Source organism: Macrotis lagotis, chromosome X (genome assembly GCF_037893015.1).
Source record: "Macrotis lagotis isolate mMagLag1 chromosome X, bilby.v1.9.chrom.fasta, whole genome shotgun sequence".
NCBI classification, from domain to species: domain Eukaryota; kingdom Metazoa; phylum Chordata; class Mammalia; order Peramelemorphia; family Peramelidae; genus Macrotis; species Macrotis lagotis.
This window is the reverse complement of record NC_133666.1, coordinates 25,331,173-25,618,100: the sequence shown is the minus strand read 5'-3', so window position 1 is coordinate 25,618,100 and position 286,928 is coordinate 25,331,173. Positions and strand designations below refer to the sequence as shown.

The 286,928-nt window shown below is 46.7% G+C and overlaps 4 protein-coding genes and 1 pseudogene across 8 annotated transcripts in view; 3 read left to right on the top strand and 2 right to left on the bottom strand.

Annotated features, from left to right (window-relative positions):
- RAB33A (RAB33A, member RAS oncogene family) overlaps window positions 1–2,194 on the bottom strand; it is a 12,429-nt gene extending 10,235 nt beyond the window's left edge. The window contains exon 1 of the mRNA XM_074204307.1: window positions 1,910–2,194. Coding sequence (XP_074060408.1) covers window positions 1,910–2,194 — 285 coding nt within the window. The remainder of the gene's footprint in view (window positions 1–1,909) is intronic.
- A 29,111-nt stretch (window positions 2,195–31,305) lies between these two features.
- Window positions 31,306–58,842, top strand: AIFM1 (apoptosis inducing factor mitochondria associated 1). The gene is made up of 16 exons (XM_074208452.1): window positions 31,306–31,512; window positions 41,103–41,245; window positions 45,414–45,513; window positions 46,194–46,318; window positions 46,415–46,545; window positions 47,356–47,446; window positions 48,715–48,799; window positions 49,446–49,522; window positions 50,143–50,251; window positions 51,272–51,379; window positions 52,295–52,383; window positions 53,096–53,236; window positions 53,823–53,965; window positions 55,961–56,085; window positions 57,355–57,551; window positions 58,234–58,842. Exons 1-16 carry the CDS (start codon window positions 31,407–31,409, stop codon window positions 58,303–58,305), a joined length of 1,842 nt encoding a protein of 613 aa, XP_074064553.1. The 5' UTR covers window positions 31,306–31,406; the 3' UTR covers window positions 58,306–58,842.
- Window positions 38,608–41,095, top strand: LOC141503252 (putative acidic leucine-rich nuclear phosphoprotein 32 family member C; annotated as a pseudogene).
- Window positions 58,843–94,448: 35,606 nt separating the features above from the next.
- ELF4 (E74 like ETS transcription factor 4) lies at window positions 94,449–163,897 on the top strand. Of its 2 annotated transcripts, none has more exons than XM_074200219.1 (9): window positions 94,449–94,490; window positions 146,313–146,519; window positions 147,117–147,288; window positions 148,775–148,858; window positions 150,823–150,999; window positions 156,188–156,271; window positions 156,471–156,663; window positions 157,949–158,314; window positions 159,624–163,897. In XM_074200219.1, exons 2-9 carry the CDS (start codon window positions 146,448–146,450, stop codon window positions 160,303–160,305), a joined length of 1,830 nt encoding a protein of 609 aa, XP_074056320.1. In that variant the 5' UTR covers window positions 94,449–94,490; window positions 146,313–146,447; the 3' UTR covers window positions 160,306–163,897. The 2 variants fall into 2 exon arrangements, with proteins under 2 accessions (XP_074056320.1, XP_074056319.1); XM_074200218.1 differs by lacking the exon at window positions 94,449–94,490 and adding an exon at window positions 137,792–138,062.
- Window positions 163,898–171,694: 7,797 nt separating this feature from the next.
- BCORL1 (BCL6 corepressor like 1) lies at window positions 171,695–255,835 on the bottom strand. Of its 4 annotated transcripts, none has more exons than XM_074208749.1 (16): window positions 255,671–255,835; window positions 237,574–237,655; window positions 236,334–236,493; window positions 216,416–216,547; window positions 211,679–211,766; window positions 207,874–210,852; window positions 203,141–203,300; window positions 202,668–202,748; window positions 200,166–200,594; window positions 192,728–192,948; window positions 189,885–190,103; window positions 186,746–186,912; window positions 185,435–185,580; window positions 178,708–178,785; window positions 176,515–176,665; window positions 171,695–173,843 (listed from the first exon to the last, which is right to left on the bottom strand). In XM_074208749.1, the coding sequence occupies exons 4-16, from the start codon at window positions 216,499–216,501 to the stop codon at window positions 173,564–173,566; spliced, it is 5,085 nt and encodes a 1,694-aa protein (XP_074064850.1). In that variant the 5' UTR covers window positions 216,502–216,547; window positions 236,334–236,493; window positions 237,574–237,655; window positions 255,671–255,835; the 3' UTR covers window positions 171,695–173,563. The 4 variants fall into 4 exon arrangements, with proteins under 4 accessions (XP_074064850.1, XP_074064849.1, XP_074064851.1 ...); XM_074208748.1 differs by lacking the exon at window positions 255,671–255,835 and adding an exon at window positions 238,200–238,435; XM_074208750.1 differs by lacking the exons at window positions 237,574–237,655; window positions 255,671–255,835 and having other exon boundaries at window positions 236,334–236,604.
- Window positions 255,836–286,928: the final 31,093 nt, after the last annotated feature.

The window sequence follows — 286,928 nt, the reverse complement described above, 5'->3', positions numbered from 1 at the left end:
GGAAGGAAAATAGGTGGCCATTAGTTAGGGATTGGTGTGACGAAAAGGAATGTAATTGCTGTATGGAAAAATAATGAATATGAGGAATGAGAGTGATATGAACTGGTGCAGGTTAACATACTCAGAAGTAGGAGGACAATAAGCACAAGGAACAACAAATGTAACAAAAGTCCCTGCTAAAATAAAAGCTTTGTCATTAGAATGATCTGAGAAGTGGGGGCCTACAGGAGCTGAATGTTATATCTGTTTCAGATGTGGTGTGTCAAAGATTTGTACTTAACTGTTTTTCTTTGTTATGAGTGAAGCCTCAGCTGGGTAGTGGGTGGGGTGGTATGGCCAGAAATGACTATAATGTCAAAATGTAAGTCATCAATAAAACATTGATTTTTTAAAAGGGAGAAATGGTTGCCTTGAGAGGATGAGCCCCCCATTAGTGAAGATTTTCAAAAAAGGGTAATTAAAAAAAACAGAAGAAATGTTGTAGAGATCCCTGGTTCGTGGATAGAATGAGGTGAATTCTGTGGATTCTTTGAACTGTTTGATTTTCATTTCATTATTCTGGGTTTGCTCTGATTTTCTCCTGACCCTATTCTCGTCTTGTTTTCACTTCACTCACAAGCAGACACAGTCAGGGCTCCCTAATGCCCCCAAAACATGCCCACTCAGTGCTCAATCTCTACCAAGCCAGAAAACCTGGAATATCCCTAACCTGGATCTGAGCTCAGGGTGTAAGGTATCAGGTAGCTACTGAAAATTCTTTTGAGGGCTTTCCTTCTGCTTCCAGATATTTCAGTGGAGTCTATGTAATACTGTAATCCAAAGGAATGACTAATAATGCAACACTAAGAAGCAAGTTACATGTTAGAAAAAGTTTAGGGCCCTCAGGGTTGAGGAACGTCTCCAATGCCAGCACATAAGGATGCCTATCTGCTTTGTCTAAGCACAGTTCAATAGTGGCCAAGAGTCCTTGTGGCTCTTTCAGAATCTCTCAGCCTAGTTAACTTTAATTCAATTACAGCCTAAGATCAACCAGCCTCTTTTGCTGCTGTCTCCCATCCTTTCCCACCTGCCCCCCACTCTGAGCACTGCTTAGCCAAATTTGCTTGTGGCTTCATGGCAGCCAAGAAAAGCTGCTCATTTACAAGGCGCTTTAGGATCCATTCCCCAGACTGCAAAATACCCTGCCGTAGATATGGGTACAGATTTGTACCTTGAAAGGGCCGTGCTGTCTGGATTTGTGACCCTCCTCTCTCCCTCTCAAGAACAATGTATTTTACACCGTTCTCTCTCTCATAATGGGGTCTCCTTTGGAGGAAAGGTCAGAGAATCAGCTGTCTATATTGTTAGGGACCCTGGTTCTGGAGGGGGGGGACCGGCCTCCTTCTCTACAGGGACAGCAGGACCTCTTTTTTGCTGGGCTGGAGACTCTTGGGAGTCCAGAGGCATTGGGGGAGTACAAAGAGTTTTTCTCCTCGGGAAACACCCTTCGCTGGTGCTGGACAGCGACTGCACTGGAAGACCAGGAAGTGGAGCCGCTGCCAGTGGGAGCAAGGGGAGGACTTGGCTGGCCATCCGGCCTGGGACACCTAGGCTTGTGTCATGTGGGGCCGAGTCCTTCCCCTCGCAGGGCCTCAGTTTCCCCCCCCCCCCCCGTGGCGGACGGACTACGCTGGTCTCTAAGGCGTGGGCAATGGTGGATCTTAGGCAGGGGCAGCAGCCGGCCCTCGGCCAGCCCCCCCCCCCTCATCTCCACGACCCCACGGCCCCCGGCCCCGGGGCCGGTGCCATCCGCTTGCGGTCGGGGCTCAGGGGTGGAGTCAAGCATTCCCAGCAAGCCTGGGACCCCGGGCCGGGGTGGGGGTGGGGGGTCCCGCAGCGCCGGGCCCCGGGCCCTCCCCGCCCCCATCACCTTGATCCTCTCGCCTTCGATGTCCACCGTCTTCTCCTTGAAGTCCACGCCGATGGTGGCCTCCGTCTTGTCGGGGAAGGTGCCGCCGCAGAAGCGGAAGGTCAGGCACGTCTTGCCCACGTTCGAGTCGCCGATCACGATGATCTTAAAGATGCGGACCTGCACGTAGTGCTCCATGGCCGCCGCCTCGAGCTCCAGGGAGGCCAGGCTGGCGCCGGCCGCGGCGGCCGGGGAGGTGGCGGCGGGGGCGGGGGCGGGGGCGGGGGCGGCGGCGCGATGCGGCATGGCCCCGCGCGCCGGGCCCGGGGGCCGCCGCCACACAAAGGAGAGGGCGCCCGAGGCTGCGGGAGTCGGCCCGGGCGGGGGCGGGGCGGGGCGAGCGGGCCGGGCGCGCGCCGCTGGGGGGGAGCGCGCGCGCCGCACAAAAGGCGGCCGGCGGGAGGGAGGCGAGGGGGAGGGGGAGGCACCGCTCGGCGCCTCCCCAGCTGTCAGCTTGCTCGTGCCAGGCTCCGGCCTGCCCTCCTCCCGCTCCCCGCCCCGGTCCGGAGAGAGCGCCCCTCGGCCCGGGGTCCCCGGGAAAAGGCTTCCCATTGGATGTTGCGGTCGGTGGCCGCGCGAGATGGAGCGGGGGCGGGGCGTAAGGGAAGGCGCCCCGGACCTGCCCGCCCCAAGCCGGCTCCGAGGCTAGGGTGCCGGAAAGACCGAGACTAACTTACTTCCCCTGGCCTCAGTTTCCTCCACGACGAGGACCCAGATGCCAGATGATTCGATTTCATCCGCTCTAAGTCGCATCCCACAGAAGCCTGAGGCTCGGTGACTTGGCCAAGGTCTCCCATGGAGGCTTAGAGCAGGGCTTTGCAAGGCGGGTGAGCTCACTCCAAAGGCAGCAGTCTTTCCACTGCCGGTGATCGCCACGGGAGGGTGAGCTCATCCGGCTGCCCACCGGCATGGGAGAGCAAGACGACATATAGAGTGGGTGAAAACCCTGCCCGGGCACCTCCCTGAGGGCATCGGAGATCGCCACTCTCTCGCCCCCACCGTACCAAGCTCCTCTCCTTTCTTGCACATATTTAACCACTCAGACCTTAAGCGGTACTTAGGGGAAGACCACGAGGACATCCATAGCCTTCAGAAGCTCCTTCAGTAAAGCTCCCGACAACAGGGCAATGTCCTTCCCTTCAGCACCCTTAAGACTTCAGCACGTGCCGGAACCCCAATCCCTCTCCCTTTCTCATCCTTCCTCTTCCCTCCTTCTTCAGCCACCCAGTCGCTACTCCGGGTTCAGACCCTCGTCAACTGGCACCTGCCTTCCCACAATTAAGGCTCAGCGTGGCAGACATGTGCAAACGGGATTAGAGCCATGCTTTTTGGCCCAAAGAGCTGCAGAGAGGATGTTAGGCTACAGAAACTTCAATGCAAAAGCCACCTTAGCAAATCACACAAGCAAAAAAGCTACTCAAACACCCCAAATCGAATTCTACAATGGGTTAGCCTGGAAAGTGGCAAACTCCCTACCACCACACAAGGAAAGGCTCAAGAATGGGAACGTTGTCAAATGAACACCTGTTCAAGTCTGTTTTTGATTTGAAAACCTTCCGTCCCTTCATAATTCTGAAATTCCATGAGAAGAGAATTTGGAAAAGCCCTGCCAGCTTGAAGACTGCATGGGAATCTCTTCAAGAAGGAAGCTATCATTTGCTGTTCCATCAAAGGAAGACTGTTGTGCAGGCATCATCCCAAGGACTCTACTGTATATTCCAACCAGGGACCCTGTATTATTACCATAGCAAATCCTCTAAAGACAGTAGGAAGCAATTTTGAGGAGGCACGGAGACAACGGGACAGAGAGGGTGCCTCATCAGGCTTGATCCATTGAAACCAAAAATTGAATTAAGAAATGAATTTTTTGAATTTCAAAATGTTTTCCACCATTACTACTACTTTTGAGGATATTTGAATAGTACAATGCAATTATTTACCAACTATTCCCCATACATCCTTGACAAATTTCTTGTTATAATACTTGGGATACATGCTCCCCAGTTTGGCTACCTGCCCTAAAGAAAGACAAGGAGGGGGCAGCTAGGTGGCACAGTAGATAGAGCACTGGCCTTGAAGTCAAGAGTACCTGAGTTCAAGTCCAGCCTCAGACACTTAATTACCTAGCTGTGTGGCCTTGGGCAAGCCACTTAACCCCATTGCCTTGCAAAAAAAGAAAGAAAGAAAGAAAGAAAGAAAGAAAGAAAGAAAGAAAGAAAGAAAGAAAGAAAGAAAGAAAAGAAAGACAAGCAGAGCATGTTGTTTTCTTCATCACCTTACTTCAATATATAGCCAAAATTCAATCTCTTCAATCAAACACATAAAACTAAATTTTAAGCCTATCTCTTGTAAATTGATTACTGGGGGAAAGAGTGAAGAAGAAAGAAGAGTGAGAAAGAAAGACAAATTTGCTATCCTCTATTTTTGGTTCAGATAAAGGAAAATCTTTTGGTTAGAATGGTCCAAAACCTTAACAGACTGCCTCAGTGGCATTATACATATCTCTCCCCATTCCCTGTTTATTTATTTAAAAAAAAACAAAACCTCTCTCTGCTACCAATTCAATGTATGACTTTAGTCAAATCATTTCCCCCTGGGTTAAATGATTTAGACAAAAAAAGAATACTATAAGCAAATTAGAAGACCAAGAACTAGTTTACCTGTCAGATCTATGGAAAGGGAAGCACTTTATGACTAAGGAAGAGATGGGGAATATCACCAAAAACCAACTAGATGATTTTGATTACATTAAATTAAAAGGCTTTTGCACAGATAAAACCACTGTAACCAAGATCAAAAGAAATGTAGTAAACTGGGAAACAATCTTTACAACTAATGATTCTGACAAAGGACTCATTTCTAAAATATCCAGAAAACTGAGTCACATTTTTAAAACGAAAAGCCATTCCCCAATTGACAAATGGTCAAAGGATATGCAAAGGCAATTTACAGATGAGGAGATCAAAGCAATCCATAGCCATATGAAAAATTGCTCTAAATCACTAATTATTACAGAAAAGCAAATCAAAGCTTCTCTGAGGTACCACCTCACACCTCTCAGATTGGCCAAAATGACCAGAAAGGATAATGGTCATTGTTGGAAGGGTTGTGGGAAATCTGGGACACTATTACACTGTTAGCGGAGCTGTGAACTCATCCAACCTTTCTGGAGACAAACTTGGAACTATGCCCAAAGGGCAACAAAAATGGCATACCCTTTGACCCAGCAATACTGAGTCTATACCCTGAAGAGATGATAGAAAAAGGGTAGAAACATCACTTGTACAAAAATATTCATAGCAGCCCTGTTTGTGGTGGCAAAGAATTGGAAATCAAGTAAATGTCCTTCCATTGGGAAATGGCTTAGTAAACTGTGGTATATGTATGTCATGGAACACTATTGTTCTATTAGAAACCAGGAGGGATGGGAATTCAGGGAAGCCTAGAGGGATATGCATGAACTGATGCTGAATGAGATAAACAGAACCAGAAAAACACTGTACACCCTAACAGCAACATGGGGGTGATGATCAACCTTGATGGACTTGCTCATTCCATCAGGGCAACAACCAGGAACAATTTGGGGCTGTCTGCAATGGAGAATACCATCTGTGTCCAGAAAAAGAGCCATGGAGTTTGAACAAATTTCAAGGACTATTCCCTTTAATTTAGGGAAAAAAACTAGATTTCTTATTGTCTGATCTTGTTATCTCTTACACTTTTTATTTCTTCCTTAAGGATGTGATTTCTCTCTCATCACACTCAATTTGAATCAATGTACAACATGGAAACGAAACAAAGACTGACAGATTGCTTTCCGGGTGGGGGGGGGGGGAGGCGGGGAGGGAAGTAAGATTGGAAAAAAAATTGCAAAACTCAAAACTCAAATAAAATCTTTAAAAAAAAATCATTTCCCCCTTGCCCCAACTGCAAAATTAAGATAACTGGCTGATCTTTCAGATACCTTCCAACCATAGACCTCACACCCTTAGTGTCAGAGCCTCAATTTCCAGAAACATATTCTCTTTGGAAGACAGTGAATGGAAGCAGCTTTTATTAGGGCAAGAGGCCAAAGCTTCTGGCTGCACCCTGGCTTCTGACCAAGTGCAGGTGCCTTCCCAGTTGTAGCCCTGGTCCAGCTGCAGCCACTGTTTGTTTGACAGTTTTCTCAAGGTCCATCACCTGCCCACACATCCTTTATGTAAACATTCTTACATCAAGACACAAGGTTGTGGATTCAATCTCCCTATATACCACCTAAGTTTACTCTATTCCCAGGTCCCAGTGAGATAGGATGAAAGCCATGTCTACAGAGCAGTGCAAACCACCCATAGAACCAACAGCAGATTGCACACAATGCTCCCAGTTCATCTTTCTAGAGAAAGAACTCTATTATTGTAAACACGAAAAAGTCCCATTTGAGCAAAACAGCTGGAGGATGAGATGCCCTGGTTAATGTTATTTAACTGAGAGTTATCCTATTTAGAAATTGTTGAAGAGTTACCACAGATACAGATGGGGCAGCTAGGTGGCACAGTGGATAGAGCACTGTCCTTGAAGTCAGGAGGATGGGAGTTTGAATCCAGTCTCAGACACTTGACTCTTACTAGCTGTGTGACCTTGGATAAGTCACTTCACCCTGATTGCCTCACATCCAGGACCATCTCCAGTCATCCTGATTCATAGCTGGGCACTGGACCCAGATGACTCTGCAGGATAAAGTGAGGCTGGGGACTTAACACTCCCCCAACCTCAAATCCAATTCATGCGCTTGTCATGGCATCACTTCCCTTGATGCTTTGATATTCTAGAATGAAAGACAAACACCAACATCATCTCAGACATCAAAAACAGAACATTCAATGACCAGAGAATTAGAACAATAAAATCTACAATAAAATGATATCAAAGAGAAGTCTATCTTTGCTTTGAACAAAATTACCTCAATTCAGAATAGAGAGTTTGCTCTCTTTGAAGACAATGTTTCTGACTGTGATCAAGCTATGAAAGCACAAATGTGGCTGCAGAAATTAGGCCACAGTCTCACTTGGAAATTTCAAAGGCAAACCTTAGAACTATAACAATCAAGGGTACATTCCACCTACTCTCTGTGAGTGACCCTAACATGGGCCTCTATTCACCTGATCTCAAAAAAGGCTTCTCTCCTCTGTCTCTGATAGAGACATAACTCTCTCTCTCTCTCTCTCTCTCTCTCTCTCTCTCTCTCTCTCTCTCTCTCTCTCCTCTCTCTTGCTCTTCCTCTCTTCCTCTCTCCCTCTCTCCCCCCCCCATCCTTCCCTATGCCACCAGGCCTGTCAGAATGGCAAATGAATGGGCAGGGTACACTCTCTATAGTGGTAAGATGTTCAAACAAGGAAAGGCAAGGCTGCCAAGCTGGGGAGTGGCAGCTGGCTGGCTGATATGACTTGAAACAAGTTCCTGACTATCAGGGCTCAGGAGTCCTCTATTCCAAGGTCAAACCTTGGGTAATTCAAACCCTTTGAATACAGCAGAGTGAAACAGAAAGAATAATGAACCAGAAAACAAGACCCAGCTTAATAGCCCAGCTGGGATAATCACAACTTTTCTGCATCTCAGTTTCACTCACTATAAAAAGATGGGCTTGGACTAGACCAGGGCTTCTTAACCTTTTTGTGTTCTGGACCCCTTTAGCAGTCTAGTGAAGCTCATGGACCCTCAGAATAATATTTTAAATGCATAAAATGAAATATGTAGGATTACAAGAGCAATCAGATATATTGAAATATCAAAAAATTTTTACAAATAAGTTCATGAACTTCAGATTAGGAACCCTAGGTTAAGAATGATCTATAGGTGCAGCTAGGTGCTGCAGTGGGTAGAACACAGGCCCTGGAGTCCAGAGGACCTGAGTTCAAATTCGGCCTTGGACACTTAATAATTACCTAGCTGTGTGACTTTGGGCAAGTCACTTAACCCCACTGCCTCACAAAAAAAAAAGAAAGAATGATCTATAGCTTAGCTTCTACTTCTAAATCTTAAGAAAGGTCATCTGAAAAAATATCTATCTGGGACTTATTTTCTGTACACCATATTTGTCCAGAAGCGATGGGAAAAAAGTCCTAACAGATGCTTTCTTTCCTCCACCTTCCACTTACTAAAACTGGAGCTGTCAGAAGGGGGCAGCAGTTAATGGTCACACAGAGCCCAAAGATGCTGGGACAAACCCACTTTCTCAAGGATTTGGCTTCCTCCCCACCCCAGGGATACAATTTAGAAGCTGTAAACTGTGTAAGTTTTCAGAACATACTTGTTAACTGAGATTTTACTGAGTCAACTCTAACCTGACCAGAGACAGAGTGCCAGTAAATTAGACAGCTGTTTATTAATTACTTTCTTTGGAAGGATCTGATTTATAAAGCAGGATTACTTCATTCCTTGGAGCTCCACCTTGCTATTGTGGAGCCAGATATTTTATCCAGCTCATAAGTGGGAAGGTAGATCATAGAACAGTCAGATTTGGGGTTTGAGTGATCTCCCCAGGTCAAGCCTACCATTAAGGACAATGCAAATGATATATCCCTTGTGATCATTCAAGGAGGACAAGGCAGGTATTCTCCAGTCCAATGGGAATGGCTAAATGCCTCATTATTCTACTTAATACAGGACAGGGCTTGGTATGGTACAGTTTATACTGATTCACTTCACTTAACACAGGCAAGCCCAGTTCAGTCAGGATCTGTCATGATGGCTGGAGGACTTCTGCTATTTTATTTTCACTGTTTACCCAGGCCCAGACCCTGCCTGTGAGAAGGGTGCTCTGAAAAATCCAAATGCTTACTGCATTTATTTCATATATCATATCAATAAACGTGAAAATCATAATCCTCTTAATGAACTGAAAACCAAGGCAGACACAAATGGATCTGCATTATTGGCAGTTTAAAACCACATGAATGAGATCACTGGTCAATTGCAATATACAATAAAGAACCAGACGGAAGCATGTTTGTCTAGGCCTCACCACAGATCATCTCATAGGGGATAATACCTTGGCCTTTTTGCCCAACCATGCTCTGAAATTGTTTAGGCTTAGACAAATGAACCTGGCATCAGGTCAAACTGGCATGGTTGACCAAAGGAGCAACACAGGAAATAAATCCCTCAAAGCACTCTCACTGGGAAATACTTAAATTATAAAGTAGATCTTGTTTATCCTTCATTCTTTGTTGGGTTTTTTAGGTTTTTTTGCAAGGCAAATGGGGTTAAGTGGCTTGCCCAAGGCCACACAGCTAGGTCATTATTAAGTGTCTGAGACCAGATTTGAACCCAGGGACTCCTGACTCCAAGGCCGGTGGTCTATCCACTGCACCACCTAGCCGCCTCATCATTCTTTGTTTTTGACTTTTGCAAGGCATGGGGGTTTAGTGACTTACCCAAGGTCACACAGCTAAGCAATTAAGTGTCTGAGACCAAATTTGAGCTCAGGTACTCCTAACTCCAGAGTCAGTGGTCTATCCATTGCACCACCTTGATACCCCAGAAAGTAGATACCAGTTGGATGACTAGTTGGAGTTGTGACTCAAAGCCTGCAGACATTCTCAGACCACATGGAATTCTGTGGCAAATTGACATGGTTCTCCCAGTTTGGCTTCCAGGGAATGTTTCTTTGAACAAAATGATTGATGGTCTATCAGACAATTTGGACCTTGTATACTTAGAAACTCTTGTAATAAATAGGCTTAGAAATGCAAGGATATGAAGAGATTATGAAAAAGGGTAAAACTATCATTTGTACAAAAATATTCATAGCAGCCCTCTTTGTGGTGGCAAAGAATTGGAAATCAAGTAAATGACCTGCAATTGGGGAATGGCTTAGCAAACTGTGGTATATGTATGTCATGGAACACTATTGTTCTATTAGAAACCAGGAGGGATGGGAATTCAGGGAAGCCTGGAGGGATTTTCATGGACTGATGCTGAGTGAGATGAGCAGAACCAGAAAAACACTGTATACCCTAACAGCAACATGGGTGATGATCAACCTTAATGGACTTGCTCGTTCCATCAGTGCAACAATCAGTGTCAATTTGGGGCTGTCTGCGATGGAGAATACCATCTGTATCCAGAGAAAGAACTGTGGAGTTTGAACAAAGACCAAGGACTATTCCTTTTAACTTAGAAAAAAACTTTTATTTTTCTTCCTTAAGAATATTATTTTTCTCTCATCACATTCAACTTAGATCAATACCATGGAAACAATGTAAAGACTGACTGACTGCCTTCTATGGGAGTCGGGGAGGGAAGCAAGATTAGGGGGAAAATTGTAAAACTCAAAATAAATAAAATCTTTCTTGAATGACAAAAAATTGCATGGATAATCTATTACTGCCCCCATCAAGGTATAATCCATTGGTTGGACCTGAAGGGGGCTCACCACTACCTTTTTCCCTTCTAAGGAAATAGACTAGAAAAAGGGTTGGGGCCCAACTGGACTTGCCATTTCATTGATATACAGAACTCCTGGGCAATGCAAGTCAAAACATTCTCTGCAACTTCTAGTCTTACAAAGTTGTCCGAGGCACAGAGAGGTATAGTGACTTGCTTAGGGTCACAGTCAGTATCACATTTGAATTCAGGTTTTTGTGAACTCTGAGCTCTCTACTAACTAAGACACTACCTCTAATAGCTCTAAGGAGATAGAGAATACCAAAAAATAGGAAAATCCCAGGGGGTTTCAGGCTAGTTAAGGAAACATCTGTCAATTTTGCACTGGACTACCTTCATGCCACAGTGTTCCAATTGAGATCTCCCAGCAAAAGGTGGATGTTGTGGAAGTCATCTGTATTAAGGCTCAACCAAGGAGGCTCTAAGGGCTGAATGGGAGAATGAAAAATTGAACAAATTAATGAATGAAAGAAAAGATATGTGTATAGATATAGATGTCGATGTCGATGTCGATATAGATATAGATATAGATATAGATATAGATATAGATATAGATATAGATATAGACATAGGGACAGGGACAGGGGCATGGATATGGATATGGATATGGATATGGATATGGATATGGATATAGATATAGAAATAGATATTAATATTGATATAGGTATAGAGATAGAGATAGAGATAGAGATAGAGATAGAGATGATGTAGATATAGATGTAGATGTAGATAGAGATGTAGATAGAGATGTAGATGTAGATGTAGGTGTAGATGTAGGTGTAGATATATATATATAAAGAACTTTCTGTATGTAAAGTTCTATACTCAACTCTTAGAATTCCAATAGAAAGTGAAAATAGTCCCTGTTCTCAAGGAACTTGGTAATCAGGATGGCCTATCTCTGTGAAGGACCAACCAGGACATCCAGCAGTACAGCCATCATCTGTACTGGACCCCAGAGGACAAAGATGCTCCAAGTTACTCAACAAAGGGCTAGTTGGTTTTCCCAGACCCTGGGCAGCAGGATGTTGGAGAAGCATGGGGGTCAAGACTCAGGGCACTCTCAAACCAGTGGTCAGGATCATAATCTTCTACTTGTGTCCAACAGGACTATAAGAAAAATTAAAATGGGGGTGGCTAGGTGGTACAGTGGATAGAGCACAGGCCCTGGAGTCAGGAGTACCTGAGTTCAAATCTGGCCTCAGACACTTAATAATTAACTAGCTGTGTGGCCTTGGGCAAGCCACTTAACCCCATTTGCTTTGCAAACAAAAAATAAAAAACAAAAGCAAAGAAAGATGAAAATGAAACACTACTGAGACCCATTAAAGATGGTTTAGACTCCAGGAGCAGATAAAGATAGACATTTTTAGACATGACCACTGTGTGAATTTGTTTTTCTCAACTACGCACATTTCTGACCTGGGAGAATTTTTTTAATTGGGAAAGAGGTTTAGAAGGAAGAGGGGAACCAGAATTAGGGATGCCCCTCAAAAAGACAGCCATTGTAGCTTTTTTGATGCAATAATTAGAATGTTCAGGAGACAAAGACAAACAGGATAACTGAAATTAATATGTTGAGTTATATCCCTTTTAAAAATGTAAAGTGTATATAATACTCATGGTTTAATGTACAATCTTTTTTATTGCTCTGTGTAAATATGGAAATATTCATGTTTGAAGATACACAATAAACAAAAAAAATGAAGTTATAAAAAGAATTTGACAATATTCAGATCTTGTTTCTTCCTCAGTCAAATGAGAGGGATCGACCCAATAGGCTCTGAGGACCCTTTCAGCTCAAGATCTTAGAACCTCAGATCTCTTGGGTCCAATGCAAGTTCCATGAACAATTGCACAGTAATTATTTATAATGGCACAGAAATAAATCACTTCATTCCAGAGTGCTTGTGTGTGTGTATTTCAAACGAAATCAATTTAACACTTGACTACAATATTTATTTTAGTCATTTGAAAATGTTGTATTGGAGCCTTTGGGGTGTTTTTACACCACAAATATTTCTTCTTCTACCCTCCTTCCTCCCCCACTCCTCAGTTCTCTCTAGAAACAAAGAGAAATAGGTCTATCCTGATAGCAATGGCTGACAAAATGTCCATGTCTGACAATGACATTCTACTTCTGTAGCACCCCCTGTCCCAACTTTCTCTTGAGAAGAGGGAAATGTATTTCCTCAGCTGTCCTTCAGGACCAAGATTGCATTTTAACCATTTGTAATAGAATGTTTATCTAGCATAGAAAACACACATCCACACTTTTTTAGAGTGTTCTGAAAAGAATTCAGTGTTTTGCAGCCCTTCCTAGCTGGGTAAACATGGCCAATTCAACTTGCTTTCTCTGCATCTCTTTGTTCATTTGCAAAATGGGGATAAACAACACTTGCCCTACTTAATTCACAGGCCCTTTGCCCTCCTGGAGAGCTTTACTTCTCCAGGGGAGGAGAAAGTAGGTCCATAGTTAAGTCAATACAAAATATTATGAAGTAAATAGAAAGTAATTTTAGAGGGAAGGGGAAGAGTGCTGATTGGGGGAATTGGGAAAAGCTTTATTTAGGATGTAGGTCCTGAAGTGAGCTTTGAAGGTAGTTAGAGCTGAAAAGGACAAATTCTAGGCATGGGGGAACAGCCTATGCAAGAGATGAAATGTCATAGATGGGGAATAAATAGAATATAGTTAGAATATAAAATGTATTGACTATACTTTTATAACTATATTAAATTTCTTGCTTTCTCAATGGGGGAGTAAGGGAGAGAATTTGGACCTCAAGTTTTAAAAATGAATGTTGCGGGGGAGCGGAGCCAAGACCACGACAAGAGCGGATCGTGTCTTAGGTGCGCTTTCATAAATCTTCGAAACTAAGGACTCTAACTAAATTTTCAAGAGACAGAACCCACAGAGGGACCCGGGGAGGCAGTTCTCCTACTCAAGGTAACCTGGAAAAGAGCAGAAAGGCTCTGCTCCCTGGGGTTGGAGGGGTGGCCTGCCAGAGGGGTGGCCTGCCAGAGCAAAAGAACTTCAGCCTCCTGGAGGCAGCTCCAGGGCACTGGGAGCCTCAGCTCACAGCAGCAGGAGAGTTTCCTGACCTATAGTTTCCTGACCCACGCCCGGGGAGTACCAGGCACAAATTGGGGGAATGGGGGGGGAACCTCTGCCAGAGTGAGCACATGAAGCCCAGCCCTCAGGGCACACAACAAGCAGCATGGCCACCACAGTCCAGATCCAGGAAACAGAAGCAGGCAGAGCTGGTAAGTAGGAGCCCCCAGGGAATGAGCCAATTGAATCTAGGGAGTGGAGTGAAGAGAGACTTCCCAGATCTGTCTTCTGTCCCTGGAACAGGACTCTGGGGCTCTGACCACATTCAGATCCTGATTGTAGTCTAGGCCCCCCCCATAGAACAGCAGGGCCCCCTCACCTCGGCTCCGTGGCAGAGGTGGGGCACATATGGTCATTCACAGACCAGGAGGGAGGACAGAGCCTCACACACTGAGACCCTTGTGGGAGTGTCCCAAAAGCTCAGGAAGCACCCCAAAAAACACGCTTAGGCTGGGAAAATGAGCAAGCAGAAAAAAAAAAAGAGGAACACCATTGAGAAATATTTTGCATATGAGCCCAAGAAGGATCAAAACACTCATTCTGAAGATGAGGAAGCACAAGCTCCTACATCTAAAGACTCCAAGAAAAACAGAAATTGGGCTCAGGCTATGACAGAGCTCAAAAAAGACTTTGAAAATCAAATGAGGGAGTTAGAAGAAAAACTGGGAAAAGAAATGAGAGATATGCAGGAAAAACATGAAAATGAAGTCAGCAGCTTAGTCAAGGAAATCCAAAAAAATGCTGAAGAAAATAGCATGCTACAAACCAGCTTAGGTCAAATGGATAAAACAGTTCAAAAAGTTATTGAGGAGAAGAATGCTTTAAAAAGCAAAATTGGCCAGATGGAAAAAGAGATAAGAAAACTGTGAGGAAAACAAATCCTTTCAGACAGAGAATAGAACTCAGGGAGACTGATGACTTTACAAGAAATTAGGACTCAATACTTCAAAACCAAAAAAGTGAAAAATTAGAAGAAAATGTGAAAGATCACACTGAAAAAACAACTGATATGGAAAACAGATTTAGGAAAGATGATTTAAAAATTATTGGAATACCTGAAATTCATGATCAGGAAAAGAGCCTTGACATCATTTTCAAAGAATTATTACAGGAAAATTGCCCTGATATCCTAGAAGCAGAGGGCAAAATAAAAATGGAGAGAATCCACCAATCCCCCTGAGAAAGAGATCCCAAAAAACCAACCCCTAGGAATATTATAGCCAAGTTCCAGAACTCCCGAGTTAAAGAGAAAAGATTGCAAGCAGCCAGAAGGACACAATTCAAATATTGTGGAGCTGCAGTCAGGATCACACAGGACTTAGCAGAAACTACATTAAAAGCTCATCAGGCTTGGAATATAATATACCAGAAGGCAAAAAAGCTAAGAATGCAACCGAGAATCAATTACTCAGCAAAACTGAATGTACTCTTCCAGGGAAAAAGGTAGACTTTCAATGAACCAGGGGAATTTCAAATGTTCCTGTTGGAATGGCCAGAGCTGAACAGAAGGTTTGATCTTCAAATACAGGACTCGGATGAAGCATAGAGATTGGAGGAGAAGGGAAAAATATGAGGGACTTAATGATGATGAACTGCATGTATTCCTGCATAGATAAATGAGACTGATAATACTCATATGAACCTTCTCAGTTAATAGAGCAGGTAGAAGGAGCTTTTATAGTGAAGCACAGGAGAAAGCTGAATTTGAAGATAAAATATGGTGTAAAAATGGAGTCAATAGAAAAAAGGGAAATGTGATGGGAGAAAGAAAAAGGAGAGGGGGGAATAGGCCAAGATATTTCATATAATAAGATTTTTCTTTATTACAATGAGCTATTGCAATGATATGGAAGGGGGGGGAAGACAAGGGGGGAATGAGGGAATCTTTCCTCTAATCAGATGTGACTAGGAGAGGAAACAGCATATATACTCAATGGGGTATGGGCATCTGGAGTAAGAAGGAGAGAAGGGGGACCGGGGAAGGGGTGAGGATGTGAGTGATGGAGGAGAGGATGGACCATGGGGAGAGAGTGGTCAGATATAACACATTTTCTTTTTTACTTCTTGCAAGGGGCTGGGATTGGATGGCCTGTCCAGGACCATAGGGCCAGGTGGATGCTGGGCCTAAGGGGTGGTATGGGGGCTCAGGGCCTCTTGGCCCCAGAGCCAGGGATCTGTCTGCTGCGCCACTCAGCTACCCTACAGCAGAGTCAGAGTGAAAGGAGAGAGAAAATAGAGTACATGGTAGTGGAAAAATATGAAAGGAGGGAGTTGCGATCAGCAATGGCAACGGTGGAAAAATACGGAAGTAACTTTTGCCATGGACTTATCATAAAGAATATGATCCACCCGTGACAGAGTTGTTGGTGTTGGAACAAAGACTGAAGCACTGAAGCACATTTATTATTATTATTATTATTATTATTATTATTATTATTATTATTATTATTATTATTATTTGGGGGGGTGCAGGGCAAATGGGGCTGGGTGGCCTGCCTGGGGCCGCATAGCAGGGTGATTTTTGGGTGTCTGAGGCCAGATTTGGACCCGGGTGCTCCTGGTTCAAGGGCCAATGCTCTGTCCGCCACCCAGCCTCCCCTACTATTATTACTATTTTATTTTATTTTGTGTCTTTTTTTTCTTTTTTTGGTTTTTGCAGGGCAGTGGGGTTGGGGTGGCTTGCATGTCACACATCTGGGTGATTGTTGGGTGTAGGGGCCTGATATGGGCTCAGGTGCTCCTGGCTCCAGGGCTGGTGTTCCGTCTGTTGCGCCACCTGGCCATACCTACAATTATTACTATTATTTTTTTTAATTTTAATTTTTTTCTCTCCCCTTTACTTTATCGCTCAAGCGAGTCTATATTTTTTGGGGAGAGGGGGTATTTTGTTTACTCTTAAACAAGAATATTTTATTAATGTATAAAAACATTATTTGTGCAAAATGAGAATAAATAAATATTAAATATAAAAAATGAATTTAACAATTGTTTTTACATATAACAAGGGAAAAATAAAATGCTAAATAAATGAATTTTTTTGAAAAAAGAATATAGAATGCCTAAAGAAGAATGATATACAATCAGTCTGGAAAGACAGACTGGAGCCAGACTGGAAAGACTTTAAATGTCAAATGAATTTGTATTTTCTTCTTGAGTAGGAGAGCAAAATAATCAGACATGGGCTTTAGGGATACCATATTTGGCAGCTGTGTAGATGATGGACTGAAAAAGGATGAAAATGGAAGCAGGGAGACCAATTAGAAAGCAGTTACTGCAATAGTCTAAGTGAGAGACCATAAAGGCCTGAACTGTGAGTGGAGAGCAGGGAACACATTTAATAGACATTGAGATGGAATCAACAACACTGGACAATTGATTGGATATGGGAGAAGAGGGAGAATGAAAAGTCAAGGATCACATTGTACATGAACATTTTTTACTGGATTGTTTGCCACCATGGCAAGTGGGGAGAGAAAGGAAGATGGTAGAAATATGTGGAGCTCATAAACTTGCAAATGGATGAATATTGAAAACTACCTTTGCATGTAATTGGAAAAATAATAATGAGTCAAGGATTACACGCCCAGCAGATTGGCAAAGATGACAAAAATATTAGAAAAGCTGTGGGAAGACAGGAAGCCTGGTGTACTGTTGGCAGAACTATAAATTGGTTCTACCCCACTGGAAAATAAATTTGGGATAATGCCAGAAAGTTACTAAACTCCACATATCCGCATGGTCTAGGCAGCTGGTGATATAAACCTGGAACTCAGGAGATGAGGGTGTGAAGGAGATACATATGTATACCTGGGTGTCATCCATAAAGAGATAATGATCTCTAGAAGCTAATGAGATCACCAATGTATATGGACTGCAAATCATGGAGGAGTATAAAAGCTGGGTAGAAGGAAAAACTTTCTAACAATTTAAGCTGTCAGGAGCAGCTAAGTGGTGCAGTGGATGGAGCACCCACCCTGGAGTCAGGAGGACCTCAATCACTTCATAATTCCCTAGTTGTATGACCTTGGGCAAGTCACTGAACCCCATTGCCTTGCCAAACAACAATATTGACAACAATTTAAACTGTCCAAAAGTAGAAGAGAGGAATTAGTGAGTGAACTTGTCATGATGATCCTCAGACAAAGGCTAGCTGATTACTACTTAGGTTTGTATATGCTAAAGGCCATTCTTTTTCAGGTTGGACTTGATAGCTTCTGAGGTCTCTTCAAATTTAAATTCTGTGATTCTGTAAAGTTAGCTATAAGTTTTACCCACCCACTTTACAGAAGAGAAAAGGAAGGTCCTAGAAAGCGAAGTGACTTCTCTAGGCCACACAAGAGAGTGGGGTTGTATGAACACTGATCTCAGCACTAACCCTGGAACCCAATTTCTTTTGTCTCTTATGTTCAGTTTCAAAACAAAAGATTCCAATTATACATGAAAAGAAAACAAAGTCTCTGTCACCTTGCTTTTTATTATTTGATACTTCGGGAAAAAGAAAGTTGGAACATGGACAGTGAATGGTGTCTTGGACAGGGTGACAAGGCTGTAGTCCTAGCATCTATAGGCACAATGCTTGCATATATTAAGCATTTAGGCAATACAACAAATATTTATTTCCTGCAAAATTAATAAAAAGTGTTTTAATATTCCTTTTATAAAAATTCTGAATTCTTTCTCTTCCCTCCCCTGCCCCTTGAGAAGGGAAAGCAATATACTGACTATATGTGTGTAGTCTTACAAAACATTTTTCCACACTAGTAATGTTGCAAAGAAAAGACACCAAAAAAACAAGAAAAACAAAGTTTTAAAAAGTCTGCTTCTTAAAGACTGACAAATTGCTTTCTTTGGGGGGGGGGAGTGAGATTGGGGGAAAATCGTAAAACTCAAAATGAATAAAATCTTTAATTAAACATTTTTAAAAAATAAAAAAAAAGTCTGCTTCATGGATCTAATAGCCACAGATAGGTTAGGTGTCTGACTCTGACACCTGCCATCAGCTACATGTTAAATTGGGAAGTAAGTTTCTTTAGTTTTTTGTTAGAGGGGAGGTAAGAAGAATGGGAAACTCTTAGGATAATTAGTTTCAAGTTCTAGTTTAAGGAAAGGAGTGTGAGTTAGATAAGTATGCCAGGAAAAGGAAAATATGGGAATATTTGGGAAAAACTTCATTTTGGTTAAGGATGCTTGAGTCATTATTGTAATGAGAACAAAGGTTAAAATTGTTTTATTTTATGGGGTTTTTTAGGTTTTTTGCAGGGCAAATGAGGTTAAGTGGCTTGCCCAAGGCCACACAGCTAGGTAATTATTAAGTGTCTGGGGCTGGATTTGAATGCAGGTACTCCTAACTCCAGGGCTGGTGCTCTATCCACTGTGCCACCTAGCCACCCAAAAATTGTTTTATTTTAAACTAGATGCTGGGTACTCTTAGAACAAAGATGTGTTCAATGTATGTGTTACAAGCTTGAGTCAATGTGATCATTCTCATTGGGAGTTTGCTCATATAGTAAAATACTAATGGAAGTTTATGTTAAAAGTGAGCTATGTGTGTCAATATGGCAATGATGCAAAATGTAATTTCTAATTAGCTTCAGAATCTCATTGTTTTCTGATGGAAACATGTGTTTTGATCTGAATAAGATATCAAGCAGTTTCTCTACCAGAAAAAAAGGTCTCAACTAGTCCCCTGAGCTGGAGAGGACTTTTTGTAACAGATTCAGAAGATGCTGAAGGACATTGGATGCCTTCAAGGGAGAAGAGAAGAGAAGAAGAGAGGACAGACACCGGACCAGTTCATCTCCATTATCTTTCACCTATGTGTATATTGTTTATCTGTAACTTTCCCTTGACTCTGTAAGTGTGACACCCCTACTTATGCCCTTCTCCTTATGGAAAGGAGGAGGAGAGACAGGGTGAAAATGTTCTCCATTGAGAGAGAAAGAGGGAGATTATTGTGTGGCATTATTATATCTATATGAGTCTGTATATCCTATCTAGGGAATGAGTCCTATCTCTGATTTAGACAATGGGGTATTAGTAAAGGTGGGAGGAGAATCTAGCTGACAGAAGTCAATGCCCAGTCATTTAGTGTGGCTAACTGTTGGATTTTCCATAGTTTACAGCAGTCTGAGAATTGGCCTTGGGTGATGGTACCCCTGGGTCTGGCCTGGATTCTCAGTCCCTGGTTAGAGGTGCACTGTGGCATAGGATTCTGATCCAGAGGAGAGAGAGACACTGGTACATATGACTGAGTCAGTACAGGGTGACTATTATTTATAAGTGACTGGCCAGGATATTTGCCTGGGGAGTAGCAAATGTCTGTACATGTCCAGAAGCAAGGTATATATATATATATATATATATATATATATATATATATATATATATATATATACATATATATATATATATATTCAGGATTGTACAACTTAAGAGATAATTGGCCTCAGACTCATGTGAGATTAATGATGGTACCTGGATCCCTTGTAAAGATGGGCAAACTGGGGCATTTGTTAAGGGAAACTGATTATAAGTTAGTATGAACTTGCAAGGAAAGTGCTGAAATGGGCATTTGCAAGAAAAATAATTTAAGGAACATTCAATGGCACAAAATCAGGAAGTTAGTTTGATCAATTTTGGAGCCAGGAAGATGTTTCTAAAGATAGTGGTATAAAAACCTGCCAGTGGAAGGAGGTACAGCAACTTTGGAAATGTACCTATTATCATGATGATTATATGGCTTATTTAAGAGAGCCCCTTGGAAGTAAAGAGGAGGAACAGTATTATCCATTTGTTGGAAACTATATTCCTGGAAGACCAACTAGCACTAGAGGGACATTATTGGCTTTGTAGGACTACTGCTTACACCCAATTGTCCAAAGAGTTGGTCAGGGAGTTGTTATCTAGACTTAAGGGCCTACTACCTGGGCACGGGATGGGAGTTGGGGCTATGGAACCCCAGTTTATGTCCTGAATAGACTAATGAGACTCCAAGCTGTAGTGGAAAAATTACCAATCAATTGTACAGCTAAGGCCTTGGACTTACTGACTGATCAAGCCTTGCTAACAAAAGAGGTGATTATTCAACATAGATTCGTATTAGACTACCTTTTGGCTGAAGGAGGAGTCTGTGGTAAACTGAACTTATCAAATTGTTGTCTAAAGATAGATGACAATGGGAAGGTGGTAGAGGAGATAACCAGGGATATCAGAAAGTTGGCACATGTGCCAGTCCAAACCTGGACAAGCCCCTTTAGTACCTCTTTGGATGAATGGGTTTACTGCTTTATAGTGGAAACAGTCACTGGGTATCTTACTATTGGCCCTAAGTGGGATAATCCTATCAGTCATGTGTGTCTCCCATGTATGATACAGTTAATAACTCAAATAGTACAAAATTCTATCAGCAAATTAGGACTGGAATACAGCTCTAATAATGAAGAGGTAAAAATATTGATAGAAAAAGTCAGTAGTGTTATCAAAGATGAAGATTATGAATTAATTTGAGGAAGATATTGCTGGTGAAATGTGAAGACCAAGTAATTATTTAGAAGAAAAGGGGGGGTGGCTAGGTTGCATAGTGGATAGAACACCAGCCCTGGAGTCAGGAGTACCTGAGTTCAAATCCAGCCTCAGACACTTAATAATTACCTAGCTGTGTGGCCACTTAACCCCATTTGCTGTGCAAAAACCTAAAAGGGGGGGGTTGTGAGGAATGAAGGTCATTGTTGGTCTTCATAGGATGTGGAGGGGGGACCCCTTTGAAATCCATTACAAAGGGGGAATGGCCCCAGTCAATCACAAAACTGGGAGAGTTCTCCTACTCCCATTCCAAAGATGACAAACTAGATTAGAAGAAACTAGTCTTTAACTGGTCAAGATTAACCTAGGGTCTTGACCTTCTCCTTTGCACATGTTCAAGGAGATCTATCTGTTCTTGCTCATTAGTATAATGAGCAGAGTGGGGAAATGTATAGGAGCCATTGTATCATTTAGATTTGTGAGCCCAGCCTATAGTTGGCATGAAGGGGCAGGAACAAAGTCTTTCAAAGTGCATAAAAGAGCTTGTATGTTGGGATTTCCCCACCCCTCTCTCCCACCATGAGAGAGGTGTGCCATTTTGTTAAGATATCTTAATTAAACAAAACCATTTTAATCACTTTGGGAAAAAAGTCTGCTTCAGTCTGCACTCATGGTTCATCAGTTCTCTCTCTGGAGGTAGGTAGCATTTTTCATTATGGGCCCTTTGGAACTGTCTTGGATCATTGTCTTGATCAGAGAAGCTAAATATTTTTCAGTTGATCATTATGTGATGTTGCTTTTACTGATTCTACTCACTTCACTTTTCATCAGTTTATATAAATCTTTCCAGATTTTTCTGAAACCATGCTACTTGCTATTTGTAATAGCACAATAATGTTCTATCACAATCATATGCCTCAATTTGTTCATCCATTCCCCAATTGATAAACATCTCTTCGATTTCCAAATCTTTGCCACTACAAAAAGAACTACCATAAATATTTTTCTACAAATTGTTCCTTTTCCATTTTCTTTGATTTCTTTGAAATACAAACCTAGTAGTGGCATTGCTGGATCAAAGAGTAGGTTCAGTCTGATAGACCTTTGAGCACATGCTTACTTCTAAGTTCTGCTTAGGAGTAAAACAGCTTTGCTATTTACATGAAGTCCTTAACTCTAAAATGATCTTTCATTAAAAGTACAAATAGGCTTTTTCTGGCTGCAGCGCTTCCAGTGGCAGTAAGGCCTTGCCGGACTAGGCGTCCTGCACCTGCTGCGGGCTCCCGGAAAGCCTCAGCCCAGAGCCGGCTGCCGCCCTTCAGGAGCGCCTGAGTGCCTAAGAAATGAAAAGATAGATGAGGATTTGATCCAAGAATGCTGAATGCTACTAAACATGTTGAGGAAATAAAGAGATCTTGCCCAGGATGTGAATTAAAAATATTGAATGCTATTAAACCACTCAAGGAAATGAAAAGAAAAATGAGGATCTGAACCAAGAATGCTAAATGCTATTAAGCATGTTGAGCTCGTGAGCACCAGTGATGAGTGGGAAGTAGAAGACTAATAAACTTATTACCAGTATGATGTAGATTTGCCACCATTTGTCTTCTGTCAATTATGCTGTTGATCTTCAGTCATGTCCAAATTTCCATGGCTCCCATGGGCCACAATATCACTAGAACTTTTAAATCCATTATCTTCCAAAGTCTGACCATACATGTTTGTTGTCATTAAATGACCTCCTAATTCTTCACTTTTCTGCTACCATAATGTTATTTTTTGCATGTTTGCAATAGTTTTGGATTTTGATTTGTTTAGTCTAGCAATTTCTATGATGTACTTTGCATATAAGTTAAATAAAGAGACTATAAATCTTTAAAAAAGAAAGAAAGAAAGTACAAAAAGATGGCAGGCTCCAGTGGATAGAGAATTGGTTCTGGAATCATGAAGACTCCTCTTCATGGATTGAAATCTAGTCTCAAACACTGACTAATTGTGTGAACCTGGATAAGTTACTTAAGCCTGTTTACCTCAGTTTCCAAAAAGCAAAAAAAAAAAAAATAGAGAAGTAAATGGCAAACTATTCCAGTAGCTTTGCCAAGAAAGCTCCAAATGGGGTCATGAAGACTGAAATGATCAAACAACATATTGTCACATAGTGTTGCATCTTGACGAGTTTGATGAAAATTAAAGGTCCCAGTCATCAGATGTCTTATTTCATGATATTCTATACTATCAGCACATGAAGGGACAATCAAATTGTTGTTCCACTTAGGACCAAGGTCAAAAGGACCATATCCCTTATCATTGAGTACAGATGCTGCCAAACATGACCAAAATCAACTAGTTTTATTTGTACTGAAAACTCTGTTCCAGGTATAACCTGTGCTCATTTCGGAACTCATTTATCTTTGGAAAACCCAAAATGTTCATAGTTTACTTCTAACTTTCTAATGGGTGGCATTGATGCTTTAAAATGAGATAGGCTAAATATAACCAACTGCAGCTGCATTTGTTGATTAAATGGAACCAAAAATGTTTTGCTTTTTTAATTAGCACTGGGCCAAAAATGGTGGCAACCCCTGCCATTTTCCCTGAAACATTCCTACAAAACTGTCCAAATGCCTTCATTTAGTAGGGTGCATTGTACAGTAGTGCTCAACAGTTTTCCTCAACTTAATGAATAAAACCCTTTTGACCTAATATATTTTCTTTTTTTAATTTAAGTTTATTTTTTATATTCTAAGTTCTAAATTGTCTCTCTCTCCACCCCATACTAGAAATGGTAGATACAGATATAGATAGATACTGTGTATGTAAAATCATACTGTGCATACTTCTGTTTATCAGTTTTTCCTCTGGAGGCAAAGAGTTTCTTCTTTCATAGCTCCTTGTTGTTGATTTGAGCATAATACTCAGAACAATTTAGTCATTCACTATTATTCTTTAAACAATGCTGTTGTTACCATATGTAATGTTCCCTTGGTTCTGCTCATTTCACCCTTCGTCATTTCATGCAAGTCTTTCCATCTCTTTTTCTTTTTTATAGTATTTCATTTTTCCAATTACATGTAAAGATAGTTTGAAACATCCATTTTTGTAAGATTCTGAGTTCCAAATTTTTCCTTCTCCCTTCCCTTTTCCAAGATAGCAAACAATGTGATAGAGGTTATGTTAAACATATTTCCATATTAGTCATATTATGAGAGAAGAATCAGAATAAAAGGGAAAAAATGAGAAAAAAAAACAAATTTTAAAAAGTGAAAATAACATGCTTCAAACTCCATAATTCTTTCTCTGGATGTGGATGGCATTTTCCATCATGAGTCTTTTTTAATTGTCTTAGATCATCATATTGCTTAGAAGAGAGATACCACTATATTGTTATCATAATTCATCATCACACAATGTTACTGTTAGAGTTCAATGTTCTCCTGGTTCTGCATACTTCACTCAGCATCAATTCATGTAAGTCTTTCCAGGTTTTTCTGAAATCTGCCTGCTCATCATTTCTTATAGAACAATAGTATTCCATTACATTCATATACCACAATCTTATTCATCATGAGCTGAAAATGTTGTATTTAATATTTCTTCCTTTTTCTGAATTTGATTGTAAGGTAAAAACCTTACAATGCTCTAAGAGACATTCAATTTTGTGTAGGTGTCATTTATCTCCATCATTTTTCTTCAGAGGTCTATCATATCTGACTTTTCTTTAGTTTCTTTTTTATTTATTTATTTTGAATTTTGCAATTTTTCCCCTAATCTCACTTCCCTCCCCGCACTGCCCACAAAAGGCAAGCTGTTAGTCTTTACATTGTTTCCATGGTATACATTGCTCTAAACTGAATGTGATGAGAAAGAACGCATATCCTTAAGGGAAAAAATAAAGTATGAGATAGCAAAATTCCATAATAAGTTTTTTTTTTTTAATTAAAGATAACAGTCTTTGGTCTTTGTTGAAACTCCACAATTCTTTCACTGGATACAGATGGTATTCTCCATCACAGATATCCCAAAATTGGGCCTGATTGTTGTACTGATGGAATGAGCAAGTCCATCAAGGTTGATCATCGCCCCCATGTTGCTGTTGGGGTGTACAATGTTCTTCTGGTTCTGTTAATCTCACTCAGCATCAGTTAACACAAATCCTTCCAGGCTTCCCTGAATTCCCATCCCTCTTGGTTTATAATAGAATTATACTGTTCCATCACATACATATACCAGTTTATTATTCCTCAATTGATGGACATTCACTCAATTTTCAATACTTTACCACCACAAAGAGGGCTGCTATGAATATTTTTGTACAAGTGATGTTTTTACCCTTTTTCATCATCTCTTCAGGGTATACACTCAGTAGTGGTATTGCCACTTTGGTTGTAATTCCAAATTGCTCTCCAGAAAGATTAGATGAGTTAACAGCTCCACCAACAATGTATTAGTGTCCCAGATTTCCCACATCCCTTCCAACATTGATCATTTCATATCTGACTTTTCTAAAGTTCTACTCATCTTCTTAATTTCTTTCTTATGTTGTGATTAGGTTTATCTAGGTCTTTTGTGGTTAGATTTATCTAATTCAGAGAGAGGGAGGTTGAGGTCTCTTATTAGTATAGTTTTGTTCTCTATTTTAAGTTATGTGGTGATCACCAAAGTAATGGCAATATTGTAAAATAATCAACTGTGAATGCCTTAGCTATACTCAGCAAAACAATGATCTAAGACAACTCTGAAGGATTTATGATAAAAAATTCTATCCAGCCCCAGAGAAAGAAGTAATGGTGTCTGGATACAGATTGTGGCATATTTTTTTACTTTATTTTTAAATTTTCTTGAGATTTTTTTGGGGGGGAGTCTATGTTTTTGTCTTGCCCCCAATCCCCCCCACAGTGGGATATTCAGGGCTCCCCCAAACAAGGGATCCAGTCCAATTCTGAAGAAAGAGGTCAGGGAGTTTCAGATTGATTATATAAGTAGTTTAATAATCAAAGTGACTCATTGGAATTCTTGCAAAGAACCCACAAAACCCCTGTGGTAATTATAGAAATCAAAGGGAGGAGGAGTTATAGAGTATGTTAGTGTATCTTGGCTAATATTTTTGGTTTTCTCTACTCAACACCAGGCTTGGGTGCTATAATATTTTGCCTAGAATCCTGGACATACAAGACCTTGTACTGTTGTTATGCCCCAATCAATGTGATTTATTTTGACTTACATTAATCTTAATTTATATTATTCACAGCTTTCATTGATAGGGACTCTATACTATTATGATGAGGATGATTACCATGACTTTCACTGATAAAAACTTTTGCTAGGAAACCCACATTATTCTTCTTTCACTGCTTAAGGAATCCACATCATGGATAGCGACAGCTAAAATAGGGACAGCTAGGGGCAGTGAAATCTACATCATGACTTCCACTGTTTAAGATGTTCACATTTTTATGACATTTATCAATAGGGACCTCACAGTTTTCTTTTACATGACAATTGTAGAAATGTTTTGCATGACAACACATGTATTATATTGAACTGCTTGCCTTCTTAATGGGGGTGGGGCAGTTGGGGAGGGAAGAAGGGAAAGAATTTGGAACTCAAAGTTTTCTTTTGCCTTTTTTAATTGATATTTTATTTTTTACGATATATGTTATGAAAGTTTTTCCACATTCATCCACATGTATATGCATATTTTTAATTTACATAATTTCCTTCCACCCTCCCTTCCCACCCCCCTCCCCTCAGCGTTGAACAGTCAGGAGAATATTATACATACACATTTGTGTTAAACATGTTTACAGATTAGTTATTTTCAATTTGAGGAATTAGGATTAAGGGAAAAGAGAGAAAATCATGGAACTCAGTTTTGAAAACAAATGTTAATTGTTTTTACATCTAACTGGGATACATAAAAAAATAAAAACAAATGGATTTTTTTTTAAAAAAAGAAAGAAAACAACCAGAAAAAATATAAAGTCAGTGCCACACCTGTCTAGGCAATTAAATCTCAGGAATATTAGAACTATCCTGTCATTGGTAGCTAAGCGCCCTGGGGGGACTCAAAGATAAAAGAAAAGTTTAAGCTTATCTTTTTTTTGGGGGGGGGTGGATTAGCAGGGCACTGTGGTTAAGTGATTTGTCCAAGGTCAAATATCAAGTGTCTGAAGCTGAATTTGAACTCAGGTCCTCCTGACTCCAGGGCCGGTGCTCCATCCACTCTTCCACTTAGCTGCCCCAAGCCCTATCTTTTAACGCTGACAAATAATAATCCCGTACATTTACAGAGTACTTGCTTTTCAATCCATTTCAGATTCCTCAAAACAACTGCATGAAAAAATGGTCCAGTTTAGGATACATCCCTTCTCATCTATAAAATTCTGGGAAGGGGAAAGGAGTTAAAAACTTCTGCAAGGTTCTTCTGAACTTTTAAAGAGTCTATGGATCTGGGGCAGCTAGGTGGCGTAGTGAATAAAGCACCGGCCCTGGAGTCAGGAGTACCTGGGTTCAAATCCGGTCTCAGACACTTAATAATTACCTAGCTGTGTGGCCTTGGTCAGACACTTAATAATTACCTAGCTGTGTGGCCTTGGTCAGACACTTAATAATTACCTAGCTGTGTGGCCTTGGGCAAGCCACTTAACCCCGTTTGCCCTGCAAAAAAACAAAAACAAAAAACTAAAGCAAACAAAAAAAAAGTCTATGGATCTTCATTCCCCAATTGACTATGAACAGGGAGTTTTCAAATAATAAAATCCAAACTATCAATAGTCAAATGAAAAAAAGATTCCAAATAACCAGAAATTAAAGATATGTAAATCAATTTTGGGGATCCATCCCACACCTATTAGACTGGCAAAGATGACGAGACAGAAAAACTTTCTCTTGACTTCATTTTTTCACAATTTTGAGTTCCAAATTCCCTCACATCCTACCTCTCCCTACATTGAAAAAGTAATTTGATAAATTATATGTGCAACCATGCAAAACATTTCCATATTAGTTATCTTGTGAAAGAAAACACGCAAAAAAGAAAAAAAATAAATAAAATAAAAACTAGTGTGCTTCTGTTTGCATTCAGATTCCATCAGTTCTTTCTTTAGAGGTGAATGGTATTTTTCATTACAGGTACTTCCGAATTGTCTTGGATCTTCGTATTGTTGGGAATAGTTAGGTCATTAACAGCTGATCATTGTATAATATTGCTGTTACTGTGCACAATGGTCTTCTCATTCTGCTCATTTTAGGTTACATCAGTTCATATAAGTCTTTCCAGAATCTAATAGAACAGTATCTACAGAGTGTACTCAAAGGATATCCTTCTTTCCCATTCAAGATGAGTTTTTTGGTCCTTCATCTCATCTATAATGATTTTCTGTACATCTTTCTTGATGATTTTCCAACTTTTTTGTCTCAGGACCCTTTATACTCTTTTTTTTCTTTTTTTTTTTTTGACCCTTTATACTCTTAAAAGTTATTGAAGTCCTCAAAGAACTTTTGTTTACTACTACTTGTTCTTTAGTATGAAAGAGGACTACACCAACCAAACAAATGATTGGAAGTGAGTTGCACAATTATGTTTATTATAGTGAGGGGTGTGTTGTATCTATCAATATTTATTAAAAACAAAAACTGATATATTTTAATTATTTATTCATTTAAAAATAACAATAAACCCATGATATAACATATTTTCATGAAAAATGCTTTTCCCAAAACTGAGTGGCTTCACTTTACATATTTTTGCAAGTTTTTTTTAACGTCTGGTCTGACAGATTGTAGCCAATGGCTACTTGAGTTCGGTTCTACCAATGAGGAATCATTATTCAGATTTGGGAAAGCAGGGATGGAAATGAAACAAAAATTTATTTAAAAGGTGACAAGACATAGGAAGGGCTAGGGGGGGAGAGAGAGAGAGAGAGAGAGAGAGAGATAAAAGAACAGTCAAGCAGCCTTGGCTGGGCCATGGTTAGAGAAGACTACAGCTGGAACTGGACTCAAGCTCAGGTTTTTAATGTCTTGTGTCTTATCCAGAGGGCAAAAGGTGAATTCCATTCCCCTATACTGGACCCAGAATTAAGTAGAGGGTAAGGCCTAAGGAGATCAGGCTACAAATTTTACATTAAACAATAAACCAATGGTACTTTAAGAATGGGGAGAGTCTCCACCCAGGCAGCTTTTTTTTTTAGGTTTTTGCAAGGCAAATGGGTTAAGTGGCTTGCCCAAGGCCACAGAGCTAGATAATTATTAAGTGCCTGAGGTGGGATTTGAACTCGGGTACTCCTGACTCCAGTGCTCTATCCACTGCGCCACCTAGCCATGTCCAGGCAGATTTTAAGATTACTATTATTTCTGCTACACTCATAAATCTCTACTTTTGGGTCGGCTAGGTGGTGCAGTGGATAGAGCACCGGCCCTGGAGTCAGGAGTACCCGAGTTCAAATCCCACCTCAGACACTTAATAATTACCTAGTTGTGTGGCCTTGGGCAAGCCACTTAACTGCATTTGTCTTGCAAAAACCTACAAAAAAAAAATAATAATAATTCTCTAGTTCTAGTCAATGTACATCTCAAGAGTAAGGTCTTAGTCAATTTACTTCACAGATCTTTCCCCTGCATCATTCCCCTTCAAATTATTCAGGACCAGATTCTTCTGGGGCTTTCAGAGTCCATTTGGAGATGAATGTAGTACAGCAAAGGCTTCATTGAGGCAGGGTCCAGGAAATGATTGGCTGGCACAGCTGGTTGGCATCAGCAGAGGCTGGTCTTGGAGCTATATAGCTAAGAGAAACAAAACTCAAGGGGAAAAAATTGAGCAAGCAAAAACCAGAGATATTTTAACAGAGAAGCCTATTTAAACAGAGGTTCAATAATTAGGAAAAAACTAGAAGGTCTATAAGGGGCAAGAATTTTAACTTATAATCCTAAACCAATATCAAAATATATTTTATAAGAACATCAGTTCCAATACAACACAGAACTGCATGTGGGGGTGGCTAGGTGGCTCAGTGGATAGAGCACTGGAGTCAGGAGTACCCGAGTTCAAATCCGGCCTCAGACACTTAATAATGACCTAGCTGTGTGGCCATGGGCAAAGCCACTTAATCCCATTTGCCTTGCAAAAAGCTAAAAAAAACTGCATATGTGTCTAAAAAAGTAATCTGCAACAAAAGTTTTTTAGTTTTGGCCATGTTTAGAATGAACAAAAAATCTAGTTGAAGAATGGATTTCTGCTTTAAAGCTGTTAAATATGCCAATAGCCATTATCCTGATCCAGTGGCTCACTCTCATACTTAATTATGGTGCACCTGTTATGATCATAGCAATTTGCTATTATAGAGCAGAGAGGGACATGAGGACATTATGAAAATTATTTTGACGTCAAGAACCCTGAGAGGGTTTTAGGGAACGAGCAGGGTTGGTGGACCACAGACTTGAGACCACTGATCTAATTAATTTGTAAATGTAGAAAAAAGAAATGCCACATTTTTCAAATCTTTATCATGGGAAAAAAGCAGTCTCCTCTCCAAGAAACTGAAGTTCATGCTTTGGGTCTCCGGGTGTCGAGATGATCATGCTCAGTAAAAAGGGACATGTCACAAGTATATGAGGAGTCAGCGCAGAATACTTTGTGCAGCACTCCCTAGGGTACTGCTTGGGCACATTTCCTGTGAACGCAGCCCAAACATAGCACGTGGCTGCTAAGCCAAGGGATTTGCACCAGGAAATACAGTTAGGTGGAGGGGGCCGGCAGAAAAGAAAATGCTAAACTCCGGCGGAGGCAAAAGGCCGGGGGTTGCAAAGGGAGCGAGCCGGAAGTCCAAGGTGCCAAGGTCACGGAGAGGGCCGGCTCTGCCCAGTGGAGAAGCGGCTCGGTTTGTTGCTACGGAACCTGGGCGTCCGCCGGCAGAACCAGACGGGCCCCCGGACCTCGGCACTGCACCTGCCGCCGCCGCCACTAAACCAGAGCGGACAGCCGCATGACCCCGGGGACACGGGCAGACCGAAAGCAAAGAGAAAAGTAACGACCTATGCCCCCGGAAAGCCAATCTGGAACGTTACCGGCCCGGGCCAGAGTCCTGAAAGGTACGCATGCGCGAGACGGCTCCCCCGTAGCCTCTTCAGCCAATGGCTGCGCTACCTCGAAGCAAAGCAGGCCTCCTTCCCTTCCACTATCCGGTGTCCAATTGGAGGACAGTGTCTGCGCAGGCGGTTCCAGCGGCCCAATGAGAGTGTGCCTCTAGGGATGCCCCGCCCACGAGGCGGGCTGCGTGGTTAGAGTGACAGTTGGAGGCGGACTGTGGGTAACGGGTTAGAAGCTGTGTGAAAGAGAAGCGAAGCGGGAGCCGGTGGGCTGCTGCGGCCGTAGTCAGTCCGGGACTCCGCGTTGTCGTCATGTTCCGATGTGGAAGCGCCGCCGTGGCCGGCTTGGGGCAAAAGCTGGCGCCTTTGGTGCAGACGCTGCGCGCCCCGGGCCCGAAACAGAAGAGCCGGCTGCCAGGTAAGTTAGTTGCCTGAGGCTCGCCTTGCTGCGCCCGCCCCCGAGAACCTTGGCCAGGCCCTCCTCGTGCCCCCGCCAGCAGCCAGGCTCCTTCCGAATGCTCCTTCCCGCCTTCCTCTGGGAGCGCTCCAAACTCTACAGGCAGGACTGGCCGGCCTGACCTTCACCGGCATCAGCTCCCACCCCCACCCCCTAGCGCACGGGCTAGGGAATAGGGTGCCCCGCTGGCCTTGCCCCCTCCCCCGCCCACCTTCCTCCCCCTGCCTTAAAGCGCGCTGCGGGATACCCACGTGTGGGGGCAGGAGCTAGGCCCCGGGGGGGGACTGGCCACTGAATCCGAAAGAAGCCCCGCCTCTAACCGGTGGGCAGCCCGGCCAGTAGTGGCGAGCTGTGCGGCTCGGCCTCCGAGTGTGGGGAAACAGAAAGCCAGAAGCCCTGGGGAGGAGAGGACAGGGCAGGGCAGGGTGGCACAGAGAACGTACCGGGAGTCGAGAGGGCAGAGTTGTGTTCTGATCGAGTGGCAGCTGGGAAGTACTTCGGGGGAGGAGGTGGCATTGTACCTGAGTCCTGAAGAGAACGTGTAAGATTTCAACTAGGCAAGAGGAAAGGAATTGCAGAAACAGTGGACTGAAAGCTGCGAAGTCTAATGGAAAAAGCCCTGGATCTCGGCCATCTGTGCCAGCTGCGACTTAACTAAATCACTTAACTTAGTCTTTTCCCTCGTTTCTTCATCTGTTAACACAGATATCATCTACTTTAATCTAGCTTGAAGTTTCGGACGTCGATGTGAAAGATGTGAAAATTCCCAACTCTTTTCTATGTCAAATATCATTGAAACAACCTAAATAGGAGAGACATGAAGTAAATAGCAAAGAACTGGAATAAGCAGGCCAAAGATGAATTGAAAAATATGGTCCGTGTGACCTTTTGGTTGACTTCCATGTCAGCTTTTAGAGTTGTTTGTTAACCAGTGCAGAAGGTGTCTTCTGAGTCTGAGAAAGTAAATAATGCCGTTTGGGTTGTTTATCTAACCTAACATTCTGTTCTAATTACTAGCACCTGGGGAAGTAGCATATTTACCCTTGATGAGGTTGACCTCAAATAGTGAATGTTCAAAAAAAAAGTTAATGGTGTTGTATCAAAAAGCAGAATTCAAAGACTCACGTTCTAGTCTTGGTTCTGTTTCTGATACCAGCTGTGTAAACTTAGGTAAATCGTTTCACCCCTGGGCCTCAGTTTCATCTTCTGGCAAATAAGTGATTTGTATTAAATCTATTAAAAATCCTTTCCAACTCAGAATACTACAATCAGACACTCCAAAATTTCTTCCTTATTAGTCCATTTTTGAAAATGCCATCCATGAGTTTATCAGAACTTTTCATGAACTTCCCCCACACACACACCTCTTGTGGTAATTACCAACTTTTGAGATGCTTTATGAATTAATCTTTCTTTCACAGTTCATTGTAAATTCTCAATAATGCCAAAAGCAATATGAAAATGTTTCCCAATGTTTTTGCACCATTTTCTTGCAGTGCTTCCTAAATGAAGCTTTAATGTTTAAATGTTTTAAGTAATCTTACATTTAATCTGAAGGCTTCTGTTGTCAGCAACTTTAACAACATTGGTATTTAACAAATACCTTGATCTCCAGATGTCACCTTTGCTGTCTGTATACCAAAATGATGTAGACAAGTTACTTAATCTCTCAGATTTCACACATTTCTGAAAATGTAAACTTTTCCCCCTTTTGTAAATTTGACCTCCAACTTAACATCATTCTATCTATGGATTGTAAACTTTTTGATAAAATGTATTTTTCACACATACTTGTTGCTTAGGCTTTTATGCTTGATTTATGTAGTCTTGAAAGAATTTACTGATGTTAGTGCTAAAAAGAATTAGCAACTTTTGTTTACCCTCAGTAACTTGTTCAGAGATGACCTGCTATATTACTGCTTCTGGGTTTTTTCACTATTTTCTCCTTCATATAGATAGATAGATAGATAGATAGATAGATAGATAGATAGATAGATAGAAAGCCTTCCTTTACATCAGGGCTGTCCAAAATGCACCTGCAGTAAAATTTTATGCACCCCCTGTGGGTTTACCAAAATACTTTAGTAAATGAAGCCAAACTAAAATGACAAATCAAAATATATTTTCTATTGTTTCAAGAAAAACTTTTATAAGCAAAGATGGACAGGCCTGCTTTACATCAGAAAGAAATCTACCTCTTTATGACTTCCTAAGTAAAAAAAATGACCCTTTCACACTTCAGCCTTTCAAATAAATACTTGAAAACAGCTTCTATCCCCCTACTCCCAGTCATCTTTTCTCCAAGCTAAATGGCTCCTTCAACTGATCTTTACTTAATAGCATAATCCTCAAATGGCACATCCTTTCTTAGTAATCTTCTCTCTGAGTTTCTGTATGACCTTTCTGAAATGTGGGACTCCAAAATTAACATAATATCCTAATCTCCTCCCTTCTCTGGACACTCTTCTCTGCCTGCCACCCTAAGAACAGCCCATTCACTTTGGAACTACCATTTTTATACTGTGGACTCACATTTATTGACCTTGCTGGTGTACTAATAACTTTTTTCTAACCAGACCTCTCTTATATTTTGCAATTGCTTTTTAAAAACAAATATGGCACTAATTTGTCCCTAATTATTAGTTTTGACTCATCCTTACAACCTGTTAAAATCTTTTTGAATCCTGACTTTTTCATACTTTTAAAAACTATTTCTCCCAGTTTTTTAAATCCCCTGCACGTTTGATGATCCTACTATCTTTCTTTGTCTTTATCCAAGTCACTAACAGTGTTTAATACAACCTACCTCTCCCCTCCCTCCCTGAGCTTGTTTCAAAGATCCGTAAGACAGACCACTAATGTAAAAGTTCTTTTGCGCCCCAGAACATACTTTAGTGGACCATTATTACTAACATTCTTGCCCCTGGGTAAGCACTTTCCTTGTAATATTTTTATTAATATCTATTATTACCAATAATTCACATTTCTGTGCTGCTTTAATGTTTACAAAGAACTTTTCTCAGAACAACCCTGTGAAGCTCATATAAATGTTATTCTCATTTTAGGTAAGAAGAAATTAAACTTTTTTTTACTAATAAGACACTAGACTATTTAACATTTGAATCTCTTTGTTACGAAGGACCTTAAGAAATAATATCTCCCAATTTTACATAGTAACTTCCCAAGGCAACCCATTCCACTTTGGGACAGTTTGAAATGTTGGAAAATTTTTCCTTACATCAAGATTTGCATTAATTATTAGAGAAATGCAAATTAAAGCTTCTCTGAGGTACCACCTCACACCTCTCAGATTGGCCAATATGACCAGAAAGGATAATGATCATTGTTGGAAGGGATATGGGAAATCTGGGCCACTAATACATTGTTGATGGAGCTGTGAACTCATCCAACCTTTCTGGAGAGCAGTCTGGAACTATACCCAAAGGGCAACAAAAATGTGCATACCCTTTGATCCAGCAATACCACTACTGGGTCTATACCCTGAAGAGAGGATGAAAAATGGTAAGAACATCACTTGTATGCAAATATTCATAGCAGCCCTGTTTGTGGTGGCAAAGAATTGGAAATTGAGGGGATGTCCTTCAGTTAGGGAATGGCTTAGCAAACTGTGGTATATGTATGTCATGGAACACTATTGTTCTTTTAGAAACCAGGAGGGATGGGAATTCAGGGAAGCCTGGAGGGATTTGCATGAACTGATGCTGAGTGAAATGAGCAGAACCAGAAAAACAATGTACACCCTAACAGCAACACAGGGGTGATGATGAACCTTGATGGACTCGCTCATTCCATCAGTGCAACAATCAGGGACAATTTTGGGCTGTCTGCAATGGATAATACCATCTGTATTCAGATAAAGAACTGTGGAGTGTGAACAAAGTTCAAGGACTATTCCCTGTAATTTAGGGAAAAAACCTGATATCTTATTGTCTGATCTTGCTATCTCTTATACATTTTGTTTCTTCTTTAAGGATATTGATTTCCTCTCTCATCACCCCCAATTTGGATCAAGGTACAACATGGAAACAAAGTAAAGACTGACATAATGCTTTCTGTAGGGGGTAGGTGGAAGGAAGGAAGATTGAGGAAAAAATTGTAAAACTCAAAATAAATAAAATCTTTAATAAGATTTGCCCCTCCAACATTACTCCTAATTTTTCCCTCTAAGGTCAAGCAGGGAAAAAAAGTCTTAACCTTCATTCAAATGAATACCCTTCAAAAATACTTGAAATCAAGGGGAGGCTAGGTGGTGCAGTGGATAGAGCACTGGCCCTGGAGTCAGGAGGACCTGAGTTCAAATCCAGCCTCAGACACTTAATGACCTAGCTGTGTGGCCTTGGGCAAGCCACTTAACCCCATTTGCCTTGCAAAAAAATCTAAAAAAAATTACTTGAAATCAGTTGTCCTATTCCCTATCTTTCTCAGCTTTTACTGCATAAGTTTGGTGAGAGGCTTGCTTTTTCTTTTTTGTTTGTTTGGTTTTGGGGTTTTTTTTTTTTTTGCAAGGCAATGGGTTTAAGTGACTTGCCCATGGTTACATAGCTAGGTAATTATTAAGTGTCTGAGGCTGCATTTGAACTCAGATCCATGGGACTCCAAGGCCAGTGCTCTATCCACTGCACCACCTAGCTGCCCCTAGAGACTTGCTTTTTCTATAGGATATTCTTTTCCTTGTTCAACATTGGGCAAAGGATCAAAATGTAGACTTTCCCTTCTCCTTGCTATGTGTAAAAGACATTGGGTATACCTGATCCCTATTGTTACTATAAATAATGTGATCATAATTGGCATTTTAATAGTGCTCTGCACCCGTTACCACATTAGATTAATTTAAAATATATTAAGTCTTATGCTGAAAATCAGTATTTAATACTTACAAAGGTTGTGAGGCTCAGATGTGCAGAGCATCCTTTTCTTGCTAGACAAGTGTCAGCATGTGAGTGCTAAAGAACTAATGGGGGGGGCTAGGTGGTGCAGTGGATAAAGCACTGGCTCTGGAGTCAGGAGTACCTGGGTTCAAATCTGGTCTCAGACACTTAATAATTACCTAGCTGTATGGTCTTGGGCAAGCCATTTTAACCCTATTTGCCTTGCAAAAAAATCTAAAAAAAAAAGAACTAATGGGGAACTAATGGACATGATAGAGTTTGGTTTCTGTTCAGAGATGTTTTGTTTCATTGCCAAATACGTTACCCATGTGATTCAAATGATCAGTGGCCCCTGACCTGAGGTCCAAAAGTTAAATGGGTTTTTTTTGTATTATTCATGTAAAAGTCCTTGTAATCATCCTTACTTAAAAAGAGATACCCACTAGATACCTTGTGATAAGGATTCATACTGTCTTGTTGCTTCTGTCTAATATCTTTTTAGATAATGAGTTTGCCCCAGATTTTCTTTGTTTCATTTTTTTTTAAGTAAGGCAGTGGGGTTAAGTGACTTGCCTAAGATCACACAGCTAGGTAATTATTAAGTGTCTGAGGTTAGATTTGAACTCAGGTCCTCCTGACTCCAGGGCCCGTGTTTTCTATCTACTGTGCCACCTAGCTGCCTCTCTCCAGATTTTCTAAGTGGAAAACTTTCAGACTGAAAACAGAAGACAACTTCTTTGTACTTACTTCTCCTGGGATGTTGAATTTTCTAGAAATATTCCAAGAGTTCATTTAGTGCTTTGGCTATTCATCTATTTCCTACCCATGTTAGCTTTCTTCTGGATGCACAATGTCATCATCCTTGTCTAAATATTAAAAACCCAAACTCCAGAGAGGGAATGATATAGTCAGTGTTGTCTGAGGTTTAGAAAGACCTTGGGCAAGTCACTTAACTTTCTAATGCCCCCAGAAAATTCTTCTTTTTTCCTTTTGGTTTTTGCAAGGCAATGAGGTTAAGTGACTTGTTCAAGGTCTCACAGATAAGTATTAATGTCTGAGGTCCGATTTGAATTCAGGTCCTTCTGAATTCAGGGCCGGTGCTCTATCCACGGCACCACCTAGCTGCCCCTGCAAGTTATATTCCAACCTCAGACACTTCATAGATGTCTGTGTAACTTGGACAAGTCACTTAAGCCATTGCCTTAAATTTTTAAAAAGACTTTTAACTTGTAGTGTTTGATCTACCAATAAAATTATAGATCCAAACCAAAACAAAATAAAATAGAAAAATCCAAACCTAGTAACCATTGATTACTGTTTTTATTTCTTTTTCTCATCTTTCAACTGCTCATAGCTATTCTCTGTTACACCTAATTAATTGCTAGTTTTTGTAGAACATGATCAATTGGTAATTCTTTTCCCTGAACATATTCTGATTATTTAATGATGCTTTCATCTGTCTGAGACAACACTATCCATTTTCTGTCAAATTCTTATGCAATTCTAGTGAAATTTAAAAAGAATTATGGTCAACTTCCTAGTGGAAACTCCATTGGTTTAAATACTTTGTTTACTTAAATGACTTTTCTTCATGGCATGCAGATAGAGTAACCCCAAATTTACTTGAGCATGCCTGTACCCAAATTTTTGCTAAATATTGATCATAGACAAATAAGAAAAATGTAAAAGATCATAAACTATCCAACTCCAAATGTGTCACAGCTTTTGATGACCTTAATTGGTATAAATGCTCACAAATAACACCTTATGCTTTAAAAAAACAAAACAAGGGGCAGCTAGGTGGCGCGCAGTGGATAGAGCACCGGCCCTGGAGTCAGGAGGACCTGAGTTCAAATGCGGCCTCAGACACTTAAGAATTGCCTAGCTGTGTGGCCTTGGGCAAGCCACTTAACCCCATTGCCTTGCAAAAACCTAAAAAAAACTGTTGTTGGATGAATTGGTGTTCACATTTCTTAGAGGAGGCTTGTGGTATCGTGGACTCCCTTAAGAGTTATTTTCTTGGGGGGCGGGACCGCTCATGGGAGGGTGTGTGCGCCGGCAGGGGGCGCGATCTCCTCCCCCCACCCCTTTGTGTGCCTTTGGCGCCTTCCTGGCGGTCTCCCCAGCAGCTCTTGGGGCTCCCCGGCTGGGCTCGGGCTTCGCAGCCATGGACATCCAGAGACGGGTGACGCTGGAGCTGCGGAAGAGGAAGCCGGGGGAGGTGAAGGATCTCGTCCTGAATAACTGCTTGTTAGATTGGGGGCCTGACTTCAGAATTGGAAAACCTTGAGTATCTCAGCATGTTCAGCATCAACCTGGTCTCCTTGGCCAATCTACCCAAGCTTCCCCGACTTCAAAAGTTGGAGCTCAGTGATAACCACCTCTCTGGAGGCCTGGAGGTCTTGGCAGAACAAACACCCAGTCTGACCCAGTGAAACCTCAGTGGGAACAAGATCAAGGACATCAATACACTGGAGCCCCTGAAGAAGCTACCCAACCTCAAGAGCCTTCACCTTTTCAAATGCGATGTGACCATGCTGATGAGCTACCGGGAAAGTCTATTTGCCCTCTTGCTGCAGCTCACCTACCTCGATGGCTACAGGAAGCTCCAGACCCTGACCCCGAGGCCAATAGGGAGGGTCTGGACAGTGTTTGGGGGGAAAACGGGGAAGTGATAGGCGATGAAGAGGAAGAGGAGGAGCTTGATGAGGATGTAATTGATAATGATGAAGATGAGGATGAGGAAGAGGAGGAAGAGGATGATGAAGAAGATGGGGTAGAGGATGAGGAAGATGAAGATGATGATGGAGAGGAGGAGGAAGAGGAAACGAGCTGCAGACAATGAGGGGGAGGACAGTGAGGAAGATGAGGAGGACTGAGCCAGCTGCCCCACCCTGCAGTCAGTGAATGAGCAGCAAGTTGAGGATGGACTCTGCCAGCTTGCCCTTGTCCTTTGCTCCCTCAGCCCTGGGCACTGCTGGCTCTGGGGTCTGTTCTTTTCCAGAAGGGGCTTCACAGGCATTGTTTGACCAGGGGATTTGGTGACCAAAGGGTTCTCTCTGTCTTCAGGGGTGTTTTGTGCAACAATTTGTTGGAATTCTTTCTAAATCTTTGTTTCCAAGAAAAATATGTCCCATACTCTGCCTGAGCCCCGAAGGGGCAGGGGCTCTGGCACTTTCTCAGGATAAACCTTGCAGCCCCCTCCCTCTTCCCTCTTATTGGTCTTTTTAAATAAATAAAAACTGGAATTTAAAAAAAAAGTTATTTTCTTCATGCCCAAATAGGGTTTTGTCCATTTCACACTTAGTCATCCCTTCTAATACTAACGAGCTTCAAATTCAATTCATTCATTCAAAATTCATTTCCTTTATCCTGGGTGCCTCCTATCATTTCACACAAGCTCTGAAAGGAATGACCCTCCCAAGAATTAGCAAAAGACTTAGTGAATAGCTTGAGCTTGCAAGCTTCTGTATTATCTTAGTACTAGTATATGATAGTGTAAAAAGTATTAACCAGGGGTAGCTAGGTGGCATAGTGGATAAAGCACCAGCCTTGGAGTCAGGAGTACCTGGGTTCAAATCTGGTCTCAGACAATAATTACCTAGCTGTGTGGCCTTGGGCAAGCCACTTAACCCCGTTTGCCTTGCAAAAAAAACCTAAAAAAAGCATTAAGCAAGGCAACTGGAATGAAATTCTCTTTAGGCAGTTGATTGGAAAATGAATTTGGCATAAGAATTTTACTTCACTCTGTAAACTGGATCCTCGTTATGAGCTGTAAAAAAAATAGTATCTCAGCAAATAGTATCTGCCTTCAATGAGACTATTTAATTATGGCACCAAGCTTTGATTTTCTAAGTTAATAATTGGTTTTCCAAAGAAGTCTGCTCTAATATAAATATAAATTTAAAGCCACAAGGTTAGAAGTTGAATGGTTTTACCCAGGGCCAAAAAACAAAAGAAAGAAGAAATCTTAAAACATATCCAATTCTCAAAAAGTAGAAATCATAAATGTTGAGATATAATTTTTTCTGGTATTAGTTGAAAATATATTCCTTTGAATTGCTGGTATTTATATAGTGTTTTATGTATATTATCTCATTTTATTCTCATAATAACCCTGTGAGATAGGTGCTATTAATTATCTTACAGATGAGGAAACTGAGGCCAGTGGGGTTAATTAACTGAGGATTCTTAGATTTCTAGATTAATGTAGTGTTGTCTAGGCAAAGTGTGTGTGTGTGTGTGTGTGACACATACACACTAGTGAGCATAATGAATTGTGTCAGTAATCCATATATACTCAATTTTACTTGCAGAAGTTGTGAAGGAATATGGGTGAAGTGTCAAAATATCTATTATCTTTTCTAACCCATTTCAGATTTATTTAGAAAGCTAATATAATAAGCAACATTCAGAGCATACTTTAAAGTATTGGATCATCTCACAGTACTAACATTAAGTGGTACTGGAAGTGCAGATGTGTAAAGTCAAATGTTGTTCTTTTAAGATTTCACTCTTATTTTGAAAGTTGGTTAGGCAGCAGTGCAAACTGTTCAGCTCATTAACAAGCAACTTAATCAATATGTTTCATTGACTTATAGCTATTAATATATTCACGATTTTATATATTGTTTTGTCCAAGATCTATAATGTGTCTCTTAGGCAATCTGTTACAGCGATGGCATGTTCCTGTAGAACATCAAATAACAAGACAGATGACCAATTCTGGTGCTTCACAGAAGAAAATGGAGAGATCAATGTTACCTCTTATTGTGGGCTTAACAACCATGGGAGCTGGTGCATATGTAAGTAGAAAAACAGCTTATAAAAAGATGTTGCCAACTTCCATTAATAGCTGTTCTCTTAGTTTTATTTTGCTTCACATCTTATACAATTCCCTTTCTCCTTTTGGAGAGGCTTTCCAAAAATCTCCTTTAAAATACTATCTACAGGCAACTAGGTGGTGCAGTGGACAAAGCACCAGCCCTGGAGTCAGGAGTACCTGGGTTCAAATCCAGTCTCAGACACTTAATAATTACCTAGCTGTGTGGCCTTGGGCAAGCCACTTAACCCCATTTGCCTTGCCTTGTGTAAAAAAAAAATACTGTCTAATATCCCATGAGGACCAATTTGAGATTTACAGAAATTTTAACCTCATGTTGTCAGACTTTTCTCTCCTCACTTTAGTTAGCTTTTTCTCATAAATATAATTTGCCATAGCATTGTTGTCTATAGATTTGAGAAATTGGTTAAGATCAGGAATTGTGGCAGTTTCTTAGCCTAATCTGTAATTTAAAGTCTCCTTTGCCAAATCTCTCCATGTTACTGCTTGACAAGCACAGATATTAAAAAAACCACAGTATTTTATGCAAAGCATTTACCTTTTTTTCTTCAGTAAGGGGGAGACAGGGAAGGGGAAAATTCCCACTGCCTTACAGGAAATTTCAAAAGCAGTCTCATATGTGCCCAATTTTTTTTAGGTTAAAAGTGTTTTTGAGGCATTTAATTGTAAAAGTAGAATTGGAGAATTGTTATAATAAAACTGCTTAATTGAACTCTCATCAGGCCTAGCTGGTCACAAAAGGGTATATGAATGTTTGTCTAGGTGTGAATTTGGCAGTGATTATACTGACTCAGCAAATCAATTTCTGGTCTCATTCCACTATAAGGGCACTACCTGACCTAGTACCTAGTTGTGCCCGTGCTTGAAGGAAGCCTTTTGTTTTCTTCACTAAGAAGTCATTAAATTTCTGTACTTTTCATTGCTAGTTAAGTGGATGAAGAATTATTCTTCTGCCCAGATCATTAGGGAAAATTTGAGCTACTAATGAAAGTTATTTGGAATTGCCCACACCTTCATACCCTAACCTTAAAATGCATGAGGATGTCAGATAACTATTTGTGAGTAAAATAAAACATAAATCATCATAAAACATCTTCCTCCTCTTTTTTTAAATGCACAATTTCCCTTTGACAGCACTGATCAGAACTTGTGGTTAAAGTGGTCCTCACTGTCAGAAGAAGCCCTAGGGCTGCTTATTGGCTTAAAAAACTACACATGGTCATTATTTCAGTTCTATTGTATTTTATGTACTTTTAGATATTCTCCAATTGTATTTTATTCTAGTTTCTGCACTGGAATTTGACACCTGATCTAAACTAAATCAAATGCAAACTAACAGAGTAAAATATTTTCCTAAATGACTCCCTCCATTTTTCAGAGCAGATCTTTGTATCTGCAAATTTTGCATTTTCACATTTCTCATTTACTTTTTTGTTTCTATTTTATCTCATTCTTTCAAAAAAATAGCAAGAGGCATTTGTAGGGTTTGGATTTCATATATGTCTCTTTGTAAATGCTTCCATTTACTTTTAGATCCTAAATCACCTTTGCTGCTCTAAAGGTCTTACCCTAAACAGGGGTGCCAGACAGGCAGATTCTTTCTTGGACTGCCAGGTCATTAAATGTTGTATCCAGGGACATCAAGCCCCAGTTTTACCCTACCCCTTCCTGAAAAAGCCCAGCCATGTAGAAATTTTTGTAGACTTCTGAGGCTCTTGGATAAATGCCTACCTGTTCCCTGAGGTGGCTGATGACAAATCAGATATGACCTTGGGTCAAATTATGAGCTTTTGTGTTTTCCAGAGTACTTCCAGCTTTCACCTGAAGGTACTTTTGTGTTTTCATATATAAGTTTTAAAAGTAACTTTTAACATTTAATTTGACTTGGAGGGGCAGTTAGGTGGCACAGTGGATAGAGCACTGGCCCTGGAGTCAGGAGGACCTGAGTTCAAATCCAGCCTCAGTCACTTAATAATTACCTAGCTGTGTGGCCTTGGGCAAGCCACTTAACCCCATTGCCTTGAAAAAAAAGCTAAGAAAAAAAGAAGAAACTGTTATGAGGACTAGAAGGGACTTTTCTGAAATTTCTGTTGGAATTCTGTGGTTTAAACCTAATGCTTCCTAGACTGGAGATTTGAAGCCATGATTGACAGAGATGTGAGTTATCATCACTATTTTGGCAGTGACTATCTGTGGAGCTGTAGGCAAAGCTCTTAGCCTCAGTCTTTAGCTTCCCCCAGCCCATAGCTAGTGTGATAGACAGAGCCAAGATTTACAGTGCAATTGATATTTAAGCTTTGGGCCCTGAGTTATGAATTGGGTCCATTTGTCATTGTTGAGCTGTTGACAGTAATTGTTCACATTGTCTTATACTGAAAATAATACATTTCTTCTCAAAGATCTTCCTCAAGTTAAATAAACACTAAGGTATGCCTCTAATCCTTTTTCTATAAATGCTATTTTCCCAACCTGGTTTGTTTGTGTCCTTGATTTGGAATGCACAGATTAGAAAAGTATTTTGTATATTTTATATAATTAGATTTATTATTAAGACTTTTTTTAAACTCTTGGGAAAAGTCACTTGGTAATTAAACCTCATTTACAGCTTCTACATCAAAAGAAAAGCAATCTCATTCCTAGTTTTTTTCCACTAAATTTCAAGATTTTTCTCAAGCTGATACATAAATTTTCCACTGATTCACAAATCTGAAAGAAAGTTTCAGCTAGATTGGAGCTCTGTTCTGTGCATAGTTCAAGCTTCTGTGTTGGGGTTTTGTTTGATCTGACCTTGTGTCTGGATTAGGGTTTGTTGGGTAAAATCAAAAATACGTTTTAACTGTTAAAAAATAGCTCATTTTATGATTTCTCTCTCATCACATTCCATCTAGATCAATGCATACCATGGAAACAGTGTAAAGGCTAACAGACTGCCTTCTGTGAGGGTGGGGAGAGGGAAGTGAGATTAGGGAGAAAATTGTAAAATTCAAAATAAATAAATAATTTTTTGAAAAAATAGCTCATTTGATTTTTTTTCTTTTGCAATTTATCATATACAGAGGTAAATCTAAGCATCACAAAACAAGCATTCATTGAGTGCTTATTGTGAAGGCACCATGCTGGTCTTTTTCCAGAATTATTTATGAGGAAAGAGAAATTAACTTATTGGAGCTAATTGTTGATGTTTACTTGGAATCAGATTTATGATAATTTCTTAGATGTGGTGATCTTAATAATTTTCTGGAATCTATTGACATTTATAAATAATTCTAAGTAATATGAATTGTTGACTGGGAGGTAGAGAAGAGCAGAAGGATTGCAGCCACAGCTGATGGCAAGAGCATTGGCCCATTTTTTAACCAGAAGGCCATTGTACCAATGTAGTAGAGAGCTTAAAATAGATATATGTTTTTCTATCATTTTATAAATTTCTATGCATGGAATCCCTTTCCTGGAAAAAATAGCCCATTTAGGGGAAAAGTGAGTTATTCTTTATATAAGAAGGGTGATATGCAGTCAGTTAATACTTCAAGACATTTGTTTTCTGTCTAATTGCCCTGAGAGCTGGGAACTCTGCCAGAAAAAGATATGACCCAGGTCCTGAACCATTCCATCCTCCGATGTGATTTTTCAAGCTAGTATTTAGCTTATTATAAAACCACTTTATATCACATTTACCTATTCTGAGAGTTCATTTCTTCATTCTGTAAAATAAAGATCATGGTATTTGTACTATCCAGGGTTGTTAATGAAGAAAAAGCACTTTGGAAATGTTAGATTGCTGTAAATATGTAAGGTCTTTCTAGTGTACCTCCCAGTATAGATGATACCTTCACTTTACTTGGGCACTACCTGAAGAACCAAATACCAAATTTATTTGTGGCTTTAAGAGCCTAGGATATCCTAAAACTAGAAGGGTTTTCATTTATTTATAAATCTTCTCTTAACATCTAAAATAGACCCAGTGTTCTATTTCTCTTTGTTTATGAGAAAATACATTTTCCCTCAGTGTTTTCAACAAAAAGGAACTGACTTGATGTGAACAAAAGCTTATCATTTAGTTGAAATGTAACCGTATTGTTGTGTGAATAGTGCATAGAAGAATAGTGTTCTCACTCTGCTTGGGTCTGCAGGCCTATGTGACAGTGAAAGAGGACCAAAGGAGATACAGTGAAAGAATTTCAGGATTAGGATTGAGTGCAGAAGAAAAAGAGAGGCGGGATACCTTACCTGGTGAGTACTCTGTTCTTTGAACTGAAAACATGACTGGAAGCACAAACAATTGAAATTAAATATCTAAGTCGTTTGGTTGTCATAAGGACATATGGTGGCATCTGTGAGATTATCAACCTCTAGAAATAATGGTGCATTTCAGAACTAAAAGAGAAATGCAGTTATGGAGCTTAGAGAAAGTTTAGGTTCAAACATAAAACTAGTGAAACTTGTGGCTGAATCTAAAGAAATTTGGACCTTTCTGCTCCCCTTTTTGGCCTTTAGGTGAGTGGTCTCTATTGCTTTCCTCAACTCTCTCATCCTGGTCCTTGCCACATTGCCAGATTGGAAACCTAGTTTTATTTTCTCTATTCACCAGATGATTTAGGATTGAACTATGAATCTCTTATCTACCCTTGCTCACTAGGGAGGATAAAACTGTATATACATGTTTTTAAGTATATTTCTGAATTTCCAAGCTAAGGTTTAAGTGCAAGACAGATTCACCTTCAGAGAATCATTTACCTTTTTGTCATTTCCTACAGAGAAAAATAAAGGTAAAGCCTTCTTTCCTTTTCCATCATTATATTATGAGGTTTAGTAAGATCAGTGTGTGTTCATTGAGTCAAAGGGTGTAAAATAATTGCAAGGTGATTCTGAGCCTCTTAGAAGATTCTCCATGTCTGGTCTATCACTTTCAGTTCCAGAGAGAGAGCTAAGTGCCCAAATCAAGATACCAGCTCATGCTCCTTTCCTGCTGATTGGTGGAGGCACAGCAGCATTCGCTGCCGCCAGATCCATCCGAGCTCGTGACCCCGGTGCCAGGGTAAGGTGCATCTTCTCCTGCTTGGCAAGAGAATGCATTACAGCATTTACACACGAAATGACTTGGCACTGATAAAACTTTTTTGCATTTCTACAGGTCTTAATTATCTCAGAAGATCCTGAACTGCCATACATGCGCCCCCCTCTTTCAAAAGAGCTGTGGTTTTCAGATGATCCACATGTCACAGACACACTTCGCTTCAAACAGTGGAATGGAAAAGAAAGGAGGTACATACATTTGAGTGTCTAAAATGATTCTGACTGGAAGGGGCCTGGAAACCCCTAAAGGCTAGGAGAGCAGGAATTGACCCTGTGTAAATGGAAGATGGGATGACTTGGTAATACATTGAGAGCCATGGTCTTGCTTACAGTGCAGTGTGTATCAGTGAGTGGAACATTAACTAAACAATTCAGAGATTTAGATTTCTTTAGATTCAATTGACTGCCTGATATCTTGGCTTCCATCTTTGACCTTAAATCCTAGTTCTTTTGTGAAGAATCATGTGTCTGAGGTCTTTCGCTCATCCAGTTTAACTAGGCACACATTAAATCCCCTGTAAAAACAGTAGGAGAGGAACCTAAAAGGACTTGTTTCCTCGAAACCCTAGCAAAGTCCCTAGAATTGTGAGGGCAGTGGACTTACTCCTTGATCAGACTCTGGGGACTTCTTGCTTTGTCCTCTGTACCAAGAATTCCAAAACTTTTTTTTTTGTCATCAGTGATTTCTTTGATGTATATGCTTAAATGCTCCCCTTTACTATTTTTAAGCTGACCACACAAATGATCATTTCTCTCACAACTAATGCTTGGAAACTGAAGCAAAATCATCTCCTGGATCGGTCTCTTCTTCCATTGGGGGATGGGGTTATTGCTCTGGTTCAGAATGATTCTGGATCTGGGGTAACTGCCACTTTGTACGCTGTTCTGGAAGCTTTCTCATGACCTAATGAGCAACTGCCAGAGGCCATTTTAACTGCAGAAGTATGACATCGGGAAGGCTGATAGCAAGTATTTTTTAACTCTTTGTTCCCTCTCTAGCATATATTTCCAGCCACCTTCTTTCTATGTGTCTGCTCAGGACCTGCCTTACATTGAGAACGGTGGCGTAGCTGTTCTCACTGGCAAGAAGGTAGGTTTTAATGCTGCCTTTAACATTTGTCCTGCCAGTATGATCATGTCAACTAAAATGTCTTTGTATTGTCAGGGTCCACTGCTTAGTCTATACAGGCTTCTGGGAGTAAGCTAGTGTCTAACCTGAAAACAAAAATCCTCCAGGCCATCCTAAAAGTTTTCTTTCTCCCAGCTCTTCAGCCTTTTCCTCACCCCAGCAGATCTTGGGGGTGGTTGAGGAGGAGGGGTTGTCAACATACAAATTGCCCAGGACCAAAGAATGCCTTAGGCATAGACCTGTGTAAGAAACTCATCTTCTGACTTCAAAAAGAGATAATCTGTGAGAAAACAGCTTCGGGATCTTTCTATGTGCATATCTGACGACTCCAATGACATGAGGGTGTGTGGTCAATTACACTGGAAGGGAAACAGTAGTCCATTAAAACTCGGGCAACTTCAGGAATCAGAGGAGTTTTGCCCCAACCCTTATGACATAGAGAGTAGGCAAAGAAGGTGGGGAAGAAGCTGGAGATATGCCTGTACAGCTTATTATCTGAGAGGGTTTGAAGCAAGGGACAAGGTCTAAGGATGCGCTTCCCTCTAAGGAATGCCAAACATCATCGAATTATGATCAGTAAACCTTTACTCTCTATCTCTAAACAATTCCATTTCTATGCTTTTGTATCTGCTTTTGTTTTGTGTTTATAGTTCCTTTTGAAACACTCCCACCATGGTTTCAGCTGAATTCCAGCAAACATTTGTTAGTGCTTCCTGTGTACAGATTGCTGTACTAGGGAAGGTATAAAATTTGATAAGATGCAGCTTGCCCTAGTAAAAGGAAAAACCATTTTTTCCCCTCAGTCAGAGTAGATGGAGTACAGACTCCTAGAAATTGGAGCAGGGGAGAAAGGAAGACTGGAACATGAGGAAAAAGCTGACCAGATACTGGAAAACTCCAGGGGAGTTGAGACAGAGTGAGTGGGAACCCAGGCATGATAGCATTGGTGCCATCTAGACTCTCTCCTTTCCTCACCTGCTCATTCTTGGAGAATATCGCAGTTTGTTTTATGGAGGAGTGAGGCATCTTGAGCCTGACTCCTCAGTGCCTTAGTTTTTCCATACCTGATTCCACACCTCAAAGGTATTTCATGAAGGCCTCTATTAACTTGAACAGTTCTTTGCTGTAATTCCTCAAGGAGTTGTGATCAGTTAGGAGGTTATCAATGACAATTCTGAGGTGGAAGGCACATTCACCTATATTTCTTTCTCTGTATTTGTGTATGCCAGGTGGTACAACTGGACGTGAGGGACAATATGGTGAGACTTAATGATGGCTCTCAGATAACTTTTGAAAAATGCTTGATTGCAACAGGTTAGTGTTCTCTGATGTAACTTCCTTTTTTGGCATAGCTCATCCACATTGCAGTGACAGGTCTTCTCTTTAGAAGGCATCATTTAATTGGCTGGTCATATTCAGGAAAAATGAAATCCAGATCCTCTCCCTTGAGCAAACCTTCCTTAACCTACCCAGAGACTAAAGATGTCCCAGCATATCCAAATTCCCCTTGCTGATCTCCATAAGAACATGTATATTGCTTAAGGAAGTTACCTTCCTTCTCTCTTAGCCTAGGGGCATGTGACTTCATTCTAGATCCAAATCAGAGTATGATAGGGGAGACCAAGTCATTGCTTAAACTAATATTACTTTAGAATCTAGCAAACCCTTAGGGAATACTGGAAGGGAGCCTGGAAACAAAAAGCTTCTTTTTTTTAATTTGGGGGATAAATTGGGCCCTGTGAAGAGGAACTCTGCATTCTGTAGGTCAAGGGAAAGAAAGGGATGAGTCTGCTAAATGATCAGCTGGTACAGGACTCTTGTGTCCTGTTGATGTACCTGTGCTGCCAGCAGAGGGCGTGCACACCTCAGTTCTGAAAAAACCTTTGTGGGCTGGATGGTTGGTTGGGCCTAACTCATTTTATTCAATTCTTTAAAAGGAATTTTTCTCCCATTTTTCCAGGAGGGACTCCAAGAAATCTGTCTGCTATTGATAGGGCTGGGGTAGAGGTAAAGAGTAGAACAACACTCTTCAGAAAGGTAACCATCTGCTTTTATATTTTCTAGCTCTTGCTTATTTTGGAAGAAACAAGATAATCTTGTGGTCTCTTTATGATCTAGGAAAGGGGAGATCCACTTTTTTTTTAATTTCTGGTTCTTCTGCATCCTTGCTATCCATCCTTGGGCATGCCACTGCTCTTCTGCACCTAAGTGACTTCAGCTCCTCAGAAAAAAGTGTCCGTAGTGATTTCTTTTGTTCACCATTGTTCCTGCCCATTTCCCTTCCAGACTTGCCTTTTCCTGATGGCTTAAGTCATCAAAACTGTTCCTAGCCTCTTTATATTTCTCCTTGCAAGCGTTAAGGAAACTTTGTGTCCAGACATAGGGCCAGAAGGCTGTGCAGTTCTCCTAGCATGCTTTGCCACAGTAGGTGACTATTCAATATTTGTAAGATCTGTAGGGTTCTTGGTAGAAGGATGCTCTAGGTGGGGGAAGAAAGAAATTGATATTTGGGAAATTAGTATAACTTAGTTTTTTATACAGGAACATATTTGTAATTATAAATGGTTTCTATAACAGTTTGGGAGGAAAATTGTTTCCTGATAACTCCATTTGTTCCCTTTGGAAAACTATCAGACTAAACCAATGTAATTTTACAGATTGGAGATTTTAGAGCCTTGGAGAAGATTTCAAGGGAGGTTCAATCAATTACAATTATTGGTGGGGGCTTCTTAGGTAGTGAACTGGCCTGTGCCCTTGCCAGAAAAGGTGAGTACCTTACATTTTCATTTCTTTTTATTAGCTAGAAGGCACATGTTTCTTTTACAAAAGCCTCTTCCATCTTCACCCTTCCCTCCTTCTGGCGAAAATCACAGAGATAACTTTGCTGGTACCCCGGGGGAAAAAAGACTTCTGTTTGGCTTGGGAATTTACCTAGTGACGCTGAGCTTGAGACTAATTCCTGTCTGTGATCTCTAGCTGACTGGCAAAACTCAACAAGAATACTCTCTTTCTCTTTGGATGGCAGGCAGTATGGAATCTCCAACTTTGGCATATGGAATATTAATCATCTTTTTTTTCCATACCACCAGTCCTTGGACCAAGTCTCTTTAGAAGTAAATTATTGAGGAAAGTTGGTTGTTAAAAAGGGTTGGAAGGGAAACATAGAAGACAGAAAAATATCTTAGACCTCTTGCAAGAGCTTATGTGTGCAAAACATACCACACTGCTTCTGATGGATGAATAGGTTTGCAGATTTTCGAGTCTCTGAGCTCAAATCTGTGTGATTTTTTTTTGTCAATTCATTCAATATTTATCAAGCCCCTACTATGTATACCACGTTACTAATGATAGAAAAATAAGATGTGGCCCTTCTCTTTTTTTCTCTAAACATGGAAGCTCAATGAAATCAGAATGTTGGCCCAGAAATGGCACCATTCAGAAACACCAAAGCATTTGTGTTGGGAACTTCTGCCCAAGTTCTCAAAGGCAGTCTTAACTTATGCATTCAAGTGTGTTGTCTGAGTTTGGATACAGTGTTGGAACTAATGACAGCTCCATCCTGGCAGCCCCAATGTTTGACTTGTGAATGAGCTCTGATACCTGGCATGCTCTGACTCTATAAATTATGATTATCAAGTAGATATTAGAAAGGAGAGTAGTAGGCATGCTCACAGTCATTTAAATCAACATAGGGAGATGCTTCAGTCTACTCCACACACACATATAAGATTGGCTGCGCTCTCCTAATCAATTCATTCTTGGCTTTATTTTGGTTTTGTTTTTCAGCTCGAACGTTGGGCACGGAGGTGATTCAGCTCTTCCCTGAGAAAGGAAATATGGGGAAGATCCTCCCAGAGTACCTCAGCAATTGGACCACAGAAAAAGTCAGGCAAGGTAATGAAGGGCTTTCCAGAGAGTTAACTAACCAGTTTTTTTTTTTTTCCCTGAAAGGGAGGGTTCCCTGAAGCATTGGGTTGGAGGGAGATGGAAGGTGAGGGACACGTGTTGGGAAGTGACTGCAATGTTAACTCCCAATTTGTCAATAAAGCATTCTTTTTTTAAACAACTTTTTTAAAACAACTTCAAAGTCATTTCCCCTTTTGTCTCAAGAGAAAATTGTAGCTGGTAGTCTATTATAATGGGGAAAATCCTGGATTTAAAATAGAGGACCTCAGATCACGTCTGTACTGACTCTGCCACCTGCTACCAGTGTTACCTTGGGCAAGTCACTTCCCTTCTCTGTGTACTTCCCTTGTTTGGCTTATTTGGATAGCCAGTATGCTACTATAGAAAGAGCACTGGCTTCAAATTCTAGCTATGTCACTTTTCCTTGGGATCTTCTGGGCTTTCATGTCACTGCCTATCTTGTGTGAGGGGCTTGGACTAAAGGACCTTTTGGGTCCCTTCTAGCTTAAGATCTCTGATCCTCTAATTCTTTGTAAAATGTTGAGTTAGACTAGACCATCTCTCAGATCCCTTGTAGCTCTCAGTCGTACGATTGTATGTGATACACCTTTCACTTATTACCAGGGTACCCTTTGGGTTGGGCCTGAGGCCTTCTTCACTTCTTTAGATGTTGTTTCCATGTGTGTCAGTTATGCTTGCCTAGTGTTCTAGACACTCATATGTGACCTGAAGGGTGAATGCCACATTCTCACAAGTGCTAAGAATAAGCCAAAGGTTTGAGCTTCTTACTAATGACTCACATTATTAATTATTATTAATTTTCCTCAGAGTGAGGTCTCATCTCACCTGCCTTTTATATTCCCTTGGTCACTGTCACTTCAAGGCTGTTTCTTTCCTTTCCAGAGGGAGTTAAAGTAATACCTAGTGCGGTTGTGCAGTCAGTTGGTGTCAAAAGTGGCAAGTTGCTCATCAAACTGAAAGATGGAAGGAAGGTAAGAGAGATGTCATCAGGGCTGCAAAAAAAAACAGGACTTTTGCTCACATACTTCCAAAATTTCATGTGGAATAATCCACAAGCTTTGCAAGTACAAATCACAGCCTTCACCACACCTTACTCTTAGGCTAGCCAAAGAATGTGTTCTCATGTAGGCAGCCGTCTTTGAGATGAGCCTCTTGATACTTTAGTTGCCTCTCAGAGTAGCCTTATTTATGAAGCTTGCCCTCTCTAACAGAGCCTTTGAGAAACCATGGTCACCTCTGGAGAGGGAGGATTTAATGTAGTTTCCACCTCACATACAGGGGAGAGGGAGTGGAACACGGAGGAGAGAGTTGTGCTCTTGTCCTTGCTTTTTCTTTCCCCTTCATTTAACACTAGTGGAATGGTTTCTTGGCAGCCATGATTAACCTTCCATAGTTTTCTCTGGAAGTGTGCCTTCCCAGTTAAAAAAAAAAAAGACTCACCAAGCGAGTTAGAGCAAACAACTAGGAGCCACTTTTCCCTTAACTCCACTCTGCCTATATCCCAGCTTGCTGGGTCCATGTTGGGTAATAGAATTCTCTTGCTGGGTCTTCTTATTAATTCAAATACATTTATAAGTGAGGAATTGGTTAGTGATTTTTTAAAAAGTCGTATTAGCTTTAAAAGATATGTATCAGCCACATATAAAAATACATGAGGTCGATCAACTGTCTTTTCCTCTTTAGGTAGAAACTGATCACATTGTTGCAGCTGTTGGCTTGGAGCCCAATGTTGAGTTGGCCAAGACTGGTGGCCTGGAAGTAGATTCTGATTTTGGGGGCTTCCGAGTAAATGCAGAGCTCCAGGCACGCTCTAACATATGGGTGGTAAGTATGTCACACCAAACCAGCCAGTGTTCAGTGACAACAGCCTGTGAACAAGTTACCCAGTTATTATTTGGTTCTAAGCAGTAACTTTAAGGAAATGAGGTAAAAAAAAGTATTTGAGGCCTGAATGTAGAAATAAATGTTTAAGTGAGTTTAATATAAATACTTAAAATAGTTCAGTCCCATCTCTCTTGGAGGTCGTTCGCTGTAATAAAAAAGCTACCAGATTTCGGATCCAGAAGACCTAGGTTCAAATCTTGGCTCTACTGTTTAACTCCCTAGATAACTGTCCCTCTCTGAAACTTCAGTTTATCTACAAAATGAGGGGACTTCCAGCCAAGATGGTGGAGAGAAGACAGACACTGTGCTAAAGTCTCCTGATCTTCCTTCATACATAATATCGACAAAATGAAAGTGTGGGACGACTTGATCTCATCCAGCTCTTAATTCTATGATCCTGAGAATAATTCTTTCTGCAGGGGAGAGAGACAAATGAGATAGATGACTTTTCAAGGGGACTTCGGACCCTCCTAGGTGTTACTATACTTGTTCTGCTCCCAGTGCTCACACTGTTTCTGTTTCTAAGGCAGGAGATGCTGCATGTTTCTATGACATCAAGTTGGGGCGGCGACGGGTAGAGCATCATGATCATGCTGTTGTGAGTGGAAGATTAGCTGGAGAAAATATGACCGGGGCTGCCAAACCATACTGGCATCAGTCTATGTTCTGGTAATGTTATTTGTTTGGGAAATTGTTTGGGTCAGTTAGATCAGTTGATCAGAAAGTGGGGCCAAGCACAAGGCTATAGATTTGATCCTGGTGTGAACCAGTTAGCAGTATACTAAGTAACAGTTCAGTCCCTGTGCCAGTTGTGGTAAGATAAGTCAAGGAGGAGAGTATGAATGGTATTACTGTGCTATACATAACAGTGCAAAATGCAATCATTCAATAAAGTCCATCTTTATGAGTACTTTACTAGTCCAAAATTTCTAAAAGCAGCAATAAGAATTAATAAAACCAGCTTGTTCTTATTATAACTTTTAAAGCAATCAAATCAAGTGGAGCACAATCAGACACATTGAATTGGGTAGAGCTAGGATGATAATTGTGGGTCCTCAGCAGTGTGGAAATTATAAAGAAGATAACATTTTCTTAAATAATGTGAACAGTGAGGGGCAGCTACCAGCCTTGGAGTCAGGAGTACCCGGGTTCAAATCTGACCTCAGACACTTAATAATGACCTAGCCGTGTGGCCTTGGGCAAGCCACTTCACCCCATTGCCTTGAAAAAGCTAAAACAGAAAAATAATAATAATAATGTGAACAATGGAAAGTCCCACTAAAACCCCCAGGGTACAGGTGACACTGGACTGATCCAAATAGCCAAACACCCACCAGTAATCTAAGTAGACAAGAAAAAAGTGTGGGAAAGTAGGCATATAAGCATGAGACCTTGGACAAATCACTTTCCTTCTCTAGGCCTCGGTTTTCCCTATAAAATCTGGGAGTATGACTAGATCTCTAATTGTCCTTCTTAGCGCTAACGTTTTTGAAATTTCTATGAAATTTCAGGGGGAAATTCAAAAATATACTTAAAGGGTCTCATTAACATAAGTTCAGTTTGAGTTGGGATTGTTTCATTCATTATATTTGTATCTAGCACAGTGCCCTGCACATGGGAGAAAATAAATCTTGGTTGATCAATTAACTGTTGTGACCTACAAAATGAATCTGAGTCACTCTAGACGTCTCCCTGAAGGTCGCCAATGTGCTACGGGGACTTTAAAATATAGGGTGTTATTTTGGCCCATCCTCTCTCTCTTGGAATGCTGAATGGAGGTCTAGTCCCTCACCCTATCAGAAAGACTCGGCAGAGAGGGGAAAACTTGGAGGGAAGGCTGATTGAAATGGGCAAGAAAATGGAGATTCTTTTGAACAAAGATAGAATTCTTTAAGGACAGTTTCTTTTGCATAAGAAATAGTTGTCTTTTAAAGGAATTTTCCTACTTGGAAAGGACAAAGTCAAGAGGGTATAGAATCAACCACTCATTCATTTAGTGCCCACTTAAGTGCTGGTAGGCAAAGAAACCGTGAAATGTTTCTTGCTCTCATGGAGCTTACCTTCTGTTGATAAATTCGTGATTAAGTGTGAACCTAGCTATAAATGCCTAACTTGGGGGTTCCCTCTTGATACGTGAAGAGTAGTTGTAGGACAGTAAATGGAAGTAGTTTACAAAGTGTGTGATAAGCTTCTGGGGCTCATTACCCCCAAGAGGTGGGTGCTATAGGCTAAAACATAAGATTCAAGAAAAATTAAGGTAAATACATGGATTAATAACTTTTGATTAGTTAAGGGAAATAAACCCTTAAAGTTGAAGTCTCAGGGGCGGCTAGGTGGCGCAGTGGATAAAGCACCGGCCTTGGAGTCAGGAGTACCTGGGTTCAAATCCGGTCTCAGACACTTAATAATTACCTAGTGTGTGGTCTTGGGCAAGCCACTTAACCCCATTTGCCTTGCAAAAAAAAAACAAAATAAAGTTGATGTCTCATACAGTATAGCTAGACTTGTCCACAAACTAACATGGATGTACTCTGCCACTAGTCTGACCTGGAATGACATTTTATAAAGCCATTCGGCCTGTGTACAAAACCAGTACCCCAGAGCACCTGTACTACCTTGTTTTCTTAATATCTTAGCCGGATACCTCCTTTCCTTTTTCTGCAGGAGTGATCTGGGCCCCGATGTGGGTTATGAAGCTATTGGTCTTGTGGATGGTAGTTTGCCCACAGTTGGGGTTTTTGCCAAGGCTACTGCAAAAGACACCCCCAAATCAGCAACCGAACAATCAGGTAAGGAGGTATCAACCATTTATTTGCCCTGGAACAGTGTCAGGAGGCAGTGTGGCATGGTCTGTACAATCCTGGATTTCTTTCTACACACCAGATTTTCTAGGTTTTCTCTGAAAAGGGTTTACATATTTCAAGTGAGACAACTATCAAGGAACTGTCTCTTTGTTTAAAGCTAAGCTTCAAAGCAGATCAAGGGCACAGATCTCTTGACAGGTTAGTAGCTAGGGGCCTAGAATCATTGGTTCTCTAACCTGAGCCACCTAGGCTTTTGCCACTTCATCTCCTCTTTTCTGGGTAAAAGGAAAGACCTGAGTAGTGATGAAAACCAGGCCTTTTTAGGTTGTGTAGTTCCACGGCTGGATTCGGTACCCAGCAACCAGACGGGAAACCTTGACTTGATGTCTGTTGGCCACCAGGGGGCTCTGGGCTCAGGAAAAAAAAAAAGTCTGGTTACTTCCTGAATGGCCTCTTATAATCCCTCCCATTTGTCAGCCCCTGATGTCAGTTTTTCTTTCTATGGGAGATTTGCCTCTTGCATGGAGGTCTCTCCCCAGGGTAGCACTCATTGGCTCCTATGTCTTTGTCCCTGCTCCCTGCTCTAGAGTCAGGACTGGCTGGAGTTGCACAGCCATCGCGACTATCCATTACAAAAGCATTGCTTTCTGTGTTCTAAGAATGGCAGATTTTTTTTTTCTCAAGAGAATAAGACCATTTACTTGGTTCTTTTCCTAAGGAACTTGAAGTACATTTATATCCATGATCCTTGATTCTGACCTCTCCTCTCCCATGAGGCAGAGAGACAAATATTTTATATTGGCAGTGCTAGAAAAGGGGGCTGGGATTATTGAATCCCAGTTCATTTTTCTGCCCACTGGGAAGGAGCCTAGGAACTCCCAAGGGATGGAAGCCATCTGCCCCGCCCCCATTCTGCCTATATTCCCCTTCCCTGGTCCAAGCATTCCCAGAATGCTTTTTAGGCTGCAGTCTCCTCTACAGTTCCCACCTAGCATAGTGCCTTTACACAGAGCATGTGTAGATACTTAATAAATATTTGTTTAATTTAAAAGAAAACAGGAGCTGTCCCCAGCAAAACTGTAAAATGAAATAGCAAGTGAAAGAGCTCTTGAAGCATACCAGAGCAAGCAGGACTGAGCTTTCTCTGGCTTTAGTGACAAGTGTCACCCATCTGTGAAGCTCACTGGGACAAGTCTGTAAGAATACTGTGCTTCTAAAGTGTTCCCAGATCATCTTTGTATGCTTTTGTCACAGGTACTGGTATTCGTTCAGAAAGTGAGACAGAGTCAGAGGCTTCTGACATTGAGATTCCTACCAGTGATGCCCAGACTCCACAGAAACCTATAAATGGGGAAGACTTCGGCAAAGGTGTTGTCTTCTATCTCAGGGATAAAGTTGTGGTGGGCATCTTGTTGTGGAACATTTTTAACCGGATGCCAATAGCAAGGAAGGTAGGTGTCTGTTTAACTTTTATAGGGGAAGGGAAGGGATGAAGAATGAAAGTATATAAGTTAGGAAATGTTCTCATAACCTCATCAGGCTTCCTGAAAATTTACAGATTCCTCACATTTCCCAAAGCTCTGGGATTTCACTGATAATGGGCACTTACTCTGCTGATGTAGGTTCAGACCCCCTTGACAGACCTTAGTAAATAATTTCATGGATTTGTCCAGCCTGTGAAATTCATCCTCCAGCAGCCACCCTTCTAGAGATGAACCTTTTCATTTAGCTAGCTAGTCCAGTCTTCAGATAATGGTCTCCACAACTTTCCAGCTTTCTCTAAGTGTGTGCTTGGATAGTATAGCATTCAGGAACTCAGGTTTGCCTTCTGGCCATCCTGAGGCATTAGGAGGGTACTTGGATTGAGGCAGAGCCAACCCAACATGGTCTGTACATATAAGCAAGACAAAGGCTTGGTCCTGACTTAGGGACATTTCCTCTTTTCCCACCTGATTTGATGGGATAGGAGATGACAGACAGACAACCCTGGGTTAATGTAAATCTGTTTTCACTAGTTCAGCACCATGTGTTATTTGAGAGGAGTTTCAAGATAGCTGGGTTCTCATGGGCCTGGAGTGAACTCACATGGCGCTGGTTAGTGACTCAGTGTTCCTTTTTCCCTTTCTCCCTCAGATCATTAAAGACGGAGAGGAGCATGAAGATCTTAATGAAGTAGCCAAGCTTTTCAATATCCATGAAGATTGAAGTCCCTGCAGTAAATGAAGGAAGCGAAACATGGGACTAAAAAGCAATGGGAAAGTAAATAAATCAATAAATAAAAGCAATGGATACCAACCAGGGGTGAGAGGAGCACTTTACAGTTTCCTATGTCATCTTTGTCCATATGTACCCCAAGGCCACTGGTGAATGGTTTGTTATCCCCAAAAACTCTGAAGTATCTGCACCTTGAAATAAAATGTGTCTCTTCTCAATTCGTTATTATTCTATTTTAAAGAAAAAAGAGAGGGTAAAGGAAGGGGATATAGATTATTTGGGTGGATATACAGATGAAAGCTTCCAGAGCAGAAGCTGATCCTGGAAGATTGTTGAGACTGACTTGCGTTATGGGCTTGCTCTTACTTTATTAGGCGGTTTATTTTTGTAAATTTGTTTTAATCATTCAATTTGCCTTCTCACCTTCCTTTCCCCCACCCCATCCCAGTAGAGAACACAAGAAAAACAAAACCCACTATAAATATATAGAGTCAAAATAAATTTCTGTGTTGACCATACTACAAAAAAAATGCTTTTCATTCTGTCCTCTGAGTCATTTACTTATCTTTTAGGAGATAGGTGGCATCATTAGTCCTAGGGAGTCTAGCTTGATCATTTCGCTGATAGAAGTTCAGAGCATTAGTGTTCTATCACATTTATATGCCCTAACTTTTCCATTCCCCATTTTATGAATACTTTCTCAGATTTACATTCTTGCCACCATAAAAAGAACTATAAATATTTTTGTATATCCTTAGTTTGCTTTGCTTAGTACTAAATCCTCCCTTAATTTACCCTTCCTCCTTTCCCCCTTTCTCTTCTTTTCCTGTTTTTCTGTACCCAACTCTGGGTATTCTAACTCCTTTTTTTATTTTTTGCAAAGCAGTGGAGTTAAGTGCCTTGCCCAAGGCCACACAACTAGGTAATTATTAAGTGTCTGAGGCCGGATTTGAACTCAGGTACTCCTGACTCCAGGGCCGGTGCTCTATCCACTGCGCCACCTACCCGCCCCTATTCTAACTCCTTTTAACCAGTTCAGATGAGAGTGAGGTTCAAGGCTCAGCCACTCCCTCCATCCCTTCCTCCTGTTTGTATAGTCTGCTTGTGTACCTTGATTATGTGTGATAATTTCCCCTTTCCTTCCTTTCCCTTTCCTCCCAGTTTATTCCTCTCTTTCCATTCTAAAGGTCATCAAAAGATAACAGAACTACTTCCAGACCTTCTTTCTAATAGAATATGACCCTATGATTATAGGGTTCAGAGGGGACATCTATCACATATCCTCTGTATTTGAATTTAAGCACTTAACATTTGTTTAGTCCTTTATCGTCATTCATGTTTACCTTTTTATGTTTCTCTTAACACCTGTATTTGAACTTCAAAATATTGCCACACCTCTGGTCTTTTAATCAGGAATACTTGAAAGTCCTCTATTTAATTTTTCCTTGATACTCATTGTTACTGGTTAAATCATTCTTGACTATAAGTCCATGTATTTTGCCTTCTAGAATGTCATATTCCAAGTCCTCTGTTCCTTTTGAGTGGTAGCTACTAAATTGTGTGTGATCCTGACTGTGTCTCCTTGTTTTTGAAATCTTTCTGGCTGCTTGCAGTATTTTTTCTTTGACCTGGAACCTGGATTTTGGCTATGATGTCCATGGAAGTTTTTGTTGAACTCAGGTACTCCTGACTCCAGGACCAGTGCTCTATCCACTGTGCCACCTAGCTGCCCCTAGTCCATTGATTCTTAATGTTTGCTCCTTGATCTATTTTCTAAGTTGTCTATTTTTGCTATGAGATATCTTACGTTTTCTTCTATCTTTTCATATTTGACTTCGTTTTAATATTTCTTGTTCCCTGGTGAAGTCCTTGGCTTCTGCTTGGTACATTCTAATTTTCAGGGAGTTTGCTTGGGCCATGTTTTCCACCTCTTGTACCAAGTTGTTAATTCCCTTTCTGATTCTTCCATAAGGGCATCTAGGTGGCACAGCAGATACAGTGCTGGGACTGAAGACAGGAGAACTTCTCTTCCTGAGTTCAAATCTGGCTTCAGATACTAATTAGTTTTGTGATCCTGGGCAAGTCACTTAACTCTGCCTCAATTGCTCATCTGTAAAATGCGCTGGAGAAGGAAATGAGAAAACACTCCAGTATCTTTAAGAAAACTCCAAATGGGGTCACAAGAGTTGGACGTGAATGAAACAACTGAACAACAAGAACAACAGTTCTTCTAAAACTCATTTTCCAATTTTTTTTTCTCAAACACTCTCACTTATTTAAAAAAAAATTTTCAGCTATTGCTTCAGCTCTTCTAGGACTTAGAATTTGTGTTCAAGCTGTTTTCCTTTGAGGCTGTGCTTGTTGATGTTTTGGAGTCACCTTCTGGGTCTGTGTTCTGAGCTTCCCTGCCACCATAATAGTTCTTTATAGCTTTTTTTGTTTGTTCATTTTTCCAGTTTCGTGACTTTGAACACTTTTAAAGGGAAGGTCTGGACTGGTCCTGTTGTATTGTATTATTCCAGGATCTCAGGGACAGCTGGGGACTTGTAGGATTTGGGGATCTAAGCAAGAATAGACTGCTACTGAACTCAACTAATGTTGGTTCAAAGTAGCAGAATTCTAGCTCCCATTACTGCCCCTTGCAGGCTGGAATAGATGTTAAAAGTGAGAGATCCTCTTCTGTGTTGGGGAGGGGGGGTGGCACTAAGCCACACTGCTAACTTTTGGCTTCAGAACTTGCTCCAGTCTCATAGCGCCCAGAACTTGCTTACCCAGGATACCAATCCCTTACACATAATCCCAGTGCTGTCTGCCCTGTATCTGTGACTCAGGCTACAGTTGACAAAGCTGCTAATTCACACTTGTCCTTGTGGAAAGGCAGACCCCAGTATAGGTCTGATGGTATCCTAGAGATAAGAGCTACTTTTGTGCTGGGGTGAAGCCTCTCCCTGGGTCAAAGTATCCCCTATACTGCATCTTCCTAGCCTGACCCAATCCCTGTTATTCAAAGACCTCCCTGCCTAACTCCCTAGGCTGAGCTGAGCTATAACAAATGACTTTTTCCAAATTTCCCATCAGAATTTGACCTGGTGAATTTCCTAGGTGTGTTTGGAAGAGTTTTGTAGATCAAGCTCACTGCCTTGCTTCCTACCATGCTACCGTTTTGGTTCCACCTTCCCTACTTTTCCAACTTAGCTATTGGTTTGCTTGGGTACAAAGTGAGGCATTTCCGAGCACCAGAGTCTTCATGGTTTGTTCTCTTCCCAGCTTTGGTCAGAGTAGCCTTAAGATAAGCATAATGAGGGGTGGCTAGTTGGTGCAGTGGATAAAGCACGGGCCCTGGAGTCAGGAGGACCTGGGTTCAAATCCGGCCTCAGACACTTAATAATTCAGCTAGATAATTACTAAGTGTCTGAGGTCGGATTTGAACCCAGGTCCTCCTGACTCCAGGGCCGGTGCTTTATCCACTGCGCCACCTAGCTGCCCCCTTAACCCCGTTGCCTTGCAAAAAAAAACCTAAAAAAAAAAAGATAAGCATAGTGAGAATCAACAAATGTTTCCTAAATGCTTTTGCTGTCTACAAAGCATTGTGGGGAAATAAATTTCAGTAAGACATGGTCCCTGCTATTAAGGAACTTAGACTTTTGTAGGGGGATGAGGCATCAACAGAGATAATTATAATGCGTAATATTATATTGGGATATGTGCATTAAAGAGGGCCAAAGTTCTGTGTGTGGAGAAGGAAATGGCAAACCACTCTGGCATCCTTGCCAAGAAAACTCCAAATGGGGTCATGAAAAGTCAGACAAAACTGAAAAAGAAAACAGAGCTCTGTGTGAGCTCTGAGGAAGATTACCGATGTGGGGAAACCAAGGAAGGTTTCTCAGAAGAGATTAGTGTTTGAATCAGTCTTTAAAAAGATGAATAGAAGTAGTTCAGCTGGCAGAAATGAAGAGATGTGGAATATTCTAAGCACAAAGTTCAGAGGTCTATGAGCTTCCCTTCTTGAATCTCCATATCTAGCGGTTCATTATCCAGCCAGGTGCCTACAAACAAGTGCCCACCTGACATCAGGGAGGTGATATCATGACAAGCACATGAATGGGATTTGAGTGAGGAGAGGCTGTGCCAAGTCACCAGCCTCACTTTTTTCTCCAGGATGACAGGAGATGGCCCTGGATGTGAGGCATCTAGTGCATGTTGCATACAATGACTTGTGACTTGCCCAAGGTCACACAGCTAATAAGTGTCAAGTATCTGTGGCACAGATTGAACTCAGATCCTCCTGACTCCAGGACTGGTGCTCTCCGTTTCACCGCCTAGCTGCTTCATTGTTCAGGTCTCTCTTACCTCATTTTTAACCTTCACCTAATCATCACCCTTGCAACACCATGCTTTTCCACCCCTTTCACCACTGAAGTCCCAGCAAAGGACTCTGTCTCCACTTAACCACAGGCTCACTTCTCAGCTCTCTGTGATCTAGATTCTGACCCCACCACTGCATAGAAACCACTGCCTCCAAGGCTACCTGTAGTCTCAGTTGTGAAATATAATACCCTTTTCTTCAGTCCTCTGACCTCTGAAGCTTGGGATTCTACAGCTGGCTCCCTCCTTGAGGACACTCTCCTTGGTTTCCATGGAACTACTGTCTCTTGGTTTTTCCACTTAATTTATTTTTCCTTCTCAGTCTCTCTTGCTGGATCATCATCCTCCTGCATGCCTGTTCTCCAAAGCTCTGTCCTTTCTACTCTTGACTCGAGGATCTCATTAGTTTCTATGAAGTTCAAGTATCATTTCTATGGAGGTAATTGCTTTGTAAATAGTATTTTATTTTTTTCCAATCGTATGTGAAGATAGTTTGCAACATTTATTTTTATAAAATTCTGAGTTCCAAATTCCCTTCCCTCTCCCTTCCCTGAGACAGCAAGCAATCTGATATTCATTATACATGTGCGTTCATGGAAACATATTTCCATGTTGTAGGTGATTTCTAAATCTATATCCAGCCCTAACTTCAATTCCAGTCACTTGTTGTCAACTGCCTGCTAGAGATCTCCTTTCAAATTTCATCCTTTCCCTAAACATCCCCCTCCTCCTAACTCCCCTGTTTCAATCAAGGGCACCACCATCCTCCCCCCTTGAATTCTCTCTCCATACCCATCTCTGTCACTTGGTTGCCAAGTCATATATTGTCTACCTCCCCACAATATTTCATTCATTTCATTTCTACCTACATGGCTAACACCTTCTTTAGCAGACTATTCGTGTTAGCCTCCTTCTTGAAGGTGCATGGTCTCTGCACCAAGACTTTTCCTTATGTCATTCCATACCCCTTCCCAACAGGGTTCTCAACTTCTTTTGGAAGTCGTTTTAGAAGTATAAAATAAAATAGGATGACAAATGAAAACAATTATGGTAAAATCACAATTTATGATTCCATAATTCAGTTATCAAACTATTTTTTAAAAAACAAGCTAACAGACCCTCAGCTAAGAAGCCTTTCTGTATGAGGAAAAAGGATAAAAACATCACTTGTACACAAATATTCATAGCAGCCCTGTGGTGGCAAAGAATTGGAAATCAAGTAAATGGCCTTCAATTGGGGAACGGCTTAGCAAACTGTGGTATATGTATGTCATGGAACACTATTGTTCTACTAGAAACCAGGAGGGATGGGAATTCAGGGAAGCCTGGAGGGATTCGCATGAGCTGATGCTGAGTGAGATGAGCAGAACCAGAAAAACACTGTACACCCTAACAGCAACATGGGGGCGATGATCAACCTTGATGGACTCTCTCATTCTATTAGTGCAACAATCAGGGACAATTTGGGGCTGTCTGCAATGGAGAATGCCATCTGTATCCAGAGAAAGAACTGTGGAGTTTGAACAAAGACCAAGGACTATTACCTTTAATTTAGGAAAAAAAACTGATATGGTATTGTCTGATCTTGGTATCTTTTATATTTTGTGTTTCTTCCGTAAGGATATGATTTCTCTCTCAACACACTCAATTTGGATCAATGTATACCATGGAAACAATGTAAAGACTGGCAAATTGCCTTCTGTGGAGGGTGGGGGGAGGGAAGTAAAGATCAGGGGAAAAATTGTAAAACTCGAAATAAATAAAATCTTAAAAAATAAAATCTTAAAAAAAAAAAAACCTTTCTCTAGTATCATCCTGGTCATTGATAACAAGCATTAGGTATTTTGCCAAACACTGTTTAAGCTCTGGGGATATGAAGATAAGAGTGATGCTATCCATGCCCTCAAAAAGCGGACATTCTAATACGGGAGACAACATATATGTCTTAGCATATGTATGATGTATATAAAATGAATACGAGGTTGTTTGGGGAAGGGATGCACTAGCCCTTGGGAGGAGGGGTTGAAAAAGGCTCCACATAGGAAGTAATTCTTGATGAAAAGTGATTCTAAGATAACACTCCCTCACTCAAAAACCTTCCATGGCTTTCTATTGCATATAGATTAAAATTGAAGCTCCTCAGTCTGACATGGAAGACCCTCCACCTTCATTACCCTTTCCAGACTGCTTTCATGTCATTTTTACAAATGATATTTCAAGGAGACTGGTCTGCAAACCATTCTCCAAATTAAAATTCAGTGGGATGGGTATCTTGGGTACTTTCATAATCCATCTCCCTCCATACCCAAAATTCGCTCAGACTCTGTCTGCTTGCACGGTGTAGCTCCAACCACTCTCCCTTCAGTGAAGTCTTCACTAATAGCCCTAGGTGGTCAAGAACACTCTCCTCCCTTTTCCATATACTTGATTTTGTGTACATGCCATGCTCTATCCCCTTAGTAAAATGAAGGTACCTTGCAGACTGGACAGGACTGTTTCATTTTGGCCTCTACACTTCCAGCATCTAGTATAAGAGGCATTTCATGAATGTCTATTAAGAAAATAGTGTATTCTTGGAGAGAAAAGAGTTGGCATCTTGTCAATAGTTTCATCTAGCAAAATGATCCATGTTTGCTCCAATGAAACAGTCTTTCTAATCAAAGGCTGCTTCTCCCATCAATGACACCCTCTTTTAAAAAGCAAATTCAGAGCCAGTCGGGGGTGGGGGGTTGTGGGTTTGGGTGGGCAAGTTTCAGAAACAGACAATGCTCTTCCTGAGCAATCTGGACCTCCTTAGAGCACAGAATGCCTAGAGAGAAGTATTACGTGGCAAAGTTGAGAAGGCAGGCTAGCGTTCCAATCTGGAGGATTCTACAAGTGTTGTCAGAGCCTTACTGGTGGCAGCCCATTCCCATCACACTCCATTAGGTGACTTAACCTACCCATAGCACAGGAGATGATCTATAGTAGTTTATGAGTGCATTGGGAGCCTGATACCATCTCCTCCTTCTGCTAATTCTGGATGGAATACTATCTGTCTCTAAGGTCTGGCTATTCAGCCAGATGTGATAAATTCAGATAAATGTGATGTGATAAATTCAGATAAAAAGGAGGGATTGGAGAGAGAATGGGAAAGTGAGTGAAGAAGGAAACAGCTGTTCAGGGTTTACAAAGTACTTCCTCACTTTTGAGTGCAATGTTATAGGAAAGAAGGGAAAATGACTTGTCAGAGGTCATGCAACTAGCAAGTGTTGGCTTCTCCTGTTGTCTTAGAATGATAGTGGTTCATGTTCTTATCACCTCTCCCCTAGATTATTGAAATAACTTCCTAGCTGGTCTCCTAGCCTCATTTTCTTCCCCACAGCCATCCTGCCCATGCTGCCTAACCTTTCCCAAATCATTTTGCCCATTACTCCTCTATTCAGAAACTTCAATGTCTCCCTCTTATCTCTCAGGTGAAGTCAAAACTCCTCTGTTCAGTTTGTAAGGTGCTCTGTGTAAAGCTCTCCTTAACTAGGCTTATAGCTTGCTCCTTCCCATTATGTCCGCCCTGCTACAATTAGTATAAACTTATCATGGATACCCACAAAATTTCCAACTCTCAGTCCCTTGATTTCATGATACCTCCTGTCTGGAATATAGTACCATAATCTCCCATAATCTTAACTAGATAATATAAGAGTTCAGATTTACAAAGCACATGTACACCTGTTCTCTCATGTAGCCTCACAACAGTCCTGTTTGGTTGGTTCTCGGCTTTTGTTATTGAAAAAGACTAAAATGACATCGCTATGTTAGAGATGAGTTACCCTGTGTCCAATTGTGGTTGATCAGACCAATACGAGCTCAGAATGTTCTGCCACAGGTTGGGCACAAAGAGTCCATGTGGGGGCGGCTAGGTGGCACAGTGGATAGAGCACCGGCCCTGGAGTCAGGCGTACCTGGGTTCAAATCCGATCTCAGACACTCAATAATGACCTAGCTGTGTGGCCTTGGGCAAGCCACTTTAACCCCATTTGCCTTGCAAAAACCTAAAAAAAAAAATCATGTCTCTTTGCCTTTTTCATGTCCCATGTCTCTTTTTTTTGTTTGTTTGTTTTTTTAGGTTTTTGCAAGGCAATGAGGTAAGTGGCTTGCCCAAGGCCACACAGCTAGGTCATTATTGAGTGTCTGAGACCGGATTTGAACCCAGGTCCTCCTGACTCCAGGGCCGGTGCTCTATCCGCTGCGCCACCTAGCGGCCCCCTGTCCCATGTCTCTTTATGTGTACAGGTATTATTATTATTCCCTTTTATAGAAAGTGAGAAGCAAGAAGTCTACATGATTTGTCCAGCGCTCCAAAGCTAGGGCGTGAGTTGAGGGTCAAGCTTTCATTTCTTTTAGGATTAGGATTAGGATTATTTTTAAAGATTTTATTTGAGTTTTGAGTTTTACAATTTTCCCCCCAATCTCACTTCCCTCCCCCCGCCCCACCCCCACGGAAAGCACTCTGCCAGTCTTTACTTTGTTTCCATGGTGTACCTTGATCCAGATTGCGTTTGATGAGACAGAAATCACATCCTTAAGGAAGAAACAAAAAGTATAAAAAATAACAAGATCAGACAAGAAGATATCTGGGGTTTTTTTTCTAAATTAAAGGGAATAGTCCTTGAAATTTGTTTAAACTCCACGGCTCTTTCTCTGGACACAGATGGGATTCTCCATTGCAGACAGCCCAAAACTGTCCCTGATTGTTGCCCTGATGGGATGAGCGAGTCCATCAAGGTTGATCCTCACCCCCATGTTGCTGTTAGGGTGTACAGTGTTCTTCTGGTTCTGCTCATTTCATTCAGCATCAGTTCATGCAAATCCCTCCAGGCTTCCCTGAATTCCCATCCCTCCTGGTTTCTAATAGAACAATAGTGTTCCATGACATACATATACCACAGTTTGCTAAGCCATTCCCCAATTGAAGGACATTTACTTGTTTTCCAATTCTTTGCCACCACAAACAGGACTGCTATGAATATTTTTGTGATATTTTTACCCTTTCTCACCATCTCTTCAGGGTATAGACCCAGTAGTGGTATTGCTGGATCAAAGGGCATGCACATTTTTGTTGCCCTTTGGGCATAGTTCCAAATAGCTCTCCAGAAAGGATGGATGAGTTCACAGCTCCACGGACAATGTAATAGTGTCCCAGATGTCCCACAACCCTTCCAACAATGATCATTATCCTTTCTGGTTATATTGGCCAGTCCAAACCTTCATTTCTTTAAAACCAATAAGTACCCCCTAGATCTCGATTTGGGGGGAATACTAATTGCACAGGAAATTCTTTCAGGTGTCAGATTGCCCCAGCCAGATTGCTTAGTTAGTTAAGAACAATATGTTTCTATCAGTCCCTAGGCTAGGACATGGCAAGGACTTACCAAAGGCTAAAGCACAAAGTATCTAAATTGAAGAGAATTCATAGAAAAATACAACTAAGGTGATTAGACTCGAAGGGGGCTGATGAGATCCTGGGCCCCAAGAAAGGAAACGGAAGGGACTTTAGAAATCAACCTTTTCTAAGCAGTGGTGAAGTGGCAAGACAGCTCCATCAAGGGGGATCCTGGACAAGTCACTTTATATTTCTCACTCTCAGTGATTTCATCTGTAGAGATAATAATGGACCTATTTCACAAAACTGTTTGCTGTAAGGACTAACATGTAAAACACTTTGTAAGCCTTATCTGGCTATAAAAAGATTAGTGGTAGTTGTAGTAGTAGTAGGAGTACTAGTCCAATTATAATTTTACAGGTGAAGAAACTGGGGCCCGAAGAAGACAAGTGACTTGCTCAAGGTTACACAGTTAGCAAGTTAGCAAGCAGCAGAATTTGAACCCAGGGCTTCTGGGTCCAAGCCCAGTACTATTTAAACTGTGCCTTGGGAAGAATGGTTCTCTTGTTGCTCTGCTGTATATGCTAGCAAGGTGTGGCCAAGGAAGAAGGGCATGAGGAAGGCAGGTAAAAGTTTCAGCTATGGGGGTGGCTAGGTGGTGCAGTAGATAAAGCACCAGCCCTGGAGTCAGAAGTACCTGGGTTCAAATCTAGCCTCAGACACTTAATAATGACCTAGCTGTGTGGCCTTGGGCAAACCACTTAACCCCATTTACCTTGCAAAAATAAACTAAAAAAAAAAAACTAAAAATAAATGTTTAGGCTACTCTTTGTCCAGTCACAGGAACAATAGGGATGTCCTGGCACCTAATAACAGTCAGTTTTTTCTATTACAAAATGGAAATAAAGCCATACCCAAATTTGAGGACTCTAGCTCCCTGGGAAATAGCAGTGAGAATTGGGATTGAGTCCATCATCTGGGATCACTTTACCATTGCCTGGGTTTGAATGGGCTAAAGGTGTCAAACACGCTGCCCACATGAACCTAACGTAATTGAGCAATATTTACCAAGATCAATAAAAATAGAACCTAGATAATGTTAATACGAGTTTTTCCGAAGTCAGGGATCCTTCCATTTCTATTCGAGTCTGAGCCACATTACAGTATGAAGGTAGGGCAAGGATCAAGGGTCATATCCAAATGTTCCTAGTTAAGGACCACTGGAGTCCAACCTTGCTTCTCTCTGGTCTCTGTGAGCACCTTGGTACAGTTCAATTGTCCTCGATGACTTTCTATGGCCAGTAAGGAGATGCCTTCTCTGTCTCCCTTATTGTTTTTACTGCCACAGAGATGGGGGAGGAGGGAGGCAGAAGGGAGGCAGGAGAAAGTTTGTTTGCTAGGGAAAGGTCATTGGGGAGAGCATGTGCTAATTCCTGTTACCCACAAGGTAGGAACCAGAATGAGATCATGCTAATCACCTCAGTTTCCTCATCTCTAAAATGAAGAAACCGACCCAGAAGATGGTCCTTAAACAGCTCTAAGCCTATTGTTCTCTGATCCTGGGGATAGAAAGGGCTCTGAGGGTAAGAGTGCATTCAAATGAGTAATAATAATAAGCACTAGGTATATAGTGACCTAAGGTGGGCAAACGATTTATACGTGTTTCAGGGCACAGTCTTCACAACAACCCTGTGAGATAGTCGCTATGATTATTCCCATTTTAGAGATGAGGAAGCTAAGGCCCAAGGAGGTTATGTGATCAATCACATATTACTTGAATAAAGGTCATCTTCACCTCTCTGGGCCTCACACTGCTAGGAGCACACAATCTGTAAATGTCCCAAGCAAAATTCGAACTCAAGTCTTCCTAACTCCAGGTCCAACAATCTGTGCACTGCCCCACCTAGTTACCTCTGTGCTTTATTGTTTACTAATTCCTTGTTAGGTAATTGCTTTTCAAGATCCCTTGAAGGGTTAGGTTTCTTGGAGTTGAAAGAGCACTGGATTTGAGCCTGATGATCTGGGTCCCGATTCAAACTCAGCTACTTTACTTTGTGACTTTGGGCAAATTTCTTCCTGTGTAAGCTGAGAGGATTCAACTCCATGGTCTCCAAGGCCTTTGGCAGCTCAGAATCCTATGATGCTTCCCTTCCATGGCGACTTCCATTCTTCCCTCAGGTTTTGTATCCTGTAGCATCTCTCTTCCAAATCTCCTCCCAGGCTTGGCATCTTGCTGCCCCGAGGGATGCTAGGCACTCGGGCCCAGGGCCATGTTGCCTGCAGGGGCGTTGGACATGGAGGTGAACAAGAACTACCTCTGGCCTCCTTCTTTTCTATCTTATTTGGGAATTTCTTGAATGCACAGACATACAAATATACATTCACGGAGTCATGGCCTGAGCTGGTGCTAGCCAATGACGTTGCCCAGCCTAGCTGCTTTCACTTTTGGGTGTGACTAGGTCAGAGTACAGGGAGGGTCTAAATATTGAGATTCTGTGCTGCCAACTACCAGCTGGAGAAGAGGGATCATCTCAAAATGTCCATCTGGAAACAGAAATGACCAGAGCGCACTCAAAGAATGGCTGCCAGGAAGGGGCCCTGGTCCATTTTGATTTGCTCCACCCCCAAAGCTTTGGCCAGGTGCCAGTGGAACCTCCAAGGTAGGGGGTCTAGCCTGAGCTTGGCAAGAATCGAGTCCCAGTGGGAGGGGCTCCAGCCTAGCTCCCTGGGCCAGCTGCCCAACTAGTGTGTGCACACTAGCCTGCTTTCATTTGTGGGTAAAGATTGCCTCAGTGGGTAGCTGCTGCCTGAGTTTCCTCCATCTTCTTTGCCCATCTGGGACTGGAATGGAGGTGGTGAATAAGATGGACAGAGGAAGACTCAGAGGATCATTGACTAGACCCGAAAATGACCTTAAAGGTCACTGGGTCTTTTACTGAGGTCCAGGGAGATACAATGACTTTCCCAAAGTCATACATAGGAGCATTGATCTCAAACTGAAAGGCCATCTTAGTCCAACTCCCTTAATTTACAGAGGAGGAAACTGAGCCCAAGGAAGTATAGGGACTTTCCTAGTGTCAAACAGGCAGTATCTGAGGGAAGTCCAACCCAGGTCTTTTTTACCATAAGTCCTAGTAATACTCTCTGAAGTGCCACAGTCTTCATGGGAAATGGTATAGAGGGGTATGGAAAGAATATTAGATTGAGAGTCAAGAAATAAGGGTTGGAATTCCCACTGTGATACTTCCAGGCAGTATAATGCTGGGCAAGTTACCGCCTTTCTCTCAGCCTTATTAAATTCCAAGAAAGAACATTTGCACTCCCTACTTCACAAAGTTGTTGTGAGGAAAGAGCTAAGCTTTAGAGTTCTGAATAAATGGGAGTTATTATTATTAATAATAATAATTATTATTACTAATTCTATAATTAAGCAATTATTATTACTACTAATAATTAGTAAAGATGTTGCCCCTAGCTAGCCCCTTGGATTCAGGTGGGACATTGGCCAATTTGGACAAGAAAACTAAAGTAGGCAAGAATCGGTCAAGGAACAAGAACCCTACTTATGACGTCTTTCAACAGAGGCTAGATGACCCCTTGAGGTTGGAAATGTTGATAGAATGGCTTCTCACTTAGACCTGGATTGGACTGAGGTTCTGACTCTATGATCCTCTAATATTTGCCCAGGCCTCTATGAGTCACTTGAGGAAGAAACAGAAGAAGGTAGTATCCGGGTCCTCTCCTCAGGAAGCTCACAGTCTAGTTGGGTCGACAAGGTCCGTGCAGAGGATAGAGCAGGCAAACAAGCTGTAAGCTGAAGGCCCTGTTCTAAGAGCTCATTGTTTCAGGGAGGTGACTGTGTTTTTCAACTTTGTGCAAGTGGAAAGCACACTCTGGGATAGTTTGGTCTGGTAGAAAGACTTTGAGTAGGGTCCTGGCCACAGATGATGTCGACTAGGTGACAGACTAATGGGTTCTAAAGAACAGCCCAGATAAGTGTAGAGAAGTTCATTAGCATTGGAGGTTGGCTATTTGGTGATGAATTCTTTGACCATGGCAACCCATAAAACAAAGAAGAATGCCGAATGGCCCCAAGTCTTAAGTGGCCTTTTTTGTAACCTCTTTAACAGTGGTGGCAACATCAGAAAGGGGGTCAGAGGGTGCTAAAAATAAATTAACTGTTGCTTCTCTAACTGGGAGCTCCTTGACCACTGACTGAACAGATATACTAATGGATCCCATTGCTACATATGTAAATTATACTTGCATAGATGAGAAAGGAGGTCTGTAGGCTGTAACTATCACGATACCCTCCATCCCCTTTTTTGGTAGTAATGACTTGGGTGGGTTTTTTTCTCTCCCATTCTTTGGCATGTTTCCCTATTTCAGAAATCTTGAGACAAAATACCTCAAAACTCTCCAATTGTGTCACCTCTACCACAGATCTGTGTGTGTTTGCCCTGGTCCAAGGGCCCTTCCTCAAGCAATACCTTAAGGGACTGCTGTTAGGATTCAAATCTGGTGACCCCCCCCCCCCCACACACACACCTCTGTCATTTGATGAAGAAAAGATTTGCCTAAATCTTCCCAGATATTTTCCACTGTTCATCTCTTTGTTGTCCTTCTTCCAGTTTCATACTTAAATGGTTTGAGGATAATCTGGCTAAATTGGGTCTCTTGCCAAACTTCCAATAAATGTGAATTTCCATCCACCGTTTTTTGCTGTTTTGAGAAAATACTGCTCACAATCCTTCTCTATAAGATTTTACAAACACTTATATTCTAAACCGATGTTTCCCTTGGCTGCCATAGCTCTCTGCTTGGCAGGGAAATCAAGTGTGTGATGGCTGAGACTGTTTCTAGGTTCTTTTGGTCTCCTAGTTGAGGCAATTGATTTACTTTGGTTAATCTTCCTTTTAAAATAATGACAATCCATATCAGTCTTTCTTCCTTTGTCCACATCCTATTTTCAGTATTGATGATCTATTTTAATAGGTTGGATATGTTTTTCTTGCACTCCATTTTTAGTCTTTCTTATAATTTGGCGCTGATTGTGATCTTTGCTCTGACAAGCCTAGGGTCTGACTGTACACAGACAGCTGATTCAGAAATGACTCCAACATTGGTAACCAGTTGTTTCCTGTCTGTTAAGATAAAATCAATTTCATTTTGTGTGATGTTAGTGAGCATCCCCCTCACTCTCTTCTTATACAAAGTACGCTTGAAGTATACGTTCTCCAACCTGAACCACATTTTTCCCACACATCTTCCCCCATCTTCCCCTCTGCCCACTTTTGCATTAAAATCATGGTGGATTAAAACGGATACTAATTTAAATCAGAGGGTCCTGTCTAGTTCTTTGTGAGCTTTCTCTGCCTCCTCATCCTCGTTAACACATGTCAAGGAAGCAACAATTATCTTCATGTTAGTATTTTCAGCAAATGCTCATGACCACTACAGTATGAGATAACCAAAGTTGAACATAAAAGTGATGTTTCTCCGGCTGTTGGACACACAATCAAACCAACTTTACCAGCTTCTTTATTTGTCTCTCCAAGGAGAATTTATGAGTCAGCCTTCCACTTAGCTGCAATATCCTTGTCTCATGGTTTCACTTCTAGCAAGAAAGGCCAACTCATTGATCACTGGACAGAGAGCTTGATTTAACGTACTAACAGTTCCTTTAATGTCTATAGATGTTCTAAAAACTGGACCACAATGAGGCATTGAAGAAAGTTGAGGGGAGATGTGTATGTTTATACATATAGATATTCAGAAACACACACACACACACACACACACACACACACACACACACACATATATATATATATATGTATATATACACCTGTGCATACACACATATACATATGTAGGGATATAGGATAAGCAACAACCAAAATGCCTTGCCCAGCTTTTCATCAAGATATATATGTAAATTACTGAAATGTAGCTGGGCAGGCAGGCACTCTCATCAGGTGGGCAGAACAGCACTAATTAAAGGTGCTATATCTAGACTCAGGTTCTCCCTTCTGGCCTCAGCACATTCAAGAGCCTCAGATAGATTTTTTTTTAAGAATGAGACTAGGTTGGTATGGATTCTTCCCTCTCTTCCCTTTAAATCAAGGATTCTTAACGGTCTATGAACTTTTTTGAAAAAAAAATCTCAATTACTGTTTTAATATAATTGGTTTTCTTTGTAATCCTACATAATTATTTTTTTGTATTTAAGACCATGATTTTGAGAATAGGGTCCACAGGTTTTACCAGACTGCCGATGGGGTCCAGGACACAAACAACGTTAAGAACACCTCCTTCAACTCTTTCGACATCCACACTGGGTCTTCTTGAATATTCCTCAGGAAAGGGTTTCAAGTCTATCCTTTCTTTCTGATTTGATCTATCTGTTCTTTAGATTAAACCAACACACACACACACACACACACACACACACACACACACACACACACACAAAGACAGAGCTGTAATTCCTGCCCACCTTATAAAAACTTTTCTCTTTTTTATCCATTTTTAATTTTTTGATAAATTTTGTTTCTATGTCACTTTCATTTCCATATCCCTTCACTCCACCAAGAAGTCAATAATAAAGAATTCAAAGGAAGAGAAAAAACACAACAGTCAGGTTTGGACTGGTTGACCTCTTAGGTTCCTTCCAGATCCAGATCTAGGATCCTATGTTCTTCTGTAGCCTTAGGCAAATCAGTTCACCTTTCTGGACCTCGGTTTCCTCTTCTGTAAAATGAAAGGATTGAACTAGCTGGCCTCTGAGGTTTCTTCCAGCCTTTGGAGCTTGGGCAAATTGCTTGTATCCCCTTTTCACTCTCCTCCCTTCCCTATCTTGACTCCTTGATGAACCAATTACAATCCTCAACCAATGTACTATCCTCAATGATGAGCCAGTGTATTATCCTCAACATACAAATCCCTTGTTCCTTTGTCCTATCACCAATCAAACCTCAACCCTAGATGATTCCCACATCCACCTCCTTTGTGACTCTTCATGTGCTAAAGAACAGAGCTGGAGAAAAAATCAAAAAACCAAACCAATTTGGATCTACTCTAAATTTCTGTTACCTGAGCTCAGTTGGGCTCTCACTACGGCAAGGAATCCTTTTACAACTCCCTAATCTGTTTTCTGTCTCGTTTTTTGCAGCAGTAGCTATTTTAAACCTTTTTACTCTTCCTCAAGCTTCCCATGACACCCCCTCCTATGATACTCTCCGCTGAATCTTAGAATCTAGACTTCACAGAAAAAAACTGAGACATTTCACCAAGAGCTTCCTCTTGAACCCTCCTCCTCATCTTACATTTCTCAAATATCTCCCCCCCACAATTTCCTTCATTTTGGACTCTGAAGAAGCACAGACCCCTCTACATGCATTCTTGATCCCATATCCCCAAGTCTTTTCCAGATTGTCCCCACTATCATCTTCTCTCCTTCCCCTCTCCAACTACCTTTCATCTACTCCATATATATTTTATATATTCCTAGTTATCTACATGTCTTCTCTGCTATTAAAATGTATACTCCTGAAAAAAAATCAAAGCTATCTATAGTGAAATGGAAAAAAAAAATTCTCTAAATCACTATTGATTAGAGAAAATGCAAATTAAAACAACTCTGAGGTGTGACCTTGCATCTATCAAACCGGCTAAAATAATAGAAAGGAAAATGACAAATATTGGAGAGGATGTAGAAAAATAGGTACACTAATGCATTGGGTTTGTGTTTTTTTTTTTTTTAGGTTTTTTTGCAAGACAAAAGTGGCTTGCCTAAGGCCACACAGATAGGTAATTATTAAGTGTCTGAGGCCAGATTTGAACTCGGGTAGTCCTGAGTCCAGGGCCAGTGCTCTCTTCACTGCGCCACCTAGCCACCCCACTAATGCATTGTTGATGGAGTTGTGAACTGGTCCAACCATTCTGTAAAACAATTGGAACTGTGCCCAAAGAGCTATCAAAGTCTACAGATGCAAAAATATTCATAGCAGCCCTGTTTGTGGTAGCAAAGAATTGGAAATTGAGTGAATGTCCATCAATTAGGGAATGGCTGAACAAATTGTGGTATATGTATGTTATGGAACACTATTGTTCTATCAGAAACCAGGAGGGATGGATTTCAGAGAAGCCTGGAGGGATTTGCATGAACTGATGTTGAGCAAGATGAGCAGAAGCAAAACATTGTACATCCTTACCAGCAACGTGGGGGTGATAATCAACCTTAATGGACCTGCTCATTTCCATCAGTGCAACAATCAAACACAAATTTAGAGCACCTGCAATGGAGAATATACTTGTATTCAGAGAAAGAACTGTGGAGTTTAAACAAAGACCAAAGTCTATTACCTTCAATTTAAAAAAAATATCTTATATACAACATAATTTTGTTATCTCTAATGTTTCATCGTCTCCTCAGGATGGAGGATTATTATTAATTATTATTATTATTAAAGGCTGTAATTTCTTTCTCAACACATTCAATTTTGATCAATGCATAGATGGAAACAATGTAAAGATAATCAGACTGCCTTCTGTGGGAGGATGGGGGTAGGAACAGCAGATGGGGGAAAAAATTGTAAAATTCAAAACCTTACAAAAAATAATAGGTAGAAACTACTATTATATATAATTGGAAAGCCAATAAAATATTTAGAAAACAAAGAATACATATACAGCAATACCGCTACTAAATCGATATCCCAAAGAGATGAAAGAAAAAGCAACAGGACCTACATGTACAAAAATATTTATAGCAACTCTTTTTGTGGTGGCAAAGAATTGAAAACTGAAGCATCAACCCATCAACTGGGGAATGGCTGAACAAGTTGTAGCAAATGATTGTGTTGGAATATTATTGTGTTATGAGAAATGACAAGCAGGATGGTTTCAGAAAAACCTGGAAAGACTTAAATGAACTGATGCAAAGGGAAGTGAACAGAATCAGGAGAACATTGTATATAGTAACAGCAATGTTCTGTGATGATCAACTGTGAACCATTTAGCTATTTTCAGTAATACAACAATCCAAGAAAATTTCAAAAATATTATGACAAAAATGCTAATCACCTTCAGAGAAAGAACTGATGGAGTCTGAAAGCAGATCAAGGCCAACTACTCTTCTACTTTTTAAATTTTTGTTTCTTTTTTTTGATCTATGTTTTCTTTTACAATATGACTAATATGGGAATATTGTTTGACAAGCCTGCATCTGTATAATCTAATCAAATTGTGTGCCTTCTTAATGAAGGTGAGAAAGAGGGAGAGAACAATAGAATCTGAAACTCAACATCTTAAAAATAAATGTTAAAAATTGTTTTTACATGTAATTTGGGAAAAAATTAAATAAAATAAAAATCTGTGTTTAAAAAATTAGAATATATGCTCCATGAGGGCAGGAACCATTTTTTGCCTTCTTTCATTTCTCTAGTGCCTTGTACTACCTAAGACATAGAGTCCACTTAATAAATTATTGTTGACTGGCTAATGGACTTTCCTCTTCTCCATGTACCCTATTAGGGCAGCTGGGTGGCACAGTGAATAGAGTACTGGCCTTGGAATCAGGAGGATGAAGAGTTCGAATCTAGCCTCAGACACTTGATACTTCCTATCTGTGTGACCCTGGGAAAGTCACTTAACTCTGATTGCCTCCCATCCAGGACTATCTCCAGTCATTCTAATTCCTATCTGGCCACTGGACCCAGATGACTCTGGAGGAGAAAGTGAAGCTGGTGACTTAGTACAGCCTCCCCCCTTTACTCAAATCCAGTTCATGTGTTTGTCATAGCATCACCTCCCTGATGTCATGGTCTTCTTCAAAAACAAAGGACAGGGGCAGCTAGGTGGTGTAGTGAATAAAGCACTGGCCCTGGAGTCAGGAGTACCTGGGTTCAAATCCGGTCTCAGACACTTCATAATTACCTAGCTGTGTGGCCTTGGGCAAGCCACTTAACCCCGTTTGCCTTGCAAAAACCTAAAAAAAAGGACAAACATCAGAGGTACCTTATTGTACTATATTGGTTTACTTTGCTGTCCCCACACACCCACCCATCTCCCATCTCCATGCCTTTGTATCGACCATCTCCTAGGAATGCTCTCATTCCTTCCTCACTTCCAGCTCCTGGCTTCCTTCAAGGCAAGTCTTCTATGGTATTTTTTTTTTTTTTGCAATTAGTGCTTTCTCTTTGAGATTACTTTCCATAGACACAGTAAACATCTTGTATATATCTAATTATTTTCATAGGGCAGCTAGGTGGCACAGTAGTTAGAGCACTCATCTGAGATTCAGGAGGACAGGAGTTTCAATCTGCCCTCAAACACTTGCCACATATTAGCTGTGAGACCTTGGGCAAGTCACTTAACCCTGCTTGCCCTGCATCCAGGGCCATCTCCAGTTATCCTGATTCCTATCTGGACACTGAACCCAGATGACTCTGAAGGAGAAAGTGAGACTGCTGGCTTAACAAAGCACCCCCTAGCTCAAATCCAATTCATGCGCTTATCGTGACATCACTTCCCTGATGTTCTGGTCTTCTTCAGAAATGGGAAATGAAGGACAAACATTATTATTATTAGTTATTTGCATTTGGTATCACTAGTTAGAATAGGGACGCCTTGAGGGCAGGAGCCATATTGTTTGCCTTTCTTTGTATCCCCAGTGACTTTTAGATAAGTCCCTTCCCCTCCCTGGGCCTCAGTTTCCTCATCTGTAAAATGAGGGGGTTGGATAGCTGGCCCCTGAAGTCTTCCCTGTAGCTCTGGCCCTAGCAGCATCCTCCATCAGAGGCAAAGCTCCCTCCCATGAAGCCAACAAGATGAAAGAAAGCACTAAATTAAACCTAGAGCTCCCAGCTGAGGTCACTAGGCAGGAGAGAGGCTGATTATCCTGAAAAAGAGGAAGAGATGGGAAGTCCCCGGGAAGCTGGGACACAGCCAGGAGGGTGGGATCCTTCTTTCCCTTTAAATAGGAAAGAGGGAAGAGAGGCAGGGAGTATAATAAAACAAGCCAATAACTTGGGTCATAGAATCATAGATGATGGGATCATAGATTTAAAGGTGGAAAGGACCCCTTCATTTTACAGATGAGGAAACTGAGGCCCAGCCAGGTGAAATGATTTGCTAGGGTCACAAAGCTAGTGTCTGAGGCAAGATTCAAATCCATATCTTCCTGACTCCAAGTCTAGGATTCTAGCTGTAAACCCTGGTTTTCTGCCCCCAAAGCCCAGTCTGGTCATCTGAACCCTCACTCCTTAGCATCTGAGCATACAGGTGCTACTTTGATTTCAGAAGAACACAGATTTAGAGCTGGGGGGGGGGGGGGCTCAGAGGTCAGCTAATATAACTCCACAAGAGGAGACTGAGGTTGAGGGCGTGGAAGGTACTTGCCCAAGGTCACACAGCTAGTAATGTCTAAACCGGTTTCAAACCCAAGTTCTCTGCCTCCAGAGCCATTCACTGTCCAGTCCTCCTTCTGTTCAACTGAAGATGCACCTCTCTTACATTTTTTCTGGTCTTCTAGATGTACTGCCCTGGGACAAATAGCTAATTATGCAGAAAAAGTCCTTCTCCCTCCATCTTTCCTTTCTCTGAATTTCTCCAACTTGTTCCCAGATGTTCCCTCTTTCCCTTTTTCCTGCCTGGAAATCTAATGCTTGCCGGGTTTGTTCCCCACCCCCCCAGTTGTCTCTAACTTCCATTGTCAAGCCCCCACCCCTTGGGCCTAGCCCCCCCCCTTCTCCTGGGCCACCCAGGCCCTCCTCCTGCATTTATTGTCCCAAGGGAGAAGAGAGAAAGGCTGCATAATCCTCCGCCTACCTAGGCAGGTGGGAACGGGTGCTGGGACTGGTGAGAGCTAAAGGGGTCTGGAGAACTCAGTTACCGTCCTCCCAGGGTGGCCGTGCGGGGCATACTTTGGAAATCCCACCCAGTTTGAGAAATGGGGGCTTCAGCATTCTCACGACCACCATTTGTATTGTTGCTATTAATGATTGTCAGGAGTTAGGAGCCATCACTGAGCCCAGCCCTCTCCTTTTACAGAGGAGGAAACTGAGGTCCAGAGATGAATGGCAATGGTAACAGGATGAGGCTTTTTTTTCACAAACCACTGCTATCTCTCCTTTCCCTAAATGAGGACCAAGCATTTGGGTCGAGGCCAAAGGGTAGGAACGCCCTATGGTGTGGTAGCCAGAGTAGGGAGAGAGCAAGGATGAATAGTGGAAGAGACCACTGCCCTGCCCTGCCTCGCCCTTCACATCCCAGTTGCTCGCCTCAGGTTTCAATGAACTGCCTCATTTGAACCTCTTTGGTTCTTGGTTTGTCTCACCATAAAATCACAGCAGCCAGTATTGGAGGAGACCTCCAAGGTCATCTTTCTCTTCCGAGTGGCGGGTATACAGCAGACACTTCCTAAGTGCTTGGTGACTGATCTATCCAAGTTACACCGAAACAGGATTCTCCTGTCTCCAACAGGCAGGAAAAGCAGTCACCCTGCCTTTGTTAGTCGTCCCCGATTGGCTGCAGCCTGTCTTTCACTATACGAATAGCCATTCCTACGCAAGGGTTTGTCGCTTTTCTGCTTCCAAGATACCACTGGCTCCCAATGAGTAAAGTTTAAACTCTGGGCCAATCGCCAGTCATCCTGACCTATATTTTGTCACTGGACCCAGATGTCTGTGGAGGAGAATGAGGCTGGTGGCTGTGAGCAGCCCAGCCCCACGGAAAGCCAATTCACTTGCAAGTCAAAACCTCACCCTGCTGGTGTCTCTGACCCTCTTCGAGAAGGGAGGAAGGACAAATAACGAAATCCGAACTCGGCTTCTTGGCGTTCAAGGCTCTCGGCAATCTAACGCCACCGTCCATGCGCTCAGTCCCAGGCAAATTCAATTCCTCTCTGCCCCCAAATACACTCTCTTGTACACTCGTGGTTTTGTTCAGGCTACACCTGGTCTGCCCGCCTCCTCTTCCCCTGGGAATTGCTACTCCATCCTTCAAGCCCAATGCAAATGTTGCTTCCTCCACGAAGCTTTCCCTGATCCCCCGGCCACTAGTAACCTTTCCCTTGATCCCTCACTTCCTTCTGGCTTCCTATTGAAGCATTTTGGATATTCTAGTTACGTTCCGATGTTTAAATATTCTGAGGTATGTTCTAACTGCGTTCTGGTGTATATTCTACCTATTTTCCGGTGTGTGTGTGTGTGTGTGTGTGTGTGTGTGTGTGTGTGGTCTGAAGTATGTTCTAATCATTTCCCAGTGTATATTCTTCTAGTTATGTTGTGATGTACATCCTTAGTGATGACATTCGGAGCTATATTCTAGTTTTGATGTTCCTGTGTATAGTTATATACTGATGTATATTCTAATTGTGTTCCAATATATATTCTGCTAGTTCTGTTCTGATGCATGTTCTACTTCCCATGGTCCAACGTATATTCTAGTGATGGGGTTCCAATGTATATTTTAGTTATGATGCTCCAAAGTATGTTCTAATTATGATGTTTCAATGTATAGTCATATTCTGTTGTATATTCCAATTATGTTCTGATGTATGGTCTAGTCATGTTCCAATGTATAGTCTAATTATGTTCTGATGTGTGTTCTAGTTATGATGTTCCAATGTATATTCTAATTATGTTCTGATGTATGTTCTAGTCATGTTCCAATGTATATTCTAATTATGTTCTGGTGTGTGTTCTAGTTATGATGTTCCAATGTATATTCTAATTATGTTCTGATGTATGTTCTAGTTATGATGTTCCAGTGTTTAGTCTAATTACGTTCTTTTTTTTTTAGTTTTTAGTTTTTTTCAAGGCAGTGGGGTTAAGTGGCTTGCCTAAAGCAACACAGCTAGATAATTAGTAAGTGTCTGAGGCAGGATTTAAACTCAGGTCCTCCTGGCTCCAGGGCGGGTGCTCTTATCCACTGTGCCACCTAGCCGCCCCCTAATTATGTTCTGATGCGTGTTCTAGTTATGATGTTCCAATGTATAGTCTAATTATGTTCTGATGTATGTTCTAGTTATGATGTTCCAATGTGTAGTCTAATTATGCCCTGATGTATGTTCTAGTTATGATGTTCCAGTGTTTAGTCTAATTATGTTCTTTTTTAATTTTTTAATTTCTAGGGGGGTTTTTTTTAGATTTCTTTTCAAGGCAATGGGGTTAAGTGGCTTGCCCAAGGCCACACAGCTAGGTAATTATTAAGTGTCTGAGGTCAGATTTGAACTCAGTTCCTCCTGGCTTCAGGGCTGGTGCTCTTATCCACTGTGCCACCTAGCCACCCCCTAATTATGTTCTGATGCATGTTCCAGTTATGATGTTCCAATGCATATTCTAATTATGTTCTGATGTATGTTCTAGTTATGATGTTCCAATGTGTAGTCTAATTGTGTTCTGATGTATGTTCTAGTCATGTTCCAATGTATAGTCTAATTATGTTCTGATTTATGTTTTAGTTATGTTCCAATGTATATTCTAATTATATTCTGATGTATGTTCTAGTTATGATGTTCCAGTGTATATTCTAATTATGCTCTGATGTGTGTTCTAGTTATGATGTTCCAATGTATATTCTAATTATGTTTTGATGCATGTTCTAGTTATGATGTTCCAGTGTTTAGTCTAATTATGTTCTTTTTTTAGTTTTTAGTTTTTTCAACACAATGGGGTTAAGTGGCTTACCTAAGGCCACACACAGCTAGGTAATTAGTAAGTGTCTGAGGTAGGATTTAAACTCAGGTCCTCCTGGCTCCAGGGCGGGTGCTCTTATCCACTGTGCCACCTAGCCACCCCCTAATTATATTCTGATGTGTGTTCTAGTTATGATGTTCCAATGTATATTCTAATTATGTTCTGATGCATGTTCTAGTCATGTTCCAATGTATATTCTAATTATGTTCTGATGTATGTTCTAGTCATGTTCCAATGTATATTCTAATTATGTTCTGATGTGTGTTCTAGTTATGATGTTCCAGTGTATATTCTAATTATGTTTTGATGTATGTTCTAGTTATGATGTTCCAGTGTTTAGTCTAATTATGTTCTTTTTTTATTTTTTATTTTTTTCAATGCAGTGGGGTTAAGTGGCTTGCCTAAGGCCACACACAGCTAGGTAATTAGTAAGTGTCTGAGGTAGGATTTAAACTCAGGTCCTCCTGGCTCCAGGGCGGGTGCTCTTATCCACTGTGCCACCTAGCCACCCCCTAATTATATTCTGATGTAGGTTCTAGTTATGATGTTCCAATGTATATTCTAATTATGTTCTGATGTATGTTCTAGTCATGTTCCAATGTATAGTCTAATTATGTTCTGATTTATGTTTTAGTTATGTTCCAATGTATAGTCTAATTATATTCTGATGTATGTTCTAGTTATGTTCCAATGTATATTCTAATTATGTTCTGATGTATGTTCTAATGCAAATTAAAGCTTCTCTGAGGTACCACCTCACAGCTCTCAGATTGGCCAATATGACCAGGAGGGATAATGATCATTGTTGGAAGGGTTGTGGGAAATCTGGGACACTATTACACTGTTGGTGGAGCTGTGAACTCACCCAACCCTTCTGGAGAGCTATTTGGAACAACCACAACAATGTGCATACCCTTTCACCCAGCAATACCTCTACTGGGTCTATACCCTGAGGAGATGATGAAAAAGGGTAAAAACATCACTTGGACAAAAATAGTTATAGCATCCCTGTTTGTGGTGGCGAAGAATTGGAAATCAAGTAAATGTCCTTCAATTGGGGAATGGCTTAGCAAACTGTGATATATGTATGTCATGGAACACTATTGCTCTATTAGAAACCAGGAGGGACTGATGTATGTTCTAGTTATGTTCCAATGTGTAGTCTAATTATGTTCTGATGTATGTTCTAGTTATGATGTTCCAATGTTTAATCTAATTATGTTCTTTTTTTATTTTTTAGGTTTTTTAGTTTTTGCAAGGCAATGGGGTTAAGTGGCTTGCCCAAGGCCACACAGCTAGGTAGTTATTAAGTGTCTGGAGCAGGATTTGAACTCAGGTACTCCTGGCTCCAGGGCCAGTGCTGTTATCCCCTGCACCACCTAGCCACCCCCAATTAGGTTCTGATGTGTGTTCTAGTCATGTTCCAATGTATATTCGAATTATGTTCTGATGTGTGTTCTAGTTATGATGTTCCAATGTATATTCTAATTATAGTCTGATGTATGTTCTAGTTATGATGTTCCAATGTATATTCTAATTATAGTCTGATGTATGTTCTAGTTATGATGTTCCAATGTATATTCTAATTATGTTCTGATGTATGTTCTAGCTATGATGTTCCAATGTATATTCTAATTATGTTTTGATGTATGTTCTAGTTATGTTCCAATGTATAGTCCAATTGTGATGCTCCAATGTACGGCATAGTTATACTGTTCCAATGTGTATTCTCATTATGGTCATGTTCTGATGTATATTCTAATTATGATTCGATATATGTTGTAGTTATGCTCCGACGTATATTCTAGTTATGCGGTTCCAACACATCTTCTAGTTGTAGTGTTCTAGTGTATCTTCTCAATATGATGTTTCGTTGTATAGTTAGGTTCTGATGTATGGCCTAATTATGTTCTCACGTATATTCTAGTTATGATGGTGCACTGGATATTCTAGTTATGCTCTCACGGATATTCTAGCTCCAATGTTCTGATGTCTTATCTGTTTAGTTCTCTGAGCTCTAAGAGCCCAGGAAACAAACCTCCCAAAGTGTTACTATCTCGCCAGTGCCTAGCATGGGGATTGGTGGTTGTATGGTGTCCTGTATGAGAATCCTAAAATGACAAGATGTCGTTCGAATGTTTCTCGGTTCCACCCACATACCGAAAATGAAAAGGAAGCAAGCTTTTTCGACCCTTTTTAGGTCTGATATCTGGTTCTATGTGAATCTGGGTAAGTCACTTCACCTCTCTAGGCTTGGGTTTCTCTGTCTGGAAAAAGGCAAGAGAGGGGTCGGACTGGATGAGTTCCTCACTCCCTTCTGGCTCTGACATCCCAGGATGACTTGGTCCCCTACTCACTCCCATGTAAGCAGCTCTTTAAAGTTTGCACACTTTGCACAACCGCACATGGTTTCGTGTGTCTTGGTGAAGGGGGTGCTCTAGGCATCATTATGAATGACCGTTTTACAGAGGAAGAAACTGAGTCTCAGGGCGCAGAAGGGAGCTGCCCCAGGGGTTGGCATTTGAAGGGAGATATTTCTTCTTCTCCTCCAGTGCAGCCACCTGCCTCCCGCTTAGACTGGCCAAACTGGGAAGGATTCGGGAGACCAAGCAGCCCAAGCAGCTCTTGCCATTTTAAAGAAGGAGAAACTGAAGGCCATGGTGAGAAGGGGACTTGCCAAGGCCCCACAGTGACTTAAATGCCAGAGCTGGGCCTAAAGCCCAGGCTTTGGGATTTTGAGGGCTAGCTGTGTGGCCTAGGGAATGTCCCGCCCCCCTCCCCTGGGGCCCTCTTCGTGCCTCAGTTTCCCCCGCGGTGGCCGCGCGGCCCCCGAAGGCTTGGAGCTTTGCTCCTGCGATCGGAGCCAGTCCCGGGGCTTCCCGGAGTAGGGGGGAGTGGGGGCTGGAAAGCTGAGCCAAAGGGGAAGTTTCCAGGGCTGGGCCGGCCTGAGGGGGATCCTGATGACTCAGCGGTTCCTGGCCCTGCTTGCGGGTGCCTTCGTGGCTGCCTGGGGGGGACGGGGAGCCCCTGCCCTGGGCGGCGGGAAGGGGGGGGCGGGGAAGGGAGAGGGCCCGGGGCGGGGCTCTGCAGCCTGCCTTCCCACGGGCCGGGCCCCGCCCTGGCCCGCGCAGTTCCTCCAGCCGGCCGGAGAGCCCTGAACGCCACCGCCAGGGCTGCCAAGGGGCCGGGGCGAACAGCCTCCGCCCCGGGAGCTGCTTTGCCCGAGCCCTTCCGTAGGTGGCGGCTCTCAGGAGATGCCGGGGACTGGCTGGGGAGGGGGGGGGCAACGGGGCAGACCCTTGGGCCTTGGTCCATCTGGCGGCCCCCACGCCCCACCAAGGTCCTGGCGGTGGGCTTGTCGTGCTGGCTGGGCCCTTTGATGGCTGTGTGACCCTAGCTCGGTCCCTTTCCCTCTCTGCGCCTCGCCACCTCAATGAAATGAAAGGGTTGGATTTAGCGGCTCTTTAAGGTCCTCCCAGCTCAGACTCCCAATGTCTGTGCTACTTCTGATGTTCCGATGTCCGTTCCACCTATATTGTTCCAATGCAGGTCCTAGGTAGGACGTTGCCACCCATACCCAGATTCATCCTTACTCCCACCTCCAGCTGCCCGCAATCTGATGCTGAACCTGGGCCCAATCCCACCCTCTGCTCCCCAGGCTCCATTCTCTGCTCCCCAAGCCAAAGGGGCAGGTAGATGTGCCTCCAGGATGGAAAGTGGCCCCCAAACCAGATTCTCAAGAACCCCTGAGAATCCTCAACCTTGTGAATCCCCTCCCGTCAGTGTGACCACCCTGCCCTGTGCACCTCCTCAGATGCACTGCGGGGGTGCTAAAAGGGAAGTCTATCAGGGAACCCGCCCAGCTGGCCTTCCTGCAGTCAGATGTGCGAGGCCCAGTTCAGAACAGTCGCGTTAGGGAGGCTGGGGTTCAGTCTGTGGGTAAGATCAGAAGCCAAGACGTAATCCTAAGAGATCGATGGATCCAGTCCCCTGCCTTCGAGAAGCCGTTCTCCTCATTCCGGGCCAGCCGTTACCAGGAAGGACGACTTGTGGGTTTGGGTTGGACTGAACAGAAAGAGCCTGAACATAGGTCTTCTGGGATTCTGAGTCCACATGCCAAACGTCCTCTTAATGTCAAGAGAAATGTTATTGCCATGTTCAATACTGACGGGGATGCCAGGACAGGGAACACAGAGAGCAAACTCTTTAGACCTAAGGCTGCCCGTAAACCTCTCAAGTGCATCCCCACACACATGAAAATGGAATTGGGAAGGGGAGCTAAGTGGCACACTTGATAGAGCACTGGCCCTGGAGTCCGGAAGAAGGGAGTTCAAATCCAGCCTCAGCTCCTTACTACTTAATACTAACTTCCTAACTGTGTGACCTTGGGCAAATCACTTAACCCCATTGCCTTGTAAAAATCAAAAAAAGAGAAAATAAGGTCATTGGGAAACATTTAATGGAATAAATGAAAATGACAATAAAATACGACTTAATGTTAATGCGTGGTTAAATCAACAGCCTGCAAGGATCTGTTTCTATTTAAGTTTGATACCAGTACTGTGATGGGAAAGACCGGGGTTCATGTTCCACCCTGGTCAATCAATACGCATTTATTAATCACCTACTATTAGCCAGGTGCTGCTCTAATCTGGGGATAAAAAAAAAAAAGAGGCAAAAGGAAGCCAGGGAGATCAGTGGTCAGAGCAGAGGAGGGAGAGTAGGCCAGGCATAGGGGGATAGCTAGAGAGAGATTAGAGTGGCTTGTTGGAAGAGCAGGAGGTTTTTGGTGCCTGCATTGAAGAGTACTTGGTGGGAAATAAAGTGTAAGAAGACTGGAAAGGTAGGAGGGAGGGAGTTTGTGAAGGACTTTGAACGACAAACAGAGCATTTTGTATTTGCTTCAGGAGATGATAGGGAGCCATTGGTATTTATTGAATAGGGAGGTGACATGATTGGACCTGTACTTCAGGAAAATCACTTTGGAGGCTGAATGGAGGATGGATTGGAGTGAGAAGGGACTTGAGGCAAGTAGCCTTACTGTAGGCTACTGCCAAAATCCAGGTATGAGGTGATGGGGGCCTGCCCTGGGGTGAGGGCAGTATCGGAGGAGGGAAGGAGGCAGTTGGAAAAGATGCTGTCAAGGTGAAATTGAGAGGCCTTGGTATCAGATTGGATTGGGGGGGGGGGTGAGACAGGGAGAAATCTAAGCTGACTCCCAAGGTTCTGTGCCAGAGGGACTGGGAAATTGGTGTTACCGTCTACAATAATAGGGAAATTGAGGGAGGGACTCAAGAGAAAAGATAATGAGCTCAGTTTGGAACATAATGAGTTGAAGCTGTCTACTGGACATCCAGTTTAAGATGTCTGAAAGGCAGTTGTGGATGTGAGATTAGAGGTCAGCAGAGAGGTTGAAGCAGAAAAGAGAAATTTGAGAATAATCAGCAGAGATAGTAATTAAATCCATGGAAGCTGAAGAGATCACCAAGTGAAGGACTATAAGGGAGGAAAAGAAGAGGCCCCAGGATGAAACCATAAAGGGCACACACGGTAACAGGGGAGGATCTAGCAAAGGCAGAGGAGAGAGGAGGGAGGAGGAGAGAGGAGGAGGAGAAAAGGAGGGGAAAGGGGGAAGAGGAAAGGGGAGGAAGTGAGAGAAGAGGAGGAGAAAGAAGAAGAGGGGGAGAGGAGGAGAAAAGGGAGGAGAGGGGAGGAAAGGGGAGAATAGGGGAAGAGGAGAGGGAGGAAGGAAAAGAAGAGGAAAAAGAAGAAAAAGAAGAGAAGGAGGAGGAAGGGAAGGAGGGGAAGAAGACCTAGAGAAAAGAGAGAATCAAGGAGAAGAGAGTGCTCAACAGTCAAAGGCTCTGAGAACTTTTCTCAGAGAGAGATCAAGACTGGGAAAAGACCACTTGGATTTAACAACTAAGAGAACACCAGTTACTTTGGAGGGAACAATTTTGGAATGATAAGGTCACAAACCAGATCATAAGGGGCTAAAAAGAGAGTGAGAGGAGAGACAGGGGAGGTATTGATTATAGATGATCTTCAGCTCAAAGGGCTGAAGAGATAAAGACTGTGGTTATCATGGATGTAAGGAGCAAGTGAGGGGTTTTTCAGACTTGAGTATGTTCGTACCCTAGGGGTTCTTATCCTTTTTTTAGGTTTGTTTTTTTTTTTTTTTTTGCAAGGCAAATGGGGTTCAGTGGCTTGCCCAAAGGCCACACAGCTAGGTCATTATTAAGTGTCTGAGATGGGATTTGAACTCAGGTACTCCTGACTCCAAGGTTGGTGCTTTATCTACTACACCACCTAGCTACCCCGACCCTTTTTTATGTTATGAATTCTTTTAGGGGTTTTTTGAAGATTGTAGACCCCTTTTCAAAATAATCCTTTTAAATGCCTAAAATAAAATACATAGAATCACAAAGAGAACAAATTATAGCGAAACGATCTTCACCACTAAGGGAAATAAGGATTACTGTCCCCATTTTACAGATGAGGGAGCTGAACATAAAGGAGGTATTTAATCTCCCTTACTTACCCAGAGTTACATCTTGTGTCTGGGGTAGAATTGGAACTCAGGTCTTCTGGGCTCTAGGTCCAACACATGTCTACTATCTGCTAGCAAAGTTTCAAAAGGAGAGCAGGTTAAGAAATTGAGTCCACATCCCTGAAAATGTGAGGATGATAGCAATGGTTGAATCAACAGACTCCACCAATTGCAGCTGTTCTATTATTTACAGCTTCGCAAGGTCACTTTTGACGGCCACTCATAATATGCTTTACTTGAACTTCATCTACATTGACCATCTTAATCTAAAGTACCTTGCAAATTTCAGATTCTATCATTTTGCCAGTGTAGTGATTGGCTCCACCAATAACAGATCAATGGCCAAAATAGGCAGCATCATTTTTAAGAGTTGTGGTGCTAATTGTGTGACTTAACTCTGTTTACCTCAGTTTCCTCATCTGGAAAATGAGTTGAGGAAGGAAATGGCAAGCCACCCCAGTATCTTTATAAACGCCACAGGGGTTTGAATCAACCTCAACTAGCTTGAACTGGTTCAGACTCATTTCAACTGGTGTTGAACTCATCTGTGCTGGTTTAAACATATTTGAGTTGATTTTATCCTGTTTTAACTGGTTTGAACTGATCTTTAATTATTTGGACTGATCTGTTAGCCTAAGAACAACAGATTTGGGAACTGATGGATAATAGCAATTGCTGCTCCCATTTCTGTAGAGCTCATGAAGAGTTGGCCACACTGAACAGCAACAGCAGCAAACCATTTGATGTAAGGCATTCAGATTTACAAAGCACAACATATATTTGCTCTTTAGATCTGATTCAAACTAGTTAGGATCGCTGATCTTAAGCCAGTTTGAGCCTATGTAAACTGGTCTGAACTAGTTTAAACTATAATTTTCATAGTATCCAGGTAAAGAGCCCTTGCTCTAAGCCTTTAAGGTTATTGAGATATTGCCTTACATTAGTAGAAGGAGTTTCTGCACAGGGAGGGGATTCTTTTTAAATTGTCATTTTTTTTTTCAGTCTGTGACCCCATTGGGGTTTTTCCTTGGCAAAGATCCAGGAGTGGTCTGCCATTTCCTTCTTCAGCTCATTTTCCAGATGAGGAAACTGAGGCAGTGTAAAGTGACTTGCTCAGGGTCACACAGCTACTGTCTGAGTCTGGATTTAACTCACTGACTCTAAGGCCTGCATTCTATTCATTGTCCCCAGGGTTTCTGATGATGATGATGATGACACACCTGTATAAGTTTACTTTCCTCATGAATGACTTTGGAAAGTAGGCAGGGCCATGCACATTTTATAGAGGTGGGAAGGGAGACCCAGACAGAGAGGCTAAGGGAGCCCCCTACGTTGGCACAAGCAGGAGCAGTTGAGGCCACAGCCCCTACTGCCAATCGTGGTATGATGCCCTAACCTAGCTGATGTGAGACACAACAAATGAAATAAATGTACCTGCGATGTTATATTAGCTATTAAGGAGTTAATATAATGGAGTAACACCTGCAAGCCCAGCCGTCTAATTTTGTGCCTTGCAATCTTCTGAAGGTACTGAAGTTGATACTAAATATTGATGAAGGTGGGGATGTCTGGGGGGTGGGGGTGGGGGCTAGTTGTGTGGGAGGGTTGTGCATGGGGGGTTGCCAGGTTTCTGTTTGGTACTAGTTTTTTTAATCAGTTTCAGTTTCATCCCTGACTGACACTGTTTTATTGCTTTAACTTCCCTTTCCTCTTTCCTTCCCTTCCCTGTCACTCCCTTAACCCTGCCTCCCCCTTCTACCTCGCTTCCCCTTTTTTTTTCTCGGCTCCCTACATTTTAGTAAACCAGCAAGATAAAGTTGTAATTTAGGAGGCAAGGACTGCCTTACCAAAGTGCTGTCTCTCTGAACACACAGATTCTTTTTTGTTACATTTTATTTCTTTATTTAGCTCTACAGTCATTTTTGGAGATTTCCCACATGTCCACATACACAATGCAACATCCTTTTGTGATAAATGGAAAACAATTCACTCAAATAATTTGCCTTCTTTTTACAGTAGTATATACAGTAGTATATTTGGTTCTGGTTGTCTTTTTACAGAAAAGAAGGAAAGCACACAGATTTGCAGAGTATTCTCTGCCTTCCCCTCGAAATTCGGAATACTGATGCAGAAGGCTGAAAGATTTAATACTGAGATATTATTTGATGTGCATGGTTTTTCTCTGTCAGAGAGGTAAAGTAGCTTGCACATGGCCAGTAGGTTGGGAGATTCCAGCCTGGCTTTTCTTGACTATACTCTCTATTACCCCGGTGTTGGATCAGATTCTTTGGGTTCAGCTCCTAACTCTATTAATTACCAGCTGTGTATTCTTGAACAAGTCACCTGATAAGGAAATAGAGCTTCTTTCTCATTGTTATGTGGTTAGTGGAAGCCATTGTCTAATACTTTGGTGGGAATTCATTGAGTGATACCTTCCCAGAAAAATTTTTTAAATGGGGGGGGGGAGGAAATCAAATAGAAAGATCCAAAGAATCAACCTTGGCCTGAAATTTCACCATTAGATTCTCAGTCTTTCGGTCTTTATTAAAATACAAACTCTCTCTTGCCCTGAGAAAAGTAAAGTCTTGTGAAGCATGTGCATGAGTTTCAGATCCTCTCCTGAGATTAGACTTTGATAGTGAGAAAAAAAAGGGAAAGAGCACAAAGGCAAGGTGTCTTTGCATGACTGACACAGTTTGGAAGGGGGAGAAAAAGCAACTGGAGGCCCAAAGCTAATTTGACTGAACAAGCACTGGGTAGATGGCCCAGCCCCTTTACACCTCCCAAATTGCTTTCCTTTGCGCCTTCTTTATTACGTTTGTTTGTATTACTATGCATGTAGTGCAGTAAGTGAGCTGTTTTGGTTTCACTTCTCCCAGTAGACTGTGAGCTTCGTAAGGGTAAGATAGGCCACATCTAGACTTCATTCTTTTGTCAGGGCCCAGCCTTAGTGCCCAGGAGCCACCAGAAATCAAGCAAAAGAAGCAAAGAACGGGGCAAGAAGCTGTTCCTATTTTCCAAAGCACTCACAACACTAGTTAGGCAAAGGAAAAGAATAGTGGAACCTTTGTTGTCCTTGCAGAGCTGACATTCTACTGGGGAAGCCCCACAGGAGCCCATATAGGCAGATATAGTGTGAGCCCATATAGGCAGATATGGTGTGAGCCCATATAGGCAGATATGGTGTGAGCCCATATAGGCAGATATGGTGTGAGCCCATATAGGCAGATATGGTGTGAGCCCATATAGGCAGATATGGTGTGAGCCCATATAGGCAGATATGGTGTGAGCCCATATAGGTAGATATGGTGTGAGCCCATATAGGCAGATATGGTGTGAGCCCATATAGGTAGATATGGTGTGAGCCCATATAGGTAGATATAGTGTGGCCGTGGGAAGTGTGGGGATTGCTGATTTTCTATTTAACTTAAGCGTGCTAGAGATACGAAAATGACAACGACTCAGATTGTGACCAGTGAGGAGCTTAAAATTTAGTAGAAGGGCTAGGATGTATACACAAATGGACAGGAGAGATTCATATAGCCCTTGAAGGTTTACCAGGCTCGTGCTCTCCGTGTCTTTGTCTCTCTCTCTCTCTGTCTATGTAAATATGTATGTATGGATGTATGTATACAATTTTATTTGAGAATGTGAGATGCTGTTCAGCCAGACAAAAAGCAAGAAGAAGGTTGGGGAGAAATGTGAAGTAGGTTTCCTGGGGAAGTAAAGTCAGAGCAGAGCGTCAGAAGCAGAGAAGGCTTTCAACTTGCAGGAGGAAGGAGCAAAAGCCAGGGTGGGCCATGCTTGGAGGTTGGTGATGGAATGTTGAGCTGGAGAGGCAGAGAGTGCAGTGAAGGAGAGTTGGGCAAGATGGAGCTGAAAAGATACATTTGAACCTGTGAGTTGGAGTTAGCCTTAAAGGGGGGAAGGGGATAGGATGTCTCTGGTTTCCTTTTCTCCTGCCTCCCCCCTCCCTGCTGCCTACCGCTGTGCCAGCCGGAGCCCGAAGAGGTGCTGGAAGACCACAGGTTGCCTCTAAAGATCAGAGGACCCACAGGGTCTCCTTGCAGATTGTGGTTCCCGGAGGCTCCATGGGGAGGTATGGGGTGATTTGGGGGGGGGTCTGTTTTAGTCCCAGTGCACAGCTGGGTGTGTTGGGCAAATCAACCTCAGTTTTCCCAAAGGCCTAAGGTGTGAGGTGGAGGCAGGGGCCCTAGTTTCTGAAATAGGGGAAGGGCCGTTCCCTTTACGGGGAGGCCTGCGTCCCTAGGGGAGACTTGAAGGCCTGGGAGCCCCAGCGACCAACGCCGTCTGAGATGGAGAAGGAGACCTAGAAGGAGCATTTTCCTCCAAGGCCAGGATGGGACGAGCAGCTGAGTTCTGGGGTCCCTTCTGGCTGTCTTCTGGGTGCTGCTGCTGGAGACAGATGCCCCGAGCCCTTTGGGTCTTTCTACCGTGCTTTCCCCCCTTTCCCCCTCTTGTCAGTCTTCTGTTCACTTCACTGGTTCCCCAGCGAAGCCCAAGCTGACTGCTGGCCCCCACTGCCGCCTCTGGCCCTCCGCCTGTCTCTCTGTCTGTCTGTCTGTCCGTCCGTCTCTCTTCCTCGTCCGTTTCGGGCGGCTTTCTTGGGTCTCACTGGAGTTCCGCGTCTCTCTGGCGAGTGCTTCTGTCTACACGGCATCTACCTCTGTTTCCACTTTGTGTCTCGGGGCATTCCCCCTGGGCCTCGATCTCGCTGTTTTCCGGATCTCTCAGTATCTCTTCTCGGGCCCCCCCCCCCCCCCCCCGCACTCCGTCCCCGCCCCCGCCCCCGCGGTTTCCCAGGCCGGACGCCCCCGGCTCACCTGCTATTTGCATAGCGCCTTAAGAGTAGCCAGTGGCAGCGGGGCCGCGGGGAGAGGCTGCGCGGGAGGCCGAGCCTCACCCCGACCCGCCCGCCGCCGCTGCCGCCGCCGCTGCCGCCACCGCCGCCGCCGCCGCCGCCGGCGGCCGGGCCAGGAGGTGAGTCAGAGGGGGAGGAGGCTGCGGCGGCTGCACAGCAGCCCGGGCTAGTTCTCCTTTCGGGCCGGCCCCACTGCTCCCTGCTCTGCTCCTCTCTGGGCCGAGCGCGCCCCGCGCCCTGCCCCCCCCAGCGGAGCCGCCGCCGCCCGCCGCCCGCCGCCCGTCCGGGGCCGCAGGGGAGCCCCGGCGGCCAGAGGTAGGTCCCGGGGCGCCTTCGGAGGGGGAGCGGGGCGGGGGAGGGAGGGGCAGCAGTGGAAAGTGGGCACCGGCGGCGGCGAGGTGGGCAGGGGCGCCCCCGGGCACCCTGCCCGAAGCGCCCCGGCGCTGCCCCGCCCGCCGCCGCCGCCGCGCCACGAGCGCTGGCCCTGGGGGGGGGGAGAGGGACTGCAAGGCCGGCCAGCCCACCTGTGTCGGGGGGGGGCCGCCGGGGGGAGCTCGGGGAGCAGCGCCGAACGGCCGGCCGGACGGCCCGACGGCCCGACCGACGGCCCGGAAAAGCCAGGCGCGGACCGCTCCAAGTGACTTTCCCCAGGTCCCACTCGACAGCCAGTGAGTAACCGGGGAATCCCGACCCGGGCAGGAGCCTCCCTCCCTGCCCGGCCTCTCCCCTCCTTCGGGGAAGCCCTTCCCCGACAGCCAAAGCGGGGGACCGGCGGAGAGCCCCTCCCCCACCCCAAGCGACCGTCTCAAAATCCCAGTCTCCTAAATTGCACTGAGTGGGGGGGGGGGGAGCAGGCCTAAGTTGGGGTACGGGAAAAGGTCTGAAATATAAGGTGAGCCGAAAGTGGGGGGCGCGGCTCAAGTGTTGGGGCAGCCGAAAACGGGGGGATACAGCTGAAGTGTACGCTGTCCTGAAAGTGAGGGAGCACAACCGAAATGCACTGGGAGCCTCAAACGGGAGGGGGGGGGCAGAACCGAAATGCACGAGGAGCCGAAAACGGGGGGGGGGGGCAGAACCGAAATGCATGGGGAGACGAAAACGGGAGGGGGGGAACCTAAATGCACGAGGACCGAAAACGGGGGGGGGGGGCAGAGTCGAAATGCACGAGGAGCCGAAAACGGGAGGGGCCAGAACCGAAATGCATGGGGAGACGAAAACGGGAGGGGGGGAACCGAAATGCACGAGGACCGAAAACGGGTGGGGGGGGAACCGAAATGCACGAGGACCCGAAAACGGGAGGGGGGAGAACCGAAATGCACGAGGACCCGAAAACGGGGGGGGGAACCGAAATGCACGAGGAGCCGAAAACGGGGGGGGGGCAGAGCCGAAATGCACGGGGAGGCGAGGAACCGAAATGCACGGGGAGCCGAAACGGGGGGGGGGGGGCAGAACCGAAATGCACGGGGAGGCGAAAACGGGAGCGGGGCAGAACCGAGATGTACAAGGAGCCAAAAATGGGGGGAGTTGAGCTGGTGTATGGGGAGCCGAAATGGGGGCGTCGAACTGAAATGTATGGGGAGCCAAAAATGGGGGGAGTTGAGCCAAACCATAGGGTGACCCAAAATGGATGGGGGGAGTCGAGCTCACATGTAGGGGGAAGAGAACTCAAAGGTACAGTGAGTCCAAAACGGGAGCAGCACTGAAATACAGGGTGAGTCAAAGGTGGGGGAAGCAGGTCTGCATTGAGGGAGGCCTGAGACAGAGGGCGCACCTAAGTGTGCAGCGACCCTAAGATGCAGGAAAGACCCGAAATTGAGAGTGGACCTGAACTGCGGGAGGGGGCAAGTCCAAGTTGGAAAGAAACGGCAGTGCACTAGAGGGGCAGGTCGAAAACGGGGGAACAAGGCCCAACTGAAGGGGGGTCTGACCTGACCGTGGGCCTGACCTTGCGGGAGCAGCTCGGAGCTGAACGGGCGTCTGCCTGGCTTGGGGGGGCCGTTGGCCACTCGAGCTGAAGCTGGCCGAGAGAACTTGGGTTCTCAGCGAGCAGGTGACTACTTCAGTACTACACTTACCCTCTAAACCCTTCCAAGACGAGGGAGGGGAACCCTGAAATTAGAAAAAGGAAAAGCGTCCAGAGGCCCCCCCCAAAAGGCCAGTAGTTGGGGCTGCACTTAAGTGGGGCTCTTAGACTTTAGCCAACTGGGCAGCATTTTACAGGGCCAGAAACTAAGGCTGAATGAAGGAGGGCTGTAGTTCGTGGCTGAGCCATTTGGAGCCCCAGAAACCTTTCTTGCTTCTCCTCTTCAGTCCTTAGGTTTCTGCCCCCCCCCCCTCCCCCGCCCTCTACAGGTGACAGCCTTGCCCCTTCCCCAGGTCTTGCCTCTACGCCACTTCAGCAGACTCCCCCCTTCCACCCGGCAGCAACCTGCACACTCCCCCCACAGCCCCCCACTCAACACTACTCCCCCTAGACCTGCCCACTGGATTTGGGCCCAAGACAAGAGGCCGGGCTCATCCTGAAGCTTCTCCTGGTTAATGTTTGACAGTTCGCTGTGGCTAATCATTTTAATTAGCTCTTAAAGTGGGGAGGAACAGTTAACCTTGGACTCCTAGATTCCAGGCTGAAAGGGCCTCGGGTTGGGGGGGGGGGCAGAGAGGCGCTCCCCCCAACTCCCATTTCTCCTGCCCAGGGTCCCAGTCATTCTGTTCTCAGGCATCCTCATTTAGGGGCAGGCTCCTAGGCACTGCCCCCTGGGCCAAGTGCTGCTGAAGCAAGGGGCCCTGGGGACTCCGGCTGAGAAGGGAGCCCAGAAATCCTTGCCCTCAGGAAGCCCTGGCTAGCTTCGGAATGGGAGGATCACAGCAACCTAGACACGACTCATGCCCGAGTCCCAGGGCCTTCTGCCTGGGAGAGATCCGGCAGGATGAGGTAGCCATCAGCAGTCCTGCCCTCAGGCTGCTTCCCGTTCCATTGGGGTCGGAGCTAGAAGTCCTGCCCTCAGGGCACCTCCCACTTGATTGGGGGAATTCCCTCCCCCACATGCTAGCAGGGCCCCACACTTTGCCCTGAGAGAGGCCCCTTCCCAGGCTGCCCTCCCTCCCTAGCCCCCCCCCCAGGCTGCCCTCAGGAAGCCAGTTGGGTAGGCTGAAGACCAGCCACCCAAGCCCACAGTTCTAGCTCCAAATATATGTGAACTGGGTCCAGAAATCACCCAGACTGCTCCAGGGCCCAAATGTCCCATGAGCCCAGTGCAGTTGAGGCCGTAGGGCTTTGCAGCCTCCCTGGCTGGGGCTGGGGCTGGGGCTGGGGCTGGGGCTGGGGCTGGGGCTGGGGCTGGGGGAGATTTCTCCTGGGTTCAGGCTGCAGCTTTTAGGCCGCCCTGACCTGCTGGGAGCTGAAGGAGTGGCTTGTTTGCAGCTATGTCTGGCATTCCCCCCATGAAGGCCTTGTGTTTGCTCGGCTGCTCCAGCAATTAGCATCCACCCCTGAGCAGGCAGGGGCCCAGCCCTGGGCCTCTCACCCTGGCTGGCTGCTGCGGTTTGAGCCCTGGGCCTCTCACCCCGGCTGACTGAGTTGCCTGCTGGGACTAGGAAAAAGGGCTGTCTAAAGCTAGGAAGGATCCTGGAGAGAAGATAAACTAACTCCTTTATTTTACAAATGGGGAAACTGAGTCCTGGAGGGCTTTCCAACGGAATTTCCTGAGCTGGGAGTAAGAATAGATTTCTTAGACACTTCCTCCTCCCCCTAGCCCTCTCCCTAGGGGCTCCCTCCTTGTCTCCCCCCCCACTCATCACCCCAGGAAGGTACAGTAAGAATCCATCCATCCCCACTAAGACAAACAGAATAGACGGTACAGTGACGTGCACTCCCCCGGCCACACAGACACCAAAGTTGAGGGAGGGGGACTCTTCTGACCCCGGGCCTGAGCTCCCACAGACAGACAGGTAAACCGGCTCCCCGATCCCTGACTGTTTGAGGATTGGCTTGAGTATTTTTGCGGCCCCCTCCCCTTCTCCAACCCCTTTTACCATGGCCTAGGTCTGCTGTGCCCCCATTCTCAGAGCAAGCCAATTAGAATGCTTGGAGGGGAGGAGGGGCAGGTTTCCACACCAAAAAAAGAAGCCTCTTAGGCTTTCAGAGATGAAGACAAGAGGGGACAGAATCAACAGTCTGAAAAAAATCCCAAGGTGCCTGGAGAGGGGAGTCCGGGTTTGGGGCCAATTAAAACCCCAACCGGCCTACTTTACTGAATGGGCAATTATAACATCTATGGAGCTCCTTACCTCCAAGAGACAATCCAGGCTAAAATCCAGAAGCAGTTTCCTAAGAGGCCTCAATAAATTCATGGAGGACAGACTGAGTTGTCTGGAAGGGTGACGGGACCCCCCCCTTCTGCAGGGTACCCCAAGCAAAGACAATGGCACAGTCCTGGGCCCAGGGAGATTTGAGGGACTCCTGCTTTTTCTGCTTCTTTCCTGGCAAATGAGCCTGAGTTCAGATCCTAGCCCTGTCACTTGCTATCTGTGTGTCCTAGGAAACATTTCTGGGCCTCAACTTCTTCCTTCCTCCTTAAAATGAGGGATTGAGACTAGCTACCTTCTGAAATACCGCCCCCCCCCCCCCCCCCCCCCCGCGTAAATCAGTGATCTGAGGGTCTGGGGGTTTTGGTACAGAAAAGGGAATATTCTTTTTTTTTAAGGTTTTTGCAAGGCAAATGGGGTCCAGTGGCTTGCCCAAGGCCACACAGCTAGGCCATTATTAAGTGTCTGAGGTCAAATTTGAACCCAGGTCCTCCTGACTCCAAGGCTGGTGCTTTATCCACTACCTCACCTAGCCGCCCCTTTTTTTAAAATTTTTTTTTAGGTTTTTTTTTTTGCAAGGCAAACAGGGTTAAGTGGCTTGCCCAAGGCCACACAGCTAGGTCATTATTAAGTGTCTAAGTTCAGATTTGAACTCAGGTCTTCTTGATTCCAGGCTGTACTATGCACTGTACCACCCAGCTGCTCTTATCTCAGAGATCATTTAGTCTAATTTCCTATTACAGAGAAGGAAATTGAGGCCTGGAGAGGTTATGGCCTATCCAATGTCACATAAAATAGACCTAGAGCTGGAAGGGGTTCTAGAGGCAGTCTAGTCCCATCCCTTCACTTTATTTTTTATATTTTTTTTAGGTTTTTGCAAGGCAAATGGGGTTAAGTGGCTTACCCAAGGCCACACAGCTAGGTCATTATGAAGTGTCTGAGGTCAGATTTGAACCCAGGTACTCCTGACTCCAGGGCCGGTGCTTTATCCACTGCACCACCTAGCCACCCCCCATCCCTTCACTTTAAAGAGGAAATAACTGAGGCTCACAGAGAAGTGACTTGCTCAAGGTCTCACAGTTGAGGAAGTTGTGCTTCTCCAGTGTTGTGGTCATGACACTACACACTCCTTAATAACTTTGAGGAATATTCCCTTTTCTGTGGCGGCTAGGTGGTGCAGTGGATAGAGCACTGGCCCTGGAGTCAGGAGTACTCAAATCTGGCCTCAGACACTTCATAATAACCTAGTTGTGTGGCCTTGGGCAAGCCACTTGACCTCATTTGCCTTCCAAAAACCTAAAAAAAGTAAAAAATAAAGTGAAGGGATGGGACTAGACTGCCTCTAGAACCCCTTCCAGCTCTAGATCCATTTTATGTTATATTGGATAGGCCATAACCTCTCCAGGCCTCAATTTCCTTCTCTGTAATAGGAAATTAGACTAAATGTTCTCTGAGCTAAGAGCAGCTGGGTGGTACAGTGCACAGTACAGCCTGGAATCAAGAAGACCTGAGTTCAAATCCGACCTCAGACACTTAGTAGCTGTGTAATCCTGGCTAAATCACTTCACCCCTGTTTGCCATTTTCTTCTGGAAAAGGCAATGATAAGGCAGTTAGGGGTATGGTGGATAGAGCACCAGCTCTGGAGTCAGGAGGACTGCTCCTGAGTCAGTAGCAAGTGAGAAAGGTCGGAGATCCATAGAGTTTACTAAGGGCAATCTTAGTTCCACCTTTTCCCTTTCTTAGAAGAGGAAAGCTAAGACCCAGGGGAAGGACTTGTTTGAGAGCACATAAGTGACGAGTGGGTTATTCAGCTTATTAATAGCTTATTCAGTACTGGATCTGAACCAGTACTTTTTTCCCAAACCAGGAGAGCCTTGGAGCCCCTTGATATACCCATTTGTTTTTTTGGGTTTTTTTTTTAGATTTTTGCAAGGCAAATGGGGTTAAGTGGATTGCCCAAGGCCACACAGCTAGGGAATTATTTCCAGGGCCGATGCTTTATCCACTGCACCATGTTCTTTTATTTTTTTTAATAAAGATTTTATTTATTTTTAGTTTTACAATTTCCCCCCAATCTTACTTCCCTCCCCCCACCCTACCCATTTGTTCTCGACAGTCATTGCTAGATCGTATTACATTGGAGAAGCTTTACAGCTTAGACAGCATCTGGTTTTGGCCTCTTGGTTCCCAAATTTCCTAGCCATAAGGCCCTGGCCAGAGTTTCTTCCTCCTGATGAACCTGTTTCCTTACCTGTAAAAGAGGAATCATGCTTGCATTCGTGTCAGGAAGAAAGTGCTTTGTAAATGGTAAAGGAGCTGCTAGTATCTTCTCTGTTTTTGGAGGCAGGAGGTAGACAGGCACCCAGAAAGTGGAAGGAATATTTAATAGCCTGTTGAACTGCAGAGTAGTTGTCTACGGAGGAGTGAGAACCCAAGAGCTTCCATCTCTTTCCTCTTCCTCATTCCATCATTTTCATCAAGGCTTCCATCTTTGTCCCCTCATCTTCCCCTTTGTTGTTCTCATCATTGTCATCGTTATTATTAAATGAGACAGACTCTCAGCAGACAGACATTATTTTTCCAAGAATCAGTTACTCCTGGGAACCATTGAGCAAAGCTAGGAGGCAACTGGCATTTCACCCATACCTTATTCCTCCCATTTCTGGGCTAGCCCTGGCAAGGCCCAGGGCCTACTTGAGTGGAAAGAGCACTGGTTTGGGAGGTAGAAGAACCTGACTGGGATCCTGAGACTTCTCCTCTCTGCCTTTCACTACTCTCTAAAATGAAGGGGTTCAGCCCAGTGATCTCTGAGATCCCTTGTAGCTTTGGCATTCTGGGTTCCAGCAGTCTTCACCCAGAGTGACCCCAAAGGGGGGACTAAGACTAGACTTGGCTCAGTGAATAGAGTGCTACAGATTGAAATTCAGACAGGCTCTAACCTCAGATTCTTAGTAACTGGGATCCTGGGCGAGTTACTTAACATCTGGGGCAGCTAGGTGGCATGGTGGATAGAGCACTGGTCCTAGAGTCGGGAATACCTGAGTTCAAATGTGGCAGACACATTTGGGTCTAGCTGTGTGACCTCAGGCAAGTCACTAAACCCCAATGCCTTGCCAAAAAATCCCCCCCACAAGTTACTTAACTTCTGTTTGCCTCAGTTTCCTCATTTGTAAGATGAAGATAATAATAATGCCCAGGATCTCATTGTGTGGATCAAGTGAAGTAACAGAAAGTACCCTAAAAGAGCTTTACCCACATGCTAGCTATTATGATTTTGTGTATTGTTAAGACTCCAATTTCAAACTATTGCCAATAAATCAGTCTGGGGATAGCTTGGGTATTCCATCTGTTCCTCGAGTGGAACTTTGAGGTCAACCTGAGAATAATAAGCTGAGTCTCTCTAGGGCCCCAAGAGAACTAACTTGGAAATGTGCTGAGCTCTTTGGACCAGTATTTTTTTAAATTAATTAATTAATTATTCTAACTACATGCATACATTGTTTTCAACAGTCTTTTTTTTTAGTTTTTTTTTTTTTTGCAAAGCAAATGGGGTTAAGTGGTTTGCCCAAGGCCACACAGCTAGGTAATTAGTAAGTGACTGAGGTCGGATTTGAACTCAGGTCCTCCTGACTCCAGGGCCGGTGCTCTATCCACTGCATCACCTAGCCACCCCAACAGTCTTTTTTTGTAAGATAAGTTTCACATTTTTCTCCCTCCCTCCTTTCTCTTCCCTGTCCCCTTCCCCTGACAGCAAACGCTCTGGCATAGGATATACATGTATAACTGTATTAAGCATACTTCTCCTTGAACTAGTCTTGATATTCTGGCTTCCTCTTTAGTCCCAACTCAGTCTCCTAGAACAGAGATGAGTTGCAGGGGACAGACGGGAGACTGGGCAATGAATCTCCTGAATTCATGACCTGGAACATCTGCCCAAGGTCCTAGGGGAAAACCCGCCCTTTTCCCAGAATGCCCTTGACCTCTTTCCAGTGGCCTCTCCTCCTGAACAAGGGCCAAGCCAGCTGCTCAGTTGTTCAGCTGACCTGGAATGGTCTGTCTACTGGGTGACCCACCTGATTAGGCACCAACGTTCCCCGAGTCCCACTCTTTTATTCTTTTTTTTTTAAGTTTTTTTGCAAGGCCAATGGGGTTAAGTGGCTTGCCCAAGGCCACACAGCTAGGTCATTATTCCGTATCTGAGACAGAATTTGAACTCGGGTCCTCCTGACTCCGGGGCCCAGAGCTCTATCCACTGGGCCACCTAGCTTCCCCAAGAGTCCCACTCTTTTAAGCAAAGAAAGACAGACCTGGCCTCTACTCCTGAGAATTTGAAACCAGTGGCAAAAACTGGGGCAAGGCAGCTCCACAGCAGATCAAGAGCTAACATGCCAGATGGCCCTTGGAGGAAAACAATATTTACATCACGTATGGAGCTTAATGTTTGTGGTTTAAATGATGGTGCGGGTCAGGGAGGAGAGGGACTGGAAAAAGGCCACTCTATCGCCTGTGTTGTTTTTATTGGAGAAGGCTTCTGGGAGTAGGTGGGTGGCCCCAGTGAAGGAGAAAAGAGACTTCAGGGCAAGGATATGAGGACATTCCAGGTCAGAGATGATAAAGTCTCCAAGGGCATATTGAATTAACAACCATTTATCAAAAGCCTACTATGTGCAAAACCCTGGATATCATGCAGCTTCAAATAAGTGAAAGGGTTCTACCCTAACAGAACTCACAGTCCATGGGAGCAGGGGAGGAGAACTGGAAACACACAGGTAATGTTAATAGTTTGGTCTATCCTATCTGGATATTTTTTGCAAAGGTCCAGCTCACCAGTCATCTGAGTCTTATTATCCGAAGTAGACATAGGAGAACTAACCAACACCCAGGCCTTTTAAGAGCCTTCTTTCTAGACTTTTGCCCTGATTCTTGGGAGAAAATAATGGCTGGTACTATGCTGCCACTCACCTTCATGATGGGTCTTCCCATCACTCTTCAGGTGACTCGGTATTGTGACTCTCCATGGATTATGACATTCCGGAAGGCAGCTTGGGGTCACCACTTCCAAATAACTGAAATCCACACTGTCATATAATAAGTGGACTAGGAAGCTATGATCTCTTCCAGGTTCACAACCTTGGGCTTATCTTTGATTATTCCCTTTTACCTATCTCACCTCTTCTATCTAAGCAATCATTGAGTCTTCTCAGTTGCACGTTTGCAGTATCTTTTAAATTCAGCCCCTTCTCTCTAGTCTCATTTCCCCACTCACTTAGTAGAGGCCACCTAGTTACTACCTAAACTGCAGCAGTAGGCTCCTAACAGAGCTTCCTGCCTCTATGTTCTCCACCATCCAATCTCCAGAGTATCTTTTATTGTAGATAGATCTGGTCATGTCACTCCCTCACTCAAAAATTGCCAGTGGGGAGGCGGCTAGGTGGCACAGTGGATAGAGCACGGTCCTGGAGTCAGGAGGACCTGGGTTCAAATCTGGCCTCAGACACTTAATAATTACCTAGCTGTGTGGACTTGGGCAAGCCACTTAACCCCATTTGCCTTGCAAAAAAAAACAAACCTAAAAAAAAATTACCAGCGGCAGGCTCTCTATTACCTATCTAGCAAAAGTTCACCCATCCCTGCCAGGTACCCTAAACCTAATTCTAAGGCTCTAACTATACAGCACAGATGGAAGATTACTAGAGAGAGCAGAGGAGTGAGAATCATACAAAAGAGGCATAGAGAGACTGGGATAAGAAGAGAAACTGAAGCAGGGACAGAGGCAGAGACATAGTGATACACAGAGAAACATAGATGGAGAAAAAGAGAGACAGAAAAGTGGAGGGAAGAAGAGGCTGGGTGTAAAATAGGGTGAGACATCTCACCAAGAGGATCTACTTTTTTTCTGCCAAACACACCCTCTGGTTTCCTCTTTCCATACCTTTGATCAAGCAGTTCACTATTCCCATAATGCCTTTTCAACCACTTTTCACCTGGTGAATTCCTCCCTACTTTTTCAGACTCAACTCAAACTACCTTCTCCAGAGAGCCTTGGCTACTTTCTGGGCTTTGGGCTTTCTAGGGCTAAAGATGCTTTAACCTCTCCAGGTCTCTAGTTCCTTATTCCTGAAAAGGGGACCTATTCTGAAGTAGGTCCTTTATGGCTGTTGTAGGTGGATTAGCTTAGTCCTAGGCTCCCATTGGACTGGATACTCCATGAGGGCAGGGCCCTTATCTTATCTAAACATTGGCTCTCCACCACTGCCCACTGAAAGGCTGTGGGCTTGGCTTAATAAATTAATAAATGGAGGTAGACAGACAGATAGGTAGGCAGACAGGAGAACAAGTGAATAAGTGAGGAAATGAACAGTTTTGAAAAAGGTTGAATGTTGCAAGAGGTTGTTGGGAGGAGACGGGAGATAGATGAGAGATCCTCTCCCAGCTTCCCAAACTGCCCCTCCAGTAGGCTCCCAGCTTAGGAGGGCCTGTTCTTCTACCCAGATATCCCAGTCCTCCATAAATTTATCCACACCTTTGGGGTGGATAACCCAGATTCTTCTTTTTTTTTTTTAGGTTGGTTTTTTTTTTGGGGGGGCAAGGCAAATGGAGTTAAGTGGCTTGCCCAAGGCCACACAGCTAGGTAATTAGTAAGTGTCTGAGGTCAGATTTGAACTCAGGTACTCCTCATTCCAGGGCCAGTGCTCTATCCACTGCGCCATCTAGCCCCCCCCCCCCAGATTCTTTCTTGCAGAGAGGAAATTCCCTAGATCTCTTAGAGATCACTCTATGGAGTATGCCACCTATTAGTGATTCCTTCTCCTGCCACTTGGTGATTTTTTTATACCCATTGACGGACCTGCCCTCCCCTGATTAGGCCAAAGAGACAGATGTCAGTCTCTTTTTTTGTGACTGTGTTTCTAAGTACCCATAGCTCACCCTCTTCCCCAGATCATTGGAGTTGGCCTTTTCAGAGAACCATGGAATGCCAAACCTACAAAAGATCTTAATTTTTAATTTTTTTATTTAATGCAATGGAGTTAAGTAGCTTGCCCAAGGCCACACAGCTAGAGGTAATTATTAAATGTCTGAGGCCACATTTGAACTTGGGTCCTCTTGACTCCAGGGCCGGTGCTCTATCCACTGCACCACCTAGCTGCCCCCTGGAAAAGATCTTAGAATCTAGTCTAGTTCCTTCTTGTTTCAGATGGAGAAAATTGGCCTAGAAAGTGATAGAACGAAAATTCCATAAGAACCAAGACTAGCTCTCTTTTTTGTCCTTAGAGCCTGTTTTAGCTGCCTCATGAATGCTTGCTGATACTAATTGTAGGAGGTGTCCCAAGATTACAGACCCTTGGTGCACTAGCAACAGCTGATGTCTATTTAGCCCTTTGAGAGTTTGCAAGACATGTCATATCTTCTGTGAATTTCCTAGATGCTATTGGTATTTTTATCCTCATTTTATAGAGGCAAGAGGCTGACTTGTCCATGACCACACAGCTAGTGTGATCAAAGGCAGGAGAGGGCCATGCTTTCTGTGAGATGCCTGGCCCGTTTTTGTTGCTGTTCAGGAGAGGTTTCTCTAGATTCCTGAGTGGGTTGGATTAAAACCTTGTGGCCAGAGAAGATCTATCTCAATGGGAAGAAACATGGGTAAACTCTTTGGCCATCTGATCCCTTTGCTCATTTCTGTCTTCTAGACACTAAGAGAAATCCCCTGGGTTGGACCTGGAGATAGGATAACTCATGGGAGGAGGGACTGAATCTCATTGATGGAGGGAGAACTAGACAAGGAAACTCCCTTTAACGATACAAGTCTTTACCTTCTCTACAATTTATTGTCTTAGAGGGATTAAATGTGGGCCTTGAGAGACTTAGTAACTTCCCCAGTCACAGTCAGTATTTGTCAAATCAGAACTTGATCTCATATCTTCCTGACTCTTTTTTTTGGGGGGGGGGGCTTTTTGCAAGGCAAATGGGGTAAAGTGGCTTGCCCAACGCCACACGGCTAGGTCATTATGAAGTGTCAGAGACCGGGTTTGAACCCAAGTACTCCTGACTCCAGGGCCGGTGCTCTATCCACTGCGCCACCTAGCCACCCATCTTCCCGACTCTTAAGGCTGCCTCTATCCGTTATGCCATACTGCCTCTCAGAACAGCTCATAGGATTAGAGATTCAAGGGATCTTAAAGACCATTGAACCCAACACCCTCTTTTCTGTGAAGAAGGGAACTGAAGTTCCCCAGGGTCACACAGTTAAGACTCTGGACAAGACGTGGACCTAGTGTTCTTGACTCCAAGTCCAGTGTCTTACCTACTATACCCATATTGCTTCTGAGAGAATAGCAGAGCTACAAGGGATCTTCAAGAACATATGTAGTCCTAGGGGGCAGCTAGGTGGCGCAGTGGATAGAGCAGTGGCCCTGGAGTCAGGAAGACCTGGGTTCAAATTTGGTCTCAGACACTTCATAATGACCTAGCCGTGTGGCCTTGGGCAAGCCACTTAACCCCATTGCCTTGCAAAAAAACTGAAAAAACCCCCGAACATATGTAGTCCAAACCACTTGTTTAACAAGAGGGGAAACTGAGGCCCAGAGAAGTCCTACAGTCATTAAGTAGCAGAGCCAAGCCCAATGCCCACCCTTATAACTGGACCACAGGCCCACTCTACTACAACACATTCGTGGGGTTCTGATCCAATCATATGGGAAAATTCAGATCCAGACCTGTCGGGAACCAGATTCAACAGCCAGACCACCATTCTGGGCCCTTCTCCCTGGTCTCTGAATTTGCACATGTATGTGCTCCTTGTACCAGAGTCAGATGACCTCAACACAACAAGCACGCTCAGGCCTGTTTCATGTGCTAGTCCTGACCTCAGGGAGTCCACAATCTATCTGCATCCACTTGAGATAGAGAGCCACTGAAGTCACACTGGGGTGGGGAGTGGGTGCCAGTTGTAGGGGGCCTGACAAGGAACCCTCACTTTCTTTTTTTTATAGAATTATGGATTTATTTTTTTAAGTGGAAATAGTATGCTTGGGGTGGCTAGGTGGCGTAGTGGATAAAGCACCGGCCCTGGAGTCAGGAGTAGCTGGGTTCAAATCCAGTAGACACTTAATAATTACCTAGCTGTGTGGCCTTGGGCAAGCCACTTAACCCTGTTTGCCTTACAAAAACCTTAAAAAAAAAAGAAAAGAAAAGAAAAAGAAAATAGTATGCTTTATTCTGCATTCAGATGACTCCAGAGTTCTTTCTTTGGATATGGATGGTATTTTCCATTGAGAGCCTTTTGGAATTGCAAGTACACTCTTTACATTAGTCCTATCACCAGCTGTGACCCCTTCGTACCCTTATGGCCTTATACCTCCGTATAATCCTGCTCCCATAGGGGTAAGGCCTGATAGAACATGGGATATGCTACAGGGAATATGAGATCTTGAGTTCAAATCCTGGGCTCTACCACTCGTACTTTTTTTTTTCTAGATAGCTTCTTTTTTCCATTAACATTTTGTTTTCCAGTTATATACAATGGTAGTTTTTTTTTTTTAGGATTTTTTTGCAAGGCAAACGGGGTTAAGTGACTTCCCCAAGGCCACACAGCTAAGGTAATTATTAAGTGTCTGAGGCCGGATTTGAACCCAGGTACTCCTGACTCCAGGGCCGGTGCTTTATCCACTATGCCACCTAGCCGCCCCAGTGGTAGTTTCTGCCTATCATTTTTTGTAAGGTTTTGAATATTTTCCCCCCACCCTTCCTTCCCTCCCCCCACAGAAGGCTGTCTGATAGTCTTTACATTATTTCTTTTCTTTTTTTTTTTTTGCAAGGCAGTGGGGTTACATGGCTTGCCCAAGGCCACACAGCTAGATAATTATTAAGTGTCTGAGGCCGGATTTGAACTCAGGTACTCCTGACTCCAAGGCCAGTGCTCTGGCCAGTGCTCTATCCACTGCGCCACCTAGCCGCCCCCATCTTTACATTATTTCAATGCTATACATTGATCAAAACTAAATGTGTTATAAGAGTAAACATGACCCCCCCCAAGAAGATGAGACACCTCAAGAATAGAAAGAGAAAAAAAATGTACTTCAGTCTGTGTTCAGATTCCAGTGGCTCTGTCTCTGGGCTGAGTTGCTTTCTTTATCATAACTCTTTTTCTTTTTCTTTTTTATGTTTTTGCAAGGCAAATGGGGTTAAGTGACTTGCCCAAGACCACACAGCTAGGTAATTATGAAGTGTCTGAGGTTGGATTTGAACTCAGGTCCTCCTGACTCCAGGGCCGGTGCTCTATCCACTACACCACCTAGCTGCCCCTCTTTATCTTAACTCCACCAGAGAAGTTGCTTCAATATTTTTCCCACAGTTGCTATTACTAGTTTTATCTCCACTCTATTCCTCCCCACTCTCATTTCTTCTATTCTCTCTCTCTCTCTCTCTCTCTCTCTCTCTCTCTCTCTCTCTCTCTCTCTCTCTCTCTCCTTTCATCCTGGCCCTGTCCAAAAGTGTGTTGTATCTGAGTCACTCTCCCTCAATCTTCCCTCTCTTTTATCACCTATTCCCCCCTTCCCTTCCCCCATGCCACCTTATTCTATCCCTTTCTTCTCATTTTTCTCTAGGGTAAGATAGATTTCCTCACCCTATTAAGTGTGTATGTTATTTCCTCTCTGAGCCATTTCTAATGAGAATGAAGGCTCACTCATTCCCCCCCTTGCCTTCCCCTGTTCCACTCCATTAAAAAGCTTTTTCTTGCCTCTTATGTGAAATTTCTTAGCTTCTTCTTCATCTCCTTTTCCTTCCTCTCAGTACTTTCCTTTATCACCCCTTGACTCCATCCTTTTACTATATTATACCATTATAATCAGCTCCTTCCTGTGCCCTGTCTATATAATGAAACCTTCTAACAACTCTTATGGGGGCAGCTAGGTGGCATGGTGGATAAAGCACCGGCCTTGGAGTCAGGAGTACCTGAGTTCAAATCCGGCCTCAGACACTTAATAATTCCCTAGCTGTGTGGCCTTGGGCAAGCCACTTAACCCCATTGTCTTGCAAAAACTAAAAAAAAAAACAAACCCAAAACAAAAAACACCTCTTATAAATGAGAAAGTTCATATGAGTTATCATTATCTTCTTCCCGTGCAGGAATACAAACAGTTCAACATCATCAAGTTCCTCATAGTTAGTTCCTCACTTCTACTCCCTCTATGGTTCATCAGTCCTGTACTTGGAGATCAAACTTTGTGTTCAGCTCTGGTTGTTTCATTAGGAAAGTTTGAAAGTCCCCTGTTTCATTGAAAGTCCATCTTTTCCCCTGAAAGAGGATGTTCAGTTTTGCTGGGTAGTTGATTCTCGGTTGTAAACCAAGATCTTTTGCCTTCTGGAATATCATGTTCCAATCCCTTGTAAGCCTTTAATGTAGATGCTGCCAGATCCTGTGTGATCCTGACTATGGAGCCTCAGTAATTGAATTGTTTGTTTCTGGCAGCTTTTAGAATTTTAATTTTCTCTTTGATTTGGGGATTTTGGAATTTGGCTATAATATTCCTGGAAGTTTTTCTTTTGAGATCTCTTTCAGGAGGTGACTGGTGAATTCTCTTCATTTCTATTTTACCCTCTGCTTCTAGGATCTCAGGGCAATTTTGCTGTATTATTTCTTGAAAAGTGAAGTCGAGGACGGCTAGGTGGCATAGTGGATAAAGCACCGGCCCTGGAGTCAGAAGTACCTGGGTTCAAATCCGGGCTCAGACACTTAATAATGACCTAGCTGTGTGGCCTTGAGCAAGCCACTTAACCGCATTTGCCTTGCAAAAAATAAAAAAAAAAGACAACAAAAAAACCTAAAAAAAAAAACTAAGAAAAATGAAGTCTAGGTTCTTCTCCTGATCCTGGCTTTGAGACAGCCCAGTAATTTTTTTTTTTTTTTTTTAGGTTTTTGCAAGGCAATGGGGTTAAATGGCTTGCCTAAGGCCACACAGCTAGGAAATCATTAAGTGTCTGAGCCCAGATTTGAACCCAGGTACTCCTGACTCCAAAACCGGTGCTTTATACACTATGCCACCTAGCCGCCCCCCCTTTTTTTTAGGTTTTCCGATAATTTTTAAATTATTTCTTCTGGATCTGTTTTTGAGATCAGTTGTTTTTCCAATGGGATATTTCACATTTTCTTCTAATTTTTGGCTTTTTGGAAGAGTTTTTGTTCTTCCTGATTTCTTGCAAAGTCATCAGCTTCCTTTAGTTTCATTCTGCATTTGAAGTAGTTATTTTCTTCAGAGAGCTTTTTTTTCTGCTTTTTAAAGCATTCTTCTCCTCATTTGCCTTTTGTTTTGCTTTTTCTATTAGGCCTAGACTGGTTTTTAACATATTATTTTCTTCAGGGTTTTTTTTTTTTGTATCTTTCACCAAAGCTGCTGATTTGGTTTTCATGATTTTTCTGCATCGCTCCCATTTCTCCTCCTAATTTTTCCTCCATCTCCCTTAATTGCTTTTGAAAGTCTTTTTTGAGCTCATCCATAGTCTAAGCCCATTTTCTATTTCTCTTGGAGGTTTTGGATATGGAAGCTTTGATTTTGTCATCATTTCATATGTGTTTTGATCTTCCATGGGTCTAAAGTAATTCTTTATGGTCAGATTCTTCTTTTTCTGTTGTTTACTTATTTCCTCAGCCTGAGACAGCACTTCCAAGGCTTTGGGATTTTGTTTTTTGGGACACCCCACTGGTTCCTTTATTCCTCCAAGGTCTTATGCTCTCTTGCCTGTGCTTTGATATGTAAATGCCCACCCCCCACTTCCCTCTGACCTGGAGCTGTAAGGAGGATCCTGCTATCTTAGTATGGAAGCCCAAACTGAAACCTGGATCTGAGTGTAGCCTAGCAGCAGAGTCTTACTCTGAGGGAGAGCAGAGAAATCTCTGCAGACTTCCCTTACTGTCTCTGGGGGTACAGGCTGCTTTCTCCAGATTCCCACTGCAGATTCTGCAGCTTGTGCTTCTCATTCCACACTCATTCTGGTGGAGCAGACTCTCTCACTGCCCCTTCAAGCTGTTGCTGGTGATCTCTGGGCTAGGCTGGGCTGCAGTGCGGCAGAAGCTTTTTTCCAACCCCTGGTCCTGGTGAAACACATCTTTCCCATGGAACTTCTAAGTTATCTTGGACTGGGAAAATGTGTCACCCAGTCTTTCTGTGGCTTCTGCCTCTCTAAATTTTGGCTAGAGTCATCATTTGTTGGTTTTGGGGGTTCCCTGGGGAAGGAGTTCCCGGGAAATGCTACCTTCATGCTACCATCCCTGAGCCCTCACTTTCTGATGGGGATATTAGCAAAGTTTCTCTAGGGGAGGTGGCGTTGGAGATGAAGATCTGAAGAGCTTGGGAGTGGTAGAGATGCTGTTCTAGGCAGGGGGCAAAGATAGTATTGGGTGAAGCAGTGATAGGAGCCAAAGGGGATCCAACATGGCTGTGATGGCTCAGGCAGAGCCAGGTCATGGAACTTATACAACTTCAACCAGGCCCATTTCAGACTTGGATAAGAGAGTCCCATCTTGACTCTCTTCTAGGACCTGAAGGTTTTTCTCTTGAAAGGGTCATTAGATTTGGCATTATAGGCTCCTGGCCACAGAAGGTAGAACTTGTGTCTGAGGTAGAATTCCCAGGTGGGAGAGACAGATTCAGACTCCCTCTAATCTAAGGAAAACCCTTCTGAGTCATATTCTGAGACAACTGCCCTAATGTGTCTTCTGACAAAATAAACTGAGGTCACTTTGAACTCAAAGATTCTTTTTTGTTTTGTTTTGTTTTTTTTGCAAGGCAAATGGAGCTAAATTATTTTTCTAAGGTCACATAGCTAGGTAATTATTAAGTGTCTGAGGCCGGTTTGAACTCAGGTTTCTCCTGGGTCCAGGGCTGGTGCTCTATCCAACACGCCACCTAGCTGCCCTGAACTCAAAGATTCTTAAGTTAGGCTTGAAGGGCTATGCTGAGGTCGTGAATGTGAACATATCTGCTTCAAGTAAGGGGTGGCTGAGGGTGGTGGTAGAATACATTTGTTCTGAGACTGGGAGAGTCGGAGGAAGAAGAGAGGTAACTTGGAGGATCCATCAAAGAATCTTTTCCTAATTATCCGTTGGAATGCATACTCCATGATTTCTCCTCCAGTGGACTCCACTCTTCCTCCCCCAGTGCCTGGCCTCCACTCTTCCTCCTCCAGTGCCTGGCCTCCACTCTTCCTCCCCCAATGCCTGGCCTCTAAGGGATCATTGGGGTGGGGAATAGAGCACTTTTTTTTATCGGTAGGGGAATTGTAAGATCTAGGGACACTTCTCCAGGTTCCTCTGGGATAAACTCCATTTACAATGTATATAGATCTTCTGTTTACTTGCTTACAAGTCGTCCCCCCTTAGATTTGAAGTTTCTGGAGGGCAAAGATTGTGATTTTGTGCCTTACTCTTTCCTCTCCCCAATGCTTAGCACATGGTATTAGCGTTTATTGAATAGCTGAGTGACTGACACTGCCCAGAACCAGGCTCAGACTCTGGTTCAGCAGTAATCATTCCTTATATTTCTCTGGAGCTTTCAGACTTGGTTCAAGTGTTTTCTTATACATTCTCTCTTATCAGAGAAGCTGTGTTGCCTAGTGGATGTCATTCAAATTCCTGAGAGGCTCAGGAAAGCCTCAGTTGGAATTCTATTTCAGGCACTTACTAGTTGGCTTCATTTTTCTGAGTCTCAGTTTTCTCATCTCTAAAATGGGAGGAAGCAGGTTGGCCTTGATGCCCCTTCAAGCTCTAACTTTGCAATGATCTTTCCAGTTACTTATCTCAATAAGAATATAAGTGCTTGCAGTGGGGATATGGAGTCCAAAAAACTGGTATGGTCCTCAGAGAACCCATAATATTTGTTTGGGAGGGGAGGTCAACATGTACATAGAGAAGTGAATAGGAGTAGTTTGAGGCAGGAGGGAATTTGGGGAGGGGAAGAGAGAAATCAGGGTAGACTTCCTGAAGGGGGTGTCTCATCAATTGAGTCTTTTTAAAATTTTATTTCATTTTATTTTTCCAATTAAAGGTTATGAAAGTTTTTCAACATTCATCCACATACATATTTATAAGTTATATAATTTTCTTCCACCCTCCCTTCTCCCTCTGTCCTCAGTGGTAAAGTCTAGTGAACATTGTACATGTGCATCTATGTTTAATATGTTTACACATTAGTTATTTTGTGTATGAGGAATAAGGACTATGGGAAAAGAAAGAAAATCATATCAAAGGAAGGAAAAGCAAGAGAAAATTTTAAAAAGTATTTATAGTATTCATTCAGATTCTGTGGGCTTTTGGGGTTTTTTTTTGTCTAGATATGGATGGCATTGTCCATAACAAGCTTATGTTATATTATGTCTCCCAAGATTGTCCTAGCTCTCTGAACTGCTGAGAGGAGCTGTATCCACTACAGTTGAGCAACTCACAATGTTGTTAATATGTACAGTGTTCTCTTGGTTCTGCTCCCTTCACTCAGCATCAGTTCCTATAATTCTTTTTCTTTTTTAGGATTTTGCAAGGCAATGGGGTTAAATGGCTTGCCCAAGGCCACACAGCTAGGTAATTATTAAGTGTCTGAGGCCGGATTTGAACTCAGGTCCTCCTAACTCCAGGGCCAGTGCTCTATCCATTGTTCCACCTAGCCATCCCACTATAATTCTTTCCATACTCCTCTAGAGCCTCACCATTCACGGTTTCTCATAAAATGATCGTACTCCAAGGCATTCATATACCATTGCTTGTTCAACCATTTCCCAATTTTATCAATTGACTCTTTTTTTTTAGGTTTTTGCAGGGCAAATGGCGTTAAGTAGCTTGCCCAAGGCCACACGGCCAGGTAATTAATTATTAAGTGTCTGAGACCGGATTTGAACCCAGGTACTCCTGACTCCAGGGCTGGTGCTCTATCCACTACGCCACCTTGCCGCCCCCTATCAATTGACTCTTAAAGAATGATAATGATTTCTGAGAGCATGAGATGGGGAGGAAATGCATATTCTAGATTTTGGAGGATACCTTTGGAAGGCATGGAGATGAGAGCGAGAATAGGAGTAGCTGGCAGGCCACTTTGGCTGGATGTGAAGAGGAAATATGTGAAATAAGTCTAGGATAGGTTGTAACCAGATTGTGAAGTGACATCAATACCAATCCCAAAGGGTTCTATTTTATTGTAAAAAGTGATAGAGAGGGGCGGCAAGGTGGCGTAGTGGATAGAGCACCAGGCCTGGAGTCAGGAGGACCTGAGTTCAAATTTGGCCTCAGACACTTGATAATTACCTAGCTGTGTGGCCTTGGGCAAGCCACTTAATCCCATTGCCTTACCAAAAAAAAAAGTGATAAGGAGCTACTGAGGACTTTTGTGGGGAGGGAGCAACATGATCAGACCTGTAACTTAGGTTATTATCTTGAGGAAAGGGAGAAATTATCCTGACAAGTATGTGGAGGATGGATTGAAGAGAGGATAGCCTAAAAGAAAAGAAATACATCAGGAATAGTCCATGTAAGAGATGATGAAGACCTCCTGAACTTCCCAAGAAATGTTAGAATCCTAGGCTTGGATTCTAGGGTTAACTAGGTGGTGAATAGAGCAGCAGCCTTAGAATCAAGAGGATCTGAGTTCAAATCCAGCCTCATACACTTATAGGCTGCAGGACCCAGGGCAAGTCACTTAACCTCAATTGCCTTCCTCCCTCCCCTCCAAAAACCCCCAAAGAAGGCTTGGCTCTGATAAGAGAGAGAAGAGAATGACTCTGAAGTGGGAAGCCTAGGTGACTAGGAGTCTCTGGTAACCTCAACAGCAACAGAGAAGTTCAAAGGAAGGTCCAGTTTAGAGGGGAGAAGAAGGAATTCCATTTTGGATTTAGTGAATCTGAGACACCCATAGGACATGCAGGTGGTAGTGTCAACAGCTTTGGCCATGCAAGCCTGAAATTCAAGAGTGACCAGGAAAAACCAGATATCTTATTGTCTGATCTTGTTTCCTCTTAGACTTCTTGTCTCTTCTTTAAGGATATGATTTCTCTCTCATCACGCTCAATTTGGATCAAGGTACAACATGGAAACAATGTAAAGACTGACAGATTGCTTCTGGCCGGGGGAGGGAAGTAAGATTTGGGGGGGGGGGGGGGGATTGTAAAACTTAAATATCTTTAATAAAAATAAATTTAAAAAAAGAGTGACCAGGACTGGCTACATAGATCTGACAGGCATCTGCATAAAGATGATGATTGGGGGCAGCTGGGTGGCTCAGTGGATAGAGCAACGGCCCTGAAGTCAGGAGTACCTGAGTTCAAATCCAGCCTCAGACAAGGCCATGTGGCCTTGGGCAAGTCACTTAACCCCATTTGCCTTGCAAAAACCTAAAAAAAAAGATGATGATTGAACTCATGAGAGCTGCTAAGATCACAATGTAAGAATATTTAGAGCAGAAGTTCTTAACCTGGGATCCATGGATCACAAAGGGATCCACAAGCTTGGAAGGGGGAATGGCAACTTTATTTTCATCCACCTTTAACTGAAATTTGGCACCTTAATCTTACATTATTTACAAATTTTCAAGTCCAAGGGGCTTCCTCGGGCTACTAAAGGTAGAAGGGAGAGAGGGAGAGAGTATCAGAAACAGAGGGGAAGAGAGAGAGAGAGAGAGAGAGAGAGAGAGAGAGAGAGAGAGAGAGAGAGAGAGAGAGTTAGATACAGAATGAAGGAGAGAGACAGTGAGAAAGGAAGAGTTAGATACAGAATGAAGGAGAAAGAGAGAAAGGGTGAGAGAGTGAGAGAGAGCAAGAGCGAGAGAGAGAGAGACAGTAAGAAAGAAAGAGAGAATGAAGGAGAGAGAGTTAGATACAGAATGAAGGAGAGACAGAGGGAAAGAGACAAGAAGGGAGGGAAAGAAAGGAAGAGAGAAACAAAGAGATAGGGAGAAATATAGAGAAAAGAAGAGACAGATATAGAGTAAAAGAAAGAGAGAGGAAGAAAAAAGAGGGAGAGAAAGAGGGTAGGGATCAAGGGAGAGAAAGGAGGAGAAAGAAAGAAACAAAAGTGATAGAAAGAGATATAGAGAAAGAGACATACAGAGTGAAAGAGATAGGGAGGGAGAGAGAGAGGAAGAGAAAGTGAAAGAAAGGGAGAGGGGGTGAAGGAGAGAAGAGGAAAACAGAGACAGAAAGAAAGGGAAAGAAGAGAGAGAGAGAAGGGAAGAGAGAGGCAGAGAGAAAGAGAAGATGACCCAGGACAGAGCCTTGAGAAGTCCACGTGCTTAAAGTGGCAGGAACTCAAAGATAATAGGCAAAGCATAATGAGAAGGATCAGTCAGCCGGGAGTAGCGTCATGAACACCCAAGTAGGAGGGGGTAATTGACATGTCAGAAGATATAGAGAGGTAGAGGAAAATGAAGAATAAAAAAAGGCCATCTGATTTCCGCAGTTAAGAGATTGTTGGTAACCTTGGAGACAGCGATTGCAGTCCACTGCCTGGAATCTATATTACAAGGGATTGAGAGGGTGTGCGAGGGGAGGAAACAGAGGCAGCATCATTTTTTCTTCAGGGTTTGACAGTGAAAGAAATGAGGGATGTATGATGATGGTTTAAGGAGGATGTCAAGGTCAAGTGAAGGGGGGGGTTATTTTTTAAGGGTGAGAGAGCCAAGGGTCTGTTTGCAGGTAGCAGGGCAAGAACCAGGAGATAAGGGGAGTGATGTTCAAAGGGGCACTTCTAGGAAGAAATGGGAGGGGAGGGAATCAAGGGCACACGCAGAGGGGGCTTGACCTTCAGAAGGAAAAAGACCAGAGAAGATACCAAAGGAGAAAAAGAATGGGGGAAGATGTCAAGAGATTTGGGCATGTGGAATAAGGGAAAAGAGGGAGCTCTTGTGACTAGGCTTGATTTTTCTCAGAAAAACAGAAGCCATGGTCCTCTGATGAGGAAGAGGGTTGGCATAGCTTGCTGGAAGAGAAAAGAGAAAGTTTAGAATCCTCATGGAAGGGAATATGTGAATTAATAAAAGGTCTTGTCAGTCACCAGCGGAGAGCTCAGCTGAGATTGGTATGGTTGTAGGACTTTTCCCAGATGCTCCAGAATAGGAGTTGAGGTGGCTGGGGTGGCCAATGGTGTGGTGGTGAATGTTTAACAACTGGCTTTCCAAAAAAGTGTGTATGTATATATATACATACATACATATACATATATATATACACATATATATATCACACTTTGATATTTAATCTATGCATGATCAACATTTTCCATCATATTTTAAGTCTGGATAATCAACAAAACAATAAATCAAACTGATTTGCAGCCATTGTTGATTCCCAAAGTGTTGAATGCTTGCATTGAAAATTTATCAGTTGGCCCTCAAGTCAGTTTGAGATGGCTCTGGCATGTCCCTGGTAGTTGTCACCCAGAATTGGGGTTTGTCAGTGCATTAGCAGCAACAGAATAAGTCCCAAGTAAGGCCAGAACCCAAGGTTGTGGAGAGGAGGCTAGGGTTAGGGGGAGAGAAGGAAGATGGATGGTTAGTTGTGATGAGAGAGAAAATTCCGAGCTTAGTTATCATGGAGGTAGCACTGTTCCAGATGAGGGTTACATTGAGTGTGATTCTTCTGGTGGACCATTGGGTTGAGGATGGTTCACCAGAAGAATCACTGAAGGTCACCCGAAGACATCAACATGTGTACTGAAATTCCAGAGTATGTATGATGACATGGGGCTGGAAGGGAAGATGTGAATTAGAATATCAAACTCCTTAGGGAGAATGACCTGAAGCAGAGTCGATGACTAACTACAGTAGTTTAGGACAGTTCTCCTCTAGAGGCCTTGGTTTCCCCAAATAGAAAATGGTGGGGTAGTGGTGATTGAATTAGATAATCTCTATACTTTTTTTTTTTTAGTTTTTGCAAGGCAATGGGGTTAAGCGGCTTGCCCAAGGCCACACAGCTAGGTAATTATTAAGTGTTTGAGGCCAGATTTGTACTCCTGACTCCAAGGCCAGTGCTCTATCCCCTGCGCCACCTAGCCACCCCATATACATCTTCTAACATTCTAAGATGATGTCTGTGTGTAGGATTCCGTTGACCACCCCACCTGCCCCTAAATCTTTCTCTAGAACCACATTGGAAAGGACTTTAGAGTCCATCAAGGTCACTTCAACCAGAATAAGAATTCTCCCACTTTGTTTTGAGATAACCTATTCTAATTGTGACTGGCTAGAGCTGACCAAGTTTTGAAGTTTCTGCTGATGACGAATGTAAATCTGCCTTCCTCCTCCAGCCAGTCTTCCTAGTTCTACCTTCTGGGCCCTGCTACAGCACTTCAAATACTTGGAAATAGTTATTTGGGAACTTTTGTCTTTTCTTTTCCAGGTTAAACACTGCCAGTTCCTTTAGCTGGTCCTTGTATGGCACAATCTCAATACTCTTCAATAGCCTAGTGACCCTCATTCTGGAAACTCCCCATCTTAGTAATATCTTTCTTAAACTGTGGCACCTAGAACTAAACCCAAGACTCTAGATGGCATCTGACCAATCATTGCCCTTTTCCTGGTCATTATATAGATTCAGTCTGTTTCAGACATGCCTGAGTCTTCATAACCTCATTTGGAATTTTCTTACAGAGATACTAGAATGGTTTGCCATTTCTTTCTCCAACTCGTTTTCCAGATGAAGAAACTAAGGCAAAGATGACGAAGTGACTTGCCCAGGGTCATACAGCTAGTAAGTGTCTGAAGTCAGATTTGAACTAGGGAAGATAAGTCTTTTTTGATTTCAGGCCTGGTGCTCCACTCACTATGGAGGCACCTTGTTGCCCTGACCGTGATATTATATTCGCTAAAAACATTAGCCTTCTCAGCTGTCTCATCCTGCTGCTGACTCAGATTGAGCTTGCAGTCCACCAAATTCCTCAGATCTTTTTCAGATGAACTACTGTCTAGCCAGGCCTATGCAATCTTGGCCTTGTGAGGTTGACGTTTTGAATCCAAGAGGAAGACATTGATGCCTATTGAATTTTCTCTTTCCCTATTCCTCTTGCCTTTCTAGACTATAAGATCTTTTTTTTGGTTCCTGGCTAGCTTTTCGCAATGTCAGCTAGCCCTCTTCGAGTGTGGCACCTTCAAATTGGATAGGCATCCCATCCATCCAAAGACTAGTGGAAACAGCTCAGCTGTATCACATTCATCTGTCAGTCCATTGGGTTAAGGAGTCATTTCTCTGGAAGAGAGTCTCCATTAAAATGAAAATGCATTTCTCGGGAGAGCTTAACCTTAACCCATTATCAGTCATTGACATAGCATCCATCAGTGGGTTCATAAGAGCTATTTGAGAGCAAGATCTTACCCTTCCAGTCCCCAGGGGGCTCCCACACCCTCCAGTGAGCCTCCTCATTCTCTTCGTTGGGCTTGACATCAAGGCTCCCTCTTTGAATCCTATCTCCTTGTGCTTTTCATTGCCAACCTTTCTCTTCATCTTATTGAGGATCCTGGGATGTATTCTAATGTGTGAACTAGAGTAGTCAAGGTTTTGTCCTCCCCCATCTCCCAGCCTCTCCCAACCTTTTTGCTCCCTCCATCCCTCATGCTTGGAAGAGATCACCCTGCCACCCCTCATGTTGGATTGCTTGAAATCCTTCTCTTCCTTCAATCAAGGCGTGTCACTCTGATGCCATGTCTTCCATGAATCTTTTGTTGACCCCTCACATCCCCTTCCAGCCCCCCTGCTCCCATAGAAAGTTCTCTTTACTCCTCCGATATCCTCAGAGTATTTTGCCAGGATTTTTCCCTTTCCCTTTTCATACTCTTTATATCTTACCTCTTAGTGTGCATGATATATCCATATCCCCACTGATGGACTGTAAGCATCCCGAGGTCAGGGACTATGTTTTTGTCTCTTTCTCCTAAGTTCCAACATGGTTCCTGGAATGTTCAGGCACAAATAGACTTATTTAAAAAAATTGAAAAGAGATTTTTCAAAATCCTTAACTCTGATATAACTCTCCACCTCAACATACCCACCACATCACTTTTGGGCAAGTCATTTTAACTTTTCTGGGCCTCAGTTTCCCCATCTGTAAGATAACATTCTATGTTTTAAGGTTTCATTCACCTCAGACAGCCTCTAAGATCTCTTAGTTCTGATATTCTCTATTCTCTGTTTAAGGTCCATCCCGGCTCTTATATTTTCTGTTCTAAGGTTTCTCCCTACCCTGACATTCTCTGTTCTATGTTCTAAGGTCCCTCCCACCTCTGATGTTTCATTTTCTGTTTTCTGAGGTCCTTCCCAGCTCTGACATAGTTTTCTTTTTTTTAAGGTCCTTAGTCATTCTGACATTCTACCCTCTGTGTTCTGAGGTTCCTTTCAGCTCTGACCTCCCATGCTCTTATGACCCCCACTCTTTGGCTGTGACTCTAGTCATATCTGGGTTGCAGAAATGGGGGCCAGAGGTCAAGTTCAGCCCTCCCCCACAGACGTATCTTCAATAGCCTGTATGGAAAGAAAGGAGACTTTCTAATGAAAAAGAACAAATGTACTCCCTTCCCCCCCCCCAGATGGGGAGGAGCCATAGGACCACCACAAATAATCAGACAACCTAGGCCTCTATGAGACAGTCAACTCTTGCCCACAACCCTGCCCGCCATTGCTCCCGGGCCTGGGGCAGGGCTTGGGACCAAACCACAGGGCTGTGGGGAGGCTGTCAGCTGGGTGGGGCAGCAGGGTGAGGCAAAGATTTCCCCACAGATAACTTACTTGCTGGCAGTCTGTAAGTGCCCTGGTGGGGGAGGGAGGCATAGGGGCAGAGGCTAGGCCAGTGATGGGAGGGGAGGGGGAAACCCCACCAAGCAGCAGGAAGCTTAGCAGGATGGGGAAACATCCTGCCCTACAGGGGAGCTGGGGGGGGGGGGGGGTGCGGCCAGCCATCTGACCCTTAGTGCAGCAGAACAGAATTCAGTGTGATGCAGGCGGCAGGCCCCTCTTGGGGCCCGTCCAAGGACATACACTTACTGACTTCCCAAAAGGATCTCCCTGCAAAATATGGGGTAGGGGGCTCTCTCACAAGATACAACCAGACTCAGGGCCTTACACATAGGATTACTGAATTTTAGAGATGGAAAGGACCTTAGGACAGAGAACCAAAAATGTCAAGGCTGGAAAGAATTTTAGAACAGTGATTATCAGTGCTGGCAAGATTCAGAGAAACTAGAACCTTAAGACATAGAATAGAATATCAGAGCACGAAGGAAACCTTACAACATAGAATGTCATCTAGAAGAGTCTGTACCACATAGAACAGAGAATGTCAGGGCTGGAAAGATGCCTTACGACATAGCATTCAGAGCTGAGAATTTAGAACCTAGTCCATAGAATTTTAGGGATCTTAAAATACAGAATCTCAGAGCTGGAATGGACCTTAGACCATAGAATACCAAAACAAGAAGCCTGTTAGAGTTTGGAGGAAAGCTCAGAATTATTTAGTCTAACTCCTCCATAGTACAGAGTAAAGTTATGCCCAGAGGGAAATGCATCTATCCAAGGCCACTCAACTAATAAGTGACAGAGTCGGGAGGCAAACCCAGAGCTCTTTCTGCTCCCCCACACTGACTGTACTCAAGAGGGTTGCAATCAAAGCAAGAACTCAGTGTGGAGACTTACATGTGGGTATCCTAGATGTGCCATAGATACCTTTTAAGATTATTTTATTCTCAAAAGAAAAAATCCTCTGCATCACTGTCCCTAAGGAACATTGCTTAAGGACTCAATTATGTGTGTCGATGGCTGCCGGTAACATTCGTACTATGAACTCCTTCACTAGCCAATAGAACTCCACTACCTTGTTTCCCAGGATCATAAATCTAGGGTTGAAAGAGGCCATGGAATCCATTTTATAAATGAGAAAACAAACTGAAGAAGGGTAAAGTAACCTCTTATTCCAAATCCAGCTCTTTTTTTCTATTGTGTTTTTAATTAGTCACAGAAATCATCCATAATTCGAAGGGAGTGGGATGTAGTGGATAAAGTTGTTGGGTTTGCTGTCAAGAAGACATGTCTTTGGGCAAAAAAAAAAAAGACTTATCTTCATATCCCATATCAGACATTACTTAGTTATTTATCAGTGGACTTAACCTCTCTCAGCCTCAGTTTCCTCATCTTTAAAATGTACTCGATTATCTTTTTTAACTTTGGAAACAAGGCAGATCTCACAAGGTTGTTTGTAAATCTCAAATGAGATATGTGAAATGTCTTCTGAACTCGGAAGTCCTCTGTAAATCCCAGTTATTATTATGATTATTTGAGCTAGAAGGGACCTTTGAACTGTCATGGTGTTATATGAAGAAGAAACTGAGGCCCAGAGCAGTCAGGTGACTTGCTTTAGACCACACAGCTAGTAAGTAAGAATCAATAAGTTCAATTTTTTTCTCCATCCTTTTCTCTCATGTAAAACATAAAAGCACCCATGAGGAGTAGGTAGAGTAAATGTTATTCTGTTCACATCTATTGTCTCATGAAAACTGAGTCTCAGAGAGGAACGGTGACTGGTTCAAAGTTACACAGCGAGGAAGTGACAGAGATGGGATTTGAACTCAGATCTTTTAACTTCAAATCCTTCCCCTCTACCACACTCTGACTTTCCCATTCATGTTAATATCATCTCTCCACTTGGGATTGTCATCTCCAGGGCTGAACATACTTGCTAAAGACTTCTTACAGAGATTTTGGAGAAGGAGAATAAAGGTAGGAAAGAACCTTGGATTTAGGAGGCAGGAAGCTTGTTTTCTCCCAACAAGAGAACTCCATGTGCTGCCAAATGTTTAACAACCAGCTCTCTGGGAAGAAATGTATGCTGGGCACATTTTGAAGTTGGATGCAGTATTGTTAACATTTTCTTGCAAACAATAAATCAAGCCTTGATCTGTAGTTGCTCACAGTGAAAATTTAACAATGGGCAAGAGCCTGACTGAACTGTCTTCCAGTACTGGCCCTCCCTCCCCCGGCATACATATATTGTGTGATTTTGGGTGAGCCAGTGGCCCTCTCTGGGTCTCAGGAGTGATGGAATTGCCTTGGGATGTCAGTGGCTGTTGTTTGGCCACAGGGGTCCCTCAGCTTGTTAGGGGCTTCCATTCAGGTCAGCCATGGCCAGGCAGGGGTAGCAGTCACCTGGAGGAGTCGCCTGGGAAGGGCTGGCGACTACAGCTTAGCTCCGGGCCTTGTACTGCGGGTGCTTAGTAAATATTGAGTGAATAAATGAGTAAACACGCACGCACATATTTACATTGTATTCCTGTTTAAGTTAGTGTGTTTGAGGGCCATGGCCATGGGCTTGTGATCAAGCTGCTCCGACTCCCAAGTTGGGATGGAGGAAACTCTGGAAGCCAGGGTGCTCTTGATGAAAAAAGAATCTGAGATTGTCAAAGGACGATCACAACTTCAGGAAACTTTTGGGAAAATTAGGTTAAGGACAAGAGAAGTGAACTTGCGTGTGCAACCTGAAGAGTTCACAATCTCTACAGAAATTGGCATATTTGAGATCTAGGTTGGAATCTGGTTCCCGTATTTGACCATCTCTGTATAACTGGTCAAATCCCAGTAGACTAAACTCTGCCTCTCCAGTGAAGGAAAACTTCATTTGAATCCTGCCCTGGGCAATTCATTTTCCCCTTCTGCACCTCAATTTCATTCTCTGTCATATGAGGGGGTTGAATTTGATGGCCTTTGTAGTCCTTTAGTTTCCCTGGCAGCAAAAGATGAATCTTTGTACCCCTGGTATCGTAGGGTTGATTAAGGAAAATGCTCTGTAAACCATAATTCACAAGAGCATGGATTCACCTGCTGCATAGGAAGATTGGTTCCAATCTCCTGTCTTCATTGTTTGTCTACTTTTCATATGCTTTCCTCCAGTTCAACAGGCTGTTGGCTTTTGTTCTGTCATCTATGATGTCAGTCTCCCTTTATTGGATGCTTTAATCCATTTTCTCTGTAAGTTATGATTGTTAGGTCTGTGCTTTCCTCCATTTATGATTTTTGTATTGCTTGCTTTGTCCCCTTCCTCTTTTAAGTCTGCCCTTTGTCCCCTTGACAAAGGAAGGGGACTTGGAGACCATCTGCTCAGGCTCTCCCCTTTTTCAGGTAAGGAGAATGAGAACTAGGGAGAGGGAAAGCCACTCACTCACATCTGCCTCCAATTAGCCTCTGTGTGACAAGGGTCCTTGTCTATTCTTTTGTATCCCAGACCCCTATGGCAGACTGGGCAAGCCTTCTCAGACTATGTTTTAAAGCTCCTAAAATAAAAGACATAATATTCCAAAGAAACCAATTATATTGGAAACCAATAGCTATTTTCTTAAAAAATCAAATTCACAGACTTCAGGTATGTTTTTCAGGCAGGTTTTCGCTGCTTCTTCGTCCCCTTTTTCTCATTTGAACTCATAATAACCCTGGGGAATAGGTGGAGCAAATATTCTCATTTTCTCCCCCTTTTGTCTTTCTCCCTTCTTTCCCTCCTTAAGCTACCTGGTCCTCTGCCCCAGACATGAGAAATCTGGGCCTTCTTGGAGACCATAAGGAAGGAGCCAGTAGATAAGGAAAGCAATGATCAAAGAGGAAAACTCCAGGAGAAAATGGAAGGGAATGAAATCAAGGGTACTAAGAAAAGACTTGCCTTGGTGAAAAGAAAGAGTACCTCTTTCTTAGAGACTGGACCAAGGGAAGAAAGACTGAGGGACAATATAGACAGGTTTGTGAGAGGTGGGTGGCGTAAGGGGGGAAGGAATCTTGTCAAGTTATTTTTATTGAGCTGGCTAGGGTTTCCAAAGAAATCCCTGCCCACATCTAAAAAACATTGGCCCATGGCCATGGTGTCCACACCCTCTACATAGCCCCAGCTCAGTCCAGTGCCAAAGTTCTTTAGGTTTTCTCCCAGCCCCATCTGATCTCTTGGGTGCCCCCCCCACATACCCCGCACCCATTCCCTGGGGCTGGAACTCTTTTCCAAACATTTGTCACCTGGATTGAAACTATGTTCCATCACCAAATGCTTGCTGGGAGGTTGCACTGCAAACTTGGGGAGGAGCTGGCATGGACCCAAGTGCACACCTGGCTAATGTGGCCCCCAGGATTTTTTGTTGGCATCTATCATTCACTTGAATTCTGCTTGAATTTATAAAGCTCCTACTAGGTGCTAGAAACTGTGCTGTAGAATTGTACCCATTTTCCTCACTCAGCAGATGATACTTGCCTGAGAACAATAAGGGTTATACTACCCTTAAATCAAAGAATGAATCCTGTCTGTTCTTTCAGAGAAGCAGAAGCTTCAAGAATTCGGGTCTGAGGGGTGGCTAGGTGGTGTAGTGGATAAAGCCACCGGCCTTGGAGTCAGGAGTACCTGGGTTCAAATCTGGTCTCAGACACTTAATAATTACCTAGCTGTGTGGCCTTGGGCAAGCCACTTAACCCCGTTTGCCTTGCAAAAAAAAAAAAAAATTCGGGTCTGAGATTCCACGGGAATTGTCCCAAAGAGGAACTGGGAACACAAGGTAGTGAGCTTCATGTTGCTGAAGGTCTCCAAGCAGAGGCTAGATGGCCACTTGTTGGGGATATTATAGAGGATTTCTGACTCTTGTCCTTTGGATATTTTTAGCATATTTGTATCCTTCCAGATAGCTAGGTGGCACTGCAGTGAATAAAGTGCCAGGTCTGGCATGAGTTCAAATCTAACCTCAGACACTTATTGGATGGGTGACCCTGGGCAAGTAACTTTACCCTCTTTGCCTCAGTTTCCTCATCTGTAAAATGAGCTAGTGAAAGAAATGGCAAAGCCCACTCCATTATCTCTGCCAAGAAAACTCCATGGGGTCATAAAGAGTCTTATATGACTAAAATCAACTAAACAGTAACAACTGATCCTTCCTGAAATATTGCTCCTGTTTTCATCTAATGGAAGAGGATAGAGACTGCGAGAGTCCACAAGATAGACTGACAATTTGTCCCAATATGTTGTAATAGAAATTCCTTTGGTGTTGCAGATCAGACTAGATGGCCTCTAAGGTTCCTTCCAACTTGCAAATGTTTCGATTCCTGACCAAACTCTAGAACAAAGGTTCTTAGCCTTGGGTCCATAAATATATTTTTGTAAAAATATTTTGATCACTAGATTTCGATAGGATTGATTTTCTTTCTGATCCCTTCTATCTTATGCATTTAAAACCATTTTTTCTAAGAAAGGGATCCATAGGTTCCACCAGTCTAATGGCCAAAGGAAGTCATTATACCTAAAGATTTCAAACTCTTAGGGGTGGCTAGGTGGTGCAGTAGATAAAGCACTGGCCCTGGAGTCAGGAGTACCTGGGTTCAAATCCAGTCTCGGACACTTAATAATGACCTAGCCGTGTGGCCTTGGGCAAGCCACTTAACCCCACTGCCTTGAAAAACCTTGGGGAAAAAAAGATTTCAAACTCTTGTTTTAGATCATGTCATTAATGGGATGGTGAGTGACCATCTAGAAAAGGAATTGGTGATCCCAAAGAGCTAGCCATGACTTCATTAGGAAGCCTTAGCAGGTCAGGCCAGACCAAATTTCTTTTTTTCTTTTGACAGCATTACTAACTCCGCTGACAGAGGGTGATATTTTAGGAATGATTTACCTCGATTTTAGAACAGCAGTGGACACAGTCTCTTATGCTATTCTGGTGGACAAAATGAAGAAATGTGGAAGTTGGGTGCATTGGGAGGTCAATTGCACAATATCACCTTGGAAGGAGGTCTGGAGTGGAATGCCTCGGGGCTCTCTGCTGGTCCTAGGTTACTTTACAGGACATTTTTTTTTTAGGTTTTTTGGCAAGGCAGTGGGGTTAAGTGGCTTGCCCAAGGCCACACGGCTAGGTCATTACTAAGTGTCGGAGGCCGGATTTGAACTCAGGGACTCCTGACTCCAGGGCCGGTGCTCTATTCACTGCGCCAGCTAGCCGCCCCCCATGTTACTTTAAAAAAAAGATTTTTCTATCAGTGTCTTTTTTTCAAATTGGAATTTTCATTGATGTTATTTTCTTTCTATATCACCTTCATTCCTAGTTATGTTTTTCCCCTCTCTGTGTAACAAAGAACAAAAGAGAGAGAACAGATTAGCAAAACTTGCTGTTGGTCAGTTATTTCAGTCGTGTCCAAGTTGTTATGATTTCATTTGAGATTTTCTTGGCAAAGATCCTAGAGAGCTTTGCTTTTTCCTTCTCCAGCTCATTTTACAGTTGAGGAAACTAAGGTAAAGAGGGTGAAGTGACTTGCCCAGGATCATGTAGGAGGTTGGATTTGAACTCAGATTTTCATAACTCCCTATGCCTTATCCACTGTACCACCTCTCCGCACCTTTGTACAGAAAGGAGGGAAAGAATTGCTCATATTGCCTCCTCAGGGCCAAACTGGGTTATTATAATGTGACAACATTCAGTTTGGGCTTTTTGATCACTATTCACATTTACTTCGATATTACTACCTGCATTGTTACCCTGATTCTGCTAACTTTACTCTGTATCAGGTCATGCTGTCTAGCTTTCTCTAAATTCCTCAGTTTGTCATTTCTCGGAATAAAGAGTATGACATTCCTATACCACAGTTGATTCAGTCAGCAATGGGTGGATAACCACTGTGTTTCTAAATTTTTGCTGCCATGAAAATGTGCTACCCAGAAGTTTCTCTTGTAGATGTTTTGTCTTTGCTCTCCAGGGGAGTCTATGCAGAGTTGTTGTGGTTGTTGTTTGTCCTTCATTCTCAAAGACCTTGACATCAGGGATGTTCTGTCTTGTCTCTCCATGGAGGGTATATGCAGAATTCTTGTTGGTAGTGGTGGTTATTGAGAAGACCATGACATCAAGGAGATGATGCCATGACAAGCTTGTGAATTGGATCTGAGTGAGGGGGGCTGGGCTAAGTCACCTGCCTCACTTTCTCCTGCAGTGCCAGCTGGGAACAGTGGCCAGATAGGGATCAAGGGCAACTAGAGGTAGCCGTGGATGTGAGGCGATCAAGGTCACGCAGCTAGTAAATGTCAAGTGTCTGAGACTGGATTTGAACTCAGGTCTTCCCCACTCCAGGGCCAAGGCTCTATCACTGCTCCACCTAGATGCAGAGTAGGCCTTGTGGTAATTACCATTTTTATCAATGATTTGGATAAAAGTTTAGACAATATACTATTCATTTTGCTGATGACACAAGGCTGGAAGGGGACAGTTAGCATACCTGATAGCATTCCGGATCTCCAAAGAATGTGGTAGGTGAAGAGGATGGAATTTAATAGCCAAAAATGTAAAGAGTTACACGGGTTTAAAACCGTCAGTTTTCATGTGTAAGATGGTAGAGATGCAACTAGGCAGCAGCGCATTTGAAGAAGGGCTCTGGGTTTTTGCCTCCATATTTAACTGAAGTGTTCCAGCAGCTCAGAGAGCTAAGTCCATCTTGACCTGGGTAAGTGAGGAAGAGTAGGCAGAAGGCAAGAGGTCATTTGCCAGCTATCCTCTGCCCTCACAGCTGGAGTCTCATATAGAGAGGATGCTCATGACTGTATAGAGAGGAGAATAAACAGGGTTTTCAAATGCTTTAAGATCATTTCAGGTGAGGATCTGTTGAAGGACTTGGAGTTTTTGCTCTGGAGAAAACAAAGCATGGGGAACCATGGGAACGATCTTTCAATATTAGAAGGCCTATCATATGGAAGAGGAATCAGACTTGTTCTCCTTGGCCCCAGAGGGCAGAACCAAGAATAAAATAGAGGAGGGGGGGGGGGATGGGGTACAGAGAGGCAGATTTAGGTCCCAACTGTTAGCAGATGCCAAGGACTATCTCAGGAAATAGTTCCAGATCCCTTTCTGCAAGAGACAAGAGCAAGATGATCAGGTATGCCGTTATAGGGGAAGCACCCACCATGGTAGAGGGAAAAGAGTACTGCTCTCAGAGTCACAGGACCAGGGTTCAAATCCTGCTTCTGATTAATAGTATTTGGGCGACTGAGCAAGTTCCTTCAACTCCCTAGGCCTAAGCTTCCCTGAGCCTTCCAACCTCGGAATTCTATGACAATGTCACTTCTTTCTGTGTTTATCTTCACTCACATCTCTCCAGCCTTCACATGTATCCCAGCCTTGGATTTCCTCATGAGTCATTTCAACTCATTTCAATAGTATCCAACTCTCTATAACCTTATTTGGGGTTTTCTTGGCAAAGATGCTGGAATGATTTGTCATTTCCTTTTCCAGTTCATTTTACAGATGAAGAAACTGAGGCCAACAGGGTGAAGGGACTTGCCTAGGGTCCCACAGCTAGTAAATATCTGAGGCCAGATTGGATCCTCCTTCTTAATTGCCTCTACTGCCTCTGTTGCCTCATGTTCTCCCTCCCTTTTAAAAAAAATCCAAATTATTCTGTTCCCTTTGAATATGATATGGCCTTCCAGTTACCAGTTACTGCTAATCTCAGGGATACCTACATAGTCAAAAGTGCTAGCTTAATAATAATACGAATCCAGTCAGTTCAGTTTTTTCAATCCTCCTCTGATTCTTTGTGACCTCATTTGGATTTTTTTTTTTTTTGGCCTAGAGGTTGGAGTGGTTGCCATTTCCTTCTCTAGCTCATTTTACAGATGAGAAAACTGAGGCAAACAGGGTGAAGGGACTTGTCCTTCACACAAGTAGTAAAAGGCTGGATTTAAACTCAAAAACAGGAGTCTTTCTAACTCCAGATCTGGCCTTCTAGCCGCTGCATCACTTAGCTGCCCTAATTATACTAATAGCTAACACTCATAGATGAAACACTCAGTGCTAAGTGCTAAGCATTTTGTGATTGTTACCTCATTTGATCTTCATCACACTGGGAGGTAGATGCTTTTGTTATTCCCATTTTACAGATGAAGAAGCTGAGGCCCACTGAGCTTGTTTGAGGCAGGATTTGAACAAAATCTTGCCTCCAGGTCAAGTGCTCTATCCACTGTAGCGCCACCTAGCTGCCTCCAAAACCTTGCCCTAAGATCTCTGTTCCACCTCGTTCCATACTGTGCATTCGTATCACTAGACATCTGAGGCTGTGGGTTCTATTACTGGCCTCCTTTCTTGGATTTTCTCTCCTATGCACTTCTGGGTGTCTCTCCACTGCCATTCTCCTTTATGCATTGTAGATCTTTTCTTTGCTATTGATCTTGATGCAGTTTTCTCCTTTCCCCTTTCCCCTTCAGTCCTTTGGGGGAGATTTTCAATATACCATATATACATATATGTATATATGTATATGTACATGTGTGTACAAAAGTATGTACCTATCTTTGCCTCTATCTACATATTTTTTATCCCTTTCATCATTTGCCAAGAATTCAGCATTCCTCCACCAAATTCCATTCACCGGTACCAGGTTCTTAACCAACCTTTCAGTCTCCAACTCTACCTCTCTCTTCCAAAGTGCTTTCCTTCAATCAGCAGCCATGGTGAGGACACCACCTGTGCCCCTTAGGTCTTCAGTTACTTCTTGCTCAAGTCTTTATCCCTAGCAATATGTTCTAGCTCCCTCCTGGCAGTATCATTTTTGCCCACATAAATTACCAGAAACATGTTGGAGTCATCAGGTTTGACAAGTCTTGGGAGGACTGACAAGTTTGGAAAGGTTCCCCCATCCATCACCTCTTGGGTACATGCCCCAGGAAGATGGCAGACCTCTCTATTGTTGTTCTCATATTGACAGATAGATTCACAGCAGGGAGACACTCGTTTATTTCTCCTCTGCCCACTACTGGATAAATGCTACCCGCTTGGTGATAACTGGGAGTCTATAGAGTCTTTCTTGGAGGACAAGCAGCTGCTGCTTCTTGGAAGGGTCCAGATCCTTACTTTGTGGGAAGAGGTTCCTACTTCCATGAGTTCTACTGACCTTTTCCCACTCCCCCAGGCTAGGAGCACCCAAACGTGCTCCTATGAGCTCCCATACACATACCCTGCTGCCTTCCAGGGCAGCCCAGGGTCTTGAGAAGTGTAGCTCCAGGGGCTCTCTGCCAATTTGGCAGCTGCAGGATGAGTGATTCATAGGACCATAAGTTCTTAAATTTAGAGTCAGAAGGAACCTTAGAGGCCATTGAGGCCAACTCCTCCATCTTTAGGATAAGAAAGGTGAAACACAGAGAGGTAAAGGAACTTGCCCACAGCCAAACAACTAGTAAATGTTTCATCTTAAATTTGAAGTGAACCCCTCAGGTTCCCTGATGTCTTATTCACTGTCCCCACCTGACCACTTGAGTCTTTTATCACCCAGAAAATGCCCTTAGTGGAACCTCAGATTCTTGAGGCAGCCTGCCCCCTGCCCCCCTGCCATTTTTCTGGTCTCCATTTAACTAGGATGGGCCTTTAAAGGTGACCCCTAGGTCATCTGACTCTGATTCCATGTGGGTTCTCGGGAGAGGCCTAGAGGATACAACTGAATTCCATACTCATTGATTAAGCATCTAATCTGCACCAGATACGTCCAGGCCCTCCTCTCCCTTCCCCAGTAATTTAGAGGAGGAAGGGCCAAGATGGACCTTAGGATGGAACTAGATGAGGTAGAATATCCAGGGAGTCAGGACCTTTCTTTTTCTACCCACATCTCACACACACAACACCCCATCTCACATACACGGACTCACATATGCTCTCACATACACACATTCACAGGCATACACACTCTTGCATATTCACATACACTTCCACTTCCACATACTCTGTCACACACATACCCTCTTACAGACACACACACACACACACACCATCTCACATACACGGACTCACACACATATGCTGTCACATACACACATTCACCGGCATACACACTCTTGCATATTCACATACACTCCCACTTCCACATACTCTGTCACACACATACCCTCTTACAGACACACACACACACACACAATCTCACATACACTTTCAGAAACACAATCTTGAATACACACACTCACATCCAGTGTTTCTTTTTCTTTCTCATAGACACAGACACATAGACACATTCTCTCTCTCCTCTGTGTGTGTGTGTGTGTGTGTGTGTGTGTGTGTGTGTCTGTGTGTGTGTGTGTCTTCCTGTGTGACCATGGTCAAGTCCCTTCCTTTTTGCTAACCCTGGGTAGGTCCACTTGGGAGGGCCCAGCTTCTGAAGCCCCGCCCCTGTCAGCTCTGACCTGGAGGGGGGACAGTCACCACAAGGCAAGGGGGAACTTCTAAAAGGCCAGGAGCAGGAAGTGGCCCTGAGGGGGCCCCTTTCCTCCAGGGGAACAGGCAGGGCTGCAGTGAACAAGCTTGGGGCAGACCCAGGGTGGCTGGTGAGGAGAGGGCACGACTCTACCTTTCTGAGGGGCTTTGCTAACCCTTGGAGGGGGAACAGGGAGAGAGGGAAAGACCTGCCTGGGCAGGGAAGAGCAGGGCTAAGGGGGGGAGTCTTCCACTTTGTGCAGGGAGGAGTTTTCTGGAAAGTACAGACCAGGAGGGAGGGAGAGGCCCAGGGGGAGGATGGAGAAAGAGTTAATTGAAGAATGGGGCTAGGAGTGAACACACCAGTTTCTAAAAGGCTGCTTGGGAGGGGCTGGAAGGCGGAGATAGTGTGGGTCTCTCTTTAACAAAGTGCCCCTTCAGTCAAAGGGAATCTGACTTAATATCCTGTTGGGTCACAGTCACACATTACCCCATCTCCTTCCAAAAAACCCCCAACCCTAATGAATTGCTTTGGTCTCTGGTGAGCCTTCTATTCCCTTGGACTGGGACCCTCTTCAGGATTCCCCTTGAGTCCAGGCTTTGTGGCTGCCAGAAAAGGTAGATCAGACCTGGCCAGCTGGGCCTGGGCCCATGAATGTCTTTTCTGCTGCCCACTCTGGCACTTGGAGTTCTGGGAGGGCCCAGACCCAAAATTATGCCCCCTTCCCCAGCATGGGGATTTTCTTCTCAGTGGGACCTCCCTGACTTAACAGATTTCCAAATTTAGAAATCTACCAAGATTCAAATTCAGGTACTGCTACCACTACTTCTTATCTTGGGGAATTCTGTTTCACAAGCTAGGCCTAGGGCCTGGTGTGGGTGATGCAAAGATAAAAAAGAAACAGGTCCTGCCCTCAAGGTGGGGGGGGGGGGGAGAAAGGGAACCTAGGCTGCCTAGGCTGCTGGAAAGCTAGACCCAGAGGGCTCGAACTCTCTGCCCACCCTCTACAGACAGATGGAAACTATTAGAGACCCAGATAAGTAAATAGAGAATGAATATAAAATAAATAACCTTGTCACTTACTGTCTTTGTGACCTTGGGCAAGTCACTTCCCTGCCTGGGCCTCACTTTCCCGTTCTGTCAACGAGGAGGATTGGATTAGCCACCTGAGTTACCTTCTAAGAAGAAAGCTATGATTCAGTGTTCATAATTAGCAGGCAGGAAGGAAACATTTATTCAGGGTCTACTATGTGCAGGCACTGTCTTTACCCAGTTGACTGATGTTATCTCAGCTGATCTTCACAACCATTCTAGAGAGTCCGTTTCATTATTATCCTTATTTTACAGTTAAGGAAACTGAGGCAGTTCCTGGCCCAAGATCACACAGTTAAAATTTGAAATGGGTTCTTGCTGAGTCCAGGCCTATCCTGTACTCACTTTGACTACCAGCTGTAAGAGATGGGGGTGGAGGCTGAAGAAAGAGCACTAACAATAGGACAAGCCACTTCCTCCCTTGGGGCCTCAGTTTCCTCCTTTGAAAAATGAGGGGGGTGGATCTGCTCTGAGGCCCATTCTAGCTTTGACTTGGTCTGATTAAGGACCCCAGATTCTCTCTCATCTTCCTTGAGTCATCTTTGACCCTTATTAGCTGTGTGAACTTGAATAAATCTCTTTCTATCTCTGGACCCTAGTTTCCTCATGTATAAAATGAGGATGATTGGCATCCTAAATCTATACTCCTCTGATCAGCTGTGGTCAGCATGCCTTTGATGGGAGAAGAGCAGCTCATGGCAGGCTAGGTGGGCACTGGACTGGGCCAGGGGCCGCTTTCTGGGTGTTTTCAACAGACGATTTGGGGAGGGCCCTTTTTTTCTTTTTCCATCACTGTCAGTACCGCCCCCTTCCTCCATGGCCCTTCTGCATCGATGTTGCCACATAACCACAACCCCAAGGGTGTTACAGGGAGGGAGAGGAGCTGGGGGCTGGGGAGATCTCTCCTGACAACTGCACCCCACCCAATCCCTGCTGCCAGGGCCCCAGGCACTCACAGCTGTTGCAACCTGGGACCCTCCCCCACTAGGTAGTCTGAGAATGAAGTCTCCCAGATCCAGCCTGGAGCCATTGAGGATTTCTGGGATGCAAGGCTCTCTGGATGACACTTAACACTTTCACCAAATCCCTGCCTGGGAGAATCTTAAAGCAGATTCTGGCAGAGCTAGAGGAGACCTTAATGTACAGAATAGGCAAGAACTTAGAATAGAAAATGACAGAGCCAGAAGGGACCTGTGAAACCCCGGAGTGCAACCCCTTTCATTGTGCTGAAAAAGAAACTGAGGCCTTGGTATGGGAGGGGTCTCTTGTCACCATATTAGGAAAGTGAGAGGACTGGACATCAGGCCAAGACCTTCATGATTCTCTCTCTGAAATTGGGTTTTCAGAGATTTGGAGTTGGAAAGGAACTTAGACTTTCCAACTCCTCATTTTACAGGTGAGGAAACTAAGGCCTAGGGAGATGAAGTGCCTTGCAGGGTCATCCAGTGAGTGTCAGTCCTCTGACCCTTCTAGCACCTGTGTCCTCATACATCTCATTTGATGTCGGGGGAAGCAGAGGCCACCAGAAGGGAAGTAAGTGGCTGAGAATCACACAGAGAAGTAGTGGGGAGCACAGCCTGAACCCAAGTCTCCTGCCTCGGAGGTCTGTGAGTTCTCTTTTCACCAAACCAAACCACAGTCTTGAATGATGGTGACAATCCCTCGAGTTTCCACAGTATCATATTTTTCAAGACTTCTCTACCATTGTGCCTCATTTTATCATCTTTGCTACCCAACCTAGGGATTATTTCAGCCATCACACACACACTGTTGACCCTGCCCCCCAAAGTTGGTAGCCTAAGATTTATTTCCCCCATAAGCCATTTTCAAAATTCAGAAAACTGTCAAGAAATTAGATAACCATCCCAAGGCAGTGTCAAGGGGGAGTCAAAACCTTCCTTTTCTCCTCCATAGTATACAGGTCATCAAAGGTGGGTAGGTCACTGCTGTTGTCCCTCAGTTAGCTACTGAGGAGAGACTGGGGGCTAATTCTAGTGCTGCCACAAAGAGGTTGTGTGATCCTTCTGGGCCTCAGTTTCCCTATGTGTAACATGGATAGGGAATTGGTTTAGATGTTCTCTTGCTGTTGTGGATTAGGAGCCAAACAGATCAGCTGTGAAATGCAGGTCCCTGAGGTCAGAAAGATGGAAGGAAAGGGAAAGATAGTTGCCAGATATGTGTTTGCCTACTGAGTGGGACTCTAAGGGTTAGCTGTAAAAAAACACACCTGACATTTCAGGTGGTCACACAGGTATTAGACATATAATGGATCTTAAAAGATACCTGCTGTACCCCTCCCCCCTTCTCATTTTCAGAGGAGGAAACTGAGACCCAGAGTGGGGAAGGAACTTGGCTAAGGTCAGATGGCTAGCAGAGCTGGGATTTGAAGCTTTTTTTTTTCCAACTCTAGCCTTTTAACAATGCCTCTGTCTGTCCATCTCTTTGTGATCCTTTTTGGTGTTTTCTTATCGGTAGTACTTGAGTAGTTTGCCCTTTTCCTTCTCCAGGTCATTTTACAGTTGAGGAAACTGAGGCAATCTGGAGTTGTGTCTTGCCAAGTCTTCCTTAATCCAGGTGAAGTAGCCTATAACACTTGGGTTTAAGATTGGATGGAAGGATCCATGGAGATCATTTAGGCCCAGCCATTTATTTTCAGAGGAGGAAACTCAGACCCAGAGACAGGCAGGGACTTTTCTTAAGATGCCCAAATCTGTAAAGTAGAAAAAACAAGGACTTTTTGGCTCCAAGTCTGGAGCTTTCCCCACTGTATAATTCTGATCTCTTACTAGAAGCACCTATTTCTATGAAGAATGGTCTTACACAATGATAGAACCCTAAAGGTGGAGATCTCCAAGTCCTTTAGTCATCCACTTAAATTCCAGAATTGTACCAGGATCATTGGATCTGCCATGTTCTTGCCCACAACTTCCCCTCTAAATCTCTCCAGGGGTTGGGGAGGAAGGAGCAAATACAGAAGACCTCCTCAACCTCAGGGGTGGGGACTGGAGAGGAGCCTGTGACTCCTTTTCACTTCCCCCAATGCATAAGGAGTTGATCCTTAAGTCCAGCCCCCCCCCCTTTACTACTCCCCTGTGAATATCACAAAAGAGAAAGTGAAGGCCTAAAGACAGTAAGAAATATGTTCACACAGTGCTGATATTAATTCTTTGCAACCAGTACTTGGTTTAAATATATCAGAGTTGGGCAGTAGAACTCAAAAGGACCAAAAAGAAGAATCCCTGCTCCTCATGGAGCTTCCATTCTCCTGGGTTATCCAATGAGTAAACTGATCAATGATTATAGAAACCTATAATGAAAAAGCCCTCATAAATAATTAATGAGATTGGATCAGGTTTCCTGTAAGAAGTGGTTCAGCCTTGAAGTCAATTGTGGATTCTGGGGCCTAGGTGAGGAGGGAGTGAATTCCAGGAACCAGGGATGCTTGTGGAAAAATCTGGGAGGTAGGAGGTGAAATGTTGAAAAGGAGGACTTTGCAAATCGGCCAGATTGGCTAAAAGGCAGGATGGAAGAAGGAGAAGGGAGTAACAGGGAAGAAGTTAGGCCAGGTAGGTTTTCCCCATCTTCAGAGCAAGTCTGAGGCAGAGTGGAGCTTAGGTCCATCGCTGTCCTCCTCTTCCATGTCTAAATGAAGCAATTTGCAATTGCAGGTGAGGGCCAAGGCCCAAGGCAGAGTCTGGAAGGTCCATGTTGGAATAGGCTGGAGCCTGGAGGACCAGGAAGGAAACAGGGCTTTCATGTAAATAAGCACAGTGAGACCCCAGGCAGCCCAGCTCCCACTGTCTTTAGCTTTGCCTCTCTCTTCCTGATTTCATCTCAAATGGAGGGGGTGGCAGAAAGGAACACGAAGGAGGAGCTTTATTAACAACAACAACAACAAAATCTGCTTTGGGTCCCAGCCCCTTGTGTGTGTGTGTGTGTGTGTGTGTGTGTGTGTGTGTGAGAGAGAGAGAGAGAGAGAGAGAGAGAGAGAGAGAGAGAGAGAGAGAGAGAGGAGGGGGGGGGGGAGAGAGAGAGAGAGAGCGCGCACGAGCTGGCAAGGGAAAGATAATGCTGCACTCCGGACTTGGAGCTCAGGGCTGGAGAGAGAAGGGAGCCCGGTTGTGGGTTTGTTCCCTGCGACAACCTGTTTGCTCCGTGCCTCGATCGCTGGGCTGAGCTCCGTGGCCGGGACCACACCCCTCCCCCGTCCGACTGTCTAGTAAAACGTCGATATCGGAGTTCATTGATCTCGAGCTAGAGCCTGCTGTAGCTGCTAGGTGATGGGGATCGTCGGCTGCCCGATCGGGGTGAGTGCTCCGGAGGGGCCGTTTGGGGCCGCCGGCCGGGGGGAGGGGAGCCGGTTGGGGTGAAGCTGGGACTTCCTTCTTTGGCTTTGGGCCAGTCCCTTTCCTTCTTTAGACCTCAGTGTCCTCCTCTGTAAAATGGGGAAGGGGGAAATGTTGGACGACTTGGCTGACAACAGGTTCCTTGCAGCTGGAAAATGCTGATGTTTCTGCCAGGCTTCACTGGAAGGGGAGCGTGCGTGCGTGTGTGCGTGTGTCTGTGTGTGTGTCTCTGTGTCGCCGTGTCTGTGTGTGTGGTGACGAGTGGTGTGTGTCACTGCGTGTGTCACTGTCTGTGAGCGGGGGGGGGGGCGAGTGGTGTGTGTGCGTGTGTGTGTGTGTGCGCGCGTGTGCTGGCAGTGCTGGGCGCCAGGGGCCCCCCGGCCGGCCCCGGGCCCGCGCGGTCAGCTGAGGGGATTGTCAGCCACGCACGCCGTGACTCACCGGCTCGCTGACTCAGTCGCTCACTCAGTCACTCAACAACCCCCCCCCCCCAGCCCGCGGCCCAGGATCTGGCACCGAGCTGGGGAGCTCCGGAGCGGCGGCGGCGGCGGCGGCGGCCTCCAAGCGGCGCGCGGCTCCGCCGGCCCCGGCCCCGCGCGGCGCACCCCCAAGCCGCCTGGGGCTCCGCAGGCCGCTGGCGCAGCCTCCCGGCCGGGGCCGCCCCGAGTCCCAGGAGTGGGGGCAAAGGGGGAAAAGGTTCCCGGGGCTCGGCTCAGCCCCGCCGGGAAGCCGAGGTGAGGACTGAGGCCCCGCCCGCAGGCCCCGGGGTTCCCAGGGCCCGAGGCCTGGGGCCCCTCCCCCCCCGCCGCCTTCCCGCCGGGGCGGCCCCCTCCCCCCAGCCTCCGGGCCCCCGGCGGCGGTTTCCTGGGGGGCGGGGGAGGGGCTGCGGCGCCGTGCGCTCCGGAGGCGGGGGAGGGGGCCGGGCCCGCATGCAAATGAGCGCCCCTCTCCCCCCCGCCCCCGCCCCCGCCCCCTCGGCCACCTGCGGAGCCCGAGCCCGAGCCGCCGGCGGCCTACCGGGTCGGAAGGTGCTGCGGGGGCGGGGCCGGGCCGGGGGCGGGGCCGGGAGGCCGCCGGGGCCCCGCCCCCCCCACCCCGCGGCCCCCCTCCGCGGCCCCGACCCGGGCCCCGGCGGCGGCGGCGGCGGCGGCGGCGGCGGCGGCGGCGCGGGGACGCGCGAGCTTCGCAGAGTTTGCGAAAGTGCTTTAAGACGCGGCGACAGAGAGGAGGGAGCCCATCGGCTTCTCTCCCCCCCCACCGGGGGGCATCGACCCTGCCGCGGGGCCCGCGCCGGCACCCCGGGGCCCAGCATGACTGGGCGGCTTTGAACCAGCATCAGCGGCATCAGCGGGCTGGCCTACGGCAGGCAGCTCCATGCGGCTCCCCGAGCACCCCAACTTCTCAGCGAGCACCTGCATCTCGTGGATCCCCGCCGGCCTCCCACTGGCCCCATCACGGGCAAGGACCCCCCCCCCACAAGCTCCCCAGCTCCTTCCCGAATCTTCTACTTCCTCGTCTCCCCATGGACTCCCCCACCTTCTGACTGAACCCCAACCACGCCTAGCCCTCCTCCCCCTTCCCCCACCGAGTCCCGGTTCCCTCGTCCCCTTCAGCCCCCCTCACTGAAACCCTCAGGCCCTTCCCTTCCCTTCTCTCCTGGTGCCCTCCCGCGCCTCCCAGAACCCCCCAGAACCCCCCAGTCTCTATTGCTGAGCCTTCCGTAGCCTCCCGAAGCCCCTGTCATTCCTTCCCTAAACGCACCCCATCCTCTCAGGGATCACTCCCCATTCTGTGCACTGAGCCCCCTAGCACCCTCACAGCCTCTCCTGGAGCCCAGGCCGACCAGTCCCTCCCACTCAGCATCCCCATCCTCTGCTAAGGGCCCAATGTCTCCCTTCACGTGCCCTCACATTCCCCCCTGCCTCAGTGACCCCACTCTGGGCAGCTCCCCCAGCATGCCATCCCTGCCCCCTTGTTCCCCCAGACCCGGAAGACATTTGCCCCTAACCTTCCCACCTCAGACTTGTTGTAAAGCAGGAGCTCTGTCCTCCAGGGAGACCTCTTCCTGGATCCCCTATTAGCTATCTCTCCCTCTTGTAATTATTGGGTAATATATTCGGTCGGAATGTCTGTGTTTCCCCTGCATCTTCTCTTCGGTAGACTGGCAGCTCCTGGAGGGGAAGGGCAGCCCCCAGACCTGCCCCCGCCCCCATCATTCAATTCAGTTCAACCAACATTTTCAGCAGACCCACTACTGAATGGCCCAGGGCTCAGGAGGCAAGAATACCAGGGCAAAAAGGGACATCACTGCCTTCTGATTTGGGGAGGGGCAACTTAGACTGGACTGCAAGGGCAGCAATATACACCACTTGACTTCTTTTACAGGAGGGGAAGGGGGGGGGCTCTACTGATAGTCTCCCAGAGTTGCCCTGCTGTACTTTTTTATATATAAGTGGGCAGGGTGGACACAAAGGCATGGATGGGTCAACAATCCCCATAAATCACACACCACACACCTCCTGGTACCCAGCCCGAGACCAATGCAAAAAAAAAAATATGGCCATTGGGAAAGCCTAGCAATGAGTAGCTCTCTGCTAAGCCACCTGGTAGAAATGAGACAGTAAGAACTTTCTGGATTGGCTGAGAGGAAAAGCAGGAGCTGAAAGGCCACCAGGTGGGTGGTAGTGGAGAGAAGTCACCTTTTTTCTGATTAGCTGGAAAGAGGATGCAATGATGAAGAGCTGATAATTTTTGGGTCCTACAAATGGCTTAGAAAGGAAAGACACAATCATTTATTAAGCACTTACTGAATTCCAAACACTAAAACTAAGAGTTTTACAAATATGAGCTTATTTGATCTTCACATTGGGAAGTAGGTGCTACTATCCCTATTTTACAATTCAGGAAACTGAGGCAGAATGAGATGAAGTGATTTACCAAAGGTTATACAGTGAATAAGTATCTATGGTTGGATTTGAACTCAATTTTTCCTGAGATCAATCCCAAAGTACCTTCCTCTAGGACATCTACCTGGGATTTAGGAAAGGTAAAAGCTTTAGATATGAGATTAGATTGATTTGTCCAATCCTCTCATTTAACAAGCAGGGAAACTGAGACCCAGAAAGGAGTGACATGCTCAGGAAATTAGCAAAGCCAATGTTTGAACCAAGGTCCTACGATCTTACTCCTTGTGTGATCTTGAGTAAGTTCCTTCTCCTTCTTTGGCCTCAGTTTCCTCATCTGTAAAATGAGAATCCAGACAGTTTCTAAGGTCCTTCTCAATGCTAAATCCCATAAAATAAGCTTTTTTGTTGGAGCTCCTACGAGTTAGCAAGGCCAAATACTACTATGGCTGTTTGACAGGAGAAGCAGCTGAGACCCAGGGAGGTTAGGTGAGAAGGTAACTCCCAGGGGCTCCCTGGAACCACATTAAAATGGAATTGGAAATGGGGCAACTAGGTGGTTCTGTGGATACAGCACTGGAATCAGGTGACCCTAAATTCAAATCCAGCCTCCGACATTTTCACACTAGCTCTCTCACCTTGTGCAAATCACTTAACCCCATTGCACTGCCAAAAACCAAAACCTGTAATTGGGCACTATATGACAAAATAAACAAAAATACAATAGAGCGGGGATCATGTTAATATGGAATTTTTTGACTCAATCTGTAGCCCACAGGGATCCGGAGGTTTGATTTCCTGGCCTCTGTTTCTATTTGACTTCCCTAGCACCGGATTAGAGAGCATTGAGAGGTTAAGTAATTTGCCCTGGGTCATCCAATGTTTATCAGAAGAAGAGAGACTTAAACTCTGGTCTTCTTCACTGAGACCAGAATGCCTTTCGCTTTTGATTTACTTGTTATTTTTGTTTGGGGGGTTAGGTGACTGTGTGGCTAGGAAATGAGCCAAGAGAAGTTTGCTCTCAGGGTACTTGTGATGGGGGCAATGAAGAGAGCCAACCAAGGGTTTTTAGGAAAATGGCACCGAATGCCAACTCCCAGCTAGCTTTGAGGCCAGAGCAGAATTCTAACAGGCTCAGTCAGCCTGGGCAAGCAGCCTACACGCATTTGGGCAGGTATGGGGGGGAAAGGGCCTTTCCTCTCATCCCCCCACTTTTGAAAGTAGATTTTTTTTCCCACCAAGGTAAGAAGGTCTGGGCCAACCAGCACCTCTTCCCCCTCTCCCCTCCCCCCTCAGTCGGGGGGGGGGGGAGGGAAAGGGGGGGTTTTCCTGGCCTTTCAGCTGTGGTGGTAGCCCCCAAAGGATGTGGTCACTTGGCTGACTGAGAGGCGGAGCCATAGGCCTGCTGCTATCAAGGGGTGTTAAACAGAGCTGGGAATCAGGTCAACGAGAGAAATCAATCAAGCTAAGTGAGTCCTCACACAGCATTGAGCATGGGGGGGGGGGGTGGTGGTGGAAGATACAAAGGAAGTCTATGATGATGTACCCTCCCTGGCTTAAGGAAGCTTAGCTGAGTAGGTAAAACCTCTGGGAGTTGAAAGAATAACAAACCAAGGCAGTACACCAACAATGGATCAGAGGTTTTCAGGCTGGAAGGGACCTTAAATGTCATAGGGTCCAGTTTACCTCTCCCCCATTTTAGAGATGGGTAAACTGAGATTTTCAGTGCCTTAGGGACACGTACGTGAGGTGGCACAGTCCAGATCTGAACCCTGGTCAGCTCTTTCCATGGCCTTCCCAAACCCAAATCTCTGGGGATTTCAGTTTTATTGAGCACTCTCTCCAGGGCTGAAGCCTTTTTGAGGGAAGCATCCTCACCAAGGAAGTGGCTCGGTGGTGCAGTGGGTTCAAATCCAGGTCTCCACACTAGCTGACTGACCTTGGACAAATCACTTAACTTCTGCCTGCCCGTTTCCTCATCTTGAAAAGAGGGTCTAATAATAGCACCGACTTCCCAGAGATGTGAGGATCAAATGTGCTATTTGTTACATGCTTATTAGCAAATTTTCAAGCTATATAAATGGAAGCTATTATTATTATTAGGAAGGGGGAAAAATTAGTATTACTATTAGGAGGAGGAATTAGAATTATTTTTAGGAGAAAACAGATCCAAAGAGGAAGGCTATGATCACTCAGATCTACTGATTCTATATCCTAAAGGGTCTAGGCCCCGGTTCAAATCCTGCCTTCTAAGGGCCAGATGAGTGGATTCTGGCCTTGAATCCTTGAAGGCCACAATCAGGATCTTGGACTTTCTTATGTGAAAAATTCAATTCAATAAGTCAGTGTTTAGAGCCTTTGCCTCCCAAGACCCTGGGCAGGTATACAAAGACAGGTAAGACCCAATTTATGCCTTCAGGAAGTTCACACTGATCTCTCCAGTTTTGTATCATAAAAATAACTTTCATTTCTAGAACATTTTAAAGCTTACAAAGTGCTTTTTTTTACATACATCAATTACTCAGCACAACAACCTTGCGAGGTAGTCATCATCATAATAACTAACATTTACATTAGCACTACTGGGCTCTGCAGTTTCAATTACACTTTATACAATTATGATCTCATTTAATCCACACAACAAGCCTGGTGCTGTTATTATAATCATTTTATAGAGGAGAAAACTGAGGCCAAGTAAGGTTAAGTGACTTGCCTAGGGTCATACAGTTTATGAAAATGTCCAACTGCCTCATTTTACAAATGAGAAAAACTATTCACATAGAATGAATTAGAGCCAGAATTCAAACTCAACTCCTCTTAATCCAAATCCTGGGCTCTTTCCAATGAACAGCAATAGCTCTTAGCAATCCTTTCCCTGAAGATAGGGGATGTTTTTGGTTTTGCATTTTGCATCCTTATCTAGTAAACTGAGTAAAATTATTTAATAATTACTTAGTAAATTTAATCAGTGAATCAGCAGTTGTTCAGCTGAATCTCAGTGGGCCAAAGGATGGAGACTAAGCATGTTCAAATGACATTTTATGCATATTCACTCAGACATCTATATGTACAATATATATAATAAATGCTCTATAAATATTAGCCATTGTTATAAAAGGTGTTCACAGATAAGTATAAGGGATTGTTGGAAATTTGGAGGAGGATGGGTGGAAGAAAGATTACATGGAAGATCCGTGACCTGACCTGTGTCTTGAGTGAAGGGAGGTTGGTTTGGGTAGACTAGATGCAAAGTCCAGTTTTGCCTACAATGTGGAAATAAGACTGGAATGGGAAACAGAATCAAAGGGGTCTTGAATGTCAGAGTCAAGACTTCAGACATTATCCAGTAGGTCACATTGAACTAGTAACAGGTTTTTAAATAAAGTAGGAACATGGCCTGCCTTGAGCTGTAGGAAGATAATTTCAGCAGCTGTGTGGTAGATAGATTGGAGAGGAGAGAGACTGGAAGCAGGGAGACTTAATTTGCTGTTGCAATAGTCCTGGGGAGAGGTGATGAGGGCCTGAACTAGGTGAGAGGCAGAGAAAGCCATGGATGGAAAAGAGCTTTCCGATGTAGAATCGACCGGATTTGTCAACTGCTTGCATGATGGAGGGGCTGGTGAGAAGAGGAAGAAAGCAGTTTCTAAGGTGGGGAGAGTGAGTGGGGTGCCATGGAGAGAAATAGGGAATCAGCAGGAGAGCTGATTAGGGTGGAGGGCTGGAAGGAGGAGGTCGATTTTGGTCACTTTATGTTTGAGATGCTGACGTCAAACATCCAGGTAGAGATAGATGGCCAGCAGGGAAAGGGAGAGGAAGCATTGGAGGGCAATCTGCTCTGTAGAGTTTGGAAAGCATCTGAGAAGGGGTTGAAGCTGCAATCCTGAATAAGATTTTCAAGCACCTGTGCCTACCCTTGGGCCAGATACTGGGAGATAAAGGCGAGACTAACTGAAGGTATAGTCTCTGCTTTTCAGAAGCTGGGGGAAGGGGATGGGGAGAGGGGCAGGACCAAAACTCCTGAAATGGAGGAATTAAGATGGGATGCAGTCAATTGTTGGTCTCAGTGGTGAGTTTTCAGAGCAGACTTCCTAGCAAGGTGGGGGGGGGGGGGTCCTGAAAGGGACTTGGAGCCCAGGCAGGCTGCCCTCTTCCCTACCCCCATCCCCCAAAACTGTTGCTATCTTCCCCAGTTTCTAGGGGAGATATGTTGTTGATCCTTGTCTTTTGGGGGAGCTTGGGGGGTAGGTTCCCCATGCTTTCCTAGCATGACACTTCAGTCCTGAAACCAGAACAACTGCCAATGGGGGGGGACTCAGGGCCAGGGCATCTTGTCTCCCCTGTTTTCCAGCTTTCTGGGCAAGTTTATATAAGGGGGGGGGGGGTGCTTTTAGTACAATCCCTGCCCAGCTCAGATCTTTCCTCCATTGGGGTCTGGGGGTAAATTCTGACAGACTGCCAGCTGGCTAACCAGTACATCCAGCTCTTACAGAATGCCGATCTCTCCAACTTGTGTCTTCTGTTGGCCCAGAGTAGGTTGGGGGAAGGGAGATGTGTGGGCAAAGGGGGCCAGGGCTTTCTCCAAAGAAAGGAAAGTGTGAGGCAAGTAGGAGGAGAGGAAAAGGAAAAGGAGAGGAGAGGAGAGGAGCAAAGGAGAAGAGAAGAGGGAGAGGAGGGGAAAGGGAGCAGGGACTGAAGCAGCTCAAGAGGCCAACTAAGGGGAGGAGACCTGGCCTCTCTAGGGGTCTTCCTTATTTTTCTGGGTCTGCTCCCCACCCCCCACCCCCCACCCCCGGGTCAGTGCTACTCTCAAGAAATATTTGTTAAATGGAAGCATTATCTCTCTTTCCTCTTGTGCCTTCCCCCTTTGTAGGACTCTAGACCTTGATTCCATCTTTTACAAGATCCCTTTATTTCTCAGTCTCTTGATTTCCATCCCCATCCTCCTTCTTCCTTCCTTCTTTGTTTTTGCTTGTCTGTCTCTTCTCTTTTATTTCTTATGTAGTGGAGAGCAATGGACTAGGAGACCAGGATTATAGACCTGGCTCTGCTAAGGCTGGAAATCAAGTGACCTTGTGCAATTAGCTACCTTTCTCTGGGCCTCAGTTTCCTCTTTGTTCAAATCAGGGAATTGGAGTAGATGATCTCTTCAGACTCTCCCAACTCTGCCAATCTATGATTCTTTACTTTCTCTTCTCATCTTTCCTCTTTTCCTTCTCCTATGGCTTCTAGGTGGTCCTTAGGACTAATAGACTGAACCCAGGGGAAAGTGAATTCATAGCCTTCTCTTCTCTCCCTCTTTTCTATCCAGGTCTCTCCAGCCAGCTGAGTCCCACCCAGCATGCTGCCCTGACCCCAGGGCTGGTTTTCATACATCTGTGACTCTCTCAGCCCAGATCTCCAGGCCTCAGAGGTCCCCTTCTCATTGGCCTTGAGAGGAGGCAGCATGGCCACTGCCGTTCAGAGCAGTGAACTGATATTTGAGTTTGCCAACAGCGAAATGGAGGAAATCCAACAGGTACACTGGTGCAATCCCTTAGAGCCTCAGAGATAGGGCTCCCCCTGCCAACAAACATCCTAACCTTGGGATCTCAGACCACTGATAAACAATCCCCTGCTTCCTCCCTCCCATAGGGCAGCAAGGGGTGAATGTAAATTCTGCCTTTCCTTTCTCACCCCCCCACCTCCATCTTGGGTGGGGTGGGGGGCAATAAGTCTGACTTGGGCTTATTCTAAGGGATCACTTCCCAGGCCCGCCTCAGGTGATATCCAGACCTTAAAGCCAACCTCCTCTCTTTCAGCACCCACCTCAAAGTCTGGGTGTGGAGGCATAGTTATGAGTATAAGCATAGGAGGAACCACACTTGGGGGGTGGGAAGAAGAAAGAAAGAGAGGACTAGACTGCCTCATTGGGGCCAGCAGTCAAGTGTAGACATTGAATACCTTTTGGGGCCTCCCCTCCTCCACATTTAGCACCCAGGGAAGGATATTTTTTCATACAGGCCAGTAAGATGCAGGGGGTGGGGGACAACTCTGGGCTGGGGAGAGTCAGGAAGGACTCTGGAGGAGGTGTGTGTTTGGGGAGGTTATCTTCAGCTGTCCCTTCCCTCCACAGCTGGATGATCCCTCCGTGTTTCCAGCAGTGATAGTGGAACAGCTGCCCTGCCCAGAACTGCTACATCTCTACTCTGGGATGGACCGAGATGAAATTTCCAACGGCATCATTGCAGATCAAGACCTGGGGGTGGCTGAAGAACAGATCCTGGAGGGAGGCCTTGTGGTGTCAGGTCCATCCTCTTTGGGGCTGGGACTGGGCAGGTTCAGGGAAGCGGGGGGGAGGGGCTGAGGTGGGGGGAGCAAAGAAAAACTTAAGGGGAACAGCACATTCTGACTTGGGGAAGCTGGAAAGTGACTTCTTTCTGCCTCCCAAGTTGGGTGGAAGATGAACTGGTGGAGAAGGCATGAACTGATGGACTATTAGGAAGTGAATTAAGTCAAGCTAGACTTGTTGAGGAGGCTGGTGACTCTTCTTCTTCTTTTTTTTTTTAATTGCAAGGCAGTGTGGTTAAGTGGCTTGCCCAAGGCCACACTCAGGTACTCCTGACTCCAGGGCCGGTGCTCTATCCACTGCACCACCTAGCCACTCCCTGGTGACTCTTTTTTAAGCTAAGCCCCCCCCCCCAACCTCAAGGAAACAGGGCCAGGACCAATGGTCCACCCGAAGCATGGAGAAGGGGGGGTGGGGCGTGTACAGATATATTCCTCCCTCCCTTTCCCAACCTCCCCACACACATCCTATGAGCTGGAATAGTTATAGACAAACAACCAGTGGGACTCATCCCCTCCAATGGGGCGCAGCTGACTCATTGACTAGACTGGAGAAGGTCTTCCTGAAAAGGGGAGCTTAGAAATACTCGGGTAACCAAGCGATGCACCTGAGGGGGAATGGAGAGGGGCTGACCATTCCTGTGCTCATCCTTGTGGGATACAAAAGTATCATGAGATGGTCGGGGCCCTCAGGGAGCTTTCAGTCTAACTGAGGAGACAAAACTCATGAAACAAAACAGTATTGTATTGGTTGGATTAGTGTGGTAAAAAGAGCTGGATTTGCCATCAGAGGACCTAGGTTCGAGTCTCCCCTCTGCTGCTGGGTAACCACATCACATCTTTGAGCCTCAGTTTCCCCATTTGTAGAATGAGGACCTTTGATGGCCTCCAAGGTCCCTTTCAACTCTGACATTTTGTGATCCAGTAGGAGAGTTAGGGTGAGGCTGGTCAGGGGGGCTGGGGGGCTGGAGTGGGGAAAGGGTATGAACCAGTAGAGGAATGGGAATGAGGACGAACGTGTGGAGCCTTTGATCTTAGAATCATCTAGTGTAATTACCCCTATTTTTCAGAGGAGGAAATTGAGGCCCAGAGGTGGGGAGGGGTGTGACTTAGCCATCATATCACCTGGGGAATAGTCAAGCTGGCATTTAAACCCAGGTCTTTATATTCCAAATCTAGTGCTCTCCCCACTATTCCACTTGGATGTTGACCACAGCTTCCCTCAGACCATCCCTTAGGACTCTGCTGGAGCCCCAGGGGTCGAATCCAATGATGTTCTGCCATAAGGCTTCCCATGACTCCCCTCCCCACTGTGCCTCATGGCATCCCCTCAGCTCCCAGGTTTCTCCCTACCTCCCTTCCATCTCAGTCCTGCTTGGGCCCATGACCCCCAACCTTGTGCCCCATATGGACTTCTCTTACTTCCTTCCTCTTCCCTCACACCAGATGATAACAACGAGACTACGATAGCCAGTGAAGTCCTGCTTGATGCTGAGGCCCCCAACAACATACTGGATGAAGGTCGTATGTGTGAGTTGGAGTCTTCCTCACCCTAGAAAGCCCAAACAGCAGAGGGGCAGCAAGGTGCCAGGGAGAGAGTGCTAGACTGTGGAGGGGGGGGGTCCGAGCACTTGGGTTCAAATTCCTCTTCTGCTACTTGCCAGCTTTATGACCTTGGGCAAGTCTTTTTCTCTTTGGACCTCAGGGTCCCTTTTTTTTTTTTAGTTTTTGCAAGGTAATGGGGTTAAGTGGCTTGCCCAAGGCCACACAGCTAGGTCATTATTAAGTGTCTGAGGCCGGATTTGAACCCAGGTACTCCTGACTCCAGGGCCGGTGCTCTATCCACTGCACCACCTAGCTGCCCCATCAGGGTCCCTTCTGTTCATTGAGTATCATAGATTTTCTAGTCCCTACTCTAGCTGGCAGTGTCTGGAGAGGATAGGATGCTTAGATGTTGCTTTGGAAACTAGGGACCCAGTAAGTACAATGAGGGAGTCACAGGCAGGCATTAGAAGACACAGATTGTGACACTGTTGGAATTCTTCCCTTGGAAATCCAGAAATAGCCCACCCTGGGAATGCTCTCCTGAGATCTCCCAGGTCCTGAACCCATTCCAGGCAGTATGAGTGTTTAGGGTCTGAGCCCCTACAGACACCCATTTAATTTGGGGGACATTATTGTTCCCATCATTTGATGGAGAAAAGAGCTGCCCAGAGATGAAGGGACTTGCCCAGGGGTGTCCAGCTGGGACCCAAGGTAGGATTCAAAACTAGACCTTGTCTGTATCTAAGACTGGTGTTCCACCTCAGTGATATTTCCTCCCTTACCCCCTCTTGCTTCCACTTCCATCTGGGTTTGTCTTCAGAAAAATGCTCTCTTGCCTTGGTGGGGGAGTAGGAAATTGCCTCCTGCCGGGAGCTGAGAGCCTACAGCCACAAAGCAAGGAATGGGAGAACAGGTTTCTAGACTGAGCTCTGCCACTCACTTGATATATGACCTTGGATAAGTCCCTTCCTCTCCCCCAGCCTCAGTGTCTTTCTCTGAGAAGTATTCCCTCTGTTTTCTCAAAGCTCTCAAATTCATCAAGGTGATCATTTTCCTAGTTAAGGGCAGTTCAGTCCCCCTGGAGGTGTCGAGGCAGGGGTGGAGGGTAGTTGTCTTTCATCACTGCACACCTCATCGAAGTAGGGTCTTCCTAGCCCAGGCAGGCCATAATCATTTATGAAGTGCTAAGCTGAGATACAAAGAAGCCAAGGCATCCTTGCCTCACAGAATCCACAGGCCAACGCAGGAGACAATTGGCAAACAACCGTGTGTGTGTGTGTGTGTGTGTGTGTGTGTGTGTGTGTGTGTGTATACAGAAACGTGGCGTATACAGAGAATATAATCTTAGAGGAAAGAAATTTATGGGGAGGGGATATAAGAGGAAAGTTCAAGTTCTTCCTGTTATAGAGGGGAGAAAGGGACCCAGAGAGGGCAAGGGATTTACCTGAGGTCCCACAGCTAATATATAGCAGAGCTGAAATTGAACTCAGGTCCTCTTCTCCCTAGGTAGTCAGGTGGTACAGTGGTTAGAAAGAATGGTAGGCCTAAAGTCAAGACACCTCTTCCCAAGTTCAAATCTGGCATCAGCCACTCACTAGTTCTGTGACCCTGGGCAATTCACTTCACCCTGCCTGCCTCAGTTTCTTCATTTGTAAAATGAAGTGGAGGAGGAAATGGAAAAACTGCTCTACTAACTCTGCCAAGCAGACCCCAAATCAGGACAGAACAACAACTAACAACAACCATTACTTCTTATACCCAATCCCAAGGTCTCCCTGTTGTACCGAATTGTCTTCCTTGCCTTAGGCTAGGGGCTGCTTGAGAGACTTCAAGGACTATGGTTGTGTGTCCAGACCTTGAGACATCTGGATGCCACCATCTTGGAGGGGAGAGGTCCTCTACCTGTTCTGGCCTCCAGCTCAGACCACCTGGGTCTTTCTTTTTTGCAGTCGATGGCTCCGGGCTGTTCGGTGACCAGGATTCTTCTGAGGCTTTCTCCAACTGTGTGGTTTCTACTTCCTCGGGAACAGACGTCCCAACCAGTGGGAGCATGACCGCTGAGGGGTTCTCCATGCTGCAAGACAAAGACCTTGAGAGACCTGTGCCAGTGAGGTCAAAAAAGAAAGGTAAGGACTATTGTTTTAGGAAGGAGCAGGGCTGCCCTTGCCTCCCAGGTGGCTGCCTACTCAGAGTTTGGCATGGGGTTGGCTACCACAGCGCCTGAAATGCCACCATTAGCACCACTCTAGTTTTCTTGAGATGCTGAACTTTAACTGGAGGGGTGTCCCCAGAAGGACTTCCCATAAAATGAAAAGAATCAGAGAAGGGCCTCTAACACTTAAAAACTGTTTCCCAGGTTTGAACCAGCCTGGCTCCTATCCTTGTCTCTTACCTTTCCTTTTCTCCCCTCCCCCAATCTAGCCAATTGCCAAGTCTCATTAATCTTCCCTCCAAATATCTTCCTCATTGGGAGCCTTTCTCTCTACTCCCATAGTTGTTGCCCTAGTGGGCCTTCTTCATCTCCCATCAGACCACTGCAGTAGCCTCCCTACCTACAGCCTCCTCCTTCTCCAGTTCATCCTTCGCAAAGCTACCAAAATGAGTTTCATAGGACCAGCCACAAAAAATATCAATGACTTCCTATTACCTCCAGGAAACATTACAAACTCATTGACATTTAGAGCTCTGAATGATCTGGTTTCAACCTAGTCCTAATGGAACACTATGTTCTGGCTAAACTGGCCACCTTGTCTTTGAAGTACTCTCATCCCTTGTCATCTCCCTTCAAGGTTCAAGGTATTTTCTCTCCCTTCCCAGACCCAAGGCTTTCCTATCCTGGAAATTACTTTGCATTCCATTATTCCTATATGTATTCTAACAACTGCCCCCAGGATGAGGGCTGTCTGAGGGCAGAGATTGTTTTGGGTTTTGTCTTCATATTCCTAGGCTGGCAAATAATAGATGAATAATGAATGGTCAATGAATTTCTTTGTGATTATGGATAGGTAAATGACTTAACCTCACTGGGCCTCAGTTTCCTTCTCTGTAAAGTAGAAATAATACCTGCCCTGTCTATCTCGATGGGCTGTTATGAGTAACATGGTCATGTTTGTCCATTGTCAAAGAGGATCATGACATCAGGAAGGTGATGCCATGACAAGCCCATGAATTGGATGTGAGTGGGGGGGGGGGGGCTGCACTGAGTCACCAATCCCACTTTCTCCTCCAGAGATATCTGGGTCCAGTGGCCAGATATGGATCAGGAAAACCAGAGATGGTCCTGAATGCAGTTGGAAACCATGACCTTTTTAAGCTAAGGTCTCAGTTTGACCTAGTTCAAAAAAAATATTAATCTGGAGGGGACGATCTTCAGTGGTTCCAGTCAAAACAGGAAGGTGTTTTTTTTTTTTAATATTCTGAGCCAATCAGGGCCCAAACAATAACCAAATGGAGCTTGACCTGGGACCTATTTTGGCCAATCAAGGAGAGCCAGAGTGATTTAGGAATAACATACATTGGAATTGATAAAGAAGTGAACCAATCAAGGGAGCAGACCTGAGTTTGACCTCCAGAAATCAAAAGACCTGAGTTCAACTCTTTGACTCCATATGATCTTAGACCTCACATATTTGTCTTCTGGGGGGCCTTAGTTTCTTCCTCTTTAAGATGTAGGTGTTGAATCAAGTGACCTCTGAGGTCCTTTTTAGTTTCACAACCTCTGATTCCTTATAATTTCATGGATCTCAGTTTCTGTACTAGAACTAGGCCGGTAAATAAATTATGAAATGTTTAAGCTGGCAGTACTTAGAGATCCTATCTAGAGGAGTCCAAGGAGAGTTGGATTCAAATCCTGGCTCTGACAAGGACCTGGCTATATGAATTCAACTTGGATTCCAGCCCCCACCCCCAAGGGATCAGTGGATAGATTTCAGGGAGGCTGTGAATTTGGATGGGGGAAAAATGACATCTTTATTTTCACTGACCTCTTTCTGAAAGGTAGCAATTATTTGCAAACCTGCTTCTGAGAAGGAAGACATAGTTTTTACCAGATTGCTGTAAGGAAAGGTTCAGAGAGTTCCCAGATCCATATATTCACCCTGGCTGCTCTCCAGAGTCCTAATCCTATGTACAGGGATTCCCAGCTTTATGTGGTCCTTGGATCCTTTGGTTTTCATTAAACTTCCTCTATCCCATGTTTCATATGAAAGGAAAGAAATTCTCAAGTTTATGATGCATATGAATACAAGAAAAAAATAGAGATGAATTTTATTTTTTTTTGGAGGTAGTTGGGGTTAAATGACTTGCCCAGGGTTACATACCCTAGTATGTGTCTGAGACTGGATTTGAACTCAGATCCTGCCAACTCCAGGACCAGTGCTTTAACCACTGCAGTACTACCTGGCCACCTCAGATTTGAATTTTAATAGGTTGTTATATTTAATAGGTTATTATCTTCCCCCTAGCATTTGACAAACTTCTCCCCCTTGTATGTTCCACAGAGAATCCAAAACAGAACTCATTATCTTTCCCCCCAAACCCTCCCCTCTTGTGAATGTTTCTCTTCCTAAGACATCACTATCCTCCCAGTCACTTGGGTTCCAAGCATCTGAGTCATCTTCAATACTTCAATACTTTCTCTCACCCCCTCATATCCAATTAACTGCCAAGCACTGTCAATTCGGCCTCCCCAGCGGGAGCCCCCCCCACCTTGCTCCCCGCCCCAGCCCAGGCCCCATCACCTCTCCTCTCCACTCTGGCAGACACTCCTAATTGGTCTCCCTCCTTCCCTCTCACCCTCCCACCAGCCGCTCCTCTCCAATCCTTCTCATGCACAGCTGCCAATTTAATATTCCTAAGGCACAGGTCTCACTGTGTCACTCCCCAGCTCAAGAAACTCTCATAGCTTTTTTTGCCTTTAGGAAAAGGTACAAACCAACCCCTCTGTTACATTTTTCAAACCTTTCCCACTGTTACTCAAGGCTGCCTGCACATTTCTCTCTCTCGATCTCTCTCTCTCCATCTCTGTCTCTGAGTCTCCTTCTGTCTTTCCTTGTCTCTTAGTCTCTGATTTGTGTCTCTGTCTGTCTTTGTCTCTGTGGATCTGTCTGTGTGTCTGTCTGTCTCTCACACAGACTCAGTGTTCCAGACAAACTGGCCATTCCCTATCATTTCATCTTCCCATCTCAAGATCTCTACATAGAATACACCTGTTTCTCTTCTGTTTCCTAGACCCCTCCCAACTTTCTTTAAAGTTCAGCTAAGGTACCACGCCCCCTTGGGAACCCTAATTTCTCACCCTCCAGTTGCTGTGTAGATGACCATTTTGAATTCAATTTTCTATGAACTTGTTTCTCAGTGAAATGTAAAATCTCTGATGTGCTGGCACTGTTTTTGTTGGTTTGTTGGCTTGCTTTTATCCTTATTGCCCTAGCAGGGCGCCTGGCATACAGTAGGCACAGGCACTTCATCAATACTTATTGAAATGAATTTAATTCAGTTGTTCATAAGCAAATCCCTTCCTTTTTTTTTTTTTTTTTTTTTTTTTTTTAGATTTTTGCAAGGCAAACGGGGTTAAGTGGCTTGCCCAGGGCCACACAGCTAGGTCATTATTAAGTGTCTGAGACAGGATTTGAACCCAGGTACTCCTGACTCCAAGGCCAGTGCTTTATCCACTACGCCACCTAGCTGCCCCTATCCCTTCCCTTTTCTAAGCCTTAGTTTCTTCCTCTGTAAGATGAGGATAATCATACTTGTACAACATCTGTCATAGGGTTGTTGGGAGGAAAACATGTTATGAACTTTCAAGTGCTTGCTAGAGAAAGGAGAATCACTCTGATCTAGTCCAACCTCATCTCACTCAGGGGTAAACTGAGTTCCTAGAACGATCATCTCACGGTGGACAAACATCACAGTTGAAGAAGGTGCAGTAGTCTCGGGCTGGAAGCTTCCATTTTGTGTTACAAATTGCATCAAAGGCCATTGGAGAGGGGCACCTTGGGGTGAATCTACCCAGCCTAAGTGGGATCTTCATCATCTTCTATGTCTGTTGTGTCAGGATTCAAGAATGTATCAAAGGTCACCTAGTCAATAGATTGGTGGCAGATCTGAGATAAAAAAGAAGCTTGGGGGACTGGACTCTCACACGTTCTTTGCTTTCCTATTCCTTTCTTTTCCTTTTTCCTCTCCTTCCCTTGACTCACATTTTCTCTCCCCCATCCCCTTTTCCCTCCCCCCTTTTTTTACTTTCCTCCCCCTCTCTCATTGTTCTTCCTCTGTCTCCCTCTCCTCCTTTTGCCTTCTTCCTTCCTTCTCTTTTTTCTCCTTTTTCTCTTATTTTTTAATGCCATCGCTATTTCTGAATGATTCCTCACAAAGCCCTCAACAGAATCTTCCCTTATAACAAATAAGCAAGCATAGTCAAACAAAATTCATCATCACTCTGGCCATATGACTGATAGCATATGTCTATGCTATGTCTCATTCTATTCCTATTGTGCATCTGTCTCTGCTGAGAGGTAGGAACAGGCTTCATCATCTAGCTTTTGAAGTCCATATTGGTCATTACATTGACCAGAGTTCTGAAGGCTGTTCACATTGTTTTCCTACTGGTTCTGCTTGCTTTGCTCTGCATCAGTTCACACAAGTCTGCCCAAATTCTCTGATTTCTTCGTATTTTTTTTTTAGTTTTTGCAAGGCAATGGGGTTAAGTGACTTGCCCAAGATCACACAGTTAGGTAATTATTAAGTGTCTGAGGCCAGATTTGAACCTAGGTACTCCTGACTCCAGGGCTGGTGCTCTATCCACTGCGTCACCTAGCTACCCCCATATTTGTTTTTGCTTATGGCCCAGCTCTCTTTGTACACTATAGCAGGGAAGCTACTCTACATCAGCCTTGTTGTCTGTATGAGGGAATGGGCACCATTCTCTCTCTCTGTATGAATAGACATACATAAACATCTATACATGTACGTATATATACACACACATATATACATACATACACATGCATGCTGAAAAAGAATGCCTTTGAGCTGAGCTGTCTTATTTGTTTACAAACCAACACAAGAGGAATGCCCGTGTATAAGGAGCTTATGGGGTCCCCTAAAAGCTGGCCTTTTCTTGCCATATCTTTTGGGCTTTCAGGTTGGGGTTGGGATATCATGGAAGGTGTGAGCAAGGGAAGGTACAATGTATGTCTCAATGAACTCGTGAAATCAGAGCTCATCTGCTGCCCTTTTGAGATTCTGCTAGACTTAGGAGTACTGAAGGTACTGTACTCATTCTGTTTTCCCCATCCATCTCCTCCTTTACAGTCCAGAAGGCAAAAGCACCCCGTTGTTCCTCACCAGTCAGTGAACCCAACTTTCCCATCCGTAAGAAGTCTAAGGATGGCAAAGGTACAGACTGCTCACTCTCTGTATTGTTCACCTTCTGGTATCGGGTGACTGGGGTGGAGGGAGGATAGAGGCATGGCCCCAGTTCTTGGAGAGACCCTCCTCTGACAAAGGAGGAGACTTTTATCTTCCTTCAGGGAGCCTCCAGTCTGGTTGGGGAACTAATGATCTCTTCTGTGCCTGCTAATGCTCCTTCTTCCAGGGAATACCATCTACCTTTGGGAGTTCCTGCTAGCTCTCTTGCAAGACAAGAACACTTGTCCCAAGTACATCAAGTGGACCCAACGTGAGAAAGGCATCTTTAAACTCGTGGACTCCAAAGCTGTGTCAAAGCTGTGGGGAAAGCAGAAAAACAAACCAGACATGAATTATGAGACGATGGGACGAGCACTGAGGTAAAGCCCATTCAGGACTTGCAACACTGCTAAGTTCTACCACAGTGTTTCCTGCTTTGGGACTTTTGTTCTGCTTTGCACACCCTTCTCCCAAGCCACCCACTAGGACTGAGGATGCCTTCACCTCCGGGCTGGGAAGCTCCTTCCCGCTCCAGCTACCCTCTTTCCCAGTGACTTTTCTGATTCCTGCCCAGCCCCTGACCTTTCTCCCTATTTCCCATCAGGCCCCTTGGAAATTTCCTAGATGAGTGAAAGTGTTTCCACCAGTGAGCCTCCACCTCCCTTAAAGGGGAGTGAAAGTGCTTTGTAAATTTCAAAGTAATGGAAATGTGAGTGAGCTATTATTATTTGAGCAGGTTGGTGTTTAGTTTAGGAAAGTTAGAGTGAGAAAACCTTTCCTACCACCAACACAGATTGGCATCTGCCCTACAACTCTTCACCTTTTGGGGGGGGGGGCCTGGATCCCTTGGGCATTCAGGCTGGTAAAACCTATGGATCCCTTTCACAAAATCAGGTTTTTAAATACATAAATTAAAAAATATAAAATTGGAGTGGCTAGGTGGCACAGTGGATAAAGCACTGGCCTTGGAGTCAGGAGTACCTGGGTTCAAATCCAGTCTGACACTTAATAATTACCTAACTGTGTGGCCTTGGGCAAGCCAATTAACCCCGTTTGCCTTGCAAAAAAAAACCTAAAAAATATATGTGTGTGTGTGTGTGTGTGTGTGTTTATATATATATATATATGTATATATTTATATTTATATATATATACATATATATATATATAAAATTACAAAGGAAACCAAAGGTTAGTGAAAATAAAGATGCATATTTTTTTTTTTCTAATCCAAGATCACACAAACCATTTGCAAGCCAACCACTGACTCCTTGGCAGGCTGTGTGGCCCCCTGTTCGGAATTCTACAGTCACTTGAGCTGCTACTGAGAAATTAAACTACTTGCCCAGAGTCACACAGCTAGGACTTCTCAGAGGAGGGAGTTGAGCATTATGTGCTCTGGTTAATATCTGAGAAAGGAGGAGGAGGAGGAGGAGGAGGATGGTGATGTTAATGGTGATGAAGGATATTATATTGTCAAATACATTTGGGAAATCTCTTTACCAAATCAGTTTTCAAAGACCTTGGAATTATGGTTATGATTGTTTCCAAGGTCTTTGGAAGCCCATAAAGTGCTTTCCTGACAACTGGCAGGGCAGGTCAGGCTTCTGAGGTTCATGCTTCAGTATCTCCCTCTCTGCCAACCATGTACCCTATTACCTCCAGGTATTATTATCAGAGGGGCATCCTTTCCAAGGTGGAAGGGCAGAGGCTGGTGTACCAGTTTAAGGAGATGCCCAAAGACCTGGTGATAATAGAAGATGAAGAAGGTGATGAGGCTGAAGTCAAACAGGCCCCACCTACACGCCGAACCACTTGTAAGGCTTCAGCCCGGTCTTCCGCTCAGCAGAAAAAGGATGTCCCCAAGGAGACTCTGCAACCAGTCCAGCAGGCAACACTGAACCTGCAAGCCATACCCAAGGAAAGCTCAGCTGCCACTATGGCTGCCATGGCGGCAGCAGCCGCTGCTGCTGCTGCTGCTGCAGCAGCCCCTCCTAGTGAGCCTCTGGGGCCTCTAGCCCACACAGTCAGGTAAGATCTTCACTGTTCTCCCTGACGACCTGCTGCCCAGAGGAAACTAACTTGTACTTCTTTGACGACTGCTTTGACAACTTGGATCTCATTTGTCTGTTAAAACAGCCCAATGAGGTCCGAAAGGCAGCTGTTAGTATCCACCAGGCACCAGGAGAGAGGGAATGGGACTTGGCCAAGGTTTATAACCTGTTAGTTTAATGGAGCAGCTGGGACTGGGGCCTAAGGACCATTCTCCAGCCCACCACCTTGAGAACAAGGGCAGACCCAGGATTCTGGACCTCTCTAAGACAAGAAATCCTCCCCTGACCTGGACCTTGTCTCCAGGGGCTGGGCCACTGCTGTAGGCACCTGGGCAAAACCCAGCAGATGGGGGTTTACTTTGATGGCTTCTCCTCAGAAGCTAGGCCTCTGTCCTTTGGCCAAAGAAGGGTCAGGATCTGAAGATCTCGGGGGCCCGGTCCTCCACTTCAGGAAAGTCTCACTTTCCCGGGCCTGACTATGATGGCTCATTGCTTTTGTGCATTCTGATTCTGTCTCTGGAAAACTGCCTAGAGCAATGAGAGGTGAAGTGAGTTGTCCAGGGTCACAGAGCTTGGCTGTGTCAGGGTAGGACTTGAATAGAGGTCTTTTCAGGTTTTGAACTTCTCGAACTTGGATAATTTCATTCAGCAAGCATCCATTGAGCTCCTGCTGTATACAGTGCTAGACACCGAAGGCCACATGAGGTTAGAACAGACCCTGGTTCCTGTTCAAGTAGGTGACACTCTCATAGGGGGCTGCGACCCGTACATAGAGAACTTCAGTGAAAATGATGAATATAACATAATAGGATTTTTTTTTAGCTTTTTGCAACACACATGGGGTTAAATGGCTTGCCCAAGGCTACACAGCTGGGTAATTATTAAGAAATTGGATTTGAACTCGGGTCCTCCTGACTCTAGGGCCAGCGCTCTATCCACTGTGCCACCTAGCCACCCCAACATAAGATTTAATCTAATTAATAGGATGTAATAGGAGCAGCTAGGTGCCGCAGTGGATAGAGCACTAGCCCTGTAACTCAGGAGGACCTGAGTTCAAATTTGACCTCAGACACTTGATAATTACCTAGCTGTGTGGCCTTGGGCAAGACATTTAATCCCACTGCCTTGCAAAAAAAGGTAAAAAAAAGAGAAACAAGATAGCAATTAGATCAGTGATGAGAGGGAGGGAGGATATTCCAGGTGAAGGAAATGTATTAGGCAAATGCTTAGAGGTGGTAAAGCATAGAATGTGTTTGCCTCATCTGGTTTATTTTCTTTCTCCTCAGTACATCGTTGGTTTCTAACCACGGTGGAGCATCTACAGCAGCAGGAAGCAGCTCAGGTCTGGGAGCCTTGACCGTTCAGACCATCCCACTGGCCACGGTGTTGGCCAGTGCCTCCTCAGCTGCCTCAGCCACCTCATCGCAGATTGTCCTCCAGGGAGTCCCTTCGACCTCAGCCTTCAAGGACATTGTCACTCTGCAGGCTGCCTTCCCTCTGGGATCTAGCTTCCCAGACAGCTCAACCACAGCCGGGCAGCCATTTGTCCTCAGTGGCCTCTCATCAGCAGCCCTTGGGCCTGCATCCAGGCCTCCAGGTACTCTGGTTGCTGCCATCATCAGGACTCCAGGAGTGAAGGACACACTTCCTGGGTCTGCTTCTTACCTACAGGGTGTTGTGGCTGAGGAGGCCCTGAGGCAGCCTCAGCCGATTCAGATGCAGGGACTCTTGGCTAACTCCCAGCCTCAGGAAGCCCCAGGGATCCCCATGGTGCCCCAGACCTCCACCAGCTGCCCTTCTATTGGTCTGACCCCCGTGGCTGAACTGGAACTTGCAACCAGCCCAGGGGCCCTGCTGCTAGCTGAGCCCAACCTGACCGAATCAGGAATGGTGCTGGCTGGAGCCCTGGGCCCTTTCCAGGAGCCCACGACCGGAGCAGAAGGAGGTATGGGAGAAGGGGAGCTCTGAAGAGGGGAATTTTTTTTTGCCCTGTCCTCCCCAAAGGAACTTTACTCACCAGTCAAGTGCCAGGGCCAGCTCTAGGTGAATTTCTTATGACTGCCATCTTGAATGGGACCCTCCTCTCCCCTCTCCCCGGTGCTTGTTTTGGAGTTACCTGGGAGAGCCTGGCAGAGGAAATCAAGGGTACCACCAAGTATGGGGTGGGGGTAACTCCACCATCAGCCTTATTGTTTATCCCCAAGCCCCCCCCCCACCCTATTTGTTTGTTAAAGAACATAGCCTTTAACCTTGCTGCATCTGGGAAGGTCCCAGCCAGTTTGGCCAATCAGGACCTGCCTAGAAGCAGCAAGGAACAGTAGATTTTTTTTCATCTCTGCCACTCTATCTCTGTGATCTTGGGCAAGTCCCTTCACCTTAACTGAGCCTCAGTTTCCTTATCTGTAAATGGGGGATTGGACGAGGTAATTTCTAAGGCTCCCTCTAACAACAGAGATCCTCTGATCCTTGAATGCCAGCAAGAAACCAATGATATCTGTCACCAGCCCTTTTGCCATTTTTGACCATAATTAGTTGGGCATCCCTAGAACCAAGCCCTGGGCTTCAGGGCCATTCCTAGATTTGCACCAGTCCTAAACTGGTTGGTGGAGAATTGGCTTGGTTGCCCACAAAAGCTCCCATTTTAGCTGGACAATGCTGACTTTTGGGTGCTGACTGAACTGTGAGCTCCTTGGGGAGGGGGAAGTAGAGAAATGAAGGGTGTCTGGGTTCCACATCTGGGCCCTGTAATCCTAGCCAGTCAATGAGGCATTGAACTGGCTTGTTAGCTGAGTAACTTTGCCTCAACCAGTTTCTTCATTGCCATTCCTTGCACTGAGGGAGGCCCCCTTGAGTGATCTGGGTCCCCACCCCACCCCCTGGGAGTAACTTGGGAGCTTTGTCAGTGTGTGCTTGTGTGTCTTTGTAGCTGCCCACATGCATGCACTTCGGTGCTGTAGAAACCAGCATGGCTTAGTGGCAGAAGCCCTGGGTTTTGAATTCAAATCCTGGCGCTGCCACTTCCTCTGTGATCCTGGGCCAGTCACTGCCCTTTTCTGGGCCTCACTTTCCTCTGCAAAATGGGGAAAATAATACTTACACTACCTACCTCCCAGAGGTGTTGTAAGGAGAGCCCTTTGTAAGCTTACAGAGGGCCCTAGAAATGTGTTGGGACACCTGAGCCTGGCTGGCCAGGAATGTCCCCAAGCATCTGAATTGCCCATTTGGGTCTATCATTCAGGAATTCTTTCCCAAACTTGTGGGAAGCTTACTTACGTTTTAAGCCAGGACAATTTTTCTGGCAATCATTTCTGTCCATGGTTTCCCACTATGGGAGACAGGATAGCTTTGGACTTGACCAAAACCTGCCTTGTCAGGCTGAAGGAGGGTGAATAGGATCCTGACTCTTTGTCTGGGGTCCCATGAACAGGTCGATACTTGTTCCCCTCAGCCCTTTCTTGATTGTATATGTCCTTAAGTCCCCTGGAAGAGTTTGCCTTTCTAGGCCACAAAGCGTCCCCCTCCCCCCCCACCCCCCCACCCCCAGTGGTCCTAGAGGAGGGGGGGAAGGGGAGTTTGGGAGGGCATAGCTGTCCCAGGACTTCCTGGGGCAGAGGAACTTTGGTTAGGTGGAAGGGGAAGCAAATGGCATCCTCATTGGACATAGTCATTTTCCCACCTACTTCTAGAGGAGGCAGGCCCTGCCCCTGGGTGGCCCACGGAAATGCCCACACCCTTGCAGCCTTAACAGCTCTATCCATAGAATCAAGAGATTTAGAGTTGGGAGGGATATTAGAGACCATTCAGGCCCCACCCCCTCACGTCACTGAGGCTGAAACTGGGACTTTGAACCCAGATCCTGAGACTCCCAGCTGGAGCTCTCAGGCACTCTCCCTGATTGGTTACTATGTGATGACACAGCCCCAGGGTGGAGGGGCCCTACAGCTAAGTCTACAATGTCCACTGGATTCCAGGCCCAGGCCCAGCCGCAGCCTTGGGTGTCTGGGTGCTTGGCCAGTCGATCCATCCACAAACACTTCTCCTACTGTGTGAGGCAGAGGACCCAGACAAAAGGTGATTCCAACATGGGGGATGGGGAGCAAATATGTTCAAAGATACAGAAAAACCCTATACAGTGTGGAGAGTCATTTAAGGGGGAGGGGAGTAGCTACTGAGGGAGCTGGTAAAGGCCTCTTGGTGCTTGAGCCGAGTTTTAAAATGAGAAACTAGAGATATTTGACATGAGTGAGAGTTCCAGCTAGAAGGTCCCCAGGAATTGTACGCAGGACCTGAGATGGCGACACAGACTCAGTCTAGGTCTGAGATAGTATAGAGGCTGCCATGTTTTTGGCTTTTTGCCTTTGAGATAGCTTTCCTCTTGGCCTGCCCCCCCTCCCAATTTGAGGGAACTGGGCTTAGTCCTGGCCTAATCTTAGCAGTGATTCGATACATAGGTTTGATTGCTTGTTAAATTTGCCAATAAAACATTGGATGAAAAAGATCTTGATAGCTCCAGTGTTCAGTATTCTCAGATGACATGCCAAAGGCTGTGTGTAGTCTTAGACTTGGGTTCTGAGTACTAGATGAGGAAAGTTTTGTTACTGGTTTGTCTGAAAATGAAGTGCAGTGAGTAGACTGCAATCTTGAGATGAGTCAGCAGTGGGATGTGGCGATCAATGAGGCGCCCACCATCTGGAGCTGTGTTAAGAGAAACCCAATGCATATCTAAGCTAAGGGAGTGACCCTCCCCCTCAACCATGGATTGTTCTTGGCTCTCCTGAATGGCAGGAGAGCATGCAGACATAAGTGACCTGAGGAGTAAGGTCTCCGAGATTAGATCATAGGAGGTTCAGTTGAAGGCATTGAGGAGCTTAGAAGATAGTATCCTCACTACCGTCAAGCATCCAAATAGGGCAGAATAAGAGGCATTGAAGGAAAAGGTGGAGAGAAGTGGCAATTTGAGGCCACATGTCAGGAAAAGGTTTCTTACCAGTTAGAGGCAGGCAGAATCAAGAGTCCTCTTGAGGTACTAAGTGTAACACCTTGCTACCAAACATCTCATGCTAGGTGGAAATGATTTTGTGTTGTTGGGGAGCTTAATTGTGTGATTGGCAATCACAAGCACCCATATTCTCTTCCGGTTGGACATGTAGGCTCGTTCTGGGCCTCCCCATCTCAATGGAAAGAACACTGGATTTGGAGGCACTGGCTTGTTACTCCTTTCCTGTCCTTGAGCCTGGGTATCACCTCTGTAAATTGAAATGGTCTTTAATTTACTTTCCAGCTTTCTAAATCTTCTGAATCCTATGTTTTTGAAATCAAATTGAATGGTAAGCAGACCAGAAAAACAATATTCACGACTGCAATTATATAAACGATAAGAACACTAAAGCTGCATGTGTAATTGTAGTGACCCATCTGCACCCTCCTGGAGAAGATGAGGAAAGGCATTTCCCGCCTTTCCCTGGAGTGGTGGGGACTATGGGTGCCGAATATTGCATACGCTGCCAGACGTGGTTGCTGTGTCGCTTGGTTTTGCTTAACTGTTTTCATTGTTACAAGGGAAGGGTTGTGGGGTGGGGATAGGGGTGGGGGGGTATATCGACAAATTGACTACGTTGTAAAAACAAAAGGCATCAATAAAAGTTAAAAAAAAACTGTTCACTTTAATGGATTGGATCAGCCAGTGTGATTCCTTCAAAAACAAATGGGACTTGGTTTTAGGGCCTGTCCACCCACTGCTGTCCTTTGCTCTCTCCCTCAGAAACATTTTCTCTTAGTCTCTCAGCCTTTGTAGGGGAGAAAGTCAAAACACTGGAAGTAGGTCCCTCTGATCAGGCCCTTTGCCCTTAGTGTGGCTATCTGCTAGACTATCCTTCACAACCTTGTCACCTGGGACAGAAGCTATGGAGCCAGAGGACTGATGTTATCTGTAGTTTCTGGAGAACTGGTGTTTCTAGCCTAGAACCTTGCGCTGCCCTCCTTAGCCATTCCCAACCCAACTTGTGCTGGCCCTTCCCAGGAACACTATGTCTTGGCTCTTTTATCCTCTCCCATTAGGGCCTTCCCAGGAGCCACCAGTTGGTCCTAGAGGACTGGCAGGGCTAGGTGTGCTAGCTTTCTCTCCACTGGCTCATGTGGTCCTAGATTGTGGTGAGATCTCCAGCTATTAGTGGAGTATTAGTTGCAACACTGCTAAGGTCTACCACAGTCTTTCCTGCTTTGGGACTTTTGTTCTGCTTTGCACATGTGGGAGGCCACTGCCCTTCTCCCAAGCCACCCAGCAGGACTGAGGGTGCCTTCACCTCCCGGCTGGGAAGCTCCTTCCCGCTCCAGCTACTCCCCTTCCCAGTGACTTTTTCTGATTCCTGCCCAGCCCCTGACCCTTCTCCCTATCTCCCATCAGACCCCTTGGAAAGTCAGCTGGAGCGGCCCTAGGGATAAGGGAATGCTGGAGCTTCTTTCTGCCTCCTGAGCAGGCCTCCCCAATCCCCTCATTTCACAGATAGATGATGGGGGAAGGGGCACTGGTCCAAGGTCACAGCTAGGGAGGGTCAATAGGGTCTCCAACCCAGATGGGCTTGATTGGCCAGCCGAAGCCCCTTGCCTTGGGTCACACCTCAGGTACTTGGCTCCCAGATAGAGATGGGGTGGGGCTGCCTCATGGAGGAAGTAGTTCAGCCCCATCTTGTGTTTGTGGGGCAGGGGGGCAATGGCAATCAGGAAGGCTGAAGCTGGGGACAGGCCGGCCCTCCCTGTTGGCCATGATGATGATTGTACAGCAGGTGGCGCTGTCGGGCAGAGGACGGGCTGGGCTCAGGCCACAGATGGGGCGTGGCTAGGGTGGGGCCGGTCCCGATTCAGGCTCCAGGAGTGGAAGAAGGCCTTGCGCCCTCCCTGCTGACCCTCCAAGGGTCGCCCCCACCCCCACCTCCGCTTTGGCCCCCTCGCTGTCCCCGCCCTCACTAGGACCACCGAAGTGTGTGATGCTCAAAATGCTGCCCTGGAAGGAGGATCGGGCTTCTAGCCCCCCCCCCCCACTTCTCCCATCTGAAGCCTCTGACAAGGTGTGATCTTGGGCAAGGCATGTCCATGCTGGTAACTGCTCTGTAAAAATGAAAAGTTTGCACAAGATGCTTTCTGAGGCCTTTTCTGCCTCTAGGTGTGTGGGGCTTGGCTGGCCTTTAGGGTCCTCAGTTCCCTCCTGGGTCAAACATGGGGTAAGACTAGACGATCTCAGAGCTCTGATCCATCCAACTGGAGCTTGCATCTTCTGATTGGAAGCCATGTGCCTGCCCCGAGCTGTAGGATCTGTCCTTACACCTCGCACGTGGTGGGCTTATTTCTCTGGGCCTCTTCTCCACCAGAGGGTTATGGGTTGGAGCACAATCTGTCCGTGTGCGTGTGTGCGTGTGTGTGTGCATGTGTGTGTGTGTGTGTGTGTGTGTGTGTGTGTGTGTGATGTGGAAAGCTTGAGATTCTAAGAAGCTAAGGGGGAGGAGGAAGAGGAGGGAGAGCACTCCAGCTGCAGAGATCTCAGTCTACCCTGGGAGAGCTGAAGTTAATGAAGGGGAGAAATACAAATCTGATAAGGGAGATTCCAGGCAGGTGGTGAAAGGCACCATTAACAGAAAACAGAAGTTTGTATCTGAACCTAGAAAGAATCGGGAACTACTGAAGGACCTCAGTTCTGGTCTCATTCATTCTTAATGTTCAACTAGCTATGAGAACTTGGGTAAGTCATTTGCTTTTCCTATGCATCAGACACCTTACTAAGGCTACCATGAGAAAGCTTCATGGGAGGAAGTTGGACACCAGACCAAAGGGATTGGAAGGCAGATCTCTGCCAGAGGAAGCTGAGGAGGGTGATGGAGTTGGACTAGTAGCAATAGTAAGACATAGAAATGAGTGTGATACAAGGGAGGGCGAAAGGAGAAAGATTCCAACAAAATGATCTGGCTATTTTAAGCAGGGACAGAACCTTCCTGGCTGGGTGGAATCGGGGTGGCCTGGAGGCAGTGACTTCAGAGCTTGACCTTGGGAGGAGAGCTGAACAGAGGTGAAGAAGCCTTGGGGGAGGTGCTGTGTGCCTATAGGAAGGTGGGAGAGAACAGGTCAAGATTGGAGTGTGTACAACAAGGAACAAAAGCCAGACTGTGCTGAAAGGTTTATATTTTAGGTTGTGACCCCAGGGAGCCCGTGAAGGTTTTTGAAAAGAGGAGTGGCAGGAAGAAACACACATGAGGAAGATGATTTGGGCAGTAATTGCAAGAAGGTACTTGCATTGGAAGCCACATTGCAAGGGGTTTGGGTAACAAGTTGCAGTCGGCACTTTGTGATTTTTCTCACTGAGTGATCTTGGACAAGTCTCGTGTCTGAGCCTCGAGGACCTCATCTGGAGCATGGGGATCAGTGATCCTCGGACTGTGTCTCTCCAGGTGACTCTTGGTAAGCCCTTAACCTGCTAAAGGAGACTCAGCCACTGATGCTGTGGCTGTTCTTCAAGTGCAGACGAAGCCTTCCCGATTTCTTTGCCCCCACAGTACTTGGGAAGGAGCTCCCTTCCCATCCAGCCCTAGCTTCTTCCAGGTTTTTTAGGCTCTTCCTTGGTTCTAGGCTGAGACCTGGATCCATTTGCTCGGCCTGGCCTTTGCTGCTCATTCCAAAAGGAGAGATGCTGTGATGGTCCTCACTGCTGCCTTCCTGCCAGGACCCTCCTTTTGCTGTGACCCCCTTGGGCTCAGGGTGGTACTTGAGGGAGGTGCTGATTTTGTCCGCATCCCTCCTTCACTGTCCTGAGACTGGCCCCAGAAACCTGATTCTGCCTCTCTCGTTTCCCTTATTGCAGTACAGGATGGATGCTAGTTAGATGTCAGAGAGAAAAACTGAAATGCCTCCCTGGAGTCGCAGGCTACTTAGTGGTAGAGCCTGACTGTGGAGCCCCCCCCCCCCCGACATTGGGGTGCTGTGGGACTGCGCAGCCTCCAGAAGAAGGGCCGTCATAGAATGGAGATGAAAGAGCAAGAACGTGCTTGGCTTAGGTGGCGAATGGGAGTGTCCTCAAGCTGGCCAGGGAAGTCGGAGCGCCATTAGCTTGAGGATGAGTGTGTGGGTGCTGCTTTTGAGGGAGGACAGCCAAGTGCAGAGTTGAGGGAAAATCCAGATTCAGGAAAGAGATCACATTCCGATAGATTGGGGGGTCCGTTTTGCTGAGATTGGACCCATGGGGGCTGGTGAGGTTCCCAAGAGAGTACGGAGGAGACAGGGCCTGGGGGGGGGGAGGGGAGGCAAGGCAGCAGAAGAGATGGGGGATGGTGAGGCAGGTAAAGAGGGCCACCAGGAGAGGGCAGTGTTGGGAGAGCTCCATTCAGGTCAAGGAGGGTGAGCCCGGACAAATGTCCATGTGCTTTAGAGCCTACATCATCAGCCACTTTCAAGGTGGAGGGAGGGGGCCTTTGGAGACGGAACTGTCCAGGTGAAAAGCCACGCGGCGGGCAGGAGCCATGCGTATGTGGAAAGCAATCCATGTGCGCCCCTCCCGCACTGCTGGGCTTTTGGAGTAGGGACGTGATGCCGTGAGCAGGTGACCTCAGTTGGGGGGGGGGCCCACTTTGTCCTTCAGAGTCAGCTGGATCCCGTGGCCAGACGAGAATGAGGCGGAGCGGACGTGGCCCTGGCCGCGAGGCAGTCAGGGTGAAGGGACTGGTCCAAGGTCACGCAGCTGCTCAGTCCGGGAGGCCGCGGTGAAGTTCATGGCCTGCCCCTCGGGGTGGGGGAACGGCTTCCCTTCCTGCCTTCCTCTGCGGCACAATGGCCCTCAATGCAGTGTTTAACGTATCATCTCTTGCCCTCTGGGGCCAAGCTGGAAAAACGTCGGATTTGGAATCCATCGGGGAAGGCGGTGGCAGGTATGGCTTGCTCCGTCTGGTTGGGCCCCTGGCCTCCTCCGCCCCCCGCCCCCCAGCCTAAGTCCTTTCTTTTCCGGGCCGCGGTCTTCACCATCCGCTGCTTTTACTAAATGCTTCGGAATACATGGTACTCTGGAGACAAGACGTGCCTGGCCTGGCGGGAGATCCTGGGCAATGAGGCGGGATCGGAACCCAGCTCTCTGCATTGCAGGCCGCTTGCCCTGACTGTCCGGCGCAGTGGCCCGTGGAAGGCCGGCCCGCCATGTGCTGCTGTGCCCGGGAGATGCATCAAGACATCGTCGTAAAAAGTGGGGCGTCTGGGCATGGCATACCTCGGGGAGAGTGAAAACGGGAGGGGGGCAGCATGTTCCTGTGCGGGGTGCTGCCTCTGAATGCGAGGACTCGACAGAAATTTGAGCTTGACACTTGCTGTGTGACCTTGGACCAGTCTCCTCCCCAGCCTGGGCCTCAGTGTCCTTCGCTGTAAATTGAGGGGAGCTGGCCCCCGACGTCCCCCCCCCCGGCCGCTTGGGAAACTCCCTCCCCCCACCCCCGTTTTCCTAATATGGGAACTGAGGGTGCCCCCGGCGGCTTCGCTGATTGGTCGCCTCCCTCCCCGCCACCGCCCCCCCCCCCCCGCCACCCGCGACTGAGCACGTGGCTGCCGCCCAGGCTTCCGGGCACGCGCCCCCTCTCGGGCCACGGCCTCTGCCCCATCCCCGGCTCCCCAAGGTGTTCCTCCCCCTAGCGGGCCCGGACGCTTCGGTCCCCCCAGTGCCCCAGGGCCCATCGCTGCGAGAAGCTCGGGCCTTGGCCCCGCAGCTGGGGCTCGGCCTTGGGCGGGGGTGGGGAATGGGGGGGGGGGGCTGGGCCCCCGGGCCCGGGCAAGCGCAGTCCCAGGCTTCGGGGGAGGGGTGCGGCCGGGAGACGCCCCGCCCCTTTCCCCAGGGGCCCCGCCCCCAGAGCGTGGGTGTCCCCAGGCTCCTCCTCCCCTCCCCCTCCCGCTCCTGAGCTCCTCGGCTCCCTTGGGGTCACTGATTCCTCCAGGCAGCCGACTCCCCCGATGCGCAGCTCCTCCGGCCGCGGGGCTCGCTGCCTGTTGGCCAGACCCCATCGGCTGGGGCTGGGTGGCACCTCGAACCCGGGCCCGAGTCCGGAACGGAGCCATGGCAGGAACGGCAGCCGCAGCCCAGCTAGCTGGGGCCGAGGCTCTTGTCCTTGTCCGGGGCTCCGCTCGGTGTCCCACCTCCCAGCCTTTACCCTTCCAGGAGCTCCGCCTAGAAGCTGTGCCCGCCCCTTTCCGACGGGGCTCCCCAGATTGACCGCCCCCCCCCCTTTGCGTTTCACTGGATCCGGGTTCTAGGAGTCCAGCCTTTTGCTCTGCAACCATTTCCCAGGGAGCTTGGGGGCAGAAGCGGGCCTGCTGACGGAGCTAGGCCACAAGACATTTCGGGATGGAGGGCGCGGCCCCGATGGCTGGCTCACTAAATGTCCCACTGCAGCCGTGCGCCTGTCCTCAGCTCCCTTGTGTGGCTATGGAAACAAGGCGCGTGACTTGGCCACACAGTGGACCAATACAGGGCCCGGGTTTGTGCTTGGTTGAAAAGCCCCACTTGTCCTGTCCCTGCTCCTGTCCCACGCATGCATCCTGGCGCCCCCTCGTTCTCCTTACCTGCGCGGCCTATGTCCGCAGGCCCTCGGTGACATCCTCCAGCCCAAGGGGCCGCGGCGAGGGCGTGGAAAGTCTTCTCTCCGATGGGCAACGTTGCCCAAGTTACAATACCGATTCCTGAAGCTGCCCCGTTCCTGGCTCCCCCGGCTTTTGGACCCGGTCTCCACCTGCTGGCACCCCTAGCCTGGGCCTTCCTCTTCCCGCAGATGCCCTCCGACATGGAAGTCGAGGGAGCACATCTTGGCCAGCCGGCCCCGAGGCACCCCACTTTCGCCGGCTCTTTGGCCTCTTGTTTCTGGGTGCCATCGCTAAGCAGGGCCCTGAGCATACGATCAGTAGCTCTGAGCGTTCACTACTTACTACCAGGTGGCCCCTGGCTCAGAGTCATCCAGCACTGTGACTCTGGGGTTTATTGTCAACTCTGCTGCCTGCCCTCACCCACCCATCACTCCCTCACCCACCAATCACGCCCCCCCCAGTCCAGATTACTTGCAACTCTAGCCCGACTCTCCAGCTGTTGTGCAAAATGCAGCTCGGCCCAGCCAGCTGTCTGGCCAGCTCTTTGTGGCTGGGCTAGGCCCTGGGAGGGCAGGAGCCAGGGCTGGGAAGCTTGGGGGTGTCCCCGCCCCCCAGGCTGCCCATTTTGGATGCTTCTCTGAGTCCTGGAGAGGCAGTGGGGACAGCAGGGTGGCTGCCAGCACCCTTGCCAGGCCTGGCCCCACTCCCTCTGGCACAGCCCACACTGCACACTGGTCTGGCCCTTGCCCAAACTTGTCCTTTCATCTCCTATCTCCATGCCTTTGTCTATAGGTAAGTGGAGGCACTTTTCAAACGTTCCTTGAATTGAGGATTCCCTCCTTGTATGGAAGACCTGGATGGCCATCTTTGGGCCTCGGTTTCTCCCCCCCCCCAAAAAAAAAACCAAAGGAGCTGCTGGTTAGAGCTGGAAGAAATCCATCTTAGCCAACAGCCCCATTTTAAAACAACTGAGGCCCAGAGACATGGCCTGACATAAGACAGTGGGTGCTGCTCTGCACCTTTCCCAGTCAATAGTTTGGCTTGCCAGGGAGAGGACCACATGCTTCAGTACAATGTGGTCAGGGAACGTAGACCCACACCTTTGGCCTCTGCCAGCCCAGGAGGAGCACCAGCACTGCTCATGCCCCAACCCTAAGGATTCTTGGCCCATCCCCAACCTGAAGCCCTGAGGATCTGGAGGAACTTTGTGTGCACTCCCTTTAGGAGATAGAGGCTGCCCTCCCCCCATCCCAACCCAGTCAAAGGGCAAGGATGAGAGGCACCCCTTGCTGCCCAGAGGAGCAGAACCACTCTTTCCTGGGCTATCTCCACGGTAACCAAAGGAATGCCTGAAACCCACACAAGCAAATCAAAGCAGCCCCCAAGAAATACAGCCCCACCACCCCTCAAGCCAGGCTGGGCTCTCCCATCCATCCCTAGTCCTTCCCAGTGGCTTTCCCCCTCCCCAAAAGACGCTGTACAACACAACAAAACACACAAGAGACATGAGGCCTGATACAGGTTTTTCTGTATAGAAATGTGTTTTGACACCACAGCCTGTTGCTTATAACCAAACAGAGAGAGCAGCCAGAATACACACCCAAATGCAAAATGAAAAGGACAAAACCTTTAAAAAGAAAAAAAACCCAGACATCCCCCCCCAGAAAAATCCAAACTCTAAGCCCTCAGCTTTACATATGTGTATATATATATATATATATATATATATATTTAAAAATATCTCTATGTTTAAATATATATATGTTTTTTAAAAGAAAAAGAAAGGATTTGGGTATTTTTGTGTTTATTTTTTTTGTTTTTTAAAGCTGATTGAGTCTAGAGGGCCCCAGAGAGACTGAGGGAAGGGGGGGGGAAAGGTCCCACATAAGGGAAGGTCAGGCTGCTCACTGGGGAATAAAGACAATACAAAGAAAATTCACCACAACTGCTCCCGGCCAGGGTCAGGAGACTCCAGAGAACAGATTGTCCCATCCTCAAACTTGGGCTTTTTTTTTTTTTTTGGAGAGTCTTTTCTTTTTCTTCCTTTTTAAACTTTTTTTTGTCTATTATTTTCTCTTTCTTTTTTTTTGTTGTTTTTTTTCAATTTTTTTTTAGCACCTGTACAATAAAACTGTACCATCTACAACCAGAGAAGGCCAGGGAGGGGCCCAGTCTGCCTTTGGGTAGCTGCCCCCCCTCCCCAAGGACTGTTCCAAAAAATAGCAGTCCAGAGAAAAGTAACAAGCTCGTATCCATCCAAGTGTTTGAAAAAAGGAGCTGAGTGGGTGGAGAGAGGGGCAAAGGACTGCAGGCTTCTCCAAAGACAGGGCCAGAGGGAAGCCTGGGAGAGCCAACCCACAGCTGGGTTAGACTGGAGTGAGTGGAGCTGAGGCCTGTGCTGGGGGGGGGGGGGGGGGGGGGGGGAAAAGAGAAATGTTTCTCCTGCCTTTGCCTGGGAAAGAGTTGAGTCCTGGAAGCAACATGTGGCCAAGGGTCAGTGAGCCGAATGAAGGTGTCAAAAGAAAATGTGGGTCCCCCCGCCCCAAGCAGGGAAGAGAGAGACAGAGGGAGAGAGAGAGAGAGAGAGAGAGAGAGTGTGAGCATGGCAGTGGGGAGGGGAAAGAAAAAGAGAATGGTAATAGGGCAACAGGAAGGGAATGAAGATGAGGGACAATATGGAGAGGAAGGGGGGTACTGAGAGAAAAAAGGGATGGGAAATGATGGCACCCCCCAGGACCCATTTTCAACTGTTCTTTTGTTCTAGCATCTCATTTCCCCTTCACCCCAAACAGAACTAGGCTAAGGCAGGTAAAGTGGTTGGAAAACATAAGACCCTAGAGGGTGGTAGGGTTAAGGAGAAGGGTATTCAGGAGAAAATTCCACCACCTATGGCATCTAAGCCCCTCCTGCTGTTGTCGATCACATCACCCAGCTTGGCCTACTCCCCAGCTTCGACTTCCCAGTTCCCCATCATCTCCCCCTCGGGAGCAAAGAAGCCATGAGGGCTCACCTCCTAGGGCTTCTCAAAGAAGGAAAAAAATATTCAAAGGTGAATAGAGCCCCTCGTTCAACATGATGCCTCAAATCATCACAGTGATACAGACTTCTCAGAAACCAAGGAAACAATACAAATTAAATACTAATTAAATAAATATGGAAGACACAGAAGAATAGGGAAAGGGGGCTGTTGCTAGAGAAAAGAGTTTGCTAATTTCTCCACCAGGGCTGGCAAGGCCAACTGGACCTGGGGCTGTTTCCCTCGGCCCGGGGATCCCTGAGCCCAGCCTAGGGAGGCCCAGGCACCAAAGTCACAGGGCTGATTGGTGCTTGGCTCCTTGCCTAGGAGGGTGAGGTGAGCTGAGTTGAGGGCACCTCGCCCCCTCTCACAGTCATTGCGGGTCCTCTCAGATCTTTAGAGACCAAGGATGCATCTTTTCCCCCTTTGACTGCAACTAGAGGGAGGTGAGAGGGCATCTGAACCCAAAGATCCCAGTCACTAATGCTGGCATTGATAAGGCTGCTTCTAGTTGGTCCGTATTATTGCCTCATACTGCAGTCAGTCTGGAAAAAAAGGGGCGGGTAGGGCGAGGGGTAGGGACAGGGGCAGCCGGCGGCTGGGCAGGCAGGCCCATCAGCTGCTCCAGGACTGGTATTCCACCTCGGACCCTAGGAGTTGCAGCAACTTGGGCTCATAGCGGATCAGCTGGACAGTCTCAGTGCTGGTCAGGGCGCTGGAGTCGAGGCCCCCAGGCCTCTCAGCTGGGGTGAACAGCTGGCTGGAAACCACCTGCCGGTAGAACTCCACCTTGGGCAAGGAGACGAGTTCAAAGTGCGGGAAGCGGGCCTGGAAGATCCTGGAGGACAGCTTCAGTCTCTTCAAGACATCGGAGAAGAGGAACCAGTTGCCGGGCCTGGGGTGAGCAGAGAGAGGTCAGCCGGGAGCCGGCATCCCTGGAGGCCCGAGGCCGGGACGGTGCTGTGGAGGGGCACCTTCCAACGGCAAGCAGCATCCTCACGGGGCTGGGGGAGGCCCCAAGAAAGACCTGGCCAGGCACACAAGGCCGGTGTTTACTGTATTACAGAAGGGGGGCACACCCCACCACCAGCAAAGAGGTCACAGTACCCTGCAGGCCCTGGTGGGTCCAGAGAGGAGAGTGGGAATTGCCCCAAGGATCACTAACTTGTGAAGGATAACAAAAGCTGTCACTGAAATCATTTGTTTGATTCAAAATGGGCTCCATTTGGCACCTAGGGTTCTCCAGCTGCAAGCCAGAACATGGGGGGGGGGGAAGGAAGCTATGTGAGTTGCCTAGCTCTCCCTGCCTGCCCCCCCAAGGTAGGCCCCCCCCAGTCCATTTGCTGCCTCAGACCAAAGATCCAGTTTCAGAAGGCAAGGTGGGAGGTGGGAAATGGGAGGTGGGGGCTACTCTGCAGGAATTCATTAACTCTGCAATCCTATCCCTAGGGCCCACCCCCACCCTCAGGGATCAGCTTATGTAGGCCCAGAAGAATAAGGACCATAAGCCCCTGAAACGTGATCCTGGTGGGTGTTAGCAAGGAGACTATTTTTACTCCTAACTGGCCATTTGGTCTGGGGGGGGGGAGGGGGAGGAAAGAGAAAAACTGCAAGTAGGATTGTGGCCTAGTGGTTAGAGCTCTCTTGAGCTCTGGATCAGATTCAGGATATCCCCCCACTCAGCAGAGTTCTTCCCTTTTCGAAAGAACTCTGCGCAGGCGCTGTTTGTTGTGCTTTGAAACACTGAGCCATCAAGAAGGAAAGAGTTCAGAACGACTCTCGTTAAGAATTACCGTCTTAGTCTATTAACTTGTCCAGGGCACAGTGATCAGAGACGTGACCACAAGGTCTCTCCAGTTTGGGTTCAGGGCTCAATATTTTTGCTGGGGTTCATCCAGCGACATAAAATAAACTCCTATTGTGAAAAAAAGGATTATTTCGGCACTAGCGGAAGAGTCTGTCATGGCCAGGAGAAGATTTAGGGTCTCTTCCCAATGAGTACACAGGGAAACTGAGGCACTGATATTAAAGAACTGGCCCAGAATCTGAACCCGTCACCTGGATTCCAAACCCCATGCCCATTCACTAGACTGCCTCTCCACAAGCACTGCACCCCAGGGACTCTACTAGGCCGAAGAGGAAACTCCTTGGGAGCCTCTGATCTAATACAGATAATACAAGGTGAGGTAGAACTCATACAAGGGCAGAGCCACAGAACGGGCAACTGAGTTCTCTGGCTGTCTCTTGCTTTGAAAATCGGCAATGCCTCCCCTCAATTCTCTTTGTAGAGTCACTTGTGTTTCCTCCAAGGCGCTCCAAAGAGTGCCAAAGAGACCTAGCCTCAAACCCAGGCACTGCTGCAATTACCAGTGTGTCCTGTGCCACCCCCAAGATCAAATCTAATGAACCCTTCCTTCCCATCTGGTTCCAAACCAACAAGGCTATGGGTTTTCAGATCGATTACGCTTCAGGAGGCTAGATCAGGCAAGAGTCTGCCCGAAAAAGATCTTGGGGTTTTGGTGGACCTTGAGGTCAACATGTATCAACTGTGGGCCGGGGCAGCTGTAACAGCTGCTCCATTTGTTCTTTGTGAAGAGGCAGAGTGCCTAGAACCGGGGAGGAGGAGCCTGGTCAGGAGCCCGGAGGGGGGGTGGGGTGGGGGTGGGGTGGGGTGAAGAGGAGAGCAGATTTTAGGAAAGACAATGATAAAGTAGAGTGCATCCAGAGGAGGTGAACCAGCAGTGAAGACTCTGGGGATCCAGACTTCAAAGGACTCTCCAAGGAGTCTGGGTGTGCCAGGCCTCAAAAAGGAAAGGTTTGGGGGAGGGCGGAGCAGGAAAAGAACCTGTAAGCATCAGCATGACCCTCAGAAGAGGACAAAAGTCCCAAAGGGCCAGACTGGAGTGACTGGTGGAGATGACACAGTACCATGGAGGCTCGACGGCAGGACTACATTTCTTCCAAATGAAAACTGTCCCAAAGAGAATTGTGCTATTTCCTGAGTTAGGGGGCTCCCTGGCTTGGTGGGGCAGGGGGAGAGGCAGCGCACAGCTCCTTGAAAGCAGGCTCTAGGGAATGGCCTGGATCAAATGGCCTGGTGGCCCCCTCCCAACTCTGTGCACACAGGGACTGCCTTTTGACCATCACTGCATCCATCTTGCCTCCCACCTGTTGTTTATAGACTGACCCTTTGAACTGTTTCTAATAATGATGACCTCTCTTTCTGGGGCATTTTCTTTAGGTCCTTCCACAAAGTCAATGGGGCCAGCATTATCTTTTCCATTTTAGGGAAGAAACTGAGGTTCAGGAAATTCAGGTGTGTAGCCCTGGGTCACAGGGCTGCTCAAAATACAACCCCATGGAATCTCTCCTTGAAAGTGGAGGCCACTTCCTTGCTATCTCGGGAGTCCCAGCACCATGACTGACACATGACAGGGCCTGGACACAAACAACTGGCGACTAACTGGAAAAGTATGGGCTGGCAGGGCAGAGATTCCCAGCCCCGTCCCCAAGCTCAGGCCCCCAGCCTACCCCCCCCTTGCCAAGGCCTCCTGCCATATACTCACCCACGGGAAATCGACACTTGGAGGTTGTAAGTGGGAAGCAATGGCTTATCTGAGAACTCAAACATGAAGTCATCCAAGTCCTGGTCATTCTCACTGTCAGAGTTCCCAGGGGGGTTGTCCAGAAGGTCGCACTTGGCCCCGTCCTGCCCCTCTGTGAAGAGAGTACACATGCACATGTACAATTGGGACCCAATGTCGTGAGCTCGAGGGCACAGGCTCCGGAGCCCACGTCAGAGCCCGGAAAGGCCAAACCTGGCAGACAGCAGCAGCAGCTGCTCCTTCCTGTATCTGAGAGCAAAGGAAGACTCAAAGCCCTTTCCTCGCATAGCCCTATAAGGCAGGGAGCATAAGGAAGAAACTGAGGCTCCCACAGGTCAAGGGACTTGCCCAGGGGTCACTCAGTTAACCAAGAATTGCCACCCCCCTCCTCAGACATCTCCTAGAAGCAGCAGATTTAGAGATGATGGGAAGGACAGTTAAAGGTCACCTTGTTTAAACTTCTCATTTTACAACTGAGGAAACAAAGGCCTAGAGAGGTCATAGGCTGTCCAAGGTCACACAGGTCTCTTCCCACCTCCCCCATGCTCCTTGTCACATCTGGTTGCCCCAGTCCCTGAGCCATGGGCAAGCTGCACACTCATCCCTCCTGCAGGCCTTTGGTCTCCTGGGGCCAGGGCAGTGAGGATCCCCAAGGTAGTCCTCCACCTCAAATGCTAGTCCTGCTATTAGTTAGCAGTGTGACTTTGGGCACGTCCTTTCCCCTTCTCTAGGCCTCGGTTTCCTCCTCTGTAAAAGAAGGGGTTAAATTCTCTTGACAGCCCATTGAGAAGCCAGGTGTGGCCACCTCATATGGAGAACAAAACCTAGGAATGTTTTCTCCTGGGCTCAGGATAGGCGCCTCACCAAAGAGGGCAGTTAAGGCGGCCTGAGCTCAGTCCTAGGCCTGTATAGCCTACTGCTGCCCCTGTCCTTGACCTGCCCCTGTACTCTTTGGTCCAATGAGGAAGCCACAAACCATCCCGGCTGGGGATCTGGTTAGTATCAAAAGGCAGTGACGCTAGGTCAGGAGGTTGGGACCTTGGGGGTAATTACTATCTCAGAAGTGGGGGGGGGGGGGGGAGGAGAAGACCAGAAAGCCCAATGGATTCCAATTCCAGAGACTCGAGTTCAAATCCCAGCCTGGCCTTTGGCCAGTTCTTTGAGCCTCAGAGACTTACTTTCTCTTCCGTGAACCTGTTTTCTTCTCTGTAACAAGGGGAGGAGGATGTGGCCTAGACACTAGACCACCCAGTGTGGTTGGAAGCCCCCGAGGGCCCCTAAAGATGTGAGCTGGGCTCACTCAGGCCAATGACAGTGAAAGGAAGAGAGCAGGGAAAAGCAAAGGGGAGCAGGATGAAAGGACCACACATACTGGGCTGATTTGGACAAGAATTTGGAGCTTGGAGTCGGGAGGAGAGGTTCAGGCTGGGGACAACTTAGATTTCAAAGGAAACTGGAAGAGTTAGAGTCCAGGCAAGCTGCTGCCTGGACCCAATCTGCTATCTCTGATGCTATCTGCTCAGGTGACATCATGTCACCCCCCCCCACCCTGCCTCAGTTTCCTCAAAGAGGAGATTGGAGGTGGCTTCTAAAGGCCCTTTCAGTTCAAAATCTTTGATCCAAAGTCAATTATTGTGTTCCACAAAGACCCCAAAATGGAAATCTCACTAAGCATCTAATAAGTACTTACTTAGGTAGGGAGCTGGGAATAGGAAGACAAAATTGAAAAAGAAACGACTGAGTCCATCCCCTTGAGTGTATATTCTAGTGGGCAGGGGGCCAGGTAATAACCCCAGAATCTTCTGAATACTACCAAGTAAGGGGATCAAGAGAGGTTCCCAATGACATTTAACAGATGGTTCTGGAAGGAAGCTAAATGAAAGTGATAGGGAGGAAAGGCACACCAGGCATTGGAAGCTGCCTGAGCAAAGGCAAAGAGGTGGGGAACCAGTCCATCAACATTTATTAAGTGTCTACTTTGCACAGTACTGCGCTAAGCAAGCAGAGCCAGAAGGTGGCATGCATGAAGGGGAGCAGTATGAGAGATATCTGGTAAAAAGCAGGTGGGATCCAGGCTGGGGACAGCTCTAACCATGCCAGCCAGGCCCAAGTTTCCTGGCAAGAGGGGGAACAATTGAACAGGTGAGAGCTTACCCAATACAGAGCTGCTGTAGAAGTCCCAGGACACTCCTGGATCACCCTCTGGGCGACCCTGAAGATCAGAAAGGTGATCTGGGGGAAGAAAGAAAGGTGGTAAGGCACAGGAAGCTGGAGGGGGCAAACCTTGGAGTAAGGGCATTTTGGAGCCAGCTCAGACCAGCATGGAGCCCACTGGGGGTGAGCAATCAGCAAACCTCCTACAAACCAGGGCTTGATTTAGGATTTGGAGGATTCTCTATTTGTTTTTGTTGGGTTTTTTTAGGTTTGTTTGGTTTTTTTTTGCAAGGCAAAGGGGGCTAAGTGGCTTGCCCACGGCCACATAGCTAGGTAATTATTAAGTGTCTGGGACTGGATTTAAACTCAGGTCCTCCTGACTCCAGGGCCAGTTGCTCTATCCACTGTGCCACCTAGCCACCCCATGGGATTCTCTAGTCTTAAGAAAGCGACAGAGAGGGGGCGGCTAGGAGGCACAGTGGATAGAAGGGCTGAGGGAAGGTAGGCAAGGAAACCATGGCAGTTGAAGAAAACCAACAAGGAGCGCTAGTAAGAATCTGGTTGGTTGCACTAGCCCCTGGCAATCTCCAGCTTTGGCCGGAAGGGAAGGAAAGGAAGCAAATCTCCAACCTCCTTCCTTTCTGGGATGGGGAACCAGGGCTTTTGCTGGGCTGAAACAAAACCTAGCCATAAACTCAAACGCCAACCCTCACCAGATTTTGAAGGGAGATGGGAGGAGTGAGCTCCAGGACAGGTTTACACCAGCTGTGGAATTATTGGACCCTCTGCAAATAGGGGTATACAAGGACTTATGGTGTCTACCTCTATCACGTGGTGTCTAGAATCGTGAGGCGAAGGACCTTATCAAGCACTGTACTAATTCACCTAATTCAGCTCTGGCCTTTTTTTTTTTTTTTTACCCAGGAGTCACTGGAGGCCCAGAAGTGCCATTTAATGCAACACACAGTTTTTAAAGTGTCTGTTATGTCCAAAGTGGAGAGGCTTCAGGGTAGAGATAGGCAATGTAGCCTAGGGGTCATAAAGATGGGTTCAAGGCCCACCCTTGATGCTGTATGGGACTGGAGGACTCTGGGATAATCACTTGGTCTCAGTTCCCCAGGTGACCTCCTAAGAGTGTAGGAGAACAGTTACTAATTTAATGGCCAGCTGATCAGCCCTGCCCTTCGCCCTCCACACCTCTGGTTCCTCTTTCCACCTAGCAGCTGAACACATGTGTGTTGGGAGGGGGGGTCACCTCCATTCAAATATGAGCTTTTTAAGTTCTGGTGAGCTTCCCCTGCTGTTCCCCTTGGAGCATTAATGGGTGCTTTTCTAAATATGGGTTTTGTGACTTGGACCTTTTCAGTCACCTACCTCTCCCAAACCGATGAAACTCCAGGTCCCAACTTAACAAAGTGCCCAGCAGTTGCTTCTGCTGGCCCACAATGGACTTTGCCAAGTCCTGGAGCAGCCCCCCCACCTTCTCTGCCAGACGTCCGATCCTGAACCCTAGACCAGAATCTAGAAGCTGGCAGTGACCAGTGGTACTGTCCAAAGTACTATACAAACGTCAGTAATGGTGATTTGTTCAGCATTTCTAGGATCTGGACTTGCGTCCTCTTGGAGGTTACCTCCAATGCCACAGATGGGAACCCCGCTATGCCAAAGGTGGCCCCATGGCCTGGGTGAGAGAGAGCACCAGCTAAGGAGGGATGAGTGGCCCACTGAGGGGGGAGGCCTTGCCAAAGCTTGGTCTCTGGTGTCCCACCCAACCCCTGCAGACCAGGCCAGTTGATTCAGAAGCAAGAATGGCTCCCCTCTGCTCTGCACCTCTAGGTTTGTGAAGCAGGAAGTGTAACATCCATCCTGTACTGGACAAGCAAGGAGACTGAGACTCGAAGAAAGTGACTTGCCCAAAGTCCCATTGGGTGGAATTTGAATCCAGCTCTCTCCTGTCTGATGTATCAGAAGAGATGCTCAATAAAAGTTTGTGTAAGTGTGGCAGGCTCTCCTTCTTCCATTGGGTCTCTCTCTATTTTGCCCTTATACATTCATCTCCAGTCAGGCCAAATCCCTGGGCTCTGGCTCATGGAGGGCTCCCTCACAAGATTCCTTCCTTTTCTTACCATCTCTCCTCTCCACTTCTTTCCCCTTCTCTGCCAATGTCTATCTGTCTGGCTATCTCCATCTCTGCTTCTATCTAGTCTTATTTTCAGGGGGGGAGAAGCCCCCAACCTCAACCTGCCATCTCATAGGATCCCCTTTCCCAGTGAAAAATTGGAAAAAACCAAAACTAACGAACAGTAACAACAACAAAATGCAGCTCCCCCCAATGGAGTCAGATGCCAAAAGAAGGCCCTGGGATTTGCTCTGTTCTCCCTCAGATCTCATTTCCCCCCTTCTCTCCCTCTCCCCCAATTCCTCCCCAATTCTTTCCAACAGAAGAGGAAAAACTGGTCTATTCTCATTAGTCTAGATTGGATATTGCTTTCTTCCTCCAGGGGTCAAAGGTAAATTAGTCACATGCCTTGCCTGTAATTTGGCCCAAAGGGAGGGATTCAAAGAGACTCTTTGGGGATTAGACTTTTTGGTGTTTGGTGTCTGATTGGGTGCCTGTCTGTGTGACATCCTCTGCAATAATCACGGATCCTGTTTACGAAGCGTTTGCCAGATACTCACTCTTTCATTTGCGCCTCCTAACAGCCCTGCTGCAAGAGAGGCAGGCCTAGGTAAAAGTATCCCCATTGCAGAGATGTGGAAACTGAGAACCAATGGCAGACAACTAGCTGGGAGCAACATTGGATCACCAGACTCATTTCAGCAAGCTCAAAGAGGAAGAGCAGGCTTAGGATTTCAGTTGATCATAAAGGATCTTATAAAACATCTAGGCCTAGGAGTCTAGATTTAGAACTAAAAAACATCTCCAAAACCATGTGGAGTCCCTTTCTCATTTTACAGATGAGGAAACAGGCACAGGGAACTCACTATTCCAAGGTTTACATCACTATTAAGTGTCTTGAGGCAAGATTTGAACCTAAGCCTTCCTAAGGCCAAGATCAGGAATGCCTCAGCAGTAGTTCTCAAAGTGTGCTACAGGGGCACTGGGGTGGAGGGTGGAAGTGTCCTTGAGACCAAAACTATTTTGATAATAAAACAAAAGACATCCGCATTTCCAATATGATGAGTACCAATAGCTATAACGGGAAGTTCTTTGGAGGAGTCCTCGACAATTTTAAGAGTGTAGGGGGAGGGGCAGCTACACGGTGCAGCGGATAGAGTATTGGCCCCTGGAGTCGGGAAGACCTGAGTTCAAATACTTGATTTAGTGTGACTTTGGGCAACTCACAACTCCACTGCCCCACAAAAACCAAAAACCAAAAAAAAACAAAACAAAAACAAAAACAAAAACAAAAAAAGAGTGTAAAGATTGTCCTAAGACCAAAACGTCTGGGAACTGCTACACAAGACCGCACTGTCACTCAACCTTAGAGAGGAAGAAATTGAGGGTCAGAATGAAACTCACTTGACTGATAGGTGAGAATTGGGATTTGAAACCCACACCTGAAAATTCAGGACCCTTTCCATTGCTCCAGGTGGTCTTCAGTATGTGTGTGTGTGTGGGGGGGGGGGGGGGCGGCGGTACTGAATGCGCCTTCCCAGAAGCATACTATATTCCCTCACCTAATGGACATCTTTTGCTCCTTTTGCTCTGTACATACTTGTGCACCCTGGGGCACACAGAGAATGAGAAAAAGGGAGGCAGTAAAGAAAAGGAGGTCTTAGGAACTCCCAGAATGCTAAACCAGCAGGCAGCCAGGCTCTACTTCTGAAAGCAGCTCACCCTACTGTGGGAAGACTATCCCTGGGGAGAGTCTCAGTTCCCCTGGACAACTTTCACCCCTTCTCCTAATCCTGCCCTCAGGGGGCCAAGCAGATCAAGTCTCCACCCCTTGAAAGCTGCTATTTAAAAAAAATTTCCCCAAGTCTCCTTTTCTACAGGCTTTTTCAAGCCATTCTATGCCACCATATGCTAGAGAAAAGACACTAGAGATTTGGCAGAGAGACGAACTGGGTTCCAATCCTGCCTCCATAGCTTCGCTTAAATTCTCCCTTCTTTTTGGAACGTCCTAACGGAGCTGCTCTCTTTGGGAAGGGAAGGGACCTGGGAACTGGGCCGAAGGAGAGAAAGGGGGGGAGGAACAAACCAGGTAGAACTCAGAGGTTCCTAGAAGGTCAGAATTAGAAGGAGCCAAGGGGAAATGGAGGCTACCCAAAGTCACCGAGCTGGTTCAGTAGCATCTTGCTGTTTTGCTTCAGATTCAGCCAGGGCCAAGCTCTTGGGAAAATTCTGGCCTGACTCACTCTGCAGGGGGCCAGCAGGACAACAGGAAAGGCAGTAAGCTGGCCTGCTTTTCCAGCTGAGCAGCAATGGAGTCCATTCCTGGGTCTGTCTTACACTTACTAGCTGAGCGATCTTGGGTAAGTCCCAGAGAAGCAGCTGGCTTTGGGGCCAGAGGACCCAGGTTTGAATTTCGTCTCTGCCAAGTCTTTCCTGTCCCTGGGACTCAGTTTCCTCCTCAGTAAAATGAAGATTTGGCTAAGATTCCTTTTGGTTTTGTTTGGAACACTGAGTTCTGTCTTTAAGCTTCCTTTCTTTCCGACATCTCTCCTCTCCTACTTACTGAAACTATCTCTTGTAACCAGAGTAAACCATCCCCATCAGCCCAGGACCCCTGAACAAGGAGAGGTTTTCTAGGGTTCCCCAAGTGCTCTGGGAGCCTCACGTCTCAGCTGGCTGGAAGATAAGGAGCCAGGTCCTCTTAGCCTCCAAGGCAGCAGGATAGGAATGGAATGGTGATCCTAATTCTACCTACCTCCTTCAACTCGCTGTAGCTCCCCCCCAATTATTTCTGCTGCCCGGCTGCTAGACAGCTGTTCTCCCAGAGAGGGCTATTTCCAGGAATGACCACCACTGTCCCTCAGAGGTAGTAGGAGTTTAATGAGGACGGACATAGAAAGAGCCCTACTGGTCTGGGGGGGGGGGGCAGGGGGAACCCAGCTGGGATGTCACAAAAGGATGGACCAACACATGGGCGAGACCAACTGAGTGTGCCCAATGGAGAATCTAGCAGAGCTGTGCCAATCCCCCCCCCCCCCCCGCTTCCAGGGGAGAGATCTCAGTGTGGTCAAAGAGGGTTAGTTTACTGCTAATGGGGAAAAGTACATGTCTAGATTCAGTCAGGTGTTCCAGGTGCTTTTCCAAGGTAGCCAAAGGAGAGATGGGATGGAGAAGAATGTGGGGATATACCATAGTTTCACAATGCCCGAGGGCTCCAATAGAGAAGCACTCCCAAAGATAAAAAATAAACCAAAAGCAAAAGGATATCCCACCTCTGCAAATAAAGATTGATTTAAAATGTTAGCCCTTGGCTTTTTTTTTTAATCTGTGTTATCAACAGCTGCTGCTGTCCCAAATGAAAAAGGAGTGGTTTCCACTGGGGGGGGGGTCATCTTCAGTTTTACAGAGAAAAAAACTGAGGCACAGGGATGAGAAAAGAAACTTCTCCAGGACTTCCATCTTTGAGATCTTTGAGGCAAATTACCTCTGTGTTAGAGGGGAGGGGGATAGAGACCCAGGAGGAGGAAAGGATTGGTTTGGCTGAGGTCACAGAACTAGTGCCTGCATTCAAACCCAGGTCATCTGACCGTACAATATGGTAGAAAGCATCATTGACACAGGTGGGACTTTAACTCTGATCCAAGGACCTTTTCAGAGCCTAAAGATAACTCCCTCAGAGCAGAGACAAAGCCTCACTCCAGGTGGTCAGGGAAGAAGGAGGCCTGTGGGGGCTTTAATGGGCATAATTTCTGTTGGGCCCTAAACACCACCTGGAAAGGCCCTACAAACATTCCAAATCCCTAAGGATTAGGTCCAAGAGATGGGGCTCTGACAGTCCTCCTGGGAAAGGTGTGAACAAAGCTTGGGTTTTGGATTCCTAAACCTTTAGGAGCTGAGGAACTATCAGCTTTCAGTTGTAAAATGCACTTCTTCAATGACACATGCCACGCAAAGGTCCATCAGAGTGATGACGACAAGGGCCCTGGGTAGAAAGAAACAGACTCCAACCCAGCAGTGTTCAAAAAAGGAAATGGACTCTGAGGAGGGGGAGTGTATGGATAGGGAGGGATGGGGACACTTCAGATGGTACCAGAGGCAGGACCAGAGCACACCCACTGATTTTTTGGGATAGTCTTAGAAAAATGGCAGCAGGAATTGTTCAAGCTTCACGCCTCATTTTCTACGTCTTTTTACTGGGATTCTGCTGAAGGTTATTAGAGTGCTACAAACCGGTCTGCAAAATCTCATCTCTGGTCAGAAGTAGCAGAGGATCACACAGCTGAAGCTGGCAGGGCCCTTGGAGCTCAACTACTCGACCCACCCCCCTTCATTTTACAAAGGAAGAAACTAAGGCCCAAGAAGGGGAGGGGACTTGTCCCAAGTTACATGGAAGATCCCAGAGCTGGAAGGAATTCCAGATGCCATCTAGTCCAGCCCATCTCATTTTGCAGAGGAAGAAACTGAGGCCCCACAGAGTGATGATGGAGGCTAGCTCTGACCCTGTGCCAGATGACTAGAAAAGCAGAGTTCTGTTTCTGCTGTGAGCTCAAGAATCACCAGGGGTGGGGAACAGGGCCTCTGCCCCGACATAGTGGGACCCGTGCTTACCGCTGAGAAATTTCTTCACTTTGTCACTGCTGGCAAGTTTCATGGCCGTCTGCCCTGAGTAGGTGGCAAGCGTGGGGTCTGCCCCATAGGAAAGCAGGAGCCAGATGGTCTCCAGGTTGTCATTGACCACAGCGTCATGGATAGGCCTGTGGAGAGAGGGCAGGGATGGCATGTCTAGGGGGGAGGAGGACTAGCACAGGCCATCAGAAAAGCAATGAGGCAAGCATGCCTTTCTCTGGCATCCTAATACCATCAGCAAAGTCCTTTTCAAGGATAGCATCTCCACAGATCCTCAGAACGACCCAGGAGTACGGATTTCTCGGAGTCTTATAAAGCCTGAGGACATCAGGGTTCAGAAAGCTGTAGCGAATGGCCCTGAGGCCCAGAGCTAGCAAGCTTCAGAGGCTGAATTCCCCCAGTGCCCCATCAACTCTAAGAGTTGGCCAACTGGGAAGAGTTACATAGTCACCTGAGGGGAGTGGGGCTGCAAAGGCAAAAGGGACATGGAGCAGCTCCTCACAGCTTTCCAGAACAACAGCGGGGAGAGGCCTTCCATCACCAAATCAGCCCACCCCATGGAGGTGACAGAGGCAGGCCCAAAGACCTGGGTGTGTTAACTGAGCTATGGCCAAGTAAGTGTGGGAGAGGAGATTATGACACTGGGCTGCCTCAAGCATTAGGAGAATCAAAGTTCTAGAAAGCTTCTTACCTGTTTATCAGCTAGTTTACAGAGAAGTAAACTGAGGTACAAAGAAAAGGCAGTACCTTCTCCCCCATGATCTTGCAGGCAGTTATTAACAGAGGCCAGAATTTTAACCTAGGCCTTCTCCTCCAAATCCTTTCCCTCAGGCTATCATCTCTCCTACTTCCTTCTCTCAGCTCTTCCTACTCCTCCCTTTCTCCTGTTCACCTTTCCTGGGTTTTCAGGCTCCCTAGGAACTCCCCACATTCCTTCTAGCACCTTCCCTACACCTGTCTCACATTAAGGGGAGAGGCTCTTCCTTTCCAGCCACAGCAGGAGTCTCTCTATACACATGCCTCCTTCGATTTTTTTCAAGTTTGCAGGAGTGGCCATGGAGAAACAAGAAGGTTGGTGGTTCCTCCCTGGGTCTCCTGCCCACCCTAGTCTCTTTGGGAGACACTCTGAAGACAAGGGAAGAAGAGCAGGCAGGGGATGGGGGGGAGTCACCCTGACAACAGTCTTTCATCTTGAACTTCTGTCTGCTTGGCACCCTCTGTCAAGGGCTGTACAGCCAGTGGAGGGGGTGTGCTGCTGAGAGGGGGAGGGCAAGGCCAACAGGGCCTACTTGCCTGGTGCCATCTTGAGCACTGCAGTTTACATTAGCCCCATGTTCTAGCAAGATTCTGAGGATGTCTGTCCAGCCTCGGGCACTGGCCTCATGGAGGGCAGTGTAGCCCGCATTGTCACGGTGATTGACATCCTCGTCTTCTTTCTTCAGACAGTACAAGACCACGTCCTGTGGACGAGAGGAATGTGAGCTTTCATCCCATCAGCAAGGAAAGGAATGTCTTGGATGGGGGGGGGGCAGTGGCCAGAGCTGCCAGCCTCGTGCCTCTCTGGGACTGGTCTCCCTCCTACCCCACCCGGTGGTGTTCAGTAAGGACTTCACTGCAATTCATGAAGCGGCTACTGTGCTAGGGGCCAGGGGTACAAGAATAAAGAGTAAACAGGGTGATTCAGCTGAAAAGACCAACTACTTGGGAGGGAAGGGACCCGACACTTCAGCCAGGAAAGGCTGCAACCCAGCAGAGCTGAGAAGGGAACCACCCCAAGCATGGGGGCAGGCCCCACAAACAAGTTCATGAGAATGATGTGGCATCACATGGAAAGAAGACACGGCTGGACTGGGCTGGCTCAAGTGCCAGCCAGAAGAGTTTGCATTTCTCCCAGGGCTAATAGGGAGCCCCTGAAGCTTCATGAGAAGGGAATGACTGTGGTCAGACTTGTGTTCCTCAGCTATCCTAGAATAAAAATCTGACAGGTCACTTTGCTCTAAGGCTTTAAGGTTCACAATGCACATTCCACCCAACAATTCTGGAAGGAAGAATAAGGGTCATTATATCCATTCTACATATACAAAAGTTTAAGAGAGGGAAAAGTGAATGCCTTAAGGTCATATAGATAGGAAGCATCAAAGCCTGGGGCAGACCAGTTCCACAATTTTTTTTTTTTTAGTTTTTGCAAGGCAAATGGAGTTAAGTGGCTTGCCCAAGGCCACACAGCTAGGTCATTATTAAGTGTCTGAGACGGGATTTGAACCCAGGTCCTCCTGACTCCAGGGCCAGTGCTTTATCCACTATGCCACCTAGCTGCCCCTAGTTCCACATTCTTTCAGTTGCTCTGCAGCCCCTTGCCTTAGTCTATCCCACCTACCAGTGAAAAGAGTGAGAAGATATATGCACCAGGTTGCTTTTTCTTCACACTGAGGATGAGGCCCACTCTAACCCTCACACCAGCCCCTCCTTGTGACCAAGGGCATTCCGTGGCAGGTAGTATATGAGGGGCCTCCCATCCCTGAGGCTAAGAGAGGAGCAAAGGTAACTGGGCAAAGGGGGGAGGTTAGAGATAGGAAAGAGAAGAGGATGAATGAAACTTATGACTTTGACCTCCCTATCAGAGAGAGATGCTCCCTCTATTTGTGAGGGATCTGAGCAGAGCCTCAGACAAGAGTCAAGTTTGAGGGTAGACTGATCACAACAAGGAAAAAAAGACCCAAGTATCATGGCAGAGGTGGCTGACAGGCTGGCATTGCTGACTGAACTCTCTGGGCCACCCATTTTCCCAGCTGGCATTGCAGGTAGGGAGCTCCAGCCCTTCAGGCCTTCCCCTTTGGAGCTGGATTGTTCTGAATACAATCCAAGAGGATCATTTACCCATTAATGATTAACTTGGCTGGGCCCCTCAAACAATAGGCCCAAAGGCCCTCCTCAGGCCAGAGGTAGCCCAGGCTAGGCCTGGATAGAACCCAGAGATGGTGAAAGCCCTGGGAATCATCCAAATGCCCCCCCCCCCACTAGCTGCTATTCTTGGGGGAGGAGAGACTCCCACCTAGCTCCCTAGGTATGCCAAGGTTCCCAGATTTCCCAGATTACAGCAGCCCCTGCCCCCAGGCTACCAGGCACCCTGGGACCCCTCAGAACACCCACAAGCCTGGCTTTCCTGGCATCTCTCTGTTACTGCAGCTTTGGCTTCACTTGACTGTGCCCAGCTTTCTTCCCAGACCACCCAGGCCAGAAGCAGCAGCAGCTCTGGGTTCCAGGGCTACTGCAGGTCAGACACTGTCCTGGGCGTGCTTGGAATGCCCACCAGTCCAAAGTCATACAATCCCTTGCCTTCAAGAACCATCTATTGCATCAGAGGGAACAACTACCACCGCCATAATAAAAGAATTCTGACTCTTATTCCCTGAGATAGAGTATTCCAATGAGGGCTTCCTTTAACCTCCCCCCCCCCCATTCCCTCATTTGAACCCCAGGACAAGGCTCGGAGGGAGGGGCTGTTATCAGTCATTCTCTAGATGAGTAAACTGAGGCTGAGAGGCGAAGTGGGTGGGTGGGTGACCCCTGCAATGGCCGAGGCTGGATTCCCACTGCAGTCTCGCCGACTTCCAAGGGACACTGCTTGTACCACCTAGCTGGCCTACCCAGAGACAGGAAGAGCAACCAAGCAAGCAGTTGAGCTCAGCTCAGTCCCCCTGAGCCCATCCTATCAGGGCAGAGAAGGTTACAGAAGAGAACCCTGGCGCCTCCTCTTCCCCCATTGCCTTAAATGAGAGAATCCCCCAGAGGCTAAGACCTGGACCCTCCGTGATTTTTCTTGGTCACCCCCTCAGCTCCCATGGGTTCAGTGAGCATTCCTATGCAGATACCCATTGACCAGCTCCATTGGGGCTGGGCCTACCCAGGCTCCCAAATGCTGCCCCTCCCACAAAGGCTCACTATTTCTTTGGGAAGGGAACTGCCATCTTTCCAGTCCCTCGGGTTGGAAGTCTTGGAGTCCCATCCAGGATTTTTCCACTCTCCTACTGGCCTGAAGACCCTACCCGACCTGGTGCCAACTTTCTCTTCAAAGCACACCTGTTTTGCCCTCAGGCCACCAAGACAGACTCCCTCCACCACAGCCCAGTGTTTCAGGGCACAGTCCTGTCTGCTTTTGCTCCGTTTTTCCTTTCTCTGAAGACCTAGCTTAGATGCAATTTCTTCCCAGAAGCCCCTGGAATGCCTCTGCTGCGCTCCTTTTCATCACCTGGCTCCCTCAAATCAGAAACGGTCATGTCCCAGAACTTGTGGCCCCAGCTATACTTAGAGGTGGGGTGATGATGCATAGTAACAACTCCCCAAATGTTTTTGAATTACAGAAATTTGATCAGAAAAGAGACTGGGGGGGGGGGGGGGAGACAAGCAGCTCTTCCCGCCTAAACTGATTTACCTTGTAGCCCAGTCTTGCAGCCCGCTGCAAGAGGGTCTCTCCAGCATTCTTGTTCACAATAAGCCGCCGTGCCTCAGGAGGGATGTGGCTAGTTGAAGGAGACTCAGGACAGTCCTCCAAGCCCAGCTGAGCCTTCACAGGGGTCCAAGATTCTGTAGCCTTTGCCAGGGGTGGGGATTTTGGAGGCACAGTTTTCATTTGGTGCCACGATCCTTTCACCTGGGAATCAAAGATCAAAAGCTGGATCACATCAGTCAGCCGTTGGCCCAGCGCTCTACTCAGTCACCTCCTACCTGTTTTTAATCTCATGCAAGGGTCAGGCCACTTACTCTTGCCCCAGTGGGCAAGCGCTTTATCCTCTCTGGGTCTCAGTTTCCCTCCTTGGTAAACTGAGGGAGTAGGACTAGACAATGTTGAAATTGCCCTTTCGATGCATGGGTCCCCAGTCCTGATGCTCGGCATTCGAGGACCATCACACACACGAGGTAAAGCCAAACAGGCTCCAGCCAAGCCCTGGGCTTCCCAGAGGCTCCTGGACGTTTCAGTCCTAGTTCTGCAGCTCAGTGAGGAGCTGGCATCACCTTTAGCAGTGACCAAGTCTCACGTCTTCTTCTGGGAATCAGAGAGCTGGGAAGGAACCTCAAAAGGCCATTGAGGAAAAACAAAAACAAAAACAGACCACTGGGGGGCAGCTAGGTGGCACAGTGGATAGAGCACTGGCCCTCGAGTCAGGAGTGCCTGAGTTCAAATCCGGCCTCACACACTTAGTAATGACCTAGCTGTGTGGCCTTGGGTAAGCCACTTAACCCAATTGCCTTGCAAAAAAAAAAAAAAAAAAAAAAAAAACCACTGAGAGCTAAACTAGTCATTTTTCAGGGGAGAGAACTGAGGCCTGAGGGCATGTCCTGCCTGAGGTCACAAAAGTGTACCTTGATCTAAGTTGGGAGCTCAGGTCCCATCCAGATGAGGCCATCTGGGCTGATCTCTATTTTACAAATAAGGGAACTGATGACCAGGAAGGGAAGAGATTTGGCCCAGATCATCTGGGTAATAGGTTTCAGGGTGGCTAATGGCACAGTGGATAGAGCACCAGTGCTGGAGTCAGGAGCACCTGAGTTCAAATCCAGCCTCAGACACTTCATAATGACCTATCTGTGTGGCCTTTGGCAAGGCTCTTAACCAACCCTATTGCCTTGCAAAAAAACCCCAACAACAACAAAACAGGTGTCCCCTGTAGGATCTCCTAACGGTTTATAGAATGTAACCCTTGAGAAGGGCAGGTGCTATATAACACCCATAAGGAAAAGGAAATTAAACCCTGATCTGGGAGGTGGGTGGGGGGAGAGGGTTGCTCTCCGCAACATCCTGGAGCACAGCCCCTAAAACCCTCTCCCCTCCCAACCAAACTGTCCCTGCTGAGGTCTAGATCAAGGCTGGCACCTCTCCCCACTCAATTTCTTACACTGTTCTTACCCCCAGGAACTTCTCAGGAGTTAGGACCATGTCTAAGGGGGAGCTCAGCCCCTCTTCTCTATCCTACACAAAGTGCCCTCTCCCTGAGCCTTGTGCTTATTGAAAGGAAGCTGCAGGGCTGGCCTTGGAGTCAGGAAGTCCCAAGTTCGAATCCTACCTCTGACGTATCCTAGCTGTGTAGCTGTGTGACCCTGGGCAAGTCATTATCCCAGGCAGTTCTTTTAAGACAGAGAGTTTGTCCCCATCAGTAGAGGAAGTTTGTTCCTCACCAGGAGTTCTCTTCACCGAGAAAATAACAGGTTGGGACCAGACAAAATGACCAGGTCAGGAAGCAGAATGGAAGAGGCCCAGTCTCTGGAGCTGAGATGCAGACAAAGCCAGCCTCCTTCTCCCAGGTTCAGGCTGAGCCTGAGCCATGAGGGGGTGGGGTGGAAGGGATGGGCTAGGGACCACACAGGACATCTCAATTCCTGGAGGGAGGGGCAAAGGCCAGTCAGAGCAGCAGATCTGGAGGGTTCTGGGAGTAAATAGAACCAGGTCTCATCCCAGAACAAGGGAGGAACCTTCTTTAGCACTAGAAGGAGATCATTACTTGTCCCCAGTATTTATAGATAATAATAACACTGATAACAGCAACTCCTATTTCGATGGCACATACTGTGTGTGTGTGTGTGTGTGTGTGTGTGTGTGTGTGAAGCAATGAAGCAAGTGCTTCACAATCACTGTCTTATCTGATCCTCACAACACCCCTGGGGCCCCAGATGCCATTTTGACCCTTATCTTATAGTGGAACAAACAAAGGCTGACAGAGGTTAAGTGACTTGCCCAGGGTCACACAGCTGGTAAGTGTCTTCAGCTTAACGTCTCTCACTCCAAGCCATGGCACCATCCATTTAGCCACCTAGCTGCAGAGGTTCAGGGTAAAGAAGGAAGGCAAGCTAGGACTCAAACCTCAGTCCCCATCCCCATATCTATTACTCATTACTATATCCAAGCCTACAGAGTATCACCAGGTGACAGATTTCGAGGTAGAAATCACCTTAGAAATAATCCAAGTCAACCCCTTTACTTGGCAGACAAAGAAACTGAGGCCTAGAAAGGGAATGAGACTTGCTGAAGGTTTTCAACAGGCTCACAGATCTACACCTTCTAGTCCAAATCCCCTCTTTTGACAGAGAAGAAAATTGAGACTCAGAGAGAAGGGAACTAGCTGAAGGTCACCCAGTGAGCAAACAGCTGTGTAGATTGGAATCCAAGGCTCCTTCCTGGAACTTGGCTTGGGAAAGCATTCCCCATCCCAAATGCAGAAGTCTGGGTCACAGCCCCTGGCCCCCACCAGCATCAGCTCCCTCTTTGCCCACCGTCCGTACCTTGCCCTCCTCAGCGGAGCTGACCAGATGCTTGGTCTTACACTTGCGCTTCCCCTGTGGTTTGTCCACGTTGCCCAGGGGGGGGACCTTTTCCAGACAGTTTTCCAGAAAGCCATTGGGAAAAACCAGGAGGTCCCTGGCCCTGTGGGAAGTTGAATGCTTGGTCTTCGGGTGGCTCTCAGAGCCTTGGGATGCTCCCTTCTGCTTCCGAGACTTGGAATCTGATGGGCAGAGGAGAAAGGAAAGACATCAGAGGCATCCCCTGCCACAGAGCCCTCAGGGGAAGAAACAGTTGCCCATTTAAGGCTAAGATGAAAGAAAGGTTTGGATCTCAGGGGCACAGCCCCAAAGTGGTCACCAGGATTTTTGCTCAGCTGTACCTTAAGCCTAAAATACTTTCCTGTATCCCTGCTTGGCCTTTCTGAAGCTTCCCTACGGGGTGATATATTTTGTTCCAGTTCCATGAGGGCAGAGTCCTGGATGTCTCCTTGTACCTGACAGAGTGCTCTGAATATGGAAGGTGCCAAATAATAAATCTATGCCTTGGATTCTTGGGGTGGCAAATCTGGCTCAGGCACTGGCTTCTGGGCTATGTGACTCTGGCCAAGTCATTTCCCCCAAGTCTCGGTTTCTACTTCTTTTGAAACAAGAGCAAGAAATAATCCTTGGGCTGTGAGCAAAGGACACTGGACCACTCCAGTGAATGATGGGATTGAATGAGCTGAGAGCATTTCATCACACCATTCAGTCTCTCTCCACCTGGGACAGGGGAAGTCTTCAGTCCCAGCCACTAGGGGGCAGCCCACAAGGCTAGACCAGTTAGCTGACAGGTCAGGGAAGCCAGCTTCAAGGGTGCTGTGGGTAGAGGATGGCAGAGCGTTCCCTCCCTTTGTCCCAAAGCAGAAAGCATGGCCTGAGCCTTGAAACTTGCCTCTCTGCGGCTCAGTTTCCTCATCTACAAAGTGAAAGCTGCTTCGTAAGGTCCTTCTAGCTCAAAACCTTATGATCCCAGCAATAAATTCATCAAATATTCAAGATGTGTTTTATAGCGTAGTGTTTAGAGACTAAGGACCGGGAAAGGGGTCAAGCTACTCACTCTTCCGTTCCCACCAGCCCCAATCCTCACTATCCCAGGAGAAAACCATGGCCATTCTGCCTCTATCTCCTCTCCCTGGCTCGAGAACACCGTGTGCAGAGAGAGCAGGACAGCCAGCATCAGAAGAGCTGCCGATTACAGAACGCTGGGAGATCAAAATACCTCGTTTCCGGCTTATCACTGGATCCTTAAAATACCCCTGTGGCAGGTAGGTTCTAGCATCATTCCCATTTTACAGATGAGGAAACGGAGAGGTGAGGTGATCTGCCAAGGTCACCCTACTCAGGTCTGCCTTATTTTTGAAGACTCCTCCTTCACACCACCTAGGCTCAGGTCCCACCCGTCTGCTCTCCATCCCCTGATCTCATCCTGCCCTCTCCTGCCTCCATGTAGACGTGCAGGTGACTGTCCAAGGCTGTTGTGCCCTCCGTGAACCCTGCTGAAATTCTTGTGAATGCCCCCCAAGGCCGAAATTCAAAGACTAGCTCTTCTAGGGAGCCCTACCAGTTCAATTCGAAGGAATCCTTCCCATGGGCCAGCTAGGGGCGCTGCCCTCAGGGAGCTTACATTCTACTGAAACCAACTTCTCCCTCTCCTCACATTTTTCCTAGAGCTGGGAAGGGGGGGGGGGGGAGTCTCTCCTTTGCCTCATCCCATTGCCCAGGAATTATACTTCTCTGCAGTTATATTCCTCAGGGGCATAGACCCTGCTGGAGGTAAATATTAATACAATGATGTGGGGGGAGCTTCTTGCCCCCACTGCACTGGCATCCTAAACACTCCCCTGGAAGACAGTGCAAGCCTTCTCAGTCCCATTTTACAGAATTGCAAAGTGTGAGGTACAGCATTGCATGGCTCCAAGGGTCAGGCAGGATCCCAAGCCTAGCATCAGAGGGCCCCATGCCCCAATCCCAGAGTCCAGAGGCCTGCCTTCTCAGAATACAGTCACTGATGCCATCCCCACGCGCCTGTCCAAGCTTGGGGTTCTGCCTGCTTAGGGCTGAGCAAAGCTTTCTCTGTTCCAAGTACAGTAAAGGCCCATTGTGGCATCCCAGGGCTGCTCACAGCGGGGGCTCCAATCATGGGGAGGCGATCCTCACCCTTGTGTGCAGAGAGCCATGCCACACTTTGTTAGCCTTGTGACGGGGCCGTGCCTGGTACTCCACGGGCCCTTAATATGTGCTTCTGTAGCGAGTCATTCCTCTTTTTCTGGCTTGCTCTCAAGCATCCTCAGCCCTCAACACAATGTTCAGCACACAGTAGGCACTCAAAAAAAGCTTCTGAAGAAATGAGCCACAGTATCATAGGACCCCAGAACAAGAAGAGGAACAACCTAGTCACCAACCTCTTCCTTTTCCAGCTGAGGAAACTTGAAATCCAGAGAAAGGAAGGGGCTTGCCCAAGATCATTCAGGAGCCAAACCCAAACCCTGATGCTCGACTCAGGGCTCTGTCTTCTCCCCCAAGCTGCCTTGCCCAAGTTTGGGGGAAAGGAAGAGGGCCAAGCCCTTTGGAGGGGTGCTATAACAAGGAAGCCAAGGGGGTAGGAGACTTTTGAGCCTCCAGGGTGTGTTAGCTGGCTGACCCGGGCCTGAGCTGGGCCCGAGCTGGGGAATGCCTGGGCCTGGAGTCTCAAGAGTTGAAAGTGGGGGCAGAGACAAGAGAACTGAAAGCAGCTATCAGGATTCCCTTGGAATTATTTACTTGTCTACATGGTATATTCCTCCAGGAGAGAGAGTAAAAGGTCTGGGGGGGAGGGTGGCTAGGTTGCTCAGTGGATAGAGCACGGGCCTTGGAGTCAGGAATACCTGGGTTCAAATCTGGTCTCAGACACTTAATAATTACCTAGCTGTGTGGCCTTGGGCAAGCCACTTAACCCTGTTTGCCTTGCAAAAAAGAAAAAAAAAAAAAACTAAAAAGGTCTCAGAGGGCAGGACCAGTTTCACTTGTGCCCTTGTAGGTCCAGGGCCTGGCACCCAGTAGGCACTTCATCATTGTTTCTTGGATCAGAACCAAATGAAGTGGGGAAACACCGAAGACTTAAAAAAGCAACTACAACAACCTTTTACCAAATGAAAAAGCACCAAACCCAAGTACCTGCAGGTCCTGGATTGGAAGAGTAACCACAGCCTACCGTGAAGGTGGTAGGAGCCTCAGCTAGGGAGGTCAAGAACTGGGTATGGGGAGGAAGGGGTCCAGGACAGCAGGCCCTGCTGCCTTCAGCGTGGAAACCACAGGAGACAACTAACTAGTCAGGTATCCTGCCTGTCTCAGCCACTGACTAGCTGTGTGACCCCTGGATGAGTTAGATATGTGCTACAGCCTCAGTTTCTTTGTCTGTAAAATAGGGCAGGAGGGCGGCTAGGTGGCATAGTGGATGGAGCACCGGCCCTGGAGTCAGGAGGACCTGAGGTCAAGTCCGGATCTCAGACACTTAATGATTACCTAGCTGTGTGGCCTTGGGCAAGCCACTTAACCCCATTTGCCTTGCAAAAAACTAAAAATTAATAATAAAAATAAAATAAACTAAAATGGGGCAGGAATAGCACCGACCCCACAGAGTTGTAGTGAGGACACAGTGCTCTACAAACCTTAAAGCTAGTCTATACACACACTAGCTATCATTCTCTTCACTATTTGTATTATTTTGTTCAACTGTTTTCAGTTCTGTCAGACTCTTCATGACCCCCCCATTTGACATATTCTCAGTGGAGATATTAGACTGTTTTGCTTGTTTGGTTTTTGCAAGGCAATTGGGTTAAATAAATGACTTGCCCAAGGCCACACAGCTAGGTAATCATGAGTTATCTGAGGCCACATTTGAACTCAGGTCCTCCTGACTCCAGGGCTGGTGCTCTATCCACTGTGCCGCCTAGCTACCCCTGGACCGATTTACCATTTCCTTCTCCAGCTCCTTTTCCTGATGAAGAAATCAAGGCAAACAGGATGAACTGACTTGCCCAGGGTCACAAAGCTAGGAAGCATCGGAGACCACATTTGAACTCAGGTCTTGACTCCAGGCCAGACACTCTATCCACTGCAGCACCTACCTGCCCATTTATATTATTTTACCTCACAATGCCAATCGTCTTCCTTCTTAGGATATGTGACCCAACCAGCCTTTCCAGCTTCCCTCTTTGGTCCCGCTCACCCCCAGAACTGAGCCTTCCCAGGAGTCTTCTTTCCCTTGTCCTATCAATCGCCCTCCCCAGACTCCTTTTGGAGGGGGCAGAGAATGTAACAGTATTCCGACCCCACCGCTCCCCAAAATGTGGAGAATCAGCCTAAGTTGTATTAGATGTACCAGGTTCATTGGGCAAGAGGTGACAGATGCCTCAAATGAGGCCCTAACCAAGAATGCCCTGTTCTTTCTGGGCCCCCTCTGCTCACCCTGTGACCACAGGGGACTCAAACCCTGAAGTAGGTTATCTGAACTTTTTCTGATCTCTGGGAGGATGGGTGGGCTTGTGTATGCACGGAAGCCATCTGCCACACACTAGCCTGGGCTAATCTCCACCCCCACCCCCCAACCCTGCCACGGGGAAGATCCGATAAGGCCATGGAGAGCCTCCGGCCTCCAAAGGAACTAGGAGACCCAAATGAACTGGAGTCCATCGAATACCCATCCCTGTCCAAACGATGACCAGTCTGCCAGCCTGGGAGGATAGCTCTGGACTTCCTCCCTGGAGCAGATCAAAGACCACTGCATAATGATACTGGAAATTCCAAGCACGTATCTGGCTCCATATAAACAGCTGAAAAATCAGAAGGCCAGCATCAAAAAGGCAGTGTGGGCCAATGGCAAGGGGACACGAGTCCCTCTGAGTCCAAGGACTTGGGGCTCACTTCCCTGCACTTCTTCTCCCTTCCCACTGTCCTAATATGTGGTCCACAAGTTCAAGCAAATAAAGAGCCAGGAGATGCTGATGAACAACAGCTGGAGATGAGTAAATCAGGAGAGACATGTGCTACAGGCACAGAGGGCCTGAAGGGGGAGTGGGCAGGAGTGTCCTGGCATAAAGGACTCGGGAGATTTCCAATGTACTGAGCTGCAAGGTGCTTTACAGTTCATCCAGCCCAAGTCCTTCTTTGAAAGGTAAGGCAGGGGCCCAGGAGGGGCAGAGATTTTCCCAAGGTCACACTGCTATTGAGGAAGTAGAGGGAAGAGCTGGGTCCAGCCAGACCTTTGAATGAGGGTACTCTTTAGGAGCAGTGCAGGGTAGTGGCTAGGATCCTGGACTAGGAATTGGGATTCACTGGGGTTGAATCCTGCCTCAGATACTAGTCCCATAATCCTGGGCAAGTCACTTTACTGCTTTGGGCCTCAGTTTCCCTTTCTGTAAAATGAAGGGACTTGGGTTTGATGGCCTCTGTGGTCCCTTTCCAGGACTAGATCTAGGATCCCACGTGTGATTATAGAGAAGTCACTTTACCTCAGTTTCCTTTTCTGTAAAATGGTGGGAACCAGGGAGGAAGGAAGGCGGTCCCTTCTAGCTCCGAAACCTATGGCCTACTCAACCTCACTTGACTAGCCCCACCAGATTTTTGTTTGAAAACATGATGATCATTCTCACAAAGGCACAAGTCAGCAGTAGCCTAGGCCTTACCACCTGTGACTTGGAGAGGCCCACGGGGCAGTGTCTGGGTCATCCCCAGGCAAGCTATCTCTCTTCATTCTTCCTGCCACCTACCCAACTAGGGCTGGCCAATCAAAGGCCACTAGCCTTCTGCCTCTTCTCCAAGGCTCCCTTTTCCTTTGCCCTGCCCTTGTGGCTTTCATTGAAGTCAGAACTTTGAGGACTTGACTTGTAATCTAAGTATATTTTTGTTTTAAAAGAACCTCAATTTCCCTCCCAGAATCCCAATCAGAAAGTAAAGATGGAAGACTCAAATTTCAAAAAGACCCCCGAAGGAGGCATTTTCTCCAGCTCACCTAAGTGTTTGTTTAACAGATTAACTCCCTGAGAAAGTCACAGAGGGAGGGTGGGAAGGGGGTGGGGGTGGGGGTGGGGGCAAGCCAGGGCATTAGGAGAAAGCCCAGTCACCTAATGAGCCAGCTGCTAATTAAGTTAGGCTTTCTGAAATCACAAGTCAGAGAAGCCAGCTTTTTTCCAGGGGCACATCTTGTCTCTAAGGGGTGGCTGAGAGGCCCAGGTCTGGGCTCATTCATTTACTGCTGTCTCACCTTGCTGTTCCAGTCCTCCTCCATAGATTTCCCTTTGGGGGGGGGGGGGAGGCAGACTTCAGGCAGATCTGCTATGTCCCTCTCGGCCAGGATTTGCCTATAACTTGGGTTATATTCTATTGGATGGCTGCCCCCTCTCCTCAAGGAGATGGACTCAAAACTCTCCATTGTTCTTAAGAGAATGGCCTCCAACCATCAAGGAAGCTCTGTGCTATGGTGGAAAGAGCAAGGACTTTGGAGTCAGAGGACCTGAATGTAACTGTCTCTGGGGGCCTTAGTTTCCTCTTCCTCTTTTGACAAATGAGGGGGCTGAACTCATTGGCTTTGAGGTCCCTTCTAGCTCCTGATCTATGATTCTTTTTTGTTTTTTTGTTTTTTTAGATTTTTGCAAGGCAATGGTGTTAAGTGACTTGCCCAAGGCCACACAGCTAGGTCATTATTAAGTATCTGAGGTCAGACTTGAACTCAGGTCCTCCTGACTCCAGGGCCAGTGCTCTATCCACTGTGCCACCTAGCCGCCCCTGATCTATGATTCTGTAGGATGATACTTGTCATGGCCACAGCCAGGAAGCCCAAGCTAGACACCTGAAACTTGAAAGGATTCTAGCATTTGGAGGATTAGGAAGCAGAAGGATCCTTATAGACAATTTAGTCCTACAGACAGTGGAACTGAGCCCCAGAGAGAGGAAGGGACTTGTCCAAGGTCACAGAGCTAGTAAGTGGGGGAGGGAGGGAGAGAGAGAGAGAGAGAGAGAGAGAGAGAGAGAGAGAGAGAGAAAAGATGTCTTAAACCCAAGTGCAATGACTCCAAAGACTGTTCCTTCCAAGGCACCTTGCTGACTCTAAGGATATTTGGGGAGACAGCATGATACCAGGGAAAGAGACTTGGATTCACAATAAGAAAAACAGATTCAAATCTTGGCTCTGCAACTTATCACTGGGCAAGTCACTTCCCATCTGAGCGCCTCAGGTTCCTCAGCTACAAAACAGGGGAGGACTCACCATGGATATAGAATGATTGGCCTCTTGGGTTCCCATCAGTTCTAGATCTAGGTTCCCATCTGGCTCTCTTAACAAACAGCAAAAGCTACTATCCACAGAAGGTACTTTCAAGGTCTCTCTAATGCTGGCGAGCCACTCCTCTCCCAATTGACATACCTGTTCGGGACTTGCGAAGCTGGTGGCACACAGATTTGTGCGCCTGCTCTTCCCGCTCTGTCAGGTACTCCCCAGTATGATATTTACGGTTTTTCTGCCGTCTCCTTTTCTTCCTCTTTATGTGACCTTCCTCCTCATCCTCGTCTTCATCTTCCTCCTCATCTTCTGTGTCCCATGGCTGCCTTGGGGACTCCATCTTCCAGGGCAGCTCCTGGGACCTTCGCAGGTGCCGGCTGGCCCGATTGGCCAAGGCGTGGTCCCCCCGAGAGCGTCGGCTCACATGCTGGGAAGAGCGGTGGGCCTTTCGCTTACGGTGTTTGTTGCCCAGCCCCACTTCTTCTTGGTGATCGTCCAGCACGGGGAACACTGCTGGGCTGCCCAGCTCACAATCAGCTGTGGGGGTGTTGAAGGTGCTGCTGCAAAGGTTTCCTGTGGAGAGAACATGCCTGGGTAAGAAGGGAGAGTCCTCCCTGAACGAGCTGGACTCAGGGACCCCCTCCTCAACCGATTCAGGACAGGGACAAAAGGCTCCTAAAGCAGTCATTATTTTGAAATTCAAATGCCCCATGGGACTGGCTGTGTGACCCGGGACAAGTCACTTAACTCTATTTTTCTCAATTCCTCATGTGTAAAATGAACTGGAGAAGAAAATGAGAAAAACTCCAGTATCTTTGCCAGGAAAACCTCAAATGGGGCCACCAAGAGTTAGACACTGAAACAACCCACAACAATAACAAGGTCCTTTCCAGCTCCGGGCAGGAGCATCTTCAAATGAGATGTCTCTAATTCACCAAGAGTTAGAAAACTCTCCAGTCACTGTGACCCTCTAGGCCAGGCCAATCATTAGTAGTGTAATTTGGGGGGGGGGTGGAGGGAAAGAAAGGCCCACCAGTGATTTTATTGGTGCAGGAAGCAGAGCAGCAATCATTCTGTAACTCATCGTCTTACTCCCTGGGGTCCCAAGAGGTTTACTGATCTCTCCAGGGTCCCAGAGCCAGTAGGAATCAGAGGCAAGCCTGGAAAGCTGGCCTTCTGAACTCCAACTCTAGCCATTCTGCCATGTTGCCCTCGCATCCTCATTTTTCAGAGCAGGAAATTGCACCTCATAGAAGAGACAAGACTTGCTTGATGTCACAAAGTAATTGTTAGAGTTGGGGAAGTGACCATTCCCGAAGCACCATCTCCCTTTCAGGCTTCCAGTCAGGGTGGAGGGAAAAGAATATGAATTGGGGTCTTGGAGGTGGAAGACAAGTTTGCCTAGCTCTTTCTCTCTCATTCTCCCTCCTCATCTTTCTCTATTAGCATCCCAAGTTTCCCCTTAAAGCCCTGCTCAAAACCCACCTTCTCCAAGCTGGTCTTTCCCTCAGCTGCCAGGGCTTCTCCCTCCCCCAAGTCCTTTCAATTTCAGAAAGCAATGTAATCTAAGCTCTGCATCTATAACCATGCTCAATACAGATTCATATTATTCACGTTGTGAACGAAGCATCACATCCAAACTTTCCTGGGCATTTCTGTACATACAGAATGTGAACACCTCGAGGGCAGGGACCATCTCTCCCTTTCTCTCTCTCCTTTTTTAAACACTTGAAAACAATGAATGATTTCCTTTTATTTTCAACACCAGGATCCTATCCTGGCTAAGCAACACAAATGTTCACAGACTTCGAATTTCTTGGTTAGAAAGAGCCCTTCCCCCTCTAGCTTTTGTTTCATGGAAAACCTGGGTCTTTCTTTTTGCCCCCAAACATCCTGATCATGGTCCTGTGCCATCATTAGGTTGTTAGTTTTTTGTCCTCTTTCTTCCAAAATTCTTTGCCCAGAGCATCACTTACTCAACTCATCCAACCCCACCTCCTTGCCCCGCCCCCAGAAAAGAACAGGCTACTCTTACCGTTATTACTTTTCCTCAACATTTCAAAGAGCAAGCAAGCAGGTAAGTAGGTGCTCTCCAGGTGCTAGGCACCCAACTACTGCTTTTCTTAGTATTCCTAGGGCCTGGCATTTCCTGATACCTGTTGATTGACACTTAATAATTCCCTAGCTGTGTGGCCTTGGGCAAGCCACTTAACCCCATTTGCCTTGCAAAAAAAAAAAAAAAAAAAACTTAAAAAAAGTGGGGGAAAAAGATTAATAACACTCATTCCCTTATTAAAGATAAAAATAAACAAGCCTTGGAGGAAGGTGTGAGTGTAAGTAGTTAGCAAGGATTGGCATTTGTAAATGTGGATTTGGACCACCACAAACTGGGGGGGGGGGTGGACTCTAGAAAAGTTGACTTTTGAAGAGGCACCGAGCCATCTGTCTCATTTCCCAAGTGAAATCCATTTGAGGTTAAGAAACGCCAGGGTCCACAGGGGTGCCACGTGTCTAGGTCTGAAGGCATCGGGCATGCCCAGAACTCATGTGTCCCAGATAGCCAAGACCCTGGAGCAGCCTTCAGGCCCATCCTGTTGGTGGCCATCCCATCCTTCCCCACCCCCAGCTGCCAAAAGAGACACTCACCAGACTGACTACGGGTCCGGCTACTCAGGACTACGGGGATGAAGTCTCGGAAGTTATTCTTTGCTTTCTTCTCCAAGTAGCCTGTGGGGAAGGTTGGGGACACACATCATTTGAAGAGAAGGGAGACCATAAGAAGAATGGCAGCAGAGCCTGAGCCCCAAAATAATAAAAGAGTATGAATAATTACAATTGGTAACACCAATAGAGACTTGCTCCTGTTTAAAAGCATGACCTCATTTGAGGCAAATGCCACTTCAATCTCAGCAATACCCACGAGGAAACTGAGGCTTGGAGAGGACAAAGAATAAATGGAGCTAGGGCTAGAACCTGGATTCCCACGGCCAAGTCCCATGAGTCTCTCAGGCACGTGCAGCATTTTCCTGACTTAGAGCTCTGGCCTCCCTCAGGGCGGGGAGCTTATCACTTTCTTCTGATGGCCACAAGAGCAGAGAGATGCTAAGGGTGAGGCCTACCTTCCTCATGTCCATCTCCTCTTCGGAATCCTGTCAGCTGGGGCTGGGACTTGGTAGACTTCTGGCGTTTGTGCTTGATCCGGATGCCATTGTGCTCTTTGCCTGGGGTCTTGCAGGCTTTCTTGCTGGACTCATGGGAATCTCCATGATGCCTCTTACACTACAGAGGGACAGAGAGAGACATATCTATAGTCAGGCTAGCCAGCAAAAGACATTCCTTCCCTTGGAAGAATGCCATTCAATTCCAACCAAATTCAATAAGCATTCACTCCCTGGTTCAGGGATCTTCAGTGGCTTCCTATTGCCTCGAGGATTAAAATATACAACTCAAACCTGGAATGGAAAGTTCTGTAGTCTATGACCTCTATTTCTCACCTTGTTTCACATTACTTATTTAAGGTCTCTAAATTTCAGTCAAATTGGCCTGCTTATGGAGTCACAGAGAGAGAATAATTATTTATTAAGTACCTACTGTGTGCCAAGCACACTAAGCACTTTTCAAATATTACCTTGTTTGATCTGTCCAACAGCTCTGGAGGATGGGTGCTGTTATGATCACCCCCATTTGACAGATGAGCAAACTGAGGCAGACAGCGATGGAGTGACTCTGCCCTGGCTCACACAGGAAGTGTCTCCTCATACAGGAGAGTCCACTTCTGTGCCTCCAGATGGGAGGTGTCATATGTACTGTCCCTGCCCCCCCTCCCAGATCACTCTGGATTTCTTCCCCTTTGAATGTGATGGTAGCTGCCAGAAGGTGGGGCTGGCTGTTCTTTTCTGAGCCTCATGACAGTGGCTGACACCTATAGGGATAGGTACTGAATTTCAGAGGCTTATTAGGTACCCATGAAGCTTTACCAGGCCAGACTCTGGGAATAGGAGCAATGCTACCAGAAGCAGCAGAGTATGCTTTGTTAAGGAGGTAGTAGAGACATCATCAACCCATTTTACAGAGGAGGAAACTGAGGAAGCAATGAAATGCCTGGCTACCAGAACCAAGAAGTAACAAAGTCAAAATCTGAACCCAGGTCTCTTACAAATTCCAAGTCCAGTCCTTTCGGATAACCTGATGCCTCAGAACGCACCACAGGTCTTATTCGAGGGGTTTACAAAGTCAAGGGGGAAGAAAGATCAAGAAATAACTGAGACACAGAAGGGAATGAGAGACACCTGGGTCAAGTCAATACTCTTGAGAAAGGGAAGGTGAATCATGCCAGACCCAGGAAGGTTTCCTGAACAAAGATGGCATCTGAGCTGGGCCGGGAAGGAAGGCAGGACTTCCCTAAAGGGCCGGGACTTTGAGGGACAGTGCATCCAAGAATGGGGGCTGGAGAGCTCGCACCCAGGTTGGTGGGCCATGAACTTGGATATCTGTATTTCAATAGAACTGGCTTCTTCCTCCCTCCTCAACCCACTGCGGACATTTTAGACATTTACAAACAATTCTGAAGGGGCTTCGACTTCGCCAGGCTGACTGCCAAAGGGGCTTATGACCCAACCAAGGTTAAACAACCCTGTTTTGGGAGACAGGTTGTGAAGGACCCAGAATTCTGCACTCTGGAGCAAGGAAATGTGGCAGCTCTGAAGCTTTGTCACTAGAGGAACTGGCAGTTTGGTTCATTCCAGTATCTGGGACATGGGCTCACATAGGAGTGATTGTAGAATTGGTCACAACCATGGATGGTTTGGGGGAGCAGGACACAAAACTCATCTATTGATACTCAAATAAAAAAACTGAAAACAAATTCCAAGGCTAGGGAGAAAGGATCAGAGGCCAATAACTTCAGTAACATTCTTCAGAAAGGATTTCTGTGTTGGGCAATTTCTCCTTTGCAGTGGGCTTCCAGGTTTTGCCTCGCCTAGGGTCTCCTAATGGCACTGTAAGGTGGGGGGGGGGCAGGACTTTTCAGCCACATTTGCTGCATCTGAGGCCTTACTCAAGGTCACCCCATAACAGAGCTGGGTCCGGATCCCAGGTCTCCCAATTACCAGTCTAGAATGCTTTTTTTTTTCATTAGACACCAATGCCTCCCCTTTAAACTATGGCCCTCTAGTCCCTACCACATCAAGCAGTCCTGAATAACTGGGCCAGGGATGCTAGGAGCTTGACCCAGAACTACCAAAAGATGAGATGGGGAGCTAGAAGATGTCCAGTAAGGAGCCAACATGGGAAGGGACTTGCCCAAGGTCATATAATTAAAGTTAGCAGAATAGTTAAGCCCTTGCACCTAGGTTTTCTGGGGTCTCCCCACACAGCTGGGGAAAGAAAGAACAGCAACAAAAAGCCAAGTGGGGATATTTTCCATAAATACTTTTGTCTATTAGTAAGACGAAAAGGCTTTGAAAATGACAATTGTCCCTGGAAAAGAGCCAATACTCCTGGCCCTTCTCTGCCAATGCGGGGGCCTACGGATGCACAACAATGTATACAATAGCCTATATCTCTCCTGAGACATAGGCCTGGTTTTGCTCATTTGTCTCTTTTCTCCCCTCTCTTTTTATTCTTTGTCGGAAAGGATGGCTCTCTGGGCAGGGAAGGCTAGATCTAGATTGAAGGTGATGTTAAAACAGAAAACTCTGATGAAAGTGATCCCTGACTCTCTGGTAAATGGGGAACAAGGTCAAATCCTGGTAGAGCACAGGGGGTTAAATGTACTCTAGTTAATTTTTTTTTCACCTGGATTCCCCCCTTCCAGGCCAGAGGGCACACAGTGGCATCTCACTTGCTGGTTGGCCAGCACTGCCTGGCTCTGCACAGGGGCAGGGCCAGGTCTGGCAGATGTCAGGTTAGGGAAACATTTCCCAGGGCCATCAGAGCTGCCTGAACTTGGGGGGTGGGGGCAGGGGAACAGAGAGGCTGAAGCCACCAACCCCGTCCCATTTTCAGGAGGCCCCAGGGCAGAGGCAGCAAGACAACTCAGGTTTAAAACTGCAATACCAATTCAGTTTCCCCCACAGAATTCCTGACCGTGAGCTCTGGAGGGGCCTTCAGAAGTCACCTTGTTTGACAGAGACCCAGAAAGGGGGAGGTCAAAGTCACTCTGCTAGTCAGTGGTGGCTTCCCTCCATTTTGGGCCCCTTCCTTGATGCCCTTCTTCCAATGTTCACAGAAGCTGTGGCAGAGGAATAGGACTTCTCAGGGATAAGCAAGATGGGTGAATGTTGTTCCAAGTTAGGAGAACATAAGTTTCTTGAGGACAGGGTTGGTCCTGCCTATTTTTTTGTATGACAGCACCTACCACAATGCCTGGCACCCGATGGGCTTGTCAGAAATGCTTTCTGATCCACTGGTGGACCTCGGTGGACTTAAAGATTTGAGCTGTTAAAAATTTAGGGCAAGTGACACCTTGTGAGTATGATTTAGAACACCACAAGAGGTGGTATAGCACAGAGAGGCCAAGCTCAAGATCCTCCTCTGATACCTGACTGTGTGACCCTGGGCAAGTCCCCTGGCTTTGATGAGTTCAAACTTATAAATTATTAAATGTTGAAGCACAATGCAAACAGTCCTGGCTGTCACTTACAAGATGTGTGACCTTGGGCAAGTAACTTCACTTTCTGAGCCTCAGTTTCCTCCTTTGAGATCCCTTCCCATTTAAAATCTTGGATCATATAATCCTAAAGGGTCAATTCATGAAGCTTTCCTTGCTCCCATTCTGCCATCTACAGTGTCAGTTCCATTGAAATGTATACCCAGTATTAAAAATAATAATAAAATAATAATAATTTTTTTTAAAAGAACATACATCCCCCCCCAAGGGCAGCGACTTTCTTTAAGCTTGTCCAGTGCCTGGCACAAGAACTCGTCCCTTCTACGAGTATAAAGGCAGTATGGAGGTCCTAAAGGGGCTGATGCCATAGGCCTTCCTTGGATTGACGCCCCCCCCACAAGTTGCCAAACCCCAGGAGTACCTGTTAAGACTGTTCCCAAAGCTTCCAAGCAAATGTTGTTTCCAGGCCTGAGTCCTAGAGCCAAAGTGACTCCAGCTAGGAGTAACTCCCAAAGCCAGGCCCCCTGCCCACTTTCCAGGGCCCACACACAGGGTCTTTCCTAGAAAAGGATCCTCAATCCCAGAGAGAAATGTGAAGAAGGCCTGCACTTGAGTCCTGGCAGGGAATGCAGCCTCCCTTTCCTTGGAGGCTTAGAAGACCTTATTCCTCCCTGCAATGGGAGAGCCAGGTCAGTAAACAAACAGCCATGAATTATGACTGAAGAACCTCAGGGAGGAAATGGGGGGGGGTAGTTCCTCAGCACCTGAGGCAATGCCCCAGGCCTGCCTCTCTGTAACTCCCCTCTTTTCCATTCTGTCTTCTTCCAAAAGCCAGACCCTTTGAGGCATGCTTAGAGGGCTGTTCCATCCCCCAGCCCCGCCCCCAGTCTTCTCCTCTCCAGGTTAGACAGCCTCAAGATAATTTGGCAGGTCACATGGTATGGATGCAGAGTCCTTTGGGCCTGCTGACCAAGGGTCCCTCTGCCTAAGACTCCATTAGCCTTTCTGAGTCCCTTACCATGCAGTGGAAAGAGCCATTAGGTTGGGAGGGCAAGTCCACATAACGGTCACCAAGCCACTTCCCCTGTCCCAGCCTCCTTGTCCTCAGCTAGTAAATGGGCAGAAGGAGGGCTCAGCTCTCAGGAAACAGAGGGATCTGGGGTCCCTTCTTTGATTTCTCCAGCCCTTTGGCTGCCCAAAGGCAGATGCACCCACACCAAGACCGGCTGGTGAAGTACCCACCTTGTGTCCATGGGGGCTCCGACCTCGAGATCTGCTGGCTGGCGCGTCATCCTCCTTGGTTCGGCTGCACTTCGTCCTCTTGGAAGAGGGCTTGCTGCCATCGTCGGGATTCCACTTGTTTTTGCACGGGAAGCTGCTGCGACCTTCTGATCTGTGCTGATTCTGCCCAGTCTTGGCCTTGGCCGGGCCCCCCAGGAAGCCCTCGGTCTGAAAGCACTGATTCAAAGAGAACACGTTCTCCTTTTTCACCCAATTGAGATCCCCATCGCTTTTCCAACGCGCTCCCAGACCTAGGCCCCTCTTGGTCCCCTGTACTTCAGCTTTAGCTTTGAGTTCCTTCAGGTGGCCTTTGTGAGGTAGCAAAGACATGTCAGACAATTTGTGTAAGCCCTGAGAGGGGGGCAAGGTGAAGTCAGGAGCCAGGTAGGTGGCTAGCACCTTGTTCTTGGGTTTGCCATCTCCTGCTGGCTTCAGACTATAAGAACTATGGGGGCCCTCTGAACTCAAAGGGGAGTCAGGACTTGCCTGGCTCTCTGAATCCTCAGGCCCTTTGTCTCGGGGGGGACTTCCAGTCTTGACCTTCATCCCTCTCATCTCTCCAAAAGCGCTGGACTGGAGAGATATTGGTAGACTGCCTGTCTGGGGACCTAAGATCAAGATGGTAGAGTTAACTGGTTCCTCACAGGGCCTGGGGGGGGGCTGGCAGCTCTTGCCTTTTGGGACAGATTCTTGCCCCTCTGGCAAGGACCCACTGGGTCTTGGTTGGTCCTCGGCAGCTCCATGGGCAGCCTCACTGGGGGTGGCTGATGGCACCATGGAGAACTCCCCAGCAATGCCAGCCGGTTTGATGGGTACCCCTTGATGTGTGGTCAGCTGCCCAGGGCTGGGGATGCCAATGGAAAAGAGTGAGGATGAGTGATAGGGTGGCCAACTGACAGGCAAGACCTGGGCCGTGGTGGGCTTCCCATTGATTGAACACCTCGAGTAGATGCTCCCCTGCCCAGTGGGTTTCCAAAATGGCATTTCCTTGGATGGGCAGGTAGGCACCCCAGGGGCAATCCGAGCCGGGGTAGATCGCCTGACTGGGTTCTCGGAGGCCGCTGCCTGGCTGCCCTTCTTGCCACAGGCAGAAGTGGGGTTCTTGGGTGCTCCCTGATCGACAATGGAGATGGGCTCCTGCTTGGGCAACTGGCGGGGGTCCTGGACAATGCCCAAACTGGCATCTTTGTTCAGTAGCAGGGAGGCAGGCACGGGATTAGCCACCCCGACGTAGGTACCGGGAATGGTACTGATCAATGCTGTGGAGTTCTTCACCCAGGCACTCGGGTCCCCGTTTCTCACAAACTCGGGGAAGATAACGAATGGGGAAGTGGGCCCGAGGCACGAGGTGACATTACTGCCAGTGGTCTGGCCTGCCCGGTGGGAGCGAGACAGGACCGTGGAGAGGAAGGCCTTACCACTGGTGTGCACTGGGGTCAGCACTGGCATGGGTGGTGTTTTGCGCTGGCTGGGCAGTGGAAGCTTCTGGCGGTTAGACTTGGAAGAGAGGTCCAAGGGCATCTCAATGCACTCAGGAGGGGAGGCCATCTCTCGTTCCAGCTGGGGTGGGGATTTGAGAGGGGAAAAGGCCACAGAAGCTCCTTCTGCATGGTGCTCTGTAGTGGCTGGGGCCTTGGGGGGGTGCCCCGGGGGTGCGCTCCCACTAGCAGCCGGCAGGGAAGGCTGGGGTGCTGGTGGGAGAATCTGAGCAGCAGGGGCAGGGAGAGCAGCAGGTCCACCATCAGGCACAGGCTGGATGCTGTTTCCACTGGATGGAGAGGCGCAAGGGAGTCCATTTACCTCCAGGGAGACAAGCTTGGAATCTGAAGTCAGTGGGTGGGCCACAGAAAAAGCACAGGGGTAAGAATGGAGCTCAGAAGAGGCCAGAACCCCAGGCAGACACCTCTCCTGTAAGTACGAGGGCAGCACAGGGAGCGTGAGCGTGGAGGACACTCCCAGGGGAGCAGGGATTGTGGCCACACTGAGAGGCTGTCCACAGCTCTGGGGAGGGATGTAGACCAGTGGCTGATTTGGGGCCAAGACTGTCCCAGGCTGAAAGGGCAGGGGCACCTTCTGCATGGTGGAAGCCTGGTTGGCAGGGAAACACACGCGATTGAGGCTGAAGGGGGCAGAGATAGAAGTGGAGCTGGGATTGGGGGCGAGGGCCGGCTTGGCTGGCGGGCCAGGGGTAGGGGCTGGGGTGAACACTGGAGCCGGAGTGGGGGCTGGGGCCGGAGTGGCAGCGGCAAAGGCCGTGATGAGAGTCGGAGGTGGGGGGGCAGGGATGGTGGCAGGGGATGGAGCTGGAGTAGGAAGGGGGGGAACAGGGGCCAGAACCAAAGCTGGCAGAGACAAGGGGACTGAAGCAGGAATGGAGACCGGAGTGGCCAGAGAGATGGGGATGGGAGCTGGCGCCAAGGTTGGGGCCGGAGCCAACGGAGGGGAAGGGCCAGATGCTGAAAGGGTGACCGAGGCAGGAATGGCAAGGGGGACTGAGAGAGGCACCGACAAGGGCCCGGGCCCAGGACCAGAAGCCGGGACTGGCAGAGGACTGACATCGGCAGCCACCAAAGGCAAGGCCCCCTCTACGGTAGCCCCAATGCCTAGGGTGGCCAAAATGCAAGTGTTCTTCTGTGGCCCAGCATGCTGGTGATCCAGTGCCTGGGGCCCAACCAGAGGACAGGTGGCTAGTTTGTCCGTGCGGGCTTCAGCTTGGTCACCGCCTGGCTCTGGACTATCTGAGGGGGGAGGCTTGTCAAGCCCCTGGCCATCTCCTGGCTTGGCTAATGGGGTAAAGATGCCATCAGGCCCAGGGGGCGCCATTATTGGCTCGGTGCTGGGCGGCTGCTCCCCTACTTCGTGCCCAAATTTCTCCTTGGCACCATTAGCTGGGTCCACCCCCTGAGCAGTGCCACCACCACCAACTGCTGTGAGCTCCACCTGCAAAGACAGCACCGGAAGCTTGGATGATCATCTCCTTCTTGTCCAACCTTTCCAAACACACCCACAGAGCCAAGCTAGTTGGGCCTCTTCAGAAAGGAGAGAGGGGTGGGCAGGAGGAGTGGGAAAGAGAGGAAGAAGTCCAACAGAACTCAGTCCGCCCAACCTGCAGCATGGGATCCTGCCCAAGGGTCACAGGCTCAGTCAGGCCTCTTTTCCACTTAGTGCTCTTAATGCAATGGCCACCATGAATCTCTTAGCATATTCAGTGGTCAGCTGTTTTTTTTTCTTTAAGAGCAGTTTGGGGTGGGAATGGGATGTTGCTAACAAGATTCAAAGGTGGAAGGGCCTTGTAGATCCTCAACTTTTCATTTTAGAGACAGAAAAAGAAGAAGGCAAACATGGGTTAGTCCAGCTAGTTGACACCAGAGCCAAGATGTGAATTGGCTCCAGATCCAACATTTGTTGGATTAACTTCTGATGATGCCTCTGCTCTCCAGGGAGCCACCCATCATCACTGTCTCCCCAGGGCCTTTGGGGCCATGAGGCTCCCTAAGAGAGACTCCAGCAGACAGCTCCACTGTAGTGGAATACAAAAAGCACTGGCTTTGGGGGTCACAGGGGCTGGGTTTAAATCATGCCTCTAACACTTCTATCCTCGGACGAGTCACCTCCCCTCCACTTGGCTCTGGTTCCCCATCAGCAAAATGAGGAGGATGGACAGGGCCCTGCTGAGTTTTTAATCTGTGCTTCTCTGACTCTGGGAAGCCATAAGGGCTGTGGAGCATGCCCCTCACCCAGCATCCTCAGCAGTCCATCTTTTTACCTTGGAAAAGCTGCTACTGACACAAAACTCTTGGGATCTGAAGCTTTGGCAGCCAGCTGCCTTGGACTCATCAGAAAGAGACGTTCTCCTGACAGAGGGGAGACAGAGAAACAAGGGTGTGAGACCTGGAGAGTTCAAAGGCCACCTCTGGCCATCCCCCTCCACCCTCCCCCATTCCCCTCCCCCCATCCCGCCCCACACAAGTACACAGCATCAGTTCTGTCACATACACACACACACACACACACACACACACGAACGCACACGCACACAATCAATACCTAGAATCAGCACCGGCCCAGCTCACAAAGCCCTAAAACACAAGAGGAGAGAAGTAAATGCTAGCTCTCTGGGCTGGCTCCTTCGCCCCCTCCTTGATAGAGAGCTTCATGAGGTCAGGGGACATGGTTAATCTAAACTTTCTATCTCCTCCCCGAAGACTTTAATTACTGTTTGTTGGTGTATCATCCTGCTTTCATGTTCCCGCCTTGCTCCCCACCCACCCCTCCCTCCCGGGCCCCCGGCCCCCTGGAAGCCTCAGCCTCAGCCTCTCTTTCTCTTCTCCTCTCATGGTAGCTCCAGGGCAACAAAGGTTGAATCTGGGGAATCCTGGGCCCTGGAGGTTAGCTCTGCCTGTGGCCAGCAACCACTTCCCAACACCCAGCTGGACTTTGTTTGACACAACAAACATGCCCCTAAAAGAGCTGCATGCAAACAGAGGTTTTGTAAACTGAATCCCCTTTGGAAATGCATTAGAGAGGGATGCAAAAGGAATCCCATTCGGGAGCCTCTTGGGAAGCAAATAACACCTCCTCATTTATCAGGGCTTTGAAAGGAACACTTCTTCCTTCTACTGGGTTGACTTGGAGTAAGCACAGTCCCCATGGGTGGCTTGCTCTGAGGATTACACTGAAGGGGAAACAGCCACCAAGGGGTCACCAGTTTCCCCAAATGAGAACCAGGAGACCAAACCATCACTCCCAAAGGTCCCTGGGCATTTAAAATGCAACGATTGAGCTCCCTCCCCCAATATGAGCAATTGAGAGGCACAGTCAAAAGCTTTGGCATCTCAATCCCGGTTCACTCACTACTACTACTACTACCACTACTACTACTACTACTACTACTACTACTACTACTACTACTACTACTACTACTACCACTACTACTACTACTACTACTACTACTACCACTACTACTACTACTACTACTACTACTACTACTACTACTACTACTACTACTGCCTTGTGACCCTGGATAAATCATTTTACATTTCAATCTCAATTTCCTTCTGTAAAATGAAAGGGCTGGACTAGATGCTCTTTGAAGGCCCCTCCAGGTCTAGATTCCGAAGCCCGTAATACGCCTTTGTCACAATCACACCAATGATCCTCCCCGAGACAGGAACTGATAGTCGAGTCCTCACACGCAGGTGTGCTTAACTATTTTTTACAACAAGATGGTTCTATGGGGGGGTTGGGGTATATGTGGGGAGGGGGGGCACACAGGGAAATTCGGTGGGGTATTGAAACCAAAAGGCAAGACCAGCTCGTCCCGTGTCCCAGGAAACAGAGGCCGTGGGCTAAAGCCGGACAAGACGCCGTCCAGGCAGGAAAGCTCCGGCATCTTCCCTCTGCAGGGCGAGATGCTGGGCTGCTTCTGGGGAAAGGAGCGGGGCTGTTTTGCCTCCTGCCTCTAAAGGCCAGCCCTCCTATTCTGACAGGCCCTCTAGTCCATGGGAAGTCCGGACTTCTCCATAAAAATGTCGTGATCAAGGGAAGGGCCCCGATCGTCCAGTCCTCACCCTTTGAAAAAGGGGACAATTTGTTATCCCCCCCCCATAAAACTTGGAGCAGGGAAAGCAAAACGGACAAGGAAGGGGGGAGGGGGAGAGAAGGGGCAAGGAGCCCTTCCTAAAGGGACATCCTTCACCATCTTTCCAGAGCAGTACAATGACAAAACCAATGGAAAGAAGCTTGGGCCCTTTAAAAGGCGGATAGAATGTCGGAAGTGGGCGGGTCCCCCAGCTATCGAAACTGACACAGAGAGCAGGAAGGGTTGGAAGGGGGTGGAAGGGCTGTGGATCCAGTTGGGGGAACTGCTGCAAGGTGGGGAGGGGGGAGGAAATCCACACTTTCAACTCCAGAGAGACCAGAAAAGCAAGGCCCACACCTAGCCTGAGATTCGGTGGGTGGGCGCAAGTCACAACTTGAATTTACCAGGGATGGGCTTTTGGGGGGGAGAGGGTGGGGATAAGGAGGTCCATTTCCAGGCTCTCCTATTCTCACCCTCACTACAAGAGTCCAGGGAAACTAGAAGGAGAAGCAATCTATAGCTTTCATGGCAACATCCCTCCCAACACACGCACGCACACACGCACACACGCACACACAGACACACAGACACACAGACACACACACACACACACACACACACACACACACACACACACAGGTCCCAGCCAGGAAGGGGAAAGGAGAATCCTATCAGATCCCCCTGCTCTTCCCTTCACAGAAACCTCCCCCCCTCCATCCCCTCCTGACCCTGCATGAAATTATCCCTGGAAATAGATATCCTTCCCTAGAAGAAGCTGCAAAACACTGACCGAGGAAACTCCAGCAAAGCTTCTCTAAGCTTAAATTCAATCCTGCCCTTCTCCAGGGGCTGGATTTTCTCTTTTGTAAAATGAGGGGGCCATAAGTAATAATAAATATAAGGCATGGAAAGAAATGTGGGAAGACATTACAGGATGTGATTTTTTTTTCCTTGTGGGGAGGACCTGTGATATCATTGTTCCCTCCCCATTTCCACCTATGCTTTGGAACTAAGTTTTCTCTTGTCAAGAAGGGGGAATGTGACCTAGGCATGGGGGGAGCAAGAGTAGATAGAATGAATGCTGGTCTTGGGAGTCAAAAAATCTCCAAGTTTGAATTCTGCCTCAGACATTTATTAGCCCTGTGAAACTAAGCAAATAATCAAGAAAATGAAGGGATTGAACTCAATGACCAATAAGATCCTTTCCAGCTTAAAATCCCATGATGCTATGACTCAATGACCTTGAAGGATAGTCTATTTGGTAACCATCATTTCTTTTTTTTTGTTTTTTAGATTGTTCAAGGCCTGTAGGGCTAAGTGGCTTGCCCAAGGCTACACGGCTAGGTCATTATTAAGTGTCTGAGGCTGGATTTGAACTCAGGTACTCCTGACTCCAAGGCCAGTACTCTTATCCACTGCGCCACCTAGCCGCCCCTCCCCCTGTAGCCATCATTTCTCCAAGTTTTTACAAGGCTGAAGAATTCAGTTGTTCAAGAAAGGAAGATTGAAATTGGGAAATCAGCTAGCGTGTGGCCTGAACTGTGACTTGGCTATGACGGCATACAGGCAAAGGGAATAGAAGGGATAGCATCGAAGTCATTGCTGAGACCCAAGAGATAGCTGCATACCTAAATGGGGCTAAAGGGGCTAATGTTTGTAGCAATCACCAGCTGGGGCAGACATGCGCAAAGTGCCAGACCTCAGTAGGGTTAGGGTCATCACTATTTATTGAAAAACCTCTAGGTACCATAAAGGGATCACTAGTTCAATGGAAAGATCATTGGACCGTCAGAGGACCTGGCTTCCAATGCCAGCTTGGCCATTTAAAGACTTCACAACCCTGGACAAGTACTTTAACCACCTCTGTCTTACCTCGCTTTCCTCCTCTCTAAAATGAACAGGACTGATCACGTGAACTTTAAGGATACCTCTCGTTCTGGATCTGCAATTCAACAATCCCAAAGAATCTGGCTCCAAGACACAGAGGATCCTGGTTCAAGAGCTAGGAGGGACTTCAGAGCTCCAACTGTCTCACTTTATAGGGGGAAACTGAGGCACGAGGAGGTTAAATGATATAGGACCTTAGATCGAGAGCAAGAAGGGATTGCAGGAATCTTCTAGTCCAACATTCTCATTTTACAGAAGAGGAAACTGAAGGCCCAGAAAGGGGAAGGGATTTATCCAAGGTCATACAGAGGATCCTAGTTAGTACTGGAAGGAACCTCAGGAGTCATCTAATAGTCCAACTTCCTTGTTTTACAGAAAGGGAAACTGAGGCCCTGAAGGGGAAGGAACTTGCCCAAAATCATCTGGGTAGTGACAATGATTTGAACCTAGATTCCCTAACTCACAATTCCAGTCGTTCCACTGAATCACCTGAGATATATTAGACAGACAGCTAGACTGGGAGCCAGAGGTCCTTGGAAACTACCAAGTGGAAAGAATGTTGGGATTAAAATGTAGAGCACCTGGGTTCAAATTCTGGCTCTTCTGCTTATGACTTGTTGGATCTTGGCAAGTTATGAGCAAAGGCAAACAGGAGTTTCCAGCACAGAGAAGCATCTAAGTGTCAGGCCCTGCCATTTCTCCCAGGGATCACTTCAGGATCAGCTTCCCTGTCTTTCAACATTGACATGAGCCCCATAAATAAAACTGAAAGAACCTGAACTTCCCTTTCCCTCACATTGTGTAGACTAGCCAGCCAAAGGTCCACTGCTGACACAGCAGCCAGGGTCCCTCCCCAGGGAGTTCAGGGGGCTGAGCATCAAGAGGAAGCCAAGTGCATTCTGGGTCATGGCCAGGGCTAGGCCCAGGTCCAGTTTAATTCCCCCCAATCGACACACCCACACTAACCACTCCCCCGCTGTGGCCCCTCTCCCATCCCCCCCCCCCCAACCTCTGGAAGCCCCCGAGCTGTCTTACCTCTCTTCTTTGAGACCACACATGCAAAAATGGTCGGTACCGGTCCAGTTGTGCACTTCACTATAGAGTGGTGCTGTAGAGATCATGACAGCCTTCCAACCACCGGGATAGAATCGACCAGAGCTGCTTTGCCTAAGAGGTCCAAACAGATAAACCCAAGATAAAATCCTGTGGACAGTGGAGTGAGATGCTAAACAGCTGTTATGATAAATCTTTTTAAGAGCGAGCAAAGGAGTGTGTGCGTGTGTGTGTGGGGGGAACCGGGACAGAAAGTTTGGGTTCTTTCAACTCAATTCCTAACATTAGCTGCCTGACCTTGACCTTGGTTAAGTCCCTTCCCCTCCCTGGCTTTGATTCCCTCCCCTATAACATGTAAACTTCAAGTGAAATGACTTCTAAGGCTCTATCCTAACTAGGGGAAACTTCACAAAAGAAGCCAGAACATCTAAGTCAGAAAGCAGATGAAGCAACAGGTCTCCCTAGCTGAAGACAACCAAGAGATCCAGTTGCAAGGGAGAACTCCACCTTGGGCAAACCCAGAGGTTTCTAGAGGAAAAAGAGCTGCCCTATGTGCCATCATGGAGGGGCTAAGAACTATGGCAAAGAGAGAAAATTCTATTTGTCCAAGACAGATGGGAGGCTGGACAATCAAAGAAAGATTCTTAGGTTCCACAGAATATGACTTACCACCAGAGCCAGCTCTGGAAATAGCTCAAGATCTTATCTAAGAGGAGTCTATAGGAAGTAAGAGGTGGGAAGGGTGAGGGTGGTACAGAAGCCAGACTACCAAGGTAAACTCATGATGTAAACAGAGAAACTTTTGTCACAAAGACCCTCTAGGGGAAAGCCTCTTTTCTTCAAGAAGCCCCTTGAAAATGGGGCCAGATGCAAGCAAGCTGAGCCTAGGGTATTTTCCCAAGCCAAGTCAGTACACTCTGCCATCACCCAGTCAAACCGAACACTCCAAACGGGGCAACCTCCACAATGGAATCTTGACTACCTGCAGCTCCCGAAGTTTTTCTCCCCAGCTCCCCCAAGAGCTCTGCTACAGTAACCAACCCTTCTGCAGGCCTTTAGGTGCCTCCCACACACTGACTGGGTTCCTAGGCTAATTAGGTAATAACCCCACTGATGCAGAATGCAAACAGCCCTGCCTCTTGATTTATCACATCCAAGTTTTTTTGAGGCAAACCAAAGCAAAACGAGCTCATATTGGGAATTGATGGAAATATCTCAAGGTTCAGGGGATGCTGACCTCAATTCTCCACAAGAACTGAGCTATGGTAGCCAAAATGGCCAGCTAAAAGAGTCTTTTAGAAGCCCTTCGTTGCCTGATGAACCCCAAGGGTGCCAGGGTTCAGTGCTGGCCTTTTACCCTATGGTTCCCCCTCCAAAGCCAGTGAGCTTTCCAATGCATAGTTATGAAGATGCTCCACTTTGGCAATATGGTGCAACACGAAGAGAACCTAAGAAAGACTTGGGCCCAAGTGGATTCCACTCCCTGGAAGACCCCAAGAAACCCACATGACTTCTTGAAACCTTCTGTTCCTCATCTGTCAAATGGGGATCACGAGAGCAACATAAGGCTATTGTCAGGCTCAAATAAAATGTTGTCTACCCAAATCTTAAGCATGCTAGAGAAAGGCTTCATCCTTATTATCATCAAGATTGGCCTGGATTACAGACTCCACAAAAGACTTCAAAAAGTTTCTATTTATTAAGGCAGGAAAGTCAATGAGAAGCATCAAAAGATCCTAGCTCAAGGACCATGGAATTCAACTCCTCCCTTGTTAGACAGAATCCGAGGCCCAAAGTGTCATATAACCTGCCCAAGATCACCCAACTAGTAAGATTCAGAAGCATGATTTGACTGACTCCACCATCTGTGGGCTTTCCTATGTACCAGATGCAGAGGGGGAAAAAAAGGACTGGTTCTAGAATGAAAAGAGCAGGAACTTGGCTCTCCCATTCCTTGTGCTTTTGGGCAAGTCCCCTTCTCTCCCTGGGTCTCAGTTTCCTCCTCTGTAAAGTGAAGGCCTTTCCGGTTCTAGGTCTAGAAGCTGCAATATAAAGTGGTAAGCTAGATTTCTCGTGACTGGGGCTGAAACTGCTCCAGGGGGACAAGGATGGGGCGGGGGGCTCCTCTAAACTCTGGTTCCCTCAGAACTCAGAATGGGGAGCCCCATACAGCACCAGGTTCAGAGAACCACAGATTTCTAGCAACCTGATGAGCTGAGTCCTTAGAGCCTCCTAGGCAGTTCAGTTCATTTTTGGAACATGTGAAGTCACCCACTCCTGCTTGAGGGAACAGGAGATCAAGTCATTAGTGGACCAGGTGGGCTTTTTTTTTCCTATAGGCATCCTTCCCTCCCCCCTCCTCTGTATCTCCCCCCCCCAAAGCATTATAAGGTTCAGGTCATCCACAGCTCTTCTCTCTCAAAGAGTCATTTGCATTTCAACGAGAAGGGCCTGATGGATCTGCTAGCTTTGGAGAAAGCAGGGCTAGGTCCGTGGCCCAAGGTAGCTCTCTACTACCTGCATTATTCTGATGCAGTTTAGAGAGGATTGCAGGGCCTGGGACCCAAACTTGAGGCATGCGGGGGGGGGGGGGGGGGGGGCAAGGAGAGAATCTGGGATTTGGAAACCCTGTGACCTGTGGTGAATCATTTAGATAAAAATCTCCAAGGGAAAAGAAAAAAAGCCCAAACCTCTCAAAATCCACTGGGCACCCAGAGCCCGAGGCTGTCATCTCCAGAGCTCCTGGAAGTGGAGGCGTTCCCTGCAAACCTTAAGCTTCCCGAGTTTGGAGCCTGTAAAGCATCAGGCAGGTGGGCCTTCCTAGTTCCCCTGTGTTACTGCTAATTAAAGACAGCCTTTGTGTTGACAGATGAAAAGATGGCTTTCCCTGAAGGGGGAGCCACCAGCAGAGCAGGACAGCAACAGCACCAGCTTACCCCAGCTCTATTTCACAGGGGAAGCAGGGTCCAGCCGAGGGAAAACACTCCTAGACAGTTACTGGTGGTACTGAGCTCCCCACAGCAGGAGATGGTTACGAGGGACAGTCTATTTCCCAGCACAGATCAAAGTCGCCCCTGGCAGGCTGCAGGCTCCACCCTCCCCACCAAAGCAGCAGCACCTCCCCTTTCTCTGCAAAGGACTTTCCTTCCAACAGGACCCAGAAGGTCAGGGTCCTTACACCCATTTTACAGATGAAGAAATGGAGGTTCTACAAAAGAAGCAAACAGCCTACAGTCACTCAGGTAGTAAGTGCCAGAGTCCAGACTCCAATCTGGGTCTCCCGGCCCCAAATCTAGCAGTTCTCCTATGCCACAAAAAGGGTGACATACCATCTGAACACCAATAACAAACATCTCACTTGAAACCTCAGTGGGTGGGCAACATTTCTGAGCAAGATGGCTTCCATACATCTGTGAAGCTGGGTAGACCAGCTCAGCCTCAGAATCACACACACACACACACACACACACAGGCAGAAGAGCAGAGGTCAATCAGACCAGAGGGAGAGGTTCCTTAGTCGCAAAATCAGCAGCTTCTGGATCTTGGAAAGCCAGACAGAAAGGAGTCAGTCCCATGAGCCAATAACAGTCTTCGTGAAGCAGAAAGTGATGGGGTGGTATAAAAGAGCTTCTATCCTAAACCAAATCCTAGATCCATGTGCCCCAAGGCTCTGGAGGATATTGGGCAAGACCTGTCTTTCTCCCTTTTCTTTCTTTCTTTTTTTTTTCTGGGGCTGGGTCTTCCTATCTCACTCAGCCTGGAGGTGCAGTCCTGAGTCCCTGGAAGCTTTGGCCTCCTTGGTTTCCAACCCAGACTGGTTCAGCCCTCCTCAGGCAGCCTGGTGTCCGACTACTCCCCAGGGATCCAGCAGCCTCAGACTCCCTGGTAGCAGGGATCACACCTATGTACCACTACGACAGGTTCCATTTCTTCTTCCTCCTCTCCACGCTAAAGTAGGTGGACAAGGCAGTCACTAAGTCTTCCCCTCCTCTAATCCTAAGATCACTTCCCACCTTCAGTTTCCTCTTCTCTGAAATGAGAAGGACGGACCAAATGATCTCTGAGGACCCTCCCACCTCTGAGGTCTTCTGTTCCCCAATCTATATGTAAGGAAACTGTTGTAATAACAATCATAACATCAATAAATTTTAAAATGTACAAGAGAAAGGAGGTAAGGACATAAGAGGCCCAGAGCATGTGATAACTACAAAGGAAAGAAAAAAGAAATAGGGGAACCTAGACTATTTCGCCACCGTGAGCTAAACTGAAACACTGGGGGAGGCATCAGCAAGAAACGTTTTAGAAAAGCTCTAGGAAGATGTGGAATATGGCCAGGAAGAGGAAGACAGTGAGGAAGCCGGAGCAGCCAGGACTGGTAAGGGGACAGCGCAAACACTGCACAGGAGCCACAGGCAGAGCTGCTTAAAGGCAATGAGACTGCACACACAATTCCAACCAGCAGCAGCTTGGACTTTGTTTTCTTTCTTTTTGGGGGAAGGGTGGGCTCCTGGAAAGAAGGAGGACCTAGAAGATGGAGAGCTAGGTGGGTTCCAGAGCTGGTTCTGCCACTTGCAGGCCATGTGGCCTCAGCAAAGTCACTTCCTGAGCCTCAGTTTCCTTCTTTGTAAAATAAGAATAAACACTTTCAACTCCTCCTACTGTCCAGGGCTGGCAACAAGTCTTGGGAGGGAAAAGGTGATAAGACAGAGAAACACGGTTCATTCTCATTAGAAAAGGATGGGGTGGGGGGGAGCCCTGGAGTCAGGAGGGCCCGAGTTCAAATGTGACCTCAAGACACTTCATAATTACCTAGCTGTGTGGCCTTGGGTAAGTCACTTAACCCCATTGCCTTACAAAAACTAAAAAAAAAAAAAAAAAGGACAAGGCATTTGCTCCTCAAGTCCTCTTTGGGGCACAGTGTTGAGCCTGGGCTACTGACAGCTTGGGCCAGGTCTCTCCATCAAAGCTGCAAGATGGCTGGGTGTGTGGCTAGTGTCAAAGAACCAGCCCAACTATCTTTGGAGAGCCTAAGTCCCATGTTGGCCACAGGGTGAGCAGGGATTTTTGGGGTTTTTTGGCCACAGAAATTTGGGAAGACTGTCTGCTCAGTTATGGATTGATGCCCATAACCAACAGTGCTATAGCTCCTTGAAGTATTAGCCTAAGGAAGGGACAATATAAATGGAGAAGGCAACAAATATCGATCGGGTTAAAATCATGGAATTTTAAACTTCAGGGGACCCTTCAGACTAAGGAGAAAATGACTTGCCCAAGATCACAGAGAGAACTCAAAAGCTCAAGTAAGAAAGCAAGGGAGTGAGAGGGAAGAGAGAGAGCTCAAGAGCAAGAACAGGCCAGCAAAAGAGAGCAAAAGCAGGCAACAGAGAGCAAGACCGACAACAAGAGAACAAGAAAAGAGAGAAAGAGACAGAGAAACGGGAGAGACAGAGAGAGAGGACACGAACATGGCACGGGTCATATGGAACCAAGTTTCTCAGAATCCCGCAGGGTTGTCTGTCCTAACCACTGCTGAGAGAACACAAGCTGCTCTAGGAGATCCTACCATTGATAAAGTCATTGTCAAGGATTTCTTAGAGTAAGTCAAAATCAGTAGCACTCGCCCCTCCCTCTCTTTCTTGATGCCCTGGATCCATCTTCAACAAAAGCCTGACCCCACCATTTGGTCTGCAATGGCTTCAGGAAGCATGTGAGGCCAGGGAAGAGACATTGTAGTGATGCACAGATCCAAGAGGACAAATGGGGACCATGGGGAAGTTCTCAGTCAAACCTTCCAATCAGAAGCAAAGGATCACGGCCTTAGTGCCCACTGGAAAGCAGGCTGTACAATAAACGATCAGTTTTGGAAAAGACTAAGCGATAATAACCCTCTCCAAGATGCCTCAAGAGATACTGTGGGAAGGATTATATCAAATCCAAGAGAAACTGGCCACGCTAACGACTGGTTACATGCTTTTGACTGGACAAGTCACTTAACAACCCTCTAGTTCTCAAGGGTTGAAATGCTAGGATGTTCTAGCTATAAAATGTATTTCCCTTCAGTATAAGGCCTGCCATTCCATTTGACTTTGCTTTGTTCAATGTTCTCTTCAACTAGAAACATTCATGTCTTCAAAACTCCTAGAACACCCTCCCTACTAGTATGGTAGGGTATACCGAGGAAGGCATATATTTTAATCATTTACCTGATCCAATGATCTCCCAATCCACTGCCCCCCCCCCCATGCCCCCTCTCTCAACATCCAGAGCTCTAAATTTTCTGTAGAATGACAGGAAATGTGATATAGTGGGAAGAATATTGCTGCCAAACTGGGATTCCTAAAACACAGATGTGACCATGTTACCCACCCCCACCCCTTCCTTAAACATCTGTGCTTCATTCTTGCCTCTAGGATAGAGGAAAATGGACTGAACCTGATATTTCATCAACACAAGAAGGATGAGGGTGAGAAACCCCCCCCCCCATCAATGCAGGCAGGCACCCATTCTTCAACCTGTAGTGTTGGAGAATTGTCCAACTCAGAGAGGCCAGTGTCGTGGACTGGGTCAAACAGCCCACAAGTGTCAGAGGGAGGGCCTTGCCAGCCAATGGGGTAGACCCTCTCTAGTCACCACCCAATGCTGCCTTGCCCCAATCCTCAGCCTGGGATTTAAAAGCCCTCGGCAACCTGGCTCCCATCTGCCTTTTCAGGCTCATTTCCTATTCCTCCCCTTTGTTCACTCTCCATTCCAGTCAAAATGGCCTGTTCCTTGTATACAACTTGCCATCATCTTCCACTTCTGTGACTTTGCAGGAGTAATGCCTCCTACCTTGGAAAGCCCCCTTTCTTGCCTTCTACTTCCTAGAATTCGGAGCTTTCATCTTTCAGACGGTACCTCTAACAAAAGGGTTTTTCCTGATCCCCTTTGAATTATTGGCACTCTCCTCTTGAATTGATTTTTCATCCACGTACTTCTGTACATGTTACAGCCCCCTACCCTGCACAAGCTCAGCAGAAGGCAGGTTCCTGGAGGGCAGGGACTATTTCCTACTTCCATTTGTCTTTCTACCCAGCAGAGAATCTGGCATACCGTAGGTGTTTAATACATGTTTGTCAGCTGAACTGAGCACTGGATTGAAATCAAGGACACCCGCCAGTTAAGTAACTGGAAATGAATCGCCACATCTTCCCACAATGCCATTGACCTGCATGGCTTCTGGGGAACAGACAGCTGGGAAAAGATAGGAGAAAAGTATCCCTTGGAGCTAGGCTGTCAGGTCCTTTCTGGCTACAGTCTTCAAATCCCAGTCTGTCCCAAGCAACTATTGAACAAGAGGAATTCTACCACCAGCCCCTGGGCCTGCTAGTTGGCCAACCAAGTATCTCCATCTGTAGGCACCCCACAGATGCAATCTTGGAAAGATTCCAACTAAGAGTACTATAGAAACACCCCACAACTTCCCCAGTTGCTCAAGTTATTAGGTCCCCATCCTATACCTTCTTCCAGTCACCATCTTCCACAAGTGCTGCAATTCCCCATCAAGAACATTGGAAGGCTAAATAAATGGAAACTTGGCCAATGGGCATACCCATGCATATATCACAACTCTCAACGAGACCAAAATCTCCACAAGGTCAGGGACTTGTGTCTCATCTAAATCCCACAGGACCACTCCATAGAAGACATGTACTTAATAATGCTCACAGAAAGTTAAGCCCTAGTCTGTTTGCTAAATTATCAAATAGTTTCTCCTTGGAGTCCTGAGCTGTTTCTCTGATCCCTCCAATCTCCCTTACCACATCCCATCTGAGTAAGCATCACTGATACTCCTGTGTTGCCTAACAAACTGCAAAGAAACCAACTATTCCTGTGAAAATTTGAGGGTAGGAGAAGCCCAGCAGCAGCCTCCAATCTTCACAGATGGCTCCTGGTTCAATTTTACCAGGACTTCACCTGTAAAATGAGCACAAATGACAAATGGTTGTTTGTCCTTCCTTCTCAAAGAGTACCATGGCATCAGGAAGCTGTCGTGACTTGCAGGTGAATGGATTTAAGTGGGATGGGGATAGGGGTGCTGTGCAAAGTCACCAGCTTCAGTCTCTGCTCTGGAGTCATTCTGGATCCAATGGCATGATATGTAGGTCTGGATGACTGGAGATGGCCCTGCAATGCAGTGGGAGGCTTTGGTCTTTTTTAAGTTAAGGTCTCTTTCCCAGGTCTCAGTTTGTCTGAGACAATACCCATTAGGTGATTAAGGCTAGGTAAAAAACGAGGCCAAAAATAGCCTCCTCTACCTAGTCAAAAAAAAAAAAATCAAATTGGAAGGGGGAGACCCCCCCCCCCAGGGTTTCTGGTCAAAATAGAAAAAACATTACTATTTACATTAGGAAGGGAAGGGAGGAAGAATGGATGGATGGAGGGATGGAGGGAGGGAGGGAGGGAGGGAGGGAGCTGTGTTGCCCAGTTGGAACTGGCCAATTGAGGTCCCAGTGGGGCAGCTACTACCGCTCATGATCCTCTTTGAGAACAAAAGACAAACAACAACAAATGACAGGCCCTGTCACCCTTGCCCAAAGCCCAGAGAGGACGGACAGTGGCTAGGGTGCTCATCATAAAAGCAGTCATTTACCTCAACAATTAAGGAGCATAAAAGGAAATTTTAAAAATATCTCTTCCATTTCCATATCTCCAAGGCAGGTTTCCCATTTCTAGTCACTGCTAAATTAGTTTTTTTTCTATTTTATGCAAATGAAAAACAATTTATTTCTACTGCCTTCTCTAAAATGTCATGGTATAGTTAAAAAAACATTCAATGGTCCAGGAAGCTCAAGTCCCAAAGTCCAGTTCTGATTCTAGCACTTGATTTCTCTGGACCTAGCAGACTAGATGACCTCTGCTCTAATCTCTTCCCCATCCCATGGATGACCTCCCTGATGGCATGGTCCTCTTTGAGAATGAAGGACAAATGCCAACAACATCTCAGCCCATTCAAAAGTCAAGAATTTCATCAAGTCCCTCTCTTGTGCCCTGGATGGAGAATAACCTTCGGTCCTCCCTTGGCCAGGAACAGGTGCCGGCTGTCCCCATGCTCCAAAGCCAAATATCGGAACGTCCCATAGACAAGTGCAATTCGAATTCTCCTCTTGATTCCTCTTCCCTACTAGTCCAGCTAAGAGAGACTGCTGCAAAGCCATGAATATGCCACAGTCCCTTGAGATTCCCGAGGGGAATTCCTGGCCATTTCCCCAGAATCAACCAGCAATTAGACTAGAAGCTGGGGAGGGCAGAGAGACAGTTTTCTCCTTTCTTTTGTTTGTCCCTCCCCTTCCATCTTTGGGGGCACCACTGAATTTGAGGGGAGGGAGGGAGGAATAACACGGCAGGTCCCACCTGGATGGGAAGACCCAAAGACAGGACAACCGTGTGTATCACAGAAGGAGCCTCAGTCCCAGAAATGGCAACCTGGGAAGGATTCTTTTAAGCCACAGCACCTCATGAAACCATCTACTAAAACATGGAGGGACTGCTTGCCTGCTCTCTGAGGCAGGGAGTGGAAGGAACCCTGCAAGAGACCTCTGTCAGCATGGTACAATGGCAAGGCAGATGGCTTTGGAATCAGAAGATCCCATGCCATTACCTACATACCTGCTCAAACCCTCTCCCTCCTTTCCTTCTGGGCCTCAGTTTCCCCCCTCTGTAAAATGAGGATGTTAGACCAGATGGACTCTGAAGTCCCCTCCAACTCTTGATGGAGTATCCTACGTGTAACCTTGGAAAAGTCCCTTTCCCTCCCAGGGTCTCAGTTGCCTCCTCTGTTGAAATAAGGGGGTTGTACTAGGAGGCCTCTGAGGTCTTTTCTATCTCTAAATCAAGGACCTTCTAGGTGACCTCCATCCCTGGGCCTCTTGATCTCTAGTCTCTGATGACCTAGGAGAACAGTTGAGGCCAAAAAGCACATACAGTGTACCGAATTCTGGTGGATTCAGTAGAAAAAGCTGAAATCCTTTTCTTTGCTCCCTCTCTCTAGCCTCAAGATGCCTTGGCTGGCTCTCTACAGTGGAATGGCCCACGCAAAGCACATAGAACTAAGTGGGACCGTGGACTATAGATGGACTTTCAATTAACTGCGTGTGGATTATCTAAGGTTCAGCTTTCTACCTGCAGGGCTTCCTCCTCTCCTTTGCCATCCCCACTGTGAAGTCCCTGGCCTTTCCTTGCTGCCCTCCATTGCTGTCTGCCACTAGTTTTGTTTGCCTAAGGAGAACACATTAGGAAGGCAAATCCCCTTGGGAGGGAGGCAGGGAACAAGGGGGATGAAATAACAAGGCATTTTCCAAAGCCAAAAAAACCATCTTTCTAAAATTCTTAATCTCAGGTTTGGATTTTCCAAGTCAATGGTCTCCTTTATGAGCACAGTTAATAGAGAGCCGTAAAGAGGAATAGCAGCTGTGTAATGATCACTGAGACTGCCCCCCCCCCAAGAAAGGGGAGGGGGGAGGTACCTCCACTCCTCCTCAGCAGAGGTTGGCAGGAAAGGGTCTAAGGGGATGGAATAGTGCATACACCACCAGACTAGACTCACTGGTTAGTTTCGAACTGTTCCCTCCTCTCCCCTTTGATTGATGACTCTAATAAGAATTAAAAGAAAAAACAATCACTGCAGTTGTCATCTCTCTAATCCTTCCAGATTCCTGAAGCATTTTCCTCATGATACCCCCCCCCCCAACAATTAACATGACTCTCGATCTGGAGGTGGAGAAACTGAGTCCCTGGTACAGTGGGAACAGCATGCACGATCAGAGCAAAGGGGTCAAAAGCCCAGGCCTAACACTCACTGTCTGGGTGAGCTCGGTCATTCCCTCCCCTCGGCGTCACTTCAAACTCTCTGGGACTCAGTTTCCTCAACTGTAAAATGGGGGTGGGGGTGCAGCAGCAGGGAGGAAGTTGGACTACACGGCTTTTCAAAGTCCCTTCCAGTTCTAGATGTAGGTGTGGAGATCTACGATTCCATCTGTGTGATCTCGGCCGAGTCACCTCCCTTCATCTCTCCCTTCCTTCTCTTCCCCCTCTAAAAATGAGTTGAATCATAAGACCTCCTCACCTATGACCCCATTAGTCTAGAAATCACAGTATCCAAACAGGTGTCAGAGGAAGGTGTCTTCTATTCTATACTGTTTCCCTGACCTCTGACCTTCTGACTTTCACTTGTTATGGTGGGGGGGGGGGGTGGTTCAAGGGGAATTGCCTCTCATAGCAGGCCTCACAATGAAACCACTCAGCACTTTGCCAAATGTCCTCACGGCTGACAATGAGGCCTGGGTTGGGGGTCCCCCCAGCCATTTCTTCCCTCCACTTCTTCCATGAAGTTTCCCTTGGCCCTGCTTTCTTCATTTCCTGCTTGGAATTGTAGAGTGAAACCTGACTAGTAACATTGCTGTCACGGTGACCTCAAAGGCAGAGGTCACCATCCAGGTAGGACACCTTACCTCATGGGCTACTGCCCCCCGCTCCGGGTAAGAAGGAAGGCCCAGTGGAGCTTGTGGCCATCTGGGGCCGATGCACCAAACTATGTGCAACAGGGGACAGCCATTTCTAGCACTTCTGGCAAATGGGTGGGTTCTTCCAGGGCTGAATGCTAGAGACCCTTTACCCAGTGGGTGGATCAACGGGGGAATTCAGTGAGAACAGTAACTGAAGAAAGCTTTTAAGTAGAAGGGAAAAACCCACCAAACACATCACCATGTCCACCCAGTCCAACACATCACCATGTCCACCCAGTCCAACCAAGTTAAATCTAGCTTAGCAAAGGGAGGAGACTGGATAAAAGGAGGAAAAGCCTTGAATTTCTGCTGCTCGAAACCTGCCTTTTTGCCACTTGCTGACAGTGTGCCTTTGGGCAAGGTCTCAGTTTCCCTCTTTTGTAAAATGAAAAGGTCAGAGATCTAGATGGGGAAAGGATATGGCCCCCTCATTTTACAGAAGAGGAAACTGAGGCCCAAGATCACAGCTCTAGAAGGAATCCTCTTCAGAAAGAAACTGAATCAAGTGACTTAAGATCATGGCTCTAGAACTAAGAAAGATTTCAGCAGCCAGAAGAGGCAATCAAGTCAAGCAAGTTTAAATGATTCATTCACAGTCACCCAGGCATTATCAGAGGCTGAATTTGAACCCAGGTCCTCTGCCTCCATAGCCAGGGCTCTTTCTTTAGGCCAATGCTATATCCCCTAAGGCACCTTTAAGGTACCTCCAACTTCTAAAGCCCAAAGTCTGGAATTTGACATTTCCAGATTCTGTTGCCCGATGGTTGTGCAGGCAAGTTGGGATGGTCAGACTCTGTGTCCCAGTAAGCTCTGAGATTTGGCCCACTCTCCTCATCCCAGTCACCCACAGTACAGCTGAACCTGACTGGACCCTTAGACAGTGGTAACACTAGGAATCTACAAGAAGTGGGAACTTAATGCCCAAACAATTCAAGGCCTGTTTCTTAACAGATCACCAAGAAGGCAGCCCACTTTGGGCTGCCAACGAGCTTGGTCGATGCTCGCTGGGCCTCAGGTTAGGGCCTTCTGCAGGAACTTCCAGCCCAGTAAATTACAAATACAAATCTCCCCCACCCCTTCAAATTTGCCATAAGTCATTAAGTGCGGGGGGGGGGGGGAGCACCCTGACATGAAGTCATTGCAAAGCCACGCCATTGTTTCCAACAGATTAATCATGGACGGACAGGTCATGTGTGTGTGTTGAGTGTGTGTGTATGTTGTGTGTAAGTCTAGGACTTTACATAGAAGTTATAGCAAAGATGGAAGCCCCCAACCCCATGGATACCATTCAACTCTGGCCCATTGGAAGCTGCCCTTCCCTACCCACCCCCACCCAGCTTAGAAAAACTACAAAGAATATAATGCAGAAGAGTTTCAGCATTAAATTAGCATTCCTTTCAATCAAAGCAATAAGGACATATGAGGTATGAGCTAGAGAATACTGGGAGGGCACTGCTGATGATCTGAGGAGGTCTGCAAGCCAATGTACATACATGGTCTCATCTTCTTTCCATGACAACTCTGAGGGAAGAGAGGGTGCCATTATTATCTGAATTGGACTGTGGAGGAAGCAAGTGAGGGTCAGAGACTAGCCACTCGTTGTATGTTAAGGCATCTCTAGACCACTTCTAAACACTCTCCTGCCCCTGCTCAGTCTGGAAACAACCCACCGATCACATAATGGAACCTAACAACAATCGCCCCCATTTTAGAGAGAGGGACTGGGAGGAGGGGGCTGGTGGCAGGCAGTGACTTGTTCAGGGTCACTCAACTAGTAAGCATCTAAGGAAGGAGAAGAACTAAGAAGATGGCATTCAAATCCAGGTCCAAATCCGGCCCTCTGGAACCGCTTATTCCAGGTCTACTCTGTCCTAAACCATCGAGCAATCATATGATCGCATCTAACCCCAAAGCCAGCGTTAAGAAATTATTTCCTCTATTCACAGTCTCCAACCTTGTTTCTGCCATGTCTTATCATGTGCTGGAGACCTTCCTCCCCCCATCTATTTGCTATCCACTTACCTCTAGTCCACCCTCACATTTGCTCCTTTATCCCACTCCCCCCAGTCCGCAATGGCTAACCCCAAGGAATGCCTGACCAAACTTCTGACTATTCCAACCAGGCCGCTGCCCCACCTCCCACCACGTATTGCCGCGTTCTCTCGGGTTTTCCCTGGTCCAGAATCTCCATGATAAACCTCCTAGTTGCACATCTGGAGATGGGCACACCCCAGTCCATTCAAACCATTAGGCTCCACTGTGTGGAGCACTGTCCTCACAGGCCATGGGGAGGGGAAGGAGGAGGAAGTCAGCATTTACACAGCTCCCCTGAGGCGCCAGAAACTATGCTGAGGACTTTTACAAAGAATATCTCACCTGAGCCCCGCAAGGACCCTGAGAGATGCTTGTCGTTATTTCTCCCCATTTTACAGTCTGGGGACAGAAGCAGAGATGAAGTGACTTGCCCAGAGTCATCTATCAAGGCTAGATTTCAACTCAGGTCTTCCTGACTCCAGGTTCGGGCTACTCTCTGCCCGGCTCCAGAACTGTACAGTTCTACTCAAAGTTTTCCACGTTTTGTTTTGACCTGTGGGCCTCTGGGTCCTCATTGCCCCTAGCTTTCTGCTAAGGTCAGAGGCTAAGGGATTTGGAGTAGGAAGGGACATTGGAGTTCACCCTCTTCCCTCTACAACTGAGGCCCGGAGAGGTTAGAACACTGGTGCAGATTGCACTGAGAATAAGGAGCAGAATGGAGATTCCAATGGAAGTTCCTTGACTCCAAACCCAGTGGTGCTTTCTAGGATCATGGCCACCTCAAAGAGCAAAGGGATCTCAGAAGTCCCCAAACTGCAGCTGGGTGGTGCAGTGCCTATGGAGCTGGCCTTGGAGTTAGGTCCAGAGTTCAAAACCTGCCTCAGACATTCATGATGCCCAAGTCACTTCACTATGGTCTGCCACCACCTCCCCTCAGTTCTGAAGCCTCCCAGAGGTATTCTGAAGGTCAAATGAGATAATCCAAGTAAAAGCACTTTAGGGAAAAGGCAGAAAAGCAATCCTACTGAAGCAGCACCTCTCACACAGAGGGAGACCTTAAGACCTCTACCCATGGCAGTTCATTACCTGAGGCAGTCTATTTGCAAAGCTCTAATCCTTAGGAGGGTTGGGCTACAGAAGATAGAGTGCTAGGTCTGTCATCTCCCTGAGGTCCCATCTGACCTCAGGCACTTCTGTAGCTGTATGACCCTGGGCAAGTCACCTCATCTTGGGCCTCTGTTTCCTCATCTGTAAAATGAGCTCGAGAAGGAAATGGCCAACTCTCCAGTACCTTTGCCAACAAAACCCCAAACGGGGTCACAAGACAGTCGAACCGGACCGAAACAAATTGAACGAGATCCTTCGGAAGTTTTCCATTAAAATGTACCTAAACTCCCTCTAATTCCTAGCCACTGTTCCCACCAGCCAAACTAAACTATGCCCCCACATAGCTACACACCAGCCCCACAAACACTAGAGTTCAAAGTCCTTCATAGGCCACTTTTCAAATCACCTTTCTAGTCTTCTCACACTTATTCCCATATACTTTTGGATCAGTGACAGTGACTTCTGGCTATTTTTCACACAAGTCATTTCCCACCTCCAGGTATTTTCCCTGGCTGTCACCCAGATGGAGAAAGTTCTCTCCTATCTCCCACTCTCTGGCTTTCCATTAAGTCTCAGCTAAAAGTTCCCCTTCTCCAGGAGGCTTTGTTTCAGTCCTCCTTAACCTTCACACCTTCCCACTGAGATCATCTCCAGCGTCTCTTGTTTGTACCTAGTTGTTTGCATGTTGTCACTGCCATTAGATGGGGAGCTCTCCGAGTCTTTGTCTCCCCATTACTTAATAAGGTGTCTGGCACCTAATAGGTACTCAGCAAGTGTTTATGACCAACTTATCCAAACAGTTCTGAATCCACCACACTGTGCCACACTCAGTTGCTGACCTCTATCTTGCTCAAATGGTTGCCCTCTCTAGACTATGGCAAATATGTTGGGGAAATTGAGGCACTCTGGAATATATAGCGCTTTGCTTTTCTCACAAAGGTAAAACCACCTTCATCCAGGAGAGCCAGCTGAGTCAACTGCTTACTCTTAATTTTTCACCTGTTACCCACCAGCCCCCTCTCTTGATTTCTCATCTTCAGGCTTGGTAACTTTTCTGAGCCCTCCCTATTCCATCCCCACCAATGATGCCCCTTGCTTTCCAGCTCAATTTGAACCCCTGATTTGAGAATCTCAGCAGCTGGAAGGGTTTTAAGCCCTTCCCCAGACCAAACCTCCTGCCCCAGTCACCAGAGAACTAACTCCCTACTCCTTGGGAGTCAGGTCAGTTTGAGCTCAAAGGAACCTCAGAGATCATGGGAAAGGCAAAACTTCAGACTCCAAAGGAGAAAATGCAGCTGGATAGTTCTGTTAGGAAGTTCTTCATTCAACTGGATTTGAATGTGCCTCCCAGTCTTTGTATGAAGGGGAAAGGATCCCCCAAATTTTCCAACTCCACTTTGGAAAACTCTCCTGGAAAGTTCAGGACCTCCCCCTCGCTCTTAATAGGACCTGCCACACAACCCCCCACCTGCCACTATCAATTACCACTTCCTTCCTTCCTCACTGTCCAGCCAATGCAAGAAGGCCTCTCTTTCCTGCCTTCTCCCTTTGCCCTATCACACAGTCAAGTCATTTTCTCCCCTCTCATCCTATCCTGTCCCCTTGAAGGAATCTGCCCTCCTCCTCACCTCTGCCCCCATGTACCACCAGACTAATGAAGCTATGAGTTTATGTCATTTACAACAGTCTGAATCTCTCCCCCCCACCCTGCCCATTCTCCTTTCGTTAGAAATTCTACATTAATTGAAACGGAGGCAATCTAATAGAAACAATCATCAACACGGAATATAGTAGGAAGAATCAAGGGACCCGATTCACTATGTGACCTTGGATCAGTCCCTTCCCCTCCATGGGCCTCAGGTTGCATTTACATAGATGAATGCATGTGAAGAAGTTCCGTCTGAGATTATTCCTTGCTAGCTCTGACATGAAATGATTAAGAACCCTAACTTGTCATCATGATTCTCAGGAACCTTACCTTCCTTTCCTCCCCCCACCCCACCGGTTTTCCCATGACAATTTGGTCCCTCTAGGAGGGCGAAAAAGCATCTTATTGTCTCCTGTTCCCTTTTGCGAGTTATCCTTGGATGCCTTGTTCCCAGGCCCCCATTTGTACAAGGATCACCATCCTCTTCTCTGCCCTGACCAGGACCCCGGCAGAGTGGCTTCCTGGGCCCAAGGCAGGAAGCCAAGCTCTGGTTAGCTTCATTGCCTGCACCCCCCCCCCCATTCCTTCTCATTGGCCTCTCAGAAAAGGTTGTTCTTCCCCAAGCCCTAATTCAGACATCTCTGTCACCAATTCTGGTGGTCCCTCCTCCCCCTCTCCCATCAATCACTTCCTGAATCCTATTCTTCTGGGTTTGAGAAGGGAAACACACCCCCTCCCACCCCCTTGCAAAAAATCATTTCTGCCCACTTCAGCTGGCCCCGAGTGGCCAGGCCCACCGACTCCGGCTTTCTGACCAGTCCCAGAGCTCACCACGTGTCTCTCAAACTAGATCCAGCAAGCTGCCTAAGTGAGGGCGATTGCCTTGGCGCTTTCGTGGGCCCACTTGGTCATTCCTTCTTCCTATCTCCCCTTTGGGATGTGGTAGTTCACTCCCTTACCTTGTTCCCCTCTCTCCTTAGCCCCTCGGCCCCCCGGACCCTGCTTCAACCTCATTCATCAGAGCTTATCTAGGTGCTTCTGCCCAGACCTCAGTCTTGTCTTCTCAGTGCCAGGGACGCTTGCCTCGCTAAGTCTTTTTTTGGCCCCTCGGTGCTGCTAAGTCCCCCCTCTGAGTCTGACTCCCTCCTCACCCCCATCTCTGCCTGCACGGGAGGCTGGATGAGCCTGGCCAGCCTTGCCTTGCCCAGGGTTTCTTTGAACAGTCTCAGAAGTGGCCTTTCAGGGCAAAGCTGCCCCCCCCCACCAGCAGAATGTCCTAAGACAGGCAGCCCATCCGGAGGCCACATGCCCAAGGGACCTGGTGGCCTAGCTGCGTTTGGGGAGTCTCTAACTTCTCCTTCACCCCTCTTCCTCTGGGGGCCTGGATGGCGACTCGCAGGGACTCGGCCCCAAATGACTGCCTGTTTCGGAGTAGGGCTAACCGGGGCTGTGGGGGCAGCACCCCCCCCCCAGCGGGTCCCATCCCGGCGCCCGACACCAGGCTCGTGTCTTCCTCTTCCTAAAATCGCCCGAACCTCGCTATTAGGCAGCCCTTCCCTCCGGGGAGGCTGCGCTGCCGTGGCCGGGAGGGCCCCTCCCAGCTTGGGCCCGGACGGCCCTCCTGGCCAGGTCTTCCTCTCTCCGAGCCCCCAGGACTCCAGGCCCCCCTCCCCCCTCCCCCAGCCTCCCTCGGAGATTCCACTCCCTCTCCGGGCCTGGGGAGGGGGGGGGGCCTGCTCCAAGTCGGCCGGCTCCCTGCGCCCCCTCCCTCCCTCCCTCCGCCCCCTCCAGCCCCGGCCCCGGACCCCACCCAAGCCCTGGGTCCGCTCGGCTGGGCTCGGCTCCGTCCCGTCCCTTCTTCCCTCCCCCCCTCCTCTCTCTCCCAGCACCTCGTCCTCCATGCACTCGGCCCCCGGGGCTCCTTGTCTTCTTCGTCCCCGCTCGCTCGTACCGCCCCCCGTCGGGGACTCCACCCCCCGCTAGCCCCCGCCCCCGGGACAGCCCACTCCCCACGGCCCGGCCGTTGCCGGCGCCCTCTGGCCCGGCACGGGACTCCCTCGGGCCTCCCCTTCCCCGCCCCGCGCCCGGCGGCGGCGGCGTCCGCGCGGGCAAGCAGCAGCAGCGGGAGCGGCGGCGGCGGCGGCGACCCAGGCAGCGGCGGCGGCAAAGGCGGCGGCGGCGGCGGCAGCGGCGGCGGCGGCGGCGCAGCGCCGCCCCGGCCGGCCCGGCCCCGCCCCGCCGCCCCACGCCCCGCCCGGCCCCGCCGCCCGATTTCGCCCCCCAGAGCCCGCTCGGGGATCCCCCCTCCCCCAGCCACCCGAGAGCCGCCCTTCCCGAGCCGAGCCCAGCCGACCTGGGCGCTACCTAGCGGGCTCTGCCCTCTCCTCCCTTCCTCCCCCCCCCCCCCCCGACCAGCACACGGCAGTCCGGCCTCCGGCTCCGGCGTCCGGCCCTCCTCCATGCCTGGGCTCGGGGGTGGGAGGGGCGCTGCCAAGTGGTCCCCTCCTTGTGGCCAGGGCTGAGGGCAACTACCCCGACTTCCGTGAGCTCCGGCCAACCTCCCCCCCCGATCGGGGGGGGCGGCGCCAGGGTGGTCCTCTAGGCACCCCGGGGAGACGAGTCCCCCCGCCGCCTCCTCCTCCAACTAGCACCCTTCCTTCCTCGCCGGCCCTGCACCCGGCAAGGGGGGGGGGGCCGCAGGCGCGCTAGCCTTCAGTGGGTGGGGGCTACTGGCTCTGTCACCCACTACGAGACCCTCCCAGGCCGCCGCCTTCCTTCTCCCTCGTCCCCGGCTCGCCCAGCCCATCTCGCGCGCGGGGCACAGGGCAAGTTGCGGGCCGCCGCCGCCGCCTCTGCCCCTCCCCCTTGCGCCCAGCGCCTCGTCCTCCAGGTAGCCGGGCCGGCACATCACCCCCTGCCCGTTTCCATGGAGACCCCCGCCCGCCCGGCCGGAGAGGAGATGGGGCTCCGCGGCTCGGCCCCGCTCGTCTCCCCGCCAGGGAGCAAGTCTCACCTGGCCGGGGCTGGGGGCCACGCGGGGCCGGGAAGTGCAGTGGAGAACCCTGGAGTGGGGTGTCCCGGGGGACAGACGAGGAGGGGCGGGGCGCGGGCACAGCCCCGGCCCCGGGAGAGCGCTAAGTCCGGGGCCACAGCGGAGGGAAGGACGCCGCCCGGCCGCCCGCCGGTTCCCCAAGCCCGGGAGAGCGGCAGCGGCGGCGGCGGCGGCGGCGGCGGGGCAGGGGCTCGGGCTCGCTCGGGCGCCAGGAAGCGGACCGAGGGGAGGCGAACGGCCAGGGGGCTTGAGCGGAGGGCTCCGAAGGGGGGGGGTGGTGGTGGGAGAAATCTCGGGGAAAAAAAAAAGGCGCACCTGTTCCCGGGTCGGCGGGGCTGGGCTGGGGCTGGGGCTGGGAAGCTGGGCTCAGGCCGCCACCCGGCTCGCTTCGGCTACCGGCCCCGGCCCCGGCCCCGGCCCCGGCCCCGGCCCCGGCCCGGCGACGCCACCCGCTGGCTGCCCGCTCCGCGGTCCTACCGCCCTCGCCGCCCTGCTCGGCACCCCCGACCACCGACCAACCTCCAGCTCGGGCTCCGGCTCCTTCTCTCCTCCGGGTGCTCGTTCTCTCCTCCGGGTGCTCCTGCTCCTTCTCGCTGTCCTCCTCCTCCTCCTCCTCCTCCTCTTCCTCCTCCTTCTCCTTCCTCTCGGTGCTGGCTGGCGGCGGGTCGGACTCTAGGAACTGCCAGGGGAAGAAGGGAGGGCTCAGCGAAGCTGGAGGGAGGCACAGCCACACTGGCAGCCGCGGCAGTCGGCGAGCCAGCGAGCGAAAGAGTGAGGGGGAGAGAGGAGCGGAGCGCTGTATCTCTGTGCGTGCGCGTCTGTATGTGTGGATGCGTGTGGATGTGTGGATGTGTGGATGTGTGTGCGAGCACAGTCGAGTGGGTGCCGGGCGCGGGGCGCGACGGGAAGTGCAGTCCGGTCGGCGCCGCCGGCCCCGCCGGGCCCCGGGCGGGGAGACTACAGCTCCCAGAATGCCCCAGGTTTGGGGTGGGGGGAGAAGAAGAGGAGGAGGAGGAGGGAAGGAGGGACGAGAGCAGGGAGCAAGCGGCGGCGAAGGGGGCAGAGCCAAAGCAGCCCCAGTGACACAGGGAGGGGAAGGGGGGGGAGAATGGGGGGGGGGCGTTGATCGCTGCGGGGACGGAGAGGGAGGGGGAGACAGCGGTGGCTGCAGCAAGCCGGGCACACAGCTAGACTCCCGGGAGAGGCAGAGGTGCTCTCAATTCCAATGGGTGGCAGAGACCCCCCCCCCCGCCGCTTCCAATCAGCCCATGAAGGCAGAATGAAGGGAAGAAGGCAGAAGAAGAGGGGTGGCGGGTCAGTGCCCCAGAGCTAAGGGTCCAGCTCTGTAGTAGGTTCTAAGTACCCCCCCGACACCCACAGTGACACACACGCCCCCAGAGCCTGCACTTGGCCGGGCCCCTGGGTGCCCCATGTGGTGTACAGAATGCAGGACCGGAGACGTTCCCCGCTGGGCAGCTCTGAGCCGTCGCACTCAGTCCCCTCCTCTTTAGGGCCCGACGGAGGCTCCCCTAACTGGCTGGGCGTGACTCCCCACCTTCTCTGACACCTCCAGTAGTCGCCATCCCCCCCAGCACCCAAAAGGCTTGCCACACGCTGACAGAGGCTCCCTTCTCTCCCCAGCCCTCGAGAAACAGGAGTCAGTCCAAATGGGCTTCCCCATCCCCCCCCTTAGCCTTGCCCCCCCCCCCAACACACACACACAGCACCGGCGCCGCCGCCACCAGCGCCACGGCCTTACCGAAGGAATTCCGCGGACGACCCGAGTTGCAGCGGTGACCACTCTACTCTCCCTCCACTGATGGTCGTCAGGCACGTCGACCCTGTGGAATGGAAGGGGCACGCGTCAACACCCCCCCCTGCTTTTTTTCCCCCTCCTATTCCGCTGCAAACGGCTCCGAGGAAAGGAGGGTGGCGGTAGCGAAGGGGGGTGTACTGATCCCCAAGCACCCATGTCAGGCGTGGACACGGCGGCCCGTCCCTGCCCTGGACATCCATCAAATCTCTGTGCTAGGGCCTGGGGGAGTTGGGGGGTGGAGCGCTGGGTCGGGACAGACGCTCCAGAGCGCAGCCTCTGGGCGACCCGAGCCGATCCTGGGTCCAAGAGGAAGGAGGTGTCGCTGTCTCCCACAGCGGGGGGCCAGGCTGCCCCACCTGCCCCCCGCTCCCGCAGCCTCGCTGTCCCTGGAGCCTCCACGGGGCGAAGCGGTGGGAGAGGGCCGGCCAGCCCCAGGGCTGCCTCTGCGCCCATCGCCTCCGGAGAGGACTCCCGATGCCGAGAGCGGGGGGCCAGCCCAATCGGGGGCGGCGTGCAGGCTCTTCCCGGAACCCCTCCCCGAACCCCGTCTAACACTCCGAGTTGCTTACCAGTCCGGCCCCGGTCCCTCTTAGATCGCGGAAGGCGGCCGGCGGGGCCAGGGAGCCCAAGACACAAACTCCGCGGAAGCTGGCCTTCTCGCCGGGCCGCCCGCGCCGCGCCGCGCCGCCGCCGCCGCCGCCGGCCTCGCTCTCTCCCTCCGCGTCTCCCTCCGTGTCTCCCTCCGTGTGCTCCGGGCCCCGAGGAGAAGGCAGAGCGGCAGGAGGCGGGCGGCGGCCAGGCGGCCAGGCGGCCAGGCGGGCAAGGCAGCTACCTTCGCTCTGGCCGGGTCCGGACCCTGAGCCCAACTCCACGCCCCGAGCCTACCCCACCCCCTGCTCCCCCTCCCCTCGCGCCCGGCCCTGCCCCTCGCCCCGCCCCGCCCTAGTCCCCGGTCCGGATCCCAGCAAGTGCCCGGGGCTCGGGCTCGTCCCCCCCCCCTCCACGGGCCGCTCCGGCCCCGCCTCAGCTCTCCCCACCCCCCCACCGCCCCCCAGGCCGTGGCCACTTGGCGCCCCCCGGCTCCCTCGGGGACCCCCGGGCCAGGTCACTGTCCGCCTCCCTGGAGGGAGGGGGGCCCGGGCCGCCCCTCCCCCGCGCAGTCCAGGTCCCCGGCCCCGGCCGGCCCGGCCCGCTGCACGAGGGTTCGGTCCACGCAGGCTCCCGAGCAGGGCGGAGGGTGGCTCGGCTCGCAAGTTTCTTCCCCCCCCCCCCCGCCTCCACCCTGCCCCCAGCTGCAGGGCCGACCCTCTCCTCCGGGACTCAGCCCCGCGGCACCCCTCACCTGGGCAGCGCCCCCCAGCCGCTGGCGCAACTTTGCTCCTCGCGCCGGGGAAGCGGGGAAGGGAGGCGGCGGCGGCGGCGGCGGCGGCGGCGGGGGGGGGGGCTGGGATCAGGCCGCTGAGCTCGGGGAGGACACGTGGGGGAGGAGGGAGAGGACGGGGGGACGGGCCTGCGATTCTCGGGGCTCCCCCAGTCGACCCCGGGGAAGACGGAAGCTCCCCGGGGGCCACCTCGGGAGCCAGTGAGGGGCTCTGGGAGCAGGGGGGCCCGCCAGCGGCTTTCCGAGCGCCTCTCCCTCGTCTTCTCCGGAGGGGAGGAGGGGGAGGGGAGAAGGGGGAGACGGACGCCCGAGGGTGGTATTCGGCCTTGCGTTCGGGAGGGGGCGAGCCCCGGCCCAACGCCCCGCCCCGCGCCGCCCCCCTCCGGGCTCCCACAACACCCACCCGAGCCGGCCTCTCTGCGTGACTCCGGCGTGGGGCAACCGAGGCCGCCCGCGGGCGCAGCCCCGGCCCCGGCCCCGGCGCTTCAGTGGGACAGGTGCTGGGGAAGGCGGAATGCCGGGGCTCTCCTCGCCTGCCTCGCCTGCCGCGCCCGGCTTCTCCGTGCCTCGGCCGGGCCCACCCCTCGTGGTAGGGTGGCTGCACCCAAGCAAAGCCCCCGGCCTGTCCTGCGAGTCCAGACCGAGCCTGGCGCGGGCGCGGGGTGGGGGTGGGGGGGGCGCGAGGGGCGGGAGCTGGCTTTGCCTGGGGGGGGAGCAGAACACCGCCCCCGGCTCCGTGCCCCCCCCAGCCAACCTCCCAAGGCACCGGCCCGGGCCCCTCACCCCGACTCCCCACCCTCGAGAAATCCATGGCTTCTGTGTTTCTTCTCCCACCGCATCCCAGGAACCTCGGGAGGGCCAAGCTTGCGGGTCGTTCAAACTCGCCTGACTTGCCAACTCCGAGGAGGAAGGAGCCGGAGCTGCCTGCCGGCCTGCCAGGCTGGCCCACCAGGCTGGCCCGCGGCTCCAACCCGGAGGGAGCGGCGGAGGCCTTCCGAGGCGTCCCCTGGGCTAGCGGAGGGGGGGTTCGGGGAGCCTGGGAACGCTTCCCGGAGGACTCGAGGCACGGTCAAGCAAGGTGCCAGCCACTGGCATAAAGGTTCACACGAGAGCCAGCCCGCCAGCCACTGGCCTGTGCCCCCACGCGCATCCAGCACCAAGCTGCAAGGTCCTGGGGACCTCCCCAAAGGGGGCTCAGCCAGCACCTCCTCTCTTCTCTTTCCCTTGGAACTCGGCCTGGGCCCAGAGGTTCTAATCTCCTCACCAACCATTTCTCCTACTGAATGAACATCCTGCTGAGGCTGCCCTCAGGTTTCAGTCAGGGCCCGGAATGTTTTGGGGAGGAGACAAAAGAGAGGGATTGGGGGGGGGGGGGCTCCTACGGCTAGGCCCTCCGGAAGAAATTGCCTTCCAAGGTAGTTCTTAACTGTTGCCTAAGGTCCTAAATCCTCCCCCCCAATGTTAACTTGGCTCTCCTACACTTTCCAGAATAGTCCTTTCTAGTGCCTAGAAGAAGACTTATTCTATTTCCTCATCTGGATTTTTCTCTGGGGCCTGACCCAGGGTGAAAGTGTCTCCACCATGCTTCTCCCAACTTTGTCTACACAGCCCAAAACTGAGATAGAGATTTAAAAAATAATTAGATTGCTGTGGCTAATATAGGCACCCCAAACTGGCTTTATAAATCAAATTTAAAGAATGCTTTGAGGACTGATCAATCAAGCCCCACCTCTACCCCCATCTCAAATCATCCTGATTTAATTAATCTACACAGATTTGCATTAATTAGGCAATTACTGTATTTCTGCTCTGGTTATCATCTTGGGGTGACCCCCAAATACCTGCAATACTCCTGCTCATCCTTTTTACTATATGTTCTGGCCACTTCGAATTCATCAAAAGTTAGACTTGACAGACTTTAGCATCCAGTACAAATCCACTAATTTAGAAAAGTGGAAACTGAGGCCTAGAGACATTGATTAGCCACTAAATCATACAGTGACAAATGTGGAATTTAAATCCAGTTACTCTGATCCCCATTCCCAACGTTCTCACTCCCTGATCCCTGAGCTTCTAGGCACTACATTACTCTCTCGAATCCACATTTCACTCACTATTTTTATGGCAACCATATTCTGGAGCAATACAAATTGGTTATTTCATGGCTGAAGCTCTCCAATCCTCAAGGACCCTTGGCTAGGAGTTCAAAACTTCCCCACCCACAGGTGAAGGCAGGGACTCTGGGTAGCTGTGTGTAGACCATTTTGAAACTAGGTAGGCAGCAACAATTCCTCCCCCACCGGCTCCCTTTCAGACAGACTGTTTGCCTAATGCTCTCTCCCACCAATAAAATCGGACCTAGTCTTGGACTGGACTGGCTCTGAGGCTCATCAACCAATCTGGATGTATAGAGGCCTAAAGATAACTGAGGCCTGGGCCCTGCCATCTGACAGCTTAGCAGACAAAGCAGGAAACTAGGCAGTCCATGGACAATTGAGGCCCCAGACCAATCGCAGCCTGAATTCGAAGGATAATTGCCTTAGCATTCTGCTTTGTTCTGCAATCACAAGCCTTGTTGCTCTGATAAAATATACTGACCCCAGGACTCCCCAATAAAATGCAGAAGACCAAGGAAACCTAAATCTAGAGCATAAAGTAATCTAGAATATTCTTTGGGTGTTTGTTCAGTCTCCTCCCAGCCTCATCATTAATAATGATTTCCATTTCTCTCACATTTTAATGTTTACCAAGTATTTTTTCTCTCAGGTCCACCTCCTACCACTACCACCACCACCACCACCTTGAGGCAGCAGGAACGTGCAGAATTATCCTCATTTTACAAAGAAAGAAACTGAGGCTTGCAAGTGAAGGTAGAACCAAAGAGGAAGTGAAGTCAACTTGGCTAGGCAATCCCCAGCCCTTAGCAGCCAAGGGTTAGAGACTCAGGCTCAAGCTCTACTGAAAATGCTCTGTTGGTGTGTGGGGGGGGGGGGATTTGACCTCCTGCACTAGAAAGTCCCCACTGTTTATGTACTTAATAACCCTACTGCCTGCAGAGCCCAGTCCGAAGGGCTGAGGTTACAGAGAACACAGAAAAAACAGCTCCTTGGCCTCGGAGGGTTCCCAGCCTACACGAGGAGGCGATCCACGGGAGGAATTGAACTCTGTAAACAGCCTACAACCTTTCTAGATTTTACAGTCAAAGGGGAAAAAATGGTAACAAGGCCAAGAATAACACCAGAGACCTCTCTTTTCTCTAAGAAAGAGGGCTAGGCCCCTTCCAGCTGTCCTTTTGCTCCCAGCCCCACCCCCACCCCAGGACTGCTGGGGGCTTTAAAAAAAAGGCTTTTTTTTTTTTTTAAAGCAGGAAGGCACCTTAGAGAGCAGGGGTGGGTTCTGGAGTCTACTTGGAGGGAAGGAGGGGAGAGGGAGGATACCTCAAGAGGTAAAGCCTGAATGAAAGAGGTATCAAAGTGAGAAGGAGCTGGCATGTGTGGTCCCTTATCAGCTTCTGTCCCCCCATCTCTGCCCCTCAACCACCATCCCCCTACTCCTGCATTAATCCAGCATCTACTGTATTTAGGGCCTAGTGTTGGCCACCAAAGGAGATGCGTGGTTGAGGTGGAGCCTGACTCAAATGGGGAGGTTCACTAACACAGATGACACAGTATGGTCAACAATGAATTCATTCAACAACTTTCACAAACACCCCATGCCCACCATGCTTCCAAATTCCCTCATCTTCTCCATCTTAGAGCTTTGAAGTCATTCTCAACTCTTCCTTCTCCCTCACTCCCCATATCCAATCAGCTCTCCACATCTCTCCCATCCATTCCCTTCTCATCACTCACAGGTCGCCTTAACTACTGTAACAGCTTCCTAATTGGTCTTCCAGCTTCCAATCTTTCCTTCCTCCAACCCATCCCTATACGTAAGTTCTAAGAACATTAATCTGAATATGTCACTCCCTTGTTTAAGAAACTTTGGTGATTTGCTGATGCCTCCAGGATCAAATACAAATGTCTCCCATAAATATTGTAAAATGACCAAGAACAGGTTTGGCCCTAAAGAAAACCTATCTGGCAGGGAGGCATTTGGAGGAGGAAGTGGAGAGTGGGTCATAACTGGGGAATATTGTATATATTAGCAGATATTTTTTCAATGGATTCGTCAATTTCGCTAAATTGGGGGGGTTGAAAAAAGTTATAAAATAAGGCTTTCTGAGATGGGGAGGGTAAGAGAGACAGCAGGAAATCCAGGAAATTATAAAATTCAAAGATATTGATAAAAATCTATTTTAAAATACAAACTTCTCTATTTGACATTGAAAAGACCTTCACAATCTGGCACATCTAACTTTCCAAGGAAATTTCACATTTTTCCCCTTCAATAGTTATACATACTAGTCTACACTGGACCTCTGGTTCCTTTTTTTTTTTTTTAAGGCAATTGAGGTTCAGTGATTTATCCATGGTCACACAGCTAGTAAGTCTCTAATTCTGAATTTGAACTCAGATCCTGCTTAACTTCAGGATCAGTCTCTATTCACTGCACCACCTAGCTACCCCCTTTCCAGTTGATTCTTGTTTTTTGCAAGGAAATGGGATTAAGTGACTTGCCCAAGGCCACACAGCTAGGTAATTATTAAGTGGACTTGAACTCAGGTACTGACTCCAGGGCAGGTATTCTATCCACTTCGACACCTAGCCCCCCTTCTTGAAGAAAAGGAGTTGGAACCCAGGATTTTGCAAATTTAGGACCTTTTAGTATCTTTTATAGAAATGTTTTTAATACATGTTGTTGAAAGGGCAAATATGATTTTTAAAAGACGGATATATTAGGGAAATGTTAGCAAAATATCTGATGAGCTCTGAGGGTTGAGGTTGCCCTACCCAGGCAAGAAGAACTTCCTGAAAGATCAACTCTGAACTGAACTTTATAGGCTAGGTAGGAATTTAGCAGTCTAAGTGCATGCCAGGCATGGGTACCACTATGAATCAAGGCAGAGTGGGAGGAGGGCACAGGGTGAATAGGGGGCACAAAATCAACCAAAGATAAACTTGGACAGATAGGTTGACACCAGGCATGTTCTTTTATTTATTTATTTATTCATTTATTTATTGCAGGCAATGAGGTTAAGTGACTCGCCCAAAGTCACACAGCGAGACCATTTTTTTTAAGTGTCTGAGGTCGGATTTGAACCCAGATTCTCCTGACTCCATTCACTCCACCACCTAGCTGTCCCTGGCATGTTCTTTCAATGGCAGGTAGCAGAGGCAGTGGAGAACCAGGACAAATTTGAGCAGAGGAATCACATGATGAGATTTCCACATTAGTAAGATCAGCTAGAGACATGTTAAGAGACTTGCAAAAATCCAGGTGGGAGGTTCTCCTGTTCTTGTTCTTTCTCTTTCTCTCTGTCCTCCCTCTCTGAGCTATCTCCTTCTGTCTGTCTCTGTCTCTCTCCCCCGAGTGACTGCATGTTCCAGACCTAGTCTTCTTAGCTTCCGTAGGGTTTTATGGTCTAAACTAAGTGACATTGGATTTGGACCTTTTCATCGCTTCCACTTTTCATAAATTGGGAAGCTTATTCTTAATTAAGCCACAATATACATTATATCGCATCTGATCTTTGTGACAACACCGTGACAAGTAGGGAACATGTAGCTGTTGCCATTTTACAGATGACGACAGTAAGGCTCAGAGAAAGCGACTTCTTCAAGTTCACAAGGCTAAGGGTAGGAAGGTAAAGCTAGGAGAGGACCCAGGTTGTCCGGGTGTTGGTGTTGAAACGAATGCTAGATTGCACAGTGGATAAAGCATCAGTCCAGGCATCGAGAGGACCCGAGTTTGAATTTGAACCCCAACATTTGACTCTTACTAGCTGTGTGACCTTGGACAAGTCACTTCACCCTGATTGCCTCTCATCCAGTAGCATCTCCAGTCTTCCTGATTCTTATCTGGCCGCTGGACCCAGATGGTTCTGGAGGAGAAAGTGAGGCTGGTGACTTAGCACAGCTCCACCTCCCCCATCCAATTCATGTGCTTGCTCCCCGATGTTGTGCTCTTCTTTGAGAACCAAAGATGGACATCAAAAATACTCTTCTCACTGCTGTTCTTGAATGGAAGGCCTTGGACAATCCGGTTTCCAGTAACCCTGCCAGTTCTGTTTCACACTCCAATTTCTTGTTCTTTTCCTTCTAGTTGAACTGAAAGCCGCTCTCTGGAGCACACCCCTTTTCTCTCCTGGTTCCATGTCTTTGGGTGGATATATTTTGAGAAGTGGTCCCTCCATTGCTTTCAGGTCAAGCTCCCCTCCCACCAAGGGGCCTTCCTGACCCACCTCCTACAGTTATTAACATTCTCTCCCTCCTGAAATCACTTTGCAATGCTGTGAACAGATGGTTCTATTCCCTTCTGTGTCCAGGTCTCCCCCAGTTAGAATGTAAAGTCCTGGAGGGCAGAGCCTGCTTTGGAGTTGATATCTTATGTCCAATCCCTTGGCCATTTTGGGGGGCACTTTTGACCTGTGATTTCATTCTTTAGAGGAATTTTTCAGAGAAGACTGACACTGCCTTTACCGATCATCTACACCTTAAAGTCTTCCAGAGCTGACTGGACCACAGAGTTTTTTTTTAAACACGTGAGAGGCATGGACTAAAGATGTCTTGCACATGGTAGGTACCAAATAAATAATGTGAAATAAATGTCACCAGACCAAGACCAGGCTGCGCTAGCCAGAGCAGACAGTCATCTCCTCAACAGGAAATCACAGAGGGTGAGGAATCCTCACAACCTCCCCCAAACCTTCCCTTTGCCTTCTCGGTCTGAAATTCCACCTTAGGGTTAAGATGTCCAAGGCCCTCCCTTAAAATGCCAAGGTGGCTAGGACTGGAAATACCATTAACCTGGGCTTTAGTAAATAACTCAATCTGAGTGCAGATGATGATAAACGTTCATTTCTCTGGATTTTCTACTCTTTAGGAAGCACTTGCCTCCCATCCTCAGCCTGCTGAGGCTAAGGATGCAAAGATTATTTACACCCATTTTACAGATGGGGACACTGACCGACCCAAGTGGACCAGTCACATGGCGGGTCAGTAGCTGAGCTGGAACTGAGTTGCCTTCAGATCAGGCAGAAGTTCCAAAGCTCTTTTAAGTCTACTGGTTCAAATATATGTGTGGCAATGATGTTTGTTTTTTTTTGTTTTTTTTTCAGAACGGGCAAGAAGCCAGTCATTGGTTGTCCTGAAAGTCAGTCTTGTTTTCTGTCCTAAACATTTAAGCTTCTAAAAACCCTTGCCAGGACGGCTAGGTGGCGCAGTGGATAAAGCACCAGCCCTGGAGTCAGGAGTACCTGAGTTCAAATCTGGTCTCAGACACTTTAATAATGACTTCGCTGTGTGGCCTTGGGCAAGCCTCTTAATCCCATTGCCTTGCAAAAACCTAAAAAATAAAAAGGCCTAGCCCATGCTTGGGGCTCCGAAGGTGGAAGCTAGAAGAGACCTTGTGGGCCATCTGTGTTTCACAGATGAAAAAAAGAGGCCATGAGCCAGGAAAGGACTTACTCAAGGTCTTACTTAAGGATAGTAAATAATTATACTTAGTTCCTCTGACCAGAAACAGGTATTTTTTTCCCCTTTCTTTGATGTCTTTTTTTTTTCACCGACAGGCATTTATTTCCGGATATGCATTTGCCCCTACACTCCACCTCCCAAAAGAACCTTCTCTTTAAACAAAGAAAAACAGTCCATTCAAGCAGCTGACAGACCTAACAGCATATACACCATTCTGCTCCCATGGTGTCCCACTCTTTCACAGAGGGGAAGGAAGTATGTTTTATCATCTGTTCTCTGGGGCAGAAATTGGTAACTACAACCAAGCTGATTTTTGGCTGCCTTTGGGGCTTTTTAAAATTTACATCATTGGCTTCACTGTGGATAGTTTTACTATCCATCTCCTCCCTACTAAACTGTATCAGCTCCTATAAGAATTCTTGTTCTCTCTGAATTTCTTAATCTGTCATTTCTTCCAGTAAAATAATAGTCTACTTCATTCCCATACCCCAGTCTTCTCGGCCATCCTCTAATCAGTGGACGAGGTACTTGTTTTTGGATTGATTGCTTTTTTTGGCTACCACAAAAAGTGCTGCTGTTTCTCGGGGCTCCCCTCCTTTCTGTGTTTGACTCCTGCTCCGTTTCCATTCAGTAGTGAGGAAGCTGAGTCAAAGGCCACAAATAATGTGAGAACTTCTGCAGAATGCCAATCCGTGGCTTATGGCAATGAGGCAGGAAAGCAGTTGAAGGATTGGGAGACTGATGGTCTTGGGAGACTTGGGAGTCACCTAGCTCTCAATAAATTTGATAGCTGAGTAAACTACTACTAGGTGGTATAGAGGCCTGGGCCTAGAGTCAGGAAGACCCAAATTCAAATTCAGCCTCAGACTCTTAATAGCCATATGACCCTGGGCAAATCACTTGGCTTTGTTTGCCTCGGTATCCTCATGTGTAAAATGGGCTGAAGAAGAAAATGGCAAACTACTCCAGTATCTTTACCAAGAAAACCTAAATGGGGCCATGAGGAATTGGACACAATGGAAACCACTCAACAAGCCTAAGGACTGGAGTTGAAAAGGTGGGGAGGGGTCTCCCACCCAGTAAGTAAAGGGCAAAACCAAGAGTCAAACACATAGCCTTCTACTCTGCATCAAGAGTTCTTTCTAGGGGGGGCAGCTAGGTGGCAGCTAGGTGGCGCAGTGGATAAAGCACTGGCCCTGGAGTCAGGAGGACCTGAGTTCAAATCCAGCCTCAGACACTTAATAATGACCTCGCTGTGTGGCCTTGGGCAAGTCACTTAACCCCGGTTTGCCTTGAAAAAACATAAAAAAAAAGAAACCAATGACCTCCAAACCTCTATTAAACCAGGATTGGGGTGGGGCGGGGGGGAACGCTCATCAAATCCAACAAGATTTCATTTTTTAAAAAATCTGGGCTAGGACCTGAGCTCAGTCTACTCTTTCAATCTTTAGAAAATGAGACTGCTAGTTTCAGTTTCGTGGTCCCTGGGTCCTGACAAGATTTTTAATCAGTAGGGATGCATGCTGCTCACCATATTCCATTGAGAAAAAAGGAGAGAGGCCTTTAACACACTTTAGAAAGATCATCCACAACAAAGACTGAGACAAAGAGAAGCCTCAGGTTGATCCTTTACTTAAGGGAAAATTCATGAGGCCGTCCCAAATAACTGAGATTTCAGGGAAAAAAATGAGCACGCATGAACTTCGTGTTGGATGCTATAGCAATGGAATGAACTAGACCCTATAGAACCAATGAGTTTGCACCTTAAGCTAGACTCATTGGTTGGGACAGAACCCAAAGGGTTTTCATTCATAAAAACCAAGGTAAGAATAGATGTTGTTGCGGCAGCTAGGTGGCGCAGTGGATAAAGCATCGGCCCTGGAGACAGGAGGACCTGAGTTCAAATCCTGACTCAGACACTTAATAATGACCTAGCTGTGTGGCCTTGGGGAAGCCACTTGACCCCATTTGCCTTGCAAAAACCTTAAAAAAGAATAGATGTTGTTTAAAAGAGGATGGCAAAACTCCCTACCAGAAAGGATCTGATGATTTTTATTTATTTATTTTTTTATCTTTTTAGGTTTTTGCAAGGCAAATGGGGTTAAGTGGCTTGCCCAAGGCCACACAGCTAGGTCATTATTAAGTGTCTGAGACCTGATTTGAACTCAGGTACTCCTGACTCCAGGGCCGGTGCTTTATCCACTGTGCCACCTAGCCATCCCCATGGGACCCAATGATTTTTGATTATGCTTATTGCACTGATGTAGTCAAAGACACCAACAAGCCCAAAACCAGGGGCTAGTTTTAATCCTCCATGCTATCCATTTGCAGTAGAAGGGAACCTCAAACAGGTGTCTGATATTTTGAGTCCAGTCTTCTCACAAAGCATCACTCTGCACCCTTGTCCAAATCCCCAAAGGCCAGATCTAAAGACTCTGACTGGAGCTAAGTAGAATGATTCAGCCCTTGATCAAGCAAAGGGCTAGCTTTGGCCTTAAAGTCATCATTGCAAAGTTCTCAAAGCCCTGCTGGCTGGATATCTACATCCCAAGTCCAAGTCCCTAAGGGTTCACTGCTGGCCGGGTTCTGCTGAGCTCAAGTCACAAATAACACTTGTAGATAATAGGATCTATGGGTCACTCAATTAGCAAGCATTTATTAAGTATCTATTAGATACCTAGCACTTTCCTAGATACTAGGAATATAAAAGCAACAAAATGAGAAAAAACATTAAAAAAATGAATCCCTGCCTTGAAGAACTTACATTTATGGAGGAGAGAACATATACACACAGATCTGTAGATATATATTGTGGAACTGCACAATATATGTGCACAAATACAAATGTGTATGTATACACACACACACACACACACACACACACAGATCCATGAACACTCAATGTATACATTATATACGAGGTATGTATCTCTACGTGTATGTCCGTGGGTATATGGATGTATCATTTGGAGGTGAATTGGAAACTGGAGGAGTGACCAAAAGACCTCAGAGAAGAGGACGTGCTTGAAATCATTTGGAAGGAAATGTGGATTTTGAAGAAGTAGAATTGAATGAAGAGTGCATTCCAAGCATTGAGGAACAGACAGTGCAAGGACAGGGACAGGAGAGATAACAGGAAGCAATGTGTAATAAGGCTTGGAGACTTCGCCTAGGAAGAGCTCGAAGTTGGCATTTAGTCCAATTTTCTCATGAAAAACAATACATGATACAGCACAACACCACCAAAATATACATATCCTTGAGAGGGTAAGGGATTTTGCTCAAGGTCATTAATCTAGGGAGTTTCAGAGCTAAGATTCAAAGCCAGGTCTTTCCATTCCAAATCCATGGACTTTCCCCACTTAGATATTGGTTCCCTTTAGAAATCTAAAGAATGGGGCGGCTAGGTGGCACAGTGGATAGAGCACCAGCCCTGGAGTCAGGAGTACCTGGGTTCAAATCCAACCTCAGACACTTCATAATTACCTAGCTGTGTGGCCTTGGACAAGTCACTTAACCCCATTGCCTGGCAAAAACCTTAAAAAAACCACTAAAGAATTATGAAAGCACTTGAAAAAGTATTAATTCACTTGATTGATTTTGAATAACCTTGATGAGGTTCTGTGCTTGGTCTGTATCTCCACAAGACATTCATAAAGCAAACTTCTATTGAGCCACAATCCAAACAGCAAGCAAGCTCAAATGAGCAGAATACAGGGAATAAATGAATAAACATTGTAAAATGGTCATTCCCCAAATGATAATGGTCAAAGGATAAGAAAAGGCAATTCTCCCTCCGATGAAGTTGAAGCTCTCAACAGTCACATGAAAAAATGCTCTTAAATCACTGCTGATTAGAGAAATGCAAATGAAAACAACTCTGTGGGACAGTAATGCATTGCTGGTGGAGTTGTGAACTGATTCAACCTTTCTGGAGAGCAATTTGGAATTACACCCCAAGGGCAATCAAATTGGGCATATCCTTTGATCCAGTAGATTTGTAATCCCAAGAGATCCAAAAAAGGTTCAAAATCCTCATGCACAAAAATATTTATAGCAGCTCTCTTTGTAGTGGCAAAGAAGTGAAAATTGAGGGAATGCCCATGAACAAATTGTGGTATAGGAATGTGATGGAACACTATTGTTCTATAAGAAATCATGAGGAACAGGACTTTGGAATACCCTGGAAAGACTTGCAAGAACTGATTCTGAGTGAAATGAGCAGAACCAAAACTTTATATACACTAAGAACAACACAGGATGATGAGCAATTATGATGGACTTGTTCATTTCAGCAGTACAATAATCAAAAACAATTCTGGAAGACTTGAGCTAGAAAATACTATCCAGATCCAGAGAAGGAATTGTGGAGTCTAAATGCAGACCAAATCTTTCTGTCTTCAATTTTTTTTACAGTATTAAGTTGTATTTTCCTCTCAATATTTGCTTTACTTTTTCCTTTTCAAAGTTCTGTGTTCACAGTTTTTACCAAAATGAAAGGGGGCCAAGGTGTATATATATATATATATATATATATATATATATATATATATATATATATATATATATTTGCTTATTAAATACTTCAGAACTGTCTCACCCATTTTCATTCTTCTAAATACATATCATTGAGTTAAAAACTTTTAAAACCAAGAACATGGAAGCAGTCCTGCTGTGTATACATAGCTAAGACAAAAAGTTTTCCCCCAACATTATTTGGACTGTAGCCTAAGACAAGGTGTCATCTGCAGGGTGTCCCAAAAATCCTAGTGCAGTTCAAAGCCATAGCTAAGAGTTTTGGGACCTCTGGTGCATCTGAGAGAGTTTTAAATATTTGATGATTAGATGAAAAATCATGTGCTGCAAAGAGCTTATATATTGGAGAAGTTTGTGAAAGTCATTGTTCTGATTTTGATCCGGGATATCTTAGGCACATTTGAACATACTGTCTTCAATTTTTAAATGTTGTCTTATGTTGTTTTTTCTCTCTAATGTTTTTTTCTTCTCTTTGAATTTGATTCTTTTTTTCACAACATGATTAATATGGATCTATGTTTAGCATAATTATACATACAAGTCCATATTAGACTGTTTTTATGTTGTGGGGAGGAGAGGAGGGAAGGAGGGAGGAAAGTATGAAACCCAAAAGCTTGCAAAAAATAATTATTGCATGTAGTTGGGAAAAAATAAATTATGTAAAATATATATTTTTTTAGGTTTTTGCAAGGCAATGGGGTTAAGTGGCTTGCCCAAGGCCACACAGCTAGGTCATTATTAAGTGTCTGAGGTCGGATTTGAACCCAGGTCCTCCTGACTCCAGGGCTGGTGCTTTATCCACTGCACCACCTAGCCTCCCCTAAAATATTTCTTAAAAAAAAAGAGAGAGAGAATTTGGGACTGGAGGGATCCTCGGAAATCATTAATTGCACCCTCTTCATTTTACAGAGGAGGAAACTGGGGCAAGTCACTTGCTCCAAATCCAGGCTAGAAACTTGGAGCATGATTTCAAGTTAAGACAATTCCAAGGCTATCTCCCATTCTTCACATTCAAAGATGTCCCCAGAGCTCACTCTGGGCTCCCCATAGGTCAGCCCAGGTACTTGTACATAAACTGAGTCCTTATGACCTTGACCAAACATGCAGATGGGCTTTGGGTTTGAGGCAGAGACTACTCAATGACTTCAAAACTCAGCCAAGGTCAGTGGCTCAGCCTCTGAGCCTTACCGTCAGCCTGAAGCTGCTGCTCAGAGTCCCCCCCCCCTCCCATTTCCTAGGCGGCAGCTGCTGCCTACCAACCAGGCTTTGGCCCTGGCGCCCCAAACTGAGTGTGTGCATTCCCAGGGGCCTCCTAGGGGGAAGGGGACTAGGCCTGGATCCCTCAAAGCAGAGCTAGAGAACCTTTGGCCACTTCCCAGCCAGGCTCGGGGAGATGGCTTCAAAGATATGTGTGTGTGTATATCTACATATAGATGGATGTGTATTATGTAAATAGCTGTGGATATCTCTAAATTTCTCTCTTTCTATCTCTCCATCTCTCTCTGTATCTAATCTCCAGACTAGACTCAAGTATTCCTGAGTTCGTTATAGGGGGGCCATGTAAGGTTTTCATAAAGCAAGCAAATGAGGATCTGGAGGCTTAGCCAGACAGCAAATGGTGAAGATGGGAGAGTGTTCAATCATCAGAGACTAGAGGAGGGTAACAATGTATTTAATATCTTATGGAACATGTTATATAATGATATAGCATACACTGTTACATGTAATGGTAAGTATAATAATGAGACCAGAGAGAGAGAGATCAGGCATTACTAGAGAAACTGAGGCACTTCAGCAGAAGGTTGTAGAAAAATGGGAATGAAGTAAAGCAGGATAAAGATTTGCCTCCATCTTCTCAAGACTGCAGAATAATTATATTCCTGTGCCTATCACTTCACTAAACCCCCATTTCTTTGCTGAGTCCTGGATCCCCTTTGGTGAACCCCCTCTAAGCATTATTGAGCCTCTTAACTGTCCCACCAAGCCTTCATCAATATCTCATCAAACCTCCATTGCTCACCAGTGAACATTCTCACATTGTTAAGCTTCCATTTCTCCTTAGTCCAACACAGTCCAATCCTATCTGAAGCAAGAAGCATTTCTGGAGGACACTTGTGCCAGACACTGTTCTAGGCACCAGGAAGCTTCCATTCCTGTTCACTGGGCCCCTTGGGGTGCGGGTGAAACACTCACTAAAACTGTCAAGGTTTTCCCATTAATTGTGGAGAGAGCTGTTTCCCAACCTTGGAGGTTTGGACCTGCCCAGGTCTCAGGCGGGAAAGCTAGAGCTACCCAAGTGGAAGGACATTGCGGAGAAGTGGGGCGGGGCATCTTATTGTAATAGGGAGGATCGAAGCCTGGGCCAGAGGGGGACTGTCTGGGGACAGAAGGGCAGTGCCCAGGCCCAGTTGAGATTCAAAGGAATGAGCAGCCAGGACAGGCCTGGTATAGGGTGGGGGTGTGGAGTGGAAAATAGGAATCCCGACCATTTCAGCCCTTGCACTGAGTGAACTTCTCACTGAGGGAAGAATTCAGTTAGGGTGGGGCTTGGAACAAGGGTTCTCAGGGCTTGGAGGGCCATTAGAATATAGCAGTTCTGAGCTGGAAGGGACATGAGAGCCTAGATTAACAGGACTGGATGAGATGTTAGAACACTGAAGGGTCCACCTGGGAGAGAACTTCGATGCAGAGTATGTCTCGGGGAGAAGCAAGTCTAGCATAATGCAACCTAAGTCAGAGCTGGGAGGGAAGTCCCAGATCAGAATGCCAGCGATCTTAAGTTAGAACGTTCAGGGTTCAGAGGTGGCCAAAGCCTTCCAACCAGACAGACAGGGTTCAAGTCGGAAAGGCTCTTCATTTCATTATTGATTTTGTCCTGAATTTGGTGGCCACTTTTGGTTCTATGAAAGCCCTGGGTTTGGTTTGGTTTGGTTTTTCAGATTTTTCAAGGCAATGGGGTTAAGTGACTTGTCCAAGGCCACGCAGCTAAGGTCATTATTAAGTGTCTGAAGCCGGATTTGAACCCAGGTACTCCTGACTCCAAGGTCCGTGCTCTATCCACTGCGCCACCTAGCTGCCCTCTGGGTTTGAAGCCTAGACGTCTGAGTTCCACTATGTGTTTTGCAGGTCTTTGCCTGCCGGGAAGTTGAACAAGCAACTTCGCTTTTGGGGGGGGGGTGCCTCAGTTTCCATTTTCTGTAAAATGTGTATGATGGCACTAGTCCCTGCGGTCTCTTAGCGCTTTTTTCTTCTAAGAATTGTGGAGCACGGGAAGGGGAAGGGCTAAAGCGTTAGGGACCTCCTGAAGAGTTGTTAAAGGGGAGCAAAGGCTGACATTCCCGATGCTACAAATCCTGGATCGCTGATTTGGAGGCCCCCCACAAGGCCAGGGTGAGTAGGGGCCACCCTGTGGCTTGGCGAGCCGGGAAACGTGCAGCAGTAACCACTTCCTGCCCCGGTTACTCAGGCTGGCCCCGCCCCGGGGGCCAGAGTGGGGGGGGCAGTGGGGGGGGCGGCTTGGACCTGGCCAGGTAGGGAGGGGTGAATTCTACGGAGCGAAGGGACCGCCCCTTTTGAAGTTCGTCGAATGGCATCACTTTATCAGCCAATGACCCTCCCAGCCGCACCCCGAGAGGGGGCGGCCAGCACGGACCCGAGTTATTTTGTTGGCTCACTGAGAAACCTGAGTTCGAATCCCTCCCTTAAGAGCTATGCGCCCTCGGCCAAAGCCCTGTCCATGTGTGGGCCTCAGTTTCCCCCCCTAAGCCGAGGAGGAGGTCGAGTTAGATGGTTTGGAAGGTCCCTCGCAAGTCTTTCTAGACAGAGCATGGGCGTGGCCCCCTTTGTCTGGGGCCTGCCCACCCCGTCCTCCGCCAGGGGCTCGGGAAGGTGGGGCGTGCCCTGAACCGATTCCCTTCATCCTCCGCACCGTTAGTTGGCCAAGCGCTCCGCCCTTCCTGGAACTTTTAGGAAACACGGGCTGCTGGCCCCCGAGTCTCTCTCGCAGCTCGGAAGCTCACTACCTGAGAGCCTTTCGGCACTCTTCCCGGGGCCTCCCTTTCTCTACTGTAAAATGGGTCACAATGAAAAACAGGGGGTTCTACTCTCCCCCGGGGGGGGGGGGTGCCGGACTACTGCAGTTAGGGAAAAAACTTCCTTTTCCGAGGGCCCTCTGCAGACTAAAACCATTTACATGTTACCGGTCCCATCTTTCCGCTAAGGAAACTGAGGTCCAGAAAGGACTAAGAGACTGGCCGAAGAGGTCCAGGTGGCCCCTACGTAAGGAAGGGGGTTAAACGCGGGGCCCACGGCGCTGACCAAGCCTGGGGTGTTTTCTGTTCCTCTCCCCACCTCCGGTCGCGGTGGCCAGTCACGGCCGCTCCCTGGCTAAGGCGAGCCGCCGCCGCCCCGGGTGCCCTCCATCACTCGCAGCCCGCCCGAAGAAAAGTCGGGGCCGCTCAGCTGTGGGCGGCCCGCGTGGGCCCTTCCGGGAGCAACCCAAGCGCCAGGGAGATTGGGGCAGGTCGGGGCGCCGGGCCTCACTCACCGCGCTGACCGGGATGCACTGGCACGCCGGCCGCCCGCTGGCCGTCGTCACCGAGTCCACGCCGGCCGCCCGCTGGCCGTCGGGGCTGCTACGGCTGGGCTGCCACGCCGGCCGGCCGCTGCCCGTGGCGGCCGCGGCAGGCGGGGGAGCCGGTCCTGGGACCGCCGCGAGGCGCGCGCTCCTCTCCAGAGCCACCGCAGTCCTACACGTGCGCCTGGGGCCGGGACTCCCAGCCTCTACGTGCTTGCGCGCGGTGTGCAGCCCGGCGCACGTGTGTTTGTATCTATCTCGGTATGTGTGTGTGTTTGTGTGTGTGTGTGTGTGCGCGCGTGTGTGTGCGTGTGTGGCCACGAGCGCGTGCGCGCCCCCGCACCGGGCCCCCGCCTACGCGCGAGCAGGTGGCCATGTGCCTGGAGGGGGCATGTCTTGTGATCTGGGGGCCCCGGGTGGCAGGCAACTTCGGCAGGTCTGCTGCTTAGGGACTGTGCATCCCGCTCCGGGGCTGCGGGTGCGGGTCTCCGTCTGCATCTGCGCGCACGTCTGCCCCGCTGGTGCCTTACGTCCCCGGGCTTCTTTCTCCCCGGAGTCCGGCTGCTTTCAGCTTTCTATTTGCAACATTGCGACTGTATAGAGTCCTGGAGCAAACATCTGGCCCCCGCCCTTTACACACGAATGAGAACGAGGAAACTGAGCAGGGTCTCCCAGGCAGATTCCTACCTACCTGTGTCCATTGGGTACGATGACCCGTCAAGCTGCCAGACTCATCAAGAAAAAGTTGGTGTATCTATGCCACCATCCTCGTGGCATGTGTGCGCACACTTTTAGGCGGCTAGGTGAATTTCTGTGGCTGGCATTTCTGGGCATAATTATTTGTACAAAGAATTACTTCGATTTATTCACAGTACACCTTGGAGTAGAAGACCCAAAACAGTATCAGTGAAAGTCTATTTACACCCAGCAAAAGGCTATTTACACCCCCCCCCCCACCAAAGACTAGGATTCTTCTCGTTGGGAAACCTCAGCTTTCCAGACACTTGCCACCTCTGTGACCCAAAGCAAGCCATTTGGCCTTCTCTGGGCCTCAATGGCTCCATCTGCAAAATGGGGGGGGGAGGATGAGTCCTTCTGAGGTCCTTTCCTTCTGTGACTCGCTGGGATTCCAACAAATAAAAACAGCTTTGTAAACTTTTGAGTCCTGCATATTGACAAGGTGTCCCCATGAAAACCAGTAGCCCAGACACACCTTATGGGAGTGTGCATGGGGTTGTGGTGTCTGCCTCTTCTGCTGTGTATATACACATTATGGAGGAGTCCATCCTCCTAAGAGGCCCCATTGTGGAAGGGAGGTGACCCTGGGCTCTAGAAACCTACCTCACTCAACTCCAAAGGCTGGATGTTCCTACAAAGGCTACAAGAGGTTTCCATATGGCAACCTAACTAACTCAACAGGTTGGCTCAGGGGCTGGGGAGTGGTGGTGGAAAATTTGTCCCTCCCAGCAGCCATAATAGAAAATCAGCTACTGGGGCAAGGAAAAGGCACTCTGTGTGGGTGAGGTCACGGCATCCTCCAGGAGGGGAGGGCTATATATGCCTGTTCACAGGTGTTGTCTTCTCTAGAGAGACTGTATGGACAAATAACGGAAAGGACCTTAAGAGACAAGGCATCCCAGAGTTAATGTTTCCTGGTGGGTGCGATCCTGGCCAACTTATGCCCCTCTCTCTAAGCCTCAGTTTTCTTCTCTACAAAACAGGGATAAACAATCCAGCCAACCACTGGAAGGAAAATGCAAACCAAGAATCAGAGAATAGTTTATTCAATTTTTATTTTCATACAACTGCGTGAAGTCACTGCCCTGTTTCTGTTTGGGAGAGACCTAAGCTAGAAAAAAACGTTCTCCCATTCAGATTCCAAAGGAAGAAGCTGTTGGTATGGGAACAAGAAAAAGGAGACCTATGCTGGGGGGCCAGCGATCCTATGATAATAGCCAAGCTAGAAGAAGCCTTAAAGAGCATCCAATCCAAACTGCCAACATAGCCCTTCCCCTCCACTCATCTCACTCCCTCTTCCCTCCCACCCCGACTCCTCCCAAGTCCACAGAGGAGGAAAATGAAGCCTCAACACAGAAAGGGACTTGCCCAGGGTCACACAAAGAGAGTACAAAATCCAAGAATGCCCAAGCTGGGAGGAACCTTAGAACACAGATCATCAGAGTTGGAAGAGGCCATAGAACAAAGAACAGAGAATGTCAGAGCTGGGAGGGACCTGAGAACAAAGAATACAGAATGTCAGAGCTGAGAGGGACTTTACTATAGAGAAAAGAGAATTCATAGCTGAACCCAGAACAGCCTCGCAAAAGACTATCTAGTTTAACTCATTCCCCTATTTTTGACATGAAGAAGCTGAGGTTCAGAGAGGGACAGGGACTTGCTCCAGTTCACACAGTCAGTTAGTCAGGAGCAGTGGCTAAAATCACAGACATGGCACAGAGATAGGAAGCTCAGAGACCATGGGGGACCAGTCCCTAGCAGCACTGAAGGTTGCAATGAATAAGCAATCCAATGCCTATGTCTGCATATAGCACCAGCTCCATAAATGATTGTTCAGTTGAATTACTTTTATAGGGTTCTGGAGAGAGCCTAGCAAACATTTATTAAGCACCTACTGCATACTTGTGCCCTCCATGCAGCAGCAATTCAATAGATACTTGTTGAGTTGAAATCCTTGCCGGGTTCTGGAGAGAATCTATGGATAATCAAGCAACTAGTAAGCACCTCCTCCATACCCTATACCTGTCTACTCTTGGGCTTGCATACAGCAGGTGCTCCACAAACACTTGAGTTGAATTCCTTTGCAGGGTTCTGGAGAGAACCTATCATCATGCATGTATTAAGCACCTCCATACCTATTCACTCTTGGGCCTGCATACAGCAGGAGCTCCATAATTGCTTCTTGAATTGTATTCCTTTGTAAGGTTCTGGAGAGAATCTATCAATCCAGATACTTATGAAATATCTACTCCATATCTGTTTACTCTTGTGTAATTCTAAGCCTAGAAGTTCCAGAGAAGGTATCAATCTGCATTTCATTGGAGGAGGTTTGTCTGAGAGCTCTATTCATAAAATCACAGATGTAGTCCCTACCCCTATGGGGATGTGGATGAACCAATGAAAAAGTATTGATATGGTGTGAGTTATGTGGCAAAATCTGGAGGGGGGGGGAAGTACAAAAAGGAGACACTCCTGTGGTGTTTACAGTCTATCGCTGATGTAGCTGGTGTGCACTTCTCATCTATGTCACCCCCAGACTAAGTCACCTAAGTTAACTACCTTATCTTCTTGGTTGTGTGTACAGATATGTATATATGTGCATATGTATATATGTACATATACAGATATGTATATATGTATGCCTGGTGCCTGAAGTCTTATTTGGTGGTACTCTGAGCTATTTGTGCTGTCTTATTCTCCACTTGTGCCAAGGGACACTGGACCATGGGATCGGATGTCAGTCTGCTAACTTAGTTATGGATCCTGGCTCTGCCAATTGCACACTTTGGGAGACCTTGGTCTATGTCCTTTCCCTTAGAGGATCTTAGAGGTAGAGTTGGGGACTTCAGAAGTCTTCTTCTGAGTCCAACCAACTCATTTGATGGAAGAGGAAACTGAGGCCAGAGAAATGAAGTGATTTGCTCAAGGCCCCAGGTTCCCTAACTTCAGATCCAACCCTCTTACTGCTACCACCTTTGTAAATGTTCAAACCCTGCCGAAATGAGATATTATTATCATTAGTCATTTATATCTCAGCGGGCATTTAAAGAGACGTGTAACTGGGAGCTCCTATTGATATTATTAATCAGTCTGTGGCTGGGGAAGGAATGAAGTCCACTCTGGCCCTCTTTCCTCCCCTCCTCCTAACCTCACACCTTTCCTTCCGCAAAGTTTGGGGCTTCCTTCCTAGCCGTAAAGGTAATGCAGTGTTCTGGGAATAGAACAGTGACTTGGGAGGCAAGAAACCTGAAGCTTTCCCTGAGTGAACTTGCCTCAGTTTCTTCCTTTGTTAAATGAGGGAATTTGACCCTAGAGCTCCCAATCGTGCTGGGGGGATGCCCAGCAGGAGTCAGCAGCCCTGTTGGATTTGGGAGCTTGGGCAGAGGCCCTAGGAACCTGCGATGGAGGAGAGGGGAGGGGGGAAGATGGGGAGGGAAGAGAGGAGCTTCGTTTTGGGAAAGGGGTCAGTTGTCTGTTGTGAGGCTCTGGGTGTGTGTGTGTGTGTGTGTGTGTGTGTGTGTGTGTGTGTGTGTGTCTGTTATGGAGGGGGACGATGCAGGTTGGGGGAGAGGAAGAGGAGGAAAGGGGGGAGCAGAGACTTAAGGCCCGGGGCCCTCGGCCCCCAGGCCCTGTCAGGGCGGACCCAACTTCCTGTTTGTACCCGGCCGCCTCCGGGGCCGCTGCTCCGAGGTGGCTCGGGGCCTGGCAGTGCATGCTGGGTAGGCGCGGACGGCCGGACCTCTGGCCGGCGGGACGGCCGACCTGGCGGCTGGCCGGCGGGACGGCTAGCCTAGAGGCTGGCCGCCTCGATCTCGGCCGGACTGAGTGCCGGGGCCAGGGCGGGGGAGGGGGGGAGGAGTGCGCTCCACCTGGCCGCCCCGGGGCCCCCCAGCCCTCCCCGGCCCCGGCCCCGGCCCCGGCGCTCGTGCCCTGGCTTTGCATGTGGGCAGGGCTGGGCAGGGCGGGCAGGTGGCCGGGAGCCCCCCCCCCCCCCCCGCCCAGGCGCTCCAGGTTCCGGAAGGCTCAAGGCGGGGGGAGGGGACAAAAGGGAAGGAGAAGAGACACCGGCCGACCCCGCCGCGGGCCCCCCTCCCCCGCCCCCCCCCCCCGGATTTTGCGCGGGGCCAGCCGAGCCCGGAGAACAGCCCTGAAGGCCGCGCCCAGGCGAGGAGCCGGGGAGGGCCAGGCAGCCCCGGGAGCCGCCCGCCGGGCTCCCCCTCCCCCGCTGGGAGCCCACCTGGTGGCTCGTCAGCTCGGGGCTGAGGCCTGGAGCACCCAGCCTCCCCCGGGCAGCACCCCTGTGTGTCACCTAGTGCTCAGCCCCATCTCCCTCGGCTTTGGGCGGCCTCTGCGCCCCAAGGACTTGGGGGCCCTGCCGTGGAATTCCACAAACGTGCACTAACAATCCGAATCGGAATCACAGTCACGTTGGCCGAATGGCACTGTCCCTGCGGCCATTCTCTGCCCGCCCCCCCCAGCACTCAGTCGAGTCCTCCGCTTTTCGCAGATCGCCGTTTGTCCTTCGGTTCTGAAGACGCCCGTGACATCAGGGAGGTGATGGCATGGCGAGCACACGAACGGGATGGCGGGGAGGGGGCTGGGCCACGTCCCCAGCCTCACTTGCTCCTCCACAACCATCTGGGTCCAGTGCTCAGATAGGCACCAGGGCGACAGAAGATGGCCCTGGATGCGAGGCAATCGGTGAAGTGACTTGCCCGAGGTCACTAGTACCCGTCGGAGGCTGAATCCGAACTCCAGGGCTCTATTCGCTATGCCACCAAGCTGCCTATCTGGCACCTCCCTGATATCATCACCCTCATCGTGGTCTTTGGCTAGTCAGCCTTGCCCAAAGGTCACAAAGGCCAATTCACACAGACACTAAACTGTGTGACTTTGCATCACTGAATGAAGCTTTCTGAGCCTCAGTTTCCTCATCTCGGATGGGGTACTAACACCTAGCTCACGGGCTCAGGAACCTTGTAACCAGTTTCCTCATCTGTAACAAAGACATAATAACACACCTGCCTAACAGGGTTATGAAAATTGAACACAATGAGATTTGGAAGGTGTTTTGCAAACTTAAATTGCTATCAAGATAATAATACCATCATCTCATTTAATTCCTCAGGTAGGTGGAAACAATGTAAAGACTGACGAATTGCCTTCTGTGGGTGGGAGGGGGGAGAGAAGGGATATGAGGGGCAAAATTGTAAAACTCAAAATAAATAAAATCTTTAGACTTGGAAAAAAATTCTTCAGGTAGATGCTATTATTATGCCCATTTGATAGTTGAGAAACTGAGGCAGTAAGATGTTAAGTGATTTGCCCAGGGTCATGCCTACTCCTAGGCATGTGACATCAATTGCTCCCCCTTTTACAAAGGGTGGTAACTACAAATCTTGTCCTTCCTGCTTCTCAAGATTATGAAGAAAACTCTTTTTAAAATTTTAAGGAACATCACTTCCTATTATTAAAAATTGTTGCACATCTTGATTGCTTTTGTTTAATGAGTGAGTCAGTACAGGACAGGACATCTTCTATTCAGGATGTTAGTGGATAATGATAACATGTGTAAAACAATTTTTTAAGTATTTTTTTAAATACAGAAAGAACTATTATGTACAGACAGAACAACTTTATTAATACTTTCTTTATCTTGTTAAATTTTAATATAATCTTAAAACAAGCTTACATAAAAAATTGTTAGACTCTAGGGAAAACCCCTCTGCCTTTAGTGGGGAGTGGGGGAGCAGGAGGGAGGGCTTGACTCTGCTTCCCTTGTGAAAGTTGGACATATCCAAAGGAATCCTCCTATGCCTTATGGGAGAATTTTCTCCTCTGGCTCTTGGAGCCAAGCCAAGGGTAAAGACTGCATCTTCTATATTTCTGGGTACACAGTGGAGTTAATATCAAGTGAGAATTCATGAGGGTTTCCCTCCGAGAGAAATGAGGCAGGGCTGGAGCTGAGGGAGGACACAGCTCCCAGACAGATCAGGCACATAGACATATATCAGGGACACCTGGTTAGTTTCCAGAGACCACAAAAAGGGCTTTCTTTTTTTAAAAAAATATTATATTGATTTAAGACAATGAGGTTAAGTGACTGGCCACCTAGCTGCCCAGAGAAAGGGCTTTCTTAGGAGGGAGTGGGTTCCACCTCACACAGCAGTCTTCCAGCAGAGGCTTATTGGGGATGCTGAGGATTCATTAACAAAGGGAAATACAGAGGTTGAACTAAATGTCCCCTTCAGGTTCCTTTCGGAGCTAAACTACAATAAGATGAGCAATGCCTATTGCTATCTCCCTGCCTCACCTAAGCAGAAAGGAGATGGTAAAAATGCGGGGGGGGGGGGGGCAAGTAGCTGGTGCTGTGGATAGAATATCAGCCTTGGAGTCAAGATGGACCTGAGTTCAAATTTGACCTCAGACACTTAATTACCTAGCCGTGTGACCTTAAGCAAGTCACTCAACCCATTGCCTTGCAAAAAAAATTTTTAAAAAAATAAATAAATGGCATGAAGGCAATGACTTGGGGTAGGGAATTTCTTTGCACACACAACAGGCAGATTTTTACAAAAGAGGATATAAATGAGCCACCCAGCATTTTTTAATCACTTTTTTAAAAAAATCAACCAGACTGTCTCACCGTTTGGATTGTGTCTGGGTCCTGGGTGTCTGGCTGAGGGGCCTTGAGTGCTCCTGCCTGGTGCTCTGGGCCAATTGAACACAGTGAAAGGTAGTGTCTGCCCACCACCCCCAATGCTCTTCCCCACCAAGACTGCAAATAGTCCAAACCACATGGCCCCAAAGCAACGGAGATCTGTGGCCTTTGGGACCTTTTAGGGCAGGGGTCAATGAAGGGGTCGTTGAGGGGGGGAGTGGGCATCACACAGTCCTGAGTCATTACTCTAATGCCCTCTGGGAGGCTTTGGAATCAATGGGACTGTTTGTCTTCCCATAGTGTGTGTGTGGGGGAGTGTGGTATGCAGCCAAGCTCCCAACTACTGACCCCCCCCCACTTCAGCACATCCCTTAGTGATTCGGAGCCTCCCTGGCTCATGCCAGCTCTCTCTCTCTCTCTCTCTCTCTCTCTCTCTCTGTCTCTCCAAGTGGTCTATCGGACCCTGGATAAAAGCCAGAAGCAGGAAGTGAGGTGATGTCTACTGGGAGGAGCAGGCAAAGCAACAGCCTCTGGATTTGAGTCTATGTATGATTTGAGCTTTCTATTCTAGGATTCCAGCCCATGGTTCTATTCTGTGACACCAGTATTCTATTCCAGGATTCCAGGATTCTAACCTATGGTTCTCGTCTGTGATTCTAACATTCTATTCTAAGAATTCAGCTGAAGAGTCCATGATTCTATTCTAGGGGGCTACTCTACCATGAATCCCATGTAGTCTAAGATTAAATGACGTAATAGCTGTCTAAGGGTCCTGTACAGGGTTTTAGAGACAGAAACGTGGTATCCTCTAGTCTACGATGCGACCCTATCAGCCCACATTCTAGTCAGTGATTCAGAATTTGGTTGCCTTCACCCTACACTGTATCTAGGGTTAGGTCATCACTTTAATCTCCCACACAAATAAATGGTAAAATATACACCAGCTTCTTCCCATCCTTGCCCCTCCTTCCCCCTCCCCTAAAAAAAAAAAAAAGATGTCCATAGGCACTTTGCTCCAGGAGAATTCCAAAAGTACAAAACTGAGATGTCGGTTCACCGGGACCACACCCAGGGTATCCAAGGACCCTGGAAATACTAGATTAAACCCAGGTCCTCTTCCCAAATGTTTGAGTTTCTAACCATCTCACCAGTCATAGGCAGATGAGTAGCAAACCCAAGTCTGACCATGTGCATCTGAAGGCATTTATTTGGTGGTACCTGGCTAAACGATCTTGGGGCTGGAGTTGTGGGGGAGAAATTCCAGAAGACAGTCTCTCTGCCTATGAAGAATCCATACAAATGAGTGGAGAGGTAAAGTGTCTTCCTGGGAGCTAGGAGCCTTAGCTTCTAGCCCTAAGTCTGCTTCTATCTGCAATCTCATATACATTTATAAGAATTAACTCATTTTAAACCAAAGGGGTAATTGCCCCCTTAGGTCCATTTGGTTCTCTCCTCTTTGTCTTTTTTGTTTGTTTGTTTTGGGGAGGTTAAGTAACTTACCCAAAGTCACATAGCTAGGTAATTATTAAGTGTCTGAGGCCGCATTTGAATTCAGGTCCTCCTGACTCCAGGGCCAATCCTCTATGCACTGTACCACCTAACTGCTCCTCCTCTTTGTCCTTAGGGAGTTTATTTTAGATGAAAAGTTTGGAGTACGGGGCAGCTAGGAGGAGCAGTGGATAAAGCACCGGCCCTGGAGTCAGGAGGACCTGGGTTCAAATCCAGTCTCAGACACTTAATAATAACCTAGCTGTGTGGCCTTGGACAAGCCATTTAACCCCATTTGCCTTAAAAAAAAAAAAAACCTAAAAAAAAAATCTTAAAAAAAAAAGAAAAGAAAAGTTTGGAGTTTAGTCACAATCACTCCAAGTCTCCACTTAGGAAAATGACTAACACCTAGGAAAGGCTGGGTTCTCATCAGTTTGTAAGTCTGGCCTCTGTAGTTGAGGCAAAATTCTAGTTTACTGGGCATGTTTGGGTAACAAAACTAGTATAGTGCTTGTCAATAGAAAAATAGCAGGAAGGAAACGTTGAGGAAAGAGTTGCTCTTTTCTTGGGATTTCTTAGCCTGGATCCTCCTCGATGAAAGGCCTGTCTGGACAATAACTCTTCTTGGTATGTCCCTATACACTATGTCACAACTTAGTCTTCCCTTTCTTTCAGCCTTTCCCAATGTCTTTTTCCCTCAATTCTAATATAGCTTCGATATTGTTAAAGGCATGACCCAGTCTCTCATTCAATGGCTTTGATTGATTCAAAGAGATATATAGGCTCTGTTCACACCCAGTATGGATTGTTGCATTCTAGCAAAAAGTTTTCTTACCTGACCTGACCAAGGCACCAGAGCCAAAGGGGGTGGTTTCAGCTCCATCCTTACAATAAAATCCTAGAGCTAGATGATTTAGGAGGTTAGCTAGTCTGACCCTCTTATTTTACAGTTAAGGAAACTGAGGCCCAGGAGGGTAAATACAAGATTACCTGGGTACTAAGTAGCAGAAGAGGGATTTGAACTCAAGTCTTCTGGCTTCAGAGCCAGTGATTTTTCTACTATTATTCTGCCTCTTCAATATGGTCACCTAAGAGTTTGAGTTTTCACTTGTGTACTATATTGTAAAATCTGTACACAATCCTTCTAGGACCCATTTAGATTTTGCATTCTCTTTTCAATGATCTAGTTTTGAGTCTGGGTCCTCCAGTCACTCCAGCTTTTCTTGAAGACAAGATGGAGAAATATGAACTAAATAATAGTACAGGTAGACAGATTCAAAACTGGACCTACTGAGTTATTGGCCCTAAGTGAACTTAGAAGGTCTTTAGAGAAGTGCCCCAGGGCTCTGTGCTTGCTCTTGTGTTCTTTGACATTTTAATCAATGGCTGAGTCTAATAAAGCTAACTTTAATAGGGATAGATGTCAAGTCTTACCCGTGGGTTTCCAAAATCAATTTCCTAAGAACAAGGTGACAGAGACATGGTTGGGACGGAGGTTATCTAAAAAAAGGTCTAATGGATACAAGCTCAATGAGTCAATAGGGTAATATGGAAGGAGCCTACTGTCTCCAAGAATAGAGAAAAAGTATTCCCACTGTATTCTGCCCTGGTCAGACCATATCTGAAGTATCCTGTTTGGTTTGGGCATGTCATTTTATTTATTAAGATGAAAGGGTTTTTTTGATATCTTATTTTCTTTGATATCACTTTCATTTTTAAATTAATCCCTACCTCCTCATTCTCACCCTACTCAGAGAGCCATCTCTTGTAACAAGGAATTAAAAAAAAAGAGAAAAGAATCAGCTTCACGAAACTAACCAACAGATCCCCTGAATCTGACAGTATATACACTATGCCAATGGGAGATCCATTTTAGAAAGATAATTGATAAGCTGAATAGTGTCCAGAGGAGTAAAAAGGGAGATGGTAAAAGGCTCTGATATCACTATATTTCAATCTTATGCCTATTGGTTGAAAGAAGGAACTGGTTGGGGCAGCTAGGTGGCGCAGTGGATAGAGTACCATTCCTGGAGTCAGGAGGACCTGGGTTCCAATCCGACCTCAGACACTTAATAATGACCTGTGTGGCCTTGGGCAAGCCACTTAACCCCATTGCCTTGCAAAAAAAAAAAAAAAAAAAAAAAAAAAAAAGGAGCTGGTTGTGGTTAGCCTGATAGGACTGGGTGGTTAGGAAGGTAAAAACCTGATAACTGTCTTCAAGTATTTGGAAAGTTAACCCATGGAAGAAGACTGCTCTGCTTTATCTTTTTTTTTTTTTAAGTTTTTTTTGCAAGGCAGTGGGGTTAAGTGGCTTGCCCAAGGCCACACAGCTAGGTCATTATTAAGTGTCTGAGGTCGGATTTGAACCCAGGTCCTCCTGACTCCAGGGCCAGTGCTTTATCCACTGCGCCACCTAGCTGATGATTTTCAAGTAAAGGTTATGAGATCACTGTTGTGGGATGATGCGGAGAGGATTCTTGAGTAGGGTGCAATCTGCCACTGAAGGCCTCAGAAGTCCCTTTTGGTTCTGAGTTCCATGATATTAACTTGCTATTTTACTTTGGATAAGTTATTTCCATAGTTCAGATAATGGAATTAATAACATTCGCACTACCTACCTCACAGGGATACTGTGAGAAAACAATTTTGTAACCTGTCAGAGAAATCGTTTCTCTGATTTCAGTGGTATGCTCATAAGTGTTTAACAACTTGGCTCTCTGAGAGAGGAGAAATGTATAGGGCACACTTAAATTTATTAACATTTATTATTAACATCTTCTAGCATTATTAACATCTTCTCTATTCCTTTTATTCATCCAATCAACAAAATGATAGCTCAAGCCCTGATCTGTACCATTTGACATTTCAGAGGTGAAAATTAAGACAGTGAAAATTTAACCATCAGTTTTGGGAAGATTTCAGTCCATCCTTTCCTCCAAGCCCACCTGGCTTCCTTCAAAACTCAGCTCAGATTCCACCTTCTGTAAGAGGTCATTCCTGGTCTTCCCAGCTGCTAATGTCTTCCCCTTCCAGATAAGCTTCATATACTCATACCTAGTGATTTAAATGTCTCCTCAAATTCGAACACAACCTCCTTCAGGGTAGAGGCTGAGTTTTTATCTTTCTTTGTATCCCTAGGCACAGTGCCTGATAGATAGTAATGGCTTAATAAATCCTTGTTGCCTGAGAAATGGGAATCATTATTATCACTGCTCAGGATATGGTCCTGTGATTGTAGCCATAGGTTAATGTGACAGTGAGGGGTGAGCTACAAGAGGGGGCTGGGGATGAGGAGCTTTGAAAAGATATGCAATGAACTGTGAATAATCACATAGAATATTGCTCCAAATCACTAACATTAAGAGAAATGCAACCCTGACATTTTTACCTCACACCCAGAAAAATGGCAAAGAAGGGAATAGTAAATATGGGAGGGACTGTAGAAAGAATGGCATATTAATATACTTCACTAATTGTGGAGTTGTCCATCTGTCCAGTCATTCTGGAAAGCAATTTGTAGTTATTTGGAAAAACTGACTACAATATTCATACCCTTTGTTCCAGAGAACCCATTGCTAGGTATACAGCCCAAGGAGAGTAAAGATAGAAAGGAAGGTCCCAAATATGCCAACATTTTTATTGTAGTCCTTTTTATGCCAGCAAATAGCTGGAAAGATAGTAGGTGCCTATCAATCAGTCAAGGAAGTTAAACAAATTGTGCAGTCTGAATATAATGTGATATTAGTTTGCCATAAGCAACAATAAATATGAAGAAATCAGAGAAGTCTGGGAAGACATATGAACTGATGCAGAGGGAAGTAAGTAGAGATAAGAAACCAATGTACTTAATGAAAATAACAATGTAAATGGAAAAAAATCATAGAAGGAAAATGAATGCTGGGTGATTATAAAGATCAGGTTTGGCCCTAGAAGTGACGAGAATAAACTTCCCTCCCTTCATTACAGAAGTGATGGACTATATAGGTGTGGAATGTAGCATATCCTGTTAAATGTGGTCAATGTGTTTGCATTTGTTAAACTATTCTCCCCTTTTAAATCTTTGTTATAAGGGAAGGCTTATAGGATGGAGGGGGGCGGGAAGGGACATATTAGGAATTGTCTCCATTCCAAAATACCTCATATGGGTGTAGTGGAGTGGTGTCAACTCAAATAGAAATGAGGGATGCAAAACATTATATGGATCCCCATGGGCCATATATTGACTTAGAAAATCACATATTAATATTACCTCTATCACTTGGCATTTTTATTTTGTTATGTATTTCCCAATTACATTATAATCTGGTTTGAGTCATACCAGTAAGATCACCATCTGAGTGTTTGACTCTCCTAGTAGTGGGCAGAGAGCCAACCTCAACCAGGAAGATCTAGGGTCAAACGCTACCTGACTTATATTGTCTTTGTGACTCTGGGCAAGTCATTTAACCCTCTCAGGGTTCTAGGCAACTCTAAAGCTGGAAGTAGCAAAATTGGTGCAGATCTCAAGTGGGAGAGGGAGTTGCCTTAATAATCTAGAGTTTCTAGACCAGAAGTGTCAAAACACCAGCAGTATAGGGCTCACCCGAAACACTCGAGTGACCAGAACCAGCTCAAAAAGTAATTGGCTTTTTTGTTTGTTTTTAAGTTTTTGCAAGGCAATGGGGTGAAGTGGCTTGCCCAAGGCCACACAGCTAGGTCATTATTAAATGTCTGAGGTCAAATTTGAACTCAGGTCCTCTTGACTCCAGGGCCAATGCTCTATCCACTGCGCCACCTAGCTGCCCTTCAAAAAGTAATTGGGAGGGCAGCTAGGTGGCACAGTAGATAGAGCAGCGGCCCTAGAGTCAGGAGGACCTGAGTTCAAATCCAGCCTCAGACACTTAATAGTGGCCTTGGGCAAGGCACTTAACCCTATTGCCTTGGAAAAAAAACCTAAAAAAAAAGGATTTGGGAAATATTTAGCCAGCTAACTAAAAATACAAATTATATTCCATTTGAAAACTAAGTCAACATAATAATCTGACCTGCATGGATGTTCATATTAGTGTGCTCCATTTGAGCTCTAGACCATTGAAACTACAGGTATAGTCCTATCTATTTATTTTGCAAATATTTATTTCATCCATGTGCACATGTATGTATGTATATATATATATATATATATATATATATATATATATATTTAGTTTTTTTGCAAGGCAAATGGGGTTAAATGGCTTGCCCAAGGCCACATAGCTAGGTAATTCTTAAGTATCTGAGGCCGGATTTGAACCCAGGTACTCCTGACTCCAGGGCCGGTGCTTTATCCACTGTGCCACCTAGCTGCCCCTCACATGTATATTTTTAAATTACAAAATATTCTTCCACCCTCCCTTCACACCCCCCTCCCCTCGGTGGTGAACAGTGCATTGTACATACATATGCTTGGTAAACTTGTTTACAGATTAGTCATTTTTGGTATGAAGAATTAGGATTAAGGGAAAGAGATGTAAGAGATGATTTTTACAAAGTGTTCATCAGATTCTGAAGGGTTGTTTATTTTTTGTTTTGTTTTGTTTTTCTTCCTCTGGATGAGGATAACATTGTCCATAGTTGTCCCTAGCTCTCTGAAGTGCTAAGAGATGCTGCTTCCATCAAGGTTCATCACCTCACAATGTTGTTGTTCGCTTGGTTCTACTCCCTTCACTCAGCATCAGATCCCATAAGTCATTCCAAGCTTCTCTAGAGTCCGACCATTTCTGGTTTCTTATAGAACAACAATATTCCATAGTCTTCATGTACCATAACTTGTTTAGCCATACCTCAGTGGATGGGCATCCCCTCAATTTCCAATTCTTTGCTACTACAATTTTGCAAATATTTAAATGTTTACATGTTTCTCTATGTAGAATATAATCCTGGAGGGTATTTGTGTCTATATTCCTCAGGACAAGGCCCAGTGTTTTGAGAAAAGTAGGTGCTAAATTAATGCTTACACTCTTCTCAGTTCCCAATCTTGTGAATACGTTTCCTTCTATACTATCCTCTATTTTGGAATCTCTTGTCCCTTTAGCCTCTCATCAAAGCAATACTTTGCCAAACTCCAACCCTGGATTGCTCCCACTCTCCATGGTCTTGTGTGTTGTTGGATGCAATTTGAGGAAGTCATATAAATGTGCTTGATTGGGTCCACTACAAATTTAACTGATCAGACTTCCGCTGGGCTTTCCATTCAGCTAGGTGAACCCTTCAGTATATGTTGAATTTACAATATGCTTCAGAAAAGAAGAGCTGATTGTATACAACAGATTCAAAGGTGTTTTTCTCCTTTCTCTCATTTTAGTACATTGGCTATTTCAAATCTTCTCTTTCTTTTCTTATCTCCTCTTCTCGAGCTCCCCTCCCCCCAGCCTTCTCCTTCTATCCTCTTAGCACAAGATTTTGTCTCATATATTAATGAGAAAACTGAAGCCATTTGCCTCAAGCTTCCACTTTTCCCATTCTCCTTATCTCATGTTTTCCTAACATCATCCCAGACCATTTCCTCCCTAACCCCAGTCTCTGATCGAGAGGTGGCCTTTTTTTTTTTTTTTTTTTTTTAGCAAATGATATTCATGAGAAGTCTTTATTTTTAAAATTTTATTCTGAACTTAAGAAACACCAAACTAAGAGGAGCACTTCTAGGTACACAGTAGAGCAGAGAGGATTGTGAACCTTCAAATCTGTCATGTACATCCAGGTCTTCTTTTTTGAAGCATATTGTAAATTCAACATGTAACTTTTTTTTAACTTGTAACTTTCAAAACTGTCCTCTTTGCCTGTGATTTCACAATCCTCTCCCCTTCTCAGGCAAAGAGGACAGCTTTGAAAGTGATTTCCTCTGGCCTTTCTTCTGTTCCCTTTTAGAAATTTAAAGAAATGATTCGGTGATCCTCTTTTCTTTCCTGAAGTGGCCCTTCTCACTAAGGTCAGCTCCTCTACATGTAATCTTCATCCTATTCCCTTCCCATCTTCCCCAGCAGATTGCCCCCACAGTCATCTCCACCCCCTGATCTTTCATCTCTCTCTATCGCCTGGTTCCTTCCCTGCTGCCTTCAAACACAACCTAACCTTCCCATCTTCACTAGTTTTTTCAGTCAGTGCCTGCTGGCTATCATCTTACATATCTCCTCCCCTTCTCAGCTAATCTCCTAGAAAAGGTTTTCTTCCCTTGGTGCTCCACTTCCTCTCCTTCCATTCACTTTTTTTTTCCTCATTCTCTTCTAAACCCTCTGCAGGCTGGCTTCTGACTTCATCAGTCAAATGAAACTACTCTCTCCCAAATTTCCAGGGAGTTCTTAATCCAACAATTCTAATAGCCTCTTCTGTTTTTATGGCATTTGACTGATCCACAGCATTGGCCCACCTTCTCCTTCTGAATCCTCTCTCCTTGCTGTGTTTTGGGACACTGCTCTCTCCTGGTTTTCTTTCTACTGGTTTGACCACTTTATTTCCCCAGTCTTTGCTAGATCTTCATCCAGGTCATACCCATAATGGGTGTCCTCCTGGGCTTCATTCCTCATCAACTTCCATGGGTTCTTTGTTGGGGTTTTTTTTTTAAGCAAAGCAATGGGGTTAAGTGACTTACCCAAGGTCACACAGCTAAGTATCTGACATCAAATTTGAACTGAGGTCTTCCTGACTCCAGGGTTGGTGCTCTATCCGCTGTGCCACCTAGCTGCTCCACACACCATGGGTTCTTTATGGAGGCTATTCCCAGATCTCAGGTTTCAACCCCACCCAGTCTTTCCTGAACTCCAATCTCACATGGTCTGTTGGAATTTTCAATTCGTAGTCTTGTAGCCATCTTAAAAGCCACTAGTCCAAAACAGAACTTATCTCCTTCCCCACCTCCCCTCTTCAAAATTTTCCTATTATTGTGGAGGGTACCACTACACATGCTCCTAGTCCCCCAGGTTTGCAACCTCTGAGTCACCATTGACTTCTCATTCACCCTCACTCCAAATATCCAAATCTTGTTTCTACCTTCACATTTGCACAGTAACCACCATAGTTGCATAGAGCTCACCTCTTGCCTAGATTATTGTACTAGCTTCCTAATTGGTATCTCTGCCTCAAGCCTTTCCCTCTTCCACTTAGCTGTCAAATTGATTTTCTTAAGAGCTTAGTTCTGCCCAAGTCACCTCCTGCTTACTAAACTCCAGTGACTTCCTGTTATCTCTGGGATCAAATGGAAATTCCTCTGTTTGGCTCTTGAGAAACTGGTCCCTAGTTCCTGCTATTCCCAACTATCTCCTCTCCACAAACTCCCCAGTTCATACATATTTTGTTCATAGAGGACACTCTATTTTTTTGCCTGTGGACCCTACAAGCTCTCCTTTCTTATTTCTAGCTCCATTTCTATGGTTTGCTTCAAAATGGAGATCAAATCCTCCCCTCTACAGAAGGCATCCCCTTTTACTTTGTATCTCCTCCAGATATATCTTGGATGTACCTATTTATATACATGTTATCTCCCTCTTAAAATGTAAAGTCCGTAGGACAGGGATTGCTTTTTTTTTTTTTTTTTTTAACTTTTGTCTATTATAACTACTTGCCGTTGATGGAGTTTTTGAAAATCACCCATCAAAATATTAATTTTAAGAATTAAATGATTGGATATATCTGATGTTAGATAGATTCAGAGTTGGAAGCCATCTGAAGACTCACTGAGACCAACCTCCAAATTTTACAGATGAGGAAACTGAAGGCCAGAAAAAGAGAGATCTGGCTAAGGTCAGTGAGATAGCAAAGTCAGAACCTTCATGGTTTGGAGAGTCCTTAGAATATAGAACAGATAATGGCCGTGGGAGGAAGCTTGTTTCTTTTTTTAGTTCAGTTATGTGATTTGATCTTTGTCAGGAACTTGGAGTAAGGCAATTCCGTGTACCCAAGGGCTGGGACTTAAAGTCTCAAAGGTTTATCTGAGTCCTTGAATGGTAAAGTGACTTGACCAGAGTCACATAGCTTATGGGGGGAGGGGGGTGGGGTAGGCCTTCCTCATTGTCTCTTCCTTCTCTGGGGAGGGGTGAGGGAGCCTTTAGGCAGGATCCTTAGAATAGAGGATGTAGAGACCGCCAGATCCTTCCTACATGGCTCTAAGAGCCAGGAGGGACCTTAAAACGCAGGAGAGAGCATGTCAGCGTTGGAAAGGGCCACAAAAATAACTGACATGTATGTTATAGAGCAGCTTACCTGTTTTATTTGACTTACATAACCATTCTGTGAGTTATGGACTGCAGGGCTGGGCCTTTAGACACCAGAAGAAGAAGCTCTAAAAGAGCCAGTGGTAGACGAGGCGCCCGTTGTCTTGCCCTCGGCGTTACCCAACGCACTGTCCCTTTGGTCCTACCTCCTCAGCTTTTGGGAAGAATGGCACATGGCGGGACGGGAGGGGGGTGGGGTGGGAAGGAATGGGATGTGCCTGAGTCTGGTCTGGGATCCTTTCCAAATCTGATATTATTTGTGTGACTGTAGTGAGTCCCTGCCCCTCCCCAGGCCTCAGTTTCCTTATCTAAAAATTAAGGTGCCTCTAAAGCCCTTCCCAGCTTCAGAGCTCGGATTTTATACGGAAGCCTGGACGAGTCCCTTTTGCCCACCCTGGGCCTGGGCTTCCTCCTCGGGCATACTCCTGGCTTGACTAGATGGCCTCGGCCAGCTCGGGATGGGGGCTTCCGTGAGCTTCTTGTGGTTTCCCAAAAGGTAAGCAGGGAGCCTAAGGGGGAAGGAGACAGCTGCGCTCCCCCAGAGGCTGGGGCAGTGTCCCCCAAACCCTCCGTGGGGCGGGGAGAGCAGAGCAGGGCAAGGGAAGAGAGAACATCCATGGTGTCCCCATCAGCGCTGGGCTCCGGTTACCAAGTGAAGGTGCCGCCTCTGGAAGAGGTGAACGAACTGAAGGGAGCCGGGGAGGGCTGATCACGTGGGCCGACGGGCTGGAGCCGGGAGGGGGGGATCTCGCTCCGCCCCTCCCCCCCCCCGCGAGTCCTCCCTCTCCATTCCGGCCTATCGCGTGGTGCAGATGCCTCCCCCCCCCCCCCAGGACCATGGCATCCCAGAGTTCCGAGACGATCCGGCCCGGTCTCTTCATTCATTCATTGTCTGGCTAGCGGGAGGGGGAGGGGGGCTGCCGAGGCCCCCAGAGGGGAAGGGACTTGCCCAAGGTCACCCTTAGGTGTCCGACTCGGAATGCCGCGATCCCCGGACGCACTAGGGCTGCGATGGGGGTGGCTCCCAAACCTTCACCGTTCCCGAAACGGGAGCCCTGGTCTACTTTGATTTGAGCCCCTGCTGATGCCAGGACACACCCCCATCCCCCAAGCGGGAACCGGCAAACACAAAGGGCAGAAGACAAGCTGCTCTTTGGCTGTCCGGGGGAGCGGGGCTATGCGGCGTTCCTCATTTGTGTTCTCCACCGAATAAAAGCCCCTTAGGACTCACAAATCCTGTCTTCTCTCCTTCTGGAAATCAGGTGCCCCCCATTTTGTCCACTTCACAAATGAGAAAAGAGGCCCAGAGAGGGATCATGTCCATTTAGGCCTGAAAGGGGCCTTGGAAACCATCCAATCCCCCTCATTTCACAGCTGAAGAAACTGAGGCGAAGTGACTTGTCACAGGGCTAGTCAATGTCTGGCAGGAGATTCCAGCCCAGGTCTTCCTGACTCCAACTCTGGACACTCTCCACTGCACCGTACTGCCTTGCCCAAGACATCAGAGAATGGCAGAAGATGGTACAGATGGCAAACTGGGTGTTCGGGTCTTAAGTTCAGCACCCTTTGCCCTACGCAATTTTTCCTCACCAAAATCTTACTCTCTCAGACTTTGGATCCCCAACTTTCCTCTACAAGGTTACTTCCTGTGTCTCCTCTCTCCTCAGCTCAATGGAAAGTTCCTTGACCATAAAGATGCTTCTCCTTTATTGTCCTCACGCAGTCTCTTTCACAACAATGGGGACACACTGAGCATTTATTTGGCCCTTGGAGGTTTACCACACATTTTTCTCACCATTCCATAAAGGAGAAAGTGAAAATATTACCATCTCCCTACTAGAGAGAAAAAGGAACAAACTGAGACGTAGACAGGGAAGTGACTTATCCAAAGTCTCACCACAGAAACAGCAGCAGAGCAGAGGCCAAGTCAATGCTCCTTGCAGTGGCTCCCAGTAGCAGGCTGGTTAAAAGAAGAGATTCATCTTACCCTTAGTCCTGGATCATCATAGAATGTCACAGCAAATGGAACAACCAGAGGCTATGACACCCAGCCCAAGCCTCAATAGCATTCCTAACAACGGTCAATCAGCTTTTGCATGACCATTTCCAGAGACAACCAGTTCTACTTTTGGACATGGACTAACTCACATGGACTAAGCCCTAATTCTTCTATCCGGGACCAAGGCACAAGGAAACTGATTCCTCTCCAACCAAGACAGTCTTTCATGTCTTAGAAGATAGTTATCATATACCACTGCATCTTCTCTTCAGGTTAAACATTTACAGTTCCACTAACTGATCACATGTAATGGCCTTAAACATCCTTCATAAAAGATGCTGCCTGGAATGAAACATTGTTCTACATGGGGCCCCCCAGAACATAGTGTATGGGGATGGATGATCACCTCACTTGTCGTCTTTACCCAGATCCTTAAATGGATCTATAGTCAAAGTTTTGTCCTTCATGTATGACTCCTTAGCAATGTGCCTCCCATTCCTTCACTGTAGAATGTACTGGTGGTCTCCCCCTCTTCTTTTCTTCTTTCCTGATAGTATCCAAGAATATCATGGATCATGCAAGATGTTCACTTGGGACCCCTTGAAACTTATGTCCCTCTCAGGTCATGGAAACTTCTTTTGGCTGCTGTGTTATTTTGTTAACTCACACAGAATATGCAGTCCACTAGGAATGGCTCAGTGACTTGATCTACTGATACTACAGCAAAAGATTTTCCCTTTTGAGTCTGACCAAAACTCATAGGATTGCCATGAAAGCAGCATCCATTTCTTTTTGAAGTGCTCATTTCCCTCCCTTAGGCCCCATTCCCTTCAGGGGCCTCTAAGTTCCTCCTATTAGCCTCCCTGAATTCCTTTGACTGAAACCCATTCCTCTCACTGAGGTCCTCATTAAGCTGCTCTACCCCTAACTCCTCTTCCTGAGGTCTTTTCACTGAACTCCCATCTCCTTGTGGTCCCCATTCCTTTCCTGAACCCTCATCCCCTCATTGAGCCCCTCATCATTCTCACTGGACTCTCTCACTAGGTCTTCCATCCCTCTCACTGAGTCTATATCCGGTCATGGAACCCGCTCCCCCGTCTATCTTCCTCATTGAGGTACAACTTAACTGTTTACTAGTGGTTGTTGGAGAATGGAGAAGCTACTTCCTCTTACTCATTTTTTTTTTATTTAATTTAATTTTTGGTTACATTTTAAATTTTGAACTGTCTCCCTCCCTTCCGGTCCTACACTAGAGAAGGTCACCATCTCACACATACATATACATACAAAAATACATATTTACATATATAAAATCATACTATACATATTTCTATTTCGATAGACTCTTCCTTTACAAGTCTTTGTAGTTGATCTGAGTATTTACAATGCTCAGAATAACTAAGTTATTCACAATTACTCTCTCTCTCTCTCTCTTTTTTTTTTTTTTGTTTTTTGCAAGGCAATGGGGTTAAGTGGCTTGCCCAAGGCCACACGGCTAGGTAATCATTAACTGTCCGAGGACGGATTTGAACTCAAGGGCCAGTGCTCTATCCACTGCACCACCTAACTGCCCCTCCAAGTCAAATTAAATGTAAAAAGTTATTCTTTAAATAATATTGCTTTTACTAGATACAATGGTGTCCTGGTTCTGCTCACTTCATTTTGCATCAGCTTATTTAAATCTTCCGAGGTTTTTCTATGATCCATTCAATGTTTCTTACAGTTACAAGAGTATTCCATCATGATCATATTCCATAACTTGTCCAGTTCTTCCCCAATTGATGAGCATCCCAACTTCCTTTGACTCTTGAACAATACCAAATGTGGCCTTACCAGGGTCAAGCTCATGGGACCTCCTTAGTCCTCAACTAAAATATTCAAGTGTATCTGTGATCATCTCCATTTACCTTCTTTCCACCTCCTATTTTGTCCTTACACAAAGGTCAAAGACACCACACCTCCCTGCAGATAAGCCTCACAAAACTAATCCTTCATTGCTTCCCATATAACAGGCCTCCTTGAGCATGTGATCTACTGGGCCTTTGATCCTTCTCCGGGCCCATGCTGTTAAGAAAGGCAGTGAACAGTAGATAAAGCAGCGGCCCTGGAGTCAGGAGTACCTGGGTTCAAATCCGGTCTCAGACACTTAATAATGACCTAGCCGTGTGGTCTTGGGCAAGCCACTTAACCCCATTTGCCTTGCAAAAAAAAAAAAAAAAAACCAAACCTAAAAAAAAAAAGAAAAGAAAGAAAGGCAGTGAAATGTGTCAGAAAATGGGTGGGATTAACCCAAGAGGCCTGAGTTTGAATCCTGACTTTCCCACTTGCTAGTTATATGACCTAGGACAATTTACTGCTCCTTTTAGAGCCTCAAGGTCTTCATGTGCAAAATGAGGTTAATAAGATTTAATTTCTAAAGGACACTAAGAAAAGTGGTATTTAGCATTTAACACAAGCCTTACAGTCCCATTAAGATTTAGCACCATAGAAATGTGAATGAGAGGTATTCCCTGCCTCAACTCTTGCCCATGGGCAGCTCAGCATTTATCCTTTGCTCTCTTTTAGGAGCAGCAGATTTTGAGTTCAGGGCTTGGATTTCCTAGAGCTGAAAGGGACTTTTGAGGCCATTGAGTTTAATCCATTTATAGCTGAGGAAAATGAGGTCAAGCAAGGTTAAGGACTGGACCAGGGTCACAGGGTCAGTAAGAGAGATTTGAAGCCTGATCCTTTTGTCTCCAAGTCCCTATAAATAATGCTTTGCCAGCCTTTAGAGAAATCTTAGCTAATGTGATATTGTTATTATTATTATTCAGTATGTCCTGCTATTTGCTAACTGTGTGACCTTGGGTACATCCTGCACCCTCTCCTGGCCTCAGTTTCTCCTTTAGAATGAGCAGGTAAGGCACAATGATCTCTAGGGATCTTTAGAGTCTAGTATGTCTGGGTCTCTTTCTCCCATAACTCCTTCTCACAGCTCCTGGGATATCTGCAGCCCTCCCCCACAGCCTCCCTTGGGGGACTGGGCAGAGGTCCCTCGACTTTTCCCCTTCCAGCCAGAGAAAGGGCCTCTTCCAGTCTGCAAACCCAGTTTTGCTGTGGCCAGGAAAGTAGGCCAGGAAGCAGCCAGTTGCCGGCCCCAGGAGGGCTGCCTGCGCCCGTATGTCTGGAAGAAGGCGGGTGCATTAATAGATCTTCTTCTCTCTGGAGTATTGCCACATGTGAGTTGAGAATTACATAATCAGGGGAGCTGGTGCTGGCGGCCGGGGCAGGAGTCCGCTTTCCTGGGGCTAGTTGGCCTGAACAAATGAAGTCCACTAGCTTCAGTGAACAGCAACTCCTAAGTGGGGAACCAGGTGATCCGGCCAGCTAGCAGAATGGGCTTCTGCCCCAACAAGGGCAGGGGAACTTTCGGGCACCTACAGGAGGGAACCCAGGAGTCGGCCATTATGGGGTTTGGGGCTAGGGAGCAGGGGTTGGAGAGTGGAGAATGAAATGATCTATGATCCAGACTCTTCGAGGACGCTTGGCCCAGGGAACGGGATTCCAGGCTGGACAGCATTCCCCAGAGAGCAATGCAGAATGCACTCTCTTTAGTACCAAAATAATAATGCCAGTGTATTTGGGGGGCTCCCCTTTCCCTTATATAAGCTCACTTTTAACCCTGCATGGGGAAATCCCAAGAATTTATCCACCCACAAAGGCAGTTTGGCATAGCGGAAAGAGCAATGGTTTTAAAATCAAGGCCCCTGGGTTCAAATCCTGCTTCAGAAATCATTTTAATCTCTTGATTTTCTCCTTTGTAAGATGGGACAGGGAAACCTTGCACTATTGACCTAACGGACAATGTGAGGCACTAAGCATTTCTTTAGTAGATGGTTCAGTGGATAGAGCACCAGCCCTGAAGTCAGGAGCATTTGAATTCAAATCCAGCCTCAGACACTTACTAGCTGTGTGACCTTGGGCAAGTCACTTCACCCTGATTGTCTCACATCCAGGACCGCCTCCAGTTATCCTGATTCCTATCTGGCCACTGGACTCAGATGGCTCTGGAGAAGAAAGTGCAACTGGTGACTTAGCACAGCCCTCCTCACGCAGATCCGATTCATGTGCTTGTCATGGCATCACCTCTTTGATGTCATGGTCTTCTTTGAGAATGAAGGACCAACGACCACAATAGACACTAAACCATTGGGAGGAAAGTGCTCCCTCAATAAAAATGCTTTCCCTGCTTTATTTTTTAAAATAGTATATTATTTTTCCAATTACACATAGCTAGTTTTCAACAATTCATTCATTTCCAGTTCCAAAATTTTCTCCCTTCCCCCACCCAAGATGATGGCCATATAGGTTACTTATATGCAATCATTCCCTGCATTATTTAATTTTACCTTTAAAACCATCTTGGGAAGTAGGGTCTATTATTACCACCTCCATTTTACAGATGAGAAAAGTGTGGCTCAGGGAGATGAAGTGACTTCTCCAGGTTTCTGCAGCTAGAGAAGATCCATGGCAGGATCTGAATAGTTCTTATTCCAACAGGATATCCATTATGCTACCTTACCTCTCAGCCTTAAAGCCTTATCATTATAGCTATAAATGATCAGAATTGTGAAAGGGACATTTGAACATAAGTTGGTCCAAGCTGGAATAGACTTTACCAATCATCTTTTCTGATTCCATTTTTTTTTAATAGAAGAGAAAGATGAAGTCCCGGGAAGCAGGATCTCTCATCCAATGTCCTATAGCAAGTTAGTGGCAGAGCAAGTAGTCTTCCTTTTCCTTTAATATTCAAATGGATTTGGACTCTAGTCCACATGGGCACTCTAATGGTGCAGATTTGGTCATGCTTTCACCAGTCCCATAGAAACCCCACCCAATGCATTGGAGGTTTCTGGGTCTTTGCCCCTCAGCCCTTTCTCTTTATGACTGGCCTGCCTCCAATTTTGATCGTAGGTTGTCCCTTTTCTGGATGGCATCTTTTGGGGCATTTTCTGGATGGATTGTCATTTAGCTAAAACTTCCTTCTAACTTCTGTTTTCATCTATAGTGAAAAATGTCAACACGGATGCAGTTTGATTGTTTCACGATATCATTCATCATATAGTTGATCCCTGGACAAGGGTCTCACATGGATTGTGGCAGCCAAAGAACTCTTTGCTGAGAAGTTGGTTAACTGGTGATGAGCCTTTCCATTCTTCAGGAGGCTGGGCCTCTGAGAGTAGGTCCAATCCGTTATTGGGATTGCTCTCAAAGTCTTTTCAGTATGGAAGGGCCAAGCAGAACTTGGATTCCACATGCACAGCCCTTAAGAATGGTTTTGCCATGCCATAACAGCAAATTGAACCCTATTTTACAGATGGGGAAACTGAGAAGAAAGATCTTAGACCCATTGCTGGAAGGCACCTCAGGGCCCATCTAGTTAAATTTGCTTTCATTAGTTTGCTTTAGTTTAATTTGTTAAATTAAAAGCAAAACCAGAACCTCCACCTGACACTCAATTCAATTCATTTCAATTCACTAGACATTTTTTTAGGTGCCAGACATTGTACTAGGTTCTAGGGAATTTTTTTTGGGGGGGGGGGGGGAGTAGAGGGGAATGAAGACCTGAAATTTAATTGGTCTAAGTACTAAGTATGCAAAAACAAACATTGCCTGGCCTTAAGAGGCATATATTCTTTCAAATAGGCCAGAGCACTTTTAAAAAATATTTTACAGATGTTCTTTTTACTTTTCACATCAATGTGCCTTCTCTCGCATTAGAGCCCTCCTTTGTAACAATAAAGTACAGTTAAGCAAAATAAAATAAAATAAAAACATTGGCCATCTCTGAAAATAGATGCCCCGTTCTCAAGTAATGTAGTTCACCCATCTCTCTGGAAAGAGGCAAAGAACCATATTCTCACAGATCTAGAGATAGAAGGAATATCAGAGGTCATCTAGTCCAAGACTCCAAGTCCCTCCTTTTACAGAGGAGGAAACTGAGGCCTAGGGAGAAAAAATAACTTGTTTTTATTGTAAGTTTTCTGAAGTCACAACCCATCAGAGACCTCTTTCAATACTGCTTTCCTTTCCGTCATTCGTCATCCTGTAAATTGTACTTTTGGTTCTGTTCATTTGGATAGGCTACTTTCCTTTTTTTGAGGCAATGGTTAAGTGACTTGCCCAGGGTCATACAGGTAGCATCTGAGTCACTATTTGAACTCAGATCCTCCAGACTTCAGGGACAGGACTCAATCTACTGTGCCACCTAGCTGTACCCTCTTCCCAAGTTACTTCTTTTTTTTTTTTTGCAAGGCAATGGGGTTAAGTAGCTTGCCCAAGGCCACACAGCTAGGTACCCAAGTTACTTCTTTAAAGGAGGGATCTCTATCAAACCTGTTGTAGAGACCTCTTGCTCTTTACTCCTCCAGATCCACAAGAGAGACCCAACCAGTTGGATTATCTTCCTTGGACCAGCTGAAGTCTTTTCTGATGGTAGCTCAAATGCTTCAGGACATAAGTCCAGTTGTAGGGCTTAGGTCCCATCTTCCAGCTGACAAAAAAAGTAACTGACTTTCTAACTGTCCCTCCTCCCCAACCCACACTGAACCCTAACCCTGAGCAGATAGACATCTCACAAGTTCACATCATTGTTCACGAGGAATTCAGGTGAGAGAGTGTGGATGACTCAGTGCAAATCCACAACTACCACGTAGCACCTTGGTGTATTCCAAGATCATAGGCTCTCTGCTCTTGAGCTGGAAGGTCCTTCAGAGGCCATTTGGTTCAGTCTTCTCATTGTTTAGAGAAGAAACAGAGACCTCCCCCCAAAAAAGGGAAATGACTTGTCCAAGGTCTCAGGGTAGTGGGTGGGATTTGAGCCCAAGCCGTCTGATTCCAGAGCCCAGGGTTTTTTCTATTGTCCAAGCTGATCAAATCAGATTAGGCATATGAAGCACTTTACAATCCTTAAAGTGATAACAAATAGTTTTTAAAAATTATTATTCCCATATAAAGGCAAGCTATTCCCATCAGCCACCATTATTATCATTTAGAGAGAGTACCTTTCACTTACCCTAGGGCAGACCAGAATTCCAGTTTTTAGGAAGATACTGGTGACTAAATGAGAGAGGATTAGAAGAGGTGGGAGGGGGGGCTTTCCTTTCTAGTTCATGGACTCCAAGCCCCCTCATTTTTCAAGGGAGGAAAATGAGGCCCCGAGAAGGGAAGGGCCTTGCCCCCAGTCTCTCAGGTGCTGAGGAGTTGGGCTAGAATTGCAGGCCAGGTCTCTTGACTGGAAATCTAAGGAGTGGGCCACTACAGCACAGCTGGGACTCCATTTGCCTTGGAATCAAATGTCCAGGCCCTCCAGAACTTCTAGCAGGGCCCCCAAGCCAGCGCTGTGAGCCAAAGGGCAGCCAGGCAGCTGGTTCAGAGGCAGGCAAAGTATTTGAGAGGTTGGAATTTCAGGACCCCAGGAAACGGGACTGAAGGGCAGTGGGGGAGAGCCACAGAAGGAGGGGACAGGAAGATACAGCCTTGGAGGAAGGGGGAAAGGGGAGGGGGGAGATGGCTTGATTTCAATGGAATGTGTCTGTCACTCTGCCCCTTAGTCATCAGGAGAGCTCAATGAGACCCCCCCCCCCACCCCAGATCAGAGACTTGCTGAGACTCTGGGCTTCTCTCCTCAAGCCCAAGATTCCCTGAGGGTGAGGACCCATATCTTCCCCTCTGACACAAAGAATCTTCTTGCAACATTAAGAAGAGTTCCTAAAGGACAGGGATCATGTCTACCCTTGAGGGCCTGACAATTTAAAAAAAATAGACATTGAAGTTCTTGGGAGAAATTTGAATGAGTAATATCAGTTCTTTGTTCCTTAGTTTCCCCATCTGTAAAAGGGAACACAATAACCTTTAATGATCTTCTCCCTCCCACCAGGAAATGTGTGACAATGCATAAGACAGTATCCCATATGTGAAGTATTTAAAAGTTTACCATAGCAAGAGTCTCTAGTTCCAGCTTCAATAGAGGGAAAAGGTCTGTAGCCCTCCAACAGTAATCATAACCATAATCAAAGCAATGACTACAGCTCCCATCTCTGCAGCACCTTAAGGCTTACCACATACTGCTGGGTAGAGCAAGGCTTATTATTCCCATTTTCCAGGCAGGGCTACTGAGATCAGTGGAAGCTTAAAACACTTGCCCAAGGTCACAAGCAGTAAAGTATCTGATTTTTTGATTTTTGCAAGGCAATGGGGTTAAGTGATTTGCCCAAGGCCACGCAGCTAGGTCATTATGAAGTATCTGAGGTCGGATTTGAACTCAGATCCTCTGGACTCCAGGATCGGTACTCTATCCACTGTACCACCTAGCTGCCCTAAATTATCTGATCTTAACCCAGAGTACAGACCCCAGCTCCAGGACCATGAATTCATTCTGAACTTCCTGTGGCCTCAGAAAATAATCACAATTTCTGAGAGAACAAATAATGAAAAATGGTATGCTTTCTTCTCTGGCCAGCAGAAGGTTGCATAAGGTGCCAGTTTTGGTCATTGCATCCAGAGGCCTTTCTTTGTTAAAATAAAGAGTCTGGTTTCAAGGTAGGGTACTCCTAAGGTACTTTCAAAAATGATGGCAGTCCAGCCTGTTATACCTAGCTCCGTGTATTATCTTTCCCTATGAGACTGAAAGCTCCCTGAGGGCAAGAACAGTTGTGTATTTGCATTTTAGGGTCCCCACCCCCAACACACAGTAAGATGGCATAGTGGATAGAATGTTCGGCCTAGAGTCAAAAGGACTCATCTTCATAAGTTCATATCTGACCTCAGATGCTTCCTAGTTGTGTAAGTCACTTCACCCTGTTTGCCTCAGTCTCCTCATCTGCAAATCGAGCTAGAGAAGAAAATGGCAAACCACTCTGGTATCTTTGCCAAAAACAAACAAACAAAAAAACAAACAATCCAAATGGAATCAGGAAGAACTAGACATGACTGAACAACCACCACCACCATTTAATAATTGCCTTTTCATTTATCTATCCAGTCAGGTTAAAACAGATGTGTCAATCTTATTTACTTACAGATAGCAAATTTTAAAGATAGCAACTCACATTTTTATATTGCCTCTTAAAGGGAGATGCATTGTTGTAAAGTGAGTATAACAAAGTTAGCCAGGAAGACTTGGGTTTTTAATCTGCTCCCAAACTACTGAGCACCCTTAGGCAACTATTTATACTGGTCTAGGGAGTTTCTGCCCCCCCCCCCCCCCACATCACATCACAGGTCCAGTCCCTAAGGTTCTAAGTCAGGAAGTTCTTAATGTTTTCTGTGTCCTGGGGTCAATTGGCAATCTGGCTTCCTTCTCAAAATAAAGCTTTTAATTGTATAAAATACAACGAATAGGGCTACGGTAGAAATCAATGCTTTTGAAATATAGTGACCAAATATTATCAAAAAGTCCATGGACTCCAGGTTAAGGAGCCTGGTTCAAGGTTAACCAAGTGCTTTCCCTCAAGGCAACCCCCTGAGGTAGGAAGTGCTAGTGTTAGGCGTGCAGGTTCAGCTAAGGGAGTCACCTAGTCACCCAGCTAGTCAGTGGCAGAACAAGAACCCAAACCCAGTTCTCACTCTCTCCTTGCTCTACCCATCATTCTTTATGCAAAAGTCTTTAGTGCCTTCCTAATCGGCAATTCTATTGTTGACCAGACTGTGGAGGGTTTCCTTCCAAATCATGTAGTCTAAATCCTATTTTTAGGATGGGGAAAACTGAGGCCCTATGAGGGGAAGGAGCTGGTCTAGGGCCCCAGATTCTGCCCTTGATACTAACTCTGTATTTAGACTCTCTCCTCCTTCCAATTCTTCCCAAAAGGTTCAGCCTTTTCGACAAGTAAAAAGAATTCCTTTGGTGGCACAGGGTGGCTGATCCCATTTTAGATTGGGAGGAAGGAACATTGGTTTCCTGGCTCCTCTCCAAAGGAGCCTGTTTCCTTCTTCTTTAATGGGGCAGGGGGCTAGGGAAAAAGGTCAGGAAAAGACTAGGAGGTTGTTCAGCAGGGCCTAGATGTGTTCATCCAATGGGTTTCTAAGCTCTTGGTTTAGGTCTCCAGCAGAGAAAGCCACAAGGCCAAAGAGAAATTATTAGAGATTAGTTGCTGTTTGAGTTAATCCAAACCTCTAACAGCTTGGCTATGTAATTGGGGCAGTTCCCATTTTTGTAGAATTGTACAGTTTGTAGAGCACTTTTCTCCTAACCTGAGGTGGGAAACAGAGACAGAGAGATAGAGACAGAGATAGACAGAGAGGGAGGGAGGGAGGGAGGGAGGGAGAGACAGAGACAGAGATAGAAACAGATAGAGACACAGATCTAGACAGACAGACGGACAGAGACAGAGACAGTGACAGAGGGGGCAGGGGAGGGAGGGAGAGAGCATACCAGCTTTATTACTCCTTTTTTAACAGATGAGGCCTCTAAGTACCCAGTGGATCACTGCCCAAGACAGATGGGGTCCTCCGCATCCCAGTTCAATGCTTTTCATTCACTATTCCTCATTATCTCGATTTTTGAACCAAAAGGGACTTCAGAGATTCTCCAGTCTAATCTCGTAATTCAAATGAGGAAACTGGGCCCTGTGGGAGAAAGTGACTTAGCCAGCATCACCCAGGAGCAGAATCTTGCTTCAGCCATTCAGCAACCGCTTTTTGACTTAAGTATCTTATAAGATTTTAGGCCTAGAGCTGGAAAGACCCATAGAGGTGATGTAGTTCAACATCCTCCTTTACAGATGAGGAAATTGAGGCCCAAGGAGCTTAAGTACTTTGACCAAGATCACCCATAGGATCGCAGATCTGTGGCTAGAAGAAACTTCAGAAATCATCTAGCCTGACCTCATTAAAAAAATATTTTATTTCCAGTTCTTAAATTTCTCCCTCCCACCTCTATCTTTTCCCATTGAGGAAAGTTATAATCATTGCAAATTTCCACATTGTATCCCCCCAAGCCTCAATATTTTCCTTGAGTCCATGAACTCTCATATAAAAAACAATGTTTTAACATTTATTTAAAAAACTTTTCCATTCCAAATTTTTCCTCCCCTCTCTCACTCCCTCTCACCCCCCATCTCTAAAGTAGGCAATTTGCTA

What these genes read in the sequence shown, in the direction of transcription:
- ELF4 (XM_074200219.1), top strand. Translation starts at nt 146,448, where the DNA reads ATGGCCACTGCCGTTCAGAGCAGTGAACTGATATTTGAGTTTGCCAAC. An exon ending in GGGAGGCCTTGTGGTGTCAG is followed by an intron (nt 147,289 to 148,774) that starts GTCCATCCTCTT and finishes CCCTCACACCAG; the next exon opens with ATGATAACAACGAGACTACG. An exon ending in AGTGAGGTCAAAAAAGAAAG is followed by an intron (nt 151,000 to 156,187) that starts GTAAGGACTATT and finishes CCTCCTTTACAG; the next exon opens with TCCAGAAGGCAAAAGCACCC.
- AIFM1 (XM_074208452.1), top strand. Translation starts at nt 31,407, where the DNA reads ATGTTCCGATGTGGAAGCGCCGCCGTGGCCGGCTTGGGGCAAAAGCTG. An exon ending in CTGTTCTCACTGGCAAGAAG is followed by an intron (nt 47,447 to 48,714) that starts GTAGGTTTTAAT and finishes TGTGTATGCCAG; the next exon opens with GTGGTACAACTGGACGTGAG. An exon ending in TGGCATCAGTCTATGTTCTG is followed by an intron (nt 53,966 to 55,960) that starts GTAATGTTATTT and finishes CTTTTTCTGCAG; the next exon opens with GAGTGATCTGGGCCCCGATG.
- BCORL1 (XM_074208749.1), bottom strand. Translation starts at nt 216,501, where the DNA reads ATGATCTCTACAGCACCACTCTATAGTGAAGTGCACAACTGGACCGGT. An exon ending in TCAGTAGCAGCTTTTCCAAG is followed by an intron (nt 210,853 to 211,678) that starts GTAAAAAGATGG and finishes CTGTCTTTGCAG; the next exon opens with GTGGAGCTCACAGCAGTTGG. An exon ending in CTGCAAGACTGGGCTACAAG is followed by an intron (nt 186,913 to 189,884) that starts GTAAATCAGTTT and finishes TCTCGTCCACAG; the next exon opens with GACGTGGTCTTGTACTGTCT.